Genomic DNA, 236,853 nt, shown 5'->3' on the forward strand with positions numbered 1-236,853 from the left:
GGAGTCAGGAGGACCAATATGAAGCTTACTGCAATAATCCAGGTGAGTAAGGATGGTACTAAAGATGCTGAGATGTGAGCCTGCTCTGAGAGCTGAGAGGATTTGTGAATAAACTAGAACAAACAATAGGAATCAAGGATGACTCCACAATTGAGGGTCTTATTAACCAAAAGGCTGCATTCCATTAACTGAGATGGGAGAGGTTACTGAAGAAGTAGATTTGGGGGAACATCAGGTGGTTAGGTATTAAATCAACTGAGATGTCTGGTAGACTCCAAGTCTACAAGTCAATGTCAAGCAAGCGTGTGGACATAAGAAACTGATACTTTTTAAAATGTTTTGTTTAAATGTGTGTGTTTGTTATCCATAAATGTGATCATATTTTCTACATTGTTTTAACAACATTTAGATTTGCTTGCAGGAACGGCCGAGAGGAGCTACCCCGTGTCCGAGGTCAGGGGGCGGCCGAGAGGAGATACCCAGCGTCTGAGGTCAGGGGCGGCGACGAGAGGAGTTACCCCATGTCCGAGGTCAGGGGCCGCAGCCAAGAGGAGACACCCCATGCCCCAAGCCCAAGGCCAGGGGCGGCGGGCTGGAGGAGCTACCCCACACCAGAGGCCAGAGGCAGTAGCCGGGAGGTCTAACCCCACATCCAAGGAGCCATGGCTGCGCGGGCACAGGAGGGCCTAGAGGAGCTATCCCATGTTGAAGGTCAGGAAGGGCGGCGGTGAGGAGATACCCCTCGTCCAAGGTAAGAAGCAATGGCTGCGCTTTGCTGAACAGCCGTGAAGAGATATCCCATGCCCAAGGTAAGAGAAACCCAAGTAAGACGGTAGGTGTTGCACGAGGGCATCAGAGGGCAAACACAATGAAACCATACTCACAGAAAACTAGTCAATCTAATTACACTAGGACCACACCCTTGTCTAACTCAGTGAAACTAAGCCATGCCTGTGGGGCAACCCAAGATGGGCGGGTCATGTTGGAGAGATCTGACAGAATGTGGTCCACTGGAGAAGGGAATGGCAAGCCACTTCAGTATTCTTGCCTTGAGAACCCCATGAACAGTATGAAAAGGCAAAATGATAGGATACTGAAAGAGAAACTCCCCAGGTCAGTAGGTGCCCAATATGCTACTGGAGATCAGTGGAGAAAAAACTCCAGAAAGAATGAAGGGATGGAGCCAAAGCAAAAAGGATACCCAGCTGTGGATGTGACTGGTGACAGAAGCAAGGTCCGATGCAGTAAAGAACAATATTGCATGGGAACCTGGAATGTCAGGTCCATGAATCAAGGCAAATTGGAAGTGGTCAAACAAGAGATGGCAAGAGTGAATGTCGACATTCTAGGAATCAGCGAACTGAAATGGACTGGAATGGGTGAATTTAACTCAGATGACCATTATATCTATTACTGCGGGCAGGAATCCCTCAGAAGATGGAGTGGCCATCATGGTCAACAAAAGAGTCCGAAATGCTGTACTTGGATGCAATCTCAAAAATGACAGAATGATCTCTGTTCGTTTCCAAGGCAAACCATTCAATATCACAGTAATCCAAGTCTATGCCCCAACCAGTAATGCTGAAGAAGCTAAAGTTGAACGGTTCTATGAAGACCTACAAGACCTTTTAGAACTAACACCCAAAAAAGATGTCCTTTTCATTATAGGGGACTGGAAAGCAAAAGTAGGAAGTCAAGAAACACCTGGAGTAACAGGCAAATTTGGCCTTGGAATACGGAATGAAGCAGGGCAAAGACTAATAGAGTTTTGCCAAGAAAACGCACTGATCATAACAAACACCATCTTCCAACAACACAAGAGAAGACTCTATACATGGATATCACCAGATGGTCAACACCAAAATCAGATTGATTATATTCTTTGCAGCCAAAGATGGAGAAGCTCTATACAGTCAGCAAAAATAAGACCAGGAGCTGACTGTGGCTCAGACCATGAACTCCTTATTGCCAAATTCAGACTTAAATTGAAGAAAGTAGGGAAAACCACTAGACCATTCAGGTATGACCTAAATCAAATCCCTTATGATTATACAGTGGAAGTGAGAAATAGATTTAAGGGCCTAGATCTGATAGAGCGCCTGATGAACTATGGACTGAGGTTCCTGACATTGTACAGGAGACAGGGATCAAGACCATTCCCATGGAAAAGAAATGCAAAAAAGCAAAATGGCTGTCTGGGGAGGCCTTACAAATAGCTGTGAAAAGAAGAGAAGCAAAAAGCAAAGGAGAAAAGGAAAGATATAAGCATCTGAATGCAGAGTTCCAAAGAATAGCAAGAAGAGATAAAAAAGCCTTCTTCAGCGATCAATGCAAAGAAATAGAGGAAAACAACAGAATGGGAAAGACTAGGGATCTCTTCAAGAAAATCAGAGATACCAAAGGAACATTTCATGCAAAGATGGGCTCGATAAAGGACAGAAATGGTATGGACCTAACAGAAGCAGAAGATATTAAGAAGAGATGGCAAGAATACACAGAAGAACTGTACAAAAAAGATCTTCACGACCCAGATGATCACGATGGTGTGATCACTGACCTAGAGCCAGACATCCTGGAATGTGAAGTCAAGTGGGCCTTAGAAAGCATCACTATGAACAAAGCTAGTGGAGGTGATGGAATTCCAGTGGAGCTATTCCAAATCCTGAAAGATGATGCTGTGAAAGTGCTGCACTCAATATGCCAGCAAATTTGGAAAACTCAGCAGTGGTCACAGGATTGGAAAAGGTCAGTTTTCATTCCAATCCCAAAGAAAGGCAACGCCAAAGAATACTCAAACTACCGCACAATTGCACTCATCTCACACGCTAGTAAAGTAATGCTCAACATTCTCCAAGCCAGGCTTCAGCAATACATGAACCATGAACTTCCAGATGTTCAAGCTGGTTTTAGAAAAGGCAGAGGAACCAGAGATCAAATTGCCAACATCCGCTGGATCATCGAAAAAGGAAGAGAGTTCCAGAAAAACATCTATTTCTGCTTTATTGACTATGCCAAAGCCTTTGACTGTGTGGATCATAATAAACTGTGGAAAATTCTGAAAGAGATGGGAATACCAGACCACCTGATCTGCCTCTTGAGAAATTTGTATGCAGGTCAGGAAGCAACAGTTAGAACTGGACATGGAACAACAGATTGGTTCCAAATAGGAAAAGGAGTACGTCAAGGCTGTATATTGTCACCCTGCTTATTTAACGTCTATGCGGAGTACATCATGAGAAACACTGGACTGGAGGAAGCACAAGCGGGAGTCAAGATTGCCGGGAGAAATATCAATAACCTCAGATATGCAGATGACACCACCCTTATGACAAAAAGTGAAGAGGAACCCAAAAGCCTCTTGATGAAAGTGAAAGTGGAGAGTGAAAAAGTGGGCTTAAAACTCAACATTCAGAAAACGAAGATCATGGCATCTGGTCCCATCACTTCATGGGAAATAGATGGGGAAACAGTGGAAACAGTGTCAGGCTTTATTTTTCTGGGCTCCAAAATCACTACAGATGGTGACTGCAGCCATGAAATTAAAAGACGCTTACTCCTTGGAAGGAAAGTTATGACCAACCTAGATAGCATATTCAAAAGCAGAGACATTACTTTGCCAACAAAGGTTTGTCTAGTCAAGGCTATTGTTTTTCCTGTGGTCATGTATGGATGTGAGAGTTGGACTGTGAAGAAGGCTGAGCGCTGAAGAATTGATGCTTTTGAACTGTGGTGTTGGAGAAGACTCTTGAGAGTCCCTTGGACTGCAAGGAGATCCAACCAGTCCATTTTGAAGGAGATCAGCCCTGGTATTTCTTTGGAAGGAATGATGCTAAAGCTGAAACTCCAGTACTTTGGCCACCTCATGCGAAGAGTTGACTCATTGGAAAAGACCCTGATGCTGGGAGGGATTGGGGGCAAGAGGAGAAGGGGACAACAGAGGATGAGATGGCTGGATGGCATCACTGACTCGATGGACGTGAGTCTGAGTGAACTCCGGGAGTTGGTGATGAACAGGGAGGCCTAGCGTGCTGCAATTCATGGGGTCGCACAGAGTCAGGCATGACTGAGCGACTGATCTGATCTGATCTGATAAAATGAATGAATGAAGCAATCAATCAGTGTACATTCACAAAGAAAGATGACAAGATAAAGTTTTAATAATAGGGGTCTCTAGGTGGTAAGAGAGTGGGTGGCTCGTATTTTGGATTCTTAACTGCATTTTTTTAACTTTTTATAGTGAGCACTGGATTGTTCTTCCAAAATACAATAACACTATTTTCAATAGATGTTAGAAGAAATTCATTTTACATATAACAAATTCCTAGAGTGAATATGATCTCTGACACAGAAAGCATACAATAAGTAAACCTGAGCACTTGTCTTCTGTTTCACACAAAGAGCTAAAATGAGTATGTGTGGACACAAGTTCTAAACATTACAAAAAATTTGATTTCAGGTCATTTTGACTAGACCAGATGCCCTTTTATATACTGGTGATCCTAGTTGGGCTTGAGCCTGTCTGTGGAGTGGGAACTTATGAGTAGTGTATGTGTCAGCTTATATGAGTGTGTGTGTGTCTGCAATCTACATTAGTATGTGGCAGGTGCCTTCTGCACCCGTTCTGTAAGACTCCTTGTGAAAGAACCCTGCCTTTTAATGAGTTTACCAGTGGGAAAAAAAAAAAAAAAAAATGGGACACTGCCTGGTTCCACGGTGTTAAATGAAAATAACATTCAGAGTTGAGTTAATCTGATTGCATGGGATCTATTTTCCCCCTTGCTGCAAATCAGAGCAGTTTTCAGCTAACAAGAATGGGTGCCCTACTTGAACGGGCAGCGGGTACTGCTGCTAGTCAGAGCAGCACTTAGCATGGCATTGCCATCATTACATCCCTAGGTTCGAGGCAATGAAACTCCAGGAGCAGCAAAGTCAAATCAGTTCAATCGTCTGATTGTTCATACTCATAAAGTGGGGAAGCTGGCAGGGGTCCGGCATAAAACTTGGAGTTCTGCACTGGAGCTCCTTTAAGGTAATTCATGGCCCTCTGCAGTAGCTTAAATCAGAAGGGCCAGCATGGTCACAGTAAATGCAGCTCCCCACACTGCTTGAGAGCAATATCGCAGATAGCCGGCTGCTATGCCAGATGTCAAAGGTGCACTAAAAGCACTTGTTTTTGATCTACCCCATTCCTGAGAAGCACAATGGATGGGCCTTTAAGCACTGCCATAAAAAAAGATTGTGATTAATGAAGCAGCACAACTTAATAAACCAAGTTGACTCCCGCTTCCTTCTCCTAGGCATTTCACTGTCCACAAAGCAGTTCTTTTACTTAGCAGCAGGGACATGTAAAATGTTAATCATCAATCTGTGGGCCATTAAAGAAGTTGCTTTCCCTTTCTCAACTTGAAAACCAAGGGGGAAAGATAATAGGTTTGGTTAACAGAGCTGTTCACATAATGGAGATGTGCGGAGGAAAGCTTTGATAGAGTCAGCGTGGGAGCCCTGAGCACTAATCCATTCTGCTCTCGGGACCAGGAGTTCAGAGCCTAGCTGAGGCTAAGAGACTCAGGATGGAGGCTGGAGGGAATGTATTGATCTGGCTGGACCAATGGGAGGTTACTGCACCTGAGTGAGGACCAAAATAAGATGAGACGGCATGGAAGCTTTCTGTGTCATGTACTGCCTGATCTTATTTGGCCTTCTTCCTTGCAGAACAGAGGACCACGGCAGCCTTCCCAGGTGAGCAATGGCTGTGAGGGGAGCCCTGACCGAAAGAGCACTCCCTTGCCCAGATAGCAACAGAGTTTTTGGCTAATTCTCCAAAACCCAGTGAAACATTTTCTCTGCTGGAGTCAAAGGTGTATCAGTCAGAAACAAATAACATTTTACTCATGATTTAGGAATTGCTTCTGGCAGAGGCAGGAGTCAGAGATGCAAGGATTGAGCACATGGCCCACAGATGTTTAATATAGTCAATCAGTTAATACTGGCAAGAAAAAGAGAAACTACTAGAAGATGGTGTCAGGACATTCTGAAATGTCCACAGTTAGGAAAGTTCGTGCTAAAATTAAGAACAGTTCATTGCATCTCTTTTCATTCCTTTAGAGAAACTCTTGGTCTTATCTTGCCTTGGTGAAGAAAACTTAGACAGTAAGCATGAGGAGATGCCTCTTGCTCCTGGAGAGAGCGTGTGTTGGATAACTCCAAAGAGAGGAGGACCAAGAGTCCATGACATTCTGAGAAACTCTATTTGATCAGCAAAATGCCACTTCTCTGTTAGAAGATTTAACTTTTGGATTGAGGAAACTTCCATCACTCACATCAAAGATAATGATAGTGCTAATGATAGGATAAAGTGAATTTGGATGGGGCTGCTGGTATGAGCAATTAAAAGCCCTTCCAAAAAAACCTCTACCAGTTGTAATCACTCACCGAATTCCAAGCTCCTATGGGCAATGTCTATGTCATAGTGTTGTAAGACCAAGCAGGTCATACTCAGGGGATGATTGATATGTGTCTGCTGAATTAATTAACCTAGAATTGATTATGTTTAAAGCATTTTCTAATTTCCTTAGCCTTCATAATAAAACTTCTTCCTTAAAATTGCATGAAAGGCTTTTAACAGTTTATCCATTCTTCTCAGCTTTATCTCACGCTACCTGCTACCTTATTCCAATACATGATATAAGAACTAGCTAGACAACTATTCAGCATTCTCCAAACATCTCTCCCAGCTGCTGTTCCCTCCACCAGGCAAACTCTATGTCATTCTCTGTGAAGCCTTCTCTTCCCTCTTGAGATGGGAGTGAGTGAAAGTCACTCAGCAGTGTTATACTCTTTCAGCTCCCACAGACTGTAGCCCATCATGCTCCTCTGTCTAGGCCAGAATACTGGAGTGGGTAGCCTTTCCCTTCTACAGGGGATCTTTCCAACCCAGAGACTGAACCCAGGTCTCCCACATTGCAGGTGGATTCTTTACCATCTGAGCCACCAGGGAAGCCCAAGAGTACTGGAGTGGGTCACCTATCCCTTCTCCAGTGAATCTTCCTGACCCAGGAATAGAACTGGGGTCTCCTCCATTGCAAGCAGATTCTTTACCAGCTGAGCTAGAGGGTCCCTTTTTCACTTGAAATAAAGGCATTTTGCAAATGCCTCAATTGCAGCGTCTGTTGCAGCGAGGTTGTTTTCTACATCTGCTGCTGCTGCTGCTAAGTTGCTTCAGTCGTGTCTGACTCTGTGCAACCCCAGAGACGGCAGCCCACCAGGCTCCCCCGTCCCTGGGATTCTCCAGGCAAGAACACTGGAGTGGCTTGCCATTTCCTTCTCCAATGCATGAAAGTGAAAAGTGAAAGTGAAGTCGCTCAGGTTGTCTACTTGAAAGTTAAACAGTTGTGTCCGACTCCTAGCGACCCCATGGACTGCAGCCCACCAGGCTCCTCCATCCCTGGGATTTTCCAGGCAAGAGTACTGGAGTGGAGTGCCATTGCCTTCTCCTTTCTACATCTACCTTCACACAAACCTGTGAGTACCTACCTTACTAATCTTGGCAAACAGTAGGCACTTAACAAATCCTTGTTAAGTCAATAAATCAATGACTGAACCAACAAAGTAATGGAGCAGCCACTGAGGAGTTACCAAAAAAAAAAAAAAAAAAATCACATGTTCTGTCTAGTCTGCCTATGCTCTGTCAGCGATGGTTCTTGAACAGATTATAAATTTTCACAATAGTACTCTAAAAATGTCTTCAATTTTAAATTTTGATAAAGTGATATATTTCATGAAAATGTTTCAGTTCCCCACCCACTGCCCTTCAGTAAATGGCCCAAGATGACTCTTAAAAATTATTTTCAAGTTTATGAATCCAAGCTTTAAAGTCAGAGCACAGTTTAAAGTCTGCTTTGTGGGAAAAGTACATGATAATAAAGTCTCTTCAGAAAATTTAGTTAATTCCCATCTCTTATGTATATCCAAGTTTTCCACCTCCATGTTAGCTCTTGCTGGGTGAAAATTTACAGTGATCATGACCATTCAGTGTAGGAAATGAATTAACATTCTCCACAGGACCCTCATTTGTATAGTATATTAATAGGCTCCTTATGTAAATTTCTACTCTTACCTCACTGCTTATATGCCTGCTAGCTGGTGGCATGCAATTTAGAAATGAGGGCAAGAAATGTTTGATTTCATGAAATGTCACTTAGAGGGATGGTAAGGAGGGAAGTGGGTAGAGGTCAAGCAGTGAAAGTCTACAATGGACATATTTTATAGCTGTCATCAAACTAACAGTGCTCAAGAAAGCCAGCTCTCATTCCAGTAAATTATGGGGAAACAAACAGCAATATATCTGATGATATTTGAGGACACCTGGTGCAAGAAGATATGCAGTGTTAGTCAAAATTGTGCCATGTCCTAAACAAGGAGGACTTTGTAGTAAACATTTCCATGGAAAGAAAAAACCCATTCTCCAAAGCCATATCAAAGAACATTCCACTTTCCAGAACCACTTTCAATTAAATGAGTATTTGGACCAGATTAAATAATCCCTAATTGGACAGATTTTTGTCAGCTGTCCATCAGACTCCTTTTTCTCTTTTATGTGGGTACACTTCTAGACCACAGTTCTTAGCCTCTTTTGCAGGTAAGCGTGACTGAATTCTAGCCAATAGTATGTGAACAGGAGGACATGTGCCATTTCTAGGGCTGGCCCATAAAGCCTCCCATGTGCTCTCTTTCCTTGCATGTTATTTTCTTTTGGGTGCCCATTTGTTAAAGATGATAGAACCTGGTCAGCCTGGGTCCCAGAAAGGCTATGTGGAGAAGAGAGCACAACCACTCAGCACAGTCTGCCCTGCAGTGTTAAGTGAAAAGTGTCCACGGTGTCAAGTCATCACACGGTTGTGTCTATTTACTGCTGTTGTCCAGTGTCCCCTAAAACAGAACCACCTCAGTGCTATTCTAGGATCAATGTCACTCACTATTACTCTTTTGTTTGAAAAGAGAAGCAGATGAAGGCTCATGAGCATATGTGGGGGCAGAGAATATATGGGAAATCTTTGTACATTTTGTTCAGTTTTGTTGTGAACCTAGAATTGGGCATTTAGAAAAGTCTATTTTTAAGTAAGAGAGAAGCATCTCCGGCTCCACCAATCCTGGGTGGGAAATTGTTTTGGTGATGAAATAAGAATATCTTAAATAATAACTAATAACTTCCCAGCACACTTATTGTGTGCCGGACACTGTACTAAGTGTTCTGTGTACAGTCTCTCTTTCTCAAGAGTACTCCTTCCTGGTAGACATTAGGTTACAGAGATGAATTTGCTCTACAACACTGAGGTGCAAAAAATGGCATATTACCTTATTTTTCTAAATCTAGAGAGAGGTCTGCTCTCTCTACAATGATAAAAGAGTTAGTCTCGCCAGTCATGTTTGGGGATTCTAAAACAGGTAAGAACAAAAGCAGGTCACTGAGTGTTTGGAAAACAGAGAAGGGCTTCTTAACTTGGTCACTGGGCCCAAAGGATCTGTTCACAGGTAGGTGGCTCCCATTCGATCCCTGACTAGCATGGATACAGATTGCTCCCTGTGACTTCCCAGGACAGCTCTTAGTCAGTTTTCTCGATAAACACAAACTGGCCCTTCACAAGCCCTATGCCTCTTACCCAAAACACCATCATCTTCCCTGCCTCCAGGAATGAGTTTCTCTTCTCTTGTCAAGTTAGGCTTCTTCTGCTTTATCAACTCCAAGTTCCAATCCCCATCAATTTTCCAGATGTCGTGGTGAGAAGCTGTCATACTGGGACCTTGTAACTTCTGCAGTAAGCCATTAATGTCCTGAGGAAAAGGCACCCACCTACCTTCTGCGATGGAGAACAGTGAGAAGAAAGACAAGTCAGTATATTAACAGATTACCTGCCAGAGTCAGATGATACGCTGCATTCAGAGAGGTTAATCGGCTGCCCAAAGGTTACAAACTACTCAGTGGCAAAGCTTCAGATCAAACCTAAGTCCATCTGGCCCCAGGGTATAGAGACTTTCCTACTGTTTCATGTAGACCCATCTGGGAAAATTCAAAGCATGCCACAGGCCTAGGTGGCCTTTGATGACAATAGGAAATAATCATAAATCATCCTAAATAAAATAAAATATCTGAATCTTTTCACTTGAAATCTTCAGCAGATATCCAAGCCTGGTATTCAAAGAACTACCTTCTATTTATACATACACACATACATATACACATACAAATAAGCAAAGTGCAATATTAAAGTCATCAATCATTAATTTGCAATAATATTTTGTGACTAGAATTCTGAAATCAGAAATCTAATGTATTATCCTCTTTGAAAAGCATAGACAAGTACATTTTATTTGATTATTCTTAATGAGTCTTGGGGGCTTTCCAGGTGGCTCAGTGGTAAAGAATCTGCCTGCCAATGCAGAAGATGCCGTTTTGATCCCTGGGTTGGGAAGATCCCCTAAGAGGAAATAGCAACTCAGTATTCCTTCCTGAAAAATCCTATGGACAGAAGAGCCTGGCGGACCACAGTCCACGGGGTTGCAAAGAGTCAGACATGACTGAGCACGCACACATGAATGACAGTCATGTAAAGATTTCCAAGTTAAAAAACTTAGTCACAGAAACATCTGAATATTTTTCAAGAAAACAGAGAAAATTTTAATACAAGACAAGCATTATTTCCCTTAACCCAAATTCAGTCATTATCAAGACAAATGATAGTGACTTGGAAGACCTGAGTTCTCGTCCCTCCTCTGACAATACAGTTATATTAACTTTGAGTGAAACACAGCCTCTTCCAGTTACATTACTTTTATGTACTCTTTTAGTTCTCATTTTTTCTAATTCTGTATTTCTGGAAAAACTGGTACTGCACTTATAAAATTAAAGACGTTTCTTGATCCACATTTGCAGCCAGCTTAGTATAAAAACATGTAACAGAAATACAGAGTCAGAGAAAGAAAAATGAAGAAAGAAGGTAGAGGGAGGGAGAGAAGAGGGGAGGAAAAGGGGGAGGAAAGAGGAAGGGGGGAGAGAGAATGGTTGAGAAAAAAATTCTCATTATCATCCATACTTTCCAAGGCCAATCTAAGAGTCACTTTCAGTACTTTGGAGTCAGTCTGAAATATTGCAGACTTTGGGTATTCCACTCCCACTTAGCAGACCCATTTCTCTGGAGAAGATGGGATGAAACAGGAGGTCTTAGCCTGACACCATTAAATGTGTGATTTCTAACTCTCTTTGTTCTGATTCCATGCACTTCATGTAAACCTTTGATTATAATCCAGCTTCCAAGGCCTCCAGGGACACACTGTGATGGTCAGGCTGATAAAGGTTTTGTAGTTTGCATAGATTCCATTTTTCACTATAAATTGATAAACTGGAAGGTCACAAGATGCTATCAAATAGTTAGCTGTTGTATTATTGTTAATAACAAATAGTTATTTGTTGTGACCAAACAAATATCTGATTTTCTAGGAAGACATAAAAAGAGGACAGAAATGCAATGGAAACAGAAAAATTCATTGGCAGACACAATGCCAGATTCAGAAAAGAACCCACTCACCAGCCTGCACTTACCTTGTGATGATGTCACGAGGGAATGGCTTTCACATGGACTCACAGATTATAAATGGCCATTAACTGTGTGCGGAAGATTTCCTTGACAATAACATATATGGAGAGGATACAAGGTAACATTCCACAGGTGACAGTTTGGAGCTTCTCATCCAGTGGCCTAAGTTAAGTCCTGACTTTCAAATCTGTGTTTCAAACCATCGTAGGGATTCAGGTGCTAGTAATTCTGAGTGTGCTGGTTAGTACTGCCTAGCATCTATGCCATTGATTGGATGGAGCTTTAAATTCTGGCTCCCCCTTGGGTAGCTGACTTAACTAAGCTGCCTAACTTATAAGCAGCTTTTTCAAATCTTTGTAATGGGCATTTAGCACAATGCCTAGAACATAATGAGTGTTCAACACCCACTGCCTTATAATGATATTAAAAAAGTTATCATTATAACCATTATTATTGTGGGCAATGACAAATCAGTATACTGTAAACCCCTTAATTGTCTTGGAGACCCTCAAAGACAGAAATGGATCTTATTTAACAAGTCTAACGTTAGGGTCAGGACATAACACATGGTAAGGCTCAGTAAGTATTTCTTAAATAGGACATGTACTGACCAGTTGTAGAAAACTAAAGTCTACATTGTCGTCCACACTTCTTTTCCAGTCCCCTAAGATGTCTCCTTCTCAAATGGCAACCCACTCCAGTGTTCTTGCCTGGAAAATCCCAGGGACGGGGGAGCCTGGTGGGATGCCATCTGTGGGGTCGCACAGAGTTGGACACGACTGAAGTGACTCTGCAGCAGCAGCAGCAAGATGTCTCCAGAAGCCTTTTAGCTGTAGACAAACATCTCATCTCATGAAGCCCAGCCAGTGTTTGTTTTCATCTGTAACACTCAGATGATCTCCAGAACACATCAGTCTCTACTCTCTCAATAAAATCACTCACCAGTCCTGCCATCTGTGATACTCTCTATCCTCTGCCGCAGAAGATGGTCAGTGGTCATCTCCTCCTCTCCATTGCTATTGCCCTCATCTCTTCTCCCCAAGTCCCTTTCTACAAAATTCCAGGGTCACATAGGCAATTCCAAAGCATGGCAACAATGTAACAGTTTCCTAGGGCTGCCAGGACAAAGCAGAAGGACTGGGTGACTTAAACAAGAGAAATTTCTTCCCTCCTGTTCTGGAAGCTGTGAGTCCAAGATGTCAGTGTGACTGATTTCCTCCGAGGACCCTCACCTTGGTTGGTTTGCAGATGATGCATTCTCTCTGTCTTCACATGGTCTTCACTTTCAGTGTGTCTATGTCTTAATCTCCTCTTCTTATAAGGACAACAGTAATATTGAGTCAGAGTCCACCCTAATGATCCCACTTAAACTTTATTACCTCTGTAAATACCTTATTTCCAAATACAGTTATATTCCAAGGTACTTGGGGTTAGGATTTCCACATGTGAACTTTGGGGAGACACGATTCAACCCAGAATACATACCAAGGATTTCTTTGGGTTACGAAAGCATCCTGAGGTTCTGTGACCTCTCATTGGTGACCAATATGGAACAGAGAAAGAGATTCATTACAAGCCAAAGTGCAATCACATGACACCAATGATGATTCCCACCAAATTCCTCCAATGAAATGCAGTTATTATTATGTTCACATTTGGACAGTCATTAGCCAAAGGTTTTCTACCATAACAATTGCATGAACTTTCTGACTATTAGTAGCAGACGGAATTTTTAAAGGTTCAAAGTGAAACAAACAAATGAACAAAACCACTAGGGGAAGATGAGAATGCTGAAGGGAGTTAGTTACTAAAAGATGTACAAGCCATAGGCCAGAATTTTCCTATTACTAAACAGCCTTATACTGACAAAATCTAAATCAGCATTAATTAAATTGTTTATAAAACATCAGGCCTTACAAATACCAAGATTCTAAACCTGCTCTTTTTTCATTCCTAAAAATATCATCAATGATGGTTCCAGATTTGGGCTTTACTTATCCTGGAAGGCTTTCTTTGGGCAGAGACTTTGGCTGTGTAAAACCCAAATCCATCAAAAAAGAAAATAAGTAGGAGACACTGTGAAATGGTGAACATCAAGATTTTGAACCACTTAATTAAGCTTGAAAATAAAAAGGGAGCAATGAGCTTTTTCCCCTTGGAAAGAGAAACAGCAGAAACCACTTTTGTGTTTATACTAGAACAAGTCCACTGAGCATCCTCTGTAAACATTAAATAATGATCACATAATATCAAAAATGAAAGCCCCTTATTATTTATTGAACTGGATCCCATGCTCACAAGAAGGCTTTTAAATGAGATTCTCAAAGGACTTTATAAATGCTCTCTCACTATTGTTCACCTTTGTTTGAAAAGGTAAGTATCTCATCCTCATTTCAGAGTTACGGACTAAAAGAAAGGTTAAAAGAAATATATAAAATTAAACCAAATCTGCCAATGCTAGAGATCAAGGGTTGTTATCCCTTGAGGACTTAGAGTTCCTTTTGAAAAATTAAGCAACTTCACTAATTATTTTCAGGAGGGCATTTCACTAAAATATACTTTATCTGTACATCAAGGTCTAAGAAGAAAACTCACAAAATAATAACTGTGCTAAATAAAAAAATCAGTGTGGCTTCCAGAACCCTTTCTATTCTGTGTACCCACCCATGTGGCTGGAGATTTGAAATGCTATTTAAGTCTCATTTTCCTTCAGAAGCTAACCTCTGTGGAATAAAATGCTGTTAAGGGGGAAAAAAAATCTTTTCTGTCATTTGACTTTAACTTATGATAAATTAGCTTCAACTAGTTTCTTAGAAAATTGCCCAAGAAATGACTACAGAAAATTAAATACCAAGACTTCAAAGAGGCAAACACACAGCCTTCAAATTCCGACCTCAGAGAATAATCCTTCCTTTCTCATGCTTTGGAGAGATGTGAGTAAAGAAATCGTACTAGGGCATGGTAATGAACCATCTTTCAAATGACTTTTCTATCAATCTTCTTTTCAAAGGGTAATAAAGTGATGATTATTTCTAGGCAGTTTCTGGGAAGTTATCATCTCATTTCAATAGTCACCAGTAAGAAGGATGGTACTCTGGTATTATTGCCATGACGATAAGGGCAAGAACTGGTTGAGAATTCAATAGACAAGGTGTAGGTTGTTAAAAGCTATTTCCTGGAAAATTAAAACAGAGAGAGATCAAAAGAATTGTGTTGGGTCTTAAGGAATTGGTAATCATTCCCTTCTAGATTAAAAATGCAAATCTGATTTGTTAACTAGTAAATGAAATCCATTATCATGGGAAGGTTTTATTATTTCTTTCAACAAATAAAGTTCAACACTTATTACATGCCAAGCTTTGTGGTAGATGCCCGTGGCTGATGGAGAAAGGCTGCAAGGCATGACGGGAGCATCTATGACATGACTTCTAGAGTGTGAGCAACCCATCTTCATCTAAAACAATAACAAACAACAGCAACAACAAAATTTTTTTTTTCAACTTTTCATTAAATGGTTGTTAGGGAAGTTTTAGTCACCCAGAACTTGTTTTGCAGAGTCACAGAAAATAGCCTGGTGAGAAAGACCCAAAACTATATCTGATCTCATTCCCCCAGACTTGTTACTAGAAGCTTTAAGATGTCATGGGGCGAAGTTACCCCAGGAACACACAGCCCCAAAAAGGGAATGCCCGTGCTCAGGATGCCTTCAGGAAGGACTCCCAGGAACCTAGCTGTTTCTCTGGTCCCCAGATTCAGATGCCATCTGTGAGATGGGCTTGCTGCTGCTGCTGCTAAATTGCTTCAGTCGTGTCCGACTCTGTGCGACCCCATAGACGGCAGCCCACCAGGCTCCCCCGTCCCTGGGATTGTCCAGGCAAGATCACTGGAGTGGGTTGCCATTTCCTTCTCCAATGCAGGAAAGTGAAAAGTGAAAGTGAAGTTGCTCAGTTGTGTCTGACTCTTAGCGACCCGATGGACTGCAGCCCTCCAGGCTCCTCCGTCCATGGGATTTTCCAGGCAAGAGTACTGGAGTGGGGTGCCACTGCCTTCTCCAGTGAGATGGGCTTAGGGCTCCTATAAGGATGATGCAGTCCATTTTTCCTCAGTGGCTCCTAAAACCATCCCAGTTATGTCTTTTCATTTGCCCTAATTCTCATATCCCAGTCTAAACCTACTGCTCACTGGCAGACAGAATATAGGACACATCTCTGTGTTCAACATTCCCCCAAAAGTCAAATTTTTCAGCACTCACCAGAAATCCAAACCTGGAACAACAACCAAAAAGGAAATATAAGACATGCCGCTTTTTAAGGGCAAAGAAATGTTACGTGCACCACACCCTCATCTCTTACACATTACAGAGAAGGCACTTAATAAATACCTGTTGAATAAAATTAACCAAATGAATGAATTCATTCATTTGTGGTCATGAATCAAGTCATGATTATCACATTGGTATTTTCCTGTCAGCTATCCCACAGTGACCTTTGTCCAGTGTTTCATCTTTTTAAAATGTTATTCTGGTGATATTTTCTTAAAAAGAGAGACACAAAACCACAACACAGAAAAGAAAAATCAAAATGTATTTTTTCAAGTTCCATTCCAGGTAACAAATATTTGACCAATGAATTAATGCTTTCTAGTGTGGCCTTGGATAGGAAAATTGCCTCTTTCCATAGTTGAACATGTCTCTGAAGTGAGTACCAACAGATCTCTTACCGATTTGCAGAACAGGATAAGGCAGTTAAGCTCTGAAAAAGCATTAACAATTTATCCTCATTGCCAATCAAGAAATCACCCAGATTTCCCACCTCCCACCACCCCCAAGACCAAATTAAAAGGGCTGTAAATCAGTCATCATGCATCTCACAAAAATCATGCACTATCCTTGGCAAACCAAATCCTTGGCTTTCCATCCCCCTACCTTTGGGCAACATATCCCCAGAGTATAACCTAAGAATACAGGAGCACTGATTTGAAAGGAAGCCAGCTAATGCAAGGGCTAATGGTAAAGATAAGGTGAAAATTTCAAGCCCCAGGAGGCTTGTTGCTGATAGATTGGAATGCTTTTTAATGAGGAAAGGAGATGAGGGAAGAGGGGGGGGAAGGTACCCAGCCCTTCAAGTCCTCCTTGGGTGAACAGTTTGTGCTTGTTCTGAGGTAGGGTGACCCTTGATAAGTGTGAAAGAGGGATGACTGATCCCCCAAACATGTTGTACAGTGTGGCTCCCAGGGACCCTTTCTTCAGGCTTCTGAAACTGATCACATGTGCTCAGGCCATACTTAAACTATACACTCCAGCACTCTTGAAGCCACCAGAACTCTGCACTGCAATGAATCAAAATTTTCAAAGCATGTTTTCATTCAGAAACCCCATCTTTACTTATATGACCTGACATAGAGTAATTCAGCTTGTAATATTATATACCCAGCTTTGAAAAAGGGAATAATTATTAAGAGGTTGGGTTACTCAACTCTCTAACCAATAGTGTCCCTGAGCTTAAGGGAAGGGAAAACATTTCTTAATAATTGCTAGTGTTATATAACCTTGTTCCCTTAAAAAAAGAAATGCCAGGGCATTTGTCTTAGGTTTCCCTTTCCTCTCTTCTAGAGAAACCTGAAATGCCCAGTGATCATATGATCCACTGATGATACTCAAACCCAGTAGATGTCACTAGGATGCTACCTTTTCGCTGACTAGTTTATGCAGGAGTGTCCTCCAGTCTGTGCAAATACACCTTCTCTCCATTGTTTTCCTTTCTGTCACCATATAAAGCCCTATGCTGCTGGAAAGGAGAGAGGAGGAAGTCAAGTGACTTTTTTATGTACAACTATATACATCAATACAATATGGGGGTTAGGTGATGAATAGCAGTGGAGGTTAGAGTCTGCACACAGAGTGGGAAAATAAATTAATCTGCCTGGTTCTTTAAGTGCCCAGCATTCTGCACCAAGGAATGAGGTATGAAGGAGCCGCTTTCCCAGCTGATTCATCCAAATGTCTTCCTGTGCAACTTGAGCATGATGAACCCTGCACATGCAAAGCACCCTGCAGGGGTCAATATCTAGGAAAACCCATTCATCAAACAACAGGGAAGTCCTTGGGCAAGAGAGACCTGAGACTCAGAAGGCACGTCCCAGAAGGCCCTTGGGGTAAGGCCATTCTGGCAGAGGCTCTGACATCATCAATGTTATATCACCAGTCTATGTTACCATAGAGTTCATGGAAGGCAGGGCAAAGGCTGTCATCTTCTTACTTCTGTTTTTTGGTGTGTTTTTTTTTTTTTTACAATCGTGTGAGGTCTTCTGGAGAATTACTACCCTCTTCCCCCGCTGGAGTCTCCTCAGCTGGTTCTATTTTGATTTCAAGTCCAAAGGCAGAATTTATCCTTCCAGGAGAGTAGTCATTTCTTTTTAAGTCTGCAAGGAAGACAGTTAAGACAGTGATAGGGAAACCTTAAGAACATGATGTTCAGATAGATTGGACTTTAGGCCAAGTGCTCAGAGAAGACTGCTCCTCTGATGTGTGAAACTCAGACCCTCAACCCTGTCCAAGGTATACCCCAGCAGGCACACATGTATCTAACTCCCCAAGGCTGTGCTCACTGTGGCAAGACTCAGTTGCTTGGCTCAATACATAGCACCCTTGAGATGTGACCTGGCCGGACCTAAGTGACGCCACAGAACAGGGCGTGTTCACTGTTGAATGACGGCAGAGTCAGACTGTCCGTCAGAATGGTGGGCTTGAGACATCAGTGGTCAGTTTTCTGCAACAAAAATGTACCTCAGGTTTGACTGAACCTCTAAAAGCGTTGTCCAGTGATCAAATCCTCTGCTTCCTGAAGCCTCCTTCTTTAGTTCAACAGGGAAATTACCTAAAGAAATCATTAACAAGCGCAACCCTTGGGGAGAACTTAAGGAGGACAGTGAGCTTTAAATGTTTGGATTATCATGGTATACCATGTTGATTAAATTTGTTAAGCTTAAACATACATTCCTTTATAATTTTTTAATATTAAATGGGGACTATCTGGACATAAAACTAATACATACTATAGTTTGATAATAGCCAACACTTTTTACGTTGCTTCAATCCTTACACCACCTTTATGAGGTAGGTGCTATCATTCCCAGCTAACGGATGAGAATGAGGCCAAGGTCACAAAATTAGTACAAAGTACTCCTGGGATGTGAGCTCAACCTATGGACCCCATGCTCTCATACACTTTCTGAGATGACTTCTTTTTAAAAAAAAAAAAAAAAAAACAGTAAAACATAAACAAAAAGAAAAATCACCCCTACTCCTGTTTTCTGAGCTAAGCTTTTTTAAATTCAAATTACCAAATGTTCGAGTAAATGAGGATATTTCTTATTTCCATTTAAATGTGTTAACTAAGGTTTTACAAGGAAATAAGGATTAGGTCTAGAAATGGAGGAATTCTTGAATGTCTCAAAAGCCACCATGGTAGGGAAAGGCAAGAAGGAAGGGGATGGAGGAATCTTAATCCTACAGAAGAGGTGACTGGACAGAAGCAGTGAGTTATGCCTCAAGTTTCCCTTAATCCTGGCTGATCAGATATAGTCCCTGTGTCCTCAAGAACAAGAAGTGGTCCTGCCCAGGAAACAATGAATCAGAGCTGGGAAGAGGTCAGCACCTGAGGACGCTGAGTTAATGAGCTGGATTCTGGCCTGCGATCATAGGCTGGGAGATCAGCTCCTGCCTCCCAGAGGACCCTTACCTGGAGGCCTGGATGTGGCTTAGTCCAGGCCCCGCTCCCTCCTGGGCTCCTTGTAGTCAGAGAGGAGGTCAACAGGCAGCTCAGCCAATGTGCCGAGGACTGTTCTCTTTGCCCATTTCCACTGTGTGGTTTGTGAGAAGGAGTCCTGGGCAGCCACCAGATGACAGCGAGACCCCACTCTCGGTACCACTCGAGTCTGACATCCTCACCACAACCTCCCCGACCAACAAGCTACTCCCTGCTGGAACTGGAAGCTGTTACCCATCCCAGTCTCCTTCGGCATCGTGTCCACAGGAGCAACTCCTACCTTCAACTCCAACAAGATTAGAAATGGCCTTTCTTTGCTGTAAATTTTCACCTACTCCATCCCAAGTTACAGTGGATGTTGATCTCATACTGATTTCCAATTTGGGGTTCAATCACTTATGATAAGGCTGGAAGGGCTACTCAGCTTAAAAGATGTGAAATTCCATTTTAAGGACAAATGTGGTACAACCTTAGAGAAACAGGGAGTGAACTGAGACAGACATAAAGCGTCCCTTCTGAGATAAGAGGAAAGAATGCAACAGAGCTGGGGCCACCAACTTGGGGCCCACAGACCTCTGGCTATTGCCTTTTATGTTAAGAATATTTTTCTGTGCTAAGTCTATTAGTCTTAGAGAAAGCATGTCACACTATCAAATCAGATTTTAAAAACATATCTTGTAATATATGTTTACAGGAGTAGGTTTTTATCATAAAAAGCACTACTTTAATTGATAGCTGTTGCTTCCCTCCATGCCCCAGCCTCCCAAATGACCAATGAGTAAATAAGAACAGAATAGAAATACTGTGGGCATCACACAAGATCCAAGGGGTGGGGGCACGGCGGGGGGAATCTGCCTCCATCCAATTTTACCCCCAATTAAGTAGGTGGAACTTTTCCCTTAGAGAGACTGTGACAAGCATTGGGCCTGATGTTGTTTTATCACATTTTGGCAGAACCTGAAGTAAATCTCTGTCCTTTTAATCCCTTTAGAGACTTAAAAAATTTGCAGTCAGAAAGTCAGGCCTCGACTGCGAATGAGATAAAAAAGTGATTAAGATTTTCTACTCCATCCCAGGTTACAATGGCTGTTGCTCAATGAGAGATTTACTTAGAGAAAAATAGAATTGTTTGGGGCATACCCGGGAGTTTGAGCTTCCGGCAGCAGGAGTTGCAACGATGTTTTGCAATGAAGTTTCTAATTGCATCTTCCCCTAAATTGGCTGGTCCAAACACCATTCCTCTTGATCTAGAGGAAATATCAGAATATCAATTAGATCACAGCTAAGAAAAAGGAGCTCAACTAGGATTCTCTCAGATACCGAACAGTATCCCATAGTAACCCAGTAAACTTGAAGGAGCCAACAAAGAACAGAGCACTTTGGGGAAGCAACAGTGTTAGGTCTGCACATTTACAATTCAAATGCACTTCAATCTTTGTACCCAACTCCAAGACCTACTGTGAAACTCATTTCCACACTAATCTGATAGAAAAGTGAATTTTCTATGTACCACAGTAAAACAAAATACAGTGAGACCCTTTTTCATGCATATGGGGTGAGAGAATGACATTCACTACCAACTGTTCTACTAGAAAACCCAAAAGGTAAGTATGCAATAAAATAAATTTGCTATTGGCGCACCCCTTCTGAAAAGACTGATGTGCATTGTTTCAAACCCAAATACTGTTCTGAACATAATCAATGTCCTCAAACACAAAAGCCCAACAAAACCCGGCACCCAGGATTCATGGCTCCTTCGATAGCTCCTTCTACTCTGCAAACTGCTATGGCAGTTTTCTGGGCTCTCAGTGAAAAGACATGACAACTAGGAGACAATGATTTTGTGGAAGTAAACTTAGGTGACAAAATTACAAACAGAATCATATATATTAGGCACATTTTGGACACTCTATAAGTGATCTATTATAGATTCTCATAATATTATAAAATTATAATAGATTCCAGGGTCAAAGTTTACCCATTATTAGATCATATACAACTATCATTCTTCGACTGACATGCTACACACCATGGAACACAGCACACCAGAAATACCTCCAAAGAAACTTTATGAAAGCTAATATTTTATTTTAATGACATGCTGAGTGGAAAACAGCACATTTTAAAATCTGAACTCAATTACTGCTCTTAAATACCACGTCTTAAGAAAAAAGAAAAGCAAACTATCACAAAAGGAAACAATAAACTTTGCTTCTAAGGAATGTGGTTTTTCAAAAGGGACGTGGTATAAAAATGGACTTTTTTTTTCCATCTGAGTATTGAAACATTTATCTCAATTTCCACTTCCTTTTGGCAGAATAACAGTAGCTGCTCTGAAGATGTGCCAAGCTCAGAATGAGGGCTGATGTCAGTTTGATCTCAGATTGCCTCTTTGCTCTGAGGCGGGTAGGTGGAGGAAACCTCTTGGGAAGATGACATGAGCAGACACCCAGGATTAACTTTCCTGGTCACTCAATCGCCCTTACACAATACGGCTCTCGCGGTGTTTACCAGGCTGCAAGAGCTGCCTTTTGTTAACTATTCCTCTTTCAGTCCACATGGTAAGGAATCACTTCTTTAAGGTGAAACCAAATGTAGCAAAGAAGTAGAATCACATAGTATTTAGTACCAGAATTCTATGATGCTGATAATGTGAAAAACAAAGGTGGTTTTTGAGTCATTAAAGTTGCAGGATTCCTTTTATAGTCTCTCTGGCATGACCCTATTGGAATATATCACTTTTTGCCTTCCACACTGCCATTTCTTTCCCCCCAGTAAAGCATGAAAGTTTCCAACTTAGAAATGTAACACTGATTCTCAGATTAAAGCTGTAAACTACATCATTTCCCTCTATGAGCTTCATTAAAGTTAAGACAAAAGAATCAAAATTACTATAATATGTATGTATCAGGGGTTCAACCACTCCCTGAGCAGTGGAGAGTGAAGGAAGGTTGTAGGGACACTAACTAATACACCATGCCTACAGCCTTGCAATCTCAGACAACCATGTTTGAAAAAATTTACAACTGTTTTCCAGATTTTTCACAGCACAGGAAAGCAGGTGGTAACTTGGTTTCACATTCGAGGAAATGCTAATTAGTACCATGTACATAGAGATTTAGTAAAGAACATCTCATCATTATCATTTCATACTTGTCAAATGCCTGAAACCATCAATGCAGTAAGAAAAAAAAAAAAAAAAGATGCAATCCCAAACTACCAAAGCACTTGAGGCAACCTCCACTGAGTGAGGAACCAAGGTGAGTGGCCAGAGAGAATTTGGGAGAGAAGGTGTAATGATTTGGTCTTCGCATGCAAGGGCAAAGTTCACATGTTAGGGAAAGTTATGAGACAACAGGCATTAGAGACAATATCAGAATTTGCACCACACAATATCTTCCCTCTTGTAGAGGATCATTCCTTTTCATTGACCCTCTTCTCCTCATAGGCAAGTTACCATCTCCATTGGGCTTCAGTTTTCTCATTTGTGAGCAGGGATTGAAGACATTTCCTTCTAAGGTTATCGTTAAGAGTAAAATAAACAACATGTGACAGCACTTGCTCCTCAAACTTGTTTTTTTTTTTTTTTTGGTGGGGCGGGAGGCTGTAGGCTGCACCGCAAAGCATGCAGGATCTTAGTTCCACTGACCAGGGATGGAACCCACACCCCCGCCCCCCTGTAGTGGAAGCATGGAGTTTTAACCACTGAATCTCCAGGGAAGTCCCTCTCAAACTTTTATTTACACCAAATCACCTGAAGATCTTCTGAAAATTCAGGTTTGTGATTAGGGAAGTCTAGGGAGGGTCTTTTCATTACAAAAGACCCTGATGCTGGGGAAGATTGAAGGCAGGAGGAGAAGGGAACGACAGGATGAGATGGTTGGATGGCATCACCCACACAATGGACATACATTTGATCAAGCTCCGGGAGATGGTGAAGGACAGGGAAGCCAGGCATGCTGCAGTCCATGCAGTCACAAAGAGTCAGACACGACTGAATGACTGAACAACAACAAAGGGAGGGTCTCAAGAGGCTGCATTTCTAACATCTTCCGGTGCTGCTGATGCTATTGGTCCTGGCCCATGCTTTGTGTAGCAAAAATGTAATATATAAGAGGCATCCAGAAATGTGAGCCTCATTGAACTAATCAGATGTAATCCTCCACATTGTGAAAAAATAGTACTTACTATCTTCACCATAAAGATGCAGAACAACTGCACCAAAACTAGGTGATCCCCACAAAAGCAGACAGGCTATAGTGATACCAACCTATCAGCTTCCAGTGTTCCTGGCCTCAAGCCATTAAAAAACGTCTGCTATCAGCCAGAGGCTCCCAACCCTGACTGCCCATTAGAACCACATGGGAAACTTTTGAAAAATACAGACATCAGGGTCCCATCCTGAGATTCTGACTTGAGGATAATTCTGAGCAGCTTTTTTTTTTAAAGTTCCCTATGTGACCCTAATAGAAATTGAGACACACTGGCTTATAGAATGCAATTAAATACTCAGCTGTCAAGAGGAATAATATAATCTTCTTAGAATTCGAAAAGTTGGAAATATTCAGGTCATATTAAATATACATACCAAGGTCAAAATTTAATAAATGATATACATAAAGTATACATAAACTCGATTCATTATATATGCAAAAATTTTCACTGCAAAATTATACAAAGTTTCTACTACAAACTCTTGGGCATACAGGACCACTGAAGAAATACTACATATTTTTAGCTAAAAAAAATAGCAAAGTCTTTATCTGTACACTAAGGGTTACAACATGAACTCCAGGGTCAAATATCATGGGGTTTGGATGCAGAGGAGCAATATAGCTCACTTTTATCTTCTCTAGCTCACCTGATGCAAAGAAACAGCTAATACACTTTTAGACGTACTTCCTTGTAGAGACACCTACAGATGGCACCATATTTAGATTAATCATTCAGTAAAAGAATATAGCATTAAAGTAGTGAATAACTACAATATGAGTCCATGGGAGGGAAATAAAAGTTTCAGAGTTCATCATATAGAAATCACCCATTTTTATAAATATATGTATATATACAGACACTCATACACACAACCCACAGACCAAGTTTAGACACTTAGGACAACTAAGAAATTAAAATGTCATATGTTAGCAGTTCTCAAAAGTGTGGGCTTTAGGCCAGCAGAATTAGAATCATCTGGGAACTTGCGACATTATGTGAACCCATCCCAAACCCACTGAATTAGAAACCAGGGACAAGAGCTGGAGGTAAAGGGCAGCAAACTATGTTTTAACAAGCTCTCCGGGTAATTATGATGCAAGTTTATGTTTGAAAACCACTGTCATTTTTCTATATTGATCCATCCTTAATCACTACTTTTTTCCTTAATCATCACTTCTTTTTACTCCACCGTTAATACCACCTCAGATCCTTTATTTCCAAGAGCTCCCAAAAGCCTGCTCATGGGATAAAATGTCCATGGGAATTCAAAGGACAGGCAGATGACACATCTTTCTGTAGAATTTACCGTCCTGAATTAATAGACAACCTGATGACTCCATATCTAAACCCCACTGTTTGGGCCTCTCACAGACTTGCTGTTACTAAATAGCACACTTTCTGCCCCCAGCTTTAATTTTATAGGCATGTGATGGAAGACACTACCCATGACAAGAATACAATGACTCCATTGTGAAGACAACAAAGGAAACTGTCTCTCCTACCACACTGTCTTCATGTCAAAGCCTATGGAGGCTGAACTTACCCATATTTCTCCTTTGTCTGGGATACTAGAAAACTCAGAGTCAAATTTGCAACACAGTTCTGGCTACAACATTGGTCTTTATACAATTTCCATTTCTGTGTACTAACAACTCCAGATTTAATCATATTCTGCTTATTTTTTGGCCCCTATTTCCTAAGCCATACATTCTTTAAAACTGTATTTTAAGTCTTACTGTATTTTATCATATTTGGATACAAATATTTGGGGATATAGATACAGACATTGATAAAACCTGCCTCAAAATCTTCCTAGGATCTAGGCAAGATATATAAGTGCTTAAAAATTATGTTTAAGAAATCATGTACAATGTGTCAAGTGCAATTTTCCAGATGATAAATTAACTTACTGTTTGTCTTCAGGTTTTATTACAGACGGATCTGTCAAATTTTCTCCAACACCTCCAAAGAAAAAGAAAATTCATTTAGTAAATGGGGAGTTTCACTTTTTCAGAAATTCAAGAAAATAATAACCAAGTTTTATTTCCTTTCTTTAAACCTACATCCACACTGTGGTAAATTCAACATCATGTGAATTTACTATACCATAAAAATTGTCCAAGCAAGTTTGAAAACTTCAGTTAATGCACTATCTCCTGCAACCCCGTCTATTACGCTATAATAAACCTCTAGGCTACAAATGAGTGTATTTTGATGTGTTCACAGTTACTGATAATGGCATCCATCATTCATTTATCACTTGTATACACCAGACTAGTTTTATTTTTTCTAACTCTTGGCAATCATGAAAGAAAAGTATTAGTATGCTGATAGCCTTATTTTACCAATGAGTACACTGATGTTCAAAGATATTAAGCAATCTGTCAGAGGTTGCACAGACCACAAGAGGTCATAACAGGATTCAAGCTGGGCCAAAGCCTGTGTCCCTCCCCCTAGCCCATGGTCTCTTTAGATGGAGTCCATCAGTGCTCAGCAAAGTGCAAAGTACTGTGTGGTTCTGCAGATACCCACCTGTGGTCCATCAAAGACACACAACAAATGCTATTTTTACAACGTTTACAAACCGAAGAATACAAACAGCCTACATTCTTGATCTGGGTGCTGGTTACACACATGTGTTCAGTTGTGGAAATTCTTTGAGATGTACACATATGCTGTGTTCACTTTCTTGAATGAATGTGATCCTTCAGTAAATTTTACTTCTTTAAAAAATGGCACCAAAGCATAAAAAGACAATGTAAGTGTAATTTAAAATGAACGTTTATTAAAACAGGGATCAACATCAAAGTGACTCTCTGTTATTAAATGCAAGTGGTGGTGAGACTGACTTCCAATGGGAGCATTTTCACAAGTGAGCCAGTCAGACGGGTTGAGTACACCACGTGGGCATAAGCCAGCAATTTCTGAGACCATACTCTAATCAGCACTGGTTCTCTTGGCTTGGAAGAGACCAACCTCATGGGAAATCCACTTAAAATCACATAAAATGTAAAACATTATTATGTGTTTCTATTTGGTTAAGAAAAAAAAACCAAAACAACATGTTTCTAACAACTACTTTAAAAAAGAAAGGTTTTTACCATGTTCTGTACTTTTTCCATATGCTGATACCTTTCACAGGAAAATGTAATCCTTATAATTTATAGACCATTCCCCTGAGAAACTGACTTTCCTAAAACAGGTTAGGAAAATAACCTGTTTTAAGTTGGGGATAGGGGGCAGGTAGGGGTTCCAACTTTTTTTGTATCATGACACTTTGTCAGCCTGATGAAGTTAAGGGAACCCCTTCTCAGAATAAATGTTTTAAAATGTATAATTTGAATATGTACAATTACAAAGGAAACCACGATATTGAAATACAGTGATTAAAATATTTTTAAAATATTTTGTAATACATGTGCTTCTTTTTCAGCACATTAGCTAACAGGATCAAGCACAAGTCTAATAACACTATAATATTCAAGTAATAAAAATACAATCTGTATTTTGAGAAAAATATTTGCCATGTTAACATCTGTAATTGCTATTGCAAACAGTCATGGGTACTGCCAATACCACTGTGGTTTGCTGTCTCCATTATAATTGAAGGAAATGATAACTTTCAGCTATAGGTTAGTATAAAGGTATAACTGTTTTTTCATCAAAGTTCACAGACCCTCAGACTTCTACCCAGGGACCCTTTAAGAACCCCTAGCTTAGAATCTCTTTGGGCACTGATTCTAAATAGGAAAGGGAAAATAAGTCTGAAACATAGACTCACGTGGAAGTATGCAAATGTGCTTTCTTTTTTAAAGAAAATGTCATAGGAAGAAGCTGGGCCTTTTATAGTTTTCTCATTATAGATATAAGAAGAAACAGTGTAGCAGGACACTAACTATATAGTAAACATGCAGTAAATAAAAAGAACAACTTTGTTTAACTATTTTAGTAAATAAATAGCACTATGTAGTAAGTAAAAAAACAAGACATCCCATGTATGACCAATAGAGAGTGAAGGCCACAAATCCTTCACACATCTAAGCTCAGACCTGATTTTATGCCTACAGCTTCCAGCAATGATGAAAGCTTTAGGCTGATGTCTGAGTAAATTGTAAATTTAAGTTGGAGATACGCACAGTACTGAAAGAATTGGGGAAAGGGGGACTATACAGTGGGGAAAAAGTCTATCAAAATCATACCAGCTTCCATTTCTTTTCAGTCTTGTAGCCTGTTAAATAGGAAGAAGTCAAAGGGTCCAGGTCTCACCCACAGCCTCATCAGTCTCTAGCTATGTAATCTGGACACCTTCTTTAATCTCTCTGTGTTTCAGTTGTATCATCTGAAAGTGTGAATAATCATGGGCCTTATCTTATAGGTTACTGAGAAGATTACATGAACCAGCATATAAACTGCTTAGCAAAACAGAAGAAGGTGAAACATGTCAACTGCTCTTTTTATTGTCTTTATTCTATCAAGGGACTTCCCTGGTGGCTCAGTGGTAGAGAATCTGCCGGCCAATGCAGGAGATACAGGAAGACCCTCTGGAGGAGGAAATGGCTACCCACTCCAGTATTCTTGCCTGGGGAATCCCATGGACAGAAGAGCCTGGCGGGCTACAGTCCATGGGGTTGCAAAAGGAGTCAGACACAACTGAGCAACTAAACAACAATTCTATCAAAAGCTCTTGTGAAGTAAAGTTCTGTTTTCTTACCACTGATAAAACCAGGCTCTAATGATCTAATGTTTCCTAATGAATAGAACCTCCTCTAAGACTGAGGGTGAAGAGTATCCACAAACCTCTACATCCCTAAACCCAATCTGACAGCTCAAAGCTTAACTGCTAAACACATCTATCAAGACCCGTGAATGGCAGAAGGGGGATTGCAGTGAGTGGAAAACAGAAAACAGTTCAGAGAACCAACTATGCTGTACCCTCACGCCCACCCCGGCCTCTCCCAGCTACACAGGAGTCACTCAATAGGCAAACTCTAACACAGGTGCCTATCCTATCCACACACCTGTGTGTGTGTGTCAGTCGATCAGTCATGTCCACCTCTGTGGGACCCCATGGACTGTAGCCTGCCAAGCTCCTATATCCATGGGATTCTCCAGTCAAGAATACTAGAGAGGGTTGCCATTCCCTCCTCCAGGGGATCTTCCCAACCCAGGGATCAAACCCAGGTCTCCTGCATGGCAGGCAGATTCTTTACTGCCTGAGCTACCAGGGAAGCCCACCCACACACCTAGATATCTGGAAAATGTGAAAGAAAATAAGACATTTTAACATCTAAAAATTCCAGTGGTATCTCTTTACTGGCATTAACAGAGTATATGCCGATGTACAGGCAACACACAGCACGGCCTTATGAGAAACTCAGAGACTTACATTCTGATCCCAAGCGCTTTGGGATACATCAGTGAACTTCCATATCTATGGAAAGAAGTTACTTCCCTGGTAGCAGCAGAATTGTACCATGATGATGCTGCTGCTAAGGCTGACTTATACTGAAAACTGCTTTGTTGAATAAAAAATTAATAGCCCCAAAAGTTCTTTGTGTCAAGCCTTAACAAAAAAAACAAAAAAAACAAAAAAAACAAAAAAAAACCGCCACAGACCACTGTAATTTCAAATACAATTGTTTTTCATTCCTATTGCTGGGAATAAAATATTAGATTTCACATGTAATAATGATGATTCAGGCTCTCACATGTAGGGTTTTTAAAGAGAATGAGACTGGAATAGTACAGTATCACTACAAGTGATCAGAAATTAGTCAAGCCTCCATAGATGAACCTATGGCCGTTTCATGTTGATGTTTGGCAGAAACCAACACTATATTGTAGAGCAATTATCCTTCAATTAAAAATAAATAAATTTAATTATAACAAAAAGGAAAAAAAAAAAGAAATTAGTCTAGCCTCTCCCTAAATTCAGCTTCCTGGCCTGATGTGGAGGCTGAGTTATGACTGGCACTCTCTGGAATAAAATAAAGAGAAGAACAGAAGAAACCGAATGAATAAATGGGCAGAGTATTTCTCATTCCTTCTTTCCCTCAAAGCAAGAGGGAGCCACAGCAAGCTGATCAGGGCTTCATTCTACAAAGGCCGAAGCTGGGATGTCCTTTAAGTTACCACCAGGACTACACAGCTAAAAGGAGACTGCCCACAACAGAGTAACTGCCATGTTAACAAGCCACACAGAGATTAACCCTGAGAACAACAGCTACATTTACTGTGTCGGGAACTTGCCTCATTTCGGCCCCTGAACAACCCTGTGAGTTAAGTGCATAACATGATTTATCCCAATTACAAATGAGGAAGTGGAACTCAAAGTGGTTGCCCTCTCGTCATGCAGCTAATTCATGGCTCCACCATGAATTAGCTGGGGGTGGAGCCCCCAGGACCGTGACTTCAGAACTTCTCCTAACTGCAGCTGACTGGCCTTTCAGTCTCCACTCCCTGCCACCCAGACAACGCACATTGTCTCTCCAAAGACTAGAAATACTACGCAATTAAATACAAAACATAACTGAACTTAAAACTTGTTATCATATTTTAAGACTACATTCTATTCTCCCATTTTTCCTTTCCAACCTGGTTTGAGTTAAATATATTAATGCACATAAGCCTTTAGCCAAGTACTTGACACAAAATAACTAGGAAATGTTAGCTAGTAGCAGTAGGATTATAACTGCTTATAATTACTATTATAGGATTCACATTCTTCCATAAATTCAGGGCTAAACAATTGGCAAAACACTCCAATAAGTATCTCAATTTCTTCATGCTCATTCTATGATGTCCATTCTTCCCTTCTTTGAAGGTCAGTGTTTTGACATAGTTTATTTGGAGTGGCCTATTTCTGCAGTTCACATAATTGCCCAGCGAAAAAATAAAGTTAATTCCTTTTTCCCCCCAAGACTATCAACGCAGTATTTGTTCTGTTTAATGTCACTTTGGGTTACTAAGAGACATAAAAATCCCCAAACATAAACATCATTAAACAAAAACCTATTCAAGTGGAATACAAAACACACTGAAGAGTCATCATTAATTCCTTAAAGTTTTTCTTTGGTTGTTTTTTGGTTTGTTTTTTACTTTTTAAACATCTCCACCCAAACCTCAAAGCACAGACACTCAAGTACAGATGAAAACAATCAACCTTTCCCCAACATGAGCTACAAAAGCAGATGCCTAGGGCATCAGTGTGCTGGGTTTACATGGATCATGTACTTGCTGGCTTAAAACGGAATCATCTTGACTGTTTTAACTTTGTTTATATTGCTTCTTAAAATATTGTGTTTGAGGGTTAGAAATATAACTCAACCTTGTGAGCAGCACAGATATGAAAGGACAGAAGGACTTATGTGTCATTTGAAAAGTGTATATATATATATATATATATATGTATATATGTATGTATATATGTGTATATATATACACTTTTCAAATGACACATAAGTCCAAATGACACATATATGTGTGTGTGTGTGTGTATATATATATGTGTGTGTATATCTATATATATATATACACAGACACATCCTTGAGCACATGGCACAAATTTCAATCAAAATGGGTTTGCAGTCTCAGCGGACATTGCTCACGATGCCCCAGGATTGCCTGCTCATCTCATCTGTCTCCAGCCTTCAAGCCTGGTTTTGGCATAGAATCCCAGGTCTGGAGAAATGGAAAAGTCAGAGAGGACAAGGAAGAGACCAGATTTTTTTTTTTTAATTAATAAATAAAAGGAATCAGAACATGGTAATATTCTTATGGATCTGAAACTTACAAAGAAATAAAAGAACAGTTACAAAGAAAGAGCATGGGTGATCAAACCAGCTTAAGCCTGCGTCCTGGCTCCCTCTTAGGTAACTGTGCAACCTTGGGCAAGTTATTTAAACTTTCAGGACATAAATTCCCCGTAATATCTACCTTGAGGTGCTGCTTCTGGGATTAAATGAGATAACTTCTATGAAAGTTCCTGGGCTAAATCCCTTATTTGAAACCAAAGCCCCAGTCAGCGAGCCCGGGGACTAAACTTTGACCTTAATACATATCTCCTTCTGTCCCTCAAGGAAAGCCTACTAGAGATACTTTGTTTCGTGCCGCAGGATTATAAGTCACATGTGAGGTGTTGCTGGTAGAGAGATGCACTGATCAAAGCCTTCCATTAAATAACAGTGCACTGCGTTGCCTCTCCCAGACCGAGTCTGTACTTTCAGACCGAGTCTGTACTTTGCTGTATCAAGGTACACAGCAAAGAGAGCAAGCTAAATTATAAACTGCTGAAGTACGGAGCTCAAAATCATGAAAAGTGACCAGAATTGCAACTTTCCTACACATATTAATGCATGCCTAAGTGTTATTGTGCACTTAAGTCCAAAGAAAAGCCAGAAAACTAGAAATCTGGTACAAAAATCATTCTCCTGTTTAGATTAACATTTTTGATAACTTTAAGTTCTAGGCCAATAATCATCTGCCTATATCATCTGCTCCTGATCATCACTGTACAATGTCTCTGACATAAATGGCCCTACCACATATCAAAGCTAGACAGAGCAACTCCATACATGACCTATCCTGGTTCTCACAGGATCTCTCAGGATACCTGCCTGATTCTACCCACTTAGGACAGTTCCACAAACAGTAAATAAATTCAGAAAACTGATACCATCTTCTGTTTTCAAATTAAAAAAAAAAAAAAAAAGTACGTACTGCCAAGGAATGTCCCCACTGACAGATCTTAACTGTGACTTTAAGAAAGAGCTAGGGGCAAATGTAGGTGACAATGACAAGGAGAAAGCAGTCCTTGGTCTGTGTTTCCTGAACTTTGCCTCATGCTTACTCTATCAAATCCTCAGCTATCAATCACCTTGCAAATCTAAAACCAGCAGCTCTCCCCGAGTATACTCATAGGTCCAGTGAGAGAAAGCCAACATCAGCTCCTCCAAGGTGTTGCTGGGGGCAATTTCATCACCGTTGTTGTTGTTGTACTTCCGGAACTCCCCCGTCATATACTTCTCGATGGTCAACCACTGCTGGGCTGAATGGCAGTAAATTAAGAAAACTTCCAGGAACCTATGAGGAGGGAAGAGAGGTCACGGTTTTCCCACCAGGCAGCAAAGGTAGGAGTTATATATTGCTGAACAGAGAACAGCAGAGGAGATGTCCTAGCCTGACTGAGTAGCCGCAGCGCACATGCCCCTGCCTTTCTATTGAAAAAAATGCGATGCAAAGATTTGGAGCTTTCCCCACGCTCACCCACCTCCCTGCTCTTCCAGGAACTCTCATGAGTACTGGATTCAACTTTCCTTGCCTTGCTGTATGAAGTTCCTTGTAAATGGAACAATAAAACTTTACTGTAAGTCCTCAGCACTGAACTATGATCTGTGTTGCTAAATGAATCCAAGAACATGGAAACACTCAGGTGAAAGTATAAGAGTTCATTCCTTTAAAGTTCCTAATTTTTATAAGATAACTAGGAGAGGAAACTATGCTTACAATAGAAGTGTTTTCCTGCCATAATGTTTCTGGATATTAGTTAACAACACCCAAGATCTGCCTGCTTTCGTAATCGAGAGGTTAGTTATGGCCTCTGCTTGATCTGCTCTTTTCCACTCACATAAATTCAGTGATTTAAGCCAAACATCCCTGGGATGTCTACTTCTCTTTTTACTGTCTCCAAGGATGATCTAAAGAAGAAAACAAAATTAAGGTCATGGGGAACTTCCCCATGAGTCTGGTATTTCTTGTGACCAACAGTGGAACAACGAAATTGACAGAAATCCCTACTTAAGATGAAGTGCCACGTGCCAATATTTCCTCACCTTGGAGTGTAGGGAATGGTTTGTGGTTTTACTTGGTTGAAGGTATAGATCAGTTTTTGAGCAGCTCTTTGTTGTTGAATTTCCTGCAAAATAAGGAGCATTGACAAAAATATTGGTTTACTACCACATGCCTACTAATGAATGATCACAGAATTACTAGAAGACTCCCAGGTGTGATTTTTAGCCTTACTCAGCTTCCATCACTACCCACTCCAAAAGTAAAAGCTAAAAATAATAAAATACCACCACCTCCAAATATTGGAGTGGGTAGCTTTTTCCCTTCTCCAGAGGATATTCCCAACTCAGGAATCGAACCAGGGTTTTCTGCATTGCAGGCAGATTCTTTACCAACTGAGCTATCAGGGAAGCCCCAATTTCAAGATCTCTTGGGTTGAAGTAATGGCCTTCAACCAGGACAGAGCCAGATTTCCTTTCTTCGACCTGTCCATCTGGGCTCTGGGTCTCTGACTCACCCTAAGGCAAAGATGAAGCACAGTACTCTCCTGGAAGATTTCGTGCCATGTCTGCACAACCTCAGGAAGAAAGGACTTCACAATGAAAACCTGCCCTGGCTTGAGGATGTCATCCTCAGACCAGGTGCTAATGACTCTCATGGCTTTGCGAAGGCCACCATCCATCTCCTCTTGGGACAACACCTGGATCATAGCAGATCTCCCCCGCTGGGACCAAGAAGACATGCTTTTATCCAGATTTAAGGGAGAACTCTCCTCCAGCCTGTAGACCGTTACTTCTTCTCCTGCTGCAAAGAGAAATGCAGGGGAGGGGTTCAATGAGACTCATGTCTGTGACATGAACGGCCTCCTAAATATCAACTCAGAAGAATCGATTCAGTTTCCCAAAGGATCAGAGGGTAATGGGAATTGCATCTGTTCAGGGTCAGGTACAGACATCTGGCTGTGTCAAAGTCCAGTAAAGAGGGAGAGGAAAAATGAACCAGGTGTTAGGTGTCACATAAGAATTAAGTTGTTCTTATTATAGATTATAGCTAGATGAAAATAAAATCAGAGTATCAAGGCTATGCTTCTTTTGTTAAAGACAGTACTCTTAAAGAGACAGTTCAAACCCCGTGTTTACTATCATCCCCCTTAGGAGTTGTTTTAGACTGTTTTTTTTTTTTCCTAACTGTCCCTTCCCTGACATTTTAATACCAAGGATATACTGTATATCTGTTTATAAACTCTGAGTGTGTGTGTATCTGTGCTTTACACACGAAAATAAAAAGATGTTTTTGCTCCCTTGGGGGTGATATTACCCCACTGAGATGGGTTAAAGTTAGAAGCAAAGTCATACCCCAGAACCTTTCCCTCCTTTCTTTGTGCCTTTGCACAAGTTATGTAAAGCCTCACTTTGCTCATCAGTACAATGGAAGTGTTATTAAAAGAGCCACTTCATTAGGTGGTTATAAAGATTAAATATGGTAACACGGCTAATGTGAAGCAGACTCGCAGTTACAAACCCAATCCCACTTTAAAGATTTTACACCCACGTGTTCTCTAACTGCTCTGCAGCTTCCAATTTTAGGCTGTTGAACAGGGAGCCATTCTTATGGGGCCTAGGCTCCACCTAATATAGTGTGCAACGCTTCCTGACAGAGGTAACATACTACAGAAAACTTCTGTCTGGCCTGTGTTCTCCTTACACCTCAGTTTCAAATGGCTTTTATTATAAAACACTGTACTGGCTTTTCTTATGAAATATTGTATAAAACACTTTACAAAGAAAAGAATCTATTCGCTCACTCTTGCATTTAATTGCTTACCAAAGAACATGTCTAGGTAATGCTTAGTAACATGCTTTTGAATATTTATTCTTGGTGCCCAGATAAATGGCACTGGAGATCTCTTTAGAGTTCTAAATACCTAGAGGATTTAGAACAAAGCTAGTGAGTTATACAACCAGTTGTGGAGACAAGTGGAAGGAGAAATCATCAACAATCAGAAGCCACCTGATCTGTCCTTATGTGAAGGATGCGAGAAAATCAAGATCAAGGACAGTGCAGGGACCCTTGTTATGTTGTCAAGTGGCAGGACAGAGAAATGCCAGTAGCCATGGCTAACATGGCACCCCACTCCAGTACTCCTGCCTGGAAAATCCCATGGACGGAGGAGCCTGGTAGGCTGCAGTCCATGGGGTCCGTAAGAGTCGGACATGACTGAGCGACTTCACTTTCACTTTTCACTTTCATGCATTGGAGAAGGAAATGGCAACCCACTCCAGTGTTCTTGCCTGGAGAACCCCAGAGACGGGTGGGCTGCCGTCTCTGGGGTCGCACAGAGTCGGACACGACTGAAGCGACTTAGCAGCAGCAGCAGCACGGCTACCATAAGTTTGTTTTTCTCTACTACTCCAGCCTTTAAAAATCACGTTTGTTCTCTGAGCTAAGAGCAATTAGTTTACATGAAACAAAACAAACAAATTAAAAGCAATATACCAAGCATTTCTCTTTAGATGTCTGTTAGCTTCTTCTGTATTGACATTGAATGCTTTCTCCTCTGTTTATTACGTATGACTGGTTGGTTCTTTTCTATTCTACTTTTTCCAGCCTTAAATCAGTGAATGCCCGGTGCAACAGTATTGCTTTTTCCCCCAACTGCTGCTCATTATAGTCCTGTCCCCATAGTATATTAGGTTTTGAGCCTAGATACCAGCCAGGCAGTTAATAAGAGTTTCCATTTTAGGAAATTAATATTGCTAAACTGCAACCATGGGTAAAAGAATATCTTCAACTAAAATTATGCAAAATGTTTTCTCCTATGATTCACTCAGATGTTCTGCCTTTGCCCTGGCACAACCTCAAGAAGGTAGAAACGGCACTCACCAAACAGTTGGATTGGTGTAAACGGTATGGTCTGAGAAAGCCTCATTAAATTGTTCCTTTCAATGGCTGCAAACAAAAGCAGATTTACTATTTTAAGTATGCATCAGTAGACTGAATTTATAGAAAGACTTCCCACATCAATATACTCATATAATGCTACAATATTTTATTTTGAAGACCCTTTAGTTGTTCCTTTATCAAAAACAGTATCTATAATACAGTATTTAAAATAAACTATGCCTTAAACAGGAAGGATATCCCAGTTTTAGTAACAGATTATATAAGATTATCTAGTAAATCCTGAGCTAGGGTTGTCACCTACACCCTCCTGAATAGCAAATACCACACTAATCCATACATATGTGGAACTTGCTTTTAAAGAGCATTTTAATCTGTGGTCTTCATTCTCTGGTTTTTCTTTTCCAGATCAAACTAGTGCACAGTGGGCTGTGGGGACATCTACTGTTGATTTTCAGAGTTCATTTTCTTTTCCCGGAGAGAGCTGAAGACTAATTTTAATTAGAAGCAAGTGATCTGAATTTTCCTGTTAAGAGTTGTATCCTAACAGATCAGAATCAATGTCAGTTACAGTGTTCCTCACCAGAGACTTTCTTCAGCTGACAGCTGGAGTCAAAATAACAGATTACTGCTGAGCTGAAACACCCAGTTATGAGAGCCTGGAATGTGGAGTCTGAAATCCACTGAAACACTATTCACTACAGAGGAAAATTCAGGATAAGGTAGCCTATTGCCGAACCCTGAACCCATGACCTTGATATAATAATAATGGTAATTATCACACCAATACACTTGTACTCTTGTACTCAGCTTTAAGAGTGTATAAAAAGTTCACTCGTGTAGTATCTAATCCAATGCTGAAAGCAATGATACCCAAAAGACCACCAAATGGCATGAGTCCAGTTGGTTGTTACATTACTTTGCATTTCAAAGGGTTTCCTTTATTCTCAACTAGCCCTTTGGCAGATTGCTCCTCAGGAAGGGCAAGTACAATTATTCCCACTTTGAAAGAAAGACTACTGAATCACTGTGAAACGATGTTGCTTAAGAGAGTCAAGACCCTTGACGTCTTGTTTAATAACATCCCTTAAGGTGTCTTTGTTGAACACCCCCTGTGGGGCTGGCATTCATTCAGTGGTTCTGTTCACTGAGGGCCCAGTAAGGGTACAAAACCCTGCCTTAGAGAACCAGCCCCAGGCCTGTCTCCTCTCCAGCCCAAAACACAAAGATCTCTGGTTTTGACCTTGTAAGGAATTTTCAGATCTCAAGGTCATCTTTCCCTTTTACAATTTGGAACTTACCAATACAAACTTTTTTTTTTTAAATTCAAAACTTCTTAAATCCTAACAACTTGCTTTCCCAATAAACCTGAATATGTTCTCATCAGAGTAAACAACTTTTCAAGTTGGAGCCATATCAACACCACAAATTCATTAATGCTTTTGTTTCCAAATGCAGTCTCACACACATCTAGTTCCATTGATACATCCATGTGTACATGCATCCTACCTGAATAATGATGGTGAGGCTCTTGAGGGCTTTTTAAGGAGTCTGAGATTTCTGAAATTACAGAGAAGATTGACATTTTAATTATTTGGCTGGAGATAAATACATACTTATGAATATATTGCCTTCAAAGTTATTATTGAACAGGTTAATCAGAACGGCTTCTCGGTTTTCGAAAAAGATTGTCTAATATCCTTTAACCACATTATCGTGCATGGTATCCTGACAGCTTCCAATCATCAATGCAATATCTCCAAATATATTTATATAGGGAATTGAAGAAAGACAGGTAATATTAGCCTCAAAGATGTATTTCCTCTGAACCAATTACACCTCTGGGTTGCAGAAGGCACGCAGCTGCCCATCACATTTCACGACATCCCAGAAGCACAATTCTCTGAGCTCCCTGCCAAGATGCAGTGCCCACATAAAGACGTTATTAATATCAAGTTATTAGCAGACTACTTCACTGACTTAAGAATGACAACAAAATGATGAAAACATATTAAGAGGTATATATCAGAAACAAAGGAGGTGGAAGGGAAGGTGACAGCAAGGGATTTGTGTGGTTACAGAAGGACTGCGTGTTGGGAATACCTCTTGCAAGTTCAACTGGTTCTCTTCTATCTGCTCATGTCTTAAATTACAAGGCTCAAGAGAAATCCTTTCCAACAGTTTTGCCATTTCATAAAGTCAGAATTAAAGTGGAGAACTTTGGTCTCATGGTGGTAACGGCTTTATACTTTGTAGAATAAGCAGCGTAATCAGCCCAATTTCACAGACGTCTCTGGCTTTTTGCTGCTGCATAAGCAAAGGAGCAAAACTCCCTCCCTTTGGGGGTGCTGGGTAAAAGGTTAAGATCATCAGAAAAGACTGTTCCTTTCTGGAATAACACTGTTTCAGTTAATTTGGAGGTAAGGAACGGGAGTGGCAGTCTGAAAGCCAGGTAAAATCAAGAAAAGGATTATTTTTTTCTTTTGTACACGACAAATTTTTTGTAGGTGGAGAAGGAATCAACTGCAAAGGATGTACTGAAAATACAAGAAATTGAGATGGAGCAAGACCACAGAAGAGGAAGGTTTCTGATCTGTTCAAGGGGTCAAGAAGACAGAAAGGGGTAAATCTGAAAGTGGCTATAGAGAGTGGTTTCGGTGAGGGAGGTGTCTCACCAAAGCAGGCTTGGTCCCACTTAGCCACTTGGGGCACAGAGTCCCACTGAAGCCACAGAAGAAAGATCTACATACAATCTCATGAGTTCTTACTGGGCAATGTGTTAAAACATCACAGTAGGAGTTGTCAAGCAGTCTAAATGAGCTGAGTGAGTATACTCTTACTCACTGGAAAATCATGGTTGAAAATTGATTACTCCAAAAAATTTTAAACCAGATATCAGTCCTGATTTATCTGGGGAAAGACATTCAAAAACTTTCTACTTTTCTACTGCATTTGCTACTCTGTATAGTAGACAAAACCACAAACAGGATTCCAAGAACTAAAAATCTCAGCAGGGGCGTAAACCTCACCAATAATAATATGAAAAAATATAAAAACTTACTGTTAACTCCATTTGAACTTCTCAACCTGTTTGAAAAATTAAAGTTGTTTAGATAATGCTTAAATTTTTCAATGATCAAAGATAGAAAAAGTGCACGAAACACTAAATAATACAGAGTCTATAAGCATATATGTATACACATGTGTATATACTACTTTAAAGGAAGAGTATCAGTTACATCTGACCCCTACTTTTAGAGAAACAGTTTACAGCCCTACAATTATTTTCATAGAAAAACGAGCACCAGATATGCACATAAGTCATTTACTGTGTACGCCCTAAGCTAACTGAAAAGCAGTTGCTGGTTTTTGTTTTTAATTAGCTGTGTGATCACACAACATATATAAGATTTAACTGTATTTGTATTCTTCTTGATCAATTAAACTAAAGGGTTCCTGAACTATGCAAAGTAGATGCCTACAAATGAGTCTATGAATGTCTCTGGACAAGCCTACAAATCAGTTTCATTAGCCCACGTGATCCCTAAATGTTCAAGGCTGAAATTAGCTCTCTTTAAATGGTTACGTGCCCTGCTCAAGTGCACAAGTGGCCATGGGCAAGTCAAAATAAGTGCATTCAAAGAATATCTCCAGAACGTAAGGTCCTTGGGGAAGAAAGTACAATTACAATTATTGTTTAATTTCATGCTGCAATAACCCACCACTCTGCATGAGCACAAACTACTGAACCTTTGGGAGAAGAAAGACATGTGCACATTAATTCTAGAGGCAGGCTTGCACAGAGAGACCTTGATGGGAGCTTCAGAGAAAAGGCCATCTCAAACACAGCTGACTGCCAACTGACCATCATATTCCACCTGCCTGACATCAATGGCCCCTTTGTAGAGTACAGATGCTTTTGAATTCTGCTCCTTTAGCTGTAAGAATAGTCAATTTGATGATGTAACTGGAAAGGTCCATAAAACCTACAAACAAAATAGAATAATCTGCCTGGTTGGTGTTCAAATATTCTCCGAGTAATAAAAATCCAGGAGTCTCAAGTCTACAAAAATGTGAGTTCTCTATCTGCTCTCTCTAGCCCTGTCCTCCTGTCTCACACCTTCTCAAATTGTTACTGTTTTGATGAACACTTAGGATGTTAAGGAGAAACCAGAAAGAACCATCTTAGAAACTAAACAGAAACATTTGGGGAAAAAAATACTAAGGGAAAGAACTATCTAGTCTTCACTCTAAGTCTTTTTTTCAGTCAAGACAGACTTATACTTAATTTTTAATGCAAATTTCACATCAGAAAAGATATGATACTTATTATTTCATGTGTGCTTTTTTGACACTAAAAAAGACAAAATGGCTAATTTGATGCAATAGCACATGTTTCATTATATTCTTAAAAGGCACTAAGGTGAGATCTTGTTGCCAAAAACAGGAAAGCTAGGAGAATAAATTATCGTCATTCTTTCTAACAAAAGAAAAATATTGTTGTTGGACATACTTCTCTTTTTTCTCCTTTTCTGACCCAATTAAACCTTGGTTCCCAGTCCAGTTAAAAAAAGAACAGAAGCCAAAGATGCTTAAAGACAGACATTCAGAAATACTCACTGAGACTTCCTATTGACTGGGGTGTTCCTGGAATCCCACAAAGAGCTTTTGCTAAGATCCTGAGGAAAAGCGAAAGATCATTACATGCTCACCCAACTTTCTCCCACCTCAAGCTTCCAACAACACATTTGCAAAACACACTCCTTGGAGGATATGGTTGTTTTCTTTTCCCTTCCTCTAGCTCAATATTTCTTTTATTAAGTATCAAAACTCAAGCTGGAAAGATGAATAATGTTAGCACAATATATGAGTAACTCAATGCGGTGACCAGCTTTAACAGAAAGAATTTTATGGGGACATCAAAGAGAAACTGTAATATATAATGGTTTTTACAAAATTGAGAGTGAACATATAACATCTGTTAAGGATGTGAAAGAAGGCATGAAGTCAAAGTTGACAGGAAACGCTGATCATTACACTGTTATACCCAATCACCAGATCATTATTTCAGTTAATGATTATTCAGAATGTTACCTTCTAGATATCTCATTCTATTTCTCTTTAGATTCAAATTATTTCTTAAAATCCAGTATACTCCCAGCACTGTGTGCGTGCATACTCAGCTGCTCAGTCATGTCATACTCTTTGGACTGGAGCCCGCCAGGTTCCTCTGTCCATGGAATTCTCCAGTCAAGAATACTGGAATGGGTAGTCATTCCCTTCTCCTGGGAATCTTCCCAGCCTAGGAATCGAACCCTGCGTTGCAGGTGGATTCTTTACCGTCTGAACCACCAGGGGAGCCACTCCAAGCATTATTACAGGCATTTTCACTACTGTTATTTTTGTTATCCACTGTTAAACTGGTAAGGATGGCATTAACCCCATTTTAAAGATGAAGCTAATGAAGCTCATAAGGTGAATTGATATGTATAACTTTGAAACCTAGGAAGTGGAAGAGCCAGGATTTGACAGGGCAGACAGGTTCCCTGACTACCTTCAAGTAGTATTCTGTTTCACAGATTACCTTCCTATAAGAACATCTGAGGTTGTAGTATATGTCCACATAGGTGATTTGTATACACTTTCCAAGGTCACAAAGGTAATATTCAAACAAAGATCAAAATTATATTGGGTGGGGGGGATTAGGTGGTGGCTAGTCTAATTAGATCATGCTTCCCCCATGGTGGGTGGCAATAAAACAAGCACATATTTGCAGACAGAAAGAAAAACAGACTGAAAAATCAGTATTGAAGAAACACTAAAGGTCCTTTACTCTGAAATGTCCAATCCCCTCCAACACATCTACAAAGAAGTTGGCTTGGCCTGTTTAACTAACCACACTGAGTGAGACATTAACTACTGTGAGATAAACCATTCCATCCCCAGAAAGCTGCAAAAGGTAAAAATTCCTTCTCAAATCAGGCTGAAACCTGTCTCCCAGTAGTTTGTATATGTTGTTTTTTAGCTCTACCTCTGAAAAGTATATTAGAGGTATTTTTCTTCCATGTGGCAACTTTTATATATTTGAAAACAGTGTCAAAAATTCCTAAACTTTTTCTCATTTATGCTAAAATTCTCAGGATAGGTTATTGGATGGATAAATAGCAAAAAAAGAGAACAACAAAGAAATAATAAAGTGGGGGGAGAGGGGGTGAAAACTGAGCTTTTAAAATTTCAAATAAAATGCTTTCACCTCTTGAGACTGCCTTCCATAATCACTGACTTGTACAGGATGTCGTTCAGCTCCTTTAGTTTTCATTTTCTGATATATGTAAGATTCTAGACCTTGTTAAAAGGAAGGAAAAAATTAGAGAATACATGAAAATGTGTTATATGTGAATCACAGTTACAAATAAAAGATCTCAACACTGCATTTATCTAAATTGGAATATACTTTTCTTTTCTCTGTTAAGCAAATTTTACCAAGATTCTTTTGTCTTTTTTACTCAAGCGGTTGAAAGCTATTTACCCCATTTCTATTCTTCCATAGTTACCCTTATGTATACAATTAATACTTCTCTATCAAAGAATTATCCATACCCTACCTTCCTATAAAATATCTTTAGTAATTTTCACTTTCCCCTGAACCTTGTCATCCATGCTTTATTCAAAATACATGAAATTTGAGATCCAAATTGTTAGTAATTCTTCCTTAATAGCATTACTGTAGGCTATTTAAAAAAGAAGACAAAATCAAACTGAGACAAAAGAAAGAAAAGAATGCCAGCAAATAGTTTTAATTTTTAGCCTTTTCTTTAAAAAACTTAACAAGGATCATTATTGTTAATATTTTTTATACCTGGTATTTACAGAGTCACTGGCATATAGTAGGTAATCAATAATAGTTTAATAAATATTTGGTTGGATAAATTCTGAGAAAAATACTTATTAAAAGTCCCTGGCTAAAAGTAGTTGTTATTTTTTCCTACTATTTGGTGCTGGAAAAAAGTATACAGGTAATGCAAAAAAAGCTACTAAAAAAAAATCACAAAATTGTATATATGATACTTCTCATAACATAATAAAATTATGATAAATATGATCTCAATGAGAGTACAGTACTACAATTAAAATACCTCTATGAAAATCTAAAACTATGCTTTTCCTTTCATAATTAATTTCCTCAAAACTTTACCTTTTGTGTTTAGAAGGAGCTACCTGACAGGGCACCCTCAAAAATGTTTTTTAATTCTTTTTCAATTCTTAACTCAGACAAGTTTTTTTTTTTTTTTTTTTTTAGTGTACCAAGTGTGTATTTTCAATTTACTGTATGCAATCTAACAAAAATTTGGTCATAATTTACCAGATATACATAAACAATTTAAGTAGTAAAGAAAATTCAGTTTAAAGAGAGTAAGTTCATATCTTAAGGAAAAGTAAAAGTACATTAAGAATGTAAAGCCAAGTCCAGTTTCTATGCAATAAGTGAACTGTAGTCTAATAAAGCAGATTTAGGTGATTTTCAGATATATATCTTTTCTCTTTAATATATATTTATATATAGACAGATCTACCAAATGTAAACTATGGTTTATTTTAAAGGAGAGGGATAAATGGGATGAAAGAAATCTTTATACTATACTTACATATTCACAAAGCAGAACATTTTACGTTTAAAATACTTTTCCATTCATAGTATCTTTGCCCAACTAACGTCTACTTTGGACCCCACCAGAATTACATTTTACTCATTTGTCTAGAACACTGTTAACTCAGACAAGTTTTTAAAAAAACAAGTTCTCAACCCAGAATGTAGATCAAGACACTAGGCCTCCTGAAGTCTTCAGATTAGCCAAACACCTGGAATTAGCCTAATTCTCTAGGTCTTCTCTTTCTTCCTGATCATCACATTTAAATGAGATTCTTTGCCAGAACCCTCCTGCCACTCCCATCTTTCTCAGTTTGAATTTTTTTGAAATAAGAGAAGATGGTCAAAATGTACAAACTCCAGCTATAAGATAAATAAATACCTGGGGAGGTAATATACAGCATGGTGGTTATAGTTTAACAATACTATATAGTGGCTAAGATAATAGATCTTAAAAGTTCTCATCACAAGAAAAAATAATTGTTAACTATAGGTGGTGATGGACATTAACTTACTGTGCTACTAATTTTGCAACACAGACATACATCAAATCATTATGTTGTATATCTAAAACTAATACATGTACCTTAAACTTAGTACTTCAAATAATTTTAAATATTTATGACTTGCTAACCACATAGTCCATTCTGTTTAAAAATTAGTAAGGGTCTCTTAGTATCAAATGGAAGAGGTTCAATGTTCAGTTCATTGCTACCTATTCTCTTCCTAATATGTCCTCAACGCATCTGTCCAGGCTTATTTCACAGTCTATGCTTAGCTCACAGTCTTCATTCCTAGCTCACTCATCTGTCTTCTATCCTCTACAAACATCATTACTATTAAGTTTAAGGGAATCTTGCCAATGGAATAAACACTATATGGGAGCAGTTGTAAATGACCAACTACAACTCAATCCGCTGAGTTCTGTGTAAGGGCCCATATCAACGTCGCCTGAACTTTAAAGATTAATTTATAACATTAGACAACTCACCCCATAAGTCAGACTAAATGAATACTCCTTGATGCAGATTCAACAGCTCTGAATAGGAGACTATCTACATTTTAATTAATTTTAATTTTTCTTTTCTGAATTCTGACAATTATCCTATTAAACAAATGCAAATTGAATCTCTTTCATAAAAACTAAAAGCAGAAAAGAGCTATTTATCTAAGAAAGTGTGGCCCCTTCTCATTCTCTCACCTCCACTTAAGAACAGCAGGTACCCCCAACTGGTCTAAAGACCATACCCTGAGGAAACTACCAGGGTTTGGGTAACTCAAGAATGCAGACTGTTACATACTTATCTGATTAAATTTGGACACTGGAATCCAGTTCTTGCTGCCCTTGTGTGCTTCTGAGATCTTTTCTCCAGGCTCTGGGTTCAACTGGTCACTTTGAGAGCAGGTGTTGACTGTTATGACCTAGAAAGAAAGACATTCGTTGGAACAGAGTGACGTTAATCTGAATAGATTCCAAATCACAGTTATCACTGACATGAGTTTGAGCAAACTCTGGGAGATGGTGAAGGACAGTGAAGTCTGGTGTGCTGTCCATCCTAAAGTCCATCCCAGTCCATCCTAAAGGAACTCAGTCCTGGGTGTTCATTGGAAGGACTGACGTTGAAGCTGAAACTCCAATACTTTGGCCACCTGATGTGAAGAGCTGACTCACTGGAAAAGATGATGTTGGGAAAGATTGAGGGCAGGAGGAAAAGGGGATGACAGAGGATGAGATGGTTGGATGGCATCATCGACTCGATGGACATGGGTTTGGGTGAACTCCGGGAATTGGTGATGGACAGGGAGGCCTGGCGTGCTGCGGTTCATGGGGTCGCAGAGAGTCAGACACAACTGAGAGACTGAACTGAGAACTGAGTGAAGTCTGGTGTGCTGCAGTCCATGGAGTTGCAAAGAGTTGGATACAACTGAGCAACAGAACAACAACCACATGTTGAAGAACTGCTGCTGCTACTGCTAAGTCACTTCAGTCGTGTCCGACTCTGTGTGACCCCATAGACGGCAGCCCACCAGGCTCCCCTGTCCCTGGGATTCTCCAGGCAAGAACACTGGAGTGGGTTGCCATTTCCTTCTCCAATGCATGAAAGTGAAAAGTGAAAGTGAAGTCATTCAGTTGTGTCTGACCCTCAGCAACTCCATGGACTGCAGCCTTCCAGGCTCCTCTGTCCATGGGATTTTCCAGGCAAGAGTACTGGAGTGGGGTGCCATTGCCTTCTCCAATGTTGAAGAACAGCGGTTGTTAATATTGGCTGCACATTAAAATCACCTGGGAAGTGTTAAACTTTCATCACTCGTGCTGGCAGGACACAAGCATCCATGTGACTTTCCTATTTGCAGTCATGACTGAGAACCAGGGTGGGGAGCAGGGTTTCTCAAACTTGAGTGTGTATCAGAAACACCCAGGACTGTGTTAAACCCACAGATTTCTGGGTCCCTTCCTCAGGAACTGTGTGTGATTCAGTAGGTCTGTGTGTGTGCGGTAAGTCCCTTCAGTCGTTTATGACTCTTTGTAACCCCATGGACTGTAGCCCGCCAGGCTCCACTGTCTATGGGATTTTCCAAGCAAGAATTCTGGAGTTGCCATGCCCTCCTCCAGGGGATCCTCCCAACTCAGGGATCCTACCTGCGTCTCTTATGTTTCCTGCAATTGGCAGGTGGGTTCTTTACCACTAGTGCCACCTGGGAAGCCCTTAGTAGGTCTGAGGAGAGGGCAAATTTGAATCTCTTAAGTTTTCAGGTAATGCTGATGGGAGACCGCAGTTTAAGAACCACTGGTATAAAGCAAAACAACAAAAACATAAGGGTCTGAAAGAACTGGTTAGAATTCTATCCCTGTCACTCAGAAACTACATGAACTGAGCAAATCACTTCATGTCTATGAGCTCCATTCCCTACATCATTAAAATAACAGAGAGCTAACAATAACGGCTGCCTCATGTGCTTCACAGGAGCAGAGAAGAAATGAGATAAATCGACAAACTACAAGATAACAAACAAAAGCAAGTTATTAGTGCTTGAGCTCAGTTAATAGTTCTTATTTTAACTCTGGCCATTTTAGAACATAATTAGAACATAATTCTAAACTCATATTTTATGGGATCCCAGCAACTCATCGCATGTTCCCTGAAGGAAGCACATTCTTTATGGACATTAAGTCTCCTTCAAAAGGTGATTCTGCACGAGTCACTATGGAAAGGCACATGAAACCACTGTGAGATACCACTGTCCACTCACTAATATGCTAAAATCAAAAAGACTGAGCCTACTAAGGACTGGCAAGGACGTGGACCACTGGAACGCTCATAAACCGCTACTCATAAACTGGTGGCAATGTAAGTTTCTTCTAAAATTAAACAAATACTTACCATATGACTTTACTATTCTACTCCTAGTTACCAAAGAGAAATGAAAACATATGTCCACACAAAGACTTGTACACAAATGTTCTTAGCAGCTTAAGTGGAATAGCCAAAAACTGAAAATAACACAAAAGTCCTTCAACATATGAGTTGATAAATGAATTGTTGCAAATCAGCTCTGCTGACTCTTAAGATTTACATCTCCATTCCTTCCAGGACAGTGTTATTTTGTGTACTTGGCACTTTAGAATAAAGAGAACTCAAGCTAAGATAGGATACTACCTCAGTTGCCAAAAACATAAAAGGCACTTACTGGCACCTGCAGTGCTTGTGTTTTCTTCTTCTTCTTTGACAGTTTCCTATCCTTGGTTAGCAATTTTGTTTTGATCCATTTTGATTGTCCTATCTCTGAGAATTTTGATAGATCTGTAAAGGAAATGATTTACATGAGACAATAAAGACAGTATGTGGAACCATTGTGTTTCACAGGTAAGACTGAGAGAATGGGGAGAATGAGAATGGTAGCAAGGTGAGAATTTAATCCCGGTTTTTAAATGTTTACTTCTTACTTTTAATCTTAGAGATCTTCAACTTCTCCTCCTTGGGTAATCTCAAGCTCTGATTCCCAGGGAAGGGCTTGTCTTTCCGAAGCAGACTGATTCGAAAGGATGTGTTTGGCTGGAGCCATGGAAGTACTTCTGAGCAATTCCTCTGGGCCAGTCTTGCCGAGTTATCAGACAGGGATCTGCCCCGGTTCTGCCTCTGGCCCTGTTCACTCAGTCTGGAGTCATGGTTACAAGCGGAGGCCATGCTGATTTGACATTGCTTCTTGGTGCTAAACACACCAGTTTCATCACCTTCTGAAAATGCCCAGTTCACATACCCACCTCCAGGTTGCATGCTCATGACCTGGGAAGGGAGGGAGGACACTCTCGTGGGTGCAGGTGTGCAAATCAAAGTGGGGAGCACTCGTTCCCCCTTGTCTTCTCTGGCTGGTATCTGACCAAGTGACTCACAATGCTCCTTGGTTTCCACCACGGGGCCCTTGGCTGAGACACCCGGGGTCTGCCACATCAGATGAACAGGGACCTCAGTCTGGCTGACGTGTTCAGTTGTCAGCCCATCTGTACCTGCTTCCACAGATGGTGTGGACAGAGGCAAGTCAGTTTTTGCAGAATAAGAAATTTGTTCTAGATAAGAAGGGACCAGGAGATATTGGCCATACTTTGGGTGTGCCTGTCTGTTCAGCATCACCCCAGAAGCAACTACACGATTTTTTGTTTCTTGCTCTCCTTGGTCATCTCTTACATTTGAAGCCTCTTGATCTGTAATCTCAAGAAAGGGCCCTTTCTGCCCTCGTGGGGGATACCAGCCTCTGGCCAGGCTCCGCAGCAAAGAAGGGGGCATGCTATAACACTGATACTTCTTCTTCTCAGAGAGCGGCATGCTGCCCAGAACCTCTGCACAGATGACATTGCTCCAGCTGTGGGGAAGTTTTCTGCAAGTAGAATGCTTTCTGTTGGCCAGGAGAGCCTCATCTTCTTGTAAGGTGTCAACAGCAGAAAGGACTTTTAAGGTATCCACTGTCAGGACAGAGAGATCCTGCAGGTGTCCCACCTGGCTGTCCAAAGACAATAAGGAGTCCTTTATGAAAGACACCTTTTCATTCATTTCTTTCATTTGGAAGTACATCTCGGTAACCCTAAGGGTAAAGGGAGGGAGAAAAGCAATAAACGCAGTAAGTTGATGGGAACTGGCCTGCCTCTCTTCCTGCTCTGCTTCCATCTCTAGGTGGCTGCCCAGCCTATGCGGCTTCCCTATGTTGGGTCTGTCTTCTGCCTTCTTCTCTATCCAGTAGGTACTCATCCCAGGTGCCCTCACCCACTCCTATAATTCCCACTATCACCAGAAAAAGGAAAATTAAAAATTGTATTTCTAGCCCTGATTTCTCTCCAGTATTTCAGAACCACATTCCAGCTTCTACTAGTTAGCCTTCCAATCATCTCATCAATCAGCCTATTTGTACTCATTAACATATTCATTAACTTACATGACAAACATTTTAATATCTCCTATTGTCAAGCACTGTGCTATTTTGGTCGACAAGGGAAATCCTGAGGATGAAACCAGAATGATAGGAATAGAATCAATAATAAAAAACATAATTGGAAAAAGTTTATAGATCTTTTAAAATAAAATTTCATATCTACAGTATAAACAAGCATCCCAGGTTTCAAACAAAGCCCATTTTAAGAAACCTACAATCAGAGAAAGCCTGAGCCAATTCTTAAGTGATTTTGAATACTTGAACCCCAAATTATGATATTGAACCAGTGGTTCAAGTCAAAGCAGCATAAGACACCATCAGTTATGCAAGTACAAAAGTGCATTGCAAGTAGAGTCAAATTAAATTTAACACTTGATTTCATTTAGAAAATTAGAAAGAACAAAGAAAATATATCTATATCTATCTATCTCTGTTATATGGGTATCGGTTTTGTTTTGTGTGCCCCCAAAATAAGATAAGTTGAAATCCTAACCCCCAGTATTCCTAGAACGTGACTTTATTTGAAAGGAGGGCCTTTACAGAGGTAATCAAGTTAAAATAAGGTCATTAAAGCACACCATAAACCTGTATAACTCATATTCTTAAAAAAAGGGGAAATTTGGACATAGAGGGAAGAAAATGTGAGACAACTGCCTTCTGCCTGGAGTGATGCATCTACAAACCAAGGAACACCAGGGGCTGTCAGCAAGCAACAGAAGCTAGAAGGAGTGAGGAAAGACTCTCCCCTAGAGTCATTAGAGAAAGCATGGACCTCCAAATGTCGTAATTTTGGACTTCTAGCCTCCAGGACTGTGAGATAATAAATTTCTATTGTTGTAAGACACCCAGATTTTTGGCACTTTGTTAGGTGTGTGTGCATGCGTGATAAGTCACTTCAGCTGTGTCTCACTTTTTACAACCCTATGGACTGTAGCCTGCCAGGCTCCTCTATCCATGAGTTTCTCCAGTCAAGAATACTGACGTGGGTTGTCATGCCCTCCTCCAGGGGATCTTCCCAACCCAAGGATGGAACCCAGGTCTCTTATGTCTCCTGCATTGGCAGGCAGGTTCTTTACCACTGGTACCACCTGAGAAGCCCTTTGTTATGGCAGTCCAGGAAATTAACACAGTTATGACATTTTTCTTTCTTTCCTTTTTTCCTCTGTTTCATTCTTTACTTTGCAGAAAGGAGTATACTTTCCAATTTCTCAATACTAAAAATCTTTGATAAACAGAAATAAAGTGAAAAGTAGCAAGGGAGGGAATATAGTCAACAGTTTCATGACTCACATCACCATATGCAGAAATAAAAAAATTGTTCCCAATCTTATTTGGGGGCTGGGAGAAGCAGTGATTGATTATATCACGAAGTGCTTGGCACTCAGTTCTAGGAAGCACTTTCCAAAATAGTGTCAGATGTCTCCTCTCTAGAATATATCACAGGTCACATGGATTGAGAAATCCTCCCCTTCTTTCTGGAATCTTTGCAGATAGAAATGAAAGAATAAAGGGGGTCGTATTTTCCATTTTTATTATCATCTAGGCGGGAGGAGCCCTCTCTTGCTTCAACTTCTATAACTCAATAGAGCCTTAGTAAAGGCTTCCTGACCTTCTGGAACCTGTAAAACTAGAATTGGCAAGGATGATGAAGAAAAGAGCACAAAATATATGTTTATTCACTTCCAAATATGCTTCATTAGAGCCTCTCCATCTAGCACACTGTTTCATCTAATTCAAAAACAGTGCAGTCCGAACAACAGTAATGGAGACTCATTAAGTTCCATTAGCAGCAGCCCCATCAAAAGGATACAATAGACACCAACAACTATTCAGAGCCACAGGTAATCTGCTACAATAGAGACTGTCAGGCAAATAACCTGGTCACCCTCAAATCAGGTCCTTGTGCTTTCATAGGCACTTCTTATCTAAATCTCAATGTCCTATGAAACATATTTTAATTATATTTCTCAACCACGATCTATATTAACCAAGTCTTTTAGTCACTCTGCCATGGAAAAGAAATTCTCGTAATTTTTGTTTCTTCTGTACAAGGTTTGAGAGTGAGGGGGAGACCAGTATGGTTATTGTTTCATTGTGGGTCTCTGGACTAGATATTGCAAAATGAAATTATACAAAGTATTATTATAATTACCATGATAATCACAGTGCTCCTGAGTGCTCATTATGTGCCAGGCGTTATACATTATTTTATTTAATCCACATGACCACCCTATAAAGTAGGCATTCTACCACCCCTTCATGAATATAGGTCACATTACCCATCACATGGTCGGTGAAAGAGTGAGACTTCAAAGCCAAAGCATGCAACTCCATATTTAATGGCATTAACCACTGCCCTCCAGCATGTATCAGCAACTCAGCAGGGATCCAAGCAAAGTCCTATTGAGGTCCTAGAGTCCCACGAAGGATGACTGAATTGCACCCACATTTTCCATGCCGAGAGTTGTTCACAAATGTTTCTCAGTAAGATATCATGATAAAACAATGATGGGACCTGCTCAAGCTCTAACTCTGCTGAGTCACATTGCTCAATGTGATAGTTTAAAAAAAATTTTTTTTTTTAAGATATAGCACTTTCCAAATATAATGTAACCAAACATGCTTACTATGGAAAAATCCCTAGTTAACAACTTATTCCATAGAAGAGAGAGAGAAAACACTGGCTTATATCGGTAGGGACAAAAAGTAGCCAGCATTCCAAATAGAGAAAGTAAAATATAAAACAGACTTAATAGGTTCTCTGTCCACTTTTACAATTCACCTAACTCTGTAAGGATACAGATAATTTCTTTTCAGAGGTAGGCAAACATACAAATGTCTTCCTAATGTCTTTTCCCTCCCTCTTCAAACTACTGCTCAGTTACTGCCAGAAAATATTCTTCCCTCCCTGGTAGCTCAGACAGTAAAGAATCTGCCTGCAAGGCAGGAGACCTGGGATTGATCCCTGGGTCGGGAAGATGCCCTGGAGAAGGGAATGACTACCCACCCCAGTATTCTTGCCTGGAGAATCCTATGAACAGAGGAGCCTAGTGGACTACAGTCCATGGGGTCACAAAGAGTTGGACACAACTGAGCAACTAACACTTTCAGAACAACCTCAATAAGGACCATTGTGTAAAAAGAGGGCTCGTGAAATAGCTCTATCAAAAAGGAAATTTGATCAATTGTGTTTTGAAATTAAATTAGGGCTTCATAATCAAATTCTAGAGCCTTTGAAAGCATCTAGAATATTTTCCAGAAGCTACTTACCCATCTACCATCTAATCCTTCTCTACTCAAATGCCAAGAAAAAAAACTGAAGAAAATGTAATAGCATATGATGATTACTGGTGTTCAGTTTACTATTATTACTATCATCAAGTTTCACTCTGTATTCACTTGACTCATGATATTACCTTCTCCTAGTTTTCATTATTCTCTTCTGATCAATTCTTTTCAGTCTTCTCCACAAGTTCCTCTTCCTCAGCCCATGACACAGGTGTTGACACCTCTCAGCGTGAGACCCACTGAGTCTCCTCACTCCACTTGCTTTCTGAGCATAATCACTTCCTCTCTAATAGTTTTATTTTCCTACAATAGGCAGGTGACTATCAAATTTCCTATTCAAATTTTGCCCTTCGGGCTCCAGAGCCATATATGTAAAGCCTTCCAGACATCTCTGGTTAAATATGCCACTAGAATCTCAGGCTCAACAAACTTCAACCTCATTGCTTCTACCCGCTGCCTCAGTCTCTGCCATGCATCTTGCATTCCTTATCCCTTCAGTGACACCTTTCACCTCATTACCCTGCCTTAGACATTATTCATCCTGGATTCCATATACTCCCTTATCACCACATCCAATCCTTAACTCTTCTCATGAATTGTCTTCTCTAAAAATGTCTTTATTTATCCTCTCTGCTATGCCCTAAATGTTTGTGTCCGCACCCAAAATTCACATGTTGAAACTTTAATCTTCAAAAGTGAGGGTGTTGGTACATGTGGTTTTGGGGAGATGATTAGGTCATGAGGATGAAGCCCTCATGAGTGGGATTAATGCTCTATTTTATAAAAGAGACTCCACAGAGCTCCTTAACGCCTTCTACCATGTAGGTATACACTCAGAAGTTTGTAACCCAAACAGGGCCTTCACCTGACCACCCTCAGACCCTGATCTCAGACTCCCAGCCTCCAGAACTATGAGCAATAACATTCTGCAGCTTCTAAGCCATCCAGTCTGGGAAATTTTGTAACAGCAAACCAAATAGTTTAGTCAATCCTAAAAGAAATCAACCCTGAAAATTCACTGAAGGACTGGTGCTGAGCTGAAGCTCCAACACTTTGGCCACCTGATGAAAAGAGCTGACACATTAGAAAAGAACCTGATGCTGGGAAAGACTGAAAGCAGGAGGAGAAGGGGATGACAGAAAACAAGATGGTTGGATGGCATCACTGACTCAGTGGACCTACGTTTGAGCAAAGGTGAAGTACCTTTCACCGGGACATGGTGAAGGACAGGGAAGCCTGGTGTGCAGCAGTCCATGAGGGCACATGAGGATTCAAGTCCACGAGGATTTGAAATAACTCAACTGGAATTCCATCACCTCCACTAGCTTTGTTAGTAGTGATGCTTCCTAAGGCCCACTTGACTTCATGTTCCAGAATGTCTGGCTCTAGGTGAGTGATCACACCATCATGATTATCTGGGTCATGGAAATCTTTTTTGTATAGTTCTTCTGTGTATTCTTGCCACTGCTTCTTAATATCTTCTGCTTCTGTTAGGTCCATACCATTTCTGTCCTTTATTGTGTCCATCTTTGCATGAAATTTTCCTTTGGTATCTCTAATTTTCTTGAAGAGATCTCTAGTCTTTCCCATTCTATTGTTTTCCTCTATTTCTTTGCATTGATCGCTGAGAAAGGCTTTCTTATCTCTCCTTGCTATTCTTTGGAACTCTTCAGTCAGATGGATATCTCTTTCCTTTTCTCCTTTGCCTTTCACTTCTCTTCTATTCAAAACTATTTATAAGCCCTTCTCAGACAACCGTTTTGCCCTTTTGCATTTCTTTTTCTTGGGGATGGTTTAGTCTTGATCCCTGCCTCCTGTACCATGTCATGAACCTCCATCCATAGTTCATCAGGCACTCTATCAGATCTAGTCCCTTATCTATTTCTCACTTCCACTGTATAATCATAAGGGATTTGATTTAGGTCATACCTGAATGGTCTACTGGTTTTCCCCACTTTCTTCAATTTAAGTCTGAATTTGGCAATAAGGAGTTCATAATCTGAGTCACAGTCAGCTCCCAGTCTTGTTTTTGCTGACTATATAGAGCTTCTCCATCTGTGTAGAGTCTTCTCTTGTGTTGTTGGAAGAGGGTGTTTGCTATGACCAGTGCATTCTCTTGGCAAAACTCTGTTAGTCTTTGCCCTGCTTCATTCTGTACTCCAAGGTCAAATTTACCTGTTACTCCAGGTATCTCTTGACTTCCTACTTTTGCATTCCAGTACCCTATAATGATACTTTGGCCACCTCATGCGAAGACTTGACTCATTGGAAAAGACTCTGATGCTGGGAGGGATTGGGGGCAGGAGGAAAAAGGGACCACAGAGGATGAGATGGCTGGATGACATCACTGACTTGATCGACGTGAGTTTGAGTGAACTCTGGGAGTTGGTGATGGACAGGGAGGCCTGGCGTGCTGCGATTCATGGGGTCGCAAAGAGTCGGACACGACTGAGCAACTGAACTGAACTGAACTGACCCTATAATGAAAAGGATATCTTTTGGGGGTGTTAGTTCTAGAAGGTCTTATAGGTCTTCATAGAACCATTCAACTTCAGCTTCTTCAGCATTACTTGTTGGAGCATAGACTTGGATTACTGTGATATTGAATGGTTTGCCTTGGAAACGAATATTTTCATTAAAAGAAGAAAATCTGTAACTGTGTACGGTGATAGATGTTAACCAGATTCACTATCGTGATCATTTCATAGTACACAAATGTCGAACTATCATGCTATATGCTTGAAACTAATATATTGTTAGGTTAATTACAGCTAAATTTGAAAAATGCAAATAATTACATGCAATCCTTCATTATTTTAACACCTACAATTAGTAATACATGCACAGCAGCTTTGATCTTAATAGACTCTGAGTTTGTTCACTTTCTCCAACACATCTCCTCTTTCCTCAAAACTCTGAATGGCATTCTTACACTAATTCCCCCCACAATCACACCCATCCACAGATACCCTCCCTGATGACTGCCCTGGTTCCTGCAGCCTGGTTGCATCCTCTCCTGGTCCTCTCCACATCCTCTCCTGGTCCCCACCATTAACTCCCCTTCCCAAGGACTTCACTCAGCAAATCACTTTTTCCCTCTGGCTCCTGCAGCTCCTCCCATTTCCAGGAACAAACACATTAATTTTGTTATCGCCACATAGAACAAAAGAACCCCACCATGTACCCATACCCTGCTTCAGAGGTAAACCTCTTACAAAATCTGCCTCTGATCTCTGTCTCTTCTATTCACCCTCAACTGCCCTCAGCTCAATGCACAAGTGCTAGTCAGGCTCCCTGAGAGCTCCATGACTCCCAGTGCAACCGGTACCCTGCACCTGCCCTCTTTAGGACCAACCTACTGCTCCTGGACACATCCGCATCCAGTTTGGGGGCACCATCCCACCTTCCTCAGGTCTCTCCTTCTCAGCTGCCTCAAAGTGGTCCTCCTGCACCAGGCTCCCCAGACAGTCCAACCTACCCAAGCCAACCCAGCTCCAGCAGACCCTTCAGGGCAATCATTCCCTATTTCCTTATACTACTTGTTTTTCTTCATTGCTCTTTTATGGTCTGGCATTAAATTACATATTTCTTTTTTGCCCTCCATTCCCATCACCCCTCCACATGCACACACTAGAATGTAAGTCCTACAAAGGAAGGGCCCCTGGTCTCATCCACCATTTATCTCCTCTAACTTATAAGACTAGAACCCAGCAGACACTCAATAAATGTGCAATGATTACAAGAATATTACACACTACTTGAGAAAATTTTAGAGAATCAAAACCTCGGGTTTTGAAAGTAGACCTTCTACTTTTTTCAGCCATTCTAGTAAGAATCAGCTTCAAGTAGCAGCTTAGGGAATGAAAATACATATAGAACTTTTACCTTTCTGATGTCACTCGGATTTGTTCCTCACAACTACAATTCAGATCTTCCATCTTCTCGTGGAAGTACTTTTCCACACACTGTTCTTCAAAATCGTGAAGTTTTTTCAGATCCTCCTTACTTAGGTAGAGTTCTGTGGAAGTAAGTATAGTATATAAAAAGAATCATCATTCCCCCTCCCCTCAGGAAGCTGAGACCACATCTGAGTGACTTTTCTTCCACTGGCATTGAAAATGAATAAAACTATAGTTTGTGTGAGAATAGTTTACAGCCTTGTCACACTGTATTACTAACACTAACTGGGACGCACTATCCACCAACACCTGGAAGCACCGGGCTGAGTCTCCTAGTTGTTTTATAAGCTGAAGTGGGGTCTTGGAGGTGACTCATGTGGATCAGATACTTTATCTTCAAAATTGTCCTAAGTTAGAATACTTTTACACATAAAAATCTATCATATTTATATGCTTATGGCAGTTCCTCCACCAACTATTTAAACTGTCAAAATGACAACAAGTAACCCACAGGTTAAAATCAAAGTTAGAAGAAATCTACGTCTGTTTCAGAGAATCTAGTAAGTGTAAGAAAGTTGTACCTTGTTGCACTGGGTTTATATAGGCACTGAGTTGGTATATACTAAGTTCTTCTATTGAAAAAAGATATTATTGCCAGTAGTATTAATGGCCAATCAAGGCTATACATCTTCATTGACAATAACTAATCCATTAAAAGACACATCATTTCATAATGTTATGAAACTAATGCAATCTATATCAAATTTCAGTGATCACATGTGGTATACCACCTTGACTCTTACCTAACAGAAAAAAACATTATCTTTTAAGCAAGTTTCTAATACTTGTTAAATATAAAAATGCTGTTGCAAAAAGGGTAAAATTGGAATGTTTTCTTCCTTCAACCATTTCACCTAAATTAGGGGGGAAAAAAAAGAAAAAACAAGAAAGAACCATTAAAGTTCTCCAGAATTAATTAGAAATTCAAAGGTTCTAGAAGTTATTTAAAATGCAAATTAACAAAAATATTAATTTTAGAGGATAATTAAAAGAAAATATTCAGCCACAAAAGGTGTTCACAGTGTTTTCTGAGTTTTACAGTATGGAAGAATTTTTCAGGTACAAAAAAAAAAAAAAAAATCCAGTATCTCCCCATCCCCACTCAGCTCTAAATTTTTGTTTGCATTAAAGAATCTTGTATGAGTAAGGGACTTTAGAATTGTGTGATCTGAACCTTCGGCGGATTCCTGAGAGCAAATAATCCCCAGAGCAATTCCAGTGATAGCGGTAGGTACAGCTAGAAGCATGTGACATTTTCTTGCAACTGTCCACCAGGTGGCACTGCTACCCCGTGTGCAAACATTCTGAACCTGAATACAGAGGCTCAAAGGCAATCACAAAAATTTAGAATTTCCTCTAAAACTCAGGGTGAGTGCACCTCTACCCATCAGAATATTTCCTCAAGTTTTATACCAGAATCACCCTATAAGTTCATATCAAGGCAAGCTCAGGAAAGGGTTCTTTGGTATGGTGCTATAAAATCTGGCCAAATCCTAGTTAATTCCAGGATCTCTCAAGTGGTTCACGCTCTCCTGTTAAATTGTTCTGGGATGGCACTCTATTAGAAGATGAAAAATTATAATATAATTATAAGCCTTTAAGTTAACTTCAGTTGTGCTTTGACTTCCTTATAAAGGCTGAATCTCTTGAGGGAAAGAAACGGAAAAGAAAAATAAATCAGTACAGTGGTTCAAGAAGAGAAAAATACTTGACAGAGTCAATTACCAGCAGGAGCAAAAGCATGTCACCCTGTCAACCTTGTGATAACACCTGGTAAGGGCTCACCAAAATGTACAGATAGTCCACAATTCCATATCTGAAACTCTTGGAACCAGTCTATTTCAGAATTCAGAAGTTTACTTTTCTAGTTTTGGAAATATAATATAAAGCACATGCCATAAATGAAGTAAAATCCCTAATTGGGGCTAGAGCAATATTCTGAAATTAAACACATTATTTCTGCAGCAAAATCAATGAGTATTCCTACTACAAGGGATAAAGAGGATAAGTGGCTTACATTAGTCCCATTAGCCTCTTCTATCCAGATGAGTCTTTCTCTAACTTAAGAAGAAAAAGACTTTCCATTTTCAGATATATTTTGGATTTAGAAATTGAGATAAAGGATTGTGGATTTATGCCATTTCCTTACTATATTTAGGAATTATCTAGAAACGGGCCTAGTACCAATGGACCTAGAGGAACTACAAAAGATCTGTAAACCAAAAGAATGAATTTCTCTTAAGACGATTAGTATGACAGTCATATCATGCTGTCAAGATATGGATAAGCAAAATGAACTAGGAAAAAAATCTCAAAATGTGTCGAGTTAAGCTTTGCCAAAAAGAGAGAGAAACCACATTTCTGCATCTTGACTTGAAGTTCCTGAAAATATGAGACATCTATAGAGAATGACCTCCACATTCTGTAAATCAGAGAACCAGAGAGCCTTGACTCTAGTGAATAAGTCAGACAAAGTCTGGTTTATCTATTTCCCTTAATCCACAAGACCTGTATCCTTTCAATTTGGATTCCATCTTCACCAACAAAGAATAAGTATGGGCCACTGGGACTACTACCCTCTAGGAGCTACTCTGATGACCTCCCAGTTAAGCAGAGAAAATACAGGTTTTCCAGGTGACAAAAAACCTTTACAAACCCAAGCAGAGATTCTGTTCCTACCCATTTCTTTCTTTCAAACTATTAATTACTCTTAGCAAAAGATACTATAACCACATGAGATCAATGTATTTACTTAGACCCAGGTTCCCAACTGATAGTCTTTTAATTTAACTCCCAGAGCCTTCCAACCTGAGCCCTGAATTTAATCGAAAATGTTCAGGTGTCTTCACCTTGGATCTCTGCTCTTTACTTTCTTTCTCCTGTGCCACCAATTAAAAACTTACTTAATCCAACATCACCCTCTTCTTGGTCATTTGGAGCTTGGTGCTGGCAAAGACGGCGAAGCAGGAGACCAATGTGACTCAGCAGGATAAAAGGTGGGGGCAACCAAGGCTTTTCATGGTAGGTCATGATGTAACGATAGCGATTATATTTCCACAGGTTATTTGAAATGGATTTCAGATCTATGTAAACGTTACTGTAAGTAGCAGTAAAAGAGGGACAGTGTTTTAATACGGAATCCTGAAACATAATAGTTAGATTACTACTTTATTTTCCAGCTTATTATTGGTTCACCTGATGTGACCAGTAGTTAGCCAATAAAAATAATATCATCACATTTATGATTCTTCTTCCCCAAACAACCCACATTAATCACCCTCTACAATAAAATATGCTAATCAGAAAATGCAAAAGGTAGAAATTACAATCAGAGAGAAGAAAATGCTAACATTTTAAATACAATGAACAGAAACTGTCCTCTGAAAGTAACATTATTCTTGATTCACTATCTTTTTTCACATAAGATCTTTTCAGTCCATAAGTCATCCTTAATGATAAACGGTTTTAATGTTCTGCTATATTATCAATCTTATGAAGAGATTCTCCTAATTATCAAATGTGAGAACTGCTAGAATAACCCTAGCTAAAACATTCAAATGGAAAAAAAAGACGAGGCAGGCAATAAAAATCAATTTATCCTACAATAAACCAATAAGCAGAACTTTGATTTAGAAGCTAGATCAATTATTTACATTAACTTTATAATAAAAGTAACTTCATATTGGTTGGCTACTTTGGATTTTTTTTCCCCTTTATTATGTCAATTACAATATACAAATAGTGCAGAAAAATATGTTGATGCTATAGAGCTTGTGATGAAGTTGTCATGAGTGGTATCCATTCTCAAGCAATATGTCATCCTTAACTATATAACTTTAAGTCTATAATATGATATAGGTGGGGAGGACACAATGAAATATCTATCTTAATATTTTGCTTAGGCTAATATAGAATTTATTTCTTCAAGAAATATGGCAGAGAAGCACTTAAGAAGGGCAGACAAATTTAACAAATAGAAATGCAAGTAACCCTAAACTGCAGGAATGGTAAAGAGAAGAAACTCAAACTATCCCGGAGAAAAACAGCTTAGGATTGAAGAATGGGGAGGGACTTCCCTGTATCCTGTAGTTACGACTCCATGCTGCCACTGCACAGGGTGCTGGTCCTGGAACTAAGATCCCACATGACACTTAGTGAGATTTTAAAAAAGAGAGGAAAAAGGTAAGGGGAAGTTTCAGATGACATAAGATAGATGAAGGAAGCACTGACAACCGGATTTAACGGCAATTCTTAAACTGCAGTCACTGAGCCGGCAGCACTAGCATCACTTGAGAACCTGTCAGAAATACAAATTCTTGGGCCCTACCTCAGAATGGGGCTTCCCTGGTGGCTCAGACAGTAAAGAATCTGCCTGCAAAGCAGGAGACCTGGGTTCGATCCCTGGGTTGGGAAGATCCCCTGGAGGAGGGAGCAGCTTCCTACTTCAGTACCCTTGCCTGGAGAATTCCAGGAACAGAGGAGCCTGGCAGGCTACAGTCTGTGGGCTTGCAAAGAGCTGGACACGATTGAGTGACTTTCACTTACTCACTCACCCCAGAATGACCAAATTAGCTATCCCTGTCTCGGCAAGTCCTCCAAGTAATTCTCTTGCACAATCAAGTTTGAGGATGGCCCAAGTTCCATGCTACTCCCAGTCCAAGTGTGACTACAGCATGTCTACCAGCAGGTGGCGATCTTCACAGTGTTTGTCAGGCTCTTCGTAACTATTACAGAGTCTGGAAAGGGGCTTTTGGATAAGTAGTCAGATCTGGGGTTGCTCAACTTGGATGAAAATCCTAAAGGAAATCAACCCTTAATGTTCACTGGAAGGACTGATACTGAAGTTGAAGCTCCATTACTTCGGCCACCTGATGCAGACAGCCGACTCACTGGAAAAGAGCCTAATAACTGGGAAAGATCAAGATGGAAGACAGGAGGAGAAGGGGGCAACAGTGAGATGGTTGGATGGCATCATAGACTCAATGGACACGAGTTTGAGCAAACTCCAGGAGATAGTGAAGGACAGGGAAGGACATGGACTGGCATGCTGCAGTCCATGCTGTTGCAAAGAGTGGGACACAACTTAGCAACTGAATAAGAAGCAGCTTGTATGGTTCTCGGTGTGTTCATTGCAGTGACGAGATTGGCCTGTGGGAGGATTTTTCAACCTCTCTTTTGACACCTGCTATTTTTGAGAAACAAAAATCTCATACCCACTGATCTTATTTGAAATGTCAGAATAAAAGCTATAATAATTAAACACCAGCAAATGTTGCAAGTTCATAAAATGGTGAGACTAAAGAGAGATGACAGTTATCATATAATCTTGTAATAATTAATAAGATTTCCCTGATATATGTGCAACAACAGTCGCTTTTTGCCTGTGTTTTTATTTATTTTATCTGCTTTCAGCCATATCTCCTCTACTTTCTTTACTTAGCTTCTATGCATTGATTTCCCTTTCTCTCTTCAGTACGATAATAAATAAAATACCTCATACAGTGGCTGGCATAAAGGAGGCATTCAGAAAAAACTAGTTCCTTCCCATCATGTCACTTGATTTCCTTCATCAATTAAACTCTTTTCAATGCTTGGGATAAATTCATAGGCAAAAAAGGAAAAAAGAAACCCAAAAGCAAAAAAACAAACTTGTTCTTGTGAAGCCTGTATTCCAGAATGAGATAAATGGGGGAAAAATAATATATAAATAAATTATAAAATATATTTGGATATATAAGTGAGTAGGATAAAGAAAGAAGAGTAAGGGGGACCAGGCACGCCAAGGAGATGATGGAAGGAAAGGGCAACTGCACTTTTAAATAACATCCTTAGGTTTGTTAAGTGTCATTAGGGCTACAGTGTTGAGAAAAGAATATAGGGGCCAAAGTCAGAAGCAGAGAAATGATTAGGAGGCTTTGTGGTGGTAGCAGTGAGGTAGTGACAGGTGGTTGGACGAGGATCTATTTGAAGGTGGAGTCAAAGGTATTTCTGACAATCTAAACCTAGAAATATGAGAGGCAATAAGAAGGCCAAGGTTTTTAGCCTGAACGACAAAAAAAAAAAAAAGATGAAGCTTTGACAGAAATGTGTGCTCTTCTTTAAAGATGTGGGAACAACTATAAGAAGAATAAGTGTATATTGGGAAAGAGGGGAAATCAAGAGTTTGGACATTTAAAAGCTCAGAAATCTATTATATGTCTGACTGGCAACGGAACAGGGCAGCTGGACCTATAGAACTGGAGTTCAGGAAAGAGATGTAGGCTGAAGATACACATTGGACTTTGTCCAGATATAGAACATATATGCAGGAAACTGAAAGAGATCACCAAACAAAGCATAAGCAAAAGGCCTGGGCCCAGGGACAAATCCCAGTGTCAAAAGCTTGGAGAGAAGATGATGAACCAGGAAAAGAAGACGGAGAAGTGAAGTGATATTGAAGAAAACAGAGAATGAAATATAATGAGAGCTGATGAAGGGAAGTTATCAAGGACTCTCTAGTCAACTTTCAACTCATCAATTGCTCTTCTCCATGATTCCAAATTACTGCTTAATTACAGTGTATGATCTCTTTTAATTCTGTTTTTATTTCAGTCTATTGCTTTTTCTCTTCTCACACTCCGCTACCTTCCTACCAGTAGTCCCATGCCCATATTTTTAAAACCATAAAACCACAGTAATAAAGCATGAAATGCATTAAAACAAAGGTTACATGTGACTCTTTCAAAATACTTCACCCATTTGACTGATACAAAATAACCATATTTGATTAAAATAACCTACTTAAAGAAAGCAATCAACAGGTTCACCATGATGATATATTGCACGAAGAGGTAGACAGCTTGCAGGAATGGAGTAAGAAAAGAACCAGGAGGGCAGGACGGCTGGCTTGAACAAACTGCAAAGAAAGAATTTAAAAGAATGAGAGACAAGGTGAATCACAGTCCTATGACCATGGACAAATATTTAGCACACTGATTTAGCAGAATACCACAAACTCTTGACATTTTTAAGATTCAGATAGTTGTTTTCCAGAGTTCTTTACAACTCTGAGTGTCTACAAGGGTTTGATTTCCACAGTGTTGGAATACTCTACATACCATCTATCTCTGAAGCATAGACTTCTCCATATATCATCCAGTATGGCTCAAATACGATATCTCGGGCAAGGGTCCAGGATGGGGGCTCCTTTGGTGAAAGGATGGCTTTGCGTGCCACTCCAAAGCTCAGGAGGACGATGGCCATGATGATCACAATGTAGAACATGTTTGCTGTCTACAAAAAAGCAAGGCACAGAAACAAACTCACAGACTTAGAAAATGAACTTATGGTTGCCAGCGGGAAGAGACAGTTAGGGAGTTTGGGATGGTCATGTACACACTGCTGTATTTAAAATGGATAACCAACAAAGACCTGCTGCATAGCCCATGGAACTCTGCTCAATGTAATGTGGCAGCCTGGCTGGGAGTGGGGTTTGGGAGAGAATGGATACATGTATATGTATTGCTGAATCATTCTGCTCTCCACCTGAAACTCTCACAACATTGTTAATTGGCTCAGTTCAGTTCAGTCAGTTCAGTCGCTCAGTCATGTCCGACTCTTTGCGACCCCATGAATCGCAGCACGCCAGGCCTCCCTGTCCATCACCAACTCCTGGAGTTCACTCAAACTCACATCCAGTGAGTCCGTGGTGCCATCCAGCCATCTCATCCTCTGTCATCCCCTTTTCCTCCTGCTCCCAATCCCTCCCAGCATCAGAGGCTTTTCCAATGAGTCAACTCTTTGCATGAGGTGGCCAAAGTACTGGAGTTTCAGCTTTAGCATCATTCCTTCCAAAGAACATCCAGGACTGATCTCCTGTAGAATGGACTGGTTGGAACTCCTTGAGTCCATGGGACTCTCAAGAGTCTTCTCCAACACCACAGTTCAAAAGCATCAATTCTTCGGCGCTCAGCTTTCTTCACAGTCCAATTCTCACATCCATACATGGCTACTGGAAAAACCATAGCCTTGACTAGACGGACCTTTGTTGGCAAAGTAATGTCTCTGCTTTTGAATATGCTATCTAGGTTGGTCATAACTTTCCTTCCAAGGAGTAAGCGTCTTTTAATTTCATGGCTGCAATCACCATCTGCAGTGATTTTGGAGCCCAGAAAAATAAAATCTGGCACTTGGGGCCAGATGCCATGATCTTCGTTTTCTGAATGTTGAGCTTTAAGCCAACTTTTTCACTCTCCTCTTTCACTTTCATCAAGAGGCTTTTTAGTTCCTCTTCACTTTCTGCCATAAGGGTGGTGTCATCTGCATATCTGAGGTTATTGATATTTCTCCCGGCAATCTTGATTCCAGCTTGTGCTTCTTCCAGTCCAGCATTTCTCATGATGTACTCTGCATATAAGTTAAATAAGCAGGGTGACAATATAAAACCTTGACGTACTCCTTTTCCTATTTGGAACCAGTCTGTTGTTCCATGTCCAGTTCTAACTGTTGCTTCCTGACCTGTATACAGGTTTCTCAAGAGGCAGGTCAGGTGGTCTGGTATTCCCATCTCTTTCAGAATTTTCCACAGTTGATTGTGATGCACACAGTCAAAGGCTTTGGCATAGTCAATAAAGCAGAAATAGATGTTTTTCTGGAACTCTCTTGCTTTTTCGATGATCCAGCGGATGTTGGCAATTTGATCTCTGGTTCCTCTGCCTTTTCTAAAACCAGCTTGAACATCTGGAAGTTCATGGTTCACGTATTGCTGAAGCCTGGCTTGGAGAATTTTGAGCATAATTGGCTATACCCCAACAAAAGTGAAAATGTTAGTCACTCAGTCGTGTCTGACTCTTTGTGACTTCAGGGACTGTAACCCACCAGGCTCCTCTGTCCATGGAAATCTCCAGGCAAGAATATTGGAGTGGGTAGCAATGCCCTTTTCCAGGGGATCTTTCCAACCCAGGGATTGAATCAAGGTCCCCCACATTGCAGACAGATTCTTTACCATCTGAGCCCCAGTATAAAATAAAAAGTTAAAAAAAAAAATATGGCACAGCCAGAATTTTAGCATAGATTAGAAATTCAAAACAAATAAAATACCTGGAGTCATCATAATTATCGGAGAAGGCAATGGCACCCCACTCCAGTACTCTTGCCTGGAAAATCCCATGGATGCAGGAGCCTAGTAGGCTGCAGTCCATGGGGTCGCTAAGAGTCAGACACGACTGAGCAACTTCACTTTCACTTTTCACTTTCATGCACTGGAGAAGGAAGTGGCAACCCACTCCAGTGTTCTTGCCTGAAGAATCCCAGGGACGGGGGGGCCTGCCAATAATAAGACTGTCTAGTCATTGACCAAAATACCTAGTCCATGAACAACTGGATTTCCTTTGTCTAAAACATCTTGTTTTCTCTGCAAAATATGTGTTTCAGGTAGCCTATAGAATAATTTAAATGTACTAACAGTAGAGAATCTATGCTTTTTTAAGAAGTGATGAAATATGAATAGCCTTTGATTGGATAGTATCTAACTTTTCATCAGAGATTATGAAAAGAAAAAAATTAGGGTAATTCAAATTAGTAAAATGGCTCCTTATTCCCAGGATTATCTTCAGCAGTATTTAGAGTCTCAGAAAATTGATTAGGCCAAGAATCTGCTGAATAATTCCAGGCTACTTAGGAAACTGAAGAATTTAAGGGGGGAAAAAAAAAAGATGTAAAAGCAACTATAAAATGACGTTTGTTAAATCCAGTGGTTCATTAACTCTCAGTTAGTCTTTGCAGTAAAAGTAAGCCTGATTCAACCCTCCTACAATGTTGGTGGGAACACAAATTGGTACAGCCACTATGGAGAATAGGATGGAGGTTTTTTAAAAAACTAAAAATGGAGCTTCAGTATGACCCTGCAATCACACTCCTGAACTTGTATCTGGAGAAAAACATGATCTGAAAGGATACATGCAACCCAATTGTTCATTGCAGCACAGTTTACAATAGCCAAGGCATGGAAGCAACCTTGGGGGTTCCCAGGTGGCTCAGTGGTAAAGAATCCGCCTGCCAAGCAGGAGACATGGGTTCAATCCCTGGGTTGGGAAGATCCCCTGGAGAAGGAAAGGGCGACCCACTCCAGTACTCATGCCTGCAGAATGCCATGGACAGAGGAGCCTGGAGGTCACAAACAGCTGGACATGACTTAATGACTAAAGAGCAACAGCAACAAGAAGAGACATAAACGTCCAGTGACAAGAATGGCAGAAGACGTGGTGCATCTGAACAGTGGAGTATTACTCAGCCACTAAAGAGAACGGAACAATGCCATTTACAGCAACATGGATAGACCTAGAAGCTGTCACACTGAGTGAAGTCGGTCAGACAGAGAAGGAGAAAGATCATCCGCCAGCCCTTATACGTGGAATCTAAAAAGAAATCATACAAATGAACTTATCACAAAACAGAAAGAGACTCACAGACTTATGGTTGAATGAACTTATGGTTACCAGGGGGAAGGATGGCGGGGAGAGATAGTTATAGAGTTTGGGATGGACATGTACACACCGCTATATTTTAAATGGATAACCAACAAGGACCTATCATATACCACAGGGGAATTCTGCTCAACGTTATGGGGCAGCCTGAATAGGAGGTAGTTTGGGAGAAACGGATATATGTATATGCATGGCTGAATCCTTTCACTGTTCACCTGAAACTATGACAACATTGTTTGTCAGTCAGCTATACCCCAGTACAAAATAAAAAGTTTAAAAAACAAAGTAAGCCTGCTTGTTTTAATGCACAATGGAGAACTGCTTGAGAACACATATAATATATACATGTACCAAACACACGTACTATAACTTTTAAAGGCTCTTTCAAATAATTCATTTCCATTACTAAATGTATTAATACATCACATCAATCTACTTGTTCACTGTGGCAGAAACTTACACCATGAATTTCCTATTAGCTTCCCTTCCATGAGGCAGGAGCCACATGACCTATTCTGGCCAACGGGCTGTGGAATAATAGTGATTTGACTCACTTCCTCCTCAGAGCAGTTAAAAGCTGCTCCATCCCTTTAAAAGCATGCTCCTCCATGGAATTTTTTCCATCCCTCTGATTCCCTGTCATAGGAAACCTGAGAAGCCACATAATGACATGGGTATGCCCCAAGGAGGAAGGATTTGTGATCCCTCAGTCACTGGATAAGGGCCAGGCTCCATGAGCACCCATCGGTCTTTGCATTAGGAAGAAATAAACTTGTACTGAGTCACTGGGATACATTGGTTACCTCAACATAGATTTCCAAGTTAATACCAATGTCACCAAGAACAGAGAAAATATTGCTGGTCTAAAAAAAAAGTATAAAGTAACCAAAATCATCTTTGGTATCCTGGAGGTTCTCCCTTTACTGTCCTCTTCCTCTATCTCAACATAACTCTTTCTTCTCAAGAGCTTGCCCCTTCTCTGTGAGTATTCTAGAAGAAAAAGCAAAGATCTTGAGGTGCTGTCCTTCTTAACTCCTGTGCAAAGTCAGCTGGACAGGGCTTATACAATTGCACAGTGAGCTCAGACGGCAGACAGAGCCAGGTGGTCCAGATTTGAATCCTGACTCCCCAGCTTACTCCTTTGGGAAATTTACGTAAACTCCATTTCCCTGAATGTAAAATGTGGATTATAGTACCCATCTATTAAAATTGTTTTTAAGATTAAATGAGTTAATATATATAAAGTACTTAGAACAGAGTGTGGCCCATACTAATCACTATTTAAGAGTTGGCTAGGGGTGGAGAGACAAGACAAATCAGCATTTCAGCTTACTGTGCTCAGAGACAAATACGACTCAATACCCCATCATCTGGCCCTAACCAAAAAGGTAAGGTGAGTATCACAGTCAACTATCTAATATGCTATCCAAGGACATTGGTTAAATATGAATTTAAGTTATACAATAAGTGGTGATGAAGTGTGTACTTCTTTAAATAATTTTAAAAGTTAAAATACTATTGAATATGAACCATGAAATCAGGTAGAACTGTTAAAATAACACCAGGTTATACAGCAGACAGTACTCACCATTTTTGCAATCATGGTCACATAGGGACCTGCATGTTGGTTCACAGCAAAGAAGTCCAGGAGCCGTGAGAACCAGAATATGATGTTGATGCAGTATATCAGTCTTCCCGCCGTGTAGAAAGGTGGGGCACCCCACCGAAAGCCAAATCCCACCAAAAACAGGCCAATAGCCACAGTTTCCATTAAGTTCCAGTACTCGCTAATCCACACCTTCACCTTTTGAGTAAACTTCCCAGGTTCTGAAACACAGACCTAAAACATGACAGAAAGAAAGAAACAAAGAATGTGTTATAACTCAAGAGTCTCATCGATATGATCTTCAATACTTCAACTGTTCATTTACAGAGGAATTGAATCCTGCCAAACCTTAGATCTTAAGGCAGCTTTGGAGATGTAAGTTATCCTTGGGGAATGAATTATTTAAACAATTCTATAAATACAGCTTAATGTGACTGTTAATGCTGGTCAACTATTTAAAAACCCAACTAGAAATTTAAAAAAGGAAGGAAGAAAGAAAAGTTTTTTCTAGATTTGATCAATCCTAAACTAACACAGGGAAACGCTGAGACAATTTTAAAACTCGACGTTGCAATGGACTATAGCTGCAATGCCATTTCATGATGAATAGCCTAGTGCAAAGAAAGGAAAGAATCCTATAATCTGATCCCACTATTGCTGTTAGTGAACAGTTAGCAAATTGAACGTGACATTAGAACTCACTATTACAAGAAATTACCCCTGCAACAGAATGTCAGACAAATTGAAATGTCAGACAGTAAACCCATTTTTCCTGAGGCATTAAAAAGAATGGTAGAATTTTGATAACATTTTTCTGCTGAATTATTTTCTACTGTCTATAAACTCCACAATAGTAACTAGCAGGCAACATAAATATAGTACTAAGACTATATCTACATAATATACAGTATTGGTCATAAGAGCTCTAGGACAAACTCAATATATGTAAATGCACAAAGGTAGAGCTACATATACAGTGATTCTAAAATAGTCTAAGTTATACTATATGTGATTACATTACAACTGCATGGGAATATTCATTCCTTTTTTTTTTTTAAGTGACTCACTATAAATTAAAAATAAAGTTTGCTTTGTTTTGTTTCTTGGACTACTTGCCCCAGAGGAATGTTTAGTAGGAACTTTCGAAGGCTATACATGAATTCTTTACCATTGTACAACTTTAGCCACTATGTGACATGAAATCAATAATATGTAAGTAATGTTAGACTATATGAAAATCAATCTTATTTTAAAAAAAAACACTCTGGGGATGGGAAATCTAACAGTCGGAGGGTCTAATAACAACTAGACACTATCACTCTGTGACTGATAAACACACTAAGATGTCCTCAAAAATAACTGCTTTCAAAGAGCGGCAATCAAGAGAAATTATTTGGCAACAAGAAAAGGTTGAGATCAGAAATTTCCCCCAATTACCCTCCTGCAGCATGCCAAGTCAGGATCACTGTCCACCCCACCTCAACCTTTGACCTCTCCCTTTGCACCACCCCATCCCAGAACACCTCTAGCAGAGATGTACGGAAGACAAAGGGAGAAAGGGTAACTCACCTCCCTGACTTTCTCAATGGCATTGGTGAAGATGTAGATAATAACAAGCCACTCTTGCACGCTGGGCTGGGGCTGCATCTCCACCAACACGGTGTAAGTGAACAGCATAAGGAATGCCAAGTACACCATCTGTGAGGGGGACACACATTTCTTGGTCATGAGTGAGAGTCATAGTGGAGGATACGAAGCAGACATGGACCCAACTCAACAGAAATCACGTGGACTTCAACATGATAGCAGGGAAACATACCTGGGACCACCTGGTGCTCAGTCGTGTCCAGCTCTTTGCAACCCCATATACTACATGATCCATGGAGTTCTCCAGGCCAGAATACTGGAGTGGGTAGCCTTTCCCTTCTCTAGGGGATCTTCCCAACCCAGGGATCGAACCCGGGTCTCCCGCATTACAGGTGGATTCTTTACCAGCTGAGCCACAAGGGAAGCCCAATATCAAGGAAGGCATAAGAATCCACAGTTCTCTGTTCTATGATTCTATGGAAGGAAAGAAGAGCACTATTCTCTAATGCATCAAAGTGGGCACTGTCTCATCTTGTTGGCTCCTGATCAGAATTTTCAGAACCCTGCACATTCTGGCATGGACACAGTCAGGCTAACAACAAGGCAAGGGGGAATCACACACCTTCTCCTCCATTTAAACAGAAAACATGTGTCCTAAGGATGCCAAAGTAGCAGTATTGGTAGGAGACTGTTTCAAATATAATAAGTTGTGATGTTTATTACTGCTGAGAATTTTATTTTATGCTGATTAAAATATCCTGGTTGATAGAAAAGTATGATTGTGAATCTTTATAATTAAAGACTGTTGACATTTTTATCTATAGCACTTAAGCACTCAGCCTAACACATGATAGACAATCAAGAAATGTATGTTTAAGCGGTATGTATATTAAACCTAGATTTCCAGTCTCTTCCAAGAATTAAGGCACAGTAAACACATACACTGGAGAAGGCAATGGCACCCACTCCAGTACTCCTGCCTGGAAAATCCCACGGACGGAGGAGCCTGTTAGGCTGCAGTCCATGAGGTCTCTAAGAGTCGGACACGACTGAGCGACTTCACTTTCACTTTTCACTTTCATGCGTTGGAGAGGAAATGGCACCCCACTCCAGTACTCTTGCCTGGAAAATCCCATGGACGGAGGAGCCTGGTGGGCTGCAGTCCATGGGGTCGCTAAGAGTCGGACACGACTGAACGACTTCACTTTCACTTTTCACTTTCATGCATTGGAGAAGCAAATGGCAACCCACTCCAGTGTTCTTGCCTGGAGAATCCCAGGGACAGGGGAGCCTGGTGGGCTGCCGTCTATGGGGTCGCACAGAATGGGACACGACTGATGCAACTTAGCAGCAGCAGCAGCAGCAAACACATACACATAGATGTATGGTGATTAACAGCTTTGTGATCTTATCTAACATTCTTATGTCTTACAATTTCCAGAAGTAGAATAACTACACACATTTAAAAATGTGACACATATTACTAAGTTGCCAGCCAGAAAGGCTTTACCAATTTCTCAATCACCAACAAGGCATGAGACAATGCAGCCCTTCAAATATCTTCAGAGACCATACACAGTACTAGCTGATAAACACATATTACAAATCCCAGATCAAAGGGGGAAAAGTGCCTCTGTGTGTGTTCATTCTCATGAGAATCATATTATTTTAAACTGAATCCTTATTTATCAAATCTTTTTGAGCTCTACCTAAGTTTGATAAGTCTGCTAAGCTTAGTGCTGCATAGAGAATGGCTGAAATCACTTTTGACTATACCAAGTTGGCATTTACAATAGGTAGTATTTCAGGCAGGCATAATGGCTATTAGCATTGCCTATGAGTTCAGAAACTTAATAGAGAAGCATATAAGAAAGTTAAGTAAATTCCATACTTCTCTAGATCTGTATTTCATAGTTTTAATATGTTTGATGATCCCGTAGGGACACAATTTAAATAAACTTGTACTGTCAAGCAGACGTTTTTTACATCGTTATCACTGGTTCCATGGTGGCCAGACACCAAAACACTGTAGATATTGGTGGTATTACTTCTGACTCTTTTTTTTCTTTCCAAGTTTTAAAAAGATATCCAAAAATGTTTACATTTTTGCTTTTTCATCATACCATTTACAACAAGACACTGCTTTAATAAAGTACACGTACCATAACCTAGCAATGTAAGGGCCATGAGTAAAATGCCTGTGCTCACAGCTAATACAGTTCATTGTGGTGCGTAGATATGGTTGGCTAGTTTGTTTATTTCCATCATCATTATTGTCCATTTGCTTAGGTTGTTCCTGTCTCTAAGAGTTCATAAGCTGGAATTTTCTAAGGAAAAAACACTTGAATACTCTACCCAGTGATGTGATAATGGTTGGGCTTCCCTGGTTGCTCAGCTCGTAAATTATCCACCTGCAATGCAGGAGACCTGGGTTCGATCCCTGGGTTGGTTAAATTCTCTTAATGCTACTATCAGAGTCTCTAGGATTTTGCTGCATATTCACAAAAATGGTAAAACCTGAATCATCTGAATGAAAATTTTCTTTTTGAAAACATAAAAGTTATTTGGACCTATGTACTTATTCAATATGTATATGAAACAAGTGTGTGGTTGGGCAAGGAATATTTTGAAATATAACGCATTTATATAAATATCCTCTTATAATGACTTCAAATGTTTTAGAAATATACAACCTTGACTATAAGCAATTTAACTATAGATAAGCATTAGAATCCCAAAGAAAGGCAATGCCAAAGAATGCTCAAACTACTGCACGATTGCACTCATCTCACACACTAGTAAAGTAATGCTCAAAATTCTCCAAACCAGGCTTCAGCAATATGTGAACTGTATACTTCCAGATGTTCAAGCTGGTTTTAGAAAAGGCAGAGGAACCAGAGATCAAATTGCCAACATCCGCTGGATCATCGAAAAAGCAAGAGAGTTCCAGAAAAACATCTATTTCTGCTTTATTGACTATGCCAAAGCCTTTGACTGTGTGCATCACAATCAACTGTGGAAAATTCTGAAAGAGATGGGAATACCAGACCACCTGACCTGCCTCTTGAGAAGTCTGTATGCAGGTCAGGAAGCAACAGTTAGAACTGGACATGGAACAACAGACTGGTTCCAAATAGGAAAAGGAGTACGTCAAGGCTGTATATTGTCACCCTGCTTATTTAACTTATATGCAGAGTATATCATGAGAAATGCTGGACTGGAGGAAGCACAAGCTGGAATCAAGATTGTCGGGAGGAATATCAATAACCTCAGATATGCAGATGACAACACCCTTATGACAGAAGGTGAAGAAGAACTAAAGAGCCTCTTGATGAAAGTGAAAGAGAAGAGTGAAAAAGTTGGCTTAAAGCTCAACATTCAGAAAACTAAGATCATGGCATCTGGTCCTATCACTTCATGGCAAATAGATGGGGGAAATAGCGGAAACAGTGGCCACCTTTATTTGTTGGGGCTGCAAAATCACTGCAGATGGTGACTGCAGCCATGAAATTAAAAGACGCTTACTCCTTGGAAGGAAAGTTATGACCAACCTAGATAGCATATTAAAAAGCAGAGACATTACTTTGTCAACAAAGGTCCGTCTAGTTACGGCTATGGTTTTTCCAGTGGCCGTGTATGGATGTGAGAGTTGGACTGTAAAGAAAGCTGAGCACCGAAGAATTGATGCTTTTGAACTGTGGTGTTGGAGAAGACTCTTGAGAGTCCCTTGGACTGCAAGGAGTTCCAACCAGTCCATCTTAAAGGAAATCAGTCCTGGGTTTTCATTGGTAGGACTGATTTTGAAGCTGAAACTCCAATACTTTGGCCCACCTGATGCAAAGAGCTGACTCATTGGAAAAGACTCTGATGCTGGGAAAGATTGAGGGCAGGAGGAGAAGGGGATGACAGAGGATGATATGGCTGGATGGCATCACTGACTCAATGGACACAGGTTTGGGTGGACTCTGGGAGTTGGTGATGGACAGGGAGGCCTGGCATGCTGCAGTTCATGGGCTCACAAAGAGTTGGACACGACTGAGCAACTGAACTGAAGTGAAGCATTAGAAAAATAAATATTATCAAATAAATGTAAAAACCACTGAATACATTTAGTGTATAGTTACTGCTTTTGCCATCTCTCCATCCATGACATATGTAGTATTTGATACAATTTTTCTAAAATTTGTCTTGTTCTCCATATATTATAAGTATTTGCTACTGAAGACAACAACAACAAAAACTTGCATTTTTAGTCTATATTACACAACATTCCTACAAAGAAAAAAAATCAATTCAACTACTGACATTTTTGCCCAAGATGGGAAATTAATCCACCCCCATCCCTTAATACTACAACCACTATTTTCATTTTATTGTTCCACAAAGTTTCAAATGCTTAGTTCCAGCTGTGCTAACTGTTAACACTCAGAAGAAGAAAAAAATTCTTGTGCTTTTGCTCCCAAAAGTAGGAAAGACCTGCCCTCACCTTTTCTCACCTCCCTCCAATCTTCTTTCCTATCTCCTTTGCCAGGCCTCCCACTCTTTCTAAACTATATTTTTATTACAAGTTGGTAAATCAGGCATATCACTATCAACATTATCATTAAAAATTAACCATCCTGAATACTATATACAATTTTTTAAATGAGACCAACCGTATAAAACCAAAACTTGACAATTGGAGCATTGTAGAACTCATAGACTTTCCTGGTCCAAGGAAGGGTTTGGAGCCCACTCTTTAAATCAAAGTGCTGGCTTTCATCTGTTTTCTCATCAGGTCCCCTTTCCAAGTCACAGTCTTTCTGTAAAATAAACAAATAATTATTTATTGTCAGAGCCTTAACTAAATTGCTAACATTTTTAAATATCTAAAATATTATATATTTCATAAATATATAAATATAATAAATAAATGAGAAATTAATTGGGCATCCACCTTCCAAATTATAATCTTAGTCTTGAACAGAAGAAAAACTACATGTATTGTATCGATCTTTGACAGGGTAAAGAGAACAGCGCATTTCTGAAAAGCAAGTTGAGTCTGCCATAATCAAATTTAGTCAAACTAAGAGTAGTTCCAAGCATTTTAAAATGGTCCCTCTTCCTGTTCTTTTTAATCTCCTTTATCAGTAATTTTGGAACCTCAGGATATTCATATAAATAAAGTCCTTGTGAAATCAATTAAGTAGAGAATAGATTTGTTTCCACATAAAAGGAGGAAAAAATGGATAGAGAATGGTGACACATCTTTCCCAAGTCACAGGGAAGTCAGGCTCAGTGTTGATTTAAGAGTTCTGACTTTGACAGCCGCTTCACTCATTAATAACAGAGGCTCTTCACCTGAAGTTCATGAACCCTCTGAGTTTCCGGAGCTCTTTGCGCCGGCTGCGATTAGATGCAAGCATTTGTGTTGTACATGCATTTTCTAGGGAAAGCATTTTCCATCAGTTTCTCAAAAGTTACGGGTCAGCCTGAACGGGTTAACAGTTGTAGGTGGTGAGAAATGAATATCTGTGTGACAAGAAAGCGGTTGCATGAATGTGACTAACAGAGGTGTCTGCTCAGAAGAGCCATTAGAGAGAAAAAAAGAAAGAGAAAGGGAAAAGCACTTGCACCCTGGTTACTTTTGAGAAGAGGAAACTTAGGGATGATGAAAGAAAAGCAAAAGAGGTATCATCCTACTTCATAGATGTCTGTGTGATTTTAATCTTTTAATAGGAAATGTACTACTTTTGTAATATTACGAAAGTCATATTAAATGAAAAGAAAGGAACGTTCTATGGTGCCTCTCAGACTAGCCTATTTCTTCAACCTATCCATAAAAGATGTCTCTCGAACACCAGACCTGCATGATTACCAAGAATTTCCAAGCCAAGGAATGAATCAGGTTTTGCCTGAATTATCCATGTAATAGCAAGAAAATTTAAATTTTGAGGCCTCAGGCCTCTAGATGGGTTTTCTCAGGGCCTAATTGATAGTTCTGTCATTCATGTCACTTTGGACCGTGGAATCAGAGATGTGATTTAGAAGTACAGTAACTGAGCCAGTTACTAACAGAGTTAAACCAGCCTAGAGTTAAAATGGCTTAGAACCGTGGCTTAGAACTGATTTTAAAAGTCATCATATACTGTGATTTTAATGGCATCAGTACCACTTCGGAAAGACTCCAGAAAGCTATTTAAGTAATGATCTTGTTGTTAAATAACTTCTCATTATTATATTATAAAACATTAATTGAGGGCTTCCCTGGTAGCTCAGTGGTAAAGAATCCACCTGCCAACGCAGGAGACACAGATTCGATCCCTGATCCGGGAAGATCCCACGTGCTGTGGAGCAAATAAACTCTGTGCCACAATTCCTGAAGCCCCTGTGCATATAGAGCCCGTCCTCCACAACAGACAGTAGCCCCCTCTTGCTGCAACTAGAGAAAAGCCATCAATGAAGACCAAGCACAGCCAAAATAAATACAATTATTTTAAAAAACACTACTTGAGCCTATCTCTGAGTTGAATTCAAAGACCAAATACCATGACATGTATATGAAGTTCTTGATGTTGTATCTGATTATGACATCAAATAAAATACACAAGATTATCTGCCAAGAGCTGTGGCTGAAAAGCAGAGTGCTGGAAAAACACCTGTGTTGGAAAGATTGCTCAAGCACGAATATTTCCACCAGGATTCGAGGAGATGATGACATGTTCTCCAGACAGGGTGACTCAGAGTAAGTCTCTTAAAATGTGGCCTGGTTTAAAGATAGTTCTTGGCCATGTGCTCTTACCAGAGGGAAAGATTTTGCAGCCTTAAGGCATGAAATGGAACTCCAAATGAGGAAAAATGTGAAAGAAGGCTGTACTGTTAGCCTTGAGACCATATAAAATCAAACATGTATATGTGAATATCTCACATATAAAGATTGCCTTCTATTTCTAATAAGGTTAGGCCAGCACTACATTTCTTTTCTTTTCTTAAAAAAAAAAAAAAATGAAACAGTCTAAACTTAGTAAACATATAATCTAACCAGTACAATCACAATTATGACAACTTGCAAAGCCCAGTTTTGCAACAGAGAATTTCTCACACACTCTGTAAAGGTTAGAATGTACCTGGTATCTTGTACTCTGAGAACCCCAAACAGAACTATCAGGCTTAGAAAAGAAGGGAAGGGAGGGAAGGAGGGATAGAAGAAGAACACATATACCCAAAGAGTCATGATAGTCAAAATATTTAATAACTCATCTGGTTAAGTGATCTGGCATTATCAATCAGAATGGATGCTCAATCAATCACAACAGATGCCATCCGTACAAACTATAATTAATTATTTTTCATTTAACATTTATCAAAGATGTTTTCAACATTATAACAAATACCTCATAAGTACAAAAGCCCATCAGACAAGACACTAGCTAAAGATGCCTCACTGAAGTATTAAGTACCAGAAAAGATGTTCACTACACTTCATAGTCCGTCTAGTCAAAAGTATGGTTTTTCCAGTAGTCACATATGGATATGAGAGTTGGACTATAAAGAAAGCTGAGCACTGAAGAATTGATGCTTTTGAACTGTGGTGTTGGAGAAGACTCTTGAGCGTCCCTTGGACAGCAAGGAGATCCAACCAGTCCATCCTAAAGGAAATCAGTCCTGAATATTCATTGGAAACTGAAGCTGAAATTCTAATATTTTAGGCACCTGATGCGAAGAACTGACTCATTTGAAAAGACTCTGCTGCTGGGAAAGATTGAAGGCAGGAGGAGAAGGGGACGACAGAGGATAAGATGGTTGGATGGCATCACCGACTCAATGGACATGAGTTTGAGTAAACTCCCAGAGTTGGTGATGGACATGGAGGCCTGGCGTGCTGCAGTCCGCCAGGGGTCACAGTCGGACACAACTGAGTGACTAAACTGAACTGAACACCTGATAGTAAATGGCAACTTCATCAGCAATGATCCAAGTTGAAACACAAAATTTAAAAAATGGATGTGCAGACAGCATATTGGAGGCTCTTCAGCAAAGATGGGTTGCAAGAGAACCAGCTCAAGTTACCCATGAAAGAGTACACATTTGGGAACTCAAGTAAAACCATCCAAACTCATTGGATATGACAAGTGAAAAAACTGTGGCATGAAACAGTGAAGATCAGCACAAATTCTAAATCAGCATTTTATAAAATATTTTGAAGGCTACGAGACATCCCTTATTATAGCTTTCAAGAAACAATAAGTCTATTTGTTCCACTAGTCATAAAGGAAAATAAAATATTAAGCAGCTTCCTAGATATAATACAGTCTTTGATTTTGGCAGAAATAGGATATTTTGCTTAATCATATACGGAGGTTAATCAGAACTATCATACATAGTATACCTGACCATACTATAATATGATTAAGATTGTTAAATAGTTTGTTAATAAGTAAGCTATGCGTCTGCGTTTGTGTGCAGTCCGGGTCACAAAAACTCAGTTCACCATGATATCGTACTAACCTGACAAGAATTTTCTTTGAGAGTACTGGTGTTCTGGTCACCATTATACCACGTAAAGTCCTGGGACTGTGGGACATGTGACATTTCCGCTTTGCTTTTAAACTCCAGTGTCAAAATGGCAGGTGGGAAAAGAATACTGATGATGATCTTCAAAAGAGGAGAACAAAGCAGGTAGTGAGGGTTATACAAGACACACATATGATCCAAATAAAGTCAAGATTTGGGTGTATAGGAAATGTCAGATCCGTCCCCAGTTAAGTGGATACCCTGATTGTATACATTTTCTGACTTAAGAATTCCAATACCAGAAGTGTCTCCCTCAGAAATACTCATGAATCCAAGCATATGTATAGGGATGTTCATTGAAGGGCTATCTGTAATGGCAAAAAAATTAGTGTCAACCTAAATGTCCAACTAAGAAACTGAGCATAAAAGTCCATCTATAGAAGGATAGCTGATGGAACAACCTAACGGTGGAATTCAGCCAGCCCATCATATATGTGGGCTTTGCATCCACAGATGCAACTAACTGTAGATTAAAAAAAAAAAAAAAAAATTTCAGATAGTTCCAAAAAGCAAACTTGAATTTGGAGCACTCTGTCCCTGGTGGCTCAGACAGTAAAGAATCCGCCTGCGATGCAGCAGACTTGGGTTCAAACCCTGAATCGAAAAGATCCGCTAGAGAAGGAAACAGCAACCCATTCTTGCCTGGAAATCCCAAGGACAAGCGGGCTGCGGTCCATGGGGTTGTAAGAGTCACGACTTAGCGACTAAACAACACCTAGCAGGAAGCGGCTGTGTATCATAGGGAGCCCAACCCGGCTCTCTGGGATGACCCAGAGACGTGGAATGGTGGGCAGGGTGGGGAGGTTTAAGAGGGAGGGGACTCGCATTAATGTGTGGCAGAGACTACCACAACATTGTAAAGCAATTATCCTCTAATTAAAAAAAGAAAACTAGTGGCAGGACACTGAGATGTCTTCTTTTTCAATGAGCATAATGCTTGAATAATTCTTTAAAGCCACTAAGTAGTTATTATCACATAAAACACTCTAAAATTTATTTATATTATAAATCAATAATGTAAAACCATACCAAGTCCCTCTGTTTACATCTATCTCCCATCACACATATATTTTCTCTGCCAGCAAAACCTACAGAATGTATAACTCTAGACATCCTTCACTCTATTGCTATCATTCTTGAATTTATTTATGGTCTATTCAACTTGTATGGCCTTTCAGGGTAAAGAGCTTGGATTTACTCAATTCTGTGAGAATCATCTTGGTGAACATTATCTCTTTTGAGCTAAAATTAAGCTCCAGTATTCTAGGATTCAGTGAATGAAAATAAGATTACCCTGACTCTATACCATTCATGATTAAATAAACTAAAGCCATGCTCTTGTCAATTTCTTTCTTTCTTTTTTTTTCATGCTGAAATGACTTTTTGTTGTTTTGTTTTAAAGCCTAATGTTCTGTGGAAGTTCTCTGGACTTGTCCCAGTTCTGGCAGGGATTGGTTTGTTTGTGTGTTTGTTTTCTTTTCAGATGTTGAACCCAAAAAACATGCAACCTTCTAGGTCTGGAAACATCATAGTTATCAAACACAATGATAATACTGCACTAATTAATTCCTAATCTACTTCCTGAAAAGCTCCACATTCTGTTGCCATTGACCACTGCAGAACCATCAGCTTGTGAAACAGTGTTCAATGATATCAACATCCCATTTCCAAGGAAGGGTTTGGAGTCTATTCCCTAAAAGCACTTACATGAGCTTTCCTTTCCACATAAAACTCCATAAAGTCTTCCTCCAGTCCTCATCCACTTGGAACTAGTCATTTTACAATTATTTATGGAAGTGTTCCCAAAACTTACAAGCCAAGCACTGATAAATTAGGATCCAGGCATAGAGAGCAATATGGTTTACTGCAAGTCAGAGATTTTAAGTAGCTAATTCAGTCTTGTAAGCTCACCATGTATGGGGGCAAAACATCTAGTCTTACTTCACTTAAGTCTCTTTGTTGATATAAAAAATAAAGTATACAAAGAGCAGAAAGTTATTACGTTTTCAGGAATAAGGGTTTCTAATTTCTAATTCAAGATGAAAGATAAGGCTAAACTATAATGGAATACAAAAATTTGGATATAGTGGTGTGAACAAATGTGTTTGAGGGCAGCTTTATAAAACAGCCATTTATTTCCTGAAACATTACATTAGATGAGCACAACCAACTGCTAATTTTATTTAGTTTATCATGGGTTAGCATCCTTAAGCTAAGAAAATTCTCAGTAAAAAGTCTCATTTATTTCTATTATAATTATCAGGGACAGTGGTGACTACTAATAATGAAATCTTACTTATGTCTGTACATGCTTTTAACTTCTAGCCACTTTCTCATGAATATGCCTTTGCAATGGACTGAGCTGGCACAATTATGCCCATTTTTAAAAAGAAACCATAGGAGTGGGAAATAAAGTAGTTGTCAGAGGTTTCACTGTGAAGATCTCTGCTCATCTGTGAGAATCAAAAACAGTATTAATAATTGGTTTTCCTGAAAGTACTCTTCTGGAACAAGTGACAAATGAAAAAAGTACAGACCTCCAGACTAAACTATTAATAACATTAAACTCTATAAAGCAAGTAGATATACCTTTAACCAAGAGTTTTTCCTCATTTTCAGACGCCCCATCCACATATCAGTTAGTAGCATTTGGGTACAAGTGTGTGAAACAAAGGGCCTCAACCCTCCAGAAACAGCCAGCTTCAAACAGGTAGAGTTGCTCCAGTTCTTGAGTTCGTAGGTCAGCAGTTTCATGGCCATTCTTTCGTTCTGTTTGAATGCCTTCTCCAACACATCCAGGGCAAGCTGGCCAAACTGTCTGCAATGACACAGTGGTGAGCGGCAAATATAAAGGCAGGCCAGAGTCCCAGAAACGTCCAAAAGGTTACATAAGGGACTCAGAAAAGACCAAGAGAAAAGAGGGGACAGTAAAAGGCAGAAGCTACTTTAAAAGGGACTGCTGCTCAGAAAGTGGATTGTTCTCCCTTTCTTGAAGGAACAGAACTAGTGGGTTTCCAACGACAGTCCCTGAGCTATTCCTGAGGAGAAGTGACTCCACACCACAAAACAAGCTATGTAGGGCTCCCTGATAGGTCCTAATGAAGAATTTTTGCCAGAAAAGACTATTCAAAATCAAACTAGCATATAAGGAAAAGCTGTGGAAACCCCTCACTCTTATTTTTTTTTTTTTAAGATTTTACAAAGTACACAGATAACTTAAGTAAGTAGCCAGACCTGGAGACATCCCCAGGTGATCTTCTGGGAGGTTGTTTTCTCTAAAAAGTAGACACTGTCATTCTCTGAAATTTTTTAAAATAAAGACACGTGTACCCCAATGTTCATCGCAGCACTGTTTATAATAGCCAGGACGTGGAAGCAACCTAGATGTCCATCAGCAGATGAATGGATAAGAAAGCTGTGGTACATATACACAATGGAGTATTACTCAGCAATTAAAAAGAATACATTTGAATCAGTTCTAATGAGGTGGATGAAACTGGAGCCTATTATACAGAGTGAAGTAAGCCAGAAAGAAAAACACCAATACAGTATACTAACGCATATATATGGAATTTAGAAAGATAGTAACAATAACCCTGTGTACGAGACAGCAAAAGAGACACTGATGTATAGATCAGTCTTATGGACTCTGTGGGAGAGGGAGAGGGTGGGGAGATTTGGGAGAATGGCATTGAAACATGTATAATATCATGTATGAAACGAGTTGCCAGTCCAGATTCGATGCACGATACTGGACGCTTGGGGCTAGTGCACTGGGACGACCCAGAGGGAGGGTATGGGGAGGGAGGAGGGAGGAGGGTTCAGGATGGGGAACACATGTATATCTGTGGTGGATTCATTTGGATATTTGGCAAAACTAATACAATTTGTAAAGTTTAAAAATAAAATAAAATTAATTAAAAAATAAAAAAAACATAAAAATTATAAAATTTTAACTAACTTTGGCTTCTCTTCTCTCCCTACTACCATCATGCATTAGTAAATAAAAAAAAAAAATTCCCAACTTTCTATTTTCCATCATCATTCTCTGGCACTTAATACATAATATATTTACCTGTTTTCCTGCCTGAGAGGTACTTAAACAACAATTTTTAATATAACTTAGTATCAAAGAGTTTGATAGTCAGGAGGGAGTTCCAAAATCATTCATCGAACATTTTATAGTTTAAAGTCCCAGGACTTCCCTGGCGGTCCAGTGGTTAAGAATCCAAACTTTCACTGCAGGAGGCACAGTTTCTGTTCCTGGTTGAGGAACTAAGATCCTACATGCCATGTGCTGAGGCCAAAAAAAAATTTTTTAATAAAAAAAAAGAAATTAAAGTCCCACAGTCTTGGCAAGTCATTTGACCATTAGTAAAGAGCTGGCCCCAGGATAAGAACCCAAGTCTCCTGAACTAAGGGCCACCTCTCTTTCCTTTAGTCCTTAAAATATTTTAAGACTCTTATCTAAGGAAAAGTCCATGAAATGCACCGCTGTAAGTCCACTCCTCTTATAAGTTCTAGGGTGTGGAAGATAAATGTTTCTAACCATTCTAAGAAGTGTCAATGTTAAGTGTGAGGTGAAGGGAGAACTCCTACTTTGAGTAATTTTTCAGTTCTTCAGAGGCATCATCGACCATGTTGCTCTCCTTGGCTTCCCGGGCCATTGCTCGGTAGAGGATACAAGCGATCACTGCCTTGACCGTGGCCTCCTCACCATGCTGCCAGAAGAACATGGCCATCTTCTGCCTTTTCATTAGCACAGCCCACACCAGTAGGTCATTATAAGGATAAATAAAGCCAGTAGAATCAGGGTCATCTGATATATTTTGTTCTTCTTTTGACTTCTTCCTTGATTTATGAAGGGCTGCAGACTTTTCCTGTTAGAATATAAAATAGGAATGGGTGTCCAAATACTCAGATGGATGATGTTCTACCTGACAAAAGACATTGAGTATCTCAGAAATATTTTTTAAATCACTGAAAAAGGATGGAAATAATAACAGAACTTTATAGCTTTTGTGACCCTATGAACTATAGCAAGCCAGGTTCTTCTGTCCATGGGATTTCCCAGGCAAGAATACTGGAGTTGGTTGCCATTTCCTTCTCCAGGGGATCTTCCTGACCCAGGAATGGAACCCAGGTCTCCTGCATTGGCAGGTGGATTCTTTACCACTGAGCCATCAGGGAAGTCCTATAAAATAGGAATGGGTGTCCAAATACTCGGATGCATGATGTTCTACCTGACAAAAGACACTGAGAATCTTATAAATATTTTAAAAATCACTGAAAAAGGATGGAAATAATAAAAGAACTTTATAAATCAGAAACCAAAACTTTGGCCTTTTATTAATCTATTTCTTGTTGTATCTAATAGTTTCAGGGTCCCTAGGCTAAGATACCTTAAGTCCACTTAAGTTAACACAGCTTAAAACTTAACACAGCTTAACACAATATAAAACAACTTAAGAGAACCTAAAGCTCTATACCTTTAGAAAAGTCACTAACTATACAACAGTTTTCAATTTCTCAAGGAAATGGGCTGAAATTACATATAAGACAAATGAGAACTATTAAAAAAAAAAAAAAAAAAAAAAAAAACCTCTAACCTTACCTTACAAATAGATCCACTATCTTCTTTTCAGTAAAATGACATTAGTGTTGCCAACATTGTTACAAATAGATTGGTTTTAATTCTGATCTCCTTTATTCTGGCCATATTTCCATAGTGATGGTAATAGGTAATAATGAAATACCATTTTCTACCTGGTTAAACCCACCCTTTACAATTCATGTCAAAAACCATTCGCTAAAGCCCTACAGTCTTCTATGCCACTCTGCATGTATCTCTAGTTCAATGCTCATCACACTGCACTGAGGTTACTTCTTTGGGAGGGCAGGACCATTTCTTAGTCATTAACATATCTTCTCCAGCCCACCTGCATCTCAAATTCCACCAAGAGCCCAAAATAATGCCTGGCAAATGATAAGACTCAATAATTATTTTTTTTAATTAAAGGAGATCAGAGAAAAAATTGTAATAAGCTTCTTCTATTTCTATAAGTAGAGGGAATTTGTGTTCATTGGTTATGACCAATAGTAATTTTATGATATAACTTTTCGTTCTAAGAGCTGTAAAAAGCAAGCCTTTCAGCCAACATAAGAACCATTTCTATGGAAACTCTATGGAAACTCTTGAACAAAAGCATTCATGCCCAGAGGAAAGTGGGACTGAGGTAGTACAAGGAAGGGGGCATAACACTGCTCACACACATATACACATTCATAAATACATTATCATTACCATACATTAAGCGAAAATTCATTTCAAAAAAACTTCAAAGGGGAAAAAAGAAGATACAAGAGGGCAATGTAAGAGAAAAGCAAAGGAGAAGGTAACAGTCAGCTCTCTAATTAGCCTTAGAAAAAGGAGGATGAAGGTTTAATGGTGATTTTTTAGTACCATTCCATGGACTGCCTTCCTGAGTCATCATCTGGACGTGGCAGAGGTAGGAACAAGGAAGGCAGCCTGAGGTGCCAGCCCTGGAGATCATTTAGTTCCCCATCCTGGGCATTTGCTCATCATTGTTAGAGAATAGCTTTATCATGTTTTAGACTTGTACCATCTGTTTACAGTTCCTATAAATGGTCCCTCTATCTGTATTCCCCATTCTTGAATTTAAAATGATGAAAAGATCTCAGTCTTCAAGGACAATTTTATTCTCAAATTTAAAAGAAGTAATTGGTACCTTGACTTTGTAAGGTTGGGCAGTTCTAATGAACTGGGAATGCAGGGTGCTCTCTGTAGACTCCTTTCTATTTCCTGAGCAGCGTCTTCGGTGAAGAGCAGGCTGGGACAGGCTTTGAGCAAGAGTGGTCACTTGCTGGCATGTGTTATTTTATTTTTAAAACAAACAAAAAGGGAAAAAGATGATTATGGTAACAATGAAAGTGGTAACAATTAACCTTTTGTTTCTCAGTTCAGTTCAGTTTAGTCTCTCAGTTGTGTCCAACTCTTTGCGATCCCATGAACCACAGCACGCCAGGCCTCCCTGTCCATCACCAACTCCTGGAGTTTACCCAAACCCATGTCCATTGAGTCGGTGATGCCATCCAACCATCAAATCCTCTGTCATCCCCTTCTCCTCCTGCCCTCAATCTTTCCCAGCATCAGGGTCTTTTCAAATGAGTCAGCTCTTCGCATCAGGTGGCCAAAGTATTGGAGTTTCAGCTTCAACATCAGTCCTTCCAATGAACAGCCAGGACTGATCTCCTTTAGAATGGACTGGTTGGATCTCCTTGCAGTCCAAGGGACTCTCAAGAGTCTTCTCCAACACCACAGTTCAAAAGCATCAATTCTTCGGCACTCAGCCTTCATTATAGTCCAACTCTCACATCTATACATGACCATTGGATAAACCATAGACTTGACTAGACAGATCTCTGTTGGCAAAGTAATGTCTCTGCTTTTTCATATGCTGTCTAGGTTGGTCATAACTTTCCTTCCAAGGAGTAAGCGTCTTTTAATTTCATGGCTGCAGTCACCATCTGCAGTGATTTTGGAGCCCAGAAAAATAAAGTCTGACACTGTTTCCACTGTTTCCCCACCTATTTGCCATGAAGTGATGGGACCAGATGCCATGATCTTAGTTTACTGAATGTTGAGCTTTAAGCCAACTTTTTCACTCTCCTCTTTCACTTTCATCAAGAGGCTGTTAGACAACAATAAAACCAAATATAATATTGCATCCTAGCAAATATCCAATGGTTCTGTCTTTCATCCAAGGTTAGTAATTAATTACTCATCCAACAAGAGCCTCTCATGGCCCCTTCTTATTAAGCATACTCTTATTTCCTAACATCTTAAAGAACATGCTTTTTTGTTCCCTATTATATATCTGCATTCCTTCTCTATGTGGAAATTCCATTAGAATCAACAGATGTTCTATACCTGGAACAAGTTCAAAACAGGCAATAAAGATTCACAGGTCTGATAAGAGAAAGTTCCCATTCACAAACAGCTCCAAGGTTAAGCTTAAGTTAGAAAGTTATGGAACGTCTCCAGGTGTTACATAATATCACTACTGGAGTGGAATTCCAGTGGCTAGATCCAATAATAACATAATTAGTTGCTTGTCAGTATGAAGCTTTCAGGCTTCCCAAGTGGCACTAGTTTGTAACCGCCACCATCTAATTTACTAGGAAACACAATAAACTCTATACTCCTTCACTAGAAAATAATTAGAGAAATGGGCAATTTCCTACCCATTTCTAGAAAGGGCATTAGAGGAACTTGCCCAACATGCTCCCCACTGGACTGCACCAATATCACAGTCAGTCCTATATCTGCCCCTGGTAGCCTCATAGCAAGGCTTATGTTGTTTAAATGAAGGAGCTGATACCTCAAGTTTATCCTTATGTCTGTGAAATTCCAATAAAGGACATTTTCTCTGGGAGAACTGGGTTTCTTTCTGTTTTGCTTCCTCATCTCCTAGAGCCAAGTTGGGTTTTCACTTTACTTCATTCTTTTTTTTTTTGTTATTAATTTATTTTATTTTTAAACTTTACAAATTGTATTAGTTTTGCCAAATATCAAAATGAATCTGCCACAGGTATACATGTGTTCCCCATCCTGAACCCTCCTCCCTCCTCCCTCCCCATACCATCCCTATGGGTCATCCCAGTGCACTAGCCCCAAGCATCCAGTATCATGCATCGAACCTGGACTGGCAACTCGGTTCATACATGATATTTTACATGTTTCAATGCCATTCTCCCAAATCTTCCCACCCTCTCCCTCTGCAACAGAGTCCATAAGACTGTTCTATACATCAGTGTCTCTTTTGCTGTCTCGTACACAGGGTTATTGTTAGCATCTTTCTAAATTCCATATATATGCGTTAGTATACTGTATTGGTGTTTTTCTTTCTGGCTTACTTCACTCTGTATAATAGGCTCCAGTTTCATCCACGTCATTAGAACTGATTCAAATGTATTCTTTTTAATGGCTGAGTAATACTCCATTGTGTATATGTACCATAGCTTTCTTATCCATCCATCTGTTGATGGACATCTAGGTTAAATAAAGGTCAAAAGTAGCTTGATAGTCTAGACTTTTCATGTGATCTTTCCAGTGTCATCCCTCACAACCGTCTGGCATTGTCCAGCGACCAAGGCCTCCTGGTCACTGAAAAACCATACCCTGGTGTCCACAGCACTATGCTTTGTATTGTTCCTGCTCTTCTTTCAAAAAAAAATGCCACAAACTATCTTTTCTAACACTTGCATTATCCCCTAATAAGAACTAAGCTCTTCAAGCCAGAATAATTCTCATCTGTAGACTTCTGAGTGTACTAGTCCCCTCATGTCCATGCCCTCCCTCCCATTCTTGCCTACCCAAGATCTACCACTATTCTTAACTGAAATGTCGTTTCCTCAGAGAGATGTTCTCTGATTTCTCCATCTAAATCATTCTTTTTCAGTGCACACTTTTCTTTCTTCCAAATGTATAGAACAATTAAAATTTACTTATTAACTAACAAAGGAACTAAGTTCTTCAGTTTACTAATCTGGAAAGGCAATTTCAAGAAATGAGCAATATTTTCTCTGCTAATCAACAACTAGCAACTCTAATTTTGGCACTTCCCTGGTGGCTCAGAGGGTAAAGAATCTGCCTGCAATGCAGGAGACCCAGGAGATCCAGGAAGCTCCCCTGGAGAAGGAAATGGCAACCCACTCCAGTATTCTTGCCTGGAGAATTCCATGGATAGAGGAGTCTAGTGGGTTACAGTCCACAGGGTCACAAAGAATCAGACATGACTGAGCAACTAACACCTCCACTTTCAGACTTTAAAAACTATGATGGAAAATAAAATATATATAGTATATATTTTTACATAGTACATTCTGCATACATCTTCCAATATAACCCCTACACATGTTCCAAGTGTCATCTCCAGGCTATGTACTAGTATGAGTTTATAGATGCAATCCTATTAAGCTTTACACTTGTGTATTTTCAAAGGAAAGATAAGGAAAGAACTGATCATCTCTCCCTCTAAACTTTCTCACCACATACTTCTATGTCAATACAGCACACTTTATATCCTGTTTTGTATTGTGGCTAGTTATTCATGTCTGTTTCCTCTAAGAGTTTCTAAAACTGCAGGTCTTTATGTCCATCCAGGCCAGCATGCCAGCATTTAGCACAGTAATTTACACATAGCAAATATTCAATAACTATCAATAAACAGAATGTCCATTTGGAAAGCTCTTCCCACCTAAACTTCCCAAGCCATTTTTTCTAAAAGTATAACTCCTAGAAATCATCAGTTCTACAAGGGTGCTTTTCAATTATGCTACCTTATGTTTTCTGTAGAGGTTGTTGTAGAGGGCTCTGAAAGTTTTTCTAGTGTAGCTGCTGCGATATGCTCCACCAATAAGGTATTCTATTACCAATCCAATGTCAATCAGCGTTATCTTATAGCCTGAGAGAAGTGTATGCTGTAACAAAAACACATACAAATTATAACTGTCAGTTCTCTTTGTCTCTCTTTTGTCATGTAACTAGAACATAACCAAAGAGGGAGACATATTCTTTAGCCCTAGAACAATGCTTAGACTCACAAAAGAAGTGAGAGCCCCCGAATGTCACTAATAACAAAACAATAACAAAATCAATTGATGAATTAATACAACTAGCTACTGTTACAATCTGCTTGTTCAAATGGGAAAAATTACTTAGCCTTAATATGTTTTTAGTTTCACAGACACAGAATGTCTGCTTATAAAGAGCACATTGACTCTCTTTTCCTCTCTTTCTCATGCATACACACACTTTCAGAATAAAATACACTTAAAGAGAGCATAAAAGATTTTTTTTAACTGGCAATGACAGAACTACTACAACAGAAATACAATCACTAGAGAAGATACTGGAGAATCCAAAATAAACATTAGGTTAAAATCATTAGCCTCTCTTGAAATGGCTATAACATCACACACAAAACAAGAAAATGAAAGGAAGTAGAACAAACAGAAGGAACAGGAAATGGTGAAACAAAATGAAATATCAAAACACGAGGCTGTGCCAAGACAAACGGTATGGTTAGTAGGAGGCCTGAACAGCAGATTTTCAAGTACATGGTATTAGCCTAAATGAAAATTATTTTGATCCCTTAAAACCCACCTTAGTGCCTCTTCTGAACTGCCATGCATACATAGCATACTTTTAAAGGCACACAATGCTGAATAAGATCCTTGAAATGAACAGTCTGTGAATAACATTCCCAAAGCTTTGAATAAGAAATAAGGTTATGTGTATAAATAAATGATTTAATTTCTTTTTCACATTCATAATTTACTTTTGTAAGGAACACAAATTTTAGCTCAAAAAATTTATTTTTTAACACAAAAAATAGCTCTCATTTTTCTGCTAGTTAAAAGCATATCTAACTATTTCATTCCTTTTTCTTCAGTTTAGAAGAAAACTGTGATAGAATTCGAGTTTTAGGAAATAATCTAAGGAAAATTATTTTGACCCAGCATAAATCAATGCAAACTAAATTTACATCAGCATGGACACTTTTGCTTACTACTGATTTGCCAACTAAATATCTTCCTCCACAGTCCTTTCACTCTGGTTCTCTCACCAAGTCAACATAATCAGAAAGCCCACACTCTCCCCACCAATATATTAGAGTTTAGAATTAAGGCAAAAAAAGTCTGTTAAAGTCAGAAAGTTTTAGTAACTATCGGGAGGTCAGAGATGATGTTAAGTCTGACTTAACTCAAGGTGAATTGAGAAGAGCATGAGTAAAATATAAGGAAAGATGGGACCAGTGGATTGGTCCTGGTTCCCTAGAACAACACACAGACTCACAAAAGAAGTGAGAGACCCTGAGTTATCAATAATAGCCAAAACAAGAACAAAAACAACAGAAATCACATGCCAGTCCTTCAGTAAAGATAACACAACCAGAAAGTTTCATTTTCAACAGATATTATCATCATTGGCAATACTGTTACACCACGTTAAGCTGAAATTCTGCCTGGAAGTTTCTATGTCTACAATTCATGTTTTAAAAAAGGAAATAATTATTTGCTCATGCCACTAACTTGGTGGGTCAAATCTTTTAAAATACAAAGTAAATTACGGGAAAAACTGTGAGTGTGATTTGGTTAAAACTGTTCAGAGTCACAACTGTTCAGAGTCAAAGAGGACAGGTAATTCACTAGAAAATCCAATACTATTTTTTACAAAGCAAAATCTGGTAACACTTCACCACAAAGCTAAAACAACACAAGAAGAAATTTGTACACCTTCATAATTAGGTTACCTGTTTTACATCTTGGACAAGATGATGTAAGAGCATATTGGTTGGTCCTTGTTTCTGTAATAAAGAACAAAAGGAAGAATTTTAATTACCATGTGTTGGGGAGAAATAAAAAACCTTTATTTCAGAATGTATAAATAATCCAGAATACTGAAAATTTTCTTCAGCATCTTTAGTAATGAAGCTTAAGCCAAATTAATTCTAAGAAAGCTATTTCCCAAGAGAAGATGTAATTAGACTGAAATATTTTTAAGTGCACAATGTATATATCTAGGTAGTAAGGACAGTCTTAATTAACCTTGTGGCAAGAGGCAGAAACAAATTTGTAAAATCTATAACTATCTTTTATTATTTATAAATCACACAACTACAAATTCCATCACACCATTACATTGCATCAACAAATACTGATTGAGCACTGGCTACATTCATTCAAGTTACTGAGGGATTCAACAAAGAATGTAAGTACTTTCTTTACAGAATTTTTACAACCCAATATAAGAGTGTGGTACTTACACTAAAAAAATAACCAATATTATGAAGAGTATATTCAAAACAATGGCAAATAATCTGTATTATTATGAAGTGATTTGGGAGTGATCTATGGAGTGATCAAGAAGATCTATAGATCAAAATACTACGGAGTGATCAAGAAGACAGAGCTTTAAAGAAAGGGTAAGATCAAAGGCAAGGAAGAACATCTCAGGAAGGGTGCTTGACTCGAGCAACTCACGGCTTTACCAGGAGTAAGCCAGTCTAGTTTCAATAAAAGGTTTGCATAGGAAAATTGCAGGAACAAAATTTTTAACAGTGTCCCTAGATTGAAATGCTCTAATTACTCAATACAAGCGATTTGTTCTTATTCCCATCTTTGGCTTTAATTATGGTCTTACTATATCCTATTTCTGAAATTAGTTTATGCTTCTATTCTGTATAATTAATTAAAGTGGGAAATGCAGAAATGGTCCTAGGGTTTGCTAAGAATGTTTCTTCTTTGATTGAAAAGTCTGTCTCTATAAGCTATCTTTGTACATAAGCACTGAAGGAAACTTGAACATTCAAGATACAGTTGAAGCTAAGTGTGTCTAATTAATAAGTAATCTTAAGGTACCAACTGATAAATTGTTCCAGTACTCACTGTATTATAGAGCTCTTCCAGTCGGGAGATGGTAAGAAAGCGATGGAGGTTCACTCCATACTCTATTAAGAGCTTCACAAAATCAACTCGATCCATCATCAAGGCATCTAACATCGCTTGTTCTAGAGAGCCAGGCTTCAGAGGGAAGAGATAAATAAGAGATATGGAAACAATTAAGAAAGCAGAAATAAGTAAAGAGTTACATGTATTTGAACTCAAAACTATACAGACAAAAATAATTATAAAATACAATCTTACTAAGGAATGTTTAGGACCTAAGTGAGGAAATAACAAAAAGTGAACCAAAAGCCTAAAAGACCTTTTGAATAAATGTGTTCTTGGATAAAAAGACTGACTATGGTAAAGATCTCAGTGTTTCCCGAATTAATGTTTGAAGTTAATAAAATTCTAATAAAAATCCAAGGTCTCTTCTTTTCTTTCTTTCTTCTTCTTCTATTTTTTTTTTTTTTTTTTGTAACCTGGTATGTTCCTTTTAAACTATACCTGATTTCTGGGTATCATGGCAAATTAAACACTCATTTACTTTTAACCCCACCTAAAACTTCACTAAAATTATAGTAAAGGGTTTAAAAAAAAAAAAAAAAAAAAACCAGAATCCACAAGAACAAAGAGGTCAAAAGTGAAATATTTCAGAAGTTGGAAAGCAGATGGCCCAATGGTAACTGACTTAGCAGTCCCCAGGAAACCAGAAAATGGAAAGAGCAAAGAACCAAACAATCTATACAATAGAATTCTGGCAGCATAAATTGCTAACACTGGGACCTTTTCACTCATCTTCCCCTACTGACTTCCCTAACAATAACAACAAGGCTTTTATACCTTCTAAGCAGGAGACTGGAGGATTTCTTTCTGACAGTGATGAATACAAGAGAAAAATATATGAATATGCTAACCCTGCAAGTCTCCCAACAAATGGCAGCCAGATCACCCTACTGTGAAGCCCACATCTATAGGCTTGGAACTTCTAATGATCTTCCTTTCATCAACTCTTAAAAAAGAGTACAGGACAAACAGACCAAAAAACATCAACTAGGAAGAATCAGACAATAAAGGAAGAAGAAAACTTCAAAAGAACTATCGTTAATATCCTCTAAAAAACAAAAGAAGATATATACAGGATGCTATTTTTAAAAAGACAACAAATTTACCCCTAGAAATTAGTAACACACTACCAGAAACAAGGTAGCACTAGTTGTAAAGAATCTGCCTGCCAAGGCAGAAGATGCAAGAGACACAGGTTCGATCCCTGGGTGGGGCAGATCCCCTCGAGAATGGCAGCCCACTCCAGGATTCTCGCCTGGAGAATTCCATGGACAGAGGAAACTGTCAAACTACAGTTCATGGAGCCACAAAGCATCAGACTCGACTAAACAACTAGAGCACACAAGCACCGAAACAAAAAGCTACATACAAGGCAAGAAAAATTAAACTTGAAGGCATATACCAAAGAAAAGATATAGAAGATAAGAGGAATAGGTAAGATTAGAGGAGGAGCCCATAGACCTAACATTTAAATGATACAATTCCTGAAAGAAAGCAGAGAAAACAGGAGAGGAAACTCCCCAGAAGGGAAACCCGTTAAGTGCCAAGTTGAAAGCAAGTGTCCACTGTAATGGATATAAAGTTATAACAACACACATCATTGTGAAATCTCAGGACACTGAAAAGCAGGAAGATTTCTTTTTAATCCCAGAAAAGAAAGAAATGGTCACAAAGGATCAAAAAAACAGAAAGATTTTTTACTTCTCAACAGTCACTGCTGGGTGCTAGAAGCTAAGCATTCAAAATTCACTGGGAAAATTAGTCTCCTCTTGAACTAAAATATATCCAAACATATGAGGCCTCAATATTTTTATCTCCCATATTCCCTTTCTCAGAAATGATCAAATAAAGGAGTAAACCAAGAAAGAACAAAACAGGGGATACAGAAAACAGGTGTTCTAACCAAGGAGGGCATCTCCAAGATGATGAAGGATGATAGCTCAGCACCAGGAACAGCAGGCAACCAGTCCAGATGGCACCAGTGAGGGCCACAGACAGAGGTTAAGAGGCCTTAAGATTAATCAGAGGGACTTCTCTGGTGGGCCAATGGCTAAGACTCCTTGCTCCCAATGCCGGGGGCCCAGATTCAATCCCTGGTCAGGGAACGAGATCCCACATGCTGCAACTAAGAATCTGCATGCCTCAACTAAAGTTCCCGCGTGCTGCAATGAAGACCCAGTACTGCCAAATAAGTAAATACAATTTTTTAAAGTTTAAAAAAATAATGACTCAGAGAACTCAAACCAGGACTCTGTAACAATCTAGAGGGGTGGGAAAGGGTGGGAAGTGGGAGGGAAGTTCAAAAGGGAGGGGACATATGTACAAAATTCATATGTATATGAATTAAGCCAATTCATGTTGATGTATAGAAGAAATGAAACCAATATTATAAAGCAATTATCCTTCAATTAAAAATAAACTTTAAAAAACAAAACTGAATAAAATAAATTATTAAAAGGAATCAGAAAACAGTAATATGACTTATTATTTAGAGAGATGGAGATTTATAAATGTCAGAGCAGTCCAAAAATTTTCAGTTTTTGGCTCTTGTGGTTTGCAGGGTAGAGAATTACTGTATTTTTGGTAGCTTTTTAGTACCATTTGACATTTTAAACGATGTGCATGAATTAGTTAAACCCCAAAATAACAGACCTATGGTATGGTCACAGCTATAATTTTTTTAAATGAAATGTTAATAGTGATTAGCATTAGCACTATGAATAATCTTTCTTCTTCCTGCTTTTCTCTGTTTTCACTAATTTCTACTGTGAGTATGTATTACATTTGAAGGCAAAAAAATAAGATAAACTTTAAGTTTTAAATAACAATATAAAAATCTGCCCATTCAAAAAATGAATAAAAAACCCTTTCATTTGCCTTTCCCCCAGCATCTTTTGTCAACTTCAACTAGGCTGCAGATTCATAGAAAAAAAAATGTTTTCAAGAAGGCAAAGTAGACAAAAGAAATGTCTTAGTGATCACATGTACCCAGCATCAGAGATGCTACTCCCCTCCCCGAAGTAACCTATCTTTCCTCCAGTTTTCTCTTTGGTCTCTCCCTAACAAACCAATACACAACACGTTTCTTCAAAATAACTTCATTTTCATTATACCTTCCAGTGTTGTCCATAAATTAGGATATGTTTCTTGGCAATGTCCATTCTGTCCCAAGCCATTGCCAGATTCAATTGTTCTGATGCTGATAAATTCGTGCCTAAGGTAAAAGAAAGGGATTACATATTCTGTTTACAATATCAACATAAAAAGCACCAAGTGCCATGAGTGTGAAAAGAGGGAAGGAAGAACAAGTATAACCTTATTTAGACACTCACCCTTTAGCAGAGCTGTTAGGATTGCTAAATCAAGGTCCTGTGACTCCTCAGAATCAGCATCAAAGATGGTAATCTGTAATAGTTGAAAAACAGAAAGCCATACATTTTGAGAACTAGCAAAGGAATGCTTTCAAAAATTTGCTTTTGCACTAATGAATTAAGTGAAACATTCTTCATTAATGTCAAAAATCATACAGTTTAAAAAATTCTTTTTTTCACTAATAAGAGGGAAAACTTTTAAGTAGGGTAATGCAGAATTGTGCACATGAAGGGGGTGAAAAATAACTGAAAAATTCCAAGTATGTTAGAGGAAACATGCATGAAAGAACATTACTCCATTAATTTACTACTCATATGCTGTAATAGAAACTCAGTGTCAATTCCTCATGTAAAGCAAACTATTCCTCATTTTGAAAGGATACAAAGTGAGAGCCTTCCAGTCACCTAGCTTTCGAAATAAAGGCTTTTGCTTTTAATGAGAAATGAATACTCAAGGACTTGTCATAAGATAAATGAGGCACTTACAACATACCCAATGAGCAGCTACAATAGATAGCACAGAAAACCTGTACAATGTCAAAGTCTCCAGTGCATCCTGGCAAGTGACTCATGTTTTTAAGACAAATAAGGACATTTTTTATGATTATAATAGGCCTTCTCCTGTTAATGAATGTATCTCAGCCTTTCCAAATGAAAATATATAGTAGAGGGAGCTGTTCAACAAAAAAGAGCCAAGACTGCCAAGGTCCAGTCTGAGATATGCCACTAACTAGTCAGTCTTGGGTAAATATTATAAAGCCACTGCATCTTGGGTTCCTCACCCACAAGAAGAGAGGAACTCACTAACTAATCTCTGAGGTCTCATAAAGACAGAAAAACTATTCTTCTACAATTCACACTAAGAGCCTCTCTGCCTAACAGCCCCTCCAGTCCATGACTAAAATCAACCCTCAACTGTATAGGAGCTCAGGACCTAATTTCACTAATGTGTAAAACCTTAGCTGCCTCCACTTGTTACTTATTGATTATTACACCACTTCCTGGTTACTCTCCTTGATGACAGGAAGAGGCAAGTATGAGGGCGATCCCTTTAACATATCCTTTTCTTTACCTACTGACATTGTGGGGGATATAAAATGTGGTAGATCATACACAAGATTTCAACCCTGAGCCCCAATTTCAGTTCTACTATTTCATGACTGCACGACTCTGGGCGAAACACTTAAAGTCTCTAGTCTTTAGTTCATTATCTCTGAAACTGAAATAAGCAATCACTGCCATACTGAACTCACTCATGGGGATATTTCATGTAAAAAAAAATTATTGGGAAAAAAAAACATATATTGAAAGCACACTGCTAACTGTAGACATGGTTACTGTTTTTGTTATTATTCAAATAGTTCAGTTCAGTCGCTCAGTCGTGTCTGACTCTTTGCGACCCCATGAATCGCAGCACGCCAGGCCTCCCTGTCCATCACCAACTCCTGGAGTTCACTCAGACTCACGTCCATCGAGTCAGTGATGCCATCCAGCCATCTCATCCTCTGTCGTCCCCTTCTCCTCCTGCCTCCAATCCCTCCCAGCATCAGAGTCTTTTCCAATGAGTCAACTCTTTGCATGAGGTGGCCAAAGTACTGGAGTTTCAGCTTTAGCATCATTCCTTCCAAAGAAATTCCAGGGCTGATCTTCAGAATGGACTGGTTGGATCTCCTTGGAGTCCAAGGGACTCTCAAGAGTCTTGTCCAACACCACGGTTCAAAAGCATCAATTCTTTGGCACTCAGCTTTCTTCACAGTCCAACTCTTACATCCGTACATGACCACTGGAAAAACCACAGCCTTGACTAGATGGACTTTTGTTGGCAAAGTAATGTCTCTGCTTTTCAATATGCTATCTAGGTTGGTCATAAGTTTCCTTCCAAGGAATAAGTGTCTTTTAATTTCATGGCTGCAGTCAGCTAAAATCCCAAAGGGCTTTCACATCTGTTTAGCCTTGCCTAGTCTACACTGAACTTGCTCGACTGGTTTTTTGAGGCCAAGTGCTTTAATGGTACCAAAATCTTGTACAATTTGGTCCACTCTTCAAATTCTGGGAAGATCACTGTGAATCATGACATATTTGCATATTTAATGTAACTGTCAGCTACCTATTATCCAAGTCACTGATAAAAAATTTTGATCAAAATGCCCTAAAAGATTAAAATCTCCTGATCTGTATCATGTTTATAGTCCATAGTTTGTGGCCTCCATCTTCCAGCTGAGAGTATATTCTCACATTTTCACTATCCAGTGCATCCCTAGTGATTCCTGCAGGATATACTGAGGATACTGAGAAATGGTCATCTAAGCCAGCAACCTTGAGTTTATTTAAGGCAGGAAGCTGTTCCTTTACCCTCAGAAAATATTCACATGTAATTTACATTAAATTCAATCACTTTCCTGTAATACTGTTATATTATCTAAGTTCTTTTTCCCAAGTACCATTAGGAATCTGAAGCATGGTTCCAGAGAAGGAGGGAACAAAAAGTCAAGTTAAAAGTCAAGTTCTGTAGCACTATATACAACCAAGTTAGAAATGAAAAAAAATTGTGAAAATAAATGTCACAATTGTTGAACATTCACTAGTGCTCATGCTCAGCAGCTCAATCATATCTGATTCTTTGTGACCCCATGGACCATAGCCCATCAGGCTCCTCCATCCCCGGGATTCTCCAGGCAAGAATACTGGAGTGGGCTGCCATGTACTCTTCCAGGGGATCTTCCTGGCCCAGGGATTGAACCCATGTCTCCTGAGTCTCCTGCACTGCAGGCAGATTCTTTAGCTCTAAGCCATCAGGGAAGCCCCTTTTTGAACATTAGCAATTTTTAAGTTGGTCAAGTCATCAACTCATTATACTCACAGAATCCCTGTGCACCATACACTCCATCAGAATTTGGAAAAGGTGCTTGGACTGCTTAAGACTAAAGTTGAAGGTGTTCTGCATCATGCAGATGATCTCCTCCTTCACCTGAGGACGCAGGGTCCTGGGAGAGAGAGAAATAGCCATGACTTGACACAATCGAGAGAGGGAACAAGCTAAAAACATCAGCATAAGTACAACATCACTGTGTCTGTCCACGTGATGGAGGTATCTATGGACAGTTGTGTCAAGAGACAAATGAATGGGAGGAAGCAAAGCGGAGCACTGGCATGAGGAGAAGGCTGAACATTAAAACAAGGATGGACTCATATGCCATTCTCCTAGGAAGAAAGCACTTGGGGCAGGTTTTTGAGCTGACAGATTTCCAAGGGGCTGTGAATCTCCAGAAATTATGGGCATGGTATCCTTAAAGAATCTGACACTCCAAATCGTGTAAGAATCACTTGTCTAGGGTAACTTTAGGAAAGAGAGAGGTATAACTGAAGAGGAAGAGGATAGAGGGTGGAAGTGGGGCTGAAAGGGGAGAGAAACTGTAAGGGAAAAGTCATCAGAGAACAGTTATAGCTTAAAGTGAATGAATGTTTTTTAAGCAAATGAGTGGAGTCAACATTTCAGTTCCTGGGCCCTGTATTTACTCATGCGGCAGAAATACCATGCTTTTGAAATTGGAAGAATCATGCTGGATTTAGGGATGGCTTAGAGAAAAACTCCCATCTTGAAAAGAAGAAAGAACTAAAACCTCAACTAAGTACAACATATGCTACAAAAATATCAGGATATTGATTTCTCTAATTTCTGCTATATTTACTGACAGCAGTTGAATTCAAAAGTGACTACCACAGTGGTCTTCTCCTTCACTCCCCCTGGAAACGCTTTTTCCCTAAGCTCAGACAAGGTTCAAAGTCCTTTGTAGATGCAAGCCATTCTACAGCTAAAGAAATAGCAACTTGCATCACTGGAGGGCATTTTGGTGTTGCTTTAATAAATACAAAAATCACTGAAAAATGAATTCCAGTCTCAACCCATCCTCCAAGATATCCAGAGAATTCCGGTCCCTGTCCTCTAAGGACATCCATCCCACATGAGAGCAGTGCTTAGGAAGAAGAAAGAGTCAGCATAGTTTTAGAAATGAAGGCTCAACAGCTCACCCTTCATCTGCTAAGTGTTTGTGGGTGAAGGCCAGGAGGTCAGCAGCCCTGCCTGTGCCTTCGCACACCACCACCGGGTCTTTGTCTTTCACAGTCTCCCACACGGAGAGGATGACGTTGGGACCACCTTCCACCACCAGCCCCACCACGGGCACGCCTTGTCCAGAGCCTATTTCAGATGACAAACAGTATCAAATTGTTACAAAGGGACGCTATCAGCAATGCCAATTGCCAGACACAAGCCTTTCAATTCCCGTGTATATTCCTTACTTGAACTAACCGTTCTCTTCTTTGACTCAGGTTTACTTAGTTCAAGGCCAAGTCAGAAGCTTGGACTTTAAATAAAAGTAGCCACAAATATGGTTAGAGTATCTTCTCCCAGTTAAAAAGGTATCTAAAGGCTTTCAGTAATTAAAAAATAATAATAAGTAGTAGTCTTTAAGAAATTAACTTTTTATTGTGGAAATTTTCAAACATACGTCAAAGAAAACAGAATGATATAATGGATCCCAATGTATCCATCACTCACCTCAAAAAAATAATCAAGCTGTTGACAATTCAATCAACTTTTAATAGTGGTTATTTCTGCGTACGAGACAGCAAAAGAGACACTGATGTATAGAACAGTCTTATGGACTCTGTGGGAGAGGGAGAGGGTGGGAAGATTTGGGAGAATGGCAATGAAACATGTAAAATATCATGTAGGAAACGAGTTGCCAGTCCAGGTTCGATGCACGATGCTGGATGCTTGGGGCTGGTGCACTGGGACGGCCCAGAGGGATGGTATGGGGAGGGAGGAGGGAGGAGGGTTCGGGATGGGGAACACACGTATACCTGTGGCGGATTCATTTTGATATTTGGCAAAACTAATACAATTATGTAAAGTTTAAAAATAAAATAAAATTAGAAAACAACAACAACAACAACAACAACAAAACTTTTAATAGTGGTTATTTCTAAGAACAGAATGGGATGGGTAAACCTCAGAGACTTTCATATTTCAATGTATTCCATTTTTCACTAGTTGACTTTCTTGTCAGACTACATATTGCTTTATTAAAGTAAGGAAGACAAAAAAAGGAAAGACTGTGGAGTCATTCTTTTTAAAGATGTTAAGCAAACAAAAGTTACAGATTGATATGTCCAGTATGATCCCATTTAAAACCCTATTTAAAATTTTAAAACTATATATATAGGTATATATTTTATATATACATATACACATACCTATATGTGCAACATGTTTTTATATTTACATAAATAACCAGAAAACTCTGGAATGATATACATCAAATTATTAATAGTGTAGGGAGGGGAAGATTTGGGGAAATGTTGACTGTTTATAGGCTTCTTGTTTGATTTAACTTTTACATCACACGTGTATTGATATATTTAATATTTAAATCAATTTTTTTCCCCCAAAAGAAGGAAAACTGGCGGCAACACCATGCCCACACCTGAGCAACAGAGGACTTCACTCTGGGTTCCAGGTTCTACCGCGCCCTCCTCTGGCCAAGCTCTTCCCCTCCCAGTGAGGAGTCTACAGGGTCAAGGTTCAAGGGAAGCCTGTGCTCCGTGTCGTACATTGGACTGTACTAGACCCCAAAATTCTTGATTCCAGGGGCTGCTTGAGCCTCTGCCCCAGGGATGTACTTGTCAAAGCAAGAGGATTTGGGGGGAGTAGGGCTTGGACATATAGATTGGAGTGCCTAGGTGACAATGTCTATGTCAGGCCCAGACATTATGAGATTGAACCAAAGCAAGGAAGAGAAGCAGAGAGTGACTGTAAACCGGGGACCAAGGTCCTGGTTCTGCTTCACCTCCATGATTTGGCTTTGTACTCCCCAGAATCCAGGACTCTGACCTCAAACCTGGCCTTCCAGCTATATATGCAGAGGTAAAAGGATTAAACATTATTTTATTATGTTTTTAATCTTGTTATTTGTGTTTGTTAGCTTGATTCAAAACTTTTAAATATTTAAACAAACAGTACGTGGGCTTCCATGTGCACCTTGTCCTGACTCCACAAATGATCAGAGTGGGCCTCTTAGTCCATTGTTTTAATATTTTACTTCCTTTCCTTTTCTACATAACTCCACCTCCTTATTACTTTCTCCTTGTCACTAAAAATCAGACCTAAGATGTACCAATTGATAGACATAATCTTCTTGTAACATCATCTTATAAAAACTAAATTCAAATTCTAGGTTTTTATTTGGAGAAGAAAGGGATAGCCTTCCATATCAGAAGGGATATGTTCTTCTGAAATCATACAGATGAAAAAGTTAACAATGGTTATTTTTCGTAGTAAGATTACAGAGGGCTATCCCTTCCTTTTCTTTATCTGAATATGAGAGTATATAACACTTTTATCAACAGAAAAAGAAATCAGTAAGTGTATTTTGTAGGAGAGAGAAAAATAATTCAATTTCAGTTAGGGATATCTTTCTTGAAGCAATAACTAATCTCCATAAAAATAAATATGTTTATTATTGTTTTCTACAGTAAGAATCTTACTGATGCAACTAATTAAATTTGTTATAAAAGGAAAACAACTGTGAAGTTCTTGCTTATAAATCTCATGAGAGAGCTTCCTCTACTCCTGGCTCTCAGTTTAGACACATTATAGCTCCAGATGAAAACCTCCTAGAATAGGCATCCCAGGAAAGGGCACTCTTCTCCAAGACTTGGATGATGAAGACATGCAGAGTCACCCAATCCTATGCTTTCCATCCTCAGAGGCCTACAGCACAGCAACTGACATTGGCATATTTCATATGGATGAACCCAAGGATTTCTACAGCAACGTTATGAGTCAGGCTTTTTTTTTTTGGATAAACGTCCGCTCTCAATATCAAGGGTTTACCAAGGATTACAAGAAGCCCATCTGGACCTCTCCGCAGCAGTGCCCCTAGACAGGACCTGTCGGCTGAGGTCCCGTGGGTACTCACAACTATGTATCTTCTGCAGAGAGAGGTACTTTTCCAGGTTCCTCCTGAGCTTCATCTCATTGCCATACTTGCCCACAGTGCCATCATCAGACAGGATAAAGTGGGAGTGCATGCAGTTGAGTGTTGTGAGCTTGCTGAGGGGGTTTCCCAGAGTCTGGTATAGGCACACTACCTGCAAGACAGCGAGAACAAGGGTCAGAGGTCCTTCCTGGGCTGACTGCTCCAAAGGCCTGTTGGTGCACTACAGAGTTCCGGTCCATGCCAAAAAGCACTACTAGCTACTAAGAGCTATCTGCCGTGAAGACTCAATCTGAGTGCCTTTACTTTTTATTTTTCTATGGATGGATATGTAGTCCCATAGTGCACGACTAGTCTGCAGCTTGTGCTACATTAGACTCGTGACACAAGTTCAACGACACTCGCACACACAGCAACATGAGAACACTTACCATATGCTTGGAGTCACAGCACTGTTACATTGCTAAAAATGCTTCCAAATATTTATTTTCAATTTCTCTACTTACTTTGTCTCAGATCATTGAAAAATCAGTTCAAGGATCTGCACTGGTACACACAGCACATCAGTATTCAGAAGCTATGCCTTTAAATAGATCTATTTCAGAATAATATTTGGACACTGATTTATGTTTCTAGTATCCCAAATGAAGTGAAGAGTAAATGGAGATGTATTCACATTCAATATACATTACCCAGATCCATGGAATTCACCAGGCAAGAATATTAGAGGGTGTTGCCATTCCCTTCTCCAGGAGATCTTCCCAACCCAGGGATAGAACCTGGGTCTCCTGCATTGCAGGTAGATTCTTTACCATCTGAGCTACTAGTGAAGCCCCTTATTAATATTTACTGATTCTTCCATAAACTACTCCAATTCTTATTTGTTTCTAGGGAGGAAAGCACAGTATAGCCATTTGGTATCCGTGGGGGGTTAGTTCCAGAACTACTCATGGATACTACAGTCCACGGATGCTTGGATCCTTCATATAAAATGGCATAATACAGTCGACTTTCATATCCCCTGGATCCATGGTCGGTTGAACCCTGGGGATCCAGTGTTGGTTGACTCTTCAGATGCAGAATCCACAAACAGGGAGGGGCAACTGTGTTTAGAGTCTAAGAGTCCAAGTTTAAGGCTAGACTCTTCTGCTTTCTAATTTTAAATCTGGGTAATACCTGCTTCCTTTCTCAGGTTCATTTCCTCATGTGTAAGTGATATTAACGATTCCTATAGCAGAGGGTTGCTATGAGGTATTAAAGAAATAATGGATGTAAAAAGTACCATAAATGTTAAAACATTAGTCTTTAAAAGTTACCTTTACAATTCCTAAGCATGACACTGAGGCTATAAGCCAAAAAGAAAATGATTGATAGATTTAACACATTTTTTATATATGGAAAGATTTCATAAATAATACAAATTAAAATCTGGGAAATGCAGCATATATAGCAAACAAAAATGCTAAAATGAATTATAAAAGGTCTTTCAACATTTTTAACTATGCTTAAAAGTGTCCAGAAACCACATGAAAAGATGTCGAACCTCACTAGTAATCAGAGAAAGGTACTTAAGAACAATTAGGTATTAATTTATACCTATCAGAAAAGCAATGTTTTCTAAAAAGCCAGAATATCTTCTGGAGCCAGGAATGGTACAGAACAATGGGCATCCTCATACCCTGTTGTTAGGAATGGAAACTGTTATCATCTTTCTGGAAGGCAATGAGTCACTTTTTTTTGAAGATATAGTTGTTTTGTTTCGTTTTTTTAGTTTTTACTGGAGTACAGTAGCTTTACAATGTTGTACTAGTTTCTGCTATAGAGTAAGTGAATCAGCTATATACACGTTCCCTCTTCTTCCGCTTCCCTTCCCTTTTAGGTCGCTACAGAGCAATGAGTAGAGTTCCCTGTGCTATTCAGTAGTTTCTCACTAGTTATCTGTTTTATATATAGTGCACGCTGTGTCGCGAAGTCTGACTCTTTGCGACACTATGGGCTGTAGCCTGCCAGGCTCCTCTGTTCATAGGGATTCTCCAGGCAAGAATACTGGAGTGGGTTACCATTTCCTCCCCCAGGGGATTTTCCCAACCCAAGGATTGAACCCCTATCTCTTATGTCTCCTGCATTGATTGGCAGGAGGTTCTCTATCTCTAGTGCCACCTGGGAAGCCACGGATGAGAATTGGGAAAGCTATTAGAATTACCCAGGGGATTAGGTTTGAGGTATGAGCAGAGATCATTTCAGGGTTAGTGCAGGGTTTTGGGCCTGAGCAACTGCAGGGTAAGATTTTCACTTTCTAAGACAGGGTAAGAGAGGCAGCATGAAGTCAGGAATTGGTTTGGGGCATATTACATTGAAGATGTCTACAGGTATCCAGGTATAGTGCTAAGCTGGCAAATGGATATATGTTTATTTCCTTTTGCTATGAAAGAATTGTCTACTTACATCTCTTCCAATAAGATCTTTCCGGTTCTCAATGACACCCCAAGGAGGGATTCCAACTGTCCAGATTTTTCTCAAGGACTGCGAGGAATGGGCTTTCAGGGCATCCCCAACATGTTTGGACACACCTATGAACAACCAGGTTAGAAGTCAAACTTTAACTCACAAATCACGCAAAACACTGCAACTGCCAGAAAGAGAATAATAGGCAAGTATATGCAAAAGCCAACTTTTTTACTCTCCACTTTCAAAGTGAAAGTGGAGAGTGAAAATGTTGGCTTAAAGCTCAACATTCAGAAAACGAAGATCACGGCATCTGGTCCCATCACTTCAGGGGAAATAGATAGGGAAACAGTGGAAACAGCAGCTGACTTTATTTTGGGGGGCTCCAAAATCACTGCAGATGGTAACTGCAGCCATGAAATTAAAAGACGCTTACTCCTTGGAAGGAAAGTTATGACCAACCTAGATAGCATATTCAAAAGCAGAGACATTAGTTTGCCAACAAAGGTCCGTCTAGTCAAGGCTATGGTTTTTCCAGTGGTCACGTATGGATGTCAGAGTTGGACTGTGAAGAAAGCTAAGTGCCGAAGAATTGATGCTTTTGAAGTGTGGTGTTGGAGAAGACTCTTGAGAGTCCCTTGGACTGCAGGGAGATCCAACCAGTACATTCTGAAGGAGATCAGCCCTGGGATTTCTTTGGAAAGAATGATGCTAAAGCTGCAACTCCAGTACTTTGGCCACCTCATGAGAAGAGTTGACTCACTGGAAAAGACTCTGATGCTGGGAGGGATTGGAGGCAGGAGGAGAAGGGGACGACAGAGGATGAGATGGCTGGATGGCATCACTGACTCGATGGACGTGAGTCTGAGTGAACTCCAGGAGTTGGTGATGGACAGGGAGGCCTGGTGTGCTGCGATTCATGGGTCACAAAGAGTCAGACATGACTGAGCGACTGAACTGAACTGAGAAAGTGCCAGTTGGACTATAAAGAAAGCTGAGCGCCAAAGAATTGATGCTTTTGAACTGTGGTGTTGGAGAAGACTCTTGAGTCCCTTGGACTGCAAGGAGATCCAACCAGTCCATCCTAAAGGAGATCAGTCCTGGGTGTTCATTGGAAGGACTGATGTTGAAGCTGAAAGTCCAATACTTTGGCCACCTGATGTGAAGAGCTGACTCATTGGAAAAGACCCTGATGCTGGGAAAGATTGTAGTCAGGAGGAGAAGGGGATGACAGAGGATGAGATGGTTGGATGGCATCACTGACTCGATGGACATGGGTTTGGGTAGACTCAGGGAGTTGGCGTTGGACAGGGAGGCCTGGCGTGCTGCAGTCCATGAGGTCACAAAGAGTCGGACACGACTGAGCGACTGAACTGAACTGATACGCAATTATTTCCCTGTTATCAGGGAAAGTTGCTGGCACAGAGGAATTACAAACATAATAGTTTCACTGTCCTCAAAATCCTCTGTACTCTGTCTATTCATCCCTCATTCTCCCCAGTCCTTGATAACCACTGATCTTTTTATCGTCTCTATAGTTTTGCCTCTTCCAGAATGTCATATAGTTGGAATTATGCACTATGTAGCCTTTTGAGATTGGCTTAACCTGCCTTTTAATTGCAAACACTACATTACACCACTTACTCTTTTAAAGTAGAATCTGACTCTGTATGTGTCATTAGCACAGGAAGAAAAACGCAAAAACCCTGCATATTGCATGCATCTGAAGCACAGCACTTAAATCATTTTCTTCTCTCTGGCATCCCCCGCTCCCAGTCATCTTCTAAAACTGGGGTTCTGAACCACAGAACATACATCAGTACCAACAGAGATTCAGATCCATAGGTTTGGCGTGGATTACCAGCATGTGGTGGTGACAGTTTTTCAGCGGCCCACATGTGATCTTAACACATATTACCTGCTAAGACTCCATAAAACCTGATCGGACAATATCATTCCCTATTCATCCTTCTGTTCAAAAATCCTTTGAGGGCTCCCTGCTACACAGAGAATAAAACCTCAACCCAAATAGCATGGTACCCAATCTGGCTCCAGTCTCTCTTGGCTGTCCCTGTTCTCTGCCACAAGGCACATCCAGCTAGAAGGTGTATCACCACTCTCTGCACATGCCTTAAGCTCTAGCTGTGTTCCCGGCCCTGAATTGCCACCTTGGCCTAGAATGCTTCTTTCTACCCTTTTCTCAAGGGAAGAGTATATATCCTCCACCAAGCCTTTTTCTCAGGTTCCCCAGTTGGAAATGGAATTTGTCTTCCTCTTCCTTTTACTCCCAAACACTTTCTTTGTATCTCAACTATGGCCCATTCAGCATCAAGTTTTGGTTAGTTATTTATTGTCTGTTATCACAGTCACCCGCTTCATCACTAACCCAGGGGCCATATCTTACTCATCTTTCATCCACAGCATCTATCCAAATACATAGTAGGTTCTTAAAGGCTTCTGGCATTCAATTTAAATAAGTGTCAAAAATTCATGCCAAATAACGTTCTACTACAGTTGAGGAGCATTTAAGCATAGGCTAAAGCTGATAAACAAAGCTTCTCAAATTTAAATGTTCATAAGAATCCTCTGGGGCTCAGTTGGTAAAGAATCTACTTGCAATGCAGGAAACCCCGGTTCAGTTCCTGGGCTGGGAAGATCCGCTGGAGAATGAATAGGCTACCCAGTCCAGTATTCCTGGGCTTGTCTGGTGGCTCAGCTGGTAAAGAATGTGCCTGAGATGTGGGAGGCCTGGGTTCGATCCCTGGACTGGGAAGATCCCCTGGAGAAGGGAAAGGCTACCCACTCCAGTATTCTGGTCTGGAGATTCCATGGATTGTATAGTCCACGGGGTCACAAAGAGTCAGACATGACTGAGCAACTTTCACTTTCAAGAATCATCTGGGGATGTTATCAAAACGCAGTTTCTTATCCCACTCATCTGGGGAGCCTGATATCTGGGTTACCATCAAACTCCTTGCTGATGCTGATGTTACTGGTCCAGGGACCACTTCTTGTGTAGTCAGGCCCTAAGGAGCTGTGCTTGAATCAAGTCAGACCCTGGTTATTGTTTAAGGAAGCTCCAAATATATCTCATTTCTTTTGTTCATATGAACTATTTCTATAGTTTTCACACTATTATATTTGCATTCCTTAATTGACCCTAACCTAAAATATTAAATTTTAAAAAGGCAGTAAGTAAAGCACGTGACACAGTTAGCTATTCAAAGAAAAAAACTATGACCAAGTTCACCTTTTCCTGAACTCTATAAACTTCCCCACCCACCCTTTTATTTTTTTTTTTCTTTTACTGGAAATAAAATAAGTACTACACACTGGACTTAGAACTCTGCAACCTTCACTTTCTTTTAAGAATGTGAAACAATAGTACCAGAGATTACCTACCCACTGGTGACAGGCTCTAAATCCCTTGGTTTTATGTTTTCTTTGTTTTTTCAATCACTTGCTTTCTTCATTCCTTTTTAGTCAAAAGAAATTATTTCTTATCTTAGTGCCTGTTGCTCACTGTTAGACAAATGTATAGGCCCTGGCTTCTACCTCATAATCAAGGAGACTCATCCTGACCTAGCCTGTATGTCAAACACACACGTGCCACAGGTGCTACAGGCAGAAATTACGGAACAACAGTGAGTTGAGATAGAGAACGCTTCCTGGGTATGTCAGCACCTAATGTAGATCCTAAAGGACGGGCAGAATTTAATAGGAAACACTGGCTAGAACATCCCAAGTAGAAATAGAGAGAAGTAAAGGGAAGAGGGAAAGCTACAGGAGTGATATTGTGACTTGTAGTAATAACTATTTAGTCTGTCAGAGACACAGAGCTCCTCAAATCCCTGGAATTTCCTAAGTGGTGAGAGTGAGAGATGGTATTGTTATGTTAATGAGACAACTTTTGGACCTACTGCTGTGGGTTGGTTTCCAGAATAACCAACCATCCTTGTGATTAGAGGGTTGGAACTTCCAGTCGCATCCCCAACCTCTGGGGAAGGGAAAGGAACTGGATATTGAGTTCAATTATCAATAACCAATAATATAATCAATTATGCCCATATAATGAAGCCTATGGGTTTCCCAGGTGGCTTAGTGGTAAAGAATCTGCCTGCCAATGCAGAAGATGTGGGTTCCACCCCTGGCTTGGGACGATCCCCTGGAGAAGGAAATGGCAACCCACTCCAGTGTTCTTGCCTGGGAAATCCCGTGGACAGAGGAGCCTACAGTTTGTAAGCTACAGACTGTAGCCTACAGCAGGCTACAGTCCATGGTTTGCAGAAGAGCTGGACATGACTCAGTTGACTAAACAACAACAAGAACAACAATGAAGCCTCTACAAAAACCAAACAAACAAACAAACAAAACAAAACAAAAAACAGGATTTGGAGAGCTTCCAAGTCAACATGTGGACATGGGAGGAAGGCACAGAAGCCCCATGCCCTTTCCCACAGGTGCCTTGTCCTATGAATCGCTTCTCTCTAGCTGTTCTTGAGTTACATCCTTCTATAATAAACTGGTAATCTAATGAGTAAATTGGTTTCCTGCATCCTGTGAACTACTCTAGTAAATTCATCAAACCCAAGGATCGGGTAGTGGGACGTGAAAGAAAGTGTGAAAGTGTTAGTCACTCAGTTGTGTCCAAGTCTTTGTGACTCCATGGACCATAGCCCACTAGGCTCCCTCTGTCTATGGAATTCTCCAGGCAAGAATACTGGAGTGGGTTGCCATTTTCTTCTCCAGGGGAAATCAGGGATAGAACCTGGGTCTCCGACATTGCATGCAGGCTCTTTACCATCTGAGCCACCTGATTTGCAGCCAGAGAGTCAGAAGCACAGGTAACAACCTGGACTGGAGGCTGACGTCTGAAGAGAGGACAGTCTTGTGGGACGGAGCCCTAAACCTGTGAGATCTGATGCTGTTTCCAGGTAAATATTGTCAGAACTGAGTTGGATTGTAGGACATTTCAGCTGGTCACATGGGAACTGGTGTTAGAACTGTGATAGGTTAGTAACAGATGGTAACAGCAGTTTGTGAAGTTACTAATTCTCAACCCCGGCTGCACACTAGACATCCTTCAGAAGTTCCACCCTGAAAAACTCTAATTAATTTGGAGTAGAGCCTGTGTATTGTATTTTTGTAATGCCCCCAGATGATTCTGTTACACACATACAGTTCATAAAAACTGATGCAAGAGAGTCGGGTTAGAGGTTCAGGGGCTACTAAATGAAGTTTTTGAATGCCAGATTTCAAGAAATATAAGACTCAGATAGAGATAGTATGTGAAAAGGTGGTTTTGTAGTTAATTATCTCCTCATGCCCCATGCACTCAATACAATTGTTGCACACGTCCCTGCTTTCCAATTGCTGAGAACTTGACCACGGCGAGTTTAGCTCATGTCTATGCCCACACACTACACACACTACACTCTTGCCTGGAGTCCGTGTCCTTTGTAACCTTACAATAGTCCAAAGCTCATGAAAAACTATTTTCTTTGGTAAAAGTCTACAAAGTTATATTAAAATAGGAGATTTTAACAATGGTAAAAACACAGTCCAGGAAAGGTCTATGATTCTTCTGGGTTTCTTTTTCAGTTACTACAGTTTCAGTCTTCCTCCCTCATGCTGCCTGTATCTCCTGGGAGCACTGCAGAGCAAACTTAAGTGCTATACTGGCTGATTCAGTTTTAAAAGGAATTACAGAAAAAGAAAAAAAAAAAGAGTGGAACAGGGAATGTGCCTTACCTGTATTAATGCCTTCAGTTATTATCCATGCTCCTGTTGTCTCTGCAGCTTTGACCAAACCTTGGCTGAAGATCTCTTTAAGTTTTGAGGGCATCTTGAAGTTCTGGATACCACCATGGACGGAGATCACCAGCTTTGGCAGTTCCATCTTCCACTCTTTCAACATTAAATGTAACAGGTGATCCAACTTTGTGTCATAAGAAGTTCTAATATACTGGAAGATATACATAAACACATACACATAAAATAGTGGAAAAGACATGCCAATTCATAATAAGCACACAGCAGGGCAACTGAAATGCCAAAACTTAAAAGAACAGTGCCTGGAATCTCTTTAAAAGCTCATCTTCCTATGATGGAAATATTTACTTTGAAAGGATCCCACACCCCCTTTAAGTTCCTTCTGGGAATTACAAGTCACAGCAGGAAGGTTTCCTCTGATTTTCAGCGTTGGTCCATCAATGTTCTCTAGAAGGTCTGAGGTGAGGCAGAAAAATGTCAAACTGGCAAAAACCATTACTCCAGCAAACCCATTTAAAAAAATTGTTTAGAAATCAGTGAAATGAGGCTTTTCATAAATGTTTTGGCTTTTCTTAATTTACTTGGTCATTTCACATATGTGCATATTTTTTCACCCACTATTGACAATTATTGTACATCCCTTGAGATGCATATACTTACATGTTTGCATAATTTAAATTAAGATCCAGGAACATGTATATTTATTTCAAATTTTACTTTCTAATGATATTATTTACATATATATATATATATATATATATATATATATAAAATCTCTCTAAAAACTTTTTTCCCCTAAAATATACACTTTTCACAAAAGGGTCAATGTAACCAAAAAAAAAAAAGAGGGAATCAGACAGTCCCAGAATCATTTGTCATTTTGCCCAAAATTAAAAAGCGTATGACTGGCTTTCTTTTCCCAGCCAATACAGCCACTTACAGATTGTTAAAATTATATTGAGATGACTGTGAGCCAACCAACAGCAAGAATAAGTCAAATTTATAGGATAAGAGCTATAAGAAACCATGAATCTATAACCACAGGTAGAGATCACCATAGATATGCAAATAGGAATTATCACATGATCCTCCAGAATGTGATACTGATTTAAAACAATTGTCTTCACCTTTGAAATTCTTAAAAAATAATCCCTTTATTTCATAATTAAAATATTAGGAATTCTGAACATGAGGATGGTGCAGCCATCACAGAATGTATTGAACAGTAGAAAGAACCTAAGGGTAACTAGGATTCAATTTACAAGCGAGGAAACTGAGTTACCATGGCTTTATCATGTATACAAATAGCAGGGAAAATACAAGTGGACCTTTGTGCAATGGTTTATGTTGCTCCAAGTAATAAATAAAGGCAGAGAAGCAGCTCTGGGTTAGTTCTCCTTCTATCCCAACTCTTCTTCCAGGTAGCACTCTCTTTCAACCGTTAAGTACTTTTAGTCCTAGAAGATACTTCTTGAGATTTCAGGATAAACACCCTTTATTAACTAAATTATCAGCGGCAGAGTCTTTTCTTCCAAAAGCCAACCAAAGGCGATGCTAAGGGTTAACTACTCTTACCTTCCCCTCCTCCTCCTTTATAACTACTGCTACTACTAAGTCGCTTCAGTCATGTCCGACTCTGTGAGACCCCATAGACTGGAGCCCACCAGGCTCCCCTGTCCCTGGGATTCTCCAGGCAAGAACACTGGAGTGGGTTGCCGTTTCCTTCTCCAATGCAGGAAAGTGAAAAGTGAAAATGAAGTCGCTCAGTCGTGTCCGACTTTTCGCATTCCCACGGACTGCAGCCTACCAGGCTCCTCTGTCCATGGGATTTTCCAGGCAAGAGTACTGGAGTGGGGTGCCATTGCCTTCTCCACCTTTATAACTAACTCACCTCCAATCCTTTGTGGAAGGAGGTGGGAGGGCTAACAACTGGGAAGGCAAATGCAGCCAGAGGGATGAGTAACCAGCTCTCACAAGCTCTCCTGCTATGCACCCTAAGACTGAAGTTCAATTCCAGGCTGAAGTATAAGGATAGCTGCTTCTCTTCTGAGAGGTCAAATAAAATGTATTCAGGCACAGAGTAGGTACAGGAGCCTAATGCTAAGCATAAAACGTATTAGTGATCAGGAGATTTGTCTGACTATGCTTTTGGTTTTCCTCAGTTCAGTTCAGTTCAGTCGCTCAGTCGTGTCCGACTCTTTGCAACCCCATGAATCGCAGCACGCCAGGCCTCCCTGTCCATCACCAACTTCCGGAGTTCACTCAAACTCACGTCCATCAAGTCAGTGATCCCATCCAGCATCTCATCCTCTGTCGTCCTCTTCTCCTCCTGCCCCCAATCCCTCCCAGCATCAGAGTCTTTTCCAATGAGTCAACTCTTTGCATGTGGTGGCCAAAGTACTAGAGTTTCAGCTTCAGCATCATTCCTTCCAAAGATATCCCAGGGCTGATCTCCTTCAGAATGGACTGGTTGGATTTCCTTGCAGTCCAAGGGACTCTCAAGAGTCTTCTCCAACACATACCCGAATCCCCCTTGGCCCTCATACAAATTATTCCTCTTGCCTACAGTGGTGTTACCCTTCTGCCTCACTCACCTTTCCCTTCTCAGTATAGCCGTCCCTACTCTCAGATGGCTTCCCTGACATACACACCCAATCCAAGAAAAACAGGAGTTTGCTTTTCATTCTCTCAAAGGACCCTGTACTCCCCTTTCATAACATCTACACTGTCTGTAGTAATCGTATGTTCATTTCCTGTTTCCCTCACTAGACTGTAAGCAATGTTAGTACACAGAACATATGGTCTTTGGGGCATAGCAGACTATGAAATGAAATGAAGTGAAGTGGCTCAGTCATGTCCGACTTTTCCCGACCCCATGGACTACAGCCTATCAGGCTCCTCGGTCCATGGGGTTTTCCAGGCAAGAGTACTGGAGTGGGTTGCCATTTCCTTCTCCAGGGATCTTCCCCACCAAGGGATTGAACCATAAAGATCTGCTGAATGGACTGAAAAAAATGAGTAAATGATGATGATTATGAACCAACATAAAACAAAAGGAAGAAGACAAAAACTTAAGGGAAAAAATCACATAAAGAGTTTTGTGAAAGTCAGCTTCCAAAGACAGTTTTCTTGGCAACTGAAGGAAAAGTCAATGCACAAAGTTAGGTGCAAGAGGATTAGTAATCAGACATGTAGACTACTATACAATTATATTATGAAACCTTATTATTATGGCACTATTAAAACTGTTGCTGATTTGCATTGTTATATGAGAGAAACCAACACAACATGGTGAGGAAATGATCCTCCAATATAAAAAAAAAAAAAAGAAACTTGAGACTTGTTAAAACATTAAAAAAAAAAAAAAAAAAAAAAGAATTATTCTTTCAAATCCATTTAACTGATGGTGACACTCCAGGGCACAGCTGATTCTGAGCTTTCCTGAGGTGAGTGCCCCTTGCATTTTCCCCAGGGAAAGCTGCCTCTAAAAAAGCAGGGAGTAGTTAACAAGCTCAACAGAGACAGCTGACTTGTCAATAACTATGCAAATCACATGCAAAATACCATGTTAGAGACAGGAGGAAAACTGGCCTGGAAAGCCCAGCACTATCATTCAGGGGGTACAGAAAGAAATCACCCCCATTTTCTTTCCAAGAAGAATTTCTCATGGGGACATATCAGGCATCAAGAGCCACAGGCTAAGTTACTGAGAATTGCTATGGCCACACTTCTGCTGAAATCTGTTCTTTGGTAGTAATTTTTGTGCATTCCCGAAGGAAGGGCAGCCCTTTGGCAACTGCCTCAAGAGTAATAAGCCATTCTCTTCTGCAGGGGGCATAAAAGCTGGCTTGAAAGAGTTCAATCAAATAAAGAGCTGGCCACACCACATCTGGGAACTGCTCCTCAAATATAAAGCAAACAGCCCAGTCATTTTTGTCAACAGGTCAACAACATGGATCGCTTTTGCAATAAAATCTGGTCATCTGATCATCTACACTTGGAAATTCTATTTGGACATACATTTGGAGGTTATATCCTCTGTTTAGAAACCAGCAAAATAATGTGAGTTATTAGCAAACCTTGGAATGGTGGATGTGCTCTCCATGTTGGAAGTTAATCGTGCCAAAGGTGTCTGTAGGGCTTTTCGTTGTGTGCTTTTCAACAGACCACTGTTCATCTTCACTACCGCTGGCAGCTGAGACAGTCCGAGTATAATCTATCCCATGATGGTCTCTAATCAATAGTCCACAGTAACACCTTAAATTTGACATAAAAACCAATTTAAAATAGAAAACACACAATTTTAGAATAGGAAATAGAGGTAGTGGGAACTTCCCTGGTGATCCACTAGTTAAGACTCCATGCTTCCATTGTAGGGGGCATGGGTTTAATCCCTGCTTGGGTAACTAAGTTTCTACATGTCATGGTCAAAAATTTAAAAAGAAAACAGATTCAGTGTTTCTACATGTTTCTAGGGTAATGTACAGATGACATATATCAACAGTTTTAAAACTTCTCATTGAGGTTTATATTAGATTTCAAACACTGGGTTGTTTTCTAAGTTTAAAAACATTCTCAGAGGTTCTCTCCCTTAGCTGCACATTAGAATCATTTTGGGGATGCTTTAAGAAAACACTAAAAATCTCTTATGCACCCGTGTTCATAGCAGCATTATTCACAATAAGCAGGAGCTAGAAGAAACATCAACAGATGAATATATGAACAAAATTTAAAAATTCTGAACATCAGCTGACGAATGGATGGACAAAAGGAAAAAGTTCTAAAAATCCATTACACAACAGTGCAAATATACTTAACACTGCTGAACTGTACACTTAAAAATGATTGAAATAGTAAAGAAAACAAAAAACCCATCAAATTGTATATTTTAAACACGTGCAGTTTATTTTATGTCAACTATACTTCAAAAAAGCTGTTTTACCAAAAAAACTCAAGACTTGAGAAAATTAAGAAAATATCCTCATGTAATATGTAAAATGCACATCAAAAGGAGTATTAACCAATCCAAAAAAAGAGATGTGACCTCAGAGATATATATAAACATAGAATTTTTTATCTAAGGCTTACCTGATTAAATTCTGACAGACCTGACATCCTGCAGTGCATCTAAATAAAACAGATAAAACCACTGTTAGTTTATTAATATGTTTTAAAACAAATTTAATTCATATTTAAATATCTGTTAGTTTTCTATAGTCTAGAAATCAGGATTACTGAGTATTCATATATACTACCTCCCAAATATTCCCCTGTGTCATTTTCCATATATAATTACACCTTAGCAACTATGATCTAATTAACAGAACAGAGTTAGGAACCAAAATACCTGGATTTAAATCTCAATGATTTAACAATTCTTCTAAGCCCCAGTTCTCATATCTGAAAATAATATCTGACCCATACAATTATTAGAAAGATTAAGGGTGATAATATATGTAAGGGGTCTTATAATATCTGGTACACTGCAGTTTGTATAATAATGTTGGCTACTAATATTATACTATGAAGATAACAAAATTCTTAAGAATTAAGTAAGAAAATATACATATACAATTTTAAAACCCTAAACACTGTCAAATTAAGGAACATTTGGTGTGAATATAATTGTTATCTTTATTAATCTCTTTTTTATGATTCAAAAAAGCCTCCTGGATTTGGGAGTTAGCCTTATGGTCATCAATGATTACATTTTTAAGCCTGAAGATTTTTTGTTTGTTTTGTAAAAATAAGATTTTTAAATCTTAGCACCATGGCAGATCCTCTGTTGTAACAAGCAGGCTCTCTAATTGTGCTTCTCAGGCTCTAGAGTGCATGAATTCAACCGTTATTGCACAAGGGCTTAGCTGCCCTGCAGCATGTGGGATCTTAATTCCCTGCCCAGGGATCAAACCCACCCTGTTTCCCACATTACAAGGTAGATTCTTAACCACTGGACTACCAGGGAAGTCCTGAAGAAGTTTTAACTAGAAAAGAAATCTAGTTAAAATAATGAAATAAAAGATAGTGTTCATAAAATCAGTCATTCTAAATTATTCAGAAATGAATGTTCCAGCCTTTTAGAATTTTTGTTCCCTCAACAAGTTCAAAATGAGGGGGGAAAAAAAGCACTGTAGTCAAGTCCATCAGATTTTTTTCTTATTAGGAGGGACAAAAAGAATCAGGAAAAGATCAACTTTTATCTAAGTTTAAAATAATGAACCATCACTCTTTTGCTGTGCACTGTAAGGAAGAAAATTGCATGAAGGCTACAGCTTTGAGAATTTTACTAGGGTCTAAGAAAAAGGCTGGCATAGGAGAAATAGCCATAACCATCCATTAACCTTTTTTTTACAATCACAGAAAAAGAGAGACTGCTTTCTTCCAATAAAAAGTAGTACATCTTAGACCATTCATGGAATTATGATCATTGATGTTCTTCTTGAGTCTGTGGGCTAATGACCTACTGCTGCTGCTGCTGCTAAGTCGCTTTAGTTGTGTCTGACTCTGTGCAACCCCATAGACAGCAGCCCACTAGGCTCCTCTGTCCCTGGGATTCTCCAGGCAAGAATACTGGAGTGGGTTGCCATTTCCTTCTCCAATGCATGAAAGTGAAAAGTGAAAGTGAAGTCGCTCAGTCGTGTCCGACTCTTAACGACCCCATGGACTGAAGCCTACCAGGCTCCTCCATCCATGGGATTTTCCAGGCAAGAGTACTGGAGTGGGGTGCCATTGCCTTCTCCGAATGACCTACAGTTTACCACATTTCATGAAGTTCAAAGTGACTGTGAAGATGATTTTCCATTTACAGAGCAATGCGAGTCACCTGAACTCAATCTGCCTTCCACTGCATCCATCATCATACTACAAAATGTCATAAAAGATGAAGGGAAAAAAGGTTACCCTGATTTTTTAGTCTGTAAACATTTCATAAGCAGGTAAAATGAGGATTTCCAATCACAGGGCTTATAAACCACAGGTAATTCAAAGAGGGTGGGACTAGTAAATATTTAACAAATGCAAAGAACACTATTTTAGTCATCATCCCCAAAGAACTAGAATTTCAGTGACCTCATGGTGCTATCTTTCATGAACATACAGCTGTGATTTCTAAACTTTACATGAATATAAGGTTAATTGCCCAACAGAATCTAAAAATAGAATGGTCCCCCTAATTAAAACACTGCTCTCCTATTTTCCTTTAATTCTTTTCCCTAAGGGCAATGCTACCCAACCTTAATTTCATGGATCCATTACCCTGGGGAATTTTCCACAGCCCTGTCTTCCTTTATCTTTCACTGGCTACTGTTTTGAACTTTGTTCTACAAGTAGAGTTTTCAAACGATTGTCAAGAACTCGGAGTGGTCAAACTCAGGTCATTTCATTCTGCTGCCCATTATCTGCTCAAGGAAAAAGCCTGCCGGAGGAAACAATTAACTGTTTCTATATCTGAGCATGGAGTCCTGAAATATCCCAGCTACTATATTCCATAGACACCTGGGGATAAGGAATTCACAGTATGTTGAAATATCCAATACTCAAAAGTTATAAATTATCCAAACCCACATGGAATAGATGTAGTACTAGATACTTCCCTGGTATCTATCATTCCACTAGACAAACAAGTGTATTAAAGATAAAGCAAGAGTAAAATTTACCACAATACCAACAGTGGCTCTGCCAAGGTAAAGTCATAGCTCTAAATTTCAATAAGCAGTCTTCCAAGTACTGTAGGTTTAAAAAGAAAAATGTAATTAAAAATTATACCTGTGAGGGTCTTTAGAGCTGGGTATGATTTTGTTACATTCTCTCTTGTTGAACACTCCTTCAATCCAAGATTTCTGGGACTGAATAGAAAAATGTCATTATTTTTGTAGCCTAATGAAATAAGAACTCAGTATAACCACAGTAGGCCAGGTAGGCAATATATGTTTAATTATAATAGACACAAATTAAAATGCCAAGACCAACCCCAAACAGACTAAGTGTTCATTGGCTTCTATTACAGACATATAGACAGAAATAATTTGAATGCAAAAATTTTCCCAAAGTTAATTGGTCCATAATCTCATTTAAATGTAAGATCCCTAAATGCATAAAACTCTACCAAGGAAATAAAGATATAGCTGAAGCATTTTCTTAATTCTTCCAAAAGTCACTTTTAAATCTTGCACTGTAACCCTATAGAGTGAATATGAAGCTCTTAAACTTCAAAAATCTCACTTATAAAGTCCTACTCTGGCTAAGATTTGACAGGAAGCTGGAAAGAATGTCAGAGGAGGGCTGTAATCTCAGCAAGATTCTATGAAAGGAGTTCAATCTAAAACTAATCTGAAGGATATGTAATGGGGAATACTGCACATGCGCCCTCAGAAGGGACCTTAACTGAAAAACTGATTTCCCGATTCACAAGATAAATGCCCGATTCACAGGAAATGAGACTTAATTCCTGACCAATAACTATCCACCAACAGTCTCTCCCATCCTCAAGACAATGAATTGACTGCTTGGACTCTGACTGGATGCCCCCTTCTTTGCACTCCCTGTCCCAAACCCTCAACAGATTCACCTGTAGCTTGCGACAGCATGCATTTCCCAAATTGCAATTCCTCTGCTATTCCCAAATGAACTCAATTTCTGGTCATTCAAGCTCGCCCCAGTTTACTGCTTTCTTTAAGGGAGAATTTGCTGCACATTGTATAAGCATAGGATTTTATTGGGTAAATTTCAAAATATCTGAATTCATTCAACAAACATTTTAGAATAGGCCTCCATGTGGCATGCTGGGAATCCTATGGCAAATAAAACAAAGTTCTTACTCTGAAGAAACTCAGAATAAAAAGAAGGAAATGGATAACAAATTGATATAATTAAACCTCATGTGTAACAACTATTAAAAATAGCTCCAAAAAGAGAACTTAATTCAGGGGCCTATGTATATAAATTAAGCAAGCTAGGCTCAAATATTCCCTTCTTTTAAAAGGCTAGACAGCCAACACTAGTAGAACTATCTGAGCAAATTACTTTCTTCATACCTGTTTGCTCATCAATTAAAATTGGAAATAATAATAATAGTAATACCTTACTGTGCTATTGAAAGGAATTAAAAGCTTAGATTTCTCCTTGGGACCTATTAAGGCTCAATAAAGCTTAGTTATTATTATTGGTAAATCAGAGGTAAAAATTAGCTTTTTGGTTGGTAGCATGGGAACTTAACATTGGTGTATTTTTTTCATAGAAAAACACTTTGGTGAGCTCCAAGTCTCCCTCCTAGGACCTCTCATATTACAAAGAATGATTTTTATGGGTCCATTTTTTCCCACCAGACTCCAGTTCCTAACAGGCCCCTAACCAGTCATTGCTATTGCCCCAGGGCCCAACCCAGTGATTACAGAATGAGCAACAAAACGAACACACTTAAAATAGAACTTCAAGAATTCATGTATACAATTTTCTCTCCAAGGGTGTAAACAGGAAACCTGTGCCCTAACAAGAACATGGAAACCTTCCTCCTGCAACTCCCATATCTTATCTCAAAACTACAGGAAAAGAAAAGCAGGCTTAATTTGCAAGCGTTTCAAAACAATTCTCAAATTAGAACTTTATTTTTTTGTCCCTACCTCATAATGGTAGCCTTTTGCAATATACACTTCAGCACCTGTGGAACAGGTTCCCCCGTGTTCAGTTCAACAGAGTACCATTAGAAGCCATATGTCTGTTGGTTCTGATTCAATAGCCCACATCTATTCAGGGCAAATAATCGACATGTATTTGCCACTTGGAGCAGCACATTGTTGTTGATATTAGAGAATGTGCCATTTCTGCAGCAATCATGGTAGTCTTTATAGACTGGGTATTTTTTATATACTGCGTTAATGAGCTTGTGTTTTCATTGTGGGCGTTATTTAGGGAAGGGAAAGGCAGACAGAAAAGAAGGAAAATAGTGCCAGTCTTAGGCTGTGTTGGCACAAAGTTTGCCTCACCCTAATATATTTTACGTGCCCAGGACTGGGGTAAGGGTGGTGAACAGCAAAGAAATGTCTAAGACTAATCCTCTAATGGTAGCTATACATGAATTAATTCCTGATGTCACTGAAAGTATTTCTTCACTGGGGCTTTTTAGGGTTTCCAGATAACAGATTGTTTCTCAGGGGAATCTCTGAGAAGGAATAGTCTTAGAGGCATTTCTTGATTTAAAAAAAAAAAATTCTTCTAAATGTTCATGGATTTTTCTTTTTTAATATCCAGGGGACTGTGTGATTAGGTGCTGAAGGGCACACAGCTAACAAGTAATTTTTTTTTTAACTTTCTCATACTTAAAAAAAATTAAACATTTAAAACATACTTTTTCCAGGTTAAATTGACTACTTTCTTTTATATCTATGTTTCTATACACGCAACACTTACTTGCACCTGTTCAGTTGTTTTCTTCTCAACATTATTACAGTCTACTTCAAGATAGGCATTAGCTTATTTATCATGGAATCTACACCATGCAGGGAAGCACCAGAATGGATCAAATAGACAAAATATTTTCACACTCCAGATTGACATTTTTTATTTTCTCTACACAGCCCCTCCCTTGGAGCAAGGACACACTCAAATTGAGTGGCAGGCAGATGGATGTGTTGGCTGGGGAAATACATCAATGCAAAGCCAGCCCATCTACTGGGAGACTCAGCTCAGGGTCTCCCACGGACTTTTGTCCATAATCTGAGGGATACCTCATGGGACTCACTTGATCTGAGATTAAGAGTCATAGGTAAAGGGCATCCAAATCTAAAATAACCCAAACTCGAGGATCTGGCTCACCACACTGCCACAAGTTAACCTCACTAGCTTTCTAGTAAATAATCTTTCCAGAAAACCGCATTTAGGAGTACTTCTTCACGAACACAAAATAACCTTACAGGTTTTCTTCTCTTTGGGTAGTCAAAGGTAAGCACTATTTTGATGGTAATGATTTATTTTTATTTTTCTTATTTTAATGGTAACATTTTTAATAGAATGTCAACTAAATAACTCACAATTCCCTAAAATGCCACTTCTCCCGATTGGGTGAGAAATTTTACTGACATTTTCATATACTGCCTTACTGAACAAAAGCATTTAGAACTTCATAATGACTATTTAGATTACATAAACTCATGAGTATATGAGTAAAACATTTATGAATTCTCCACAGACTCTAATGGGGAATTAGAAGAACTCAACAGTGACCTACTTAGCAGAGTATATCATAAAAGGTTCAAGCTAAAATGTCAAACATCCCTCCACATCCCAAATTGGTGAAAGCTCTCTTTACGTTAGTCCAAAAACACAATTTTAAATGGCAATGAGAAGACATCCTTTCCTCTGCTGTCACACATGCTCAGCCTTATTCTTAGGGAATTAAACTTGCAAACAAGATGTTTATTACTTCAGATCATGTGAAATCATTTTGATAAGTAGGGAAAAGGAAATGGGAGGCTTCCCTTATGAGTATTCTTTACAACTATCCCTGGATAGTGAAATACAGAGTTTAACTGAATGCTGGGCCTATTTGCTGTAGAACCACTCTAAGAAGGTTTTCAAGTTAGATACACTCAGTCTCCAATTTCCACTCAGCAAAACGTTCACAAATTTGTTATTCAGGTACACAGGGATGGTCTTTATTTATGCTACAAATATCTTCTTAAATTATCCAAAACTTTACTAGTACTATACCTAAGTGAACATAGTCTAGAAAAGTTTCTTGGAGTGAAGCTTTACTATCAGCAGAGCTATACTCAAATAATTGACTTTTAGAAAACCTACCATCCTCTGAGACAATAAAGCCTTTACTAGGAATTATAGGCTAAAGGCAATGGCATTTATGTTATCCATAGGAAGGTTTATATACAAAGAAGATTACTTGTTTCACTTTCTAAGTGTAACAGGGCAGAAAGAACACTGCTGCTTGCAATTCCATGCAGATACATATCATATATTTAACATATTTAAATACCACACATACCACATATTTAATTCAAAATCTTTGCTAAAAGAAAAGAGTAAGAGAGGGCTTATCATATTGAGTGAAGTAAGTCAGAGAAAGACAAATATTATATTATATCACTTATATGGGGAATCTAAAAAAATGATACAAATGAATTTATTTACAAAACATAAATAGACTAACAGACACAGAAAACAAACTTATGGCTACTAAAGTGGGTAATGGGGGGTGAGGGGAGGTGGAGAGAGATAAATTAGGAGTTTGGAATTAATATATACACACTATTATATGCAAAATAGGTAAATAACAAGGATCTACTGTATAGCACAGAAAACTGTATTCAATATCTTATAATAATCTATAATGAAAAAGAATCTGAAAAAGAACACACATATATATGCATGTATAACTGAATCATTTTGCTGTATACTTGAAATTAACACATTGTAAATTAACTATATTTCAATTTTTTTAAGTGGAAAATAAAAGAATGAGAGAGGACTAGAAGAAGAAAGGTGAGAGAAAAGATATAAAATGTTTAGGTGTGGGCAATTTCAATGCCATTCCACATTCAGGAGTACAGCATGCCCACGAGAAGCAGCTCTCAAACTTTGGGGAGTTAGAACTCCATATTCATTAAATTTACCAAGGACCTCCATAGAACTTTCACTTGTGGAATACAGCTACCAATATTTACATATTAGAAATTAAAACTGGGACTTTTTAAAGTATTTCCCCATCAATTCATTTAAAAAATCAATAATTATAATCAACCTAACACATGTTAAAATAAATATTTCTCATGAAAAGTATTTTTTAAAAGGTTTATGAGAAAAGCATTGCATTTTTGTCTGGCTTACCATTGTATTTTTGTCTGGCTTTAAACAGCAGGATTCTTATATCTGCTTCTGCATTCAGTCTTTTACAAAGTGGTTTTGGTTGACATACATAAAAAGAATTGACCCAACAGGGACATGGAGTTGGAAAAAGGAAATAGTATTTTAATAAACATTTTCGATATCATGGATTTGTCATGTAACGTCTGGAAAACTCCACTGTATGCTTATGATAGAATGAGTGGAAAAGGGAAACAACGTACCAGTATAAAAATAATTTTGACTTTGAGGAACTTTGAAAGGGTCTCAAAGATCCCGAGGAATCCCCAGGGGTACCACACATGAAAGATCACTTTCTAAAAGTGACCACATATAGGCACTAGGGTTCAGTGTGAATGAGAGGCAGGATCTGCTGCTTCCTGGCTGGTCTCAGGTCCGATGCACATCTTAGTCTGCACATCTCATCTCAGTGAGTGCACTGCAGTATTTCAACATCACCTATTTAATCTGGTGTTCAACTGAAGAAAACTCCCACATAGAGAAAAAAGCAGTTAGAGATCAAATCTTCACATACTTCTCTTTCTGAGCAACGCAGGAGATTTTTGAACGATACATTTGACTGCATTTATTTTTACCTTTACATCTGACTTTAGTACCTACCACATGGTTCCTCCCAAAGACATCACTGAAGCATGGTAAGAGATAAGCCCTCCAGAACTCAGGCAGTATATGTTCTGTCAGTCTACCTGCTCTTCCATTGATACTTATAAGAATAATAGCTTTATTCATTCATTCATTCAAAATACTTTGATGGGCATATTATATAATTCTAATAAAAATAATAAATAAAATTGGGTCCCAGAGACTAACACCAAAAGAGAAGAACCTATGTTTACTGATAGATATTAATACCAAATATGGCACAAGAGCAGGCTGTGGGACTCCTTAGAAGTAGAAATCCCTGCTGTCTGCCAGTATTTGGGGGAGGCTTCAAGGAGAACACAAAACTTGTCCTTGAAAGATGTCAAAGATTTTTTTTCCCCTGCACATCATGTAGGATCTTAAGTTCCTCAACTAGGGATCAAACTTACATGCCTTGAATTGGAAGCTTGGAGTCTTAACCATGGAACTTCCAGGGAAGCCCCCAAAAGATGACAAAGGTTTTGAAAGGTGACTGATGAAGTTCAATGGTGGTTAGAAATGTAGAGTCTTAGGCCTGGAGAAGAATTCAGAAGACACCAATGCTAAGGTACAACAAAAGCCACAAAGTCACTGGGGAGGAGAAAAGAGAGAAGATAAAAGAGCCAGGAATCTTGGGGAACACTAAGCATAGGGTAGAGAATAAAGTTCAGGGAATAAAAACCAGAGCGTTATTAATCGGGATGACACGATACCTGAAGTTGAGAAGCGAGAAAATTTTTCTCTCTAAAGTTTGTATTATTACAAAAGTAGGTACTTTCAAAGAAATACTGAGAAGTGTTTAATCATGAAAAGAAAGTAAGAAGGACAATTTTTGTTGTCCATGACAAATACACAGATTGAGAGAAAATCAGGAAGTAGATTGTAAAACAGAGAAGGAAGCTAGTGTAAGATATCCTTGGAAGAAAGAAATAAAACAGCCACTAGATCAACAATATAAAGCAAAGTCAATGCTTATCTAGACTTTCATATATGTCAAGTGAAGTGAAGTGAAGTGAAGTGAAGTCGCTCAGTCATGTCCGACTCTGCGACCCGATGGCCTGTAGCCCACCAGGCTCCTTGGTCCATGGGATTTTCCAGGCATGAATACTGGAGTGGGTTGCCATTTCTTTCTCCAGGGGATCTTCCCAACCCAGGGATCGAACCCAGGTCTCCCGCATTGTAGGCAGACGCTTTACCGTCTGAGCTACCAGGGAAGCCCTCATATATGTCAAGGGCTGTGCTAAATGCTTTAAATACTATTCACAACTGTGAGACAGATACAATTACCACCTCTACAGAATGGAGCAGGTTCTATGGAATACAAGCACTAGCATTCTTTTGCACTGTGTTTAATAAACAAAGTTGAGAGGTTGACTTTATATTAAGAAAGTTGGAACCATGTATGTAGATAAAAGAGTGAAGATGGAAGAGAGAATAAAAATGACTTTAGAGACTTTGGGGGTGAGGAGCAGGAAACAAAATAATATGAATAGCCAAGGAGGAAGACTCAGCCTTGAGGAAAATGCTGCTTCTTGTGACAGAGGCAAGCAGTGGAGTGGCAAACTTTCCCTTCTTGGTAATTCTGCTCCAGACCCTCTTATCTATGCTCTTCAGAATATGCTCTATGCTCTCCACATCTCCATTTAGCTGCGATGCCTGCAAATCTCAGCATTCTCCTTTGTTCATCTTAACCAGACAGAAAGGCAGGTGATACACATGTGGAATCACAGTGCCTCTTTTCATTACTAGCTCTTTACAATACAACATCAGCATAGTACAGTATCTTTTCTGTGAACCACAAAGCATAGGAAATGCTCTCTCAGTAGAGGATCCAACAAATTTAAAATAGATGCGGGGGGACTTCCCTGGCAGTCCAGTGGTTAAGACTCCACTCTTGCAGTGCAGGGAGCGTGGATTTGATTCCTGGTCAGGGAACTAAGATCCCACATGCCATGAAGCACAGCCAAAAAAGAAGAAAGAAAGAAAGATGGGGAACACCAAGAGTATCTCACTGTTCACCCTATGGAGAAACTATCATATGACTTTCCAGGAATGTCCCTAATACACTAACCGAAAAAAAATGTGTGCCCAGATGACTAGACTGTGTGACGTGTAATTGGAGACTTCAGACAAGTGGACAAGTCAGAGCAAGGTATAATGAAAGGAAAGGAAGTGGAGAGCAAGGGTAAGGTAAATGTGTTTCCTTCTCTAGTCTGTAAGAAATCTCTATCAGAAAACTGGATAAATCCTGTTCTTCCTGGGCAATTCACCCCAGGGGTTGTTAAAATAATCTCCAACCATCCAGCTATCCAGCTGTCCATTTTCCTCAGCATTTCTTTAGCTACACTTAGAAATAGGTACTCTACTTACATTTTTTAAAATTAATTACAATCACTTTAGGTAAACATTTTACAACTGTGTGCATAATTGCTACTTAGCCAAAAACAAAACAAAACAAAACAAAACAGATTTGCTGTAATGTTACAGTAGCAGGCAGTAGATAGCTCAGGTGGTAAAGAATCCACCTGCAATGCAGGAGACCTGAGTTCAACCCCCTGGGTTGGGAAGATCCCCTGGAGGAGGAAATGGCAAGCCACTGCAGTGTTCTAGCCTGGGAAATCCCATGGACAGAGGAGCTTGGTGCGCCACAGTGCAGGGGGTCGCCAAGATTAGGACGTGACTTACCAACTAAACCACCACAACCACCACCGTAATGTTATAATTGTTAAAATTATAACATTAGTTATAGTTCTTGGATTGCTCTTAGTTCTTGGACTCTAAGTCTCCACTCTTTCATGGAACATGTTAGCCAGGCCCCAGTAACTTTTTTTTTAATAAGTAATTTTGAAAATGGTGTAAATGTCACCAGTACAACCGATAAGAAAGGAGAAAATCTTTTCTGCTCATATAAGCAGTTGGAAAATGTTTTCTGCTCATATGACTCTCCAGAAAGAATAAACTATCCATTGTTCCCCTAATTATATTTAATCAAGGATCGCCTGTGAGGATATCACACACTTGTTTCCACAGGATGCAATTCTGGTATATTCTTTTCCAAGAGACTTCCACCCATTATCAACTAAGAATATTACCTCCCCTAAATCTTACATCTTAATGCAAGATTTTTACATTTATCTTTAGGATTTTTTAACTTAGTTTTTAAAGTCTTTGAAATGTTTAACTTAAAAGATAGAAATTGTTAAGATTTTTATCTGAATTTAAGCTGAAAGATTTAGGGTAGGGTACAAATCAGATTGGTTGTTTGTTTCTTTTTCTCAGAAAAAAATTACATCCAGAACAAATAATTCCCCTAAAATTCAAAGAGGAAAAAGATGTTTTAATGGAATGAGGTTGGACCAGGAAGTTGAGAATCAGAAGTCTGTCAGGGGTACCAAGAATTCTGTGAGCAACAGAGGTTGGCAGATATGAAATATCATTTGCTAGGAAAAAAGTTCCCAACTTCTCTTTCTGGTTGTTATTTGATTTTCAAAGTTCCCAAATTGTTGTTTAGAGACTGACTGTACTTTCAATGCACTTCAGGAAGGAAAGGGAACACAGTTATTGCACAATGCCTTTTTCTAAGTCATTGAAAGCCAAACTACGAAACAAGTTTTCATTTCCACTGGGTACTGATTATTAAGACATTTCTTCTATATCTAATTTCTTCTGCTAATTTAAAATGAGAAAAAATATATTCTATTCATAAGGAAGAGACCTTGAAATGACCTAAAAAGACAATTCTAAAAAAGTGATTAAACAAAAGAAAAGCAACTTTCTTCTTTAAAGAAGGTATCACTCAAATGATCACATATTTTGTGATTGTATTAAAAAGAAGAATGTTCTACCTTAGTCACTTCTAGCTACAAGCTGAGGAAGACTCTCTTTCCTAACCAAACTTGGGTCAGGCTCTTTCTGACTTGAGTCCTCTTTCTAACTAGGCCCCAAACTTGGGCTCTCTCATTAGCTCACTTAGTCAATTTTTAGAATCCAGCTGAGTTAATTTAGCAAAAATCCCCCATGCTTGGTATCTGATCACTCTACTCTGGCCCACCTTCAGCAAGACTCCGGTTGAATGGTCTAAGAAGAATCCCCTAGCCTTGATGTTTCCTCTTAACCCTTTCCATTCACTGATGGTATCCTGCTCCTTGCCCATAAATCTCCACTTCCCTTGTATTTGGAGTTAAGCCCTATCTCTCCTGCCTCCTGAAAACTCCCATTGCAATCATTTTTTCTTCACTGGTCTTCCTTGTTCTTTTTAACAAATGTCATGAAAAATTTTTCTTTAACAAAGCCCATGCACCATACATACACACACAGACACACACACACACACGCACACAAATCACTGTCTGTGGGTTAGAAAACAACACTGACAACATATTGGGATTCCAGTAATTCTTAGACACTCTCTCCTGGGCTGACATTTACAGAGCTTGTCCCTTCAGTTAAACTGAAATGAAGGACTCTGACATCAAGGAGACCCCACAGAGAAGGACTTCAGATGTCTCCTTATGGGTAAGTGGTTTCTATTCCTTCATCTACCACTCTGCTTTTCACACTCAGTATTTGCTGAACCCAAACACCAGCCAGCAAGATGCACTTTCCAGCTGAAATATCTCCACTAAAAGAGCTGCTTCTCAAAATGTGATTTCTCTTGGAAATAGTGGCTATTCTTGCAAGTAGTGGCTATTAGCAGCTCAAGAGACCAAAACATGAGCCTGAGAGGCTTGCCTCTTTATCTCATCCAAGAACAAAGATCCAATCTGTAAAGTCTTCTGCCAAGTCACTTACTCCCTCCTAGTCTGTCTTTCTTAACACTGTCCCAGGGAATTCCTTGGCATTCCAGTGGTTAAGACTCCACACTGTCACTGCTATGTCCTGCGTTCAATCCCTGGTCAGGGAACTACGATCCCACAAGCTGTGTGGTGTAGCAAAAAAAGAAAAGACTGCCCTAAAGACTCTAGCTAATACTATAAAGAGTTTAAATCTTAAGACTTTGGACTTTCTTTGTTTTAATCCAGCAAGATCTACTCAGTTGACCTGATCACAGAACAATACTGACTACTTGGAATCTGAGTTTCTCTAGGCCAGATAAGGACAAAAATTGGGGGTTTTGGTTTTTATTTGTTTGTTTTAAATCACTTTAAACAGACACTAACAGAGGTGACAAAGTTCAGTCAGGATTAACTGATCCAGGCCAAGGATCTGTAAAGTACCCTCTGGACTGAAATCCTTCTGGGAGGAAAATTCTCTTTCCTAAGATAACAAGATTCAGTTTATAGGAAGAAAAAAAAAAAAAAAAAAAAAAAACCTCTTAGCTCTTTAAAATATCAACAGAGGATATCTATCTCCTCCAGGAAGAAGAAAGGTGTTCTCATATTCAAAGGCCAACCTGCTCCACCATAACCTGTGCTGTTCTACATTGCTGTTGTTTGGTCTGTAAGTCATGTAACTTTGGTCTGTAACTCCTTTGTGGCTCCATGGACTACAGGCTGCCCTCCAGGTTCCTCTGGGAACTCCTCCCAAGTTTCCCAGGCAAGAATACTAGAGAGGGTTGCCATTTCCTTCTCCAGAGGATCTTCCCAACACAGGGATAGAACGCGGGTCTCCTGCATTGGCAGATGAATTCTTTACCACTGAACCACCTGGGAAGCCCATTCTGTTCTATATGCTTATGTGCTAAGTCGCTTCAGTCATGTCCCACTCTTGCGACACTATGGACTGTAGCCCACCAGACTCCTCTGTCCACGGGATTTCCCAGGCAAGAATATGGGAGTGGGTTGCCATTTCCTCCTCCCAGGAATTTTCCCAACCCAGGGATTGAACCTGGGTCTCTATGGTTTCCTGCATTGCCACACAGGTTCTTTGCAACTAATGCCACCTGGAAAGCCCTAAGATAATATAAATAGCAGGTATCTTACTTGGGTTACTATAACAGAATACCATAGGCTGGATGGCTCACACTACAAATATTTATTTCTCAACATTCTACAGGCTGGAAGTCCAAGATCGTGGTGCCCTCATGGTTGGGTTCTGGTGGGAACCCTCTTCTTATTTACAATAGCCACCTGCTTACTATAATTTCACATGGCAGAGAAAGCATTCAATTGTGTCTCTTCTTGTAAGAGCACTAATCCCATTCATGAGAGCTCCACTCTGAAGACCTAATTATTTCCCAAAAGTTCCACCTCCAAATACTATCACATTGTAGATTGGAGCTTCAATATATGGACTTTGGGGGGACACAAACATTTAGTCCACAGCAGCAAGTTAACAATTTCTTCAGCACTCTCTATGCACCCACTTGCACAAGGCAAAGCACTTTGTTTATATTAACTCTGCCCCAGAGCATGTGGGAAGTAGTTGCAGTTATTATCTCCATTTTACAAAAGAGGACACTGAGTCAGAGAGGTTGAGTAATTTAAACAAGAACACAATAGTTCATAAAAATGACACCAGGATTCAAACACAGGCAGTCAGATTCAAGTCCACACCTTTAATGACTTCATTTCACCATCATTTACCCACAGAACTTGCACAAGTACCAATCCCTGAAGCTGAATAGTGATTTGGGGTTTACAAATCACTTTCCTGAAGATCTGATCCTCACACAAATCCCATAAGGTCCTTAGCAGATGTAAGAGTGACATAAAGCACATGGAATGCCCAGAAAAATCTCTGCTTCATACCCCAACCTCTTTTTTTGGTATCCTTAGACCCAGAGAGAGATATCAAGAGGGTCATGAAGCCCTAGAAATTGTATAACAACTTTTGCATGGATCTGAATACATGCATTTCTCAAGAGAAAATCTCAAGAGCTCTATTGAAAATAAGTGCTACACAAGGGTCTGAATATGCTGTTCTCCAAAGAAGATATACAACTGACCAGGGAACACAGGAAGATTTTTCACATCATTAATCATTTAAATGCAAATCTAAATCACAGTGAGATACTTCTTCACACCTACTAGGATGGCTATAATCAAAAACTCAGACAATACAAAGTATTGGCAAAGATGGGGAGAAATTGGAACTCTCATAGATTGCTGGTGGGCATGGAAAGCTGTACAGGCGCTGTGGAAAACAGTCCGGAGGTCCCTCAAATGGCTAAACATAGAATTACCATATGATCCCGCTAGTCCATTTCTAAGTATCTACCCAAGAGAAATGAAAACAAATGTCCACACAAAACCCTGTACACAAATGTTCATAGCAGTATAGACCAAAAAAAAGCAAAAACAACAAAATATCCATCAATGGATGAATGGACAAATAAAACATGATATATCCACACAATGAAATTGTATTCAGCAATACAAAGTAGTACCGTTACATGCTACAACATGGATGAACCATGAAAATGTTATGTGAAGTGAAAGAAATCAGTCGCAAAGGCATATACATTGTATGAGTCTATTTATATAAAATGCCCAGAATAGGCAAATCCATAGAGAAAGAAAGTACACCAGTGGCTGCCTGTGGCTGATGGAGATGAGGAGGATGAGGAGATGAGGAGATGAGGACCTAAGGAGGATGAGGGATGGTGGGTATGTTTTAAAACTGACTGTGGTGATGGATGCACAACTCTGTGAAGATAAAAAAAAATCTCATTAAATTGTATACTTTAAATGTGTGAATTATATGATATGTGAATATATCTCAATAAATCCACTAAAAAATATATTTGCGGAAGTGGCACAGGCAGAAAGGGAGAAACGCCCGAAAATAAACCCATAAACAATTTGGGTTTAACCATAGTGGAAAACAAAATTCAGACATGTTTCTAACCAAAGGAAGAAATCAGGCCATGAATGTGTTTTGTTCAGCCCATAAGTGTTTTCAAAAATCTTTGAAGCAACTAGAAAAATGTAAAAACCCAGAGGTTTCATGTTCAACAAAAAATCTATACATCTGCATTTTCCTTAACAAGGAACAAAGTTTAAACAAACAAGCAAGCAAAAAACAGAATCTGGTAATACTAGGTTGCATTCTAATTTGGCAATGGTCTGTTAAGGCCAAGGGTGGGCAGTCATTTTTAGACAGAGCTTAAATTGCCCAGTAAGCCTGAGTGCCCAGCAGGTCAGGTTTCCACTGTGAGTTTCTGAGTCACTTATCTATAGCTTTCATCAGATTGTCAAAGGAATCTCTAACTCCAAGCACATTCACAACCTTTAGAAAGAAGCAGCCAGCAAACAGTGGCCATTTGCTTTACAGATAAGAAAACTGACCTAACTTGCCTGAGGCCAGGAGAATGTGCAGTCAGCAGTGAAAACTACTTTTTCTGACTCTTGGTTACTTTCATTACTCTTCTGGCCTCCCTGTTGATATTTCTAGAGCATCTACAATTACCATATCCTGTTCTTTTCCGCAGCAAATGAGAGAAATCAGTGAGAAAGGAAAGAACCTTCTAGACATTCCAAAATGGCATATGATTTTCAGGTTCTATGATCTTCTAATCACACAAATTTTGCCTGGACCTAAATTCCTTTGGTTTGTGTGGGCAACCTCAGCCATCCTCCTATCCCACAGCCCAAGGAAGATAAAGAGAATGTTAAACTCTTAGGACGAGGAAATAATCCCAAGAATATGTTTTCTCCAAAGTTACTAGCACTCCTGCTACAAAAAGCACAAATTCCTGACAGATTCCACCCTGGGACAGGTGGTTTGCTGATGTCAAAAATGACTATTTGGGCTTCCCTAGTGGCTCACTCGGAGAAGGCAACGGCAACCCACTCCAGTACTCTTGCCTGGAAAATCCCATGGACGGAGGAGCCTGGTAGGCTGCAGTCCATGGGATCGCTAAGAGTCGGATACGACTGAGTGACTTCACTTTCACTTTTCACTTTCATGCATTGGAGAAGGAAATGGCAACCCACTCCAGTGTTCTTGCCTGGAGAATCCCAGGGACAGGGGAGCTTGGTGGGCTGCCATCTATGGGGTCGCACAGAGTCAGACACGACTGAATCGACTTAGCAGCAGCAGCAGTGGCTCAGTAGCCTGGTGGGCTACAGTCCATGGGGCCACAAAGAGTTGGACACGACTGAGCAACTAACACTTTCACTTTTTCACATTTAGTGGCTCAGTGGTAAAGAATCTGCCTGCTAATGCAGGAGACACAGGTTCCATCACTGGTCTAGGAACATCCCATATGTCGTGAAGCAATTAAGCCCATGCGCCACAACTATTGAGCCTGTGCTCTAGAACCTGGGAACCAGGACTGCACAGCACATATGCCAAAACTACTGAAGCCCACACACTCTAAAGCCCGTGTTCTGCAACAAGAGAATAGTTCCAGCTCTCTGCAACTAGAGAAAAGCCTGCACAGCAACAAAGACCCAGAATAGCCAAAAATAAATAAATAAATAAAATTAATTTTTTTAATAAAGTACATAATTAAAAAAAAAAAAAGACTATTTACAAGAAGCTCCAAGTCCACAATAGGTAAAGTGAGAAGAGAATGTCACTTGTTTATAGTCACTTACCCCACCACGCTTTGAGTTTGCCTGGAAAGAAAATTCTATATGATGCCCACACATAGTTTAGGGAGAGGTGGGAGAATAAAGAACAACCCATTCTCAGAGATCTGCTCTTACTGAAGAGGATTAATGATGAAAATAGCCGAATCTGAGCATAAGAAGACTTCTTAGTCCACCTGACATATGATCTCAGTAGTACTGAAAAGCAAAAGAATAATTTAAAATAAGGGGGGTGTATGTGTGTGTGTGTGCGTGTGTGTGTGTATAAAGGTGACAGTGAATAACTGAGGGTTCACTGATGGATAAGTGAGAGTGGGCTGGGTGTGTGCGTGTATGAAAGGCTGATCAGTTCTGAGCAATGATGACAAGGTTTTACTACAGACCTTTGTAACTACACTTGATCTGAGCTCGGAGAAATAGGAAAAAAAAAAAAGAAGAAGAAGAAGAAGAAGAATCCAGTTCACCAGGCTGATCTCTCCAATCAAAACACACAGCATATCTGCAACCCCTGGATACCTGACTCGTATCCAATCTGGGTGGGCTTCAAGATCCAGAGCCAGCAAATAGCACAGGATCATTCCACATCAGGCCAGGGCTGGAAACTAAATGCCAGCTGGGAAACTACAGGAGAACCAGGGCCAGGGAAGGCACCTGTCTATGCCCTGCAAGCAGTAAAAGTCAAAACAGACCAGAAGGCTCTCGCAGAGAGGCACGTGCTTACAAAACCAGGAAAAGAATGAAACTTTTAAGGCAAACAAAATGACCACTTCTCACTTCTCTCAATTGTGTAATTCTGAAATAGTCTCAAAGTTTATCCGTGCCATAAACAACTTAGGGACCTTTTCCCCAGAGATATGGAAATGCCAAAACTCATGGGAAAAAAAATGAAAAATAGCATTGGGCTACCACCAACAAGGGAACATGCTAAAGGTTCTGGTGCCAAGAAGAGTTTCCAGGGAAGTCCACTGTTACCCCAACCCCTGAAAAAAGCCATGATTCCCTGCAAAAGCTGAACCCAGCTGAAAACAGGTTCAATCATGAATTCAAAGTATAGGACAGGGCTACCCTGGTGGCTCAGTGGTAAAGAACTGGCCTGTCAAGGCAGGAGGCACAGTTTCAATCCCTGGTCTGGGAAAATGCCACATGCCATGGAGCAACGGAGCCTAAGCACCACAGCTATTGAACCTGTGCTGTACAGCTTGGGAGCCACAACTGCTGAAGCTCACATGCCCTAGAGCCTGTGCTCCACAACAAAAGAAGCTGCTGCAACGAAAACCTGTGCACCACAACCAGGGAGTAGTCCCCGATGTCTGCAACTAGAGAAAAGCAATGGAGACCCAGCGCTGTGAAAAATAAAATAAAAATTACAAAGTAAAGGACAAATCCCACTATGGAGCTTGTGTGAATTTTTTTTCTTATTTTTTTAAAAATGGTGGTAAAATACACACAATGTAGAATTTACCATCTTAGCCATTTTATAGTCCACAGTTTAGTATTATTAACTGTACTTAAACTTGTGCAACCAAATCCTACGATGTTTTCACCCTGCAAAAATTAAACTTTATTCCCATTACACAACTTCTCATTTCCCAGTCTTCCAGGCCCTAGCAACCATCATTCTACTTTTTCTTTCTGTGCACTGGACTACTTTAGACATCTCATATAAATGGAATCATTCAATATTTGTCTTTTTATGACTAAGCATTGCATCTAGCATATTGTCCTCAAGGTTCATCCATGATGTAGCATGGTACAGGAATTCCTTCCTTTTTAAGGCTGAATAATATTCCATTGTATGTGTACATCACATTTGTTTATCTATTCAGAATATCCATTTCTGTGTCTCAGAGGTATGGTTCTGTTGCACTGGTGGCACACACAGAAGTTATGGAGTCCAATTTGTAATGGTGGTTTTCTACAGAGAAAGACAGACAGACTTGGTTCAATGATGTGTGTACTCCAAGAGAGGAAAAACAAGCTCATTAAAGCTGCTGCTGCTGCTGCTGCTAAGTCTGCACTCAATTCCATCATCTAGAACCATCTCACCATCCCTGTCTACCTCAAAAATAAAGGTTTTGTTAACTGTATATTCCCAGGTTCTGGAACAGGATTTAGCATATAGTTCAGTTTAGTTCAGTCACTCAGTCGTGTCCAATTCTTTGGGACCCCATGAATCGCAGCACGCTAGGCCTCCCTGTCTGTCACCAACTCCCAGAGTTCACTCAGACTCACGTCCATCGAATCAGTGATGCCATCCAGCCATCTCATCCTCTGTCGTCCCCTTCTCCTCCTGCCCCCAATCCCTCCCAGCATCAGAGTCTTTTTCAATGAATCAACAATTATCATGAGGTGGCCAAAATACTGGAGTTTCAGCTTTAGCATCATTCTTTCCAAAGAAATCCCAGGGCTGATCTCCTTCAGAATGGACTGGTTGGATCTCCTTGCAGTCCAAGGGACTCTCAAGAGTCTTCTCCAACACCACAGTTCAAAAGCATCAATTCTTCAGCGCTCAGTTTTCTTCACAGTCCAACTCTCACATCCATACATGACCACTGGAAAAACCATAGCCTTTTCTAGACGTACCTTTGTTGGCAAAGTAATGTCTCTGCTTTTCAATATGCTATCTAGGTTGGTCATAACTTTCCTTCCAAGGAGTAAGCGTCTTTCAATTTCATGGCTGCAATCACCATCTGCAGTGATTTTGCATATAGTTAACACTCAGTAATTATTTATTGGCTGAGTGAAACTAGAAAAGTAAGTGTTCAGAAAATTTTATATGCTTGATTTTGAATGATCCAATTCATCTGAATATATTAGCCAGGAAAGCATCAGTTTGTATTGATATGGAAAAATAGTCCAAGAACTACTTTTAAAGGAATCAGGTTGCATATCAATAATCAGTATAATTTCCTTTATGTAAAAACAAATGCACAAATCAAAACAATATATTGTATATAATAATATATAATAATACTGTACCTAATTAATATTCTTCAAATCCAATGGTTTGGTTACTTCTGGGTTTAAGAGAGATGAGGATCAAAGACAGAAAGGAAACTTTCTGTTTGAATTTCTACTTGTAGGGTTTGAATTATTTACCAAAAGAACATATTTTTGTATTATTAGTGAAACTTTGGTAAGAAAAAAAAAAATATGGAAGGATCATATGTCACAAGAACACATTGATTCAGGGCCTTCCCTGGTGGTCCCTGGTTAAGATTCACCTTCCAAGTGCAGGGAAGTGTGTGTTCAATCCCTGGTCAGGGAACTAAGTTCCCGCAAGCCTTGCTACCAAAAAATAAAACAGACACAATATTGTAACAAATTCAATAAAGACCTTAAAAATGACCCACATCAAAAAATATTTTTTTTTAAAAAAAGGAATACATTGATTCAGTTTACTTTACATGTAACCTTTCTCAGAGACCTACTGGAGAATGTGCTCCACCAAAATAATGGGAAATAAGAAAGACAACGACATGGGATACAAGAAACAGGATCCAGCATTAGAGAAACTCAAAGGGAACCTTTGAGATAACTATATTCTGAAGATAGATGGAAGGAAGAGAAAAGATGTTAGTGATAGGTGCAGGAACTTAGAAGAAAGCTAAATACTCATATTCCATTCTGAAAAAACAGTGCATAAATACTAAACCTGAAAAATCAAGGAGTAATACAAGCATTATTTAGACATGAATAAGTACCAACTAGCTAAACAGCGGGGACAGCAATGGCACCCCACTCCAGTAGTCTTGCCTGGGAAATCCCATGGATGGAGGAGCCTGGTAGGCTACAGTCCATGGGGTCACTAAGAGTTGGACACGACTGATGCGACTTAGCAGTAGCAGCAGCTAAAAGAGATGAACATGATTGCTCTTTCTGAAAAGAAAAAAATGACACAAGTTCTGCTGTTTTTGGTAATGAACCTTATGGAATTATTTGTTTCTGAACTACGTGTATATACAACTTCAATCATACTAAGAAGTAAAAAGAGAAAAATCACAACTGAGGCCCACATCAGAAAACCATACCTAACGGGGGAGTAGGGGGTTGCCAGGTGTCAGTCAAGCCAGAATATCCAACACTTTATCAGTCATGGAAGAATCCAAAGCAAATGAAAAACGAAATACCAAAATTTTTATACAGGGAAAAAAGAAATTCCAGAATCCAGTCCCCACTTTGGTAGTTAAAAATGAACCACCTTCTCCCTAGGAACAAATGCTCAAAATCCGGTGCATGGTATCCATATTCTTCGTGTTTTAAACCCCTACCCTGGACTCCAATCCTAACTATTCTCCTCCCTCAACTTCATTTTCCTCATCTATAAACCGGTGTGGTGGGAGTGGTGGGTGGTGATACTTAGATCTTACAGGATTACTTTCTGGGTGAAATAATAACAATCAAACTTCTGTAATCCAATAAATATTAGGCGTTATTCGAAATGTTATTGCATATATAACATCTCATTTAATGTTCAAATTACAATCCTCATCCCATTTTCCAGATGAGGAAGCCAAAGTACAGAGGTTCCAGTAACTTGCTCAATATCGTAGCTACTGGTGAAGCGAGGATGCGAATTCGGCTGATTTGGCTTTAACAGTCTGTAGCAAAAACCAGACTATGCCGAAATGCAAGAATAAAATGTGCACAATAAACCGAACTACTTCACACATGTGTGCCACTCCAGACAAAACAGGTAGGTGATAGCCAGTTCGAGGTTTGGCCGCCTTACAAGAGACCAAGGCACGACCAGGGTCTCCACTCCTGTCCCCAATTCCCCAAGCTCCTTCAAGGCTCCCCAGCAGCCGGGGGCGCCCTCCCTCTCCCCCCCCCCCCGCCCCCCCCAACACACACACACACACACACACACAAAACTTCCCATAGCACTTCGGACGGGAGTCGGGAGGAGCCAGCGCTGCTCTCGCTGCGAGCCCCAGCGGTGGGAGGTAGAGGATGGAGCGGAGCCCCGGGAGGGGACTCCGGGAGGGTGTTTGGGGCGGCGGCATTTACCTTGACCTGCACTCTCATCGCTCCGGGACTCCGGGGCGGGCCTCGCGGGGACCTGTAAGGGTGCAGGCAGTGGCCTGGGGACTTCTCCCGCCGCCTCCCGGAGCCGCGACGCCCGGCTTCTCCAGGTCTGCGCCGCCCAGACGTGCCTCTCCGCTCCGAACCGAGACTTCTCTCCTCCCGGGTCCGGCCTCACGCCACGTCCGGTCTCCTCCGCCGCCCGCCCGGAGTGGAACCAGAGAACTGCCTCCTCTCCCGGGACGGGTTCCCCACCGCCCTAAGGCGGACCCCCAGCCCCGTTAGGTTTCCGCTCTGATACCACCTCCACGCTGGCCCCGTTCCAGCTCCCGGAACCTGGGCTGCGGGGCGTGCACTTAAGTGTCCTACGGTAGCGAACCCTCAAATATGATAATCGGCTCCGGGTGGAGACCAGAGGAGTTGAGAGCAGATATTTCCTAAGTCCCATCTATTCTAGATTCTAGTTAAATAACTTGTGGCCGGCCCCACCTACAAAGCACCCAGGGCACTGGGATCAAATCTGGTAAAGTCGCTGAAGACAGCCCCGCCGACTGGCAGCCCGGCTTACCTGTAAGCGCTCCGCCGCGGAAGGAGCGCTCATCCTGGACTTGCAGGCCCCGCTACCAAAGCCTTATCTGAGCTTCTGACTTGTGGAGTCAGATTTGAGCTCCACCTCCACACGCTGCCTTTTACAGCCGTATAGATTTGTCACAATACCTTTTGGCCTCAGTTACCTCCAGTGTAGAAAGGGGATTCCGACCTTACCTGGATCAAGTATAGGGAGGGTCAGATGGGATTTTCATCATCATCACAGATATATCTAATTGTATATTTAATTGTGTTGGTCTTGTTGAGTCAGCATGGTGTTGGGAGGACACGGGGGCGGAGGGGTAACCTAACAAACAGTCTTTTACTATCTGGGAGTTACTGGATGTTAGGTGACCCCTTTGGGCCTGGGATTGTTTGTTTATCTACACAGTGGGAACGATGGTGAATGAATCCCTTTCCTCAGAGGCTGTTCTGAAATCCAGAAGATACAATCAAAAGCTTTGTGATTTCTGTATTTTCGGTGGGTTCCCCTGGTTAGGCAGTCTTTTTAAGGCTGCCATCAGTTACTGTGGGTGAATCCCAGTATGTTGGCAGAGATGAGGCTCACTTATTACAAGTGTAGTTAACAATGGTAGCTATTCATCCTTAACTGACTTCAAATTAGTCCATTCTGAATTTCTGCCCAGTGAGCTCACATTTGCAGACACTTTTTTTTTTCACTCATTTTTTTCTTCTTGTTGGCCACACCAGGTAGCATGCATACACGCTTGCTAAAGTCGCTTCAGCCATGTGACCCTATGGACTGTAGCCAGCTAGGCTCCTCTGTCCATGGGATTCTCCAGGCAAGAATATTGGAGTGGGTTGCCATGTTTATATGGGATCTTAATTCCCCCACCCAGGGATGAACCTGAACTCCCTGCCATGGAAGAGCAAAGTCTGAACTGCCAGACTGCCAATGGAAGTCCCTTCTCTCATTTCTCAATGTGGTTTTAATTTTTCTTTGTTAGAAAACTTGAACATCTTATTTGCATATTAACATTTTGTTGTTGTTTGTTTTTCTATTAATACATTTACTCTTTTTCTCCTTGACCCAATTCCCTCAAAATTTTAATGTGAGCAGTTAACGGATTCAGGAGCCCCCCTAAGGCATGTAAGCACCTCTTGATTGGTATTTCTCCATACATCTCCTCTGTTAGTCTGTCTCAGCACTAGAGACTCAGTTCAGTTCAGTCACTCAGTCATGTCCAATTCTTTGTGACCCCATGAATCGCAGCATGCCAGGCCTCCCTGTCCATCACCAACTTCCGGAGTTCACTCAGACTCACGTCCGTCGAATCAGTGATGCCATCCAGCCATCTCATCCTCTGTCATCCCCTTCTCCTCCTGCCCCCAATCCCTCCCAGCCTCAGAGTCTTTTCCAATGAGTCAACTCTTCGCATGAGGTGGCCAAAGTACTGGAGTTTCAGCTTTAGCATCATTCCTTCCAAAGAAATCCCAGGGCTGATCTCCTTCAGAATGGACTGGTTGGATCTCCTTGCAGTCCAAGGGACTCTCAAGAGTCTTCTCCAACACCACACTTCAAAAGCATCAATTCTTCGGTGCTCAGCCTTCTTCACAATCCAACTCTCACATCCATACATGACCACAGGAAAAACCATAGCCTTGACTAGATGAACCTTTGTTGGCAAAGTAATGGGAGCTCTCAAATATCTGCAGACCCCCAAGAAAACTAAACATTTGGAACTCAAGATTCTTAAGAGTGTTCAGTTCAGTTCAGTCTTAACCTCTTTGGTAAATTTACATATCAGGATAGTCATATATTCTTTTCAGACCAAGCCTCAAGGCAGAGTCTAAAATATCAGGACAATTCTAGGGCTTAAAACATCTGATGTGCTAGTATAAGGTGCCATTGGTCTCCAAGTTGTAACAGAAACAACTGAGGCATTTGTTAAAAGTGCAGATTCCCAGGCCTCACCCAGGCCACCTAAACCATCTATATAATTTCTGGGGTGGGGCCCAGAAATCTGTATCTTTCACAGGCACCTCACTCAACTTAAAACTTGTCTAAAAAAAAAAAATCTCCTGGCCACAAGTATACCTTTGCCTAGTGGAGAACAATGAAATTTAAACTTTAGGGTGTTCATTAGTAGTTTAGGGTGGTTTAATTCAAGCCAACAAACATTTCCTGAACACAGACTGCTTGTCAGACATCCTGCTGGGTGCTGGGAAAACAAAGATGAATAAGACATTGTCCAGTCCTCAAGAAGCTTGGGTTTGTAGGGAGGAGGAACAATTAAAAGTGAAACAGTACCTGGGTCACCACTGGTAACACTAATCAACATACACAGCTTTATTTTCTCATTTGTTGTCCTTTCCTAATCTCTTTCTTCCTCGTCCCTTTCTTTTCTCCTTTCTTTTCTTCTTTATCAGATCTCTGTTTTTACCCTGAACATTGTAAATGTTTTGTTCCTGATCTAACATGGCTTTAAGGCACTAACTTTTAAAGTCAACCTAGTGATTTAAAAATGAAGGGAAACAGCTGATTTTTCAACAGAGAAAAATGAGTATGACAACACTTTTTTTATATGTAAAATTGTTTTTTGTTTGGTTTTGGCCATGTTGCGCAGCTTGCGAGGTCTTAGTTCTCTGACCAGAGGTTGAACTGGTGTCACAATGACAGCACAGAATTCTAACCACTGGACCACCAGGGAATTCCCTATATGTGAAAATCTTAATGAGTCCCAGTTACTGGGGACTACTAAGGAGTAGGTTCTAACATATGCATTCTTCTCCTAAAGAAAATTTTACAAGCTTGGATTTGGCTCATTTTCCTTAATTTGAATAAATAACTCTCTTTGCACCAAGAAGAAAGATCACCATGAGAAACTCATGCCCAATGAATCATAGTGTATCTCCTGTTCATGGCCTTCACTTTGGGTAGCCACCACTACGTTCCTTTCAGAAGCATAAAAGAAACAAAATAAATGCAGTAGCATTCTGAAGTGGGTAATGGAAATGATGATAAATCTAGAGGGCATTTCACAGTGGGAGAAGTTTAAAGGTATGGGTTAGTAATTTAAATAAAGGCGGGGGCTTCCCAGGTAGTGCCAGTGGTAAAGAGCCCACCTGCCAATGAAGGAGACTCTAGAATATGCTTAGTTGTTCATTTGTGTCCGACTCTTGCAACCCCATAGACTGTACCCTGCCAGGCTCCTCTGTCCATGGGATTCTCCAAGCAAGAATACTGGAATGGGTTGCCATTTTCTTCTCCAGGGGATCTTCCTGACCCAGGAATCAAACCCAGGTCTCCTGCATTGCAGGCAGACTATTTTACTGATTGAGCTACGAGGGAAGACTTTAGAGACACAGGTTCAATCCCTGAGTCAGGAAGATCCCTTGGAGGAGGGCATGGCAACCCACTCCAGTATTCTTGCCAGGAGAATCCCGTGGACAGAGGAACTTGGCGGGCTACAGTCCATAGGGTCACAAAAAGTCAGACACAACTGAAGTACAGTATAGCACATGCTTCCAGTAAGGAAGGATAAAATCCAGACCTCCAGTCCATTCTTGTGTGACTGTTTCTGTTTTCAAACCTTCCCATTCAAACCAAAGGTGCTAAGTTTGAATTTCATCCATTTTATTCTCCTGAACTGAAGTGAAGTCGCTCAGTCGTGTCCGACTCTTTGCAGTCCCGTGGACTGTAGCCCACCAGCCGCCTCTGTCCGTGGGATTCTCTAGGCAAGAATACTGGAGTGGGTTGCCATTTCCTTCTCCAGGGGATCTTCCCGACCCAGGGATCGAACCCAGGTCTCCCGCATTGCAGGCAGATGCTTTCTCCTAAACAGCTGCAAGTCAAATTTCCTTTTGAAAGGTAGCAATATATTTTCTTATGCCTACTGAATAGATGTTTTTCTTATTCAGTGCTTCTGTTGGAGTATGCTCCCAATTTGTTTTTCTGCTATGAAAATGGATCACTTATCCTGTCACATAAGCAAAGATTAAAATATTCATGGTTGGCCAGGGGAGAAACAGGAACCCTCAGATACTTTTGGTAAGAGTTTAAAATGAGACCCTTTTGGAAAGCATGTTAGAGATCTGGGGGCTTCCCTGGTGGCTCAGCTGGTAAAAAATTCGCCTCCAATGCAGGAGACCTGGTTTGATCCCTCAGTTGAGAAGATCCCCTGGAGAAGGGAAAGGCTACCCACACTAGTACTCTGACCTGGAGAATTCCATGGACTGTGTAGTCCATGGGGTCTCAAAGAGTCAGACATGACTCAAAGACTATCACTTCACTAGAGAGATTTGGATTCAAGGCATATCTTTTCCATCACAATTTCAGTCTTAGAACTTCATATTTCAGAAACGCACTAAGATTTGTACATAACGATATACACAGTAGCACCCTTTGTAATGAAGAGAGATTGCCAATAATCCAAACAGCCATTAGTGGGTGCTTAGCAATGGCAACCCACTCCAGTACTCTTGCCTGGGAAATCCCATGGACGGAGGAGCCTGGTGGGCTACAGTCCATGGGGTCACGAACAGTTGGACTCGACTGAGCGACTTCACTTTCACTTTTCACTTTCATGCACTGGAGAAGAAAATGGCAACCCACTCCAGTATTGTTGCCTGGAGAATCCCAGGGACCGGAGCCTGGTGGGCTGCCGTCTATGGGGTCACACAGAGTCAGACACGACTGACGTGACTTAGCAGCAGCAGCAAATAAACTGTGATGTGTCCATACCATAAAATACCATGCACCTTTTAAATGAATGAGTTACCACCTAAGGGCCAACAAGCTCCAGAGCAAGACATACCACACAAATTCTCCAGCAACACAGGAACATAACCCTGAGCCTCAATATACAGGCTGACCAAGGTCACGCCAAACCCACTGACATCTCAAAACTTATTACTGGACACTTCATTGCACTCCAGAAAGAAGAAATCCAGCTCCACCCACCAGAACACTGACACAAGCTTCCCTAACCGGAAAACCTTGACAAGCCACCAGTCCAACCGCACCCACAGTGAGGAACCTCCACAATAAAGAGGAACCACCAACTGCCAGAATACAGAAAGGCCATTCCAAACACAGCAATATCAGTTCAGTTCAGTCGCTCAGTCGTGTCCGACTCTTTGAGACCCCATGAATCACAGCACGCCAGGCCTCCCTGTCCATCACCAACTCCCAGAGTTCACTCAAACTCGTGTCCATCAAGTCGGTGATGCCATCCAGCCAACTCATCTTCTGTTGTCCCCTTCTCCTGCCCTCAATCCCTCCCAGCATCACGGTCTTTTCCAATGAGTCAACTCTTCACATGAGGTGGCCAATGTATTGGAGTTTCAGCTTCAGCATCAGTCCTTCCAATGAACACCCAGGACTGATCTCCTTTAGGATGGACTGGTTGGACCTCCTTGCAGTCCAAGGGACTCTCAAGAGTCTTCTCCAACACCACAGTTCAAAAGCAACAATTCTTCAGAGCTCAGCTTTCTTCACAGTCCAACTCTCACATCCATACATGACCACTGGAAAAACCATAGCCTTGAGGCTAGACAGACCTTTGTTGGCAAAGTAATATCTCTGCTTTTCAATATGCTGTCTAGGTTGGTCATAACTTTCCTTCCAAGGAGTAAGCGTCTTTTAATTTATGGCTGCAGTCACCATGTGCAGAGATTTTGGAGCCCCAAAAAATAAAGTCTGACACTGTTTCCCCATCTATGAAGTGATGGGACCAGATGCCATGATCTTAGTTACACAGCAATATAAACAAGATGAAAAGGCAGAGAAATACCCAGCAGGTAAAGGAACAGGATAAATGCCCACCAAACCAAACCAAAGAGGAAAAGATAGGGAATCTGATAAAAGGTTTTCTGATAGGGAATCTGATAAAAGGATTCCTGATAGGGAATCTGATAAAAGGATTCCTGATAGGGAATCCTGATAAAGAATTCCAAATAATGATAGTGAAAATGATCCAAAATCTTGAAAACAAATTGGAGTTACAGATAAATAGCCTGGAGATAAGGACTGAGAAGATGCAAGAAAGGTTTAACAAGGAGAAGTAAAAAGAGTCAATATATAATGAATAATCAATAAATGAGATCAAAAACACTCTGGAGGGAACCAACAGTAGAATAACAGAGGCAGAAGATAGGATAAGTGAGGTAGAAGATAGAATGGTAGAAATAAATGAATCAGAGAAGAAAAAGAAAAAAAAAATTAAAAGAAATGAGGACAACCTCAGAGACCTCTGGGACATGTTAAATGCCCCAACATTTGAATCATAGGAGTCCCAGAAGAAGAAGACAAAAAGAAAGACCATGAGAAAATACTTGAGGAGATAATAGTTGAAAACTTCCCTAAAATGGGGAAGGAAATAATCACCCAAGTCCAAGAAACCCAGAGAGTCCCAAACAGGATAAACCCAAGGCGAAACACCCCAAGACATGTATTAATCAAGTTAACAAAGATCAAACACAAAGAACAAATATTAAAAGCAGCAAGGGAAAAACAACACATAACACACAAGGGGATTCCCATAAGGATAACAACTGATCTTTCAATATAAATTCTTCAGGCCAGGAGGGAATGGCAGGACATACTTAAAGTGATGAAAGAAAATAACCTACAGCCCAGATTACTGTTCCCAGCAAGGATCTCTTTCAAATATGAAGGATATATCAAAAGCTTTACAGACAAGCAAAAGCTGAGAGAATTCAGCACCACCAAACCAGCTCTCCAACAAATGCTAAAGGATCCTCTCTAGATAGGAAACACAGAAAGGGTGTATAAACTAGAACACAAAACAATAAAGTAAATGGTAATGGGATCATACTTATCAATAATTACCTTAAATGTAAATGGGTTGAATGCCCCAACCAAAAGACAAAGACTGGCTGAATGGATACAAAAACAAGACCCCTATATATGTTGTCTACAAAAGACCCAACTCAAAACAAGGGACACATACTGACTGAAAGTGAAAGGCTGGAAAAAGATATTCCATGCAAATAGGGACCAAAAGAAAGCAGGAGTAGCAATACTCATATCAGATAAAATAGACTTTAAAACAAAAGCTGTGAAAAGAGACAATGATGGACACTACATAATGATCAAAGGATCAATCCAAGAAGAAGATATAACAATTATAAATATATATGCACCCAACATAGGAGCACCGCAATATGTAAGACAGATGCTAACAAGTAAGAAAGGGGAAATTAACAATAACGTAATAATAGTGGGAGACTTTAATACCCCACTCACACCTATGGGTAGATCAACTAAAGAGAAAATTAACAAGGAAACAAAAACTTTAAATGATACAATAGACCAGTTAGACCTAATTGATATCTATAGGACATTTCACCCCAAAACAATGAATTTCACCTTTTTCTCAAGCGCACACGGAACCTTCTCCAGGATAGATCACATCCTGAGCCATAAATCTAGCCTTGGTAAATTCAAAAAAATTGAAATAATTCCAAGCATCTTTTCTGACCACAATGCAGTAAGATTAGATCTTATTTACAGGAGAAAAACTATTGAAAATCCCAAAATATGGAGGCTGAAAAACACGCTGCTGAATAACCAACAAATCACAGAAGAAATCAAAAAAGAAATCAAAATATGCATAGAAACGAATGAAAATGAAAACACAACAACCCAAAACCTATGGGACACTGTAAAAGGAGTACTAAGGGGAAGGTTCATAGCAATACAGGCTTACCTCAAGAAACAAGAAAAAAATCAAATAAATAACCTAACTTTACACCTAAAACTTGAAAAGGAAGAAATGAAAAAACCCAGTGTTAGTAGAAGGAAAGAAATCTTAAAAATTAGGGCAGAAATAAATGCAAAAGAAACAAAAGAGACCATAGCAAAAATCAACAAAACCAAAAGCTGGTTCTTTGAGAAGATAAACAAAATTGACAAACCATTAGCCAGACTCATCAAGAAACAAAGGAAGAAAAATCAAATCAACAAAATTAGAAATGAAAGTGGAGAGATCACAACAGACAACACAGAAATACAAAGGATCATGCTACTGCTACTGCTAAGTCACTTCAATCGTGTCCGACTCTGTGCGACCCCATAGACAGTAGCCACCAGGCTCCCCTGTCCCTGGGATTCTCCAGGCAAGAACACTGGAGTGGGTTGCCATTTCCTTCTCCAATGCATGAAAGTGAGAAGTGAAAGTGAAGTCGCTCAGTCATGTCCAACTCTAGCGACCCCATGGACTGCAGCACACCAGGCTCCTCCATCCATGGGATTTTCCAGGCAAGAGTACTGGAGTGGGATGCCATTGCTTTCTCCGGACAAAGGATCATAAGAGACTACAATCAGCAGCTATATGGAAATAAAATGGACAACTTGGAAGAAATGGACAAATTCTTAGGAAATTACAACTTTCCAAAATTGAACCAGGAAGAAATAGAAAATCTTAACAGACCCATCACAAGCACAGAAATTGAAACTGTAATCAGAAATCTTCTAACAAACAGAAGCCCAGGACCAGGTGGCTTCACAGCTGAATTCTACCAAAAATTTAGAGAAAAACTAACACCTCTCCGACTCAAACTCTTCCAGAAAATTTCAGAGGAAGATAAACTTTCAAACTCATTCTATGAGGCCACCATCACCCTAATACCAAAACCTGACAAAAATTAAAAAAAAGAAAACTACAGGCCAATATCACTGATGAACATAGATGCAAAAATCCTTAACAAAATTCTAGCAAACAGAATCCAACAACATATTAAAAAGATCATATGTCATGACCAAGTGGGCTTTATCCCAGGGATGCAAGGATTCTTCAATATCCACAAATCAATATAATACACCACATTAACAAATTGAAAAATAAAAACCATATGATTATCTCAATAGATGCAGAGAAAGCCTTTGACAAAATTCAGCATCCATTTATGATAAATTAAAAAAAAAAAAAACTCCAGAAAGCAGGAATAGAAGGAACATACCTCAACATAATAAAAGCTATATATGACAAACTCTCAGCAAACAGTATCCTCAATGGTGAAAAATTGAAAGCATTTCCCCTAAAGTCAGGAACAAGACAAGGGTGCCCACTCTCACCACTACTATTCAACATAGTTTTGGAAGTTTTGGCCATAGCAATCAGAGCAGAAAAAGAAATAAAAGGAATCCAGATTGGAAAAGAAGAAGTAAAACTCTCACAGTTTGCAGATGACATGATCCTCTACATAGAAAACCCTAAAGACTCCACCAGAAAATTACTAGAGATAATCAATGAATATAGTAAAGTTGCAGGATATAAAATTAATACACAGAAATCCCTTGCATTCCTATACACTGCTGCTGCTGTTAAGTCACTTCAGTTGTGTCCGACTGTGTGAGACCTCATAAATGGCAGCCCACCAGGCTCCCCCATCGCTGGGATTCTCTAGGCAAGAACACTGGAGTGGGTTGCCATTTCCTTCTCCAATGCATGAAAGTGAAAATCAAAGTGAAGTCGTTCAGTCGTGTCTGACTCTTAGCAACCCCATGGACTGCAGCCTACCAGGCTCCTCTGTCCAAGGGATTTTCCAGGCAAGACTACTGGAGTGGGGTGCCATTGCCTTCTCCTATACACTAATAATGAGAAAACAGAAAGAGAAATTAAGGAAACAATTCCATTCACCATTGCATCGAAGAGAATAAAATACTTAGGACTGTATCTACCTAAAGAAACAAAAGACCTATATATAGAAAACTATAAAACACTGGTGAAAGAAATCAAAGAGGACACAAATAGATGGAGAAATATATCCTGTTCATGGATCAGAAGAATCAATATAGTGAAAATGAGTATACTACCCAAAGCAATCTACAGATTCAATGCAATCCCTATCAAGCTACCAACGTATTTTTCAGAGAACTAGAACAAATAATTTCACAATTTGTATGGAAATACAAAAAACCTCGAATAGCCAAAGCAATCTTGAGAAAGAAGAATGGAACTGGAGGAATCAACCTGCCTGACTTCAGGCTCTACTACAAAGCCACAGTCATCAGGACAGTATGGTATTTGCACAAAGACAGAAATATAGATCAATGGAACAAAATAGAAAGCCCAGAGATAAATCCACACACCTATGGACACCTTATCTTTGACAAAGGAGGCAAGAATATACAATGGAGAAAAGACAATTTATTTAACAAGTGGTGCTGCGAAAACTGGTCAACCACTTGTAAAAGAATGAAACTAGAACACTTTCTGGGAGAAGGCAATGGCACCCCACTCCAGTACTCTTGCCTGGAAAAGCCCATGGATGGAGGAGCCTGGTGGGCTGCAGTCCATGGGGTCGCTAAGAGTTGGACACGACTGAGTGACTTCACTTTCACTTTTCACTTTCATGAATTGGAGAAGGAAAAGGCAACCCATTCCAGTGTTCTTGCCTGGAGACTCCCAGGGGGAGTCTGGTGGGCTGCCATCTATGGGGTCAGGCAGAGTTGGACACGACTGAAGCGACTTAGCAGCAGCAGCAGAACACTTTCTAACACTGTACACAAAAATAAACTCAAAATGGATTAAAGATCTAAACGTAAGACCAGAAACTATTAAACTCCTAGAGGAAAACATAGGTAAAACACTCTCTGACATAAACCACAGCAGGATCCTCTATGACCCACCTCCCAGAATATTGAAATAAAAGCAAAAATAAACAAATGGGACCTAATTAAAATTAAAAGCTTCTGCACAACAAAGGAAACTATAAGCAAGGTGAAAAGATAGCCTTCAGAATGGGAGAAAGTAATAGCAAATGAAGCAACAGACAAAGAATTAATCTCAAAAATATACAAGCAACTCCTGCAGCTCAATTCCAGAAAAATAAAAGACCCAGTCAAAAAGTGTGCCAAAGAACTAAATAGACATTTCTCCAAAGAAGACACACAGATGGCTAACAAAAACATGAAAAGATGCTCAACATCATTCATTATCAGAGAAATGCAAATCAAAACCACAATGAGGTACCATTTCACGCCAGTCAGAATGGCTGCGATCCAAAAGTCTACAAGCAATAAATGCTGGAGAGGGTGTGGAGAAAAGGGAACCCTCTTACACTGTTGGTAGGACTGCAAACTAGTACAGTCACTGTGGAGAACAGTGTGGAGATTCCTTAAAAAACTGGAAATAGACGGCCATATGACCCAGCAATCCCACTACTGGGCATACACACCAAGGAAACCAGAATTGAAAGAGACACGTGTATCCCAGTGTTCATTGCAGCACTGTTTATAATAGCCAGGACATGGAAGCAACCTAGATGTCCATCAGCAGATGAATGGATAAGCTGTAGTACATATACACAATGGAATATTACTCAGACATTAAAAAGAATACATTTGAATCAGTTCTAATGAGGTGGATGAAACTGGAGCCTATTATACAGAGTGAAGTAAGCCAGAAAGAAAAACACCAATACAGTATATAATGCATATATATGGAATTTAGAAAGAAGGTAATGATAACCCTGTATTTGAGACAGCAAAAGAGACACAGATGTATAGAACAGTCTTTTGGACTCTGTGGGAGAGGGCGAGGGTGGGATGATTTGGGAGAATGGCATTGAAACATGTAAAATATCATATGTGAAACAAATCACCAGTCCAGGTTTGATGCATGATACAGGGTGCTCAGGGCTGGCGCACTGGGATGACCCAGAGGGATGGGATGGGGATGGAGGTGGAAGCGGGGTTCAGGATGGGGAACACATGTACACTCATGGTGGATTCAAGTCAATGTATGGCAAAACGAATACAATATTGTAAAGTAAAATAAATTAATTAATTAATTAAAAAAATCAAAGAGTGAGTTAGATCTACATGTACAAACATGGAAAGGGAAAATAGCAACTAGTAAAGGTAAGTATGTTTCTGTGTTGTTTTTTTTTTTTAATTTATATGTGTATTTGGAATATTCACAGGAAAGTCCTAGAAGAATATGTGCCAAACTGTTAACAAGAAAAAACATGCTTATTCTAAAAAACTATTTGCTGCTTATCTGAAATTCAAATTTAACCGAGTGTCTTATTACATAAGATTGTTATACAAGCCTACACTGGTGGCTTCTTCTAGCTGTGGATGCTGTTTAAAAGTGTGTACTGCAAACATTTACACCAGCCCAAACTCCTTTGGAACTGTCTTCACATGCAACATTGAATGATTCTTAAAGGGAAGAAAGGAGGAAGATGAAGACTGACTATAACAAAGTGCCAGGCACCCTGAGAGACAGCACCATTTGCAGCTTCTTGAAGACAAACACAGCTGATTCTATAACTGATTTAATAACCTCTTAGCCCAGCAGCATACTTTTTTGCAAGGTAATTTTCCAACAGCCTTCCCATGCAGCGGCCTAATCTCTTCTCCATCCCATGAGTCTGAGCTAGACTTGTGGCCAGTAAAATGTGGCCATAGTGGTTTAAGTTCCTGACCTAGGCCTCCAGTGGCCCTGCAGCTTCAGGCTTCACTCTATCATAATACTGCCCTGAGACCACCACCCTGGAAGAAAAATCACTTAGAGAAACCAGCCAACCCTCAGAATCATGAGAAGTAATGAACTGATGGTATTTTAAGCCACTAAACTTGGGGGTTATGTGTTGTGCCACAATAGATAACTCAGTTTCCTTCCACATTGTCTTCCTAATTTTGTTCTGCACAAATTCTCTGGTGAGGCTTCACTGAGGGTCAGAAATCTTCATCATGAATGTCACTAGTCTCACAGCTAGTTAGGTGTGAAGCCAACAAAAATTTGAAAACAGATGTGTGTGACTGTAAAGGTCCATTGTTTTCTCTACACACACCTTGAATGTAAGAAGCATTCATTAAAAATTTAGTTGGATGACTGTTTGAATCAGAACTTGGTTTTTATTACTTGTATATATCACAATTAAGAATATGTTTATTCAACAAGAAATGTCTTCTAGTAAGAAATTTTTTATGCGGCTTCCCTGATGGCTCAGTGGATAAAGAATCTGACTACACTGTAGGAGACATAGGAAACATGAGTTCAATCCCAGAGTCAGAAAGTACCCCTGGAGGAGGAAATGGCAACCCATTTCAGTATTCTTGCCTGGGAAATCCCATGAACAGAGGAGCCTGGTGGACTCCAGTCCATGGGGTCACAAGAGTCAGATATGACCTGGCAACTAAACCACCATCAGGACATTTTTAAACCTTAGCCCTCTTCTCTCGATTAAATTACTTGAAAGGAAACAGTATTCAACCTATTACGTTCTCCCTAAAAGGTGAACCACTACTAGTTTAAGGAGTTGTGTTTTTCCATTTCAGGTGAGAAACTAAGAGAAAAAATAAATAACCAGAAGGAACCAACTAATTAAACCCTCCATACCTAACTCGATTATCTAGTATTGCCTTTTTTTTCTTCTTAACTCTTTATTTTATCTTTTATTTATTTATTTTTTGGCCACATGGTGTGTGGCATGGGGAACTTCCCCCCACCAGGTATCAAACTCACGCTCCCTGCAACAGAAGCACAGAGTCTTCTCCAGGGAAGTCCAGTTTTCTATTTTTAAAAGAGTATAGTAAAGCCTCACAGAAAGCTGCAAAACTCTTTTATAGAGTTCCTTCAACTAAAATGAAAGTCTTTTAAGTATTTTAAATCATATATTTCCTCCTGAAATAGTCTGTAGATTCAGTGTGTGTCATGAATAAAGAAGGGAAGAAATTACTCCTAATTAGTAATAAGTTGGCACTCACTGTGGGCTAGGCTCTTAGATATATGCTTTATTTTTATTTAATACATTATTAACCACCATTTTATACAATAACTGAGATTCTGAAAACATAAAACTTGTCCAGAGTCATAGATTGAATAAGTGGTAGAGCTGTAGTTCTAGTCTGTCTGACTCCAAGGCCCATGGTGTTTCCATCCTATCAGAGTTCCTATCCACAATAATCTTAACTTCCTCTTACTAGTAAGGTTTTATTTTGCAATTACAATCTGCACACTTCCAGTACTGATTAAATATTTCTATTACACCTTTCTCTAAACAGACTGCATGTGATTTACTGGATGATAAAGATGCTCACACAGACAAAGAAAAAAATTTTTTAAGAAAAAAAATTTTTAATAAAAAAAGATGCCCAAGCATTTCTGTAATATCCTGGAGGGTATAATAATTCAAATTTCTTTAAGATGGGTCATTATGTTTAGATATTAAATTCAGAATTGCTACATTCCAACCACACAATTTAGTCATTTTAGGCTCTTAGAAACTGTTTTACTAGCCTAAGAACAAAATGCTATCATAAAAGGCTTCATAATCTTTTGACCCAGAAATATCACATCTGTTGCCCCTCAAAGCCCTAGTATGATGCACATTCACATAATTAGATATTTATATCAAAATTATATAACATAATACATTAGAAAGTTATTGAAGTCTTTTATTTGACAAGTAATTAAGTGAACTATTAGATGGGCAATTATGTAACTATTAAAAAATGCTAACAATGAAGAGTACGAAAAACCAAAAAAAGAGCTAGAACATCTGTATGTACTGTATGAGTACAACTGTGTCAAAAACTGACTTAGCAACTAAACCACCATGTCAAAAACCACATAAAAAAAAGTAGAAAGAAATGACTTTTCATCTTTCCAGGTATTCTGTTAGCCCAGCTGGTAAAGAATCCGCCTGCAATGTAGGAGACCTGGGTTCAGTCCCTGGTTGGCAAAATCCCCTGGAGGAGGGCATGGCAACCTACTCCAGCATTCTTGCCTCTAGAATTCCCATGGACACAGGAGCCTGGTGGACTACAGTCCATGGAATCTCAAAGGGTTGGACACGACTGAGCGACTAAGCACACAGCACAATATTCTATAATGAGCCTTATTTTGAAAAAAAAAAAAAATTGATTAATTTAAAATGAACATATTAAATATCTTGGAATGATTTACAGGGCTAGTGTACAAGAAATTCCTATATTACATTTTTGTGGTGGCAGTTTAGTCGCTAAGTTATGTCCGACTCTTGTGACCCCATGGACTGGAGCCCTTAAGGCTCCTTTGCACATGGGATCTCCCAGGCAAGAATACTGGAGTGGGTTGCCCTTTTATTCTCCAGGGGAATCTTCTCGACCCAGAGATTGAACCCGCGTCTCCTTCATTGGAGGCAGTCTCCTGCATTGCAGGAAGAGTCTTTACCGCTGAGCCACCAAGGAAGCCCTATTACACTTTTACTGATTGTTTATTCTTCCTGACTTAATAAAACATGCATTTCACTCACTTCCCAGGCCCCTTGAGCCCACAAGTTATGTACCAAGGCCATATTTTTTTAATGTTTATAAAGACTTGTGTATTATATTGACTCAACTGGTGCTTTTTTTTAAAGCTTAGAACTTCCTGTCCCTAAAACACATTGAACTAACTCAGGATTATTTCTCCACAGAGCTCAGAATTAATCATATTTATTATTTTAGTAATCATAAAATCCCTGTAGAGATGGGTAAAGGAAAAAATAGCTTTAATTTCATAAGTGAAGAGTCAGATCTCAAAGTAGAGAACTATCAACCAATGTGATAAAAATTGACCAGCCTATTTGTGGCACCTCCCAGACATAGCATCCCATAGTTCCACATGCTCTAGTCAACTGCTACTTGAACATCCTTCTGCATCAGTGGCCAGTCTTTATTGCCCAAAGGAAAGAGGAATTGTAGAACACTAATAATCCCCCCAGACTTTCTATTTCTCTAGTCATCCTCCATTCTGTTTATTCTCCCTACCCATCTTACCTTATTAAAGTCTATGATAGAATTGCCCCCTGATGTATACAAGAAGATGGTACCCACTAGCCATCCAGATGTAACATCTCTTTTATTGTGGTACTCTTGTCAAGTTTCTACCGTCCTTCCTGTTGTTAGTTGAATCATGCCCCTCTCCAACAAAGATATGTTGGTGTACTACTCCGCAGTATTTCAGAATGTGACCTAATCTGGAGCTAGGATCTTTACAGAGGTAATCAGGATAAATGAGGTCATTTGGATGGACTCTAAGATAATATGACTAGTGTCCTTATAAAATAGGGAAATTTGGACCAGAGACATGCATAGAGGGGAGATGATGTCAAGATATAGGAAAAAGACAATCTTTTTAAGCCACGGAGAGAGGCTTGGAACAGACCTTTCCCTCACAGTCTTCAGGAGTAATTGACCCTGCTAACACCTTGATTCTGGATACTTAACTTCCAGATCTGCAAGACAATAAAATTCCCATCATTTGAGTCATCCATTTATGGCAGTGCTAGCAAACAAATACACTTCCCTAACATATATACTCATGGAAATTCTCCTAAATCACGTTTTTTAACAAGGGGCATAATAACTTCCTGTTGGCCTAAAATAATCTAAGATTACACTTCTCGAATAGGCATAAATGTTAGTAGCACCTCTTTCATTCACAAAAGTGCTCATGTTTAGTCATCCTATCACTTGTGCCACCCACAGTCCTTTCTATACCATACTTCTATTCAGCCAGGAGTTTCTTCACAATCACTCTAGTGTCTGACTGTTACAGACCTCCTCGGTATAATGACAAAAGGGAAATTCATTTAAAAGTTTTCATTAATGTTTCTTTTGTTTTGACTAGATGTACATCCTGTAAAGATAGGAACTGCTTCTTTCTCATTTTTGCATCACCTAGCATTTACATGGTCCATCATGCAAGATATGTTTATACAACCAAATTAAACTGAGGTAGGAACTTTATTATCCTTACTAAAGTATCATATTTGTTCCAGATTACCCTCTCTTAAAGTTATCAAGAAATATATTCAAATTGCTAAGTATCTCTATTTTATTGGACTGAGAAATTCTCATATTTTTAAAGAATAAGCAAGTTGAAGCATTTTAGCTTTTTATGGCATTAGTATGCTTAGGCCAGCATGATTGTATCTACAGGGAGAAACCAAACATATTGAACATGTATTAGTATCATGTTCCCATAAAATAATCTACAAAGTAATAGGATAATGGAAATCAAAATTGTAACAGCAGATGATTACTACAAGTAATGCAATCATCATTGAGATAAGGAGAGATTAGAGGACAAATACTTTCCTGTGCTTGTAGACCAAAATATGAACAAAATACATAGAAGGAAATAGGACTTATTTAGGAAATTAGTCCTGAATATTCATTGGAAGGACTAATGCTGAAGCTGAAACTCCAATACTTTGGCCACCTGATACAAAGAACTGACTCATTTGAAAAGACCCTGATGCTGGGAAAGATTGTAGGCGGGAGGAGAAGGGGACGACAGAGGATAAGATGTCCTGTTGGATGGTTGGATGGCATCACCGACTCAATGGACATGAGTACAAGTAAGCTCTGGGAGTTGGTGATGGACAGGGAGGCCTGGCATGCTGCTGTCCATGGGATTGCAAAGAGTTGGACACGACTGAGCAACTGAACTGAACTGAACTGTGTTGACCAAACTTAGTGGTAGCGTGAGGGTGGACTGTGTACCCTCTTCATTGCTATGGTGACGTGAGTGAACAATCCCCTCTGTAAAGTCAAATAAGCCCTTTTAAAGGGCATGGCATAAGTATTTATAGATTTAAAGTCCCATCTGGGACAGCATAGAGAGGACTCAAGAAGCTCAAACACTGCTCTTTGATGGTCTGCGCAGAAATGGTAAAGGATCTGTGAACATGATCATAGGAACATCATTAGTATCAGGACCACTCAGGAAAACAAAAGTATTTCAGAAAGATATTACTAAGAGATATCTAGACACTTTACTTGCTCTTCTTTCTCCTCTCTTGAGGATGGGTACTTATTGATAGCAGATTTAGCTCAACATGCCTTAAGAGAAGTGCAAGGTTTTCAGTATAACTTCTTCCAGAATGGTGATGTAAACCCAGGACTTAAAGCACTTACGGCTCAGTAGTAATCAGACTCCTTTCTTGACTCTGGCAGGATAGTGCCATATCAATGGTGGCTTCATATTTCATTGCAGGAACCAAGGAAGAGGTAGCATCTGTTCCTTTTCAGAGTAAACTTCTCTTCTGTAAAGTTCTGCATTGTGTATGTGCCTGTGCCTACTCAGAAGGTACATGTTACCGTGCCTGGAAACCACCTCACCTCCACCACGTGGAGCGTATTCTACCTCCACATGGTGTTAGAATGCTCCATATTTTACCTCCCCTCCTACTAAACATATTGTGACCTGTTTCAAAAAACCCATATGCAACTCTTTTGTTCCAGAGTACTCTCATTTTTCTGGCTATAAAAGCAGTATGTCCAGTTGTAGAGAATTTGGAGAATTCAGAAAGATACAAGAAAGACAGAGAAAGTGGGGAATGAGGGAGAAAGAGAGAGAATATGAAGAATGAATCACTGGTGACTCTGCCTCTCAGAGACAACAAATATATTATTCTGCTGTATTTTTGTTAAGACGGTCTCTTCTCAATATTCTTCTGCTTAGTTCTGTTAATAGCGCCCTTGTCTGCACTTCCTCTGTCATCTTTATAGAACTGATAGTTTAGCTGGTAAAAACTTAAATTGCTGCTGCTGTTGCCAAGTCACTTCAGTCATGTCTGACTCTGCGACCCCATAGACAGCAGCCCACCACGCTCCTCTGTCCCTGGGACTTCCACTGGAGTGGGTTGCCATTTCCCTCTCCAATGCATGAAAGTGAAAAGTGAAATGAAGTTGCTCAATTGTGTCCAACTCTTCGAGACCCCATGGACTGTAACCTACTAGGCTCCTCCGTCCATGGGATTTTCCAGGCAAGAGTACTGGAGTGGGTTGCCATTTCCTTCTCCATACTTAAATTAGGAAAGATTTTATTTTGTGTAATTAAAAGCATATTAAAAAGGGGGCTTTTCCTTTAATATTACTCACTGTATGCAGTGGGGGTTTGTAGCAATAGAACTATGAAGAATAGGAGCCCATCTGACATAACAGAGAATCCTCCTCCCTAAGTCTCAGAAACTGCACCACTACCACCATGTACGGCAATGATCAGAATTGTTCTGTATATATATTAGTTACATTTTGAGTAACACAGGCCCAGAGATAGGCCAGGGAACCTATAACTCATGTACCTCTGTTGCCATGAGAAAATCTGTTCCAGGTTCCAAACTGCTTGTTTACAAACTAGCCTATAGAAAACAAATTATTTCTAGGAGGGAGACTGCTTATGTTTGGATCACTGGAATAAGAGAACAGGAGTGACAGATAAATGGGTATAGAAGATGTGGTACATATACACAGTGGAATACTACTTGGCCATAAAAATAATGAAATAATGCCACTTGCAGCAATATGAATGTAACTAAGAGGTTATCATACTAAGTGAAGCAAGTAGAAAGAGAAAGACAAATATCATATGATATTACTTATATGTGGAATCTAAAATATAACACAGATGAACCTATCTATGAAATAAAAACAGAATTATGGTCATAGAGAACAGACTAGCAGTTGCCAAGGGGGAGGGGGTGGGGCAGGGGTTGGGGAGGGATGGAGTGGGAGGTTGGCGGTAGTAGATGTAAGCTTTTACATACAGAATGGACAAACAGTAAGGCCCTACTGTATAGCACAGATAACTAAATTCAATCCTATGATAGACCATAATGGAAAAGAATATTTTTTAAAAGAGTGCATATATATACACACACATATATGCATGTATGTATAACTGAATCATGACTTAGTGGCTGAACAACAACAACATAACTGAATCACTTTGCTGTTCAGCAGTAATTAACACAATACTGTAAATCAACTATGGTTTAGTCACTAAGTCGTGTCCAACTCTTGAGACCCTACGGACAGAGGAGCCTGACAGGCTACAGTCCATGGGATTCTCTAAGCAAGAACACTGGAGTGGGTTGCCATTTCCTTCTCCAAAAATCAACTATACTTCAATTTAAAAAGAGAGAAAGAGAACAGGAGTACGTGCTTGGGTAAAATTTGTGAAGAGGCAGTTACAAGTCAACCCCCAGTGAGGAAAGCAATGTGGTTAATTTATTTGCTGCTACTGCTAAGTCGCTTCAGTCGTGTCCAACTCTGTGCGACTCCATAGACAGCAGCCCACCAGGCTCCCCCGTCCCTGGGATTCTCCAAGCAAGAACACTGAAATGGGTTGCCATTTCCTTCTCCAAAGCATGAAAGTGAAAAAATAAAGTGAAGTCACTCAGTCATGTCTGACTCCTAGCGACCCCATGGACTGCAGCCCACCAGGCCCCTCCGTCCATGGGATTTTCCAGGCAAGAGTACTGGAGTAGGTTGCCATTGCCTTCTCTCACTGCTGACCTAACAAGTGACAATTTTATTTATAAAATGGGCCTAATTTACTTAGGGGATGCCTAAGAGTTGAAAGAACAAGAAACAGGACAGATTTTCAAAATAAATGCCCTGTGAGGTTTTTCTTATTTCTAGTATTTTCTCATTCCTCTTCTTGGTCTATTGAACTTGTTTATCAAAACTTAGCTCCATGAAAGTATATGCATATAAAACTGGTGAAATCTAGAAAAGAGCTGCAGGTTGTTCCAATGTCAGTATGCCAGTTTGGGTACTGTACTCAAGTTATATAAGATGCTACTATTGCGGAAAACTGGGGGAATGGTACATGGGACCTCTTTGTATTATTTGTTTCTACTTCCCGTGAGTCTGTAATTATTTCAAAAGAAAAAGAAAAAACTCAGCTCCAGAGCTTGCTGCAGTACAGTCTTGCCTGACAATCAAGAATTACATCACCTTCCAACTGCTTTGACTTATTGTCCCTTCCAATAATTTCCATACTGCATCTTGCCCACTTACTAATTGTCTGTGCCATCCCACTTAGTATACATGTATATTTACATGTGTACTGCATATGTTTATATATGTTTACGTACATTGAGACAAACATAAGATATATATAATACATCTTGTTCACTAACTGGTTCATATATGCATAGATTGTGAATACCTGCAAGACTGTAAGTTCTGTGTTTGTTCTTCGTTTCTTCATATCCCCATGGTAGCCCACTGTTAACTTAATAGTAGGTGCTCAATAAATACTACTTAAGTGAACAAAAAACCAGGAAATATTAAAGAGAAAAAAATAGTTAACACTTGACTAAGTTTAAAAAATAAAAACAAAACAATATAATTTGGTGCCCAGGAAACATTTACTGGCCCAAGATTAGTGTTTAAAGGCTGTAGAAGCCTGTACATCTGCCTCCTTTAATCTTGGTTATCACCATAAACAGGTAGTTATCAGCTTAGAAGCACAAAGGTTAATCCCAGGTGTGTTGTTTTAACACTTGGCCATAAAATCTGAGTTCATTGAGGGAAATGCTGAAGAAGCACTTTGCTAACTCCAGAATCCACCCCTCCTTTGGTAATCTTATCTGAATCAAAGGGTGAACAGGTTTGCTTAAATTGAGAAGTTGGTAAAATTTAAACTTCATGAAAAATGTGTGTGAAGTCGCTCAGTCGTGTCCAAGTCTTTGTGACCCTGTGCACTGTAGCCCACCAGGCTCCTCTGTCCATGGGATTCTCCAGGCAACAATACTGGAGTGGGTTGCCATTTCCTTCTCCAGGGGATCTTCCCAACCCAGGGATCAAACTCGGGTCTCCTGCTTTGCATGCAGACGTTTTATCCTCTGAGCCACCAGGGAAGCCTTCAAAATCTATATGAATGGTAGGTACCTCCACATTAAGAAATTAGAAATATATCTGCTGACTTAATAAAGTATATTCTTAGAAAAGTTACCTTCTGATTCAACTGCTGTTTGCAGGTTAAAATACATGGATTGTAGCCTAAAAATAGGAACACATTCAACTGTGTGGGTTCACTTATTGTTGCTGTTTAGTTTAATAGCAAGGGGCTTCCCTTGTGGCTCAGCTGGTAAAGAATCCACCTGCAATGTGGGAGACATGGGTTTGATCTCTGGGCTGGAAAGATCCCCTGGATAAGGGAAAGGCTACCTACTCCAGTATTCTGGCCTGGAGAATTCCATGAACTGTATAGTCCAAGGGATTGCAAAGAGTCAGACACGACTGAGTGACTTTCACTTTCATTTAGTTGAAAAGTTGTGTCAGAGTCTTTTTTGACTCCATGGACTGCAGCCTGCCAAGCTCCTGTGTTTGTGGAATCTCCTAGGCAAGAATACTGGAGGGATTGCCATTTCCTTCTCCATGGCATCTTCCTGACCCAGGGATCAAACTCAAGTCTCCTACATTGCAGGCAGATTCTTTACCACTGAGCCACCTGGGAAGCCCCTGGTCTAGGGTGGACGGAGTGGGTAAACTGTTCACATATACATGGATATTCTTTGACAAATACAGTGAAGTTTTTAAAAATATTTTTGACAGTTTGAAAAAATGTGCAGAAGAACTGCATGGTCAAAAATATTGAAAAAAATTAAGAAAAAGGTATATGATGAATGCATAAAACACATGAAGGTACCAATCTATTCTTACATAGGCATAAAATAATGATATTTAATTTAAATTAATAATGTTAGTTTTCTTTACTGTTTTACAATATTACTTTCAAAGAATAACATTACCATACAGTATGCTTCTCTCTTATAACTGGAGAAATTATGTATCAGCCCATTATCACAGGTAAGTGGTTTTTAAAAAAACAAAACAGTATTTCCAATACTGTATTATGAGTAGGAGTGTAATCCTGCATGCTACAAAATTTTATAATGATTTATTCATTCAGTTCAGTTGTTAAGTCGTGCCCGACTCTTTGTGACCCCATAGGCTGCAGCACGCCAGGCTTCCCTGTCCATCACCATCTCCCGGAGCCTGCTCAAACTCATGTGTATAGGCTAGTCTACCATGAGGCAATCTTTTTGATTACACAAAGATACCATAAAGCAATCACATTGCTGCTTCTTTGATATCAAAGCATGAATCATTTTACCTGTAAGTAAATGTAAACTTTTTCACACTATCTTTTTGTTTTTGATGTCTAGTATCACTAACATCTACAGTATCTTGTATCATATACAATACTAATGTGCCATGCTAAGTCGCTTCAGTAATGTCTGACTCTTTGTGACCCTATGGACTATAGTCCATCAGGCTCCTCTGGCCATAGGATTCTCCAGGCAAGAATACTGGAGTGGATTGCCTTGCCCTCCTCCAGGGGATCTTCTCTACCCAGGGATTGAACCCACATCTCTATGTCTCCTGCACTGGCACATGGGTTCTTTATCACTAGTGCCACCTGGGAAGCTCAACTAGAGTCGCAACTGCAGAATCCACACGCTCCAGCTATTGAAGCCCAGGTCCCTTAGAGCCCGTGCTCTGCAATGAGAAGCCAGCACAACGAGAAGCCTGTGCACCGCAACTAGAGAGCAGTGCCCTCCTCACTGCAGCTAGAGGAAAGCCCTCACAGAAACAGTGACCAGCACAGCCAGAAAAAAAGAGAGAGACACACACACACATAACAGCATCCTGGCTGTAAGAACTGGAGCAAACTTTAAAAAAAAAAAGTGAAATAAAGATCAGAATATGTGCGTGGTATTCTAATTCTACCACTTATACTTTTAAATGAAAACAAATTTTATGCATATTTATACACATACGTGTGTATGTGTATGTGATTTTATATGTATGAGATCTCTGGATAGATACACAAGAAGCAGGTGACAACAGAAAAATTCAAGGACTAGTATATGAGTTGGGAATATTGATTTTTTACTATATAAAATCTTCCACTTGGAGTATTTTACCACATGGATATATTATTTTCAGAGATGTTGTTTTTATCTTTCTATTGTAAAATAAAACACAGATAAAGAAAAACCACTTGAAACAAATTAATGTCTCAGTAAATTATTGACAGCAGGTTAAAAAATAAAACTTGGCTAGCCACAAAGAAGCCTCTCCGTGTGCCCCATATCTATCACAGACTGTACCCACTCCTTCCAAAAGTAACTACTATCTTGGCTTTTAGAGTAATCATTCACTTCTACTCTTCTGACTTTGATAACTTCCCTTGCATTTCTTTATAATTTTATCAATCAAATGTGCATCCCTAGCTGCTAGAGTCTTGCCTATTTTTTAAAATATGGGTCTTTTATGTCTGGTACAGGTTTCTAAATTCTCTCTGCTATGGACTAATGGATTTAAGCATATCTAATGTGTTTCAGATTGTGGAAGCCGGAATCCAAGATGGCCCCCAGTGATCCCTGCCTTCCAGTACTGACACCTTTATATGGTCCCCTCTCACATAGGAAGGGTTGGTCTGTTTAACCAATAAATTACAAGCATCCTCAGATATATTGTGAGTCGAGTTCCAGACCACCAGAATAAAGAGAATATTGCAATAAAGCTAGTCACATGAGTTTTTCGGTTTCCTCGTGCATATAAAAGTTATATTTACATTATACTATAGTCTATTAAAAGTCATTGTCTTTTTTTAAAAAAAAAGTACATATCTTAATTTTAAAATATTTTACTGCTAAAAATTTCTAACCATTATCTGAGCCTTTAGTGAGCCCTAAACTTTTGCTGGTGGAGGGTCTTGCCTAGATGTTGATGACTGCTGACAAATCAGGGCTGCTGCTGCTAAGTTGCTTCAGTCGTGTCTGACTCTGTGCGACCCCATAGACGGCAGCCCACCAGGCTCCTTCGTCCCTGGGATTCTCCAGGCAAGAACACTGGAGTGGGTTGCCATTTCCTTCTCCAATGCATGAAAGTGAAAAGTGAAAGTGAAGTCGCTCAGTTGTGTCCGACCCCTAGCGACCCCATGGACTGCAGCCTACAAGGCTCCTCCATCCATGGGATTTTCCAGGCAAGAGTACTGGAGTGGGGTGCCATTGCCTTCTCCAACTAATCAGGGTGGTGGTTGCTAAAGGTTAGGGTGGCTTTGGCCATCCTAATCAATTTCTTAAAATAAGACAGCAATAAAATTTGCTGCACTGACTCTGCCTCTCGTGAATGATTTCTCTGTAGCATGCATGATCTGAGATAGCATTTTACCACAGTAGAACTTCTTTAAAATTGAAGTCAGTCCTCTCAGGATCTGCCACTAATTTATCAACAAAGTTTATGCAATATTCTAAATCCTTTGTTGTCTTTTCAACAATCTTCACAGCACCTTCACTAGGAGTAGATTCCATTTCAAGAAAGCAGTAATATGAAGCTCCTTGTTGTTTAAAGCTTTATCATAAGATTATAGCAATTCAGGCTCCATGTCTAATTCTAGTTCTCTTGATATTTCTACCACACTCACAGCTACTTCCTCCGCTGAAATACCAAACCCCTTAAAATCACCCATGAGGGTTGGAATCAACTTTTTCCAAACTCGTGTTAATGTTGATATTTTAAACTCTTCCCATTAATCACAAATGTTCTCTTTAAAAATATATTTATTTGTTTATTTATTTGGCTATGTTGGGTCTTACTTGCATCATGCAGGATCTTTTGGTGTGGTGGGTGGGCTCCAGAGCTCGTGGGCTCAGTAGTTAACAGCACATGGGCTTTGTTTCCCTGTGGCAATGGGATCTTAGTTCCACAACTAGGGATGGAACACACATCCCCTGCATTGCAAGGCAGATTTTTAACCACTGGACTACCAGGGAAGTTCCACAAATGTTCTTAATGGTATCTATTAAATAGAATGGGCCTCCCAGGTGGGGCTAGTGGTAAAGAACCTGCCTGCCAATGCAAGAGACATAAGGGCTCAATCCCTGGGTCGGGAAGATCCCCTGAAGGAGGGCATGGCAACCCATCCCAGTATTCTTGCCTGGAGAATCCCATAGACAGAGAAGCCTGATGGGCTATAGTCCATAGGGTTGCAAAGAGTTTGACACGACTGAAGCAACTTAGCATGCATTAAATAGAACAGTGAATCCTTTCCAGAGGTTTTCAATTTCCTTAGCATCAGAGGAATCACTATCTATGGTAGCTATAGTCTCATGAAATATATGTCTTCAATAATGCTTGAAATTATAATGACTCCTTGATCCATAGGCTGATATATGAACTTTGCATTTGCAGGCATGAAAACAACATTAATCTTATTGTACATCTCCATCACAGCTCTTGGATGACCAGGCATATTGTCAATGGGCAGTAACACTTTGAAAATAATCTTTCTTTTCTGAGCAATAGGTTTCCACTGTGGGCTTAAAATATTCGGCTTAAAGACATCAGCTACATAAGCCCCTAATAAGAGAGTCAGCCTGTCCTTGGAAGCTTTCTGAAGCCAGGTATTGATTTCTCCTCTCTAGCTTTTGAAAGTCCTAGATGGCATCTTCTTGCAATATAAGTGCCCTTTGTTCATGCTGAAAATCTCTTTTTTACTGTAGCCATTTTCATTAATTATCTTACCTTCTGGATAACTTGCTACAGCTTCTACATCAACACTTGCTGCTTCATCTTGCACTTACATTATGGAAATGGCTTCTTTCTTTAATCTCATTAACCAATCTCTGCTAGCTTCAGACTTTTCTTCAGCAGCTTTCTCACTTCTCTCAGCCTTCATAGAATTAAAGAGAGGTAGGACCTTGCTATGAATTAAGGAAATTTGGGGCTCATTTTCTCTTCTATCCAGATCACTCCAAATTTACCCATATCAACAATAAGGCTGTTTAATTTTCTTACCATTTGTGGGTTCCCTGGAGTAGCACTTTTCATTTCCTTCAAGAACATTTCCTTTGCATTCACAAGTTGGTTAACTGTTTAGTGCAGGAGACAGCTTTCTGCCTATATCTTTTTGACATACCTTCTTCACTAAGCTTTATCATTTCTGGCTTTTGATCTGAAGTGAACACTTAGATGTCACTGTAGGGTCATTATGGGCCTAATTTCAATATTGTTGTATCTCAGAATAGGAAGGCCCAATGAGAGGGATAGAGAAGGGGGAACAACCAATAGGTGGAACAGTCAGAACACATGCATTTTTTTAAGTTCACAGTCTTACATGGGTATGGTTCATGGTGCCTAAAACAATTATAATAGCAACATCAAAGGTCATATCATCAAAGATCACAGATCACCATAACAAATATAACAACAACAAGAAAATGTGAAATGTTGCAGGAATTATCAAAATCTGACACAGAGCCACACAGTGAGCAAATGCTGTTGGAAAAATTGAGCCAAGAGACTTGCTCAATGCAGGGTAGTCACAGACCTTCAATTTGTAAAATAAAAGCATTATCTATGAAGTACAATAAAGCAAACAATAAAACAAGGTATGCTTGTACAGCAGAAGTAATGGTGTGCCACTTCGGAGATTAGGTTAAAAGTCTTCAGCTTTCATTTTTAGTTATCACTCACCAGACTGCCCTTTCTCCACACTCACTCTGAGGGAAGCCACGTTGTAAGCAGCCTGTAAGCCTCCTGTCAAGAGTCATGTATACATGACCTTCCCAAAGTCCTTAACCATTCCCTTCCCCACAGCAACCATGAGTTCATTTTCTAAGTCTGTGAGTCTCTTTCTGTTTTGTAAGTAAGTTCATGTACACATTGCTATATTTAAAATGTATAACCAACAAAACCTATTGTATAGCACATGGAACTCTGCTCAATGTTATGTGTCAGCCTGGATGGGAAAGGGGTTTGGGGGAGAATGGATACATGTATATGTACGGCTGAGTCCCTTCACTGTTCATCTGATACTATCACAACATTGTTAGTCGGCTATACTCCAAAACAAAATGTTTTTTGTGTTAAAAAATTAAAAAAAAAAAAAAAAAAAGAGCCGTGGGAATGTGTTTCAAAGTGGATCTTCCATGCCCAGATTCCAATAAGCATATTGCCACTGAACAGCCTGACTGCAATCTCCCTAAGGACCCTGATAAGGTTACAGTTAAGTTGATCATGAATTCCTGACTCTGTGAAACTGCAATATGATAAACTTGTCTGGCTTTAAGCAAGGCTCTGGAGGAATTTTTTTTTTTTTAAGTTAATGCTTTGGTGACTCAGACGGTAAAGAATGCACCTGCAATGCAGAAGACCCAGGTTTTATCCTTGGGTCAGGTGGATCGACTGGAGAAGGAAATGGCACCCCACTCCAGTATTCTTACCTGGAGAATTCCATGGACAGATGAGCCTGGCAGGCTGTAGTCCAAGGGGTTGTAAAGATTCGGACACAACTGAGTGACTAATACACACTTTATTTTTTTTTTTTAATATTTATTTATTTATTTTGCTGCACTGGGTCTCAGTTGTGTCCAACTCTTTGTGACCCATGGACTATAGCCTGCTGGGCTCCTCTGTCCATGGAATTCTCCAGGCAAGAATATTGGAGTGGGGTGCCATTTCCTCCTCCAGAGGCTCTTCCTGACCCAGAAATTGAACTCACGTCTCCTGAGACTCCTGCCTTGACAGGCAGGTTCTTTACCACAGAGCCACCCGGGAAGCCCTTAGTTGCAGCATGTGGGATCTTTTAGTTGTGACATGCAGGATCTTCATTCCCTGACCACAGATTGAACCCACATCCCCTGTAATTAGAAGTGGGATGTCTTAACCACTGGACCACAAGGGAAATCCCAGAGCAACTTTTTTTTACACAGCAGTGTAGTTTACTACACTGTAGTAAAATTAGTTTACTACATAACTAATTTACAATTCATTGCAATTCTTACTGCTACTGAAATTCAATTTATCTCATCTTTCCCAGTGGAGGCCTCTTCAAACTGTCTCCTGAGTTATTTGAGATAATCCTAGTAGTCTTTAATAGCTCTTTTGCTCTCAATAGGTTTTCAGAGTTTTCTTAAAATTGCCTGCTCTAACTTCCTGGTGGTCCAGTGGTTAAGACTCTGAGCTTCTAATTTCAGGGGGCCCAGATTCTACCCCTGGTCAGGAAACCAAGATCCCACATGTCGTGTGACACAGCAAAAAAAAAAAAAAAAGGAAAGAAAGAAAAAGAAAAGTATGGGCTAAAAAAAAAATTTTTTTAATTAGCTATTTCTCCAAGAAGTCCTGGTTTATTTTATTCAGAATGATCTAGAGAAAGACTAGAGTCTGGGTGCCATGGGTGCTTGGTTGATAATTATTTCTAGATCTTTTCAGTAGAGAGATAAAATGTCTTATGAGTTAATACTTAAATTTCCAATCCATATACAGGATTAAAGATTTTTATTTAACTTCTTAGGATTAAAGATTTTTATTTAACTTCTTTTATATTAAATCTGATTCTTTTCAACTACACAGAGAATCCTGGTTCTCAAGGACAGAGGCAACAAAATTAAATAACCATTAAGTAGTCATTTGTTTCATTCTACGTAAACATACATACAACAGTCTCAGAAAACAATTCCAATACTATCACTAATCATTATGACTTCTGAAGGCCATTTGAACAACTTTTGCATAGGCTACCATCATTTTCTCCTTTTAAAATATTTATACCATGTCTATATTCTTTGGTCAGTCATCATTACATACACTTTTCCTTTTAAATATTCACATAATATTAGTTCCACAAGTAATCATACAGTATATTTGATGCCTACTGCCAGTACAATCGGAGAAGGCAATGGCACCCCACTCCAGTACTCTAGCCTGGACAATCCCATGGACGGAGGAGCCTGGTAGGCTGCGGTCCATGGGGTCGCAAAGAGTCGGACACGACTGAGCGACTTCACTTTCACTTTTCACTTTCATGCATTGGAGAAGGAAATGGCAACCCACTCCAGTGTTCTTGCCTGGAGAATCCCAGGGATGGAGGAGTTCACAATCCCAGGGATGGAGAAGCCTGGTGGGCTGCCATCTATGGGGTCACACAGAGTCGGACATGACTGGAGCTACTTAGCAGCAGCAGCAGCCAGTACAATGATATGATAAGGTGTCTCATATTACTTTGGTTGGTAAGTTGTTCTTCAGTAGATTACTCAGGGAAAGCTCATGAAAACAATATTGTTTTCACTCCCAGCAAGTTTTCCCATTTGAGCACTTCTGAGAAGAAACCATAAAGGGTTCATTTCAAGAGATGATGGGGGTGGACTTAATAGTCCTTTATGCTTTATCACAAGGCTGCTTGCCCTCACTCACTGGTGGAGTAGGCAGAACCCCTCCCAAGGTCAGTTGATGTTCTCAAAGTGCCCACCACACTTCTTAGTGATGATCTGACTGCATCTTTGAGTTTCTCTTGTTTTCAGTTCATCTGCCACCACACTGCTTCTTTCTGCTATCTTGCACATAGATGATAATAATATCCACAATCTGGTTGTTGCTGATTTCTACCTGATTTTACTCAGGATTTCCTAGAGTTAACTTGTCACTTAGTTTGATATGTATTCTTCTTCTTTTCTATGAGCTTCTGGATCTGTGGTTTGGTACTTATTACTAATTTTGGGAAATATCTGTGCTTATCCCTTTCTTCTTCTAATACTGCCATTACACAGATGTGAGTGGGTGTGTGTACTCAGTCATACATGATTCTTTGGACCCCGTAGACTGTAGCCCACAGCCTCCTCTGTACACAGAATTTTCCAGGCAAGAATACAGAAGTGGGTTGCCAGTTCATCCTCCAGGGTATCTTCCTCACCGAGGGATCAAACCCACATCTCCTTCACTGGCAGGTGGGGTCTTCACCACTGAGCCACCTGGGAAACACGTATGTTATGCATTTTCTAACTGTCCCATAGGATCAAATATCTCTTTTTTATATCTTTCTTTTTCATTGCATTCCCTTTTTCTCTCTGCATTTCAGTTTTAGAAGTTTCTGTTGACATTTCTTCAAAAAAGAGTTGTTGATTTTCAGTTTGTTCAGTTTTTTTCTTGGTGTGGCATTGGAAGTGAAACTTCTCATCTCCTTACATGCCAAAGTAGAAACTGAAGTCTATTTAGTTCTGTTGCAAATTTTCTCCATGGGTTTTTTTTGTTTGTTTGTTTGTTTTGCTATACATTTTATATGTGGGGATTTGAGAGGGTCAAAAAACCACATAGCCACTGCAATCTTCTCAAACTCAGAAATAATGTTTAATAATAAAAAAAAGTAAGAGGTATTTGGTACAAAGTAATTCAATGTTACAACTTAAGCTAATTTTCTTGGTTTAAAAATGTTTTAGTAAACATTTACTATAATTATAAATTGGCAAGCAGGACTTCCCTGGTAGTCTAGTGCTTAAGAACCTGCCTGCCAATGCAGGGGACACAGGTTTGATCCCTGATCTGGGAAGATCACACATACTACAAAGCAACAAATCTCATGCCCCCACAACTAGTGAGCCCACTTGCTGCAACTACTGAAGACCATGCACCTAGATCCCTGCTCCTCAACAGGAGAAGCCACCACAATAGAAGCCTGTGTACAATAATGAAGAGTAGCCCTGACTCTCTGCAACTAGAGGAAGCCCATACACAGCAATGAAGATCCAGCATAGCCAAAAATCAATCAAAAAGAAAATTTTTTTAATAATAAAAATAAAGGATCCAAAAAGACATTTAAAAAATTAACAAGAAAAAGACAAGAATTCCCTTAATAAAAAACAGACACTATCTCGAAATCAGGCAATTTATAGAGAAAGTGAAACAAACTGAAGATATTGAAACTCATTAATAAACAATGGAACACCTATTAAAACAACAATGAGATATCAGTCTTAACTGTGTTAGTCTAGCAAAAATTAGAGAACTAGATAATAATAAGTTCTCATTTGCTGTTCAGTCGCTCAGTCATGTCCAACTCTTTGTGACCCCATGGACTGTGGCACGCCAGGCTTCCCTGCCCTTCACCATCTCCCAAAGTTTACTCAAACTCATGTCCATTGAGTCAGTGATGCCATCCAACCATCTCATCCTCTGTCCTCCCCTTCTCCTCCTGACTTTAATCTTTTCCTGCATCAGGGTCTTTTCTAAAGAATCGGCTCTTCACAACAGGTGGCCAAAGTACTGGAGCTTCAGCTTCAGCTTCAGGCCTTCCAATGAATATTTAGGATTGATTTCCTTTAGGATTGACTGGTTGGATCTCTGTGCAGTCCAAGAGACTCTCAAGAGTCTTGTCCAACACCACAGTTCAAATACATCAATTCTTCAGTGCTCAGCCTTCTTTATGGTCCAACTGTCACATCCATACGTGACTACTGGAAAAACCATAGCTTTGACTAGATGGACATTTGTTGGCAAAGTAAGGTCTCTGCTTTTTAATATTCTGTTTAGCTTTATCATAGCTTTTCTTCCAAGGAGTAAGCGTCTTTTAATTTCATGGCTGCAGTCACTATCTGCAGTGATTTTGGAGCCCCCCAAAATAAAGTCTGTCATTATTTGCCATGAAAGTGAAAGTGGAGAGTGAAAAAGTTGGCTTAAATTTCAACATTCAGAAAACGAAGATCATGGCATCTGGTCCCATCACTTCATGGGAAATAGATGGGGAAACAGTGGAAACAGTGTCAGACTTTATTTTTTTGGGCTCCAAAATCACTGAAGATGGTGACTGCAGCCATGAAATTAAAAGACGCTTACTCCTTGGAAGAAAAGTTATGACCAACCTAGATAGCATATTCAAAAGCAGAGACATTACTTTGCCAACAAAGGTCTATCTAGTCAAGGCTATGGTTTTTCCAGTGGTCACGTATGGATGTGAGAGTTGGACTGTGAAGAAAACTGAGCGCTGAAGAATTGATGTTTTTGAACTGTGGTGTTGGAGAAGACTCTTGAGAGTCCCTTGGACTGCAAGGAGATCCAACCAGTCCATTCTGAAGGAGATCAGCCCTGGGATTTCTTTGAAGGGAATGATGCTGAAGCTGAAACTCCAGTACTTTGGCCACCTCATACAAAGAGTTGACTCATTGGAAAAGACCCTGATGCTGGGAGGGATTGGGGACAGGAGGAGAAGGGGACAACAGAGGATGAGATGGCTAGATGGCATCACTGACTCGATGGACGTGAGTCTGAGTGAACTCCGGGAGTTGGTGATGGACAGGGAGGCCTGGCATGCTGCGATTCATGGGGTCGCAGAGTTGGACATGACTGAGCTACTGAACTGAACTGAACTGAACTGAATGGGACCAGATGCCATGATCTTAGTTTTTTGAATGTTGAGTTTTAAGCCAGTTTTTCCACTCTCCTCTTTTACTTTTATCAAGAGGTTCTTTAGTTCCTCTTCGCTTTCTGCCCATAAGCGTGATGTCATCTGCATAATCTGAGGTTATTGATATTTCTCCTGGCAATCTGGATTCCAGCTTGTGCTTCATACAGCCCACCATTTCTCATGATGTACTCTGAATATGAGTTAAATAAGCAGGGTGACAATATACAGATTTGACGTACTCCTTTCCCAATTTGGAACCAGTCAGTTGTTCCATGTCTGGTTCTAACTGTTGCTTCTTGACCTGCATACAGATTTCTCAGGAGGCAGGTAAGGTGGTCTGGTATTCCTGTCTCTTGAAGAATTTTCCACTGATGTGGTCCACACAGTCAAAGTTTTCACATCATCAATAAAGCAGAAGTAGATGTTTTTCTGGAATTCTCTTGCTTTTTCTAGAATCCAACAGATGTTGGCAATTTGATCTCTCATCACTCTGCCTTTTCTAAATCTAGCTTGAACATCTTGAAGTTCTCAGTTCACGTACTGTTGAAGTCTATCTTGGAGAATTTTGAGTATTACTTTGCTAGCGTGTAAAATGAATGCAATTATGTGGTAGTTTAAACATTCTTTCCCAGCTGGGAAAGATTGAAGGCAGGAGGAGAAGGGGATGACAGAGGATGAAATGGTTGAATGGCATCACCAACTCGATGGACATGAGCTCTGGGAGTTGGTGGTGGACAGGGAAGCATGGCGTGCTGCAGTCCATGGGGTTGCAAAGAGTTGGACACGACTGAGTTACTGAACTGAACTGAACTTGAACATTCTTTGGCATTGCCTATCTTTGGGATTGGAATGAAAACTGACCTTTTCTAGTCCTGTGGCCACTTCCAAATTTGTTGGCATATTGAGTGCAGTGCTTTAACAGCATCATCTTTGAGGATTTGTATAGTTTTTATGTATTCTTATCACCTCTTCTATCTTCTGCTTCTATTAGGTCCACACCATTTCTGTCCTTTATTGTGCCCATCTTTGCATGAAATGTTCCCTTGGTATCTTTAATTTTTGTGAAGATATCTCTAGTCTTTCCCATTCTGTTGTTTTCCTCTATTTCTTTGCATTGGTCACTTAGGAAGGCTTTCTTATCTCTCCTTACTATTCTTTGGAACTCTGCATTCAGATGGGCATATCTTTCCTTTTCTCCTTTGCCTTTACCTTCTCTTCTTTTCTCAGTTATTTTTAAGGCATCCTCAGACAACCATTTTGCCTTTTTGCATTTCTATTTCTTGGGCATGATTTTGATCAACACCTTCTGCACAATTTTGAACCTCTGTCCATAGTTTTTCAGGCACTCTGTCTATCAGATCTAATCCCTTGAATCTATTTGTCACTTCCACTTTATAAACATAAGGTATTTGATTTAGGTCATACCTGAATGGTCTAGTGGTTTTTCCCTATTTTCTTCAATCAAAGTCTGAATATTGCAATAAGGAGTTCATGATCTGAGCCACAGTCAGATCCTGGTCTTGTTTTTGCTGACTGTATAGAACTTCTCCATCTTTGGCTGCAAAGAATATAATCAATCTGATTTTGGTGTTGACCATCTGGTGATGTCCATGTGTAGAGTCATCACTTGTGTTGTTGGAAGAGGGCATTCTCTTGGCAAAACTGTTATCCTTTGCCCTGCTTCATTTTGTACTCCAAGGCCAAACTTGCCTGTTACTCCAGGTAACTCTTGATTTCCTACTTTTGCTTTCCAGGCCCCTATGATGAAAAGGACATCTTTTTTTAGTGTTAGTTCTAGAAGGTCTTGTAGGTTCTCATAGAACCGTTCAACTTCAGCTTCTTTGGCATAGAAGCATGGTCGGGGCATAGACTTGGATTACTGTGATATTGAATGGTTTGCCTTGAAAACGAACAGAGATCATTCTATTGTTGCACCCAAGTACTAGTTTATAGAAACCCTGAGACAGAGTCTGGAAAGGTTCCCACTGGCAGATATCTTTTTTGTTGTTGTTGTTAAGTGAAAGAGGCTTTTTTTTGGGAAAGGAGGGGGCTGAGGAGAGGGAGCGTGTACATAAACTAATGTCACCATTCTGCAGTGAAATTTAGTACTTCATAGTCAAATTAAATAATGCATACCTTGTGATCCAGAAATGCCATTGCTGGAGATATAACCAAAATAAACTCTCACACTAGATGTATGAAGAAACAATATGAGATTGTGATATGGTTTCTGTCACTGGAGGCATAAATAGGTAAAATGTGGTGAGTTCATAATGATGTCCCATGTAGAAACAACAGATCTATATGGTAGCAATTATGTACAGATCTTTAAAACTTTACCACTTAGTTAAAAAAGAACACAAATTGAGATCCATAAGGTATTAAAGAATATATGTTTTAAACATGTACTAAAAAAACAAAAAATACACAGTTTACAAAAACTGATATAAAAAGAGAACACACATTAACTGAATTAGAATGGCTGCCATAGAGTAATGATAATAGGAATAAAGATAAAGAGGGACAGAAATAAACAGATTTTTTTTAAAGAGCATGATCTTATAGATTATGATAAAGTGCTAGATTATGATAAAGTGCCTTAAAATGAGAAGTATATAAACTTATTTTTCCACATCTGAATTTCTACTATAATGTTTTAAAATAAATTTAAGTACTTTCCCTCAAAAACCTGTACTTTTTGAGAATACTTCAAACCACAAAGTACTATTTATTTTCCTTGTGCTATAGCATCTCCTCTAGTTATTATCCATTTTCTGACTTCCTTTTCTAGCAGCATATCTAAACTCATAACTTTTTATTCATCTGACTCATTCATTTATTTACTCAATAAGTATTTAAGTGTTTACTTAAATATCAAGTGTGCATAAAGTATTGTTGGGCACTAAGAGGACATGTGGGAAATATTTTATGACCGCTTTTTCCAGGAACCTTCATTCTCATGTTGCATGTAAAGCATTAACCCACAAAACAGCTCAAAGCATTCCTACGCAGTACTGATTTTGTGTCTGAAGATGAGAACTGGATGTTAACATGTGGTGGGATCTGGAGAAGACATATCAGTGAGGATTGAAGTAGGTGGGAAAATATGTCAAGAGTCTACCTGTGGGACTTCTCTGGCACTCCAGTGGGTAAGATTCCACACTTCCACTGCAGGAGGCATGAGTTCTGTCCCTGGTGGGAGAAATAAGATCCTGCATGCCATGTGGTGATGCCAAAAAGAAAAAAAAAAAAAGAAGAGTCTAGGTATATTTTACATCTTATATAATGAGTAGGAGAGAGAGAGAAAGAAAAGGGATCCCATGTGGGGACATGTCTTTTTACAAGGCACAAAGTCAAGACTGAATAAAGCATAATCAGAAAGCATAAAACTAGATGGTGGGAACTGAGGTAAGGAATTAAGGGCAATACGGTTAAACCATGGGCTTCCCTGGTACCTCAGCTGGTAAATAATCCGCCTACAATGCAGGAGACCCCAGTTCAACTCCTGGGCCGAGAAGATCTGCTCGAGAAGGGATAGGCCACCACTCCAGTATTTTTGGGTTTCTCTGGTGACTCAGCTGGTAAAGAACCCACCTGCAATGCGGGAGACATGGGTTTGATACTGGGTTAGGAAGACCCCTGGAGAAGGGAACGGGGCAACCCAGTCCGGTATTCTGGCCTGGAGAATTCCATGGACTGTATAATCCATGGAGTCGCAAAGAGTCAGACATGACTGAGTGAATTTGACTTTCACTTTCACTATTAAAACAACAGAGAACAAACTGTAGATGACTTCAGGGTCTCACCAAGTAATCTTGATTTTATCCTGTAGGCAGCAGGAAGCTTCTGTAGGGTTCTGATTTGGGAACTGAATAGATTTTTCTGAGTTACATGATCACATCAAATCTTTCACCAAATGCTGCTCAGGATCATAGTTCTCCTTCTGTCCAGTCCCACAGTGATAGACCTCGTCCAAAACGGGTTCAGTGAACTTTTACTATAACCCCTCCCTCCTCCCTGCTCCTTTCTCTCCCCAACTTGCAGCCTTTTATCCTTTCACTTCTTCCACCTCTTCAGCTTCATAACTTGACCTCATTCTATCAGAGTTTGGGTTATCTATGTTTCTCTGGCATCCTATGTTTACCTCTACCACATTAATTGATCATTATTTTAATCATCAAAAGTTTAGTGATCCCTCTACTGTCTACTAGGCTGAGACCATGATGATGAGTAAAAACAGAAGCAAAACCTGCCCTCATGTAGCCTAGAAGCAGAGAGAAAATCTGTCTTATTTTAGAATCCTATTTTTCACTGTAGAATTTATTGCACTGCATTTCAACTGAGCTGAGAGTGTCAGGCACCTTGTAGATGCTCAGTAAATGTTAAATGAATGAATGAATGAACAGAGGTTTGGAGAATCCTACTTATATGGCCATAAGCATTATCATCAGTCCTGGACTTATAATGGCAATTTCATCCATTCTCAGAACTGCTTATCACTTGAAAACATAAGCTCTAGGTCAAACTCTAGGTCAAACTTTTTCTGTAAAGTGCTGGTTAGACTTTATAAGCCATATGGTATCTGTCACAACTACTCAGGTCTGCCATGGTAGTACAAAAGCAGCCATAGATAATACGAAAACAAATGTGGCCGTGTTCCAAGAAAATATTATTTATAAAAACGGGTGGTGGACTGGACTTGGCACACAGGTCCTTGCTTCCCAACCTGTGCTGTAGATGAGGCCCCTTCTGCCAATTTTTCAGTACTGCCTTCATGCCTGGTCCATACTCTATTCTTTAGTCAGGTAAATTTACTTGCTACACCCAACAGCTGAGTTCCCCTTTAAACTCATGCCTGACATCTGCAACTTGTCACAGATTGTGGTATTGTGAAAGAGTATATAATCTGGAGCCCCAAAGACCTGTTTTACTAATTGGTTGACCTTTTGCCAAGTTACTTTGCATTACTGAACCTTTATTTCCTCACTGTAAATGGAGTTTTGCTTTTTTTAATTTTGACTAAGAAGATCAAGTAAGGAATGTATACTGAGAACTGAACGTGACGCAGACACACAGGAAACAGTTACAAATATCCCCCGGTCATGTTCTTTTCCTATTTTAAATCATTATCAGGTATTTATGGAGGATCTATTATATCCAAGGTACAGTTTCAGGTACCTTTAAAACTATCCTAAATCTTCCATGATATCTCCCTTGACCACTGGGTCTCCAACTTGCATATAACACGATACACCTAAGAGCCTAAAAGTTCTGATGCTTGAGTCCCAGCACTAGATATTCTGATATGTTTTATAAGGAATGGCCTGAGCATCAGAACTACCCCCAAATAATTTCAATATAGAGCAAATTTCAGGGTCACTGCTCTAGATGGGACTCTGGGTTCAAACAACTCAGAAACCCTCTTCTTCTGTCTTTCCAGCTGCTTTCTCTTTAATAGTTAATGCACGTCCTTATAGAGTTAAGAGTTGATTGAGTTCTCCCAGCAATTATTTACTCATTTTTGGATACGTTTATGTTAAGGACAATGGAAAAAAAGAGAATGAAGTAATCCTCTTACCTTGCATTTGACATTTGTTGTGTAATTATCAAGTGTCTATTCCCCTTTCTTGTGGCAACAATCTGGATTTTCACTTGGGGATTCTCCTTCCCCATCTTCAGTTCAGTTGTCCTGCTTGAGGCTTTTCCCCTGGACCCTAGAAGCTCATGAAACCAGTACAGTAACCCTCCTGGCTACCATCACTCTTGGTCTACTCTGAGGAACTTTCATGTTTTCCAGGATTGCTGAAAGACACTTACTTTTTTCCCATTGGATTGGAATCTGAGACAAAATGGCTCTTGGAGAGTCTGGCAGCTATTCTATAACCTCAAAGAGAAAGCCCATCTAAGAACAAAATAAGAGAAAGAGATAAGACAGACAGAGAGATCACTTTGTGCCTTAGTATCTAGCTGTTTCTCAAATCAGGTGCATCATTAAACTGCTATATGAACCAATAAACTCCCTTTTGCTCCTGCTTCTGCCAATTTTAGTCAGGTATTCTGTCACTGACAACCAGAAGAATCCCAAACTGATACAGCCTTCACTCATCTCCCTCAGAACCCAATTTATCACCCATATTCACAGAAACTACATGCCAGAGCCAATCACCAATCATTCATTCAACAAATGTACTAAGTGTCTATGGAATACAATGTTCAGCCTAGGAGGAGGGAGGAGGGATGATAGCAGTATGCCATGATTAAGAACTGCAGGAGAACAAGGTGATGGAGGAGTAGGTGGACTTGGAGTACATCTCTCTCCATGGATACATCAGGAATACACCTTTAGCCATAGAAGTGCACGCAGAACACCAGCTGAGAGCAAACAGAAGTACCTGACCAGAGGAAAAGAATATATAGACCCATGCAAAACTTGGTAAGATGAAGGAACTAGGGGGAAAAACAGGAGTGTTCATAGGACTGGACCTGCCCTCGGCTGGTGGGAGAACTGAAGCAGGGGTCCAATCCCCACATCAGGGCAATTGTCTGAGTCAGAGGAGAAACATTAAGGCTGAAAGTGAAACAACTAATCTGTGGCAGCCTAAATGGAACGAGAATCAGACAGTCCTTGCCACAGCCATACATACCCTGGACATGAAGGTTGGCCCCCTGGAGGGCACAGTGGCTAGGAGCTGGAGTTTAGGGATTGTGGAGAAGTCCCAGGGCAAGAGCTTCTGTTGACTGAAGACAGACAGGTTGAGGGGATTTGAGGGAGGAGATCGTGGTAGAAAACGCAAGTGAAGGCAAGCCAGGCAGCCATGGAAGCAAGGTGATACTGCTGAGTCATGTGTAGGGGATGGAGCCATCACCATAGGCTCTCTCTCCCCATATGCCAGCATCAGTCAGCTGAACAATAGAGAGGCTGACCCATCAAATGCCTGACGCACTGAACTACAGAGTAGGACCCCCACCCAAGGTGCCCCTTTAGGTGCCTGATGCACTGATCTATAGAATAGGATGCCAGCCGGGGGGGGGGGGGGGGGCCCTTCTATGTGCCTGACATGCCGAACAACAGCGAAGGACCCCAGGCAAGGAAACCCTCTAAGTGCCTGAATGGGCAGAGCTACAGAGAAAGGCCAAAGAGGCCTTCTGATCCCCAACTGCAAGAGGCTTGAAAAAAAGACTCTGATAGGGCCATAACTCCTGCAGCGGAAGCAGTTCATGTCCTTGCACACTTGGCGCCTCCAGAGTCCCCACAAGCCAAGCAATTGTACCACCTTCATGCTCAACTCTTACTGTGGCAGAGCTGCCACAGGCAAAAAAAGTCTTGAGTCTATGCACCCAGGGTTGCTTCCATTGTGTCCGACTCTTTGCAACCCTGTAGACTGTGCCCTGCCAGGCTTCTGTCATGGAGTGGGATTCTCCAGGCAAGAATACTGGAGCACATTGGCCAATACTGGTTGCCATACCCTCCTAGAACACTATATTTCCTGCTTCCCTAGCCACCAACTCCCCTGAGTACCTGGTACTGCCAGAACCCCTGTGAGCCAAGCAGTTGCACCACCTTGAACATGACCCTCACAGGAGCAAACCCAAGTCCTCCAGGGCAGCCTCGGGAGTAAACCCCACTGGATGACCCACATGTAGAGGTGGAAAAAAAACCACAATTGAAACCCAGGGGCAGAGTGGGAAGACCCAAAACCTTCCCACCAGCTGTACAAGCTGCAGATTAAATCCACATGATTAACTAGGCAGACTGTTTGTCTATGGAATATATAAAAGGCCATTGAGAGCTCCCACAAAAGAAAATGCACTAGTTGTGATACCTGTGGACATTGGAGGCAAGAACACACAGGAGTAGGACCAGATTAGAATCCGAGCTGCCCCTACAGCAGGTCCAGAGATCAGCACAGTGTTGGAGGACAACCTAAGGAGGTGAGGTGGACTGTGACTCCTAGCGAGGGAAAGACTCTGACAGCAGTGACTCAAGAAAAACATGTATTATTCTTACTTTTTGACTTGTTCTGTAGATTCTTTTGGATTTTTTTTTTCCTTTTCCTTTCTTCCCCCACCCCCCACCATTGTAGTTGTCAATTTTATTGGCACTAACAAATCCAATTAAGCTTTTGAGCTTTTTTTTCTCAGTCACATTTTTTTTACTGTTGTTATAAACCTTTGCCTCTACGTTGGGCTTTTGCAGCTCTGTGGATTTTTCCTTTTTTTTTTTTTCCTTCTCTCTTTTTCTAATTTTAATTTTTAATTTTTTAAACCTTATATAGTCAAGAAATACAAGAGAAGAAAAAAGATCTACAAAATCAACCACAAACAAGAACTGCATAAAATTTGTGGAAAGAATACTCAGTAACAATGCCATCCTACTGTGTGTGAAGCCCTGTGCTAGATATTGAGGACAGAAAGGATCATAAGACAAGAATGATGCAATGTTGCTGTAAAAAATAGGTGGCATTTTCCATAATTTTTCCAACACTCAGAAAAGTATTAAAGTTCTCCAAAATGGAAAGGTTTGGTTTATAGTGGGAAAGAGGCAAATTAAATTCCTTTCAGATAAAGACCCTTTTCTACTTCCTTCTAAATTCATCATTGACTTATTGAGTACTGAATAAAGTTTTATACAAGTGGTGAGAAGATATATTCTGATATCCATTAATATAAGTGCAGACTTAAAACTAGACAAATAATCAATAGCCAATCCCACAAAGTCTTCTATGTGCCCAGGACTGTTCTGGGCCTCAAAAGAGAAATTCTGGATTTTTTTTTTTTTTTTTAATTAAAGGTCAAAATTGAAATCTGCAAGAAAAGTCAGTATTCTAATGAAAGTACTTCTATTATACCCAAATATCATTCTTTATTTTTCCAGAAAAACAATAATTGAAATATCTGTTTAGGTTTCATTTATAAAACTGTTATGACTAACTTCAAATTGATTTCAAGAAACAAGAAAATAAAATCATCTTGCTAAATAAAAACACACAGCCATAAAATAAGTTTCCGCTAGAGTATCTGACATTTAAAGTCTCCCCCGGGATGTTCCATTCAGGTCCTTCTCTGGCTAGTTCCAATAATCAAAATTATTTATCTTTTTGATCACTTAAAACTGTCTCCAGTCTACTTACTAAACAGTTCAACATTCCATCAATGTAGAAAGACATATTAATTACAGTTCAATTAACCAAATAAACTGCATAGTTAATAGAAATAATTTTTTTTAGGAGGAAAATGAAACAATTTTTTTGGCATGCATGCCTAATTGTGTGTTTTAAATTCTTGGTTTTGGCTTGTGATCACTTAAAAACAACCACCAAACACATCTAAATGGTTGATTATAAATGCAAGATTATGCCTTCTGCATTTTATAGTATATAAAATCTAGCATATGAAAAAATAAACTCAAGAGCAACAAAGAGGTCCAGTCACTTACCCTCTTCATAACCACGGCCAGGGTAAATTTCACTCAACCTTCAGCCATTGAATTTTATCCTGAGGTTTCCATCTACCACACAATCAGATAAACCCCGATTTGTGGGAGCAAGTAATGGAAACTGTGATGTAAAAAGAATTGCCAAATTTCCATGTGCTTAACCTGAAAGGGAGAAATTCCAATGTGAACTGAGGAAAAAGTTTTCAGCTGCTTTTAAACCCAAGGGGCTGATTTCACTTTTAGCAGGAACTTGTGACTAAGATTGCCTTGTCGGGAAAATGATTAACACTCTTGTTGTCGTCATCTGCTTGAGCTCTCCAGCTGTAGGAAATTGGCCAAGGGAACCTTATCAATCCTAGACATGTGTGCTGTGAATACACTGTCCTCCTGAGCCAGCACTTAGTTACTTATTTAAATAAAGATGTATTTAGAACCTCTACCAACATTGTTAGTGGTTATTTTATTAAAACTATGATTAGCAAACACCCTCTTCCAACAACACAAAAGAACACTCTACACGTGGACATCATCAGATGGTCAACAGTGAAATCAGATTGATTATATTCTTTGCAGCCAAAGATGGAGAAGCTCTATACAGTCAGCAAAAACAAGACCGGGAGCTCACTGTGGCTCAGATCATGAATTCCTTATTGCCAAATTCAGACTTAAATTGAAGAAAGTAGGGAAAACCACTAGACCATTCAGGTATGGCCTTAATCATATCTCTTATGATTATACAGTGGAAGTGGGAAATAGATTTAAAGGACTAGACCTGATAGGTAGAGTACCTGATGAACTATGGACAGAGGTTCAAGACCTTGTACAGGAGGCAGGGATCAAGACCATCCCCATGGAAAAGAAATGCAAAAAAGCAAAATGGCTGTTTTAGGAGGCCTTACAAATAGCTGTGAAAAGAAGAGAAGCGAAAAGCACAGGAGAAAAGGAAAGATATAAGCATCTGAATGCAGAATTCCAAAGAAAAGCAGAAAGAGATAAGAAAGCCTTCCTCAGCAATCAATGCAAAGAAATAGAGGAAAACAACAGAATGGGAAAGACTAGAGATCTCTTCAAGAAAATTAGAGATACCAAGGGAACATTTCATACAAAGATGGGCTCGATAAAGGACAGAAATGGTATGGACCTAACAGAAGCAGAAGACATTAAGAAGAGATGGCAAGAATACACAGAAGAACTGTACAAGAAAAATCTTCATGACCCAGATAATCACAATGGTGTGATCACTCACCTAGAGCCAGACATCCTGGAATGGGAAGTCAAGTGGGCCTTAGAAAGCATCACTACGAATGAAGCTAGTGGAGGTGATGGAATTCCAGTTGAGCTATTTCAAATCCTGAAAGATGATGCTGTGAAAGTGCTACACTCAATTTGCCAGCACATATGGAAAACTCAGCAGTGGCCACAGGATTGGAAAAGGTCAGTTTTCATTCCAATCCCAAAGAAAGGCAATGCCAAAGAATGCTCAAACTACCACACAAGTGCACTCATCTCACACGCTAGTAAAGTAATGCTCAAAATTCTCCAAGCCAGGCTTCAGCAACACATGAACTGTGAACTTCCAGATGTTCAAGCTGGTTTTAGAAAAGGTAGAGGAACCAGAGATCAAATTGCCAACATCCACTGGATCATCGAAAAAGGAAGAGAGTTCCAGAAAAAACATCTATTTCTGCTTTATTGACTATGCCAAAGCCTTTGACTGTGTGGATCACAATAGTGGAAAATTCTGAAAGAGATGGGAATACCAGACCACCTGACATGCCTCTTGAGAAACCTGTATGCAGGTCAGGAAGCAACAGTGAGAACTGGACATGGAATAACAGACTGGTTCCAAATAGGAAAAGGAGTTCGTCAAAGCTGTATATTGTCACCCTGCTTATTTAACTTATATGCAGAGCACATCATGAGAAACTCTGGGTTGGAAGAAGCACAAGCTGGAATCAAAATTACCGGGAGAACTATTAATAACCTCAGATATGCAGATGACAACACCCTTACGGCAGAAAGTGAAGAAGAACTAAAAAGCCTCTTGATGAAAGTGAAAGAGGAGAGTGAAAAAGTTGGCTTAAAGCTCAACATTCAGAAAACTAAGATCATGCCTCTGGTCCCACCACATCATGGGAAATAAATAGGGAAACAGTGCAAACAGTAGCTGACTTTATTTTTGGGGGCTCCAAAATCACTGCAGATGGTGATTGCAACCATGAAATTAAAAGACGCTTACTCCTTGGAAGGAAAGTTATGACCAACCTAGACAGCATATTGAAAAGCAGAGACATTACTTTGCCAACAAAGGTCCGTCTGGTCAAGGCTATGGTTTTTCCAGTAGTCATGTATGGATGTGAGAGTTGGACTGTGAAGAAAGCTGAGCACTGAGGAATTGATGCTTTTGAACTGTGGTGTTGGAGAAGACTCTTGAAAGTCCCTTGGACTGCAAGGAGATCCAACCAGTCCATTCTGAAGGAGATCAGTCCTGGGTGTTCATTGGAAGGACTGATGCTGAGGCTGAAACTCCAATGTTTTGGCCACCTCATGCGAAGAGTTGACTCACTGGAAAAAACCCTGATGCTGGGAGGAATTGGGGGCAGGAGGAGAAGGGGATGACAGAGGATGAGATGGTTGGATGGCATCACCGACTCGATGCACATGAGTTTGAGTGAACTCCGGGAGCTGGTGACGGACAGGAAGGCCTGGCGTGCTGAGATTCATGGGGTCGCAAGAGTCAGACATGACTCAGCAACTGAACTGTACTGAACTAAATGATTATAAAAGGCTTTTTCTTACTTTTAATTTATCACCCTCTTAAAAAAAAGATCCTTTTTCTTCAAATTCCAAAGCTTTGGGACTTTCCTGATGATCCAGTGGTTAAGACATTGCACTTCTACTGCAGTGGGCACAGGTTTGAGCCCTGGTCAGATAAGTAATATCCCATATGGCACATGATATGGCAAAAAAAAAAAAAAAAAGTAGAAAAAAAATCCAAAGTTTTATAAGTAATATTAGCAATACCTTTGTGTTCTCTCAACCTTGTTTCTCTTCCAAGCCATGCTTGTGTCTAAAGCGTCCGTGTCCTTTTGAACCACCAGTTCTCAGCTCTTCTGGAAACCAGGGACATGGAAAAATGGGGAAGAACTAATCAATAGGTAGGTGTACATAATTTGGAGGCATTAGATAGTCATCAAAGGACTTTTTTTCTTTAAAATGATTGTCATAAATAGCATTACTACCTAATCTGTCCTTCAAAAATACTTTTAAAAGAAAAAAGGAAACTCACCCATATATGAGGAAGAAATGCAGAGATTTATTTAGACAAGCTTCTGTGCAGTATTTGTGAATAGAATCCTAAGATGATAACACAGATGCACGGTTTCCCTTAGCAGGGCTTTCACTCCACCAACAGGGTGAAGTAGATGGTGCACTGCACTTCCTGTCAACTGGCCTACGAAAGTTGAAACTGGGTCTCAAATACAGTGCTGAGTAAAGAGTGTAAGAGCTCATTGTCAGTTGTGTTTATTACATTATAAACCTCATTTTCCTCATAGCCTTAGACTGCTGATTTAGAAGTAGATTGATGACGACTTAGAGTTCATATCACCCTTCCTGAGGTATTTTCCACGAATTGTTAAGTTTCTTCTAGGAATTCAATTGCATCACCACCAAAGAAAGCAAGTTTCAACAGTTTCAATGCTGTAAAACAATTCCAAATAAATTCAACTAGTTTTTGCCTCTGCAACTTTCTATTGCTTTTCTCTGAAATTTAACAGGCACTTTGAGTTAGTTTGCAATATTCACTGCATGCTTAAATGCTGAGCACTTTACAGTTCTAACTACCACACCTTCACTTCATTTTGTTAGACTGTAACAAACAGCTAGAAAGTTGAAGGAAAATTCCCTCTCCCCCCACTCTCAAAACAAAAGCTCTAAGTCATCTTCATTGCTTATCTTTATAACAGTGCCTCGATCATAAGCACTGAAATTCATTATTATTCAGTTGTACAAAAGAACAGTGACAAAAAGCACATGAAAAAAGCCAAAGCAAAACAAACAAATCTTTCAGAACTGAAGTTCTTATCCTACAATTTAAGAGATTCTGGGAACACACTGAATTATATGTAAATTTTAGAGTTGTGTGTATTTTTCTGGGGAAAACATGCTTAGGGTTCATCAGATCCTTAACTGAATTGGACAATAACACACAAAGGAAAGGGCAAGAACCACTACCTCAGAGAAGTATTAAAAATATGTAGTCTCAAAAGAGGACCAAAATAAACGAAATAAGAAAGAGGAGAAATTATAATTAACACCACAGAGATTAAAAAATCATAAGAGAATACTACCACCAGCTATATGCCAACAAACTAGACAACCTAGAAGAAATAGATAAATTTTTGGAAACATAAAATCTGTCAAGACTGAATCAGGAAGAAATAGACAATCACTAGTGTGAAATTGAACTAGTAATCAAAAAACTCCCAGTAAACAAAAAGTCCAGGACCAGACGGTTTCACAGAGAAATTCTACCAAACACATAAATACAAGCTAATAGCTATCTTTCTCAAACTATACAAAAAAATTAAAGAGGATACAACATGCTCAGATTCATTCTATGATGTTACCACCACCCTGATATCAAAACCAAAGAGACTACAAAAAAAGAATATTACAGGCCAGTATCTCTGGTAAACATAGATGCAAAAGTACTCAGCTAAATATTAGAAAACCAAATCCAACAATATATTAAAAAGATTATACAGCATGATCAAATGGGACTTATTCCAGGGATGCAAGGAGAGTTTAATATCCACAAGTCAATCAGTGTGATACACCACATTAACAAAAGGAAGAATAAAAATCATATGATCATCTCAAGAGACATTAAAGAAAGCATTTAACAAAATTCAACATCCGTTAACAATAAAAAATTCTCATCAAAGTGGATATAAAGGGAACATATCTCAACATCAGTTCAGTTCAGTTCAGTCACTCAGTCATATCTGACTCTTTGCGACCACATGAACCGCAGCACGCCAGGCCTCCCTGTCCATCACCAACTCCTGGAGTCCACCCAAACCCATGTCCATTGAGTCAGTGATGCCATCCAACCATCTCATCCTTTGTCATCCCCTTCTCCTTCTGCCCTCAATCTTTCCCAGCATCAGGGTCTTTTCCAATGAGTCAGATCTTCATATCAGGTGGCCAAAGTATTGAAGTTTCAGCTTCAACATCAGTCCTTCCAATGAACACCCAGGACTGATCTCCTTTAGGATGGACTAGTTGGATCTCCTTGCAGTCCAAGGAACTCTCAAGAGTCTTCTCCAACACCACAGTTCAAAAGCATCAATTCTTTGGCACTCAGCTTTCTTTATAGTCCAACTCTCACATCCATACATGACTACTGGAAAAACCATAGCCTTGACTAGACAGACCTCTGTTGACAAAGTAATGCCCCTGCTTTTTAATATGCTGTCTAGGTTGGTCATAACTTTCCTTCCAAGGAGTAAGTGTCTCTTAATTTCATGGCTGCAATCACCATCTGCAGTGATTTTAGAGCCCCCCAAAATAAAGTCTGACACTGTTTCTACTGTTTCCCTATCTATTTCCCATGATGTGATGGGACCAGATGCCATGATCTTCGTTTTCTAAATGTTGAGCCCTAAGCCAACTTTTTCACTCTCCTCTTTCACTTTCATTAAGAGGCTTTTTAGTTCTTCTTCACTTTCTGCCATAAGGGTGGTGTCATCTGCATATCTGAGGTTATTGATATTTCTCCCAGCAATCTTGATTCCAGCTTGTGCTTCTTCTAGCCCAGCATTTCTCATGATATACTCTGCATATAAGTTAAATAAGCAGGGTGACAGTATACAGCCTTGACGTACTCCTTTTCCTATTTGGAACCAGTCTGTTGTTCCATGTCCAGTTCTGTTACTCCCTGACCTGCATACAGGTTTCTCAAGAGGCAGGTCAGGTGGTCTGGTATTCCCATCTCTTTCAGAATTTTCCACAGTTTATTGTGATCCACACAGTCTTTGGCATAGTCAATAAAGCAGAAATAGATGTTTTTCTGGAACTCTCTTGCTTTTTCAATGATCCAGAGGATGTTGGCAATTTGATCTCAACATAGTAAAGACCATTTATGACCATTAGTTAACATCATAGTCAATGGTGAACAGCTGAAAGCTTTTCCTATAAAATCAGGAATAAGATGACACCCATTCTTGCCACTTCTATTTAACATAGTATTGGAAGTTCTAATCACAACAAACAAGAAAAATAAATAAAAGGAACCCAAATTGGAAAGAAGTAAAACTGTCACTATTTGCAGATGACATATACTTTACATTGAAAACCTTAAAGTGTATGTCAAAAAGCTATTAGAGCTAATAAATAAATTCAGCAAAACTTCAGGATACAAGATTAATATACAGAAATATGTTCCTTTTCTATACACTAAAAATGAACTATTAGAAAGAGAAATCAAAGGAATAATCTTGTTTAAAATCACATCAAACAGAATAAAATAACTGGGGATAAACTTAACCAAGGAAGTGAAAGACGTATACTCTAAAAACTATAAGATATTGATGAAGGAAATTGAAAAATGATACAAGGAAATGGAAAAATACGCTGTGTTCATGAATTAAAGATTTAATATTGTTAAAATGTTCATACAGACCAAAGCTAGCTACAGATTTAATGTAATTGCTATCAAAATACTCATGACACTTTTTAACAGAACTAGAAAAAATAATTCTAAAATTTATATGGAACCACAAGAGACTCCAAAAAGCCAAAGCAATGTTGAGGAAAGAACAAAGCTAGAAGTATCATGCTCTCAGACTTCAAACTATACTGCAAGCCATAGTAAACAAAGTAGTATATTACTGGCACAGAAACAGCCATAAGATCAATGGAACAGAATAGAGATCCCAGAAATAAACCCACACATTTATGGTCAATTAATCTACCAGAAGAGGGGCAGGAATATACAATGGCAAAGAAAGTCTCTTTAATAAGTAGTTCTGGGAAAACTGAGGAGCTACATGTAAAAGAATGAGATTACAGCACTTCTTACACCATATACAAAATACAAATATACACCATATACAAAAATAAACTCAAAATGCACTAAACACAAAAAGGTAAGACCAGAAACCATAAAACCCCAAGAAAAAAATATAAGCAGACCACTCTTTGACATAAATTGTAGGAATATTTTTTAGATCTGTCTCCTAAAGGCAACAGAAACAAAGGCAAATATGAACAAATGATACTTAAAAACTTAGCTTTTGTACAGCAAAGGAAACCATCAACAAAATGAAAAGACTACTGAATGAGAGAAAATATTTGCATATGATACCACTGATAAGGGGTTAACATCCAAAATATATAAACAGCTCATACAATTCACACAGCCAGTCCCTCCCATCAGGAAGCTTCCACAAGCCTCTTACCCTCATCCATCAGAGGGCAAACAGAATGAAAACCACAGTCACAGAAAGCTAACCAAACTGATCACATGGCTCACAGTCTTGTCTGACTCAATGAAACTATGAGCCATGGCATGTAGGGCCACCTGAGATGGACAGATCATGGTGGAAAGTTCTGACAAAACGTAGTCCACTAGAGAAGGGAATGTCAAACCACTTCAGCATTCTTGCCTTGAGAATCCCATGAACAGTATGAAAAGGCAAAAAGATATGACACTGGAAGATGAACTCACAGGTCAGTAGGTGCCCAATATGATACTGGAGAGGAGTGGAGAAATAGCTCCAGAAGGAATGAAGAGGCTGAGCCAAAGAGGAAACAAGGCACAGTTGTGGATGGGTCTGGTGGTGAAAGTGAGGTCCAATGTTGTAAAGAACAATATTGCATAGGCACCTGAAATGTTAGGTCCATGAATCAAGATAAATTGGAAGTGGTCAAACAGGAGATGGCAAGAGTGAACATCAACATTTTAGGAATCAGTGAACTAAAATGGATGGGAATGGGTGAATTTAATTCAGATGACCATTATATCTACTACTGTGGGCGAGAATCCCATGGTCAACAAGAGTCCAAAATGCAGTACTTGGGTGCAATCTCAAAAACAACAGAATGATCTCTGTTCATTTCCAAGGCAAACAATTCAGCATGACAATAATCAAAGTCTATACCAAAACCACTGATGTCGAAGAAGCCGAAGTTGAACGGATCTATTAAGACCTACAAGACTTTCTAGAACTAACACCAAAAAAAGATGTCCTTTTCATCAAAGGGGACTGGAAGGCAAAGTAGGAAGTCAAGAGATACCTGGAATAACAGGCAAGTTTGGCCTTGGAGTACGAAATGAAGCAGGGCAAAGTCTAACAAAGTTTTGCCAAGAGAACACACTGGTCACAGGAAACACCCTCTTCCAACAACACAAGAGGTGACTCTACACATGGACATCACCAGATGGTCAATAGCTAAATCACATTGATTATATTCTTTGCAGCTGAGATGAAGAAGCTCTATAGAGTCTGCAAAAACAAGACCAGGAGCTGACTGTGGCTCAGATCATGAACTCCTTATTGAAAAATTCAGACTTAAAATGAAGAAAGTAGGGAAAACCACTAGACCATTCAGTAATGACCTAAATCAAATACCTTATGATTATACAGTGAAAGTGACAAATAGATTCAAGGGATTAGATCTGATAGAGTGCCTAAAGAACTATGGATGGAAATTTGTAACACTGTACAGGAGGCAGTGATCAAACTATCCCCAAGAAAAAGAAACGCAAAAAGGCAAAATGGTTGTCTGAGAAGGCCTTACAAACAGTTGAGAAAAGAAGTGAAGCAGAAGGCAAAGGAGAAAAGGAAAGAGATATCCATCTGAATGCAGAGTTCCAGAGAACAACAAGGAGAGATAAGAAAGCCTTCCTAAGTGAACAATGCAAAGAAATAGAGGAAAACAATAGAATGGGAAAGGCTAAAGATCTCTTCAAGAAAATTAGAGATACCAAGGGAACATTTCATGCAAAGATGGGCACAATAAAGGACAGAAACAGTATGTACCTAACAGAAGCAAAAGGTATTAAGAAGAGGTGGCAAGAATACACAGAACTGTACAAAATAGATCTTCATGGCCCAGAACACCATGATTGTGTGATCACTCACCTAGGGTCAGACAACCTGGAGTGTGAAGTCAAGTGGGCCTTAGGAAAGATCACACCAAAAAAACTAGTGGAGGTGACAGAATTCCAGCTAAGCTATTTCAAATCCTCTAAGATGATACTGTTAAAATGCTGCACTCAATATGCTAGCAAATTTGGAAAACTCAGCAGTGGCCACAGGACTGGAAAAGGTCAGCTTTCATTCCAATCCCAAAAGAAGGGCAATGCCAAAGAATGTTCAAACTAACACAAAATTGCACTCATTTCACATGCTAGCACGGTAATGCTCAAAATCCTTTAAGCTAGGCTTCAACAGTACATGAACCAAGAACTTTCAGATGTACAGCTGGTTTTAGAGAAGACAGAGGAACGACAGATCAAACTGCCAACATCCACTGGACTATGGAAAAAGCAAGAGAATTCCAAAAAAAATCTACTTCTGTTTCATTGACTATGCTAAAGCCTTTGACTGGATCACAATTGTGGAAAATTCTTCAAGAGATGGGAATACCAGACCACCTTACCTGCCTCCTGAGAAACATGTATGCAGGTCAAGAAGCAACACTTATAACTGGACATGAAACAACGGACAGGTTCCAAACTGGAAAAGGAGTACATCAAGTCTGTACATTGTCACCCTGCCTATTTAACTTACATGCAGAGTACATCATAAGAAATGGTGGGCTAGATGAAGCACAAGCTGAAATCAAGATTGCTGGAAGAAATATCAATAACCTCAGATATGCAGATGATACTACCCTTATGGCAGAAAGCAAAGAGGAACTAAAGAGTCTCTTGATGAAGGTGAAAGAGGAGAGTGAAAAACCTGGCTTAAAACTAAACATTCAGAAAACTAACATCATGGCATCTAGGCCAATCACTTCATGGCAAATAGATGGGGAAACAATGGAAACAGTGACAGACTTTATTTTCTTGGGCTCCAAAATCACTGCAGATGGTGACTGCAGCCATGAAATTAAAAGACACTTGCTCCTTGGAAGAAAAGCTATGAGAAACCTAGATAGTGTAATAAAAAGCAGAGACATTACTTTGCACACAAAGGTCTGCAAAGCTATGGTTTTTCCAGTAGTCATGTATAAATGTGAGACTTGGACCATAAAGAAGGCTGAGTGCTGAAGAACTGATGTTTTCAAACTGTGGTGTTGGAGAAGACTCTTGAGAGTCCCTTGGACTGCAACATCAAACCAGTCCATCCTAAAGGAAATTAATCCTAAATATTAATTGGAAGGACTGATGGCCAAGTTGAAGCTTCAGTACTTTGGCCACCTTATGTGAAGAGCCAACTCATTAGAAAAGATCCTGATGCTGGGAAAGACTGAAGTCAGGAGGAGAAGGGGACAACAGAGGATGAAAAGATTGGATAGTATCACCGACTCAACAGACCTGAGTTTGAGGATTCTCCAGGAGATGGTGAAGGACAGGGAAACCTGGTGTGCTGTAGTCCTTGGGGTCGCAAAGAGTCAGACACAACTGAGTAAATACAATTCAATACCAAAAAAAATAATAAAAAAGATTTAAAAATTGGCAAAAAACCTGAACAGTCATTTTCCCAAAGAAGACATACAGATGGCCAACAAGCACATGAACAGATGCTCAACATCCTAAACCATCTGGGTAATGCAAATCAAAACCACAGTGAACTATCATCTCATGCCTGTCAGAATGGCTCTTATCAAAAATATCACAGATAATAAATCTTGGAAAAGATATGTAGAAAAGGAAATGCTTATCCACACTTGGTGGGAATATAAATTGGTGCAGCCACCATGGAAAACAGCGTGGAGGCTCCTCAACAAAGTAAAAATAGAACTATCATATAATCCAGCAATCCCACTCATAGGTATATACCTGGATAAAACAATAATTTGAGAAGATACTTGCACCCCAATATTCAGTGCAGTGCTATTTGCAATAGCCAGAACATGGAAGCAACCTAAATGTCCATCAGCAGAAGAATAGATAAAGAAGATGTGGTACATATATACAGTGAAATATTATATGTAAAAAGAACAAAATAATGCCATTTGCAGCAACATGAATGGACCTAGAGATTGTTATACTGAGTGAACTAAGTCAGACTCAGAAAGACAAATATTATACAATATTGCTTATATGTGTAATCTAAGAAAGGGGCACAAATGAACTTAATTACAAAACAAAAGTACAGTCAGATCAGAGCAGATCAGATCAGTCAGTCGTGTCCGACTCTTTGCGACCCTATGAATCGCAGCACGCCAGGCCTCCCTGTCCATCACCAACTCCCGGAGTTCACTCAGACTCACGTCCATCGAGTCAGTGATGCCATCCAGCCATCTCATCCTCTGTCGTCCCCTTCTCCTCCTGCCCCCAATCCCTCCCAGCATCAGAGTCTTTTCCAATGAGTCAACTCTACGCATGAGGTGGCCAAAGTACTGGAGTTTCAGCTTTAGCATCATTCCCTCCAAAGAAATCCCAGGGCTGATCTTCAGAATGGACTGGTTGGATCTCCTTGCAGTCCAAGGGACTCTCAAGAGTCTTCTCCAACACCACGGTTCAAAAGCATCAATTCTTCGGCGCTCAGTTTTCTTCACAGTCCAACTCTCACATCCATACATGACCACAGGAAAAACTATAGCCTTGACTAGACAAACCTTTGTTGGCAAAGTAACGTCTCTGCTTTTGAATATGCTATCTAGGTTGGTCATAACTTTTCTTCCAAGGAGTAAGCATCTTTTAATTTCATGGCTGCAGTCACCATCTGCAGTGATTTTGGAGCCCAGAAAAATAAAGTCTGACACTGTTTCCACTGTTTCCCCACCTATTTCCCATGAAGTGGTGGGACTGGATGCCATGATCTTCGTTTTCTGAATGTTGAAATTTAAGCCAACTTTTTCACTCTCCATTTTCACTTTCATCAAGAGGCTTTTTAGTTCTTCACTTTCTGCCATAAGGGTGGTGTCATCTGCATATCTGAGGTTATTGATATTTCTCCCAGAAATCTTGATTCCAGTTTGTGTTTCTTCCAGTCCAGCGTTTCTCATGATGTACTCTGCATATAAGTTAAATAAACAGAGTGACAATATACAGCCTTGACGAACTCCTTTTCCTATTTGGAACCAGTCTGTTGTTCCATGTCCAGTTCTAACTGTTGCTTCCTGATCTGCATACAAATTTCTCAAGAGGCAGATCAGGTGGTCTGGTATTCCCATCTCTTTCAGAATTTTCCACAGTTGATTGTGATGCACACAGTCAAAGGCTTTGGCATAGTCAATAAAGCAGAAACAGATGTTTTTCTGGAACTCTCTTCCTTTTTCCATGATCCAGCGGACGTTGGCAATTTGATCTCTGGTTCCTCTACCTTTTCTAAAACCAGCTTGAACATCAGGAAGTTCACGGTTCACATATTGCTGAAGCCTGGCTTGGAGAATTTTGAGCATTACTTTACTAGCGTGTGAGATGAGTGCAATTGTGCGGTAGTTTGAGCATTCTTTGGCATTGCCTTTCTTTGGGATTGGAATGAAAACTGACCTTTTCCAGTCCTGTGGCCACTGCTGAGTTTTACAAATTTGCTGGCATATTGAGTGCAGCACTTTCACAGCATCAGCGGCAGAGAGTACCAGACTGCAACGGCGCAGGAACGGCCGAGAGGAGCTACCCGGTGTCCGAGGTCGGGGTGGGGGGCGGTCCAGAGGAGATACCCAGCGTCAGAGGTCAGGGGTGGCAGCCAAGAGGAGCTACCCCACGCCCCCACGCCCGAGGCCAGGGGCGGCGACGAGAGGAATTACCCCACGTCCGAGGTCAGGGGCCGCAGCCGGGAGGAGCTACCACACGCCCCTAAACCCGAGGCCAAGGGCAGCGGCAGGGAGGAGCAACCCCACGTCCAAGGAGCTGTGGCTGCCCGGGCATAGGAGGGCCTAGAGGAGCTATCCCACATTGAAGGTCAGGAAGGGCGGTGGTGAGGAGATACCCCTCGTCCAAGGTAAGGAGCAATGGCTGCACTTTGCTGGAGCAGCCCTAAAGAGATACCCCACACTCAAGGTAAGAGAAACCCAAGTAAGACGGTAGGTGTTGCAAGAGGGCATCAGAGGGCAAACACACTGAAACCATACTCACAGAAAACTAGTCAAAGTACAGTCACAGATGTAGAAAACAAACTTATGGTTACCAGAGGATAAGGTGGGAAAGGATAAACAGGAGACTGGAATTGACATGTACACACTATTGTATATAAAATAGATAACTAATAAGAACCTATGGTATAGTATAGTTAACTCTACTCAATATCTGTAAAAGCCTATATGGGAAAAGAATCTAAACAACAACAACAAAAAATGGATACCTGTATATGTATAACTGATTTACTTTGCTGTACACCTGAAGCAAATACAACACTGTAAGTAAATCAACTATACTCCAATTAAAATTTTTAAAAAACTAAAAACAGAGTTACCACATGATCCAATAATTCTACTCCTGGTTATACATCTGAAGAAAGTAAAAACACTAATTTAAAAAGATATGTGCACCGCAAAGTTCACAGCAATATTTTTACAATTACCAAGATATGGAAGCAACATAAGTGTCCATTAACATATGAAAAGATAAAGAAGATATATATTATACACACACACAAAGGAATATTACTTACCCATAAAAAATAATGAAATTTTGCCATGTATAACAAAATGGAAGACCCGTAGGCTATTATGCTTAGTGAAATAAGTCAAAGAAGGATAAATATTGTGTGCTATCACTTACATGTGGAATAAAAAAAAAAAAAAGAATACACCAAAACAGAAACTGACTCACAGATACAGAGAACAAACTAGTTACCAGTGAGGAGAGGGAAGCACAGAGAGGCAAGATAAGGGTAGAGAACTAACAAGTACAAACTACTATGTACAAAATAAACAAGCTACCAGGATATACTGTACAGCACAGAGACTATAGTCAATATTTGATAATATTACTTATTCACATATGGATCAAAACTTTCAAGAAAGGATTACATTATCTCTGTAATGCAGCAAAGCCCAATATTAACTATTTTCAGTGACATACAATATCACTACCTATTTTTATTATGAGTATTATCAGGTTACTATAATTAAAGCATAATAAGCAAGGAGATCTAACCAGTCCATTCTAAAGGAGATGAGTCCTGGGTGTTCATTGCAAGGACTGATACAAAGGCTGAAACTCCAATACTTTGGCCACCTCATGCGAAGATCTGACTCATTGGAAAAGACCCTGATGCTGGGAGGGCTTGGGGGCAGGAGGAGAAGGGGATGACAGAGGATGAGATGGCTGGATGGCATCACCGACTTGATGGACATGAGTTTGAGTAAAGTCCGGGAGTTGGTGATGACAGGGAGGCCTGGAGTGCTGCGATTCATGGGGTCGCAAAGAGTCGGACACGACTGAGCAACTGAACTGAACTGGACTGAAAAACACGTGAACAGGCAATCATAGTTTATGTTCAGTTGACTCAGAGTCAGTTAATGATAGCCATACTCATGATGTTACAAAGTAATTAGACCTAAATAATAAGAAAATGCAAGGGCCTGAAATCAGCATTATTTTTATATAATCAAATCAAGTATCTCTCTTCATGCTATAATTTGATATAGCTGCAATAACCCTAATGCCAGCATTAGGCACCATCCTAAGATGCTAATTGAGTCCTACCTGAAATGATTTCATCCTCACCCAGAATGGTGAGTTGGTGCTGGGTTGCAGAGAAGTCCCTCAGTAATGAACTCTTCAGATCTGACATTTGAGCAAAGATAAGGAATCCCATCTGAGTTCAAAAGAAACAGGGAAGGCAGGACACTGGGACAGGGAACAAGGCCTAGAGCTGCAAACTGAACCCAAGCAGGATATATCTCAGATTGGAAGAACATACATTGCTCCATTTAGCCTCATCAGTTCAGTTCAGTTGCTCAGTCGTGTCCAACTCTTTGTGACCCCATGAATCGCAGCACGCCAGGACTCCCTGTTCATCACCCTGTCTTGGAGTTCACTCAAGCTCACGACCATCGAGTCGGTGATGCCATCCAGCCATCTCATCCTCTGTCGTCCCCTTTTCCTCCTGCCCCGAATCCCACCCAGCATCAGAGTCTTTTCCAATGAGTCAACTCTTCGGATAAGGTGACCAAAGTACTAGAGTTTCAGCTTTAGCATCATTCCTTCCAAAGAACACCCAGGACTGATCTCCTCTACAATGGACTGGTTGGATCTCCTTGCAGTCCAAGGAACTCTCAAGAGACTTCTCCAACACCACACTTCAAAAGCATCAATTCTTTGGGGCTCAGCTTTCTTCACACTCCAACTCTCGCATCCATACATGACCAATGGAAAAACCATAGCCTTGACTAGACGGACCTTTGTTGGAAAAGTACTGTCTCTGCTTTTGAATATGCTATCTAGGTTGGTCATAACTTTCCTTCCAAGGAGTAAGCGTCTTCTAATCTCATGGCTGCAATCACCATCTGCAGTGATTTTAGAGCCCAGAAAAATAAAGTCTGACACTGTTTCCACTGTTTCCCCATCTATTTCCCATGAAATGATGGGACCAGATGCCATGATCTTTGTTTTCTGAATGTTGAGCCCTAAGCCAACTTTTTCACTCTCCACTTTCACTTTCATCAAGAGGCTTTTTAGTTCTTCTTCACTTTCTGCCATAAGCGTGGTCTCATCTGCATATATGAGGTTATTGATATTTCTCCCGGCAATCTTGATTCCAGCTTGTGCTTCTTCCAACCCAGAGTTTCTCATGATGTACTCTTCATATAAGTTAAATAAGCACAATGACAATATACAGCCTTGATGTACTCCTTTTCCTATTTGGAACCAATGTGTTGTTCCATGTCCAGTTCTCACTGTTGCTTCCTGATCTGCGTACAGGTTTCTCAAGAGGCAGGTCACGAGGTCTGGTATTCCCATCTCTTTCAGAATTTTCCACAGTTGATTGTGATCCACACAGTCAAAGGCTTTGGCATAGTCAATAAAGCAGAAATAGATGTTTTCCTGGAACTCTCTTCCTTTTTCAATGATCCAGCAGATGTTGGCAATTTGATCTCTGGTTCCTCTGCCTTTTCTAAAACCAGCTTGAACATCTGGAAGTTCACAGTTCGTGTATTGCTGAAGCCTGGCTTGGAGAATTTTGAGCATTACTTTACTAGTGTGTGAGATGAGTGCACTTGTGTGGTAGTTTGAGCATTCTTTGGCATTGCCTTTCTTTGGGATTGGCATGAAAACTGACCTTTTCCAGTCCTGTGGCCACTGCTGAGTTTTCCAAATTTGCTGGTGTATTGAGTGCAGCACTTTCACAGCATCATCTTTCAGGATTTGAAATAGCTTAACTGGAATTCCATCACTTCCACTAGATTTCTTTGTAGCGATGTTTCTAAGGCCCACTTGACTTCCCATTCCAGGATGTCTGGCTCTAGGTGAGTGATCACACCTTTGTGATTATCTTGGTTGTGAAGATCTTTTTTGTACAGTTTTTCTATATATTCTTGCCATCTATTCTTAATATCTTCTGCTTCTGTTAGATCCATACCATTTCTGTCCTTTATCGAGCCCATCTTTGTATGAAATGTTCCCTTGGTATCTCTAATTTTCTTGAAGAGATCTCTAGTCTTTCCCATTCTGTTGTTTTCCTCTATTTCTTTGCATTGATCGCTGAGGAAGGCTTTCTTATCGCTCCATGCTATTCTTTGGAACTCTGCATTCAGATGCTTACATCTTTCCTTTTCTCCTTTGCTTTTCGCTTTTGTTCTTTTCACAGCTATTTGTAAGGCCTCCCAGACAGCCATTTTGCTTTTTTGCATTTCTTTTCCATGAGGATGGTCTTGATCCCTGTCTCCTGTACAAGGTCACGAACCACATTCCATAGTTCATCAGGCACTCTATCTATCAGATCTAGTCCCTTAAATCTATTTGTCACTTTCACTGTATAATCATAAGGGATTTGATTAAGGTCATACCTGAATGGTCTAGTGGTTTTCCCTACTTTCTTCAATTTAAGTCTGAATTTGGCAATAAGGAGCTCATGATCTAAGCCACAGTGAACTCCCGGTCATCTTTTTGCTGACTGTATAGAGCTTCTCCATCTTTGGCTGCAAAGAATATAATCAATCTGATTTTGGTGTTGACCATCTGGTGATGTCCATGTGTAGAGTCTTCTCTTGTGTTGTTGGAAGAGGGTATTTGCTATGACCAGTGTGTTCTCTTGACAAAATTCTATTAGTCTTTGCCCTGATTCATTCCGTACTCCAAGGCCAAATTTGCCTGTTACTCCAGGTGTTTCTTGACTTCCTACTTCTGCATTCCAGTCCCCTATAATGAAAAGGACATCTTTTTTGGGTGTTTGTTCTAAAAGGTCTTGTAGGTCTTCATAGAACCGTTCACCTTCAGCATCTTCAGCGTTACTGGTTGGGGCATAGACTTGGATTACTGTGATATTGGATGGTTTGCCTTGGAAACGAACACAGATCATTCTGTTGTTTTTGAGACTGCATCCAAGTACTGCATTTTGGACTCTTTTGTTGACCATGATGGCTACTCCATTTCTTCTAAGGGATTCCTGCCCGCAGTAGTAGATGTAATGGTCATCTGAGTTAAATTCACCCATTCTAGTCCATTTTAGTTTGCTGATTCCTAGAATGTTGACATTCACGCTTGCCATCTCCTGTTTGACCACTTCCAATTTGCTTTGATTCATGGACCTAGCATTCCAGGTTCCTATGCAATATTCCTCTTCACAGCATTGGACCTTGCTTCTATCACAGGTCACATTCGCAACTAGGTATTGTTTTTGCTTTGGCTCCATCCCTTCATTCTTTCTGGAGTTATTTCTCCACTGATCTCCAGTAGCATATTCGGCACCTACTGACCTGCGGAGTTCCTCTTTCAGTATGCTATCATTTTGCCTTTTCATACTGTTTGTGGGGTTCTCAAGGCAAGAATACTGAAGTGGTTTGCCATTTCCTTCTCCAGTGGACCACATTTTGTCAGACCTCTCCACCATGACCCACCCGTCCTGGGTGGCCCCACACAGCATGGGCTACTTTCACTGAGTTAGATAAGGCTGTGGTCCTAGTGTGATTAGATTGACTAGTTTTCTGTGATTATGGTTTCAGTGTGTCTGTCCTCTGATGCCCTCTTGCAACACTTACTGTCTTACTTGGGTTTCTCTTACCTTGGATGTGGGGTATCTCTTCAGAGCTGCTCCAGCAAAGCGCAGCCTCTGCTCCTTACCTTGAACAGGGGAAACTCCTCATCACCACCCCTCATGACCTTGAACGTGGAGTAGCTCCTCTAGGCCCTCCTGCGCCCGCGCAGCCACCACTCCTTGGACGTGGGGTTGCTCTTCTTGGCCGCAGCCCCTGACCTTGGGTGTGGGGTAGCTCCTCCTGGCCACCGCCCCTGGCCTCGGGTGGGGAGTTGCTCCTCTCGGCCGCCACCCCTGGCCCTATCTACCTTCATCAGTTCAGTTCAGTTCAGTCGCTGAGTCGTGTCCGACTCTTTGCAACCCCAAGAATCGCAGCACGCCAGGCCTCCCTGTCCATCACCAACTCCCGGAGTTCACTCAGACTCACGTCCATCGAGTCAGTGATGCCATCCAGCCATCTCATTCTCTGTCGTCCCCTTCTCCTCCTGCCCCCAATCCCTCCCAGCATCAGAGTCTTTTCTAATGAGTCAACTCTTCACATGAGGTGGCCAAAGTACTGGAGTTTCAGCTTTAGCATCATTCCCTCCAAAGAAATCCCTGATCTCTTTCAGAATGGACTGGTTGTATCTCCTTGCAGCCCAAGGGACTCTCAAGAGTCTTCTCCAACACCACAGTTCAAAAGCATCAATTCTTTGGCGCTCAGCCTTCTTCACAGTCCAACTCTCACATCCATACATGACCACTGGAAAAACCATAGCCTTGACTGCTGCTGCTAAGTCGCTTCAGTCGTGTCCAACTCTGTGCGACCCCATAGACGGCAGCCCACCAGGCTCCTCTGTCCCTGGGATTCTCCAGGCAAGAATACTTGAGTGGGTTGCCATTTCCTTCTCCTATGCATGAAAGTGAAAAGTGAAAGTGAAGTCACTCAGTTGTGCCCGACTCTTAGCGATCCCATGGACTGGAGCCTACCAGACTCCTCCATGCATGGGATTCTCCAGGCAAGAGTACTGGAGTGGGTGCCATTGACTTCTCCATAGCCTTGACTAGACAGACCTTTGTTGGCAAAGTAATGTCTCTGCTTTTGAATACAGCTACAGACAATTCACAGGTCATTATGGTAACAGGGTATCTAAAGGAAAGTGGAGACCATTCCTTGTCTTATATTTTCCCACCCTTTCTACTAAGATGCCATCTGTTTATCAACTTCTACTCCATTTACAGTGCCTTCAGAGGAGAGAAAAACATTCCTCACCAGCAAATGCCTTGAAGGAGACAGTGTGTGTGAGGAAGCCAATTGCCATCGTTTATTGATACCTATTAAAAACTGGGTGCTTGCTTTGCATTCATTTTCTCATTCATTCTTTATAACAATTTTATAAGGCAGGTACAATAAGTATTCCTATTTAACAGACCAATCCTTCTCAAGGTCAAAGTAGTGTAACTTAGGAAGAAGTATGCTAGAACTGTCTGATTTTCATTACAACATTTAATCTATAATCTTCTCATTGTTATTCTCATTTGGTATTAACCTTTACATCTTCATTTCTGAACCACCAGACTTGCTGCCTACCTAGTGTCTTATCTTGCAGTCTAAGTCTAATTTCTTTTGCAGAGTGTCATATTAGCACACACATACAAACACACACAGCCCCTCAAGTATAAGTGAGCCAGTCTAGAGTCCTCACCACTGCAAGGGGATGGAATAGACAAAAATAATAATCTTTTTGGCTTTTCATAGGAAAAAAGTAGAATTCTAAACACTTTAACAGTCTTGGTTCTTTCCTATTTTCAGTGACATTTTCAGGGTTTTTTCTTAAAGGAGGATGGGTTCTGGTATATTTAATCTGTAGAAGCTATTGACCAGAACATTGTCAAACATTAAATAAAATCTACTGTCTATGATTCTAATAGAATGAAACACATGCCTTTCTAACTGTAAAGGCACCTTGAAGTATTATTTTGACTTGGCATCACGGAGTGACATTTGGTCCAAGGAGGCCATAGTTCTTGGCCACGTGATGGTCATTTGCACAAGGCTGATTTTGTCATGGAGCCATTAGTACCCTATAACAATGGAATTGTTGCAGGAAGGTGGACCCCTTCCAGGGCCCGAAACTGGGCTCTTGTCTAACACTCAGAAATGAATTGTCTGAGGAGACACATGTGCTGACAAAGCAAGAGATTTTATTGGGAAAGGGCACCTGGGTGGAGAGCAGTTAGGGTAAGGGAACCCAGGAGAACTGCTCTGCTGTGTGGCTCACAATGTCGGGTTTTATGGTGATGGGATTAGTTTCCGGGTGGTCTTTGGCCAATCATTCTAATTTATAGTCTTTCCTGGTGGCGCATGCATCGCTCAGCCAAGATGGATGCTGGCAAGAGGGATTCTGGGAAGTGGATGGACATGCGGTATCTCCTTTTGACCTTTCCCGAACTCTTCCGGTTGGTGGTGGCTTATTAGTTCCGAATTCCTTATCAGGATCTCCTGTCATAAAACAACTCATGTAATGGTTACTATGGTGCCTGGCCAGGGTGGGCGGTTTCAATCAGTGTGCTTCCCCTAACAGAATCATAGTTGGAGTAACACTTAATAAGCAGTGAAGATGAAAAAAGTGTGCTACACTAAGTGACCCACAATTAAAACTAATATGGTCCATAGCAAAATTGTGTACAGGTCAGAAGAAATGTGACAAAGAAAATTCTAAAAAGACTTTGCAAAAAGACCAAATAGGAATATATATTGTCTCAAATTTGACTTTCACTTAGAATTTTGCAAATCCTAGAACCATGAATATTATCTATATAATATGTTGATCAGATTGGCTAGTTTACTGTGATTATGGTTTCAGTGTGTCTGCCCTCTGATACCCTCTCGCAACACCTACCATCTTACTTGGGTTTCTCTTACCTTGGACATGGGGTATCTCTTCATGGCTGCTCCAGTAGAGAGCAGTCTCTGCTCCTTACATTGAACGAGGGGTATCTCCTCTCAGCTGCCGCCCCTGACCTCGGGCGTGGGATAACTCCTCTTGGCTGCCTGTTAGGTCCATACCATTTCTGTCCTTTATCGAGCCCATCTTTGTATGAAATGTTCCCTTGGTATCTCTAATTTTCTTGAAGAGATCTCTAGTCTTTCCCATTCTGTTGTTTTCCTCTATTTCTTTGCATTGATCGCTGAGGAAGGCTTTCTTATCGCTCCATGCTATTCTTTGGAACTCTGCATTCAGATGCTTACATCTTTCCTTTTCTCCTTTGCTTTTCGCTTCTCTTCTTTTCACAGCTATTTGTAAGGCCTCCCAGACAGACATTTTGCTTTTTTGCATCTTTTCCATGGGGATGGTCTTGATCCCTGTCTCCTGTACAAGGTCACGAACCACATTCCATAGTTCATCAGGCACTCTATCTATCAGATCTAGTCCCTTAAATCTATTTGTCACTTCCACTGTATAATCATAAGGGATTTGATTAAGGTCATACCTGAATGGTCTAGTGGTTTTCCCTACTTTCTTCAATTTAAGTCTGAATTTGGCAATAAGGAGCTCATGATCTGAGCCACAGTGAGCTCCCAGTCGTGTTTTTGCTGACTGTATAGAGCTTCTCCATCTTTGGCTGCAAAGAATATAATCAATCTGATTTCGGTGTTGACCATCTGGTGATGTCCATGTGAAGAGTCTTCTCTTGTGTTGTTGGAAGAGGGTGTTTGCTATGACCAGTGTGTTCTCTTGGCAAAACTCTATTAGCCTTTGCCCTGTTTCATTCCATACTCCAAGGCCAAATTTGCCTGTTACTCCAGGCGTTTCTTGACTTCCTACTTTTGCATTCCAGACTCCTATACTGAAAAAGGACTTTTTTTTGGGGGGGGGGTGTTAGTTCTAAAAGGTCTTGTAGGTCTTCATAGAACCGTTCAACTTCAGCTTCTTCAGCATTACTGGTTGGGGCATAGGCTTGGATCACCATGATATTGAATGGTTTGCCTTGGAAACAAACAGAGATCATTCTGTCGTTTTTGAGATTGCATCCAAGTACTGCACTTCGGACTCTTTTGTAGACAATGATGGCTACTCCATTTATTCTGAGGGATTCCTGCCCACAGCAGTAGATATAATGGTCATCTGAGTTAAATTCACCCATTCCAGTCCATTTTAGTTTGCTGATTCCTAGAATGTCGACATTCATGCTTGTCATCTCCTGTTTGACCACTTCCAATTTGCCTTGATTCATGGACCTAACATTCCAGGTTCCTATGCAATATTGCTCTTTACAGCATCAGACCTTGCTTCTATCACTGGTCACATTCACAACTAGGTATTGTTTTTGCTTTGGCTCCATCTCTTCATTCTTTCTGGAGTTATTTCTCCACTGATCTCCAGTAACATATTGGGCACCTACTGATCTGGGGAGTTCCTCTTTCAGTATTCTATCATTTTGCTTTTTCGTGCTGTTTATGGGGTTCTCAAGGGAAGAATACTGAAGTGGTTTGCCATTCCCTTCTCCAGTGGACCACATTTTGTCAGACATCTCCACCATGATCCGTCCCTCTTGGGTGGCCCCACACAGCATGCCTTAGTTTCATTGAGTTAGACAAGGGAAGAATACACAGAAGAGGTGTACAAAAAAGATCTTCACAATTCAGATAATCACGATGGTGTGATCACTCACCTAGAGCCAGACATCCTGGAATGGGAAGTCAAGTGGGCCTTAGAAAGCATCACTATGAACAAAGCTAGTGGAGGTGATGGAATTCCAGTTGAGCTATTTCAAATCCAGAAGATGATGCTGTGAAAGTGCTGCGCTCAATTTGCCAGCACATTTGGAAAACTCAGCAGTGGCCACAAGACTGGAAAAGGTCAGTTTTCATTCCAATCCCAAAGAAAGGCAATGCCAAAGAATGCTCAAACTACCACACAAGTGCACTCATCTCACACGCTAGTAATGCTCAAAATTCTCCAAGCCAGGCTTCAGCAATATGCGAACTGTGAACTTCCAGATGTTCAAGCTGGTTTTAGAAAAGGCAGACGAACCAGAGATCAAATTGCCAACATCTACTGGATCATTGAAAAAGCAAGAGAGTTCCAGAAAAACATCTATTTCTGCTTTATTGACTATGCCAAAGCCTTTGACTGTGTGGATCACAATCAACTGTGGAAAATTCTGAAAGAGATGGGAATACCAGACCACCTGACCTGCCTCTTGAGAAACCTATATGCAGGTCAGGGAGTAACAGTTAGAACTGGACATGGAACAACAGACTGGTTCCAAATAGGAAAAGGAGTACATCAAGGCTGTATATTGTCACCCTGCTTATTTAACTTATATGAAGAGTATATCATGAGAAACTCTGGGCTGGAAGAAGCACAAGCTGGAATCAAGATTGCTGGGAGAAATATCAATAACCTCACATATGCAGATGACAACACCCTTATGGCAGAAAGTGAAGAGGAACTAAAAAGCCTCTTGATGAAAGTGAAAGAGGAGAGTGGAAAAGTTGGCTTAAAGCTCAACATTCAGAAAACAAAGATCATGGCATCCAGTCTCATCACTTCATGGGGAATAGATGGGGAAACAGTGGAAACAATGTCAGACTTTATTTTTCTGGGCTCCAAAATCACTGCAGATGGTGATTGCAGCCATGAAATTAAAAGACGCTTACTCCTTGGAAGAAAAGTTATGACCAACCTAGATAGCATATTGAAAAACAGAGACATTACTTTTCCAACAAAGGTCCATCTAGTCAAGGCTATGGTTTTTCCAGTGGTCATGTATGAATGTGAGAGTTGGACTGTGAAGAAAGCTGAGCCCCGAAGAATTGATGCTTTTGAACTGTGGTGCTGGAGAAGACTCTTGAGAGTTCCTTGGACTGCAAGGAGATCCAACCAGTCCATTGTAGAGGAGATCAGTCCTGGATGTTCATTGGAAGGACTGATGCAAAAGCTAAACTCCAATACTTTGGCCACCTCATGCAAAGAGTTAACTCATTGGAAAAGACTATGATGCTGGGAGGGATTGGGGGCAGGAGGAGAAGGGGACGACAGAGGATGAGATATCTGGATGGCATCACCAACTCAATGGACATGAGTTTGAGTAAACTCCGGGAGTTGGTGATGGACAGGGAGGCCTGATGTGCTGCGATTCATGGGTCACAGAGTCGGATACAACTGAGCGACTGAAGTTGAACTGAATATGTTGATGGGTTACCCCCACCAAAAAAAACCTTACAGGAGTTATATGTATATAACCATGCAGTTTCAACAAGTGTGTGCTCTCAGATAATTACTTAATGGGATTATCTTGCCTACATTTCTGGTGGCTGGGACATCTCTCAGAGTTAAGGGTCATGTTTCCTGACTACTTACTGTCTATAAGCCTCTGGCTTTGATTCTTGAAAAATAATCCTTTGAAATATGTCAATAGTTTGATTTGACTTTTGCTAAGATTTATCTTCTTTGAATAGAAACTGTCTCCCCATTCTTGATTTGAGACATACTACACCCTCTCCCCCACTCTCTGACTGCCTTTCTTCTGCCTTATACCCTTCTACAGTTTGTTTGTTTGTTTTCCTCTTTCTATAGTTTGAAAGAGGCAGTGGTCCTAAGTATGTGGCCACCATCTTCTTTCTCTCTTCTCCCTCAATATCTCAATTACTCCTGCTGCTTCAGTGGGCACCTCCAGGAAAACAACTCTAACGTGTAATCCTTCACCCTCAAGACTTTTCAGCCTAAAATCCCTGACTACTTGTTAACATTTCCAGCCACCACCAAGTTCAATTTAACTCTTCTAAACTAGCCTTGCCTTCATTCTCCCAATTCCCATTCTTACTTCTCTACTTCTAGCAATCGTCCATTATTGTCTGTTTTACCAAGGTCTGAAAATTCAGTGTCATGTTTTATCTAACTCTCTCTGCCTCAGGATCCCTTCTCACTCACTAGTATATCTCATAATTGTCCAAGTTTTATGCTTTTTATCCTTCATTAAAAAAAAAAAAAACTCTTGGGGGAATTCCCTGGCAATCCAGAGGTTGGGGCTCCAAGTTTCTACTGCAATGGGTCTGGATTCAATCCCCGATCAGAGAACCAAGATCCAGCAAGTCACACAGCATGGCCAAAGATAAATAAAATTAAAACATGTAGGTCATATGCAATTCTTCATGATCTCTCCTTTTTAACTTTTGATACTTTATTTGCTAAAATATTTAGTGGCAAAGAAACATTTATCTGATGTTTAGCAACTTCTTCCATTTTTACTTCAATATCCTCTATTTAATTCAAGTCTATGTAGTACTTTTCATGATGCCATTTTATTAAATATAAACCTACTTCTGTCTAGCTTTCCTCTACCCACCAGTTTATTTCCATCCATCAATTTCTCTATACACCAAGAGGTACTGGTCATGATTCTCATTTATTGTTGTCAAACATTACTTCTGAGACTTCCCTGGTGGTCCAGTGGCTAAGACTCCATGCTCCCAGTGCAGAGAGCCTGGGTTTCATCCCTGGTCAGGGAACTAGATCTCACGTACTACAACCAAGTGTTCACATGCCACAACAAAAGATCCTGCTTGCTGCAATGAAGACTTAAGATTCTGTGTGCCACAACTAAGACCTGGTGCAGCCAGATAAATAAGTGCTAAAAAATTCATTGCCTCTAAGTGACAGTGGTGGCATTTTTACATTCTTCTTCACACTTATCTGAATTGCTTAAATTCCTAAGAGTATACTTCATTTTAATAATTTAACACATTAAATTAAATCAAAATTTATTCAATTTTAATAAATTAAAATTAAATTTTAAAATACTTCAGAATTTCAAGCACATGGAAAGATCACAAAAGAAGAGCGTGTTAACAGATGTAGAGAAAAACCAAATGGATACCAAGGAGAGAAGAGGAGGTGGGAGGAATAGGGAGATTGGGATATATATATATATATATATATATATATATATATATACACACACACCCACACACTGCAATGTATAAAATAGATAACTAATGAGAACCTTGGCTTCCCTGATAGCTCAGTTGGTAAAGAATCCACCTGCAATGCAGGAGATCCCGGTTCAATTCCTGGGTCGGGAAGATCCCCTGGAGAATGGATAGGTTAACCACTTGAGAATTTTTGTGTTTCCCTTGTGGCTCAACTAGTAAAGAATCTGCCTGCAATGTGGGAGACTTAAGCTGGATCCCTGGGTTGGGAAGATCCCCTGGAGAAGGGAAAGGTTACCCACTCCAGTATTCTGACCAGGAGAATTCCATGGACTGTATGGTCCATAGGGTCACAAAGAGTCAGACATGACTATGTACAATGAGTACCTACTGTATGGCACAGGGAACTCAACTCAATGGCCTGTGGCAACCTAAATGGGAAGGAAATCCAAAAAAGACAGGATATAGATACACACATTGCTGATTCGCTTTGCTGTACAGCAGAGACTAATACAACATTGTAAAGGAAATTTACTCAAATAAAAATTAATTTAAAAATAGAAGACTGTGTTAACAATGCAGTAAGATTAGATCTCAATTACAGGAGAAAACCTATTAAAAATTCCAATATGGAGGCTGAACAACACACTGCTGAATAACCAACAAATCACAGAAGAAATCAAAAAAGAAATCAAAATACGCATAGAAATGAATGAAAATGAAAACACAACAACCCAAAACCTGTGGGACACTGTAAAAGCAGTGCTAAGGGGAAAGTTCATAGCAATACAGGCATACCCCAAGAAACAAGAAAAAAGTCAAATAAATAACCTAACTCTATACCTAAAGCAACTAGAAAAGGAAGAAGTGAAGAACCCCAGGGTTAGGAGAAGGAAAGAAATCTTAAAAATTAGAGCAGAAATAAATGCAAAAGAAACAAAAGAGACCATAGCAAAAACCAACAAAGCCAAAAGCTGGTTATTTGAAAGGATAAATAAAATTGACAAACCATTAGCCAGACTCATCAAGAAACAAAGGGAGAAAAGTCAAATCAATAAAATTAGAAATGAAAATGGAGAGATCACAACAGACAACACAGAAATACAAAGGATCATAAGAGACTATCATCAGCAATTATATGCCAATAAAATGGACAACGTGGAAGAAATGGACAAATTCTTAGAAAAGTACAACTTTCCAAAACTGAACCAGGAAGAAATATAAAACCTTAACAGACCCATCACAAGCACGGAAATTGAAACTGTAATCAGAAATCTTCCAGCAAACAAAAGCCCAGGTCCAGACGGCTTCACAGCTGAATTCTACCAAAAATTTAGAGAAGAGCTAACACCTATCCTACTCAAACTCTTCCAGAAAATTGCAGAGGAAGGCAAACTTTCAAACTCATTCTATGAGGCCACCATCACCCTAATACCAAAACCTGACAAAGATCCCACAAAAAAAGAAAACTACAGGCCAATATCACTGATGAACATAGATGCAAAAATCCTTAACAAAATTCTAGCAATCAGAATCCAACAACACATTAAAAAGATCATACACTATGACCAAGTGGGCTTTATCCCAGGGATGCAAGGATTCTTCAATATCCACAAATCAATCAATGTAATTCACCACATTAACAAATTGAAAAATAAAAGCCATATGATTATCTCAATAGATGCAGAGGAAGCCTTTGACAAAATTCAACATCCATTTATGATAAAAACTCCAGAAAACAGGAATAGAAGGAACATACCTCAACATAATAAAAGCTATATATGACAAACTCTCAGCAAACAGTATCCTCAATGGTGAAAAATTGAAAGCATTTCCCCTAAAGTCAGAATAAGACAAGGGTGTCCACTTTCACCACTACTATTCAACATAGTTTTGGAAGTTTTGGCCCTAGCAATCAGAGCAGAAAAAGAAATAAAAGGAATCCAAATTGGAAAAGAACAAGTAAAACTCTCACTGTTTGCAGATGACATGATCCTCTACATAGAAAACCCTAAAGACTCCCAGAAAATTACTAGAGCTAATCAAAGAATATAGTAAAGTTGCAGGATATAAAATCAACACACAGAAATCCCTTGCATTCCTATACACTAATAATGAGAAAATAGAAAGAGAAATTAAAGAAACAATTCCATTCACCATTGCAACGAAAAGAATAAAATACTTAGGAATATATCTACCTAAAGAAACTAAAGACCTATATATAGAAAACTATAAAACACTGGTGAAAGAAATCAAAGAGGACACTAATAGATAGAGAAATATACCATGTTCATGGGTCAGAAGAATCAATATAGTGAAAATGAGTATACTACCCAAAGCAATCTATAAATTCACTGCAATCCCTATCAAGCTACCAACGGTATTTTTCACAGAGCTAGAATAAATAATTTCACAATTTGTATGGAAATACAAAAAACCTCGAATAGCCAAAGCAATCTTGAGAAAGAAGAATGGAACTGGAGGAATCAACCTGCCTGACTTCAGGCTCTACTACAAAGCCACAGTCTTCAAGACTGTATGGTACTGGCACAAAGACAGAAATATAGATCAATGGAACAAAGTAGAAAGCCCAGAGGTAAATCCACGCACCTATGGACACCTTATCTTTGACAAAGGAGGCAAGAATATACAATGGAGAAAAGACGATCTCTTTAACAAGTGGTGCTGGGAAAACTGGTCAACCACTTGTAAAAGAATGAAACTAGAACACTTTCTAACACCATACACCAAAATAAACTCAAAATGGATTCAAGATCTAAATGTAAGACCAGAAACTATAAAACTTCTAGAGGACAACATAGGCAAAACATTCTCTGACATAAATCACAGCAGGATCCTCTATGACCCACCTCCCAGAATATTGGAAATAAAAGCAAAAATAAATGGGACCTAATTAAACTTAAAAGCTTCTTCACAACAAAGGAAACTATAAGCAAGGTGAAAAGACAGCCTTCAGAATGGGAGAAAATAATAGCAAATGAAGCAACAGACAAAGAATTAATCTCAAAAATATACAAGCAACTCCTGCAGCTCAATTCCAGAAAAATAAATGACCCAATCAAAAATGGGCCAAAGAACTAAATAGACATTTCTCCAAAGAAGACATACAGATGGCTAACAAACACATGAAAAGATGCTCAACATCACTCATTATCAGAGAAATGCAAATCAAAACCACAATGAGGTACCATTTCATGCCAGTCAGAATGGCTGCGATCCAAAAGTCTACAAGCAAAAATGCTGGAGAGGGTGTGGAGAAAAGGGAACCCTCTTACACTGTTGGTGGGAATGCAAACTAGTACAGCCACTATGGAGAACAGTGTGAAGATTCCTTAAAAAACTGGAAATAGAATGGCCATATGACCCAGCAATCCCACTACTGGGCATACACACCGAGGAAACCAGAATTGAAAGAGACACGTGTATCCCAGTGTTCATTGCAGCACTGTTTATAATAGCCAGGACATGGAAGCAACCTAGATGTCCATCAGCAGATGAATGGATAAGAAAGCTGTGGTACATAAACACAATGGAGTATTACTCAGACATTAAAAAGAATACATCTGAATCAGTTCTAATGAGGTGGATGAAACTGGAGCTTATTATACAGAGTGAAGTAAGCCAGAAAGAAAAACACCAATACAGTATACTAACGCATATATATGGAATTTAGAAAGATGGTAACGATAACCCTGTATTTGAGACAGCAAAAGAGACACAGATGTATAGAACAGTCTTTTGGACTCTGTGGGAGAGGGGAAGGGTAGGAGGATTTGGGAGAATGGCATTGAAACATGTATAATATCATATAAGAAATGAATCACCAGTCCAGGTTTGATGCAGGATACAGGATGTTTGGGGCCGGTGCACTGGGATGACCCAGAGGGATGGTATGGGGAGGGAGGTGAGAGGGGAGTTCAGGATGGGGAGCACGTGTACACCCGTGGCAGATTCATGTTGATGTATGGCAAAACCAATACAATACTGTAAAGTAATTAACCTCCAATTAAAATAAATAAATTTAATAAAAATAAAAAAAGAACACTGTGTTAACAACTCAAGAGCACTCTAAAAACAATGTGAATTTGAAAAAAAAATTAAATGTATATTCAGCCATGTCCTTGTCTTTCTTTGATTAAATAAAGCAATGATGTTGAATTCAAATACATATATATATAACTATAGATAAGAAAAATCAAGCTAAAACCATGATTGTCTCTGGAAATAGGATTTAATTTTTCTATACCATCATGCTCTCATGAATTTTCAAAATGAGCATATATTCCTTGTATGGTCAGAAAAATAACATACATTTTTAAATACAGATTTATTATTTATAGATAATAGATTTAGCCATGAACAGATACAGTCATGTGCTGTGTTAACATCTTTGTCTGCAAGACTTTACAGCTGCTTGTTTAACAATGAAACACAGTGATCAAATGATGCCTGTAAAGCTTAGTTAGAATTCTATTAGACATTATTGAATACACCCATACTTTTGCACCTGCAACTTTACAAGCTCAAGTTAGAAAAACTATCATATTAAAAAAATAAAAATATTGCCTTCAAATTTTAATAAGCATTGCAGAATTATGTAATAATGCCCTTTGTAAGACTGATAACTAATACCTTTCATCTTAAGGTCAAGCCAATATATTTTAAACAGTTAATTAAAAATATTGAGCTATTTATATGGAAAACAATACTATTTTTAAAAGTCCAGGTGTTCAAAAGGCTCAGTAAGCCTTTAGAAACACCTAAATAAAATATTCAGAAGCAATGTAATGACTACAACATCACTCTATCTTGGACTAAAAAACAAAACCATAAACTTCCTTTTCTGTAGTGTTTTTGTCTAGTTTTGGTATTAGGGTAGTGGTGGCCTCATAGAATGAATTTGGGAGTGTTCCATTCTTTTAGTTTAGTTTTTTTTTTAATATATTTTCAGAAAGATAGGTATTATTCCTTCTTTATATATTTGGTAGAATTCCCCTGTGAAGCTGTTCAATCCTGGACTTTTGTTTGTTGGAAGTTTTTAAATTACAAGTTCAATTCCACTACTAGTTATCAAGCTGTTTAAATTGTCTGTGTCTTCTTGGTTCAGTCTTGGCAGGTTATATGTCTAAAAATGTACCTGTTTCCTCTAGGTGGTCTGATTTGTTGGCATATAACTGATGGTAGTATTCTCTTATAATTTTCTACATCTCTGTGGTATTGGTTGTAATTTCTCTTCTATCATTTGTTATTTTGTTTATTTTTTCATCTTTCTTTTCTTCTTGGTTACCCTGGCTAATGGTTTGTCAGTTTTGTTTAGCTTTTTCAAACACCAGCTCTTGGTTTCATTGATCTTTCCTATTGTTCTTTGAATTTCTGTTTTATTTACTTCTCTGGTCTTTATTATTTTCTATCTTCTGCTGACTTTGGACTTTGTTTTTTTTCTTCCTTTTCTCACTTCTTTTGATGGTAGGTTATGCTTTTTATTTGAGATTTTTCTTGGAAAAGAATAAAATAGCTAGGAATAAACTTAACCAAGGAGGTGAAAGATCTATACTCTTTGAAAGTACAAGATACTACATGGAGGAAACTGAAGATGGTACAAACAAATGCAAATGTATGTCATGTTCATGGACTGAATGAATTAATAAAGTGTTCATACTACTTAAGCTATCTACAGATTTAAAACAATCCCTATCAAAATAGCCATGACATTTTTCAAATAACTAACCTTATGGATAATTACAAATAATTCATATGGAACCACAAAAGTTGCCAAAGCAAACTTGAGAAAAAAGAAACAAAGCTAGAGATAACATACTCCCAGACTTCAGACTATACTACAAAGCCACAGTAATCAACAGTATGGTTCTGGCACAAAAACTGACACATAAAGCAATGAAACAGAATAGAGAGCCCAGAATTAAACCCATGCACTTATGGCCAGTTAATCTATAAGCAAAGGGGCAAGAATATACAGAGGACAAAAGACAATCTCCTCAATAAGTGGTGCTGGGAAAATTAAAGAGCTACATATAAAAAAATTAGATTTGAATATTTCCTCACACTACATACAAAAATAAACTCAAAATGGATTAAAGAGCCACATATAAGACCTGAAACCATAAAACTCCTAGAAGAAAATGTAGGCAGAATACTCTTTGACATCAGTTCAGTTCAGTTGCTCAGTCGTGTCCAACCCTTGGCGACCCCATGAACCACAGCACACCTGGCCTCCCTGTCCATCACCAACTCCCGGAATTTACTCAAACTCATGTCCATTAAGTCGGTGATGACATCCAGCCATCTCATCCTCTGTCGTCCCCTTCTCCTCCTGCCCTCAATCTTTCCCAGTATCAGGGTCTTTTCCATTGAGTCAGCTCTTTGCATCAGGTGGCCAAAGTATTGGAGTTTCAGCGTTAGCATCAGTCCTTCCAAAGAACACCCAAGACTGATCTCTTTGCGATGGACTGGTTGGATCTCCTTGTAGTCCAAGGAACTCTCAGGAATCTTCTCCAACAACACAGTTCAAATACATCAATTCTTCGGTGCTCAGTTTTCTTTACAGTCCAACTCTCGCATTCATACATGACCACTGGAAAAACCATAGCCTTGACTAGACGGACCTTTGTTGGAAAAGTAATGTCTCTGCTTTTGAATATGCTATCTAGGTTGGTCATAACTTTCCTTCCAAGGAGTAAGCGTCTTTTAATTTCATGGCTGCAATCACCATCTGAAGTTATTTTGGAGCCCCCCAAAAATAAAGCCAGCCACTGTTTCCACTGTTTTCCCATCTATTTGCCATGAAGTGATGGGACTGGACGCCAAGATCTTAGTTTTCTGAATGTTGAGCTTTAAGCCAACTTTTTCACTCTTCTCTTTCACTTTCATCAAGAGGCTCTTTAGTTCTTCTTCACTTTCTGTCATAAGGGTGGTGTCATCTGCATATCTGAGGTTATTGATATTTCTCCCAGCAATCTTGATTCCAGCTTGTGCTTCTTCCAGCCCAGGGTTTCTCATGGTGTACTCTGCATATAAGTTAAATAAGCAGGGTGACAATATACAGCCTTGATGTACTCCTTTTCCTATTTGGAACCAGTCTGTTGTTCCATGTCCAGTTCTAACTGTTGCTTCCTGACCTGCATACAGGTTTTTCAAGAGGCATAAATCATAGCAATATTTTTTAGACTTGCCTCCTATAGCAAAAGGAAAAAAAGCAAAATTAAACAAGTGGAACCAGTTAAAGTTAAAAGTTTTTGCAGAGCAAAGGAAACCATTAACAAAATGAAAAGACAACCTACTGACTGGAAGAAAATAATTGCAAATGATATGACCAGCAAGTGGTTAATATCCAAAATATGTAAACAGATCACCAACTCAATATTTAAAAAAAAAAAAATAGGCAGAATACCTAAACCTGCATAGACATTTTCCTGAAGAAAATATACAGATGGCCAACAGGCACTTGAGAAGTTTCTCAATATTGCTAATCATCAGGGAAATGCAAATCAAATTCTCAGTGAGATTTCACTTCACATGTGTCAGAATGGCTATCACCAAAAAGTCTACAGACATGCAGATGTTGAGAACAGATATATGGATATCAGAGGGGGAAGAGGAGTGAGATGAACTGGGAGATCATGATTGATATATATATACACACACTGTTATGTATAAAATAGATAACTAATGAGAATCTACTATCAATATATAGCACAGAGGACTCTACTCAGTTCTCTGTGGTAACCTAAATGGGAAGGAAATCCAAAAAAGAAAGGATATATGTATACATATCACTGATTCACTTCACTGTACAGCAGAAACTAACATTGTAAAGCAATTATACTCCAATAAAAATTAATAAAAATAAATTTACCTTATGAATTTAAAAAGTCTACAAATAATAAATATTGGAGAGGATGTGGAGAAAAGGGAACCCTGAGCTACTGTTAGTGGGAATGTAAATTTGTGCAAGCACTATGTAAAACAGTATACTACTGCTGCTAAGTCACTTCAGTTGTGTCCGACTCTGTGCGACCCCATAGACGGCAGCCCACCAGGCTCCCCCGTCCCTGGGATTCTCCAGGCAAGAACACTGGAGTGGGTTGCCATTTCCTTCTCCAGTGCATGAAAGTGAAAAGTGAAAGTGAAGTCGCTCAGTCGTGTCTGACTCTTAGCGACCCCATGGACTGCGGCCTACCAGGCTCCTCCGTCTATGGGATTTTCCAGGCAAGAGTACTGGAGTGGGGTGCCACTGCCTTCTCTGATGGAAAACAGTATAGAGGTTCCTCAAAAAAATTAAAAAATAGAATTACATGACTTCTAGAGATTCCTCAAAAAATTACAGCATACAAAAGTTCCCCCCAAAATTTAAAAAATTGAACTACTATATGACTTTATTTTCCTGGGCTCCAAAATCACTGCAGATGGTGACTGCAGCCATAAAATTAAAAGTCACTGCAGAGGGTGACTGCAGCCATGAAATTAAGACACTTGCTCCTTGGATTAAAAGCTATGACAAACCTAAACAGCATATTAAAAAGAAGAAACATTACTTTGCCAACAAAAGTCCGTATAGTCAAAGCTATGGTTTTTCCAGTAGTCATGTTTGGATATGAGAGTTGGACCATAAAGAAAGCTGAGCACCGAAGAATTGATGCTTTTGAATTGTGGTGTTGGAGAAGACTCTTGAGAGTCCCTTGGACTGCAAGCAGATAAAACCAGTCAATCCTAAAGGAAATCAGTCCAGAATCTTCATTGGAAGGACTGATGCTAAAGCTGAAGCTCTAGTACTTTGGCCACCTGATGCAAAGAACTGACTCATTGAAAAAGACCCTGATGCTGGGAAAGATTGAAGGCAGGAAGAGAAAGGGACAGTGGAGGATAAGATGGTTGAATGGCATCACCGACTTGATGGACATGAGTTTGGGTAAGCTCCAGGAGTTGGTGATGGACAGGGAGGCCTGGCATGCTGCAGTCCATGGGGTCACAAAGAGTTGGACACGACTGAGAGACTGAACTGAACTGAACCATATGATCAAGCAATTCCACTCCTGGGAATATATAAAACAATAATACTAAGTCAAAAATATACTTGCACACCAGCATTCATAGCCATCACTACTTACAATGGTCAAGATAGGGAAGCAGCCTAAGTGTCCATCAATAGATGAATGAATAAAGAAGATGCCATATATACATGCAATGGAATATTATTCCAGGATAAAAAGGATGGAATTTTGCTATTTGCAGCAATGCGGATGAACCTAGAGAATATCATGCTTAGTGAAATAAATCAGACAAAGAGAAAGACTTAGATGATCACTTATATGTGGAATCTAAAAAATAATACAATGATACAAGATATACACACACACACATCTCAAAACAGAAACAGACTCACAGATATTGAAAATAAATTAATGGTTACTAGAGGGGAAAAGGAAGAGGGGAAGGACAAATTAAGGGTATGCAATTAAAAGATGCAAACTATATGTATAAAATAGATAAGTAACACGGATATATTGTATAACACAAGGAATTATAGTCAGTATACTGTAATAACTTTTAATGGAGTATAATCTATTAAAACACAGAATCACTATGCTGAAACTAATATACCTTGATTGTAAATCAACTGTATTTCAATACAAAAACAACTTTTATAATTTTAACATGTGTCTTACCATAGACTTGGCATCTGTTGATTATTATTCCCTTGTAAATTGATTACATTTTCCTGACTGTTTGCATGTTAAGTACTTTGGATTTTGTCCCAAATATTACATCGTGAGATTATGGGTCCTTTTAAAATCCACTAAAGGATGTTGATTTTTTTAAAAGCAGGCACTCAGCCCAGTTAGGTTCAGACCATAAATTCTGTCTCTTTTGTGGGTATGGTTCTAAAGTCAGTTTAGTTGTCAAAGTCATGGCTATGTTGCTAAGGGCCTGCCCCATGCATGCATCACTCAGATACCAGTGAAGAAACTGGGCACAAGTTCATACTGTGGTTTAGTTCTCAATGTCTTTGCTATATAGCTTTTAATCTGCCCCACGAATGTGTACCTTAGGGCAGTGGTCCCCAGCATTTTTGGCACCAGGAACCGGTTTCATGGAAGACAATTTTCCACGGATCAGGGGTAGTGGGGACAGGGGAGGTGGTTTGGGGATGATTCAAGAACATTACATTTATTGTCCACTTTATTTCTGTAATTATTACAAGCACCACCTCAGATCATCAGACATTAGATCCCAGAGGCTGGGGACCCCTACCTCAGGGATGAGCCAAGGACTAGTGCCAGTTTATATACACAATTACAGAATTATGTACTTACCAGCTCTCTTATCTCCAGAATTCTTTCTTCTACTCAAAGCAGCTTTCTTTCTTGGTCTTCTACCCCAAAAATGAAGCTTCTCTCAGAATTTGGACTGCCCACGCTGCCACAGTAGTTCTGCTGAGTGTTTACTCTTTATTCAAAGCTGGGGAAAAGGGTAAGAAATAAAACCAGAAAACTTAACATTGTATGAGTTGCTTTGCCAAATTTGACTTCTGTTTCCAATCCAGTAGTTTTCATTTAGTTTTCAGAGACCACAGATCTATTTTTGCTGAAGTTTTTAGTTGTAATTAGTGGGAAAGAGAAAGAATGTACTGAGTTTATTGCACCTTGATCAGCCCTTAAAGACCTAATTTTATGCTCACTTATTTTTAAAAATATTTGGCTGTCCCAAGTCTTAAGTGTGGCACAACAGATGTGAGATCTAGTTCCCTGACCAGGGATTGAACCCAGGCACTCCAAATTGGGGGCACAGAGTCTTAATCACAGGACCACCAGGGAAGTCCCTATTCTCACACATTTTTAAGCATTTTTCTATATCATTAAAATTCTTAATAACATTATGGTTTCATTCTGTTATAGATACTTAAATTATCCACCCATTCACTTCAAAGCTATTATTTATTTATAATATTCTACTATTATAAATAATACTGTGATATATAAGTGCACATTTAATTTTCTGATTATTTTTAGGATAATTTTCCTATATAGAATGACCTGTTCAAATTATAGTAAGGCAAATCATCAAATTGCTTTTAAGAAAGGTGTTAGATATATATGGAATCTAGAAAAATGGTAACGATAACCCTATATGTGAGACAGAAAAAGAGACACAGAGGTATAGAACAGTCTTTTGGACTCTGTGGGAGAAGGCGAGGGTGGGATGATCTGAGAGAATAGCACTGAAACATGTATATTACCATATGTGAAACAGATCGCCAGTCCAGGTTCGATGCATGAAACAGGGTGCTCATGTTTGGTACACTGGGATGACCCAGAGGGATGGGATGGGGAAGGAGGTGGGAGGGGGAGTTCAAGATGGGGAACACATGTAAACCCATGGCTGATTCATATCAATGTATGACAAAACCCACTACAATATTGTAAAGTAATTAGCCTCCAACTAAAATAAATAAAAAAATTTTTAAAAGGTGTTAGTAAAACTAAAGCATTATCTGCAACTTTTTCCAATTTATATTGGAAAGTAGTATCTTAAATTTAGGACCACAATCTATTAGAATTTTATTTATTTTTTTTTTTTGATGCACAAAGTAATTCATTGTGGCACTATCTGTAACAGAAAAGATTGGAAACAATTCTACAGTTCGATAGAGGACTGGTGAATAAATACTGATGCAGTTACCTGAGGGACAACCATCTAGACAGATGCAGACAGATCTCAACCAAAATATTTTGCTCATGTTCATTTTTTTTGTAAACTATTTTTTCTGCAGTTTAACCCATTACTCATTTATTAGAATCATAGTTTCATAATAAATTTGTATGAATTATATATATATATATATATTATATATAGAAAAGAAATTCCATGTCTACCTGCCCATTAGTGCACAAATAAAAACAACAACAAATCAGAGATTAATGAGAGTTTCACTTTCAGGGGTGAGAATAAAGTAGGAAAAACAAGGGAATGAGAGTAGGGTAAAAGATGTAGTGGGAACGACTTCTCTGATTATACATTTTTATATAGTTCTGACTTGTAGAACTATGTAGATGTTTTACAAACTTATAAAATTAAAAGAACAAAGATGTAAAGTCAAAACAGAAACAATTGAACCCAACTATATTACAAACAAATAACATAACTCTCACTTTTGAAGAGAGGGATGGGAAATAAGAACCTACTGAAGTAACTTTGGAAAACAGTATTTTAATTGAATATCCAAAGACCAAAGACAAAAAGAAGTGTATTTTAATCTAATTAGCCTCCCTGCTTTTTACAGAAGTATGGGTTAACAATTTAGATTATGTTATGTATATAAATTTGAGGCAAGAATTGAGTAAATAATTATACTCTGGATAAACAGCCCAGTTTTCTCACAATTGGAGAAGAGTTAACAAATAAGGAAAAAGGGGAAGATAAAAATGAACCCTGCCATATTGCATCAATATGAACTCATGTGCTCAGATGCTCAGTCCTATCTGATTCTTTGTGACTACATGGACTGTAGTCCACCAGGCTCCTCTGTCTGTGGAATTTTCCAAGCAAGAATACTGAAGTGGGGTACCATTTCCTCCAGACAGGGATCTTACCAACTCAGGGATCGAACCCTCATCTCTAATACCTCTTGCACACTGGCAGGTGGATTCTTTATCACTAGTGAAACCTGGGAGGTGCCATACGAATTCATGCGTTTTTAAATATTTTTAAAATCCATTAAAAAAAGATGTACAGGATTCCTTGATGGTTCAGTGGTTTAGGACTCGGTGCTAGCATTGCAGGGTTCAATCCCTGGTCAGGGAACTAGGATCATGCAAGCTGTACAGCCAAAAATAAAAAATATTTATACAGATATAGACACAATATTCAGATATAGAAATACATAGTTGTGTACACAAATATATTTTATTGTTCTGTCAGCTGAGAGGACCTAGAAAGCAACGATACCCAATACCAACGAGTATATCTTGCACTGAGCTCTTCATTTCTAAATACCTTTCTCTAATAAAGAAGTCAGGGATTTTTGGAGAAATAATTTCAGGACTAGGGTAGAGAATTTACAAGAGAAACATCTGTGGCAGACGTCTTGTGTGAGAAGATAAGGAAGTGCTAAAAAATGATGGGGTCTCTATTAGCTTTCTATTGCTGCCTAATAAAATTATCACAAACTAAGAAGTCTAGAAAAACAAACCTCTTCAATTAACTCAGGGGTGGGTGCCCAAAATCTGGGATCTAATGCCTGATGAGCTGATGCAATAATAGAAACAAATTGCACAATAAATGTGCTTTAATCATCCCCAAACCATCACCCCCAGACACAACCCTGGTCCGTGGAAAAATTGTCCTCTCCGAGAGTGGTCTCTGGTGCCCAAAATCTGGAACCACTGAATTAACTCACTTTTGTATGTCAGAAGTCCAGTTTGACATGTAATGTTCTCTGTTCAGAGTATCATTAAGCTGAAATCAAGATGTCAGCCAGGCTATGCTCCTTCTCAAAGTTCTTTGGAAGAATCCACTTCCAAGTTCATTCACGTTTTTGGCTGAGTTTAGATCTTTGAGGTTGTAGGACTGAGGTCCCATTTTCTTTCTGGGTGGCCACAAGGACTTACCCACAGCCTCTGGTGATTGCTCTCAGGTTCTTACACATGGGCTCCCTCAATCTTCAAAGCCAGAGAATTACTCTCCTATTGAACCCCTACCAAGTTTGTAGCTCTCTGACTTCCTCTGTCTCTAACCTCTCTACTCATTTTTAAAGGGCTTGTGTGATTTATATCAGGCCCACCTAGTTCACCTCCCTATCTTAAGATCAACTGATTTGAGACCTTAGTAACATCTGCAAAGTAGTCACAGTAGTACCTAAATTAGTGTTTGATCAAATAAATGGATGTTACCACAGGGGCTGGGAATCTTGGGATCCATCTCTGCCTATCATGGGGTCATACAACCAACAAATATAAACTGTTACGATATTATTGTTTAGGTCTGTGGACTCCAGATAATAGCTGAAATTCTTTACAAGTGCCTTTTGTAGAGTGTTTACCTCAGTCAACTTTAGGTACTGATATCACTAATAGTTAACTACCAGAAAGATAATGAATACATGCACTTCAAGTACTGTAAAGGAAGAGAAATATGTATTTAGTGGCAATTACGGGTTCCCCACAATTACCATGTCATTTCACCTCAACTCTGTTCCTCTGAGGTAAGTATTAGTGTTCCCATTTTCTGAGGAGAAAAACAAGACTCAAATTGTTAAGTAACATAGTGATGCCACAGCTGGCACTGATTTCCATCCTTCACCTTGTAAGTGCAAAAGTGTTCTGCCAATATTAATCAGTATTCACACAATAAATAACAAAATACATTTTAAAAGGGGGAGAGCAAAAGAACCAACTTGAAGGGACTCTCAATGATTAAACCTGGGATTTGTGTAAGTAAATAATGATAGCAACAGATTATAACTCATAGGATAAAATATATACTCGTTAGTCTATATTGATATAATCAATTGACTATAGAAATGAGGATGAAAGGAAAGCTCTCCTTTACAGGAGAATTCCAATAAATATAGTAGAGATGATGGAAACAGAAAATTAACATTTGACATATACCAGAGAAATAAGTATTTCAGGCAAGAATCATCAAGCTTCTAAAACTTGTGTGCAGAATGAGAAATTTATATAGTTTCAAAAAAACTTTTCCAGAAATGAATTATTAATTAAAGGAGAAAACTGTAACTTTACAAGAAACATGGCAGACACCACCTTAACCAACTAATCAAAGTTACAATCACCGATGACACAAACTGACATCCAGTGCCTCCAACACTACTATGAAGTTCTTATCAAAAATGCATAATTATGGGAAATATCAGACAAATCAACAGAAATCAAGTGTCATCTGATGAAATAACTAACCAGTCCTCTTCAAAAAGTACCAAGGTCGTGAAAGGCAAAGACATTTTGAGAAATTGTGTAAAGAGGACTAAGGAGATATAACTAAACATATAATATGGATTGAATCCTGAGCCAGAAAAGGGATGTTAGTAAGACAGCAATGAAATCTGAATCTTCCCTTTAAGTTTTTGACATACATTCTTTAAAGAAGTTGTCTGATGTCACTCTTTCCATGTCCTCATAAAAGTATAATAGAATTATACTGATGTTAATTTCCTCATGTTCATAATCATACTGTGATAATGTAAGATACTACATTAGGGAATCTGAGTGAAGGGCATACAACTTAAAAAAAAGAAAAAACCTACTTTTTAATTTCCATTTCAATTTATCCACAAGGTTATTTTGCCAAGTTACCTGAGGCGACCAATTTTTTTTTTTAAAGGACAAAATTATTTCAAATCTCTCTATATATGTAAACACACACATACATACCTTGTATGTGTATATTATACATATTTTATGTATTAATATATATGTATAAATTTTATTACATTTTACTAAAATACATATACACCTACATAAAATACTAAAACTTTTAACATAATAACAACAAGTATTTTCCCTGAATCTTTACCTTATGGTTTTAATGCTTTTTGACATATCCTTGAAAAAGATATCCAAGCTACTCTGCATCTTCACTCAGACACTGCAATGTGGCATCCTATGAAATTTTTTGTCAAAGTAAACATCTCTTATTGCTCATTTGGGAGACATCTTAGTCCTTATAGTCTTAGTTATTATATAATAAATATAATTAACTTAACACATTTCCAATGTCTATTGGATCTCTACAACAAACCTTTTGTATACACTTCTAAGGGAAATGGCCTAAAATTGCCAGCATGACCTTCCCAACAGATAAGAGCACACACTCATTCGTTCATGCAACTGTCTACTATGTGGCAGGCATTGTTCAGGCACTAAGAAGAGCAGTGCAAAAAAATGGACACCTTCCCAAAATAAAAGGGTACCTTACCCTCAGGATTAACTATAAAGCAGGAAGAAAGTTTCCCCTTTTCACTGACTTTAACTGCTACCCTCCACTCCACAGTTCCTTTGCTATTTCTTCAAATTCCAGCTCTTCTCCTTAAAATTCCTAGTAGCAATTTAAAGCGGAATGAAGTGCAACTATAAGAAGCACATTTATTCCAAATATTTTTTTTGTACCTTTAAGAATATTATGAGAATTAGACAAGATGATGCAAGTATTTAGTATATTGTTTCACAATAAATATAGTCTAAGATAGATATTATTTATTCTAATTTTACAAGCTGACACATCTGGGGCTTGGAGATGAAAAATAATTGTCCATGTGGATTCTCTAGGCAAGAATACTGGAGTGAGTTGCTATGCCCTCTCCCAGGGGATCTTCCCAACCAGGGATCAAACCCAGGTCTCCTGCATTGCAGGTAGATTCTTTACCATCTGAGCCAACAAGGAAGCCCAAATTAATATTACATAGGTAGAAAGCAGTAGAACAAGACTTTGAACCATACCTGACCCCAAAGACTTAGCTATACACGTTTGTCTTTTCTTCTAGAATATTCTTACTAATGTCAGCCCATATTTAAATGCTACAGTACACACTCCACAGTACACACTAGGATTTCTTTTTTTCTCAATGGCATCCTTCCTAAATTTTGGATCTAGTGTCATTAACAACAACAAAAACATACAAAGACAAGTCAGTCAATTACAAAGCCAACACTCTGGATACAGTACAAAAGTTAATTAACTTAATTACTGATACTAATATAACTGAAAACATAAATTGCTTAATTTCTTCAACAATGAAAGACTCATAACACAATTTAGTTGTAACAAAGCCATCAACAGAGCAAAATAAAAACAAAGCTAATTAAGAAGGCAGTGCTTCAGCTCATTAGTTATCTCCTTTAAACAGGAAAACCTACTATTAGTCTACTGGTTCTCAAACCAGTCTGCACATTTGAGAAATGGGAGGAAGAACGATTGGTGCTTAAAAAAAATAGTTATACCCAAGCCCACCTCAGAACAATTATATGAGAATCTCTCAAGAGTGGGGCCCATACAAAATCTTTGAAAGTTGTATAAGTGTTGATGACAACAAGTCTAGATAATAAGCAATAAACACCATGTCCTCAAAGCAATTCAAAATCAAGAAATAACAATAAAAACATAAAAAGAAATATAAAGTTCTTCTTATCCTAGGAAAGGAGGAGAAGGAATCACCTGCTCAATTCTCTTTGTTCTTTATCCATTACTGATGGCCTAAAGTCAAGTTTAACAAATATTAACTACTGGAAGTTATACAAACATGCTACCCAAACTGAAATTCTCACTACTTTACATTTAGAAAGCTCTTTTAAAACTATACTAGGTTTCAGAAAGAACCCCATTTTAAGTTTGCACAGATGTTTAAGTCAGCTATTTGTTCAACAAAAAAAGAGTCAATGAAGTGTATTAGAAAGTATTTTATTAATAAGTTATTATAAAACAATATTCATTTCATGTACACAAATTAATTTTTTGGTACAACAAGAGGAATATCTGAATGTTTCCCATCTATTTCTGTAACTGTCAAAATTACTTTTGTAAGACTGATATCTTCAAATTTAGAACCTACACATACATTTTTCTTAAGAATGCACACATAAGTACTTCCCCTACAACTGCACTATATCCTTGACAAATCCCCATTGGGAGGTACAGTAGTGACTGCAGGCATTTATCTTTGAAACAACTTTTCCTCATTTTTCAGGTTTGGGAATGATATCACATCAAGTATGGAAAATAACTTTTTTCCTTAAGAATACATAAATTCACTTAGAGATGTCTCCACAAGTTGAGAAAAACCCACTTCTTTAGCTCCTTCTGTCAAGACTCCATATCAATCTCAGCCACTTCATTCTTGCCCTGCAGTGCTGTTTCTATCAGGTTGTCTTCGCTTACATCTTCAATGTCTGCCAGATCAATAGGTGGTAAAGGGTTCCTCCAGTACTGGAAGGTGTTATACTGCCAAAATTCTTCACTGAGCTTTAGTGAAAAGGAGAGAGATGAAAGCACATCAATGGTCTAGAAAAAGTTGAGGTTTTTCATGAAACCCATTTTTTGTTTTAAAACAAACTCACATAAGATTTTGCAGTCTTTAATTTTGCATCTTCAACAAATAAACTATTAATTCTGCCTAATCAAAGTACTTCATGGGCTCAAATCCATATTTTCATATTCATGAATTTGTGAAAGTATTTCTTGCTAGTAGTTTAAATTTAAAAGAATCTCCTCCAAGAGCTTCTCTTCCCAGAATTTCCTTCTATTTGTCAACCCAAAAATAATGCCTGAAGATGGTCTTAGAATTTTTTACCTTTCAATGAGGAAAACAATATAAAAAATACATAGACACATCTTAAAACTTACTTTTGGCCTCTGCCCTGAGGTTTGGAATTTTAATGGGTTGATTTTACATAGGCTAAAATATTTTGACAACCTTCTAAAAAATATTAGAATAAAAATATAGTAAATAACAAGAAAATCTGAAACTGATCATTTTATTAAACATACCATTTTGTTCAAGACATGACTTTTAACTCAATAAACCAAAACTGATAAATCCAAGTGAGTGCGAGTCCTTTAAAAATTCAACAGCTTATTCTTAAAGGCTATAAAACTGTTCCAAGTAACTATGAAGTTGATGTTTCAAAGAATTTCAAAATTGGCACAAAATTTCAAAAGCATCCCCTAAATATGTTGTGCATTGCTTATTGATTATATACAGATTTCCAAGGTGATCACTTTGAAGGTTAACACCTTTCCTCGACGGGTATCAATATATCTATATTTAGTATATTAAGTCGTGTCTGTACTTTAGGTTCATACTTGCTATAGCAGCAGTATACAACAGAAATATAACAGAAGCCACATATATAATTTAAAAATTTCTGGTACCTTCAGTTAAAAAAAAAAGAGTAAAAGAAACATGTGAAATCTATCTTAAAATTTTACTTGATCTAGTAGAGCCAAAAACACCATCATTTCAAGATACAGTCAATATTTTTAAAAATTAATGTGATGTTTTACATTTTTCTTGTCATAGTAAAAGTTTAAAATCTGCCAGGTATTTTACACATCCAGCACTATTCAGCGGAGAAGGCAATGGCACCCCACTCTAGTACTCTTGCCTGGAAAATCCCATGGACGGAGGAGCCTGTTAGGCTGCGATCCATGGGCTCGCTAAGAGTCGGACACGACTGAGCGACTTCATTTTCACTTTTCACTTTCATGCATTGGAGAAGGAAATGGCAACCCACTCCAGTGTTCTTGCCTGGAGAATCCCAGGGACAGGGGAGCCTGGTAGGCTGCCGTCTATGGGGTCGCACAGAGTCGGACACGACTGAAGTGACTTAGCATAGCATAGCATAGCATAGCACTATTCAGACTAGCCGCATTTCAATGCTCAGTAGGCACATGTCGCTAGTTACTTAAATAGAGAGCACAGGACTTTTCAGTAAGTTCATTCAGTGCCTTAGACACTAAGGCTTAGCGAATTAAGAATCCCTTGGGAATTTCTTAACGCTGGGATAAAAATTTAATAACCCAAACGATGCCAAGAAAAATTTCATTTTAATAAGTCAACGGTTAAAAACAATGACCTATTTCTCTGTCTTTTGGAAAAAATCTATTTTCCAAATTACCTACTTATAAAACACAAATCAAAAAAGAGCCCTTAACAAGGTCAGTATAACCTACTAGCTAAGAGCACAAACTTTGCCCACAGGACAGGTCTGCATTTATGTGATAACTCCAACATCCATTAACTCTCATCTTGACTGAAGTCTATTTCATCACAGATAAAAAAAGACTCTTCGCTCTTGTGCGAATTACGGTCTAGCACTGTAACTGCCAAATATAGCTAGTTATTATATCCCAAGAAGCCGATGAACCTGTATCATTATAAACTAAAATCATGCCATTTCTGCTTTCTATTTTAAATATCAATTAATAACAGTAAAGGTCAGCACTGACAGAGTACTAAATCTGCATAAAGTGACTCTAACATGAGAAAATACATGAATACTCATTGAAGTAACACCTGGTTTTTAGTTCTCCAGTTAATACCTGAAACAACTCAATAAATACTCGAGATTCTAGGACAGAAAACAGGTACCATCATTCTGCCTAGATTTCATCCTTCGTATAGAAAGGACATATTTGAGGAAATTCTCCCTAAATGAAATCCCAAGGATAAAGATAGGGACTTAAGCTCTGAGAACAAGAGGAACAAGGAAGACATTTGCTGCAGGAACTGAAAAAGCTTTTTAACTTCTACATGTTTTTGCTATATCCTATTTTCCCTTGACTGTAAGACTCTTAACACAAAAATCATGCATCTTTGGTGGCAGTGGGGAAAAAAAGCTGAAGAAAATTAAGTTTGCACAAAGAAGCAGGTCAAGGAAAAGGACCAAAAAAAGGAACATGAGGGTACCTGTGGAAAGAGAACAGGGGACTAGTCTTTATGAAGAAATCCCTCAAAACAGGCTTGTTCTCTGCTTCAGGCTTATAGTGAGTCCAGGAAGCAGAAAGCTTCTAGATGTAGTCACTGCTGTGGAAGATACAGGTTGCATCCAGGAGATTCTAAGCAGATGTCTGCTGTCAATTTACTAAAAAATTCCTTTGCCTACCTGCCATTTTCATTTCCCTTTTACCAATTTGTGGCATACTGCAGTCAGTATACTCTGGTAGGAAAGCCTAGGTATGGGTAGGGTAACAGAAACAGTCAAGTTCTCAGACTATACAGTACTTACCTCCATACCAAATAGGTCTGGATGACTATCATCCTAGCTTTTTGGTTTTTTTTAGGTTTTGCACATTGGTATGACATGATTTAACTGGAAATTGTAATTCTTTATTCTACTTTAAAACTAAGGGCTATCATTCAGTCTTAAGCTGACTTGAACATCTAAAAATAGTTTGAATTTAAAAGTCTAATTTAATTTCAAGAAAACCTGGGGTAGAAATGCTCATCATCATAATTATATCTAAAGGATAATTTCCGACGACCATGGAACAAGATCTTTCGAAACTACTCTATTTTATTGGCAAAGTATTTGATGTATAAGATATTTAGGACAATGGAGAAATGTGGGGCAGATGATATGATGTAGTGGTTGAAGAGAACTTGCTTAAGTCTCAGCTCTTCATTTACTTCTTCCACCTGCAAAGCTCCTGGTTCAACCCCTAAGTGCCAAAACACTGCCTGAATTCCTAAGATGAGACCAAAGCTGCCCAATAATACACAATGCCAGTCACAAACATTATTTAAAATTCTCTAATGGCCGTAATTGAGAGTCCCTTGGACTGCAAGGAGATCCAACCTGTCCATCCTAAAGGAAATCAATCCTGAATATTCATGAGAAGGGCTGATGCTGAAGCTGAAACTCCAAGACTTTGGTCACCTGATTCGAAGAACTGACATTTGCAAAGACCCTGATCCTGGGAAAGACTGAAGGCGAGAGAAGGGGATGACAGAGGATGAAATGGTTGGATGGCATTACCGACTCAATGGACATGAGTTTGAGTAAACTCTGGGAGTTAGTGATGGACAGGGAGGCCTGGCGTGCTGCAGTCCACGGGGTCGCAAAGAGTCGGACACGACTGAGAGACTGAACTGAACTGACTGAATGGCCATATTTTAAAAGTATATATTTTATTCAAGCCAGTATTTTCAAATGATTTCAATGTCCATTCAATATAAAATTTTTTGAAATCTTTGAAATCTAGTGTGTATTTTACACTTTGAGCACATTTCAGTTTGAACTAGTCACACCTCAGGTGTTATGTCATAATTCGAGCGGCTGCCACACCTAAGACAACAGATCTAGACATCTTAAGTGCCAATATGGGGCAGGCTCATTTCTCACGGAAGTGGAACTCTCCAAAGATCTTTATACATATGCCTGATGTTAAGAACCAGATTAATTTTCTGATCCTTTTTCATAGGATCAGACTTAACACTGCATTCAGTTCAGTTCAGTCGCTCAGTTGTGTCTGACTCTTTGCGACCCCATGAATTGCAGCACGCCAGGCGTTCCTGTCCATCACCAACTCCCAGAGTTCACTCAGACTCACGTCTCCCACATCCAAGGAGCGGTGGCTGCGCGGGCACAGGAGGGCCTAGAGGAGCTATCCCACGTTGAAGGTCAGGAAGGGCGGCGGTGAGGAGATACCCCTTGTCCAAGGTAAGGAGCAGCGGCTGCGCTTTGCCGGAGCTGCTGTGAAGAGATACCCCACGCCCAAGGTAAGAGAAACCCAAGTAAGACGGTAGGTGTTGCAAGAGGCCATCAGAGGGCAGACACACTGAAACCATACTCACAGGAAACTAGTCAATCTAAGCACACTAGGATCACAGCCTTGTCTAACTCAATGAAACTGAGCCATGCCCATGGGGCAACCCAAGATGGGCGGGCCATGGTGGAGAGATCTGACGGAATGTGGTCCACTGGAGAAGGGAATGGCAAACCACTTCAGTATTCTTGCCTTGAGAACCCCATGAACAGTATGAAAAGGCAAAATGATAGGATAGTGAAAGAGGAACTCCCCAGGTCAGTAGGTACCCACCATGCTACTGGAGATCAGTGGAGAAATAACTCCAGAAAGAATGAAAGGATGGAGCCAAAGCAAAAACAATACCTAGCTGTGAATGTGACTGGTGATAGAAGCAAGGTCCGATGCTGTAAAGAGCAATATTGCATAGGAACCTGGAATGTCAGGTCCATGAATCAAGGCCAATTAGAAGTGGTCAAACAAGAAATGGCAAGAGTGAATGTCGCCATTCTAGGAATCAGCGAACTAAAATGGACTGGAATGGGTGAATTTAACACTATGTTAAGAATGCCTTTTCCCCGAAATACAGAGGTCCTTCCTCTCAACCAAAAGAGCTGTGCCATCCCTTAAAGGACGTCAAACTGCTGGCTACTACATTGGTCACCCTCTTTAGAAAGAAATCGATCACGAATTCCAGAAAACAATCATCGTTAGACCGAGGCAGACGCAATACACCTTTCTCTGAACTTTGTAGTGGAGCTTAACTTATCGCGGTTCACGGTCAACGTCTTCACCAGGCTCTCTCGTCTGTCATGGCCCATGCCCCTGCTTCCCTCTTGGACAGCACAAGTGCTGAAGGTGCAAGGCCACGTGTATAACTCACCCAACGGTCTGTTTCCCTCTAGTTTAGCTTAGTGCTCTCTGCCCGTCGTAACGAACCAAGACGCTGCCCAAGGCCGGCTCTAGGGCCCTTGGTGTGTTGCTTGCCGGGGTGGGGGGGGGGGTGGGGTGGGGGTAGAAGGGGGGTTGTCAGTGTACATTCTTATGGGGAGGACCCCAGCTTTTCATCTTGAGCGGGAGTGTCGTGACAAACACGACTTTAGAGGGGGACGACAGGTTCCTTCCCGGGACGCGCAGTGCCGGGGAAAGGGTGACCCTTTCTCCCCGACCCCGGCCCCCGCCCCTCGTCGGAGCGCCCAGCCCACCACCAGCCCCTACCTGGCGCGGTGCGGCCCCCCAGTCTCCCCGCTGGGGCTGTGCGCGCCCCGCCCCATCGTCGCCACCGCCTCTCGGGGGCCGGACACCCCGGGGCTCCACCCCCGGCCCGCGGGGCCGTACGGGCGGCTGCAGCAGCTGCGACTCGCCGGTCTCCAGGCCGCGGCCCTCACGCTCCGCGCCGCCCTGGGCGCCGGTATCCCCGTCGTCGCGGCGCTTGCTGGGCGAAACCGAAGGCTCAGTCATAGCCCCCGCGTCGATTTTACGCTTTCGGGGCAGCTCGGGGAAGCCGAGGGGCCGCCCGGGATAAGAGGCCCCCGGCGGCGGGATCCAGAGCGGCGGCGGCGGCGGCTCTTCAGGAAAGTCGCAGAGCAGGAGCCGCTTCCAAGGCACGTGGAACGTCAGCGGCTCGGCCGCACGGCGCTTGGCCATGGGCCCCGAAGTCTCGGGCGGAGCCCGCCTGGCGCGGGAGGCCGAATGCGGATACCTGTGGGGGCGGAAGGCGAGGGCGGAGCGCGCAGCGCGCGAGGGAAGCCAAGGACCGAGTCAAGGCAAGGCTGCCGCTGGAAAGGGCGGAGGGGGCGGGGCAGCCGATCCGGCCCACCTCGCGCGCGCAGCCCTCGCCGCCGCCGCCGCAGCCGCCGCCGAGGTGCTGCCGGACGTTAGGGAGCAACCGCGAGGCGGCGGAGATTCGAACCTGCGCACAAATGTGCGCGGGCGCACTCGCGCAAGCCAAGCCGAGCCGGTGGTTGGTGAAGACTCGCGGAGCGAGCTCCCGAGCGCCCCCGCGGCCGGAAGTGCGCGCCCTGGGGCGAGGCGGGCTTATTAAAGGCCCAGTGGCCTTTCAGAGGTTTCAGAGTAGCTGTGTTGCTTTCCGATTGAAACTTGAAATGTTTGGCTTTTAAATTATGTGGGAAACGCAGCGTTCCTTGCTTGCTCTGCGCGGTGGTCAGAAGTGAGATTCCAAAGTCTTTCTTAGAGCAAAACTGTGTGTGTTGTCAAAGGACATGAGAGAATAACAACCTTATTTTTAATAGTTGATAAAAACAGTAACCAAGAAAAATGTAAAGAAGAAAATTATGTATAAGTGATTTAAAGGGAGAAACTACTGTGATCTTCTAGAGAAAAGTATGCAAGGAAAGTAATTGTTCCCTGATCAGTAATTAATTATCCCACGCCCCTACACATCAAGGCTGTTTTGAGAAGTTAGGAGTAACCAATTGTTTATTATAGAAATAGAATAAGTAAGGTAGTAAACAGTAGCTTTTCTGTTTGATCTTTGCATTTCCTCCCGTTTTCTCTCATCCCCAGTCCCCCTCCCCTCTGGCTGTTTGTTCTGTCTATCTATGACTGTTGGAGAAGGCAATGGCAACCCACTCCAGTACTCTTGCCTGGAGAATCCCAGGGACGGCGGAGCCTGGTGGGCTGCCTTCTCTGGGGTAGCACAGAGTCGGACACGACTGAAGCGCCTTAGCAGCAGCAGCAGCATGACTGTTTCTCTGTTACATTTGCTCATTTATTTTGTTTTTTAGATTCCACATATAAGTAAAATGATACCGTATTTATTTCTCTTATTTCACTTTGCAGAATAACCTTTAAATCCATCCATATTGTTGCAAAGGGCAAATTTCATTTTCTGGCAGAATAACTTGCCGTTTATTATATATATATATGGATATATCACAGTCTGTTTATTCATTCATTTTCGGTGGACACGTAGGTTGTTTTCAGTTTGGGGCTGCTGAGAACATTTATGTGTAAAGCTTTGAATGGACATAATATCTCATGTATTACATTGTAGTTTATCGCATTGGATTTCCCTAATGACTAATGATATTCAGGATTTTTTAAGTGCGCGCTTACTATCTGTATGTTTTCTTCGATAAAATACTCACATTTTACCCAATTTTAAAATCCGGTCATTTGCTTTATTTTCCTTATTTCATATTTTTATGCATGTAATTTCATTCATGTTAAATACAGTATTCCACCATATGAATCCATTTCATTGTTGATAAGCATTTGAGTTTTTTTCAAATTTTTAAAGATAGTGTACTGTTAACTACAAACAAAGCTAGTGGAGGTGATGGAATTCCAGTGGAGCTATTCCAAATCCTGAAAGATGATGCTGTGAAAGTGCTGCACTCAATATGCCAGCAAATATGGAAAACTCAGCAGTGGCCACAGGATTGGAAAAGGTCAGTTTTCATTCAAATCCCAAAGAAAGACAATGCCAAAGAATGCCCAAACTACTGCACAATTGCACTCATCTCACACCTAGTAAAGTAATGCTCAAAATTCTCCAAGCCAGGCTTCACCAGTATGTAAACCGTGAACTTCCAGATGTTCAAGCTGGTTTTAGAAAAGGCGGAGGAACCAGAGATCAAATTGCCAACATCCGCTGGATCATGGAAAAAGGAAGAGAGTTCCAGAAAAACATCTTATTTCTGCTTTATTAACTATGCCAAAGCCTTTGACTGTGTGGATCACAGTCAACTGTGGAAAATTCTGAAAGAGATGGGAATACCAGACCACCTGACCTGCCTCTTGAGAAACCTATATGCAGGTCAGGAAGCAACAGTTTGAACTGGACATGGAACAACAGACTGGTTCCAAATAGGAAAAGGAGTTCATCAAGGCTGTATATTGTCACCCTGTTTATTTAACCTATATGCAGAGTACATCATGAGAAACGCTGGACTGGAAGAAGCACAAGCTGGAATCAAGATTGCCGGGAGAAATATCAAAACCTCAGATATGCAGATGATACCACCCTTATGGCAGAAAGTGAGGAGGAACTAAAAGCCTCTTGATGAAAGTTAAAGAGGAGAGTGGAAAAGTTGGCTTAGGGCTCAACATTCAGAAAATGAAGATCATGGCATCTGGTCCCATTACTTCATGGGAAATAGATGGGGAAACAGTGGAAAACAGTGTCAGACTTTATTTTTGGGGGCTCCAAAATCACTGCAGATAGTGATTGCAGCCATGAAATTAAAAGACGCTTACTCCTTGGAAGGAAAGTTATGACCAACCTAGATAGCATATTAAAAAGCAGACATTACTTTTCCAACAAAGGTCCATCTAGTCAAGGCTATGGTTTTTCCTGTGGTCATGTATGGATGTGAAAGTTGGACTGTGAGGAGAGCTGAGCGCTGAAGAATTGAAACTTTTGAACTGTGTTGTTGCAGAAGACTCTTGAGAGTCCCTTGGATTGCAAGGAGATCCAACCAGTCTATTCTGAAGGAGATGAGTCCTGGGTGTTCTTTGGAAGGACTGATGCTAAAGCTGAAACTCCAATACTTTGGCCACCTCATGTGAAGAGTTGACTCATTGGAAAAGACTCTGATGCTGGGAGGGATTGGGGGCAGGAGGAGAAGGGGACGACAGAGGATGAGATGGCTGGAGGGCATCACCGACTCGATGGCCACGAGTTTGGATGAACTCCGGGAGTTCGTGATGGACAGGGAGGCCTGGCGTGCTGCGATTCATGGGGTCACAAAGAGTCGGACACGACTGAACCAAACTGAACTGAACATGTGTGTGTGCTCAGTCATGTCCAACTCTTAGATCCCTTAGACTACAGCCTGCCAGGCTCCTTTAGTCCATGGAATTTTCTGGGTAAGAATACTGGAGTGGGTTGCCATTTCTTCCTCCAGAGGATCTTTCTGACCCAGGGATCTAGCCCATGTCTCCGAGTCTCCTGCATTGGCAGGCAGATTCTTTGAGACATCGGGGAATCCCTGATATGAGCATGCTTCTTCATAATTTCTAAGGCGCATGTGCAAGAATGTCTCTGTATGCATGTTTAGTTGCACAGTCATGTCTGACTCTGTGCAATCCTATGGACTGTAGCCCGCCAGGGTTCTCTGTCCATGGGATTTCCCAGGAGAGAATACTGTAGTGGGTTGCCGTTTCCCCCTCCAGGAGATCTTCCTAAACTAGGGATCGAACCCAGGTCGCCCACGTCTCCTACATTGGCAGGCGGATTCTTTACCACTGAGCCGCCTATCTCTACAGAATGGAATTCCTGAGTAGTACAGCGTTATGTTTAACTTCACCTGGACTAGCTTCCTAAAGTGCTTTTTACAAGCTTATTCTAGTACAAGTAAGATGCCTTTTTTGGCACATCCTCACCAGTAAACTTAGTATGGGCCTACCTGAGCAGTGTGGTACATCTCATTGTGGCCTGTTTGTATTTCCCCAGTGAAACTGGGCATTTTTTTACATAGTTCATGAGCCATTCCTGGAGCAGTAATTCTGGCTCTTTACTCTGCATGGTGTCTTGTTGAGAAGTTCTAAACGTAAATGTGGTCTACATTATCAGTCTTTTCTTTCATTGTTTATAGTTGATGCTTCTTTTTTGTCTTAAGGCGTAGGCCTTTTCACCATCACCTCTGCTTCAAGACCACTCTGCCTGATCCCAGCCAGCCTCTGCTTGGCCCAACTTGGATCTGTAGCTTTTTGTGAAAGGATTGTTCAATTCTTTGCAGCTTTAAAAAGCTGATATGGTTGTTTTTTTCTAACTGATTTGGAAGAGCTTCTTTTATATTCTGGAAAGCAATTTTCTTATGAGTAGTAGCTGTTGTAAATATTATAAATATTTCCTCCCAGTATGTCTTGTATTTTTACTGCCTGATATCTTAATTTTAACAGTCAAGTTTATCAATGTTTTGTTTTCTGGTTTACACATACTACTTGTTAAAAAGTCCTTTCCTGTTCCAAGTTCTAGACATTGTATGGTTTTATATTTTTGCTTCCATATTTAAATCTTTCATCCATGTGGAACTGATTTGTGTGTATACAGCAGTCAACACATATGGAAATCACATTTACTTGTCCACTGTGTGCTTTCACATATTCACATAGAGGCATACATCAGAGATATTGCAGATACCACTGCAATAAAGCTAATATCACAATAAAGTGAGTCACAAATATTTTGGTTTCCTAGGGCATATGAATGTTATGTTTACACTGTACTGTCATCTATTAAATGTCTTTTAAAACGTGCATACCTTAAAATCAGTGTTTACAGATCACCACAGCAAAATACAATAATAATGAAAAATTTGAATTACTGCAAGAATTATCAAAATGACACAAAGACATGAAGTGAGTAAATACTGTCGGAAAAGTGATGCTGACAGACTTGCTAGACACAAGGGTTGTCACAAAACTTCAATTTGTTAAAAAAAAACAAAAAACACTATTTGCAAAGTGCAATAAAA

General features: G+C 39.8%; 2 protein-coding genes, 1 non-coding gene and 1 pseudogene across 6 annotated transcripts; 2 read left to right on the forward strand and 2 right to left on the reverse strand.

Annotated features, from left to right (window-relative positions):
* Window positions 1-12,944: 12,944 nt before the first annotated feature.
* Window positions 12,945-182,890, reverse strand: TRPM6 (transient receptor potential cation channel subfamily M member 6). 4 transcript variants are annotated; one of them, XM_070794665.1, is made up of 39 exons: window positions 181,871-182,890; window positions 118,674-118,753; window positions 115,998-116,036; window positions 114,989-115,166; window positions 110,889-111,102; window positions 105,138-105,262; window positions 102,675-102,846; window positions 99,724-99,892; window positions 98,555-98,678; window positions 95,656-95,728; window positions 95,437-95,537; window positions 92,261-92,395; window positions 91,126-91,179; window positions 89,150-89,290; window positions 85,537-85,671; window positions 83,387-83,667; window positions 81,377-81,605; window positions 78,722-78,868; window positions 74,890-75,036; window positions 70,217-70,345; window positions 68,630-68,881; window positions 63,676-63,850; window positions 63,359-63,473; window positions 59,482-59,675; window positions 56,505-56,637; window positions 47,854-48,986; window positions 47,598-47,710; window positions 45,209-45,329; window positions 42,513-42,604; window positions 40,880-40,938; window positions 39,321-39,346; window positions 37,769-37,819; window positions 36,242-36,307; window positions 33,876-34,162; window positions 33,403-33,485; window positions 32,448-32,653; window positions 25,483-25,534; window positions 20,498-20,604; window positions 12,945-18,011 (listed from the first exon to the last, which is right to left on the reverse strand). In XM_070794665.1, exons 1-39 carry the CDS (start codon window positions 181,877-181,879, stop codon window positions 17,878-17,880), a joined length of 6,081 nt encoding a protein of 2,026 aa, XP_070650766.1. In that variant the 5' UTR covers window positions 181,880-182,890; the 3' UTR covers window positions 12,945-17,877. The 4 variants fall into 4 exon arrangements, with proteins under 4 accessions (XP_070650766.1, XP_070650765.1, XP_070650764.1 ...); XM_070794664.1 differs by lacking the exon at window positions 181,871-182,890 and adding an exon at window positions 139,470-140,840 and having other exon boundaries at window positions 33,876-34,159; XM_070794663.1 differs by lacking the exon at window positions 181,871-182,890 and adding an exon at window positions 139,470-140,840.
* LOC139184713 (small nucleolar RNA U2-19) lies at window positions 134,001-134,080 on the forward strand. The gene has a single exon (XR_011568277.1). It is a non-coding gene; the product is annotated as a small nucleolar RNA U2-19 (small nucleolar RNA).
* Window positions 134,230-134,287, forward strand: LOC139184712 (small nucleolar RNA U2-30; annotated as a pseudogene).
* A 42,659-nt stretch (window positions 182,891-225,549) lies between the features above and the next one.
* On the reverse strand, window positions 225,550-232,399 carry C8H9orf40 (chromosome 8 C9orf40 homolog). Its single transcript, XM_019966073.2, has 2 exons — window positions 231,629-232,399; window positions 225,550-226,126 (listed from the first exon to the last, which is right to left on the reverse strand). Exons 1-2 carry the CDS (start codon window positions 232,055-232,057, stop codon window positions 225,968-225,970), a joined length of 588 nt encoding a protein of 195 aa, XP_019821632.2. The 5' UTR covers window positions 232,058-232,399; the 3' UTR covers window positions 225,550-225,967.
* Window positions 232,400-236,853: the final 4,454 nt, after the last annotated feature.

The sequence above is a fragment of the Bos indicus genome, chromosome 8, assembly GCF_029378745.1.
Source record: "Bos indicus isolate NIAB-ARS_2022 breed Sahiwal x Tharparkar chromosome 8, NIAB-ARS_B.indTharparkar_mat_pri_1.0, whole genome shotgun sequence".
Lineage (NCBI taxonomy): Eukaryota > Metazoa > Chordata > Mammalia > Artiodactyla > Bovidae > Bos > Bos indicus.

Excerpts from the sequence above, each read along its gene's own strand:
- TRPM6 (XM_070794663.1), bottom strand. The coding sequence starts at position 139,502 with ATGAGCGCTCCTTCCGCGGCGGAGCGCTTACAG. Across the intron at positions 102,847-105,137 it reads AAGATCTTATTGGAAGAGAT|GTAGTGTGCCTATACCAGAC; the intron begins GTAAGTAGACAA and ends GCTGTCTTGCAG. Across the intron at positions 36,308-37,768 it reads GCCTCACCATCATTATTCAG|CCATTGAAAGGAACAATTTA; the intron begins GTAGGATGCATG and ends TTTTGTTTGCAG.
- C8H9orf40 (XM_019966073.2), bottom strand. The coding sequence starts at position 232,057 with ATGGCCAAGCGCCGTGCGGCCGAGCCGCTGACGTTCCACGTGCCTTGG. Across the intron at positions 226,127-231,628 it reads GGGGGGCCGCACCGCGCCAG|CTCAGTGAAGAATTTTGGCA; the intron begins GTAGGGGCTGGT and ends TTTTCACTAAAG.